This window comes from Cimex lectularius, unplaced genomic scaffold (genome assembly GCF_000648675.2).
Source record: "Cimex lectularius strain Harlan isolate CLEC.00 unplaced genomic scaffold, Clec_2.1 scaffold128, whole genome shotgun sequence".
NCBI classification, from domain to species: domain Eukaryota; kingdom Metazoa; phylum Arthropoda; class Insecta; order Hemiptera; family Cimicidae; genus Cimex; species Cimex lectularius.
The window spans coordinates 1,047,893-1,314,077 of NW_019392876.1; the positions used below are offsets into that span (position 1 = coordinate 1,047,893).

At 33.6% G+C, this 266,185-nt stretch overlaps 11 protein-coding genes and 2 long non-coding RNA genes across 20 annotated transcripts; 7 read left to right on the plus strand and 6 right to left on the minus strand.

Moving 5' to 3' along the window:
• Positions 1-10,128: 10,128 nt before the first annotated feature.
• On the minus strand, positions 10,129-19,635 carry LOC106674266 (sedoheptulokinase-like). Its single transcript, XM_014406889.2, has 9 exons — positions 19,492-19,635; positions 13,601-13,836; positions 12,589-12,842; positions 12,053-12,203; positions 11,878-11,992; positions 11,691-11,822; positions 11,488-11,631; positions 11,236-11,428; positions 10,129-11,174 (listed from the first exon to the last, which is right to left on the minus strand). Exons 2-9 carry the CDS (start codon positions 13,832-13,834, stop codon positions 10,985-10,987), a joined length of 1,413 nt encoding a protein of 470 aa, XP_014262375.1. The 5' UTR covers positions 13,835-13,836; positions 19,492-19,635; the 3' UTR covers positions 10,129-10,984.
• Positions 19,636-24,719: 5,084 nt separating this feature from the next.
• LOC106674272 (THO complex subunit 4) lies at positions 24,720-29,581 on the plus strand. Its single transcript, XM_014406895.2, has 5 exons — positions 24,720-25,146; positions 28,568-28,717; positions 28,799-28,946; positions 29,020-29,145; positions 29,216-29,581. The coding sequence occupies exons 1-5, from the start codon at positions 24,934-24,936 to the stop codon at positions 29,347-29,349; spliced, it is 771 nt and encodes a 256-aa protein (XP_014262381.1). The 5' UTR covers positions 24,720-24,933; the 3' UTR covers positions 29,350-29,581.
• A 3,374-nt stretch (positions 29,582-32,955) lies between these two features.
• LOC106674118 (ubiquitin-conjugating enzyme E2 S) lies at positions 32,956-39,434 on the minus strand. Of its 2 annotated transcripts, none has more exons than XM_014406634.2 (5): positions 39,261-39,434; positions 38,969-39,116; positions 34,028-34,218; positions 33,801-33,929; positions 32,956-33,713 (listed from the first exon to the last, which is right to left on the minus strand). In XM_014406634.2, the coding sequence occupies exons 2-5, from the start codon at positions 39,114-39,116 to the stop codon at positions 33,573-33,575; spliced, it is 609 nt and encodes a 202-aa protein (XP_014262120.1). In that variant the 5' UTR covers positions 39,261-39,434; the 3' UTR covers positions 32,956-33,572. The 2 variants fall into 2 exon arrangements, with proteins under 2 accessions (XP_014262120.1, XP_014262121.1); XM_014406635.2 differs by having other exon boundaries at positions 39,226-39,432.
• Positions 39,435-43,173: 3,739 nt separating this feature from the next.
• Positions 43,174-48,699, plus strand: LOC112127667 (ADP-ribosylation factor-like protein 6-interacting protein 1). Its single transcript, XM_024228962.1, has 5 exons — positions 43,174-43,667; positions 43,734-43,867; positions 47,095-47,332; positions 47,615-47,699; positions 47,772-48,699. Exons 1-5 carry the CDS (start codon positions 43,629-43,631, stop codon positions 47,897-47,899), a joined length of 624 nt encoding a protein of 207 aa, XP_024084730.1. The 5' UTR covers positions 43,174-43,628; the 3' UTR covers positions 47,900-48,699.
• Positions 48,700-49,299: 600 nt separating this feature from the next.
• Positions 49,300-63,328, plus strand: LOC106674117 (zinc finger protein 569). 3 transcript variants are annotated; one of them, XM_014406631.2, is made up of 7 exons: positions 49,300-49,454; positions 59,487-59,792; positions 60,079-60,807; positions 60,879-61,029; positions 61,096-61,283; positions 61,347-61,677; positions 61,786-63,328. In XM_014406631.2, exons 2-7 carry the CDS (start codon positions 59,536-59,538, stop codon positions 62,989-62,991), a joined length of 2,862 nt encoding a protein of 953 aa, XP_014262117.1. In that variant the 5' UTR covers positions 49,300-49,454; positions 59,487-59,535; the 3' UTR covers positions 62,992-63,328. The 3 variants fall into 3 exon arrangements, with proteins under 3 accessions (XP_014262117.1, XP_024084729.1, XP_014262118.1); XM_024228961.1 differs by lacking the exon at positions 49,300-49,454 and adding an exon at positions 51,956-52,394 and having other exon boundaries at positions 60,094-60,807; XM_014406632.2 differs by lacking the exon at positions 49,300-49,454 and adding an exon at positions 52,001-52,394.
• On the minus strand, positions 54,264-64,059 carry LOC106674119. Of its 3 annotated transcripts, XR_001341468.2 has the most exons (6): positions 63,902-64,056; positions 57,823-57,995; positions 55,695-55,829; positions 55,520-55,615; positions 55,235-55,449; positions 54,264-54,559 (listed from the first exon to the last, which is right to left on the minus strand). It is a non-coding gene; the product is annotated as an uncharacterized LOC106674119 (long non-coding RNA). The 3 variants fall into 3 exon arrangements; XR_001341470.2 differs by lacking the exon at positions 57,823-57,995 and having other exon boundaries at positions 63,902-64,059; XR_002910676.1 differs by lacking the exon at positions 63,902-64,056 and having other exon boundaries at positions 57,842-58,607.
• Positions 64,060-65,601: 1,542 nt separating this feature from the next.
• Positions 65,602-71,003, plus strand: LOC106674291. The gene is made up of 11 exons (XM_014406927.2): positions 65,602-66,116; positions 68,323-68,362; positions 68,486-68,549; positions 68,612-68,691; positions 68,767-68,908; positions 69,003-69,144; positions 69,202-69,338; positions 69,437-69,563; positions 69,623-70,167; positions 70,460-70,622; positions 70,696-71,003. The coding sequence occupies exons 1-11, from the start codon at positions 65,758-65,760 to the stop codon at positions 70,976-70,978; spliced, it is 2,082 nt and encodes a 693-aa protein (XP_014262413.1). The 5' UTR covers positions 65,602-65,757; the 3' UTR covers positions 70,979-71,003.
• Positions 71,004-73,366: 2,363 nt separating this feature from the next.
• LOC106674213 (transcription initiation factor TFIID subunit 2) lies at positions 73,367-81,888 on the plus strand. 2 transcript variants are annotated; one of them, XM_014406821.2, is made up of 19 exons: positions 73,367-73,534; positions 73,611-73,665; positions 76,564-76,727; positions 76,792-77,008; positions 77,225-77,463; positions 77,523-77,744; positions 78,043-78,256; positions 78,458-78,709; positions 78,793-79,001; positions 79,054-79,293; positions 79,375-79,627; positions 79,721-79,861; positions 79,917-80,110; positions 80,170-80,381; positions 80,652-80,874; positions 80,930-81,068; positions 81,134-81,268; positions 81,331-81,477; positions 81,540-81,888. In XM_014406821.2, exons 1-19 carry the CDS (start codon positions 73,491-73,493, stop codon positions 81,786-81,788), a joined length of 3,549 nt encoding a protein of 1,182 aa, XP_014262307.1. In that variant the 5' UTR covers positions 73,367-73,490; the 3' UTR covers positions 81,789-81,888. The 2 variants fall into 2 exon arrangements, with proteins under 2 accessions (XP_014262307.1, XP_014262308.1); XM_014406822.2 differs by having other exon boundaries at positions 81,137-81,268.
• Positions 81,270-86,261, minus strand: LOC106674214. The gene is made up of 3 exons (XR_001341482.2): positions 86,006-86,261; positions 81,980-82,048; positions 81,270-81,427 (listed from the first exon to the last, which is right to left on the minus strand). It is a non-coding gene; the product is annotated as an uncharacterized LOC106674214 (long non-coding RNA).
• Positions 86,262-86,699: 438 nt separating this feature from the next.
• LOC106674295 (cytoplasmic phosphatidylinositol transfer protein 1) lies at positions 86,700-90,639 on the plus strand. The gene is made up of 8 exons (XM_014406931.2): positions 86,700-86,975; positions 89,252-89,400; positions 89,462-89,550; positions 89,669-89,676; positions 89,747-89,818; positions 89,874-89,972; positions 90,032-90,187; positions 90,264-90,639. Exons 1-8 carry the CDS (start codon positions 86,925-86,927, stop codon positions 90,489-90,491), a joined length of 852 nt encoding a protein of 283 aa, XP_014262417.1. The 5' UTR covers positions 86,700-86,924; the 3' UTR covers positions 90,492-90,639.
• A 485-nt stretch (positions 90,640-91,124) lies between these two features.
• On the minus strand, positions 91,125-93,453 carry LOC106674306. The gene is made up of 4 exons (XM_014406947.1): positions 93,342-93,453; positions 91,814-91,940; positions 91,551-91,742; positions 91,125-91,478 (listed from the first exon to the last, which is right to left on the minus strand). Exons 1-4 carry the CDS (start codon positions 93,412-93,414, stop codon positions 91,166-91,168), a joined length of 705 nt encoding a protein of 234 aa, XP_014262433.1. The 5' UTR covers positions 93,415-93,453; the 3' UTR covers positions 91,125-91,165.
• Positions 93,454-95,047: 1,594 nt separating this feature from the next.
• Positions 95,048-106,815, plus strand: LOC106674268 (protein singed wings 2). Of its 2 annotated transcripts, none has more exons than XM_014406891.2 (10): positions 95,048-95,183; positions 97,793-97,960; positions 98,022-98,175; positions 100,738-100,897; positions 102,226-102,380; positions 102,492-102,680; positions 102,730-102,888; positions 102,948-103,058; positions 105,994-106,083; positions 106,606-106,815. In XM_014406891.2, exons 1-10 carry the CDS (start codon positions 95,149-95,151, stop codon positions 106,786-106,788), a joined length of 1,404 nt encoding a protein of 467 aa, XP_014262377.1. In that variant the 5' UTR covers positions 95,048-95,148; the 3' UTR covers positions 106,789-106,815. The 2 variants fall into 2 exon arrangements, with proteins under 2 accessions (XP_014262377.1, XP_014262378.1); XM_014406892.2 differs by having other exon boundaries at positions 95,076-95,183; positions 97,821-97,960.
• Positions 106,816-116,822: 10,007 nt separating this feature from the next.
• On the minus strand, positions 116,823-161,626 carry LOC106673978 (the record flags this gene model as incomplete). The annotated part of the gene is made up of 5 exons (XM_024228968.1): positions 116,823-118,126; positions 121,453-121,666; positions 125,642-125,775; positions 125,849-125,984; positions 161,414-161,626. Coding segments are annotated over 5 exons (789 nt in total), but the record flags the coding sequence as incomplete, so codon positions are not given.
• Positions 161,627-266,185: the final 104,559 nt, after the last annotated feature.

Sequence of the window (266,185 nt, forward strand, 5' to 3'; positions counted from 1 at the left end):
ATTTCTCTGGTTAACCTGTTTTTTTGTCTTCTTTCATTAATTAAATGTAACAAGCCTTGGTATAGTCAGAATGATAAAAACATAAATTGAAGATTTTTATTTAAAAACTGTTTGATTTCCCTCTGCAACCATGCAGTCAGTGCGGTGGTAAATATAGCTATTCACATGAAAATTAGTATTCACATTGATAAATACAAAAATAACTATGATAATAAATTTTATATAAACAAAATAGTTTGTATTATCAGCGTAAACAGTCAGATAAAATTTTACTTTAGAGAGATACTCTGAACTGGAGCATCTCACCAGAATTGTGGTGCTTGTCTGAATCCCCAGACAGTGCTGAAGGATAACGAAAGGCAAACAACGCCACAAAGTGACTAAAGCTGGGATGTCCCAACCTGTGACTAACCACCACGTCTTCTTGATGCTAAAAATTAAAAAACAAAATGGAAGCATCGGCAGAGAAGCTCTTGTGTATCAAGATCTCGGTGGTCTTCAAAGGAACAATAGAGCAGGGATCATACCCAATAAAGAATAGGCCATGTGAGGTTCGCACTCGGACACTTACTTTTACTTTTGGGACAAAAGCCTACATATCTCTCCTGCATGAAGATAAATGTTCAATGTCTTTCACATAAAATTGAATGTGTGGTTTTTAGTGACCATTAGTTATTGATTATTCGGAAATCGTGAATGCGGTCTGGTGTGAGGTAGGTTTTAGAAAAACATTTTCTTTATCGTGCCAACGTTTCGGTCTTTATTGAGGTCATCTTCAGTGCTCAAAGTGTTTGTTTTCCGCATAGATGTGTCATTCTTGGGTGTTGTGTTTAGAGTGCCCCACTCCCCATTGGAAATTGAGCGAGTAGGAATCCCACCTGATATTAGAATTCTGCTTGAACACATTGAGGTCCTATGTTCTGATTTTTGGAGAAAACTGCTGTTTTATTGTATATATAGATATTCATAGATATCTTGTGTTTCATTTTTGTGTGTATTGAGAGTGAATGTGTTTATTATTGTGAATGTGTAGAGTGAGGAACAATGGCAGAATATTGAGTAATTAAATTTGAGTTGAGTTAACCCTCAAATGGTACAGTATGATCTGATCCATCTGACCTAGCAGTTCATTTTACTTTTCCCTAACCATCCCGTTTGATTGTCGATCCCTGCAAGTTGTCCGACATCTAGTGTAGACTTGTTATCCGATAAGTGAATTTGACTTCCTAATAAATTCCAGGCCGTTTCCTTCCCGAGCATACCAATAATGTTCCTAATATTACAAAAGACTTATTTCTGCAGTTTTGATCCAAAAATGTCTTGGTAACAATAGTTTCACACTAATACATCATGTCAACATGTCATACTATAAGAGGTAGAAAACAATGCTTACATACAGTGAACCGCTCTTTCATTATCTGTTTTTGACAGTCCCAGATGGAACTGTAAAGTTCATCTATCAAGACAACAAATTGTTGTATAAAAAGGTTTTATTCATGTAAGATATTATCAATAAATGTTATTATACAATAAAATGATTAATGTGAACTTACCTTACCCAAAATCACATCAAAAAGAGGTAGGGTCAGATTTGACCTGTATTTCTTCTCAAACCACTGTACTGTTCAGGGTTAATTGTATACAAAAATTAGAGATAAGGCAAATTTGAAAGAAAGAATGTAGAATGGACGGGAGGGAATTCTCGTCCACTCTTTTAAGCAAAAACTCATAAATTAATTATGGTTGAAGTCATAATTTTTAATATTGTAAGTAGATGTTTGTATTTGTTATCCATGTAAATTATTAGTAGTTTCAAAGTTCTGATGAAGAGGATATATTCCTTGAAACTTGACAAAGGAACCGAGTATTTTTTCTTTCTTTCAAAGCCTTAGCCTTGATTTTTTAGATTGGTTATCAAATACTTCACTGTTAATATGAAAGAATGTATTTAAAAGTACGTGGATTTAAAAACTGCATCCATTGGGGTCCGAAATGCTAGCTGGTTGAATCCTGGAACTTCAGCAGCAGATGGATGATAAGACTGCGGTCAGTCCCTGGACTGCCAAAACGCGAGGTGTATGTCATTCATTCAGAAATCATAAGTTCAATTCTGTACAAATATGTGAGACATGTACAATATGTACATGCAGAGTTAAGCTTGTAGGAATTGGTATTTCATTCAAGTACTCAGAGATTTCTGGAGAATCTAACCAATGATGTTGGCCCCTACATCATAAAATCTTGAAAAGGGCTAGAATAATAATATACTTAATATCCAGGACTTTTTTTAGGAATCTCATAACATTTAATCTCAATTCACTGCACATTATTCTGTTTTATTTTAATTTAATTTATTTTTTCTTTCTTTAGACAATATTCATATAATTGATTGTGATAAATGGATTCATTGGATATCGGTACATCACAAAAAGACAAGAAGTTTTCAAAATTTGTTTATTTCTTTAACAGAAATAGTATTGTCATATTGCATATAATAATACATCTATATATAACACAAACTACTAAACAATACAATTAGAAAAACAATTACAATTTCGTTGAAAATAATGATTTAACAATAGGAACCAATGTTTCAAAAATGATGTTAAATTAATGATTTAATTTATTTTTATACCAAGAAACAACTGAATTTCTAATTATTTAGTGTCTTTTGTTAAATTTAAAAATAAATAAATAGTAATAATAAAATTGTTAAAAGTTTTACTCAATAGCTTTAACATTGACATCTATCACTAATGAGCAGTGCACATTATCAGTTAACGTATACGTATATATATTTTGTCAAAGCTATTTGAACATTCAGTTGGTGAAAACGTGAGCAATAATACAAATATAATACTACAGCTATAGGCTGCTAATAATTCTAAAATTATAACTCATTGGTGTTTTCATTTTTGTTTACATTTAAAAAGTCTACTTAAAAAATAACTAACCAGATTATACTTCGGACAGAAGCTCAGATAGTATAATGCTTAAAATATCAGTCATTTTGTATAGAAAGTGTTCGCAGAAATTTCAATTTTGTCATTAACAATTTTTAATTTTCAGCAAATGAAAACAAATTTTTTCAAAGGAACAGATAAATGAATATGGTTGAAAATTTCCTGCACTACAGTTACTTAGTCCAATTTGTAGATTATTATTTAAAAAAGATAATTATAATTAATTAATGTAATAATACAATAATAAAAATAATAATAAATAATATAATAATTAATTATAATTATGTTCTATTTTAGCAATTTTGGCATGCGTATAAAACTGCGAGGATGAATAATGGTGTATAAAGTACTATTTATTAATGTTTTTAGCCCTTAACGCCACAGGTGTTTCTCAACAGCATGTTTCTTAAACATGGTTTACTTTATGGTGGTACATGGTTTAAGTGTAAATACTTTTAAATAATATCAATGGATGGCAATAAATTACATAATTATTTATTTGAAAAATGAAAAGATAAATGTAGAGATGAGTACATGACTGTAGAAGATCAAGCTTTTTACTTATATCTACTATGATTCCACAATTTAACCTTAAATGGGACAAGTGATATCAACTGTGCATGATTCACCAAGTACGTATGGCGGTTTGTTATGAAGGGGTCGAAAATTGATGGATGAAAATGGATTCTTGCCTTTGAAGACCATCAAAACGCAATGCCATTTTAACAGCTAGAATTTGATTCCGTGATATAACTAAATTAAAAACCAGCCATTATCAATAAGACAAAATAAAAAAAGCATTACATGCACCTTTGAAGTAAACGATGATGAGGAATGTAGTCAAATAGTCTTCCGACAAATCGAATCTTCTCTCTACCATGCAATTCGGATTTTATAATTGAAAATTCAAGCATTCCTGCTCATGGCAGTCGACAGAATTCTCAGGACATACGAACACAAATTGAACCATTGTATTTACTCTCATCAGTTGATTAAAAAAAATGAAAGGATGACATAGTCAACGGTTTACTGCAATTTAAGCCCATAAAAAAATAGAATCTAATTATAATACTAATAGAATACAAATTAAATATGACATTGGAAATAAATATAGTCTCATTATTTGACTCTCATTATTAATGCTGAGATATGACACACCTTTTATCGTAAGTGTGTGGAGTAAGTTAATTGTTGACCACATCCAAAGAGCCAGATAAGGTAGTCAAAGCTCATGTTACCTAATTAAAGAACTGACCTACACAATAAAAAAAGTGATATATTCAGAATATCATGGGCAAACCATTGCCTAGGATGTACGTATAACAATATGCAATGCACTTAGAATAGAATAGAATCGTAGAAAGAAGGTGACTGATACAACTTAACTAGGACAGCACCGGTTACAACTGATCAGCAGGAGACCTACAGAGTGGCATGCTATGGAGTTGAAGTATGACTCCACTATTTAACTTCCCATGTAAATCAGGAGCACCTTGTTCCACAGAAAATGGCCAAGAAAAACACAACTGAAGAGATGAAAGCCTGGTGTGAACGATGTTCGAACGTATATACCAAATGAAGTCTTGTGATACAACTCAGGCACTGAAACTGAATTTATTAAGAAGATAATGAACCAACAAGAGAAAGAGTAATGTCACTAGTCGACATAAGGTTCATCATTGACGACAGTTTCTACGTACCGTGCAACCAGAAACATCATTCTCATGGTTCAGCGCCTACAGACGATACTCTCAAGAGTAATTAAAAAAAAAAAAAAAGTTAATTCTACTATTCTCAGAATAGGAATGCAACGGTACAATGTCACTAATTATTGCTTCATAGAATTGTAGGAGAGGATGAATGTACCATAGACTGTTAATATTATTACAGTTTTAATGGAGATATGTACCTACATGTGAATCATGCGATGTGTGCTATATTAGTTAGTTACAAGTTACAAGCCTCTGTTCTTTCTTTCTTTATAAAAGTTAATAAGGTGCTTTTAGACGTAAGTTTGTGCTTAAAATGTCAAAAAGACATCGGTGCTACAGACACATTCAAATGTTTCAAATGTAATTTACCAATTCACACTAAATGCATGATTTTGACTTGTGATGAACTTAAGGCTATGAAGGACGCCAAGAGACAATTGTTTCTTTTGTTTTTGTTGTGATACAGTCTCGAATTATTCCTTAAAGGAATTAAAACAGTCTATTTGCGAATTGAAAAATTATCATATTGATCTTGCTCGGTTGGAAAAATCACTAAACGACATTAATAAAAAGTTAGACTATGATGCCATGTAAAATTATCTTTCCCACTTCCGTTGGGATATTCTATTTAGTATTACAGATGTAAACGAGTGTTTAAATTATTTTTATCAAGTTCTTTCAATAGCTATAGAAATGTATGTTACTAAAACTAAAACTGGCAATAATTACCCATATCTGAAATGGTTTTGTCTAGAACTTATTGAAAAAGTCAAGCAAAAAAAGATCTATCATTCATTGTACAAGCAAACTCTTGATAATTATTATTATTCAAAATTTTCATCTCTTAGAGTCCAATGTAAAACACTGTCGAATATTTGCTATAAGAATTATCTTTTTGATAAAGAAAACTAAAAAAGAAATCCAATCTAATACTAAAAAGTTTTGGAATTATGTGAATTCTGTCAACACAGGCCATGCCCTCTTTCATGCGTTTAGGAAATGAATCTTCATCTAATGGCCATGACATTGCTAATCTCTTTGCTAAATATTTCTCCCAAGTCTATGACCATAGTTCTNCTTTTATATTTCATACTGTACAAAATTATTACAATTTATTTCATTTACTGGTTCAACTAATTCTCGCACTCCATCTTATTATATATTTACAAAGAGCATTATTTTCATTAAATATATACATAAATATTGTAGTTTCAATTGTCTTTCAGCTTTATTTTGTTTCCTCTGCCTTATTTGGTTAGTAATTATATCTTTCATTTTTGTTGTTCAGTTTTTACTCTTTAATTGTATTTTTATATTTATCATTTATATTTACCATTTATATTATTACCATGTATATACGTCCTTATTCTTTTTATATATATTATTTGTATTTTTACATATATTATTTATAGTTTTTGTTATTGTAAAATGTCTTTTTTTATAGTGGATTTCGATCCGTAAATAAATAAATAAATATGGTATGGCTACACGACAGTGTAACACAATATGTTGTATTCCGTAAATAAATTTAAAAAAAGTTAAATAGTCCTCTCTTTTATTTTTTGTTCCATTGTAAAGAGATCGTGAAAACTTCCTAATCCAAGAAGACACAAAAGGTAAATTTTGAAAAAAGCCACCTACTAGATACATACTTTGAAGTTTGAACTGTCGAGTGCTACAGATGCGACTCATAGACTCACTTGTGATCACCTTGAAATACTGCCTGAGATTTTAAGCATCTGACTAGCGCGAAACTATTCTGTATGTGACCTGTGGCGTTGACAGTTAGAAACATTAAACATGAAAAAATGTGCCTTTAAGGATTCATAATAATATATTCATAATTAACTATTTTTATGCTAGATTATTTTCTTTACTAATTACAAAATCAATGTCATCAAATATTTTAAACAATTTGCTTTTATTATGCTAAGTGATGATTGATTATATAAGGAAGACAATTTCGGTATATTTTTATATACCTCAAGTCAAGTTGGTGTTCCCAATTGATAAAAAGAAGTAATAAAATAAATTCGGAGCAGAGAAAAGAAATTATGTTTAATCCAGGGCCTCACGGATTTACATTTTTCCCCTAAAATTATACTAGCCCTGTGTAGTACACTAACTGCTTGATCTTGACTTTACACGATAAAAATAAAATGTAAGAACAGCTATGCAAATGATTAATCGGTTAAATAATTGAACAGTAAACATAATAGAATTATTAAATCTCTCTGAACCCTGTTAAACAAGTATGATATTTTACAAGTTATTATTTCCAATAATAACCATTTATACCAACTTATCTAGTGAAAATCCTCAAAATTCACTGTATATAGAATATCCCACAAGTTAAAATAAACTGATCTGAGTAAGTTTTAGCCTGACAAATTTTACTGGTGCATTTCTTTCTAACTCGTTTTTTTCTAAACAAAGACACAAGTATTTTTGCTAAATATGTAATTGTCTGGACCATCAGCAAACGGATTTTAACACATATGGTCTCAATCAGTTGCTACTTTAAAAATTCATGCAGAGATGCTGTACATTTTAGGCCTATTCTACACGAACGCTCAAAACAAGGCATTTGGAACCCGCTCAAAACGCGTCTTAACAAAAACAAGTGCTATACAATGCATTCGTATAGAAAAACATGGATGATCCAATCTAGATGAGTTTTTCTAATGTGTAAAATGTTGGTGTTTACTCAGCGTTAGCATTTCTAATATGGTAGGAGGTGTTAGCAATGTTAACACTCAGAACGTTGTTCAACTACACCGACGTTCATCTCGGCGATTCAAACACAATGTTAGTATTCCTTGATTTATATGTGTATTATTTTATTTATTTTTTAAGTTAAGTAAAGTTACATAGGGCTTGAAGCCCCCTTACACGTATTTTAGAAATAAATTGAGTTTTATATACATAGTAAAATAATAATAAGAGCAATTATAACTATAATAATAGAATGTATAATAAATTACTCAAAACGATAATGACAATAATATAATCTTTAAAATATTAAATATTGTATTTATAATCAAATGATGAAACCATATAATGATAGAAAAGCAGAAAGAGAAAAAAAAAGGTAAAATGAGATGGAAAAAGAAAAGAAAGAGGGTAGAAAAGGAGATGATTTATTCAAAAACTCAGATGCCATGGACCTGGAACAAGCCAGCAAGAAAACAGAACATACTTCCCAGGGAAGCAAATTCCAAAGTATTGCCCTTGCAATTCTGAACGATAAGCCTAAAGTTTTGGAGGATTGGGGGAGTGTTGAAGGCTTGGGATAATGATTGGCAGGTTGGGATAAGGAATGTGTGGAAAAGTTGATAGATATTGAGGACTATGTTTATGAGTGTATTTATATATGTGGTTATGTTCGACACTGAAAAATTCAATTGCGAGATAGAGTTGTACCCACCTATTTTCACAATTAGTTAGGAATATTCGATTAGAGAAGAGAAGGCAAAATGTGTTAGAGAAATCAAAAAAATTTTTCCTCAAGTTGCTTCAACAATAAAATCCCTGTAACACATCCTATTTTTTTTCCTTATTCAAGGTTATTACCTGGGCAGATGCCCAGGGGAGTCTTCTTTTCCATCTGCGGCGTCCTTCTCCTCGGGTCGTACACGCTGTCTGGGGGAAGTCCTCCTCGGCGACGGACGGCCGCTCCTCGCTTCGACGCCGCATGTGGTTCATCTTCCTCGGCGTGGTCAGTCCATATCCGGGAGCAGCTGGGGCAACTCACTGGCCGGCTCATGCCTGACAGGTAGCATAAAGCATCTGTCCCTGTCCATATGACTGCACGCGATAGCCAGTGAAGAGCGCAGAGCGATCAGAGACATAATGAGGAGCACCCTCGGGAGGTTTGATACTCTGAGGTCGCAAAGGGCTCTCTTGGAGCCCTCCGGAATTGCCCCACGCGCCCCGATCATGATGCCTTTGGCCGTAAAATACGGCTTCTGGCACCGCTCCTGGAGCACGTCGCGAATCATCATGTACTTTTCGCTCTTTACCTCTGCAACACGGCTTAGTGCGTCGCCAGATTCATATGCCACTGCAAGATCTAGTACATGTACTTCATCCTGATTAGTGGCAACTATGTCTGGTCGCAGCGTTTGCCCATCGTCGGTCCTTAAGGGGAGCTCGACGCTAACTGTGTACTCGGAAGCACGGAGACCGGCGACGAGGACCTCGACGCATTCGTCGTGCCTTTTTATGATCTTTTCTTTACTCGATGGACATGTGGACAGCACATGGGAAAGCGATTCGTTGCCAGCCCCGCATCTCCTACATTCGGCTGGCAAACTATTGTCTGCTCTCCTCATGGCCTCCCTCGTTCCCATTGAGTTGGTCCTTAGGCGGAGTGCCTGGACAAACCGGGACTTCTGACGGATCAGAAGATCATCAGAAAGCCACCGGTTGCCCACTGTGTCGCTGGCGAAACTCTTAACTCCGTGCCCCGTGGCACCCACCTTGTTCAGGCGCTCGTTGACTCGGTTCAGCTCATAAACCTTCCTGACCCACGGGTTGGGGCTATCCACAAGAGCCAGCCCAGCCCGCAGGTGCGCCACGCTTACTGCGTTCGCCAATTTGGGGAGGCCCAGTCCTCCGTCCTTGTTGCTGGCATAGATGAAGCCATTCGGGGTGGACTGAAACATGTGGAATACGCCTTTTGTCCACACCCTCAAAGCAGCATTACTTGCGCAACTGTGTCATAGATGGGGGGTCTATGACCAGACGGTAGAGCCTCCGCGGGAGCAAATATCTCTTGACAAGGTCCAACTTTTGCCTGGGTTTCAGGCGCAAGCGGGATACCCTGCCAAGTACCTTTTCGAAGTCCTCGAGGACAGAGGCACTATCGAGTCCTGTAAGAGGGGTGTACTTGACACCGAGGTACGTGAACGACCTGTTTGCGGGAATATGCTGCACCTTAGCTCCCTTTAAAGCCAGCAACGGATCATCCACGTACCAGGACTCTTTGTCTCTCTCTCTAATATAGAGGCACAATGACTTTCTCACGTTTAACACCATATTTCGTCTCTCAAAGAAGGCGGAGGCTCTATCAATGAGATTTTACGCCCTCGCAGGCGTTCTCGCCACGACCGTAAGGTCGTCGGCGAAGGTAAGCACGCCGGAGGGCGCATCGTCAATTCCGTGACCTGCCGCCGATTGCAGGTCTTTAATCAAAGGATCCATCACCAGGTTGAACAGCAAGGGCGACAGTGGGTCACCCTGCCTAACCCCCTTGACGATGGGAATCCTCTTCACGCCCCCCGACATGGGGATTGTGGTCGTCGATCCCCTATACAACAGCACGACTGATGAATGAAACTGTTCTCGAATGTCCCGTTTATCGGGATGAAGCCCTTTTGCCTGACGTCAAGGTTTGCCATGCACGATATTCTTTTTATCAGAATACTAAAAAGCCGAGCCATCATAGGGGCAATGGTTATGGGTCTCCATGCGCTAGGACTAGTTGGATCCCTACGATACTATTGAAGAGGGTTCATTTTGAAACTAACTCGCAAACAGAGACACTCTGTTCTTAATGCAAGTGTAGAATGGTCTCATGTTTCCTAGAATGCATTTCAAACGTTTTGTGAAGAAATAAATTAACAAGAAGCAGGAGGTGTTCCAAATGCAGCATTTTGAGCGCTCGCATAGAACAGGCCTTGGAGTATTCACCCAAGTGAACTGTGCAGTTACTGAATTTTAAAAAATTTTGGGTTTTCAAAAATGTAAACCATCCCTAACCATAAGTTAACTACATTTTGTTGTGACTTAATGTGTGATAGGTGTTAGATTGAATTATGGGAAAAAATAATCAAAAAACATGAAACATCTTTTTCCCAAGATAACATTTTTTGTCTTTAACAGTTCCTAAAATTTCTAAAAATTGATCACAGCTAGTTAAAAAATAATTTCCTAAGGAGTAAAGATATTTACGATCCCAGTGAAACAACCTATCTCAATTCAAATTTGATATATGTTGAACTTATTAGTCAATAAAACACCCCGAATGGTTTTTTAAACACCAAATTGGTACTTTCTTGCTCATAATTTGCAAAATTATAAAAAATTTAACTTTAATTATAATAAAGTTAAATGGTCGGAATCTAGTTTTTGATACTTAACAGTAAAACATCAGTCTATTCCTTTAACTATCACAATACTATGAGGTGCAATTAGTCAATTTCGATTAAGTCTAAACTACATCTGTTCAACTAATACACACAAACAGCTAAAAAAAAATTTGAAAGGGTATTGGCAATTGTAGAAGGCACGTTTGATGCAGACAGCTTACGATTTGGCGATTTTGGATGCGACCATTGCTGCACCAAAAGCAGCATCCCCTTTACCTTCGAATACAATTGGAAGCTGGTAGCAACGTTTCACCTCTTCTTGAAGTACTTTGTTTCTAGAAAGAGCAGAACCGACTCCGAGGATGCGCGAAATGTTGTTATGAAGGAGCATGTCTCTTGGCATAATCCTAATAAATGTTAAGATTTGAAGTTTTTAAGTGTCAGAAGAAAAATAAACAAATCTCTTACTCATGTAGGTTGTTAATCACACCAGTGCAAGTGGCTTTGAAAACTTGACCCAGGCTGACATTTCCAGCATTGATGTTAATGACAGAACCGAATTCTTTAGGTGAGTGCCTCTCGCCCAAAATTTTAGGCTTAACGACCAATGAAGTAGTTTCACATTTGCTAGCGGATTCAATTACTTTTTCCCAAAGGGTGCCTAAAATAATAAATTATTAATATGTAATGAAAAGCAAAATAAGAAAAGGAAAAACATACTTTGAGGTAGGTGGGAACCAAGTTCAAGGGTCCATTTTTGAAGCATAGATATAAAAGTAGCAAGTACATTTCCACCATTTAAAGCAGCTGCTACAGCTAGGTATCTTCCTTCAAAATAAGGCAGGAACTCAACAAAGGTTGAGTCTAAACATACAAAGTTAATTATTTTTCAATAATCAGCCTTCGAACATAAAATAAACTACCATCTATGTTATTAGGATCAAAGGAAGGAGCGATGAACGACATTTGAGCAGATGTTGATATATTGAGAACCGCATCGTCATCATTTTTCAAAGCGGACAAAACAGAACACTGTAAATCTCCAAGGGCAGCGACTAAAAAATTTTAAATTAAAATAACTTTGAATTTTTCTAATTGGGAAGTACCGACCAACAGGAGTGCCAGCTGGTATGGAATGCCAGGTTTCGGTCAAACGCCCTGCAATTTCACCCGAAGGGACAACCTTCGGAAGCAACTCTACAGGAAATCCTGCAGAGTCGAGAATCTAAAAATTTGTTTGTTTTACTGTACATTTGCCATAAGCAAAACGTTTTTCGTTTGTAACCTCTGTGTTCCATTCTGCAGAATTCGTGTCGAAATAGCCCCAACTGGCAGCATTTTGCACTGACATGACTGGCTTCTTGAGTTCACAGAGCATTGCAACAGCAAAATCTTGTATTGTACCCGCACAGTTGAACGTCTTTAACTTTTCTGGCCTAAAAAAGTTGTTATTTATTTTTTTAATATATATGCATCTATACATATACAAAGAAAACAAGGGGGTAACATAAGGGGGTAAAAACAAGGGTAAGCATTTTTAACTTTTTGAAATGTTAATTGAATTTATTTTCTACAGGGTCTTCTGAACAATTGTACTATATGAACAAGATTTTGAATAGGTATTTTTGTGAGATTTCTCCATGTGATCCCGTTTTCCACCCAACACAAAATGTCAAAACATATCAGACAGACCAAACCAGTGAAGAGAGGCAGACCAAAATGAATGGTAATAACCAAATTTCAGGTTTATCATCCCATAGATTACAGAAAAATCTCTCAATAAATAATGTGTAACTTTAAAAAATACAAATAAAAAACTACCTATTTTTTGATATCCAAAACAACGTATTGCACCCATAGCCCGAGCATGCCTTCAGGTGTGATTTTGGCTGTGGGAGGGAGGCAAGGAAGTCAGGATCGCACCTTGAATCCTGCCAAGTATAAAGGGAAGAGACTTTATCGCTTAGAATGTCATAACGCGATTCGTTTGCAGCTTTTTCCCAAGGGCAATCATCTTCAGTGTAGTTCCACAGCATGACACCATGCATCTGCCCACAAATTCCTATTGCACTGACCTAAAAAATAAATAAATTTTGTCTTTTTAAGCAATTTGATTTGGACAAAAGTTATAAAATTCCCATATAATAATAATTGTTGGTTTTTCAAAAAGTCAAACGGCAACGGACAAAATGCAAGAAAAGTAAGAGGAATGTTACAGAGTTAGCCATTAAAGCAATTATTATTTCTAATAATTGGATAACATGACAAATTAAAAATTTAAATATATTTATAAAATAATAAGTAAATATCAAGTAAAAGTAAAAACTTCAGAGAGCCCAGTAAACTTTTTTTATGCGTAACATTTAAGTATTTAGTTGTACTGAATTTGAGCTCAGAGTTCTTCCAACTGGGTTTTGGTTCAGACACTGGTACCCTAGGGCCTCTAATAATAAATAAAAATTCTAAATATGAATAATATGATGATATAATATATTATCATGATATTCGATATCAAACAAAAAAATAAATAAATGTGGAAAGTTCAAAATAGACTTCGGATCCATAAATTTTGTATATTTTAAATTTTTCTTTAATCTTTTTTTGGTTTATCCATGAGCTCCCTGACTGAATTAGAAAGGCAAAATAAATAAAAAATTAATCCACATCAGAAGAAATACAATGAAAATATAAACAAACTCAACCTTTGGTGCGATGTAAATCACCATTGCTTGTTTTCCATTTTTCTGCTTATAATTCTACATCTGCTGAATGAATATAAGTTTAAATTATTGCGACACATGCCAGAAGACTTTTTTTTCTTTTAATTTTATACCTGTTTGAGCAGGTCTTTCGAGAGGCGGGAGATGCAAGCATGCATGGCTGACATTATCTTAGGCGGATTCTGCTTGTTCCCTTCACAGCCGAGCTCGCTTGGCACATTCGCCTGCGTGTCTTTGCTCTGCCTGGCGATAATCCGGCCCACTTTAGCATTTAGGATGCCCACTTTGACTGAAGTCGTGCCGATGTCTATGCCGAGAATCAGCTCCTCTTGGCCCATGCCACCCATGTCTTAAAATAAATAAAATTAAAATTTCAAGCTAAAAAACACTGTATACAAGTTTTAATAATTAAAAAGCTTTACATATATGTCTCACTCGAGACATGGCTATTGGTATTTGTTCAATGATTTAATGATTTACTTCCTGGATAGGGATTAGCTCAATCCTTGACTCTTCTTAAAACAATCTCTAATGTTGTTTCTCTTAAGCCTAGTCAACATTTAATTTAAACTGAAATGTTTTTTGGACAAATCTTCTTTTTTTATGATTGATTAATTTTTAAACCAGTACAGCTTTAATATATAATAGCTGCAGCCCTTTGTTTCTTTTGACCAATTTTATTTTGTATAGAATTGATTTCAGTTTAAAATATTTGCTTTCTTAAGTAATGCAAAAGGTGGTTGAAAGTGTACTTCGGTGCCCCCCTCTCAGTCATTTATGTACCCACACTGGCAATATTTCCAATGACAGATCATCAATATAGCATAGATTTTGAACTATTTATAAACAATTATTAAATGTTTTATTTAGTATTTTGTTTTGTTTACATTGTTTTGAATTATTGTCAATGCTTTATTTTTGCAATTTAATTTATTACATAAATTTACTTAGCATTTTAAAGCTTTCAGAGCAAAGCAACCAAAGAGGAAAACTATGTATTTTGGTTGTTGTCATGCAGTATTTTTGCATAAGTAAAATTGTTACATTAAATCTCTATGTAACTGGCAGGGTTATAAACTTGTGATTCGGTTGTTATTAATTATTTTGGTCTGCCTATCCTTGCAGTGTTGGTTGAATGCGTTTTGGCAATTCGCCCCCTTTAGGGGTGGATCTGTCTGCCTCATACTGCTATCCCTGACCCTCCTTTTCAGCATTTTGCCATCTTCAGTACTTGGTCAGAGAGTAGAAATGATAAATGATGGAGTGAGTGTGGTGTTCAATACTTTTTCAAAGGATAGTTCCTACTCACAGTAAGAAGTTCTGTGTAACTGGTAACACTCTTACTGTGAGTAGGAACTATCCTTTTAAAAAGTCTTGGTCAGAGATCCAAGCAGGATGATATAGACAATACCAAACCATAAAGATGATGAATTCTGTACAGTTAGTTGGCAAAAAGTAAAGAAGTAAAAATAAGAGAACATTGTTATGTTTTTCATCTGTAGATGGCTTGAAATGTTAAATCACTTCAACAGCACTAAATCAGTGGATACAATAAAATTGTGTGCACAACCATTTTCATTTTACTCACTTAGAATTTTCAACGATTTGGCTTTAAAAGTTGTTAGTTGAACTGCCATAAGGCATAAAATATGGATTATCACAAATGATTTGCAAAAGTGCATATCACCATATTAAACAGATCAACTTTGTGGGACTTCTCTGCGGGAGATCAACACAATTTGGTTCTTACTGATCAATCTGTTCCACCTATCCTCACTATGTTGGCCTGTCGAATATGTACTGTCTTTTCACCATCTTCAGAGCTGGGTCAGGGTAAAACAGGGTGAGGCAGACAGAATCAGTAACGACGATACTAATCAGTAATGACCATATTACAAAAGTCGTTTCTTGTACAGTTCCATAGATATTGGTACAGTTAGGTGTCAGGAAATGATTATGAGTGAGAGAAAATAAGAAAAGAAATAAAATAAAATTTGTGATCTGTGGGAAATGAGGTGTAGGGGGCATTATTTTTAGCAGAGATTCAGTGGATTAAATTTGGGGTTTTTTATTGTTCCAGTCTATCGTTGTCATCATATTCTTTTCAAATTTGTAGTGTTTAAAAAATAATTTAAATGGCATCACAGACACAAAGGGATTTGCAACTGACAGACCAACCCAGCAAGGAGAGACAGACCGAAATGATCGGTAATGACCGAATAATCATTGACTAATGGTCACAAAACACCACACATTATTTTTAAAGTGATTTCTTTGTTAAACGTTTTTCCTTAGAAAATCCTTTTCTTTTAATTCCAATTAAAATTTTTCTTTTTATCAATGTTAAATCATTTTGCAAATAAGTATACATAAGAGTTCTTTTCTCTTCTATATTACTTTTCTTTTGTGTTCATCTAATTGCATAGTTTTTTGCTTTTCATGTTTTTCCCCTTTCCAATAATAATATTGCTATTAAAATGTTATTGGTTTGCAGTCACTCAAAGGTTAAATCTTTTAAATGTTTGAATTTTCAACTCAATATTTTTTTAAATTTGGGTGTTTGTGATAACTTTCATCTGCTTACACTCACTGGATTGGTCTGTCAAGACGCATTTCACCATCTTTCTCACTGAATACAGCAAAATGACAAACCGATAGGGAGAACAAATAACGACCATATTTCAAGTTCAACACACCCAAATACATGTAGACGCGGGCAGAAGATAGCTAAATGCCAAAACACATCTGACTGACCAAACAGCAAGGATAGGCAGATCAAAGTAATCAGTAAAAATCAAATTACAAAGCTTGTTTTTTCAACAGTTCAATGTAGATAGATGTAGGTACAAGTCACCAGAAATCTCATTCTTTTGGATGAATTCATCTTGGTACAGTTGGTTGGCAAGAAGTAAAGAAATATTAATAAGAAAGAATTGTCTTTGATGCTCAATACGTTTAAAGTTTTGAAGATAAGATACAAAAGCAAACATAAGAAATTATTTCAATGATTTTTGTTTCTAATTGTTAAATCAAAATCATGATTATCCATTAAAAGATATGAAGGAAGGCTAATTATTTTTGTCTGTCCTGTTTCTTCTTATTCTGACTAAAACATTTTAAATTCTCTTTACTCTTTGTGTTTCAATAATAATCTAAATCTTAATACTTCAAAATATTTCCATATCCGTTTCTCAAGGTGCAATAATTCTAGCAACTACACTCAATTCAGTTAACATAATTAAGGACCTTGGCATCTTGTTTGACCATCAGCTAAAGTTCAAAAACCACATTTTAAGTTTAATTGCTAAAGCTATAAAACTTCTCGGATTTATAATTGTTTTTCTAAAGATTTTCAGAATGTTCAGGTGTTAAAAGCGTTTTGAATTTCTTTAGTCAGACGATCAGAATTCCTTTTTGTAGTTTGGTCACCACATTATCGGTAACTAAAACATTCTTTTGAACGTGTTCAGCACAGATTTCTATGATATGTGTATCAGGTTTTCTTCTACAATTTCATTGTAAACTATACAAAAATTCTAAATGCATTGGATCTAGACACACATGAAACCAGACTTACAAAAATTATATATTTCTCCATTAATTACTAAATAATCAAAAAAACTGTCCAGAACTCCTCAAATTAATTAACTTTAGCATTCCATCTCATAACACCACAAACCCTCAAACTTTGAACGTAGCTACAGTAGGTACAATTATAATTTTCATTCTCCAATCCACTAAGTTCAGAGATAAGTCATTGACACATTTTTTCACTGATAAAAGTACAAAAATAAGCAAACTTTAAATTCCACTTCGAAATCGTATCTAGTCATAGTTATATATTTTTACATCCACTTATATTTGTGAGTTTTACCTTTATTTTAATTATAGTTTGTGTTAGCCTTGTTTTTCTGTATTATTAGGCTTCTAAGCCAGTGTTTATAATAAATAAATGTAATGTAAGCCGGTCCCTGTCTTAGAATAAGTGGTAATTGTTAAAATAAGAGCAAAAAAATTAGTTTAAACGACCACGCAAAAAAGGCTGTAAATCGGAAGAAGCGAACACCCGGAAGGGAGCAACGTGACGTCCCCATCAATCTGAGAAACATAACTCCACAATAACTAAGCAGTTGGTTGATGGGTATCGCAGACCCAGACAGGAGCCACAGGATGTTTCCTACAAGCATGTAATACATAAAGATGCAATAGTTGGACAACCGATCAAGTAAATAACTTATGTTGAGTTATTTAGTTCTGAAGGATTGTCACAAGGCCAAAAATATGGAGCGATGTGGAACATCATAAATCTAAACGAAGAGCTCAAATCAGTGAGACAAGCTCAAGGACTCACACCAGTCAGTCAAGACCAAGGACTCATCTCAGGCAGTGAACAATCGACTCCAGGGGTCGATCCGGAAGGGAAGCAGCCACACTCTATCTGGGATTCAACATGGGGACTCAGCCAGTTGTGGTGACTCATCGGGACGGTCGAGATACTGGGGAGGCGAATGGGAAGAATGGGCCAAAGGAACACCATTAAAGTCAAACTCCTACTGGTACACTGGCGGCTCCAAAACCGACAAAGGTGGGGGATCTGGAATCTTCGGGATGAACCCAAAGATTGAACTGACAGTAAACATAGGTAAATATGCTACAATTTTCCAGTCTGAAATCGTAGTGACTGAACAATGTGCCAAAAAAATAAAAAGACTAGCGGAAGATAGTCATTTTCTCTGACAGTCAGGCAGCACTAAGGGCTCTAGCTTCATGCAAGGTGAAGGCAAAGAGTGTTTGGAACTGCATGGGGGCCCTGACGGAAGTCAGCGACCCTAATGGCCTGGCCCTGGCATGGGTCCCTGGGCACTCGGGGCATAGAGGTTGACGAAAAGGTTGACATGTTGCCCAAAAAGGGGACTGTGGGTGGACTCTCTTGAACCCTACTATGGCTTAGCATCCTATAGCGCAGGTATGAGGCACATGAAGAGGTTCATAGGACCATCTGCAAAACCTACAAAAGAATTACTGGAAGGCAACCGCGACCGAACCAGGATTCCGGTGGACTCGTGGCAGAGCATTGCTACTTAAGAAAGCACATGCACCGGATTGGAGTACAAACAGAAGAAACCGCAGAACACATTCTATGTTTCTATGAAGGTCTGTTTAGGTACAGGTTCTTGCAACTAGGACATGAAAAACCACAAGCAAGATTTGACACTAAGGAGCATCTGGCAAAGCTGTAGAAGGCTGATTACGAACCTGAAGCCGGCCAGTGTTATAAATAACAGGGGAGCACCCCCTATTTATTCAGGTCAAGGTGCAGTAGGCTTTGTGGCCGCCTCTTTTATCCCTATCCCCTGGGGAGGCGCTGACGATGCTGATTGTGGCAAGTGTCGTTTGGGGTAAGTCCCTTTAATAGACTCATCCCCAGATTTAGAGTTGTGGTTGACTTATTAGATTAATTAAGAATTTGTTGTTGTATACAACAGACAGAATTGTGTTGTAATAAAAGAAATTCTAGAACTTCACCTTCCCCTAGACAAGAATAAGTAGTGAAGCGCTTACGCCAACTACTCTCTTATTGTTTACAAAAAACAAGCGAATATAGAAATTGTTCGGCTGTCATGACTTACAAAAAAATAAATAAATGACATATTATACAAAAATTTAAAGTTTTAAGGAATATTGTGAGGTTTCTATAGAAAAAAATCGGTTGTTTTTTTTCAATCTTTACTAGTCTTTTTTTAGACTGCATTTTAATTTAAATCAATTTAAAATGAGTTCAATGAATATTGACTCCAAGACATTCTGGTTAGCAACAGTTTGGTTGGGATGACACCCCAGAATTTCTGCCCCTAGCCCTTAAGCTCAGGGTCAACTCAAATTTTCCAACGTGTCTATTATAGTTGAAATTATAAATAAACTGTACAAAACGCCGGATTGATAGAATATTCCTTCGGCTGTATTTGTGCGAGAATGTAAAATTAATATTATTCGGGACCATTACCTGCGAAACAAGGAGATTTATTTAACAATGAAACAGAAGAAGTTCGTGGGCTAAAATTGACATTTTACATCACCAATTCTTCCACCCCTGGATAAAATTAAATAAACAAATGGAATGATTGGGGGATTGGCCACATAAGGAAATCTCTCGAATGTTATCAGATTTCCCGTTGTAGGATCGATAATTTTTGATAAGTATTCGATTAAAAATCCTAAGTTTCGTTTTTATGTTTTAAAGGGAAAATGAAGGATCCAGCGATAACCAATTTTGTACGTTTACGCAGCAAAAAAATAAATTTAGTTTGAAAGGATCAGGTGTGAGGCCTCTAGGAAGAAAACACAATTCTCAGTGTGTTTTCTTCTTAGAGGCCTCACGCCCCACCCTTTCAAACCAACTATATTCAACAGTAATATAATAAATAAACGCTATAATACATAACGAATAATAACAAACGATAATACAACAAATTCAGAAAAAATTAATTTTTTCCTTGATTGTTATATTCAAGTAATAGTCCTAAATATCATGGTTCAAAATCTCCATTCGTCATAAAATCTCTCGTTCTTTCCTTTTTATTTCACTTTCTGCTTTTCTTTCATAACGTGGTTCCATCATTAATATTTAAATTCTCATTATTGTTTTTTATATTTTATTATGTTTTATTATCACTATGGTTGTTATTATTATTTTATTATGTTTATAAAACTTAATTTATTTCTAATATAAGTACATGTAAGTAGGCATTAAGCCCTATTTGTACCTTTAACATAAATAGATAAATATTAATGAAAATTTAGAAAAAATTAATCTTTTTTTTCCATGGATATTTGGCTGTTATAAAGTTTCAGCGTTTAAGTTAATTTAATATAATATTGTCCTAAATATTAATCAAAACAAAATTATATTGCTTTATTATTTAATTTTTAAACATTTATTCACTTTATATTCTTGTTCAAAGAGTTGGCAATTTTTTTTTTTTTGACGCAATTTTATTGCATTCTTTGAATATCAAATCTTTCAATTAAATCCTAATGTAAATTAATTATTTGATTAATTAATTAAAACTTTTTGATTATGAAGATAAAATATTTCCAAAGATTGTAGTAAACTGAATAACAGAATAGATACCTATCACGGTTAAAGGGCGGGATTATCTAAGTACGAAAGTATACCTGAAGATGACAATTTTATTTCTGCAAGCAGGTAAAAGGATCAAATAAAAAGCTTTGTTTGAACAATGAAAACGTCTTTTTCCAGTATGACATTAGAAAAGCCCAACAATATCAATGCATGCCATAAATTATAAAAGGGACAGCGGAAAATAATTTATAACTTCTTTTTAAGTGAAAGGTGAACTTTTCGACTTCAATTATAAACCATGGATTAGAGAAAAGATTTGTTTGTGATCCCTTTTTAATAAAACAGAAAATAAAGAGTGTACACTTTATGACCACCTTTCTAATTTTGGGTTTCGTTAGAAAACACTTCTTTGAAAAATCTGTAATGTCAAAAAAAGGACAAATATTAAATTTTAAAATCTTGTCAATTAAAATAATCTGTGCTTGTATACAAAAGAAAAATATCTTAGAATACAGGGGAATTTTAGTAGAGAATTTTAACTAATTAATAATTAATTAAAAATTAAATTATAGAAAGAGATAGAAAAAACAATAAGCAATAAATAAGTTTTATAATCACATCTGTAAAATGTACGAATAAATACAATAGGGTAAAATACAAAGAAAGAAAGAAAAAACCTTACACTTCTGTATGTGTACGTATATTTCAATATATTACTTTATTTCAATAAATTATTTTTTTAAAGAAAGGAAGGTCTTGCTTGAGATGAAAAAGTAGTGTCACGAGCGGGATTCGAACCCACGACATTCGGCTCAACTTTATATTATGTGAGCCTCTCTGTTAAATAATGCTGGGAAACACCACCTAAGGAAAAAGTCTTCCCTGTGTAGGAATTGCGGGATTGGAACCCACGACCTTCGTGACATAGATAGTACAATTAATTAAAATAATTAATAGGGTAATTATGACTATGAAAGATATATGGATTAAAATTATTGTTGTGACCTGTTATTTCATAATTTGGTGAAGCTATGAGGAGCAGTCAAGAATGAGGCAGTCTTCAGGGCATAAAATGTGGTATTATTCTTGTGGTGGCATATTGGTTTGGCGTGAAAGTGTGTAGGCACACAAAAATAGCACCACACCTTATGCTCTGAAGATGACCCAAATAAAGGTCGAAACGTCCATAAAAATGAAAAAGGTGTTTTTACAAATCTCATTCTTGACCGCTCCTCACGACTTTAACAAATTATTAAGATTATTCTTTAACTTCCTCTCTCTAACACCAAATTATTAAAATGAAAGATTTCGGACACAAAATAGTAATATTAAAAACTTGAACTTAAATTTACTTCAATATTTTTGTCTTGTGCCTCGTCAAAAGCATCACGCTCACCAAACCCCAAGCCCAGTCGGCACCGCCGCGCGAGAGTAACTCAAGTAATTTTTTCCTTAGTTTCGCTTTTTATATTGTTACATTTTATATATAGTATATTTCTATATATTTTTTTTTTTACTTCAATTATTTTCATCTACAACTATACATTTATTATATACAACCAACAGATTGGATTTCAATTTGTTTGTGGCATTATGGGCATTATAGAGAAAGCTACTCTTTGGCAGCCGCTCTGGATTAATAAAATGATATTAATCATTTAAGAGCTCTTTTCTCAATATTTTTTTCAGATGTTTACGTGGGGCATGGAGTAATCGTATTTGTGTGTTAGTGTGATTTTTAATTTACTATGAAAACGTCTGTTTTGCTGATGAAAAATCTGTTGGCATGTGATGTGATCATAATCTCTTAGTCTTAAAATTTTGGATTGAAAACTTTGTAATCTTTGAATATTGGAATATTTGGCCGATTCATAAGCTTGGCACCCGTACATCCAAATAGGTTTGAGTAGGTATGTGTATGTCGAAAGTTTTGATTTGAATGGTAATTTTGATTGTCGGTTAAGTAGATAATAAAGCATTTTAAATCGTTTGTTCAGTGTCTGTTTTTATAACCGTGTGTGTGCATTGCAAGTTAGTCTTCTATCAAATGTAAGTCCTAAACAGTTATTTTTGTCGGATTGAGGAACAGGTTCATTGCATAAGTATATGCTAGGACAAGTCTCACGACGGAGGGTAAAAGTGATATGTTGTGGATTTTCGGGTTAAACTTTATTTTCCAAAGATTGTTCCATTTTTCAATTGTTGAAATGTGTTTTGAAACATAAGTGAAGTTTGTGTAGAAGAGGGATGACTTGTTAATATGGCGGTGTCATCTGCGTATGTATCGGTAAGTATGTATATTCTCATTTGTGGGTATAGCAGAAGTAAAAATTGTGTACAACAGCGTTTTTCCACAAGGTGCCTGTGGGTCATATTTGTGTGCCCTATACCTAATCGACATAGTACGACGTCGTTACGCGTGAAGGATGTTTCCCAAAACACTCTCTTTTATGTTTCGTAATTTGTTGGAAGTGGTTTGTTTCCACTGATTTTCCCAATTTTCAATTAATTTAAGTTTAAAAACCAGACTTTATATCTTCAGGATTTATTAAAACTGAGATGATGGAACTGTTATATGCAGCTTTTGCTGCGTTGTCAGCTAGCTCATTTCCCTTAATCCCGACATGAATTGGTATCCAGATGAAGGAAACAGAAAAGCCGTTCAGAGATTTTTTTTTAAGTTTTGGCAAATGTTCTGAACTAATGGATTTTTGGAGTACGGGTTCTGAATATAATTATTTAATAGTTAAATTAATTATTTTATGATGACTGCTAGAGGGATCATCTAAAGCATTTAAAATGGCAAATATTTCTGCATTGTATGGACTGAAAAGTGAGGGTAAACAAAAAAATAGAAGGGGAGCAAGAATTACCCTTGTGGCACACCTGAAAGCACTTTTTCCATCTCAGAAGTCTCTGTACCCTGGTTTACTGCGAAAAATCTCTTTAAGGTATGACAAGGGTCACGATTGTCCCAATGACTATCTCACTACCTCAAAGGTTCAAAGGCGGCATGCGGGGTAGAGCTATCCACCACCCGCGCGGACGGCCGACCCAAACGCGCAAGACGCGGGATATATTCCAGAATTCTAGTATATTTACTTCTTTTTTTTTATATATCCACTTATTTATTTATTGTACTCTTTTTCCTTCCCTCCTTCTTCATTTTAACATATTTTATTAGCCTAAAAAAGTGAAAAAGAGAAGGACAAACAGTGTGAGAAGCTCATATTTTGTCGAGTGGATTTGCTAATTTGAGAAAATTAAACAAATTACGTATACTATCGTGATTATCGCCTAGTATTTCTTGGATGTTTATAGACAAGGAATGCAGAAGTCTATGGGCTGTACATAATGTGCATGACGTAAGTATATGTTTGATTGTGATGATCTGATTGCACATTCCGCAAATTGGAAGTGCCTCTCGCGCCATCAAATGACTCTTGTGGCTTTAGAGTGTCCAATCCTCAACCGTGCAAGAACCACTTCTTATATTCCTAATTGAGGTAGGCTACAAAGTCCTTTATTTCCTGGAGTTTGTTTTCATCTATAATAATCCAGACCTGTTTCCATTGACCCTTAACTTTTGACTTGTAAACTGCAGTCATATAACCCTTTGGGACGTCCCTGATTTGAAGGCCTGTAATGGCTGCTTCTTTTGCAGCTTTATCTGTCAAATGGTCTCCCTGCAGTTGGAGGCTCCCCAGTGACGCCAGTACCTCCTGCACATTGGCATCATCGGAATAGGGGTGTTCCATGTAAGGCAGAATTGCATCAGAGCAAATTACGTAGCTACTATTGTTATCGGAACACATGAAATTTATAGACTTGTGTATTGCTAGTAGCTCGGTGCTATAGTTGCTACAGAAATGATGCAAGGTATGATTGTATAATTAGATAATAAGTCTGGGGTAAAAATAATTTTAATTTGTATAATAATCCCTCATACCATACTTTGCCGAAGGCCTGAGAAACATTTAGAAACACTACAGTTTTTCTTTTCTTATATTTACACATTTTTTCAATTGGATTAATTCCGTAAAATATATTATTATTAAATTATTAAAACAGAGTAAAAGAATTTTTTGATGGTCATATCGATTTGTGTCGAGTCGATTTAACCGCCCTAGCGGGGAAATTTCACGTCTCTCTCGCGTTCAGTTGGCCAACCTGCCTTTGGGGTAAATACGTGCGGCGAGTGTACTCGGCCATATTTGCGTCTTGTGAACTGTAACGGGGTGCAAGTGAAGTCGGTTTTGTCTGCAGCGTGACGGCACATCGTGAAAACCGCTCGGAAGGAACCGAGCCAACCCGTAAACCGGCGGATCAAAAAACGTTTTCAGTACTCGAACTACGGCAGTCATGATGGTCGACAAGGTGGACATGAGCCTTGACGACATAATCAAGCAGAACAAGCAGTTCAAGTTCCCGAGCAAACGAGGACGCGGAGGCGGTGCCACTCCGAGAAAAGGAGGCTTCCAGAGGCGCGGGGCTTCGAAACCGGCCGTCCGAGGAGGCGGCGTTCAAAAGAAACGAGTCGGCTATGGACGCGTCAAAGTCCCTGCCTTCACGAGGGTAATTTACTTTTTAATATCTTATTTATTTATTTCAAGCCTGTTAATTATTTATCTAGGAACGGAAACTTCTTTCAAACCAAATATCAAAATCCTTGAAGTACCCAGGTTCTATTCTTAAAACTAACCTGAACCCATTCTCCACCAAAATAACTCCACAGATTTAAACCGAAAATGTTAAAAAAAATACTCTTGTCTTTAAAATTCACAATTTGCCAGTTAAAAACAATCAAGTAAAACTACTTTAAAATAGTAATAGAAAAAAAAGTTTCCTGTATATCATTTCCAACAGTCGAATTTTAAGGTTATTAAGCCCATAATTTTTTTCTTTTTCTCCCTTTTGTTCAACACCACCCGTTAAGAAAATCTTAAATTTAATTGTAAAAGCTTGAATTTATCAAATTGCATCACATGTCTTGGTTTAATTTATTCGTTGTACTGGTGGGCTTTGGTTGGTGAGTAACATATCCAACGGAAATATTTGCCGGCTGCCGGTCCCGCCTGTTTTCACATTTTTGTTTTTACTTACCTTTTATCGATAAACTGTTTATTGTTTTTCTATCGGATTATCAGGTTTGTTGAAAAAAACAACACGAATTTGTTGTATTACAATGTTTTTTGTTTTACTCGGCAATGTGTATTAACGGAACTATATTTTGGGCACTTCAACCAATCCAATTTATCCTTTTTTTCTACTTTTTTTAACAGTTTTTTAAGTGTTTCTCAATATAAATAAGATTTAAATTGTTTCTTGGACAGCCCTCAGGACATATTACAAATGGTCAAACGAAAAATTTTACTACATATTGTAATGTATAAATACATATTGTTAGTACTTTTCAGTATCAGTGAGATTAGAATTGTCAATTTGGTCGAAAAGCATTCAAATAATATGGTGACCTACTTGAATTTGCTGTACTAGCGATCCTGAGTTCGAATCCAGGCATAGCATTGCTATTTTGGTTCAACCCATTGTCCGTGACTCACAACAGTATAGTCAGACATTAAGCACTGAAAATCACTCGTGAAATGGCTGTCTCTGTAAACCATAACTAAAGAAGATGATAAGCTGCATGAGACAAGCATGCTGTTCATATCGACACCTGCAGCATTAGCGTTTGCTATCATGGCGATACTTTATATTAAGTATAAAAAACAAACACAGAAAACCGATTTTCTTCCATGCATCATCTATCTTGTTCTTATTATGACTTATCTTTAGCATCCCACAAAAGTTGGTAGCTGTGATACAGTTAGGTAATTTGAATGCAGTCCTCCTGGTTCATTCTAAAGCTTGAGACATGTTTGTGTTTACATGGAGAGAAACAGAACGCGAAGCACTTCAATGCGCACTAAAACAACCGTCAGCTGGTCGGCTTTCCTGAAACATCCTTGCGCCAAAAGCTTCAGCGTCCTTGCTAGGTATCCACAACCCACAAAACAGTTGTGCGAGTAATTTTCATGCAATGGAAACCCAGCTTAAAAATGGAATTAGTTTTAATTTCTACACCAATGTTTCTCAAATAGTTTGTTTGGTTGAACAACCCTGAATCACTGAATATCACAAATAATCAAACAAGGAAAATTGTACTTCACTGTGTACTTTCAGTGTTCGTTAAAAGTAGATTTTTTTACAATTTTTCAAAATCAATGAAATTAGAATTGTCAAGTTAGTTGAACATTGAATATTTGGTGGCTGAGTGGTTAGTATGTCTGACTCGTATTTGTCATGCTAGCAGTCCTGGGTTCGAATCCCAGCATAGCCTTGGTAATTTTGTTTTGGCCTCTCATCTTCAACACCTTGGCTGTGGTTAGACTTAACCCTTCTGTATGATAGGAATTACTTCTCTTAATGATATTATTTCTAATAATATACATTATTGTCGTTGTGCTCCATGTTTTTTATTGTCAGCAATGTCTGTTAAAAGTAGATTTTGGGACATCTTTTCAATATCAGTGAGGTTTGAATTGTAAAGTTGGTTTAACAGCCTTCAAACAGTTAAGATTTCTAATAACTGGGACCGCAGGGGCCAATTGGTTATGGTCTCCAACTGGGTTTTGATTTGTTCCCTTGTCCATCAAACATTAAGCTCTCCAGGATGTCAGGAATTACTTTACGTATTATTTCAAATCATATGTGTGCGTTATTCTCAGTTTACTTCAGCATATTTGGTATTAGGAATGTCAGAAAAGGGGCTGCTTTGGCTAGGTGATTCGAAAGTCCACCTCATATTTACCATGCTAGCGGTTCTGGGTTCAAATCCCAACATATACCATGGCTTTTTAATGGATAATAATGTGAAAAAAGAATTGTTTGATCCCCATCCACGATACTCAACCAGTAGTTTGTCATTAAGCCCCCCTAACATGGAAAAAATTACTTTACTTACTACTATTATTGCAAATAATGTCTAAATTATTGTTCGTGTGTGTGAACCATGTTCGTTATTGCAAGCAAAGTCGGTAAATAGATTTTGGAACTTTTCAGAAATATCAGTAAGGTTGAATTGTCAAGTTGCTTGAACACCCTTGAAATAGTAATCATTTCTAATAATAAAAGGACCATGGTGGTTGAGTGGTTAGGGCGTCCGAATCGTATTTACCATTTAATGACTTGTGTACAAATCCCGGCATTGTCTTGGTAATTTTGTTTTACCCAGCAATATAAGTGTAATAATAAGAATTATTAAGCAGTAAGTCTTAATAAGTCAATTTTAACAATTCCTCCTTCGACTTATTTTTTTCTTCAATACAAGTCAGATGGCCACCCTTTTATTTTTATTATTTAATTTAAAAAAAAAAATAAAATAATTGTACAGGGTGATTGCATTTTATTATGGTACTAAAATTACAATAATATCCAGCTTTAGTTTATTTAATTTAAAGCGGGGGTTCTGATGTCTTTCCACTGAATGAGCTCATTTGGAAGTACGTCAAGTTTGAAATTAGGGCAACTGGATACCAGGACCAGTCACCAATCCAGTGATAAGTCACAATGTCAGTGCCTTAACCCTTTCACATTGTTTATCACACATGAAAATAAAGTTATTCAGATATCGTGAGATGCGGTCGGGAGTGATGTAGGTTTCAGAAAAACATTTTCTTTATCGTGCCAACGTTTCGATCTTTTATTGAGATCATCTTCAGGGCTCAAAGTGTTTGTCTTCTCAATAAAAGATCGAAACGTTGGCACGATAAAGAAAATGTTTTTCTGAAACCTACATCACTCCCGACCGCATCTCACGATATCTGAATAACTATCGATTAACGGTCACTAATCTCTACACATGAAAATAAAAGTTATTTAAAGTTTGAATTTATTGTTATCTACATATCGGTTTGTTACACTGGTCTTGATTTTTGTTTTAAATCCTAAACTGAAATTATTTAATTTTTTTAAATTATTTAAATTTGTTGTTTAGGGTGGTGGCGGTGGTGATATTAATGGAAGATGGCAACATGATCTTTTCGACAATAATTTTGGACGTAGGACTCTTACGACAGCTTCAGGCGGTCCTGCAAAGCTTTTGGTCTCCAATCTTGATTATGGTGTATCCAACATAGATATTCAGGTAAATTGGATTTAATTTTTTTCTATGTTATAATTTGATGTCTGTATTGGCAAGGATTTTAAATTTTCTTTTTTTCGACAGGAATTATTTACTGAATTTGGCACGTTGAAATCTGCCACAGTTCATTACGATAAATCTGGTCGTTCATTAGGCACAGCAGATGTTGTTTATGATAGAAAGGCAGATGCCATCAAAGCTATGAAACAGTACAATGGAGTTCCTCTTGATGGTTAGTATTTTTCCCCTCAAAAATACATTTTTATGTTGGCATTAGACTGTAAAAATATAATCTGTGATTTTAGGGAGGCCGATGAATATTCAATTAGCCACTTCAGATGTGCCTGTGTTTCAAGGGAGAAACAATGCAATGGTTTTGAGAGCGATGACCCAGAGGCAAAACCCAGCACGAAGCAATAGAACGACAAGAGGTAATTCCCCCTCTAATTACAAATAGTTAAAATTTAAATTATTTGTGAAATAACAACATTTTTACCTTAGGTCGAGGATTCCGGAGAGGAGGCGGAGGCGGAGGTACTGGCAGGGGCGGAAGGAGAGGCGCAGGTGCAAACAAGCCTCCCACTGCCGAACAGCTCGACGCTGAGTTGGACGCATACGTGAACAAAGTTAAATAGAAAACGCTAGTGTTTTTCTAAGAGGGGGTTGTTGTCTTTCCCCTACCGCATTTGATCCTTCCCCCCATTACGGGGTGTTTTTACCAATAAGTTTGTATGACAAAAGAAAAAATAAATATATATTAAATCAGGCAAATTGCCCTAATGAAAAACTAAGGAAGACGTTTATAGAAGTACAAGTGGTGTAAAGTCTGCATTTGAATATTAAAAAGTGTTTGTAACTAGCATTCAATTGTCTTATAATTATTTCTTTTATTTTATTTTTCTACTTTGTCCCTGAAACAAATCAATGAAAATTAGAACAGATCAAATCTTTATTAATTTATTTTTTATCTGTCTTCTATAATAATAAAAAAATATATATATTAAATGTTAAATAATTCCATCATGCAAATTTTCTAATTCCACTTAGAAAATATGTATTATTGGAATTGTAAAATTATTTGTACCATAATAAAAAGGATTAATTAGTTATTAATTTGGACATATAAATATTATGTTGTAAATAACCGATGTTTGTTGCTGAAGTTTTTCATTGATATAATTTAGTGTATGAAGTGTATAATTCTTGATTTTGTTTTTTCTTCTTTTTATAACTGTACAAAGCACATTCCTCTGCCTTGACGTATAAAAATTATGTCAAAAGGAATGAGGACAAAAAGACTGCCAATTATATTAGCTCAAAATGAAATTTTTGAAACACTTCACAGTTCAATTGATATTTTAAAGTAGGATTATGTTATGATTTTTTTATTTTAAATGTAGAGCCACTTTGTTTAAAATAAACAATTTAATAACAATTTTTTTATATTAAAAAATATCTTCTTTTTTTACTACCCTACATATTATTTATTACAAAAGAAGAATGTATATAATCTTCCCAAAAAACACCAAAATGACTGTTCATCATTTACAAATATTTCTAACAAATTTAATCTCACTGAATATAACGAAAGTTTACATTAACATACTTGAGCAAGTTGTAAATTCGAACATTGAAAAGATGTAACCGTAACTGCAGTAGAGTAACTGCAACCAATAACATTTTAATAGAAATATTATTATCAATCTATATTTGTTTTAGTGGTCAATTGACCAAGTTACTTCTTTCAATTAATTATTCTTTTAATGTAAGATGTTGGTTGAGATAAACAGCTAGTGTCACGAGCAGGTTCGAACCCATGACCTTCAGCTCAACCAATTTTTCATCTCAATTAAAAAGCTTAGATAAAAAGAATGATTAATTGGAATAATTCATAATCAAATAATGACCACTAAACAAATATGGATTAATTTAATTTAAAAAAAGTTAATTACTTCACTAATAACTCTGTGTCCATTTCATAAGTCGCTGAGAAACGAATCAATTACATTTGCAAATACGGCAAAAATAGGAAAATTGGAATGGTAGATGGAGATGAGGAGAGAGGTGTCCGATGGTATCAGTCAGCTCAAGTGGTTAGAGCAGCAGTGAATTAGCTGAAGGTCATGGGTTCGAATCCTGCTCGTGACCCTAATTTTTCATCACAGCCAAAACTAGATAAAAAGTAAATTATTTGAATTATTATCAATTATTATTTTGCTAATTTTGGAAAGGGGGAAAACATGAAAAGCATTCAGAACAATTAGAACATAAAATAAACATAATATAGAAGAGAGAACTTGATGAAAATGATTTAACATTAATAAAAATAAATTTTTAAGTATAATTGATAGGAAAGGATTATGTAAGGAAAAATGTTCAGGAATAAACTTTAAAACCAAATAGTCATTTAAGGTCAGTCTATCCTTGCAGGGTTGGCCTGTTTCCCGTCTGTCTGTTCATCATTTTCATTTTTTAAAACACTTCACGTTAAAAATGAAAAGAACGTAATGATAAAAAAAAGGCCAACTGGAACATTAATAAACCAAGACAATACAACTGAGTCTCTGATAAAAATAATGACCCTTACAAATGACACAGAAGATGGCAAAATTCTGACAGAACACTCCAGCGAGGATAGGCAGGCCAAAATGATCAGTAAGGACCAAATACTGATTCATCGCCGGATCACACATAGAAGTCTCACAAAGTGCCAATCAATTCAAAATATGGTGATATAAACCAATTTCAACAATCATTTATGATAATCCAAGTTTTATGTCTGTTCAACCAAGTTAACTTTAAAGTGAAGGGGATTCTGATAGTTGAAAATTGACAAAAATCTACTAAGCAAAATAAAATGAAAAATGTGGTACACAGTAATTTTTTTTGTACTCAATGATTTTAGGCTGTTTAAGTGATTTAACAAATCAAGCCATTTAGTGATTTTAAGCAAACAAAAAAAAATTTTTTTTGTACTTTACTTTTTTCTCTTTTATGCTTACTTCCTGCCACTCAACTGTGCCAAGATCAATGAAATCAACATAATGAGATTCCTTATGTGCCAGCATTCACTGAACTGTTTATATTGCCGACACAGCCCTGAAGATGGCGAAATGCTGATACACGTTCGACAGACCAACACAATTTGGATTAGGCAGAGCAAAATAATCAGAGTAACCAAATTAACCCGGGGTTCATTAACCCCTGACCACACAGAGAAATCTTAGTGTCAATCAATTCAAAATTTGGTCTCACCCTGAGCAAGCACCGAAGATAGTGAAATGCTGACAAAGAGGATCAGAGATATATGCAGGGTGATGCACACAGATCCAACCCTAAAGATGGTGGAATGCTGGAACACTATTGACCAACACAGCGAGGATAGGCAGACCAAAATGATCAGTAAGGACCAAATTACAGGTCCATCATACAGTAGGGTGTAGATTCTCACAATTTAAAAATAATAGCGGAATTAGAATGAAAGTAAATAGTACTTTTAGTAAGAAAGAATGAATGAAAAAACATTCCGTCAATTTTAGGAGTAAACGTATCGCTAAAAAGCATCGTGAGATTTCCTCCTGTTGTGTGTGAAGTGATGAACGTATAATTTGCTTCTTACTCATTCTTTGTATGAGACATGTTTACTGTCAGAGACACACTGAAGACGGCAAATTGTTGAAACATCTGACAGACCAAGCCAGCAAGGATAGGCAAACCAAGATTACAGAAAAAAAGTATGCTTGCAAAGAAATTATTTTAAAAAAACAGGTGAACAGAAAGTATACTTTAGAGCAGTAGGGATATTGGTTCAAAACAGCACTTTTGAAAAGGTAAGATTGGACTGAAAGTACATGGTGGAAAAAAAACAATGTTCATCAAAATGGTCGTCTAGGATTAATATCAGAAAAGAAAAATGGTTTAAAGAAATAACAATGTTCAATTAAAAATTTTCGTGTAATATTAGAAAGGAAGTTTATTGCGGAAAAAAAGCAGTATTTTTGTGGAAATACAACTTTTAGAAAAGATAACTATATCAGAGGAAAGGTTGAAAAAGCGGTATTTTTTGGAAATACAACTTTTAGGAGAAACAACTATCAGAAAAGGTTGATACATTAAATCATTTCTGATTTATGGTCGTTTCCTAACAAAGCTTGCAAAACAGTTAAAAGGAAAAAGACATATTGGCACTTTTTATAAGAATGTAAGGGATAAATAACAGACATTTTAAAAATATTATCTACTTAACATACAGTATATAAAAATTTTTATTTACGTTAATAACACAATGTAGATCCTTTTTAATTCTACTACACAAATTGACTGCATCAGAAAATTTAATTGTTCCAAATGGAATTACAAACATGAGAAACTGTGGGACTCTTCTGACGATTGTTTATAGAAAATTGCCCGTGGCCTTTTAGAAAACTAATGCTCTTCAGTGTTTATGAACTTACAACTAAATGACTTTATCCATTAGAATTCCTTTGTTTCGTGAAGCGTTAATGACGAAGGGAAAACACTAAGCACTTGAAAATAATATAAAAACTATAAATAATTTATAAATTAGCATTAGTCAGTGACAATACAATAAGAACTTCACTCCTGACAAAAATCTATTTACAATTCATTTTCTACAGAATAAATAAAAAATATAAATAACTTTTGGTTTACCATTTAATCTTTTTTTTTTCTTTTATTTAAATTTTGACCGTTCTAAAAAAAAAAAAAAAAAACAATATTTGTGCTTTTGTTATAAAAATTAAACACTGATTGCACTTATTTACAATTACAATATGAAAAAACACCTAAATTCAGTTCTTGTTTCTTCTCCACGTCGTCGTATTAAATTTTGTACTTCTCATAATCTCTTAAGATTTCTCTTCTTGTCCTTTAGTATTTTCTTCTTTTCTGCAGCTATCTTTTTATCTCCCGCATGTTTTTTCGCAATCGGTCCATCTGAGCACGATTCAAGCCCCATACTTTTTGTCGTTTTTTGAGACTGAAAATAAAAATTCATTATAATCTGATATGTTCAGTGGGAATAATTCATTTAAAAAAATATTTTCAAAAACAATGCATAACTCACCAATGCATGGATTTCTGTCATCATTTTTGCCCTTTGAGAATAATCATCATAGTGTTCCAATAGAAGCCTGCCTGCTTCTTCATTCAAGGCTGATTCAGCATTAGGGACTATCAGAAGGCATTTAATCGTCTGGAAAAAAAAATCAAAATAAATGAAACATTAATAAATTCAACACACTATATATTATTGTCATACATATAAATTGTTTGTTAAAAACAATCTCTTACCAACAGTATGTGTTTAATCCCGAGATCAGATTTCCAGTCTTTTTTCAACGTGTTGACGCAAATCTCACCATTTTTCGCTACGTTAGGATGGAATATTTTTGTTATGAAAAACGCTTTAGGGGGAACTTGGGGGAAATCTTTCCCCAAGCACAATTTCACCTTAAAGACGCCTCCTGCATAAGGTGTACCAGCTAGAAATAATATATATAAAAAAATTAATGTCAACACTGTTAATACGGCTTACTTAAAAATAAATAAATAAATAAAAAATGAAAAAATTGTTTGACTGATAACTTTCAACTTTTTGCTATGATCTACCAACTGCAAGGATAGGCAAACCCAATTTATCGGAAACGACCCAATTACGGTTCATCGAACTGTATACAGCAGCTAAAATTATTTGAAAGGTTTTGTCTGACTCAATTGTCAGATGATAGTTTAATTTTTCACTGGAAGAAACTTTTGTGGTATTTTTAATTAAGTATGAAATATAATTATAAACCTATGAATTATTAACTAACTATTCTATTAAATTGTGAAATTCTCCATGTTGTGAAGACCACTGAAGATGGCATGCCATGCTGAAACTCACCTAACAAACTAACCCCGTGAAGATAGGCAGACCAAATGATCAATAATGACCAAATTCCAAATTGATTATTATTTTTTCCTTATAACTAATTACATTTAATTAATTTCAATTTATACACTAACTAAGTTGCTTATCTTTATTAAATACACTCCAGTGAAGATTGCAGAATGAAATGGGAACAACTAAAAACATCTACAGGTGCCCTTCTTTAGATGGCCCGGATGAATTTATCTTCAACCAATGATGCTTAAAAACAAGAAAAAAAATTAACTGATTTAAAATCCAATTGCACCATTGTTTTCAGTGTAAAACATCCTTTAAAATGATGTGTCAGCATGTATAGGGTCATATTTGAAAGTGTGAAATTGAACTGGGCCTGATGAGGTCCCTGAATATTTTTTCTCCAAAAAAAGTAAAAAATTGAAACTAGACTAAAAAATATTAAACATGTTGGTATATATTTCAAGGCAAATCCTGCCTCCTTCACCTCATGTACTTCCGAAAACCTGGCCGAAGAGGAAGTTTTTGGTTGTCCCAGTTTCTTTCTGCTTTCTTGGCTGAAATGAGTTTAAATTTCAAAATTTTGACATTCATAGCGTCATCACGCACAAGGAAAAAAATTGCTTCCCAGCAGAGTTCTTGTTCTTTTCTAGAGTTTGTAACAGCAGTTTCATATCAACATTTTCCACTGAGTGTTGATTTATATTACATTTAATTGATTTAAAACTAGATTTAGACCTAGTACAGGTTTTGGGTCTACATATCTTGCACACACTTCTAGTTTATCTGCTGATTTTGTAGTTATTAAGAAGCATTGCAATGAAGTCTGCGAAATGGACATGTAGTTTGATTGTCTCTGACCATGCTGGTCTGCTAGAAGCACTTTATCATCTTCAGTGACTGTTTGTTATTTGGCCAGTTTTGTCCCTTTTTTACAATTGTAAAAAGTAAAAGGACACAAATGCAACACATCACTTTAGATGCCTAAATTCTGAAACGAAGGACAGACAAACCAGGCTTGTGAATCCTATGTCATTTTTTTAAATTCAAGTCTTAATTCCTTTATTTACCCAGGGGAAAAAATTTTCATTTATGGTTTTAGACTACTGGTATACCAAATACGAAGTTTTTGATTCAACCTATCTTAAGTATAGATGATTTAATAATTTCGTGAGAATCTTTCCATTTGAACATGACGAAACTGGAAAAACAAACTTTAACTACCTAAATCATCATATCTTTTAAAAGTTTGCTTAAAGAAATCCTGGGAAAATATTTTGTTTGTTTTTTTAAAGTATTATTTATAAGATGAATAATTTTCCTGACAAGATCGTGGTGCCAAAGCCATGCTCAGAAATTGACCTTGGCGCGTTTATTGAGTTTACTCCATAACAAAAGAATTTCTAAAATTGTTTATAGACTTTATTATTGAATTCGCTCATTGGAATATTTCATGTCGTTTATATCCCATGTTGTTCATAATAGCTGAATTGCAAAACTAAATTAAATAAATTAGATATGCTAAATAATTTCTCACTACTGGGTCCCAGGACACACAGTAGTAGAGGAAAATGAAGCAATCTCTTGCAAGAAAAGGGATTGATACACTGCTGATAGCTCTCGAACCCTCTGTGGATACTGATTCACACTATCAATGAGAATATCTAAGACAAACAGACAGGCTGAAAATGAAGAAACAGTGAAATTCAATCAGTGGACACAGACAATCCTGGCGAGTTTTGGAAGAAAGTAGGAAAAAACATCCTAACAGGATTCTTAAAAGGACACTGTAAACTGAATGAGCATTTGGGAAGATTGATACATGCAGATTCTGCAAGAAAGCAGAAGAGACCAACACACCTACTAACAAATTGGTGTTACACTCGCCTGCAATGTAATCGTAGAACAAATTCGACTACTGAAACAGGCCAAATATATTCCTTGATGAACTAGGACTCACCGGTGTGCTATAGGCACAGAGAATTCAAATCCTCTCAAAGGGCGGAGTATATTACACAGCCCAAATACTTCATACATCTATAGTTTTTATCTTTGAGTTTGTTCATTGGAATATTTTACAATGATAGTATCATTTAATATATCTGACATTTGGCCATTTCCTGTCATTTCGGTGTGCAAATCTTCTGTCTGGTTTGTCAGACATGTTTCATGCATGTAATGCTTCCCTCCCCCCAAAACTGTATTAATGTTATGCGTGGTTTGGGCCGCACTTCGTCCAAGTTTAAATTCGTACAAATAAATTTGACAAAAACTAGTTTGAGCATATTTAATTTCACAGGTTCTCACTCATATAAAATTCAATATAAACTAAAATCAATATATTTTAGCAGTTGTAATTGACCATATTAATTATTTCAATTAATTTTTTTTTTATCTAAGGTCTTGGTTAAGATGAAAAAGCTAGTGTCATGGGCGGGATTCAAGCCCACGACGTTCGGCTGAATTGCGTGTCCGATAGCTCAAGTGGTAAGAGTAGCGGGTATTGAGTCAAAGGTTATGGGCTCAAATCCTGCTCGTGATACTAGCTTTTTCATTTCAACCAAAAACCTTAGATAAAAAGAATATTTAATTGGAATAATTAATAGGGTCAATTATAACCACTAAGCAAATATTTATTTATTATAATCCATAAATCAGATTTGAGTATTTAGCTTTGTTTACACAAGCACCTGTGAAAATAGAATAAATTTTCAAAACCTGCATTAATTTTGCACCAACCCAATATGTAAACAAGTCCATTTTGTTTTGTATATTTTCATTTTATTTATTATTATTAATTTTTAACGGCATTTCACGCCCTAACATCCCAAACCTTCTATCTTAGTTTAGCTTATCTCTTCTGAGTGCTATAAAGCTCTGACTCCAAACATTCACTCATAAACTAATTTATCCTATTGCCATCCAAGCTTTAATTTATCCTTTTAAAATTCTTAATTTGGAAGGCCAAATGTATGAAAAAATCCCATTTTAAATTATATATAAAATTTATTTATTTTTTTTAAATTAGAATTTTGAATTTTTGTTCCATAATTTAAACATTTCCCATAGGCATTTTACATTCTATAAAAAAAATCAGTTATCATTATAAATGTGTGGTGTTTAGTGACCATTAGTCAATGATCATTTGGAGATCATGAGATGCAGTCTGGTGTGACGAAGGTTCTAGAAAAACATTTTCTTTATCGTGTCAATGTTTCGATTTTAATGATATCATCTTCAAGGCATGGGATATACAAACATTGTTTAAATTTTACATCCTACATTTATTTGTAAAATTTAAACAATCTTTATAAATCCCAGGCCCTGAAGATGATCTCAATTTAGATCGATATGGCATGATAAAGAAAATGTTTTTCTAAAACCTACGTCACACCAGACCACATCTTACAATCTCCAAATAATTATCATTATAAAGAAGGAGGGAAAATTCAAAAGGTGGGGTTGAGATGGGAAGTTAGTGACCGAGTGGATCGAGGTCACGATAGCTCAAGTGGTAGAGCAGCGGCGTATCTAGCCGAAGATTGTGGGCTCGAATCCCGCTCGTGCTATTGACTTTTTTATCTCAACTAAAAACCTTAATTAATTGTAATATTATAAAGAAGAGTAATTTATTTTGGCAACAACCTCAGCGAAAGGATTTTTCTATCCATTTTGTAATGCTTGTCGATTTTTTTTATTTTTATAATGTACACCAGGACTGGAGGAGTTCCCCCTGAGCACTGCAGCTGTATACTACAGCTTGTTGTGCTCTGTTTCTGGCTCCCATTTTTGGGGGGCTCGTAACATACGAGTGAATTTGAGCCCCCGGTGTTCCAGTGATCTTCCATAGAAGAAACTCATTTTTTGAAGGGGGTTGGGACCAAATTCAGGGTCACTGAGATGTGATCCCGTCCCAGACCTTCCATTGACGAGTGCCGTGTCAATTTTTCTCAGTCATCAGAATAAAAAGTCCAGATGCGACGGTAGAATCCACATCTAGCCGAGAATCTGACGCCTTAGCCACTCAGCTACCGCAGCCCCCCATATTTGTTATATATGCACTTATTTATAAATAAAAGTATGCCTATCTAAATAAAATAAATTTGTATTTTGAAAGATTAGACTTTTTAACTCTACAAACTTATGTACACAACCAACACTTGTTTTGTCCTTTATACACTACAAATGCTTAAGAAACTTCATAAATGATTTAAATCCAAGCTGCAAGTAATGTTAAATTTGCTTACATTGCAACTACCTTCACTGTTGTTAATGCAATAAAATGAAGGTCTAGTAAAGAAGAAATAATACAATTACATGCTGAAATAAGGATTGTTTGACAAACTCACCCGGGCCTTCGATGTAAGCTTGAATATCCGATATATCCTCATCGTTTACACAGACTTTAATACCCTCAGGAGGATCAGATATAAGGTCGTGAAGCTCTTTCGTTACTTGTCTGATTATTTGAGGTGAAAGGTTTTCTACATTAGACATCTGAAAAAGGGTTGTTTAGAGTAAGAATAAATGCGTAAACAAGAATGCGTTTGAGCCAAATCAAAGTATTTGCCGAGGTGGATTCAAGAGTTAACCTATATTCTTTCACCTGAATAGGAGATGGGAGAAGAAAAAGTGACTCACTGTATGCCAAAATGTTCGAGGTGAGAGAGATCCTTCGTCAGTCGAGTCGAGAACCTGGAAGAATCAGAGAGAGAAACGCACCACCGATCTGCAGTGAAGAAAAAGGGCCAGCCTGTAGAGTAATGAGTATTTTGAAAATCAACCAATGGGCGACTTTTGAAATGAGCGAGGGGAGGAGTCGAAACGAGTCGATGCGATACAGGTCTTGAGTGAAGAATCGATTTTTGAAAAATACGTTGACCTGTTCAAAAGAGAGTTTTGCTCTATTTTTCCTTAAAGTTTAATTTAAACGTTGCCACTTGTATAACATGAAGGAGACGATAACTTATCTGAGTTATATTAGCATTTAGAAGTGACAAAAATAGAGTTAAAACGTCTTTTTTTAAAGGTATCATGCAAAAATGTAAAATACAAATATAATACATCCTACCAGGTATTAATCTATGTTTAGTTTACTCTTTTGTAAAACAAATTACATTTTTTTATGGGTTACAAACCCATTTCTTAATAATAAAAAATAAAAGTTTAGAAAAGTAAGGCAATAAAATATGTACAATGCAATGTATAGTATTTACTGATAATTAGTTAATGATTATTTAGAGATCGTGAGCTGCGGCCTTGTGTGATGTAGGTTTAGAAAAAAAAATTTCTTTATTGTGCCAATATTTCATTCTTTCTTTAGATCATCTTCAGGGCCTGGGATTTACAAACATTAATTAAAGTATTTGTGCTCACTCAAAGTATAACTAACTATATTATCCTGCGGTCATGGGTTCGATCCCCACCGTCGCCTCTGGACTTTTTTTCTGACACCTAAGGAAAAAATTACGGTGGCCGTAATTGAAAGAAATTGACACGGCACTCATCAATGGGAGGTCTCGGGTGGGATCAGATCTCAGCGACCCTGAATTTGGTCCCAAATTCCTTCAAAAATGAGTTTCTTCGATGGAAGAACACTGACACACTGGCGGCTCAATTCACTCGGGTGTTGCGAGCTCCTAAAAAATGGAGCCAGGAATAAAGTACAATAAGCTGTACAACTGCAGGAAAAAAATAAAAACTATATTATAATAATATAAATAAGTAATATAATATTTATTTAAATATTATACTAATATACATGACACATCTGCACAGAAAACACACATTTTGAGTGAGTACAAATACTTCAATTAAACCTAAAATTTCTACTTTGTGTACATCATCGTATAAATTCATTTTCACATCTTACATGTATTTGTATAGTGTAAACAATGTTTGTAAATCCCAGGCACTGAAGATGATCTAAAGATTCAAACGGTGGCACAACAAAGAAAATGTTTTTCTAAACCTACATCACACAAGACCGCATCTCACGATCTCCAAATAATACAATAACTTATAACTAACTAACCATTAATAAAGAATAAAGCACTATATTAGGCATCAATGAAAAAGACAATAAAATCCTTATAAATAAACAACATAAAGATTTAATTAAACACACTGTATATATAATTATAACGACTAGGAATTATAATATAATAAAGCATTGCAACTATATATATAGTAAATTTTTAGCTTTTTTAACTAAATAAAATTATGCTTTAAGTAACTAACGTTTTAATGAGGAAACAGCAGTATCAAATATAAATCAATGGTATTGCGTATGTACTTACATTCTATCATCATATGATGCATCGGGGAGTGTAGTGAAAAATTTGTTCCTTTATATTCAATAAAAAATATTTTATGATTTCTGAGGTAGCAAGGAGGTACATAAAATTGGAGGTTACCAAGGATTTCTGGGGATTCTATACAATTATTAATTAATTTGAAAAAAAAGTAATCTCGAAATATTTTTTCCTGCAGCTAAGATCAGAAATATTAAAGTAAGATTTAATGGGAGCATGAGAGGATTTATCATTGTGACAGTTTAATTGGAAATATAATGTATGAAGGAATTTATTTTGAACAGTTTGATGAAGATTTGATATCGTGTGGATTCCTGATGATTGAGATATTCAAGCAGCATATTCAAGAATAGGCCGAACAAGTGAATTATAGGATTTTTGAACTGATAGGTACTTTGGATGATGAAGCCAATCATTTTAAAGGAGTGATATTTGCTTTTAATCAAATGCAGCTTAAAAGTAAGATTACTATCAAAGATGTCGCCAAGATCTCTAATACATGTTACTCTGTTTAACAAGCTGTGATTAATGGTGAAAGAGTGGAAATAGGAGCTCATTAATAGAATTTCCTGCTGGTCCAGCAGTGGTACAGTTGACTCTTGGTATTTGAAACCCAAGGGACCTCAAAAATAATTTGAATTATCAAAAGGAAAGAAAAAAAAACAGTTGATAGCATTTTTCCAAGTTATTTTAAATTTAAACTTAAATTGTACATATATAAAACATAATGAAAAAGTGGAAATACATCAACTGTAAAAGTGAATGTTATTGCATTATTAAAAAAATTTTGAAGCGGGTTTTGTTTCAATGTTGCTTGGTATCCTTTGTTTAAATGATTGTCCAAAGTGACCAGTGCGAGAACACATTGACAAAATACTGACAGCAGTACATAACAAACTAGAGAAATAGAAATTGAGAGAAATATAACAAAGAAAAATTTCAAATTATAGAGATGGGAAGTGGCTCTATTTTGATCTATTGCAAGCTTTTTCTCCCCTATTACACAATATTTCAAATTTCTGAGTATATCAAAATACATAGAATTTTTTCAATTTACCAAAGAGACTTGCTGAGGAGTTCATATTATTTGTTTCGAATTTAGAAGAGTAGACTGTAATTGGTTTGATGACCTTAAAAAGTGCCTTAGCTCTCTTAGGGTGTAAATCCATTTCCTACAAATTCAGAATGCCTTTTAAGTAGGAAAGATGATATAGTTTTTTCTTTTTCTCTCATTTCTCAGCTGAGAGGTGGAAGAACAATATATACTAAAAAGACATTGATAAATGCCTTAACTTGAAATTTATCTCTGGGTTTAGAATAATATCTAGTTTAACTTCTGCAGAACAATATTTGTTTTTTAGTTTAGCCATTAAGAAAATAAGGTTACTAGTTCAGTGAAGGCTAGCTAATTGCGAAACATTAAAAATATTCTACAATGGCAGCTATTATAAAATCAATACAAATGATATTTGTTTAGTTTGTAACATTCATGTTAAAGAAATGTTGCAATTTTTGAGTGTCCACTATACAACCCTCTAAGAAGCCATTTGTACATTCGCACAGTTTAATTATGAAACTATAGATAATATATTATGCTATGGTGCAAACCTACAAAAAACAAATGATTTATTTCTATTTTTTCAGGGGTTTTAAGGTGAGAGCCTTTGTATTATGAGAATGAGCATACTATTGTAGTACTATTGCTGCAGTAACTGAATAGTAATATGTGTAGTTATTGGTAATAATTAAAAGTAATAATTACATATCTATTTAAGTTAATTATTTTATTAATCTGTTCAAGTCCAATTTATTTTGTGTTTCCAGTTGCTTATTTATGTATTTTGCTTTTTCAAATTGTTAAGATCTTGTATTTCAAATTATGTTTTAAATTGTTATGATAAGTGACATTACCCTGTTGTGTATGTCATACTATAATACAAAAAAATGGTAAAGTCATTTTCATAATGCAAGGTTGAAAAATTCGTTCTTTTCTTATTATAAAGTTACATTTTTAAAAATTTTATATCAATTTACTGTAAGAATTTTAAATTTGTTTCATGGTATATTTTACATGTAATGTTTATCTGCTTGTTTAAAGACGTTGAATTTTTTTTAAATATTTAAACCAGTTTAGGAGAAAGCATAATAGAGAAACAAAAAATGTATCTAATTGTTTATAGTCAAAACTGAGAGTTTAAAATTAAAAGAAAATATAATTTGTTTCATTGTTGACTTGTGCTTTTGAATTTTCGCTCCTTTACATATGTTAGTACTTTTCGTCCAGGAATTACAAGCCACGATGTTTTAGAAACACTGATCAAATTTACAAAAAAAGTAGGCAAAATCCGAGGAATAGAAATGAAAGAAATTTGTTCAAAAGTTAACAAAATTGTCTGAAGGCGTTTTTAAAAAAAAAAGACATCTGTAAATTCCGTAGTCACTTTTTTTGCGCGTTAACCTATGACAATTTAGTCAACAGAGGGAATGTTTGTACCTGTCTGGAAAGTAATGATTGCCCTCTTTTGAACAAATTCCCCAATTTAACGGTTGTTTATCGGGTTACATTTCAAGATTTAACTTATCCGACTCGGAAAAGCCGATTGCACCTCACTCGGACATTTATTTTTTTAAAGCTTAAAAATATTCCTTAAAAAAACCTACCCGTCTGGAGTGTTGAAAATATAAAAATTCGACAATGACAGAAATCAACTCGCTGCCGTCGTTGTTGGAAGCCGTAAGTATCAGAAAGGATTTTATTTAAAAAAAAGCCTTATCAAAATTTTTCTTTTGAATTTTTCAGGACACCTACTCAAAGAGGATCAAACGGGCCCTCGACAACTCGAGGGAGTTCACTCTTTTTGTTAATTCTGTCCTTCTCTGGAGGAAAACAGCCTACCCATGGGCGATATTTGCAGTCATTTCTTTTCTCTTCATGTAAGTTTATCGCATATATTTTTAAGCTTGAGTTGAACAAGTTTTAAAAACCGACACTCATGATTTTTATATGCATTTAAAAATACAAATCGAGCAGTAAGTTCTTTGGAATCTCACATGTCAATTAGGTTTTGAATATCTCTATGAAACATTTATGCGATCATAGGTTTATAATGATCATCGCTCGATTTGTGAGTATACAAAGTAGGTAACATTGTTCAAGAGAGACACTATCATTGTTATATGTATAAAGATCAGGTCCTTGCCAGAATCTAAAAGTTCCATTTGTTTTGTTTTTATTCTTTTTGGTAAAAAATGGAAATAATCTATTGAATCAATAAAAAAAAATTGTTGATTGGTTAAAAGGGCTAATTTTAATATTAGTGTTTCCACTAACAACATAAATGTAACTTTTTAGAATTGGTTTACATCAACAGAGATAAATACAGCATCAGTTACAGAACAGACACATGTAAATTCAGTTGCAGCTACGCTAATATCATAAATCAATAACATACATAAGGGGGGGGGGTCAGTGGCCACAATGGTTTAAGCATTGACAAGGCGCTCATGACTGTAAGGTAAAGGTTCCGGGTTCGAAAGCAGGGCCGCTACATTTGAACTCAACATACTTACAAATGCTTTTTTTCAAAAATACCGGCACCCTGAAAGTTGATATGACTTCTGCTGTTGCGAACTCTTGTTTAAAAAACAAAACAAAAAACAATTACACTCCACACATCAAATAATTCTACATTTATCTTTCCTTTCTCTAATAATCCAGGCTAACTAGGCCTGAAAGGACAAACCATTACCATTTTTTTCTCATTGTCGGTTCATTTCATCTCAAAGAAGCCGACTCCTCATAGAAAAATGAATTTCTCACTTCCTTCCCCACTTCTTAAAAACCCAACATATATAAACAAAAAGCATTAATATCTCACTAACACTCTCAACAGTGACACATCTGAACAGAAAACACACTTTGGGTGATTAAACCTAAAATTTCTATATTGGGTACATTATTGTATAAACTCATAATCACATCTTAATTTGTTTGTATAATTTAAACAATGTTTGTAAATCCCAGGCCCTGAAGATGATTCCAATAAGGATGGAAATGTTAGCACGATAAAGAAAATGTTTTTTTAAACCTACATCATACAAGACCGCATCTCATGATCTTTAAACGATTGTTTATACATGTCTCGTATTCTTTTAACTCTTTGAAGAACATGATCTACTGTGGTTGTGGTACTTGTAAGGGATGTGGGTATCTTTTTGGTGGAATATCAAACAATCTGGTTTCTTTTTTGTGCATACAGTTCGGGACAACCTGTCCCCCTCTTCAGCACATTTGACAACTCTCAAGTTTCTGGGAGAATGTGAGAAAAGAAAATATATAATTGTCTAAATAATATAAAATAGTAGAAACGCTAATATTAAAATTAACCCTTTTAGTCAACTGAGTACCAGGTATGGGGGGGAGACCATACCAAGCAGTATAATAAAATACATATAAATAATGTAAGTATAATCTCTATTGATTTCAATTACCTTCTCCCAGGAAGAATTGAAACTCTTATTTTTGGAAGTCATAAAACTAGTCAACTCAGATTGTATGCGAATCAAGGCTCCACAAAAATTAGGGTATTCCCAACTTTAATATAGTTGTTACCAATTTTCGACAAATAACCCCCTCACAATGATGGAAGGATGTCTCCAAACTAATTATTGAAGATTTAATATAAACCATATATGGATTTGCTAATAATGAGAACAGGTTTAAATTTATAAAATGAGGTACAATGTTAATACAAGTTGTAATTAAAGTATAAAAATATTTATAAAGAACAAAACAAAAAATTCTCAAGGATTGCATGCAATTATAACTTCCTTTATTGTAATAAAATTAATAGTGTCAAACTAAAAGAAGATATTAATATGATTAAAAGTTATATACAAAAAAAGGAACAATCTGACAAAGTGTTACAGGGCTAGTGTCCAAGATAATGCCGCCGGCTGGTTGGAGAAGGAAAAGATGGAACTGTATGCTGGAATGAAGAGATGTTCCGCGAAGTCGGCGGATTCTATTGACTCTCAGTTACGCAGATAATAAATGAGTGCAAGAAATAGCTCGTGAAGTGAGCTAGCACAGACGTACAATGTGGCTCTGTCTCGAAGAAAAGATGGAGAGTAGATGCCAAAAAATGGCCAGAAGGAAAGGAACGCTTTTGCAGGCCCGCACACTCCGTGTTGTCTACTCGTTGCACTGATTGGCACTTGTTGCCTCCCACTCACCATGCTGATATATCAAAACTCTGTCTAAACTAATCCTAACTATTTAAAATTACCTTAATATTATTATACATAGACTATAAATCCACCCGAGTTTTCAGCAAATTATTAGATTAAAAAAAATAGCCTTTTAAAAATAGACAAAAAATTAAAAGAATTCCTGATTGCCAGTAACACTTTGCTTTTCAAAAATTTTCTACCCAAGATTGAGAGCTCAGAAAAGGTGGCAATCTGTCAGCGACAGGTTTGAAGAGTAGAGGATATGATATAGTTTCCCTTCCAATATCAATTAATTTTGCTTTGAAGTTTGCGTAATGAAAAAGCAGACACACTTGCCAGAGGAGGATCCGCAAGACCATGTACAGGCCCTGAACCTGTTCTTATGATAAAAAAATAAACAGAATCCTCCTCACAATCCTCAGTTTTATCTGTATTTTAGACAGTGTAAAAGTAAAGCAAGTAAATTCTTGTCATAAAGGATTTAAACATCCAACTACTCATGGCTGTCACATACGAGGGCCCAAACCACTTTACAATTTTTCCTATTAAAGTGTTATGATATTTAGAGGTATATTATGAATTTGTATGTGACTAATCATGAAAGATAGTGATTGTTAATCTTGTAATTTTTCACTCTTGCATTAGGCTCTTAACAACATTGTTCAACCTAAAAAAAAAAACAACAAACAAAAAACCGATATTAGAATAATATTGAGTTATTTTTGTCATAAAAAAACTAAAATATTGCTACCACTTTAAATGAGCGAATAAATCGTAGCCAATGATTATTGAAAAACATTTTATTTTAGAAACAACCAACCAACTTTCTTAGAAAACGTTGGAAAACTGAATAATTCTTATTTTTAAAGTTTGAAATGTAAAATTTGAGAATTTGTATTTGAAAATAAGCATGTTTTTATCAATTGCAGGGAGCTTGCCTATTACGATCCTTCATTCCTCACTATGATCAGCTTGGTTTTCCTCTTTTTTAACCTGTTGGACTATTTCGGGCCACTCGTCATCTCAACAATTTGGAAACAAGAGAATTGGTCCGCCGCCAAAGAAAGAGAGTTGGAAGATATATGCAAATCGCTCGCTCATTGCTACTTATCATTTAAACACTCGTGGAATTCACTTATGGAAATTAAAACAAAGAAACCTAACTTGGTAAAAAAATATTTTAAATTTGAATTACAAGTATGTGGTGTTTAGTGACAGTGGTTGGAGACTGTGTGATGCGGTCTGGTGTGACGTAGGTTTTAGAAAAACATTTTGTTTATCGTGCCAATGTTTCAATCTTTATTGAGATCATCTTCAGGGCTGAATAAAATCAAAACGTTGGCACGATAAAGAAAATGTTTTTCTAAAACCTAGTCACACCATACCGCATCTCATGATCTCAGAATAATCTTTAATTACAAGTACTTTATCCATGGATTTTTTTTTTAGTACTATCCTTCGGCCTTTATTTCATCATGCATGCTGGCTTGGGTTGGAAACAATGTAAATAATTTTTTCCTGACGTATCTCCTAGGTAAAGTATTTCAAGCCGTATAAATTCTCTGTATAATTTTACATAAGTTAATTTAAAACAAAAATATTTCAGTTCTTTTTGTTTTAATGCTCCCGGCTCTTTCTCACTACGGGCTGATTCACAAATACTACAACATGGGACTCGCCTACGCCATGAATTCTCTCAAAGGTTATTCAGGAGCGAAATCGAAAGTTCAGTGAGCGCCGGCGACAAATGTGACAAGTTGGCGAAACTTTATAGGGGAAAAAGAAAGGAGTATAATGGGGATATGATTTTTATCATTTTGCATAGCAGTATTGGGTTGATGTGAAAAAAAATCTGGAAAAACATAAAAAAATCCACCAAAAATTTTTTTTCTTTCTTTTATCATGACAGTATTTTTTACTTATAAAGTCACAGAATCCTACACAACCGAACATAATATTGTTCATTAAAAAACAAAAAAGAAAAAGAAAAAAAAAAGACTTATAAAGAACATTGCCAAATATTTGTGATTTGTTTTAATATTTGTTGGAAGTGATGAATTTTGATACGATCATAGGCTGTGTTCATTGTTTTCAGCATATCTTTAATTTTTCTAAAACAGTCATGATCAACATTATTGTACGATATTAAAAATAGGTTTTATTGTTTATTTTTCATTTTTACTCCATTAAAAAAACCTGATGTTTTAAATTGTACGCATACGATAAAACGTTAAAGTTTATCTTTAAACAAGTCTTGGTTTAATTATTGTACTGTACAATTTAACTGTCATACAATTTGTTTAACTTTTATTTTGTTGACATTATTTATAGAATTAAAAAAATATATATATTACAGTTCCCAGAACACCATCACTAATTTACTTGTCCAAATTTTTGTGTATGAGTTAATTTTTGGCACCGTTAACACATTTAGTGCACAAAGCTTTTATTTTAAATTGTATACGTGGATATGTATTGTCTTGTTCTGTATTAATTATAGTTGTAAACACTAGACTGAACGTTTTTGTCTTTAAGTCCATGTTTATTTGCTTTTAAGATTAATTTAGATGTTTGTTCCTTGATGAATCAAAACCAAAGTGACTTTCTTTTTGTGATGCCTTTTTTTTTTTTTTTTTTTAAATTAAACTGAGTACTTGTGATTAGAAACAAAGGTCAGCAAAAGTAAAGTTTTTTACCAATATTTAATGAATATAATGTAATTAAGAATTGTAATAAAGGAAAAAAAAGTGTTAATTCTTTTTATCTTTTAACCAGAAGTTTCTAGAAGACAAAGTTATTTGGTGTTATTTAATGGTCTCTACGACGTCTGAATTGATTTTTCATGCATTGTAAAAAATCATAAATCATTGTTATGCCAACCTATCAAAACCTAAAACTATTAAAAATTCCCAATAAAGTTTTTCTTAAACTTTTATTTATTTTATTTCTATATTGGCCCTTGGCATTATAGAAATTTTTTGTTTCAGACAAAATGCAAAGTTCAGACGATCTAAAACATTTTAAGGGTCAATTTTTTACTTTTGTTTGTTTCTCACATATCAGTCTTTCAGTCTTAGCGTTGACAGAAAGGCTTAAAAAAAATTAGTTAATATTTTATATAGTTTAAATAACAAAACAAAAACTGTACAGCTGTTTAAAATTTCCCCCCTTATCTCATTTATTGTCAATGTTAAGAGTTTTTGTTTTAACCTTAACCCTTGTATCGTCTCTTGTTTTAAATAAATTTAAACAATTTTTCAACCATATGGGACCCGATACCTCATTTCTGGTGAGTTTTTTTTTCATGGTGGCCTAGTTTTAAACTGCCAGCAGAGCAAAATCGCAACCCATTCCAGGCAAAAATAGTTGTCAAAATTTCTTTGCATTTTCCACTTTGATAGGAATGTTTTCTTTAAATGCTTTTTTTTTCCTGAAGGGATAAACAAGAAAAGAGTAAGCTAAATTTAAAAAAAAAATCTCTTAAGGCAAAATAGTACGTAATTAAGTTCTAATTAAACATTTTTACCTTTGAATGGAAAATTTTAAATAAAAACAGCTGTGTTTTTTATAGTTGGTATATTACATTATTTCTTCTGGCTGTGGAACATACAATTAAAGAAAAATTTATAGAGATCAATACAAATAAAACTCGAACATAAAAGACAATTTTAAGTATTTGATTTAAAATACATTTTGAACTGGCACTGGGTCATTTATTTGCGAGTGTAGATGGACCCAGTTAAACATGCATTTATCTACTCGTAGTCCAATAAACATAATCAACCTTAAAATAAATTACAAATAACTTTATTCTTTTACTCTACTGTAGAAGTCCTGCTGACCAGTTATAATTATTTTGCAAAGCTGAAAGAACAAAATGATCCAATTTTATAAAAATATGTGAAGAAATAATAGACGATGTAAACAAAAATAATTCAACTTTTACTCTGCAGTGTACGATTGTTTAAGGATGGTGACTGAGATGACTGATTGGTAACAAATGGGTAGAATTTGTCAATTGTGCATGAATTCCAATGTACAAGATTGTTTTCTAATTCACCACAAGAATTCTTTAATATTTGTTGCTGGAAAAATAATTTTGGTGTTGATTGTACATTTCTGTTGGAAATCTTTGTAATTAACAGGCATTTGTTCTAATTCTAAGTTGTAATTTAATGTTATAAATTTATAGAATAAATAACTAATAAAATAAATAATATTAAATATAAATTTGTGTGAATGATGTTATGAAAACAAAAGTGTTCAATAAATTTCTAGTGGCATTTCTAATTGTTTGCTTTATGTATTACTTTGTTTTGTAATTGTAAAAAAGTAAGGGTTGTACAGAAGGGCTTAAGGTGTAACTACCCGTTAGTTGTCATGGACGAGGGATCAGAATGACTTTACAAAACCTTTTTTCAAATTAATCCCATATAAAATTACAACGGATATGCAAAGATTTGAATTTGAACCCAAAACCGCTAAAGTGGAGACATTTTATTTACAAGTCGAACGCATTAACCACATGGCTGCTGCTGTCCCTATGTTTTTAATTATTGCAATAATATAATACAATTATTAATAGACAAACTGTCTACACCTTTCTGAAATTTTGGCCAACATAAAAACAGTGCATGTCCAGTGGATCAAAATTGCCCCCATCCGATCCCAAAATTTATTCAGAGGGAGAGTTTAAATAGAGTTGGGTCACTTTTTTATTTTTGTTATTATTTTGTAGGTTTTTTTTTGGGGGGGGGGGTGTGATGCAAAATTATGCCTCCACTGTGACTTAAGCAGATCTATCGTGGAACCTGATGTTGGGTCATATAATTTAGTATTATTAAATTCTTAGCATTATTTATGAATCAACCAGCAATTCTTTTCTTTTGGATGTAGATCAGTGTCAAGTAATCCTTTATCATTATATATTTTATCTTTTTTTCTTACTCGTTTTTTTGCATTTCTTCCACTGCTGCAATGTTGTATGTTGCAATTTTAATGCATTTCATTCACAAGTCAAGTTAAAGTTTAGCATTTTGTATGTGGATTTGTCTAGTAAGCAGTATCTTCCACTATAGGACGATGGGTAATGGGAGAACCCAAATACATTAAAAATTATAGTAATTCATTGTTTACTAGATCTTATTTTTCTTTCTAGTGTAAGGTATCTTTTATTGGTAAATAGATCCAATTTCAGAAATTTATTAAGTAATAAAAGATTAGCACTATTGATCATTATGTAGACTCACCCATCATATTTAGAGGTCTGATTGACCAAATTACTTCTTTCAATAAATTATTCTTTTTATATTAGGTTTTGGTTGAAATAAAAAAGTCAGTGTCACAAGCAGGATTCAAACCTAAGTGAAGGTCATGGGTTCGAATCCTGCTTGTGACACTGACTTTTTCATTTCAACCAAAATCTTACATTAATTGAAAGAAATATGTAGACTATTTAATTTTTTAAAGGTAGAGTTCACACAAAAATAGTATCTGTATACTGTAGTAAAATAATGATTTTGTGCAATTTTTCTGTATATTGCACCCATGTGGTAGGTTTTCTCAGTTCTTATTTTGTTTTTATTATTATTTTTAAGTATAACAAGATATTATTTTTTTAAAACGATTTTGCAGTTTATTATGCGTTTATTTTATGTCGTTCAAGTTATTTCAGTGAGGAATAGTTCTTGCTGAGTATTTGAATTCTAGAGGTCTTCACTAGTTCCTTGTTTAGTTTTCCCGGTTCGCACCAGTGCAGTCTAGATTCGACAAGAGTTCTCTGTGGAGGATCAATTCAACATTCCTCCACATTTAAACCCCAAAAACGTTGTTTTTCTTTGAAAAGACAATGGAATTAATATCGAGGGTCGTTTTATTTTCAATCAGAGGCTTTTTTGAAGGGTGATTTTTTTCTTGAACAGTATTCAACGAGCGTCGCAGTAACAGTTGGTACCCGTACCAATGGTGAAGTTAGGTTTTTAGTTAAGGATTTGTTTTTCGGCCGAGTTTAGGGTTATATTAGCCGAGTAATTCGACCACCCGGGAGACGTCTCCGTGGAGAAAGGTGTCGCCCGAGAGGCCAGCTAGAATCCACAGTGTTACGCGAGAAGCGGACGTTCTCTCGTCTCCGTTGCGGCCTGCACTCTGCAATCCGCACTCCGCAGTCTCGGCCTCCATTGCAGGCCCTGCCCTGCGTTTATCCGCCGACGAGGAGTTGCTAAGGGAAAATGTAAGTGGTCACGATTTTCAACGGGGTCTCCGGTTTGATTTTCCTCGAGTCGGACCGTCGCCGCGGCTAGACGTACATTGACGATTTCCCACCCGATGCCGGATTGTCAATAATGGCCATCGTCATTTCCAGACAAATATAGCCGTTTTATACCCCTTTCTACACAATATTCATTCTACAATCCCAAAGATGTTTATCTCATTTCAACATTTTTCAACTACTGTCTATCTTTATTCTATAATTTTAATTTTTAATTTATCTTAAAAATATATCCTTATTAACAGAATATCTAATTACAATTATATACCAGCTCCTCCAAAACGTCCTGTCGTTTTTGATTTGATTGAAATATATAAAAAATATAGAAAATGATATTTTTTTGGTATTTTAAAATATTTTATTGAACGTTGCATATTATAGTTATTACTACTTTTTTAAAAACTAAAATACATGGGAGATTCTTTCATGGGCTCTGTAGAGTAATGAACCTCCAATTTAGTCGGTTCTGACAGTATCGGTCTGCCATTCCTTCCTGTTTTGTCTGTTGGATACGTTTTGGTTCACCATCTTCATCGGTGGTTTTGCTCGGTGAAAAACTATGCGTTCATTACCATTTAGACCTAAAGATCTCTCAATAAATTGTTTAAGTTTGTGGTTTGATCGGTCTGCGAGTGTGAAAGCGGTTTTATACAGAACTAAGTACATTTAGTAAGTTTAGTAGTAGTTTAGAAAGTTCTCGATTATGATGGTATAGAATATAGCAATTAAAATATAATAATTATATATATTTTTTAACGAATATACATGGTAGATTTGTTAATAGGGTCTGCAGAGTAATAAACAGTTCAGTCATTTCTGATCGGAATGGTCTGCCATTGCTTGCTGTTTTGTCTGTTGGATATGTTTTGGCTCATCTTGATTGGTGGGTTTGCTCCGTGAAAAACTATGCGTTCTTTAACATTTATACCTAAAGAAGATCTCTCAATAAATTGTTTAAATTTGTGATTTGATAAGTCTGTGAGTGTGAAAGCAGTTTTATACAGAACTAATTTACTTTTGGGTTTTTATGTCAAGTTAATAATAATTATTTTATATATTTTTTTAAACTAAAACACATGGTAGATTTCGTCATGGGGTCTGCAGAGTAATGGACCTCCAGTTTGGCATTTCTGATCGTATCAGGTTGTCTTTCCTTGTTGTTGTCTCTTGGATAAGTTTTGGCTCACCATCTTCACCGGTTGTTTTCCTCGTTGAAAAACTACGCATTCATTATCATTTAGATCTAAAGAAGTTCGTTAAGTTGGCGGTTTGATCGGTGTGCGAGTGTGAAAGCAGTATTATACAGAACTAATGCATTTTTTTGTTGTTTGTTCTTGTTCATGATGGTATAGAAAATAGCGATTAAAATATAATAATTATTATATATCTGTATATTTTTTTTAACTAAAACACATGGTAGATTTGTTCATGGGGTCTGCCGAGTAGTGAACCTTCAGTTTGGTCATTTCTTGTAGTATCGGTATGCCTTTCCTTCTTTTGTTTCTCAGATGAGTTTCCACTTATCGTTATTTATTCAGCAGTGGCTTAGCGAGGAGAAAAAACTACTTCATTATTCAGACCTATAGTGTATTTCTCAATAAATTGGAGGAAATCTCTCGATAAATTGCTTAAAATGGTGGTTTGGTCATCAACAAGTTTAAAAGTGGTTTTGAACAGAAGCAATGTACATTTGGGGTTTTTATTTTAAGTTCCTGTTCATAATATTATAGAATATAGAGATTAAAATACAATAATTATTTTGTATATTTTTATTGAAATTTAGAAAATAATATTTTATTCATATTTTTAAATATTTTATTGAACGTTGCACATTATAGTTTTTACTAATTTTTTAACTAAAACACTTGGAAATTTCTTCGTGGGTCTTCAGAGTAATTAACCTGTAGTTCGGTTGGGTCTGATCATTTTGACCTGACTTTTCTTGTTATGTCTCATATTTGTTTTGGCTTCTCGCCATCTTCAGTGATGGGTTTACGAGGGGACAAAACTACATCAACAGGGAGACTTCAAGAGTATATCTATGAATAAATTGTTTAAGTCGGTGGTTTGATTGGTCATCTCATGCGGTTTTGTACATGGTTTACACACTTGGGGTTTTGTTCTTCCTATTCATAATGGTATAAAATATAGCTATTAAAATATAATAATTTTTTAAAACTTTATTGTATGTTGTACATATAAAAAATTATTAAATTATCTTCTTTTTTTTCTTATCTAAACCGCTCATGGGGTGTGCAGAGTAATAAACCTGGTCATTTGATCATTTAGTGCCTTTTCTTGCTATTTTGCTGTCGGGTGAATTTTGGCTTTAGGCAGACCTCAAGAACATATCTCAATAAATAGTTGAAGTCTAGTGTTTTGATCGTCTGTGAGTCTGAAGGCAGTTATTTACAGGAGTAACGTTCATTCAGGTTTTAGTTCTAATTTACTTTATAACTGAATTATTATGAAGTAAGAAAACCACCCTAACCATCCTGAAATAGGTACATGAAGTATAGAGAATACCGGGGGGGGGGGCGTGTGGATAGTAAAGATCCTGATAATTATATTGCACATGAATTATACACTTATCTGGTTACTGTTCAAGTGTCTCTGCGAATGATACTAATTAAGTAATTAGTCTCAGTATGTGATTTTGCACATAATGTACTCTTTTGATTTGTGCCGCTGAGGTGAACACTAGATGGAACACCAATGTCATGATATGTGAGTTTGGGTCCTTACTGAGTCTACATACACCCTGTTAATTTTTCTCAGATGGCTATTTATTCTACATGTACCTTGTTATGATTCAGTATCTCTTTGTGCTTCTTTTGATGCATTATGTCGTTTCTTGGATTGCTGTCCAGTCAGTGATTCTTGTTGTTTCCATGCTCTTACTTTGTCTTCTTTTCTAAGATGCTCGCTCCTATGGGTCCCAATAGTGTTTTTCATTTTATTTACTTATTTATGTAAAAGTAATTTGCTTGTTTGATTCCTTCTTTTCCCAAGTGTTCTGGAACCCAATGTAATTTGGAATTTGTTAGTTTTCAAATTCTTTATGTCTAAGAGCTGATAATACTCACATGCTGGTAGTCGGTTGACATGTTCCCATCCGTATTATATTTTTATCGGGTAATTTTTGAGGGATGAGTGGGCATAAATTCATCCTGAAGCTAAGCCTGGCTCGAAATGTTTAAATATTTAATGGCACATTAGGTCTTTCCTGTGATAGTTTGTAAAGTTCATTTTACACAGTACCTTTTGGCAGTCTTAGTAGATTTTTTGGATGGAGTTCGTCTTTGGAAATTTCCAAGATTTTTCATCAAGACAAACCATTACGACTGCTTTAAAATATATTCTACAGGTCACATTTTGTCATCACAAGCGATAATTCTATTCCAAAATGAAGTTTATTTTTAAGCGGAAAACTAAGATTTAAAAAAAATAAGAAGCAAGATATATGATCTCAATTTGATAGTGCGGTATTCATTTATCTTGCTTTTTGTAAATAATTTTTTTTTTACTGCTGTTTTTGTTAGATTTCCAAGTGGTTGATTCAGAGGTATTGAGTAGTCTCACGACAAGTTTGGCAAGGATTTGATTCAATTACTGGCTTAATCTGTAAGGGTCACCATCACAATATTTGGGCAACAAAAAATTGAGCAAATTCAAACACTGAAGCTCAAAACAAACAAGAATAATTTTAAAAATGATAGGACTAGAGGACTTGGTCATTTTCTCATGATTTTAGTCAAATAATGATCTTGGATCACTGTTTAACTGTAAATTGATCACAATCACTTTAGAGAATTGGTGATGAATTTTGTTAAATAAGAACCAGTTATTTAAAAAATAAAAAATTCAATATAGTGAGTGATTATTTGAAGATCGTGAGATGCGCTCGGGTGTGACGTAGGTTTATAAAAACATTTTCTTTATTTTTAGACTCAATTTTAGAAATTTTAGACTCAATCAAAGTATTTGTCCTCACTCAAAGTGTTTGTTTTCTGTGTGGATGTGTCATTATTGCGTGTTGAGTTGAAAGTGCCAGTGTGATATTGATGTTTTATGTTTATATAATCTGGATTTTGAAGGGGTGTAGAAAGAGTAGGGATAGAAAAACATTTTTATTTGAGGAGTCAGCTTCTTTGAGGTGAAAGGAGCAGACAATGGGAAAGAATGGGTAATGGTTCGGCATGATTATCCTTTCAGGATTATACAGACGGGGATAATTAGGGAAAGGAAAGCCAAATTGTCGAAGAATTAGACTATGTAGAAATGTTTGATGTGAGGAATGTAATGGTTGTTTTATATTTGTTTTGGATGATGTTTTGATGATGTATGTATGTTATCGATATTGAATTTCATTAATGATATTACCATACCTGCTACTGTGTTTATCTCTGTTGCTATAAACCATTTCAAAGAAGTTGCGTTTATGTTTGTTTGTTCTGTGTGTAATATTTTTGGATTGTTGAAGTCGAAATTGTGTTTGTGTTCAAAATGGTGGGTAGCGAGTGCTGTAGGATTTTGCTTGGGTTTTTGCAATCATAGATATGTTGCTATATTCTCTTATCCACATATTGGGATGTAATTCCGATGTAATGACAGTTTAAACAATTGATTTTGTAAATTACGTTAGACTTATTTGTTACTGGTGTAGGATCTTTAATTTTGGAAAAAAGTGTGTGAATTGTTTTATAGTTTTTGAAAGCTATTTTAAATTAATCAGAAGAGAGAAATGTGTTTAATTTTTCTGATAGGTAGTGAATGAAAGGCATGGATTATGTATCTTGGTTTCTCTGTATTTGATAGATTTGATGTGGTATTATTAGTAATAGCAGTTGGCGTTAGTGTTGAGTTGTAGTTGTTGATTATTTTGTTGATTATGTGTTTAGGGTAGTGATTGTTATGTAGGATATGTTTGTATATATTTATGTTCTTGTGGTGAAAAGATTATAGAATATAGTCAGTATTGAATGTATGAAATTGTAGGGTTGACAAATTTGTTGTACGATTATGTCAATTCTTGGTCTGCCTATCCTTATGGTTTTTGCCTGTTGGTGGATGCAAGATTAAAAAAAAAACACCCTTGGGCAGACTAAAACACCAAATTTATCGAAAACAACAAAGGTAGGTTCATCACCGAGATGACCTCAGGAAGAACTTTATAAAAGTTGAATTTGTCCAAAGTAAAATATGAAGGCTTTAGCCTTTTTTCATAATCTTGTTAGTAAAAGACAGGCCTTTTTGAGTTCAATTTTGCTATTATGACTATTTTATGGTTTAAAATTCAACAGGATTCTGCGGCTCTTCGGAGTTCGAACATTCTTGGAAGTACAGCTCGATTTAAATACTGATTAGCTGGTCAAATCTGCATACATACATAAGTAACAGAGTTACACCTCACTTCTCGCAGTCCTCCGGCAAATTCAGCTTTTGTAAATCACAATAAATTACTGGCAGACTTCGAGAATCACCCATCACTGGAGTTGGCGAGGTCGGACCTCGGTCTTATTTGTTGAGCTGCTGAGGTTGGACTCCAGCGGATATCAACAGCTACATCAACAATATATTCCTCCATCAAAAATTTAGCTTTACATGATTTTGTAGTTTTTATTGTTTTATTGTTATTTCAAATTTAAAAGTCAATTGCAAGATATGGTATATCACTTAACAGTTTGTTTCACTTCTAAATTAATTCAATAATTTTATGGGTTTTCACCATTAAAAACTTTTGTACTTTTAAGTTGTTTTAGTATCTATAAAGATCAACCTTGTGACTCATGGTAGTCTCTTTGTGGTCATGTTCATCGTTGATTAAAAGATATTTCTGTTATTTCAGCTCCACAAGTTGATTTTGGATCTAATAGGGTCAATTATTTTTTATTTGTTTCTGTGAAATCATGATGTTCATTTGGTATTTGTGTTTGTATTTTCTCAAATGCTTTAAAGTTCAGCTATGGCACTGATGGATGAATCATTGATAAGTGTTTAAATTCATTTATTTTTTGGTTTATGTTAGAAAACGTTTCCATGTGGTTTCTTCAATAAAAAAGTAAATGCATTACTTATTTATAATTAATTGGACTTTAGGGGGATTAAACATTCTTTGCCATGAGGCTTGTAGGCAAATGCAAATTGTCATATCTTTAAAAAAAAATTAGGGATAATAATAAATTATAAATTTAATACAATATGAGATGGTGATGATGAGTTTAATTGCCATAAACGTCCAAATAAATGTAAATAAGTAATATATTTAATTTTTTATAAAAAAAGTTTTCTAACCAAAAAATTTAAATAAGACAAATTGATCTTAAAAACTCCATGTTTAAAATAAAACACCTTTAAATTAATTTATTATCTTCTGGAAATAAATCCCTTGGCTTAAAATATTTTTACAATTGTCTAAGAAGCAGACAACCCATGTTGGTGGGTCACGAGCTTGGATCAAACTTTTTGTTTGGTGATACTACACTCCAAAATATCGGAAACATATCTGCCACTTCTTGGGAATAGGCCCTGGTTTAGCAGTTTAGAAAAAACAAAAAAAAATTAAATGTGGTGTTTAGTGACCATTAGTCAATGATTATTCGGAGATCGTGAGATGCGGACTGGTGTAGGTTATAGAAAAACATTTTCTTTATCGTGTCAACATTTCGATCTTTATTGAGATCATCTTCAGGTCCTCGTGTTGTCTGCATTTCAACAAAAAAGTTCTCTGATTAATAGCCGATGCGAGTTTCTTCTCATTGTTGGCGATGTCCTTCAGAATACTTTTTGCTTGGTGTCCATATGTAGATGAAATGTGTTCATAGAATCCCATGTTCTTCGTTCTTCTCGTGTAGAAATGTGTGGTGTTTAGTGACAGTTAGTCAGTGATTATTCAGAGATCGTGCATTTTTTGTTGTTGTTTTGTGGGTTTTTTCCATTTGTTCTCTTTTCTTCTCAGTCTTGATTTACGATGGTCACTTATGCCGTGTTTTGAATTACTACAGTTAATTAAATATTGAAGCCTAATGTTAATTAATAATATTTTCTTAATAGGATCAGTTGGAATTTTGCCAGAAGGAGAATTGAAACTTCGTAACAAGCAATGAGTCTTACAATGGCAAATTCTATTGTCACTCCAGAGGAAAACTATGGTTTTAATTTGGAGTGGATTGCTGAGGGCTCGGGAATCGGAGAAGAAATATGCGGTGTTGACAAAGACTGTATTGTGGTCCCGTCATCCCCGGTCCTGCCAAAAATCGAGCCAGACGACCCAATGCAGCCGCAAATTGATGAATATGTTGAAATTCAGGTTACAGAAGAAGAAGTTGTCACTGAGCAGTGGCAGACTCAGCACAATGGGTGAGAAGTTCTATTCTTTGACATTTGTACAAAATCAATTATTGTTGCTTTAACAAGCTTATTACTAAAATTGCTGCTAAATGTGAAGTTTTCTTTTTAACCGATTGTGAAGTTTACAACCAATTTTTACAGTATTTATTAAAAAAATAAATAAATAAATGGACAAATAGGGCACAGGACCCCTTTTATCTTATCAATAATAATAGTTGTAGCATACATAACTTTTTTTGTACAAACATTTCTATAAAAACCCTTTTAGAACAGTTGATTTATAATGGCGCAACAGTTTATTCGATTTCAGTGGAGATGTAGAAGGGCTAAATTTCCGGACAGGGTCAGAGGATGATGGGATAGTCCCTTTACCTGAAAACCAGGATGAATACTCAAGGCTGCATCCATACCCTTGCGATTTTTGTAGCCGGAGGTTCAGCAAGAAGGCCGCGATGACTGTTCACATGCTATCTCATCAGATAGAAAGGCCCCACGACTGTAACATGTGTGGAGCCACTTATAAACGAAAATTTGATCTTGTGGAACACATGAAAATCCACGCTTACGCACCACCACCTCGGGAAGAGGAGGATTATGAGAATCTCTCAACAGTCCCTGAAGCGAAAGCAAAGTTGAAAAAAAAGAAGAAAAGGGTGAAACAAACACTCCACACAATGCTAACCGATAAAAAACAGAAGAAACAGACTTTCTCAAACAACTACGATTCAGCTTTACAGGAAGAAATGAGGCTGATGGTGGAATCGGTTCAACCGAAGTTTCCTGTGATAGACCCAGCCAGGCCTTACGTCTGCCAGCACTGCGGAGTTGGCTTTGCTCGTGAGAAAGCCCTCTTATCCCACAACATGATCCATGTCGGAGATTCCGCATACGAGTGTGATAGATGCCATGACATGTTCCAAACAGAAAGACAATTATCGGATCATATGAGCAATAAACATGGGAAGTACAACACCAACACAGTCAGCAAGAAAAAATCAACCAACCACGCCCCTCCTATAGAGAAGTATGAATTTTACATTCTTGCAGTCTCTTTCATTAAATATATCATAATAATCATTATTACAATTTCTTTAGCATTCAGATTAAACAAGAAACTATAGATCTGACAGAAGAGCATATGTGTCAGCTATGTACAATAATATTTAACACTGCTGAAGAACTTGCCTGTCATAAGGAAGATCATGACCCAGATATTGGAGTCCACTCGTGTTATCTTTGTACAGAAGTATGAAAATTATACACATTTATTTTATAAGCTATTTATCAAATTGTTAATACCTATTATTTTCAGGTTTATGAAAGCTTGGTCGATTTAAGAGATCACATCAAGTTATCACATAGTACTACTCATTGGTGCCATCAGTGTGACAAGGTTTTTAAGGATCACGTTACCTTGAGTTATCACCTTGTAAACCATGAGTCTAAAATGACATGCCCACTCTGTAGTAGGAAATTCACGAGCAAGCTGTCATTTAGAAGGTAATTAGTTTTTGTTTGATTAATTTTGTATGGATAAAAATTAACGGAATATTTAATTTTTAGACATATAACAACTCATGAGGACAAACAAGTGTTGATGTGTTCAGAATGCGGGAGCCATTTTGCGGACGGCAGTTCCCTCCTTTACCACAAGCAAACGGACCATGGATTGAACATGGCAAGGCTCTTCCCTTGCCTGGAATGTGGGAAGACGTTCAACTCCAGGTCATCTCAGCAAATTCACATCAGGATTCATACAGGAGAAAAGCCGTACGGTTGCAGGTTTTGCTGGAAAGCTTTCGGCGATGGTGGCACATTAAGAAAACACGAAAGGATACACACTGGAGAAAAACCATATGTTTGTCCTGTCTGTTCGAAAGCATTTAATCAAAGAGTATGTTTATAGTAATTATAATTAATAAAATATATTAAATGAGTAATTGTTACAATTCACTGTACAATTATTCTTTTAGAAGTTTCCATTACTTTTGTTATGTTTCAGGTGGTTCTTCGTGAACATGTTCGAGCTCATCATTCAGGAACTGAAAGTAGACTAAGTGAAAATTGTTACGAGTGTATAGTATGTGGTCAATTGTTTGTAAATTCTGGTGAACTGTGTGCCCATTTGGTACAGCACAGTGATGAAAACACGGCTAAGCATAGGCTGCCGACTACAAGAAAGAGTAGTAAAAAGCGAAAATTGAACAGTACACCCGGTTTTGAAAAACTGACCGGCATGAATTCAACAATGATGACCACCTCAACAACGACAAACTTCACCCAGTCATTGTTTTCGATGGAGCCCGATTTTGCCGAAGTCACTAATTTTTTTACACCCCCGACTCCGAAAAAGAAATTAGCTTCTCCCGTTCGCCATCCTAAACTACATGAAACTAGTTTGGACAGTGTTATGAAAGCAGGGGAATCAGCAATAGAAAGTATGAATTCCATATTGGCGAAGTCTAGTCCTAAGAGGGCAAGAATAGTTAGATCGGGAAAGAAAGGTTTCCACAAAGGCCAAAACAAGCGATTTCAAAAAGGTAAATCGAAAACGACTCGGTTATTGAGTAACTCGAGCTACGCGAGCAAATATGTTGTGAGTCAGCCGGATGAATTTTTTGTTGCTGAAGGTGAAAGTGGAAATTTGGGTTTAGATTCCAGTTCAGACCCTTTGTTGACAAACGGCAGTGATTCAATGCCCAGAAGTAGACCCAGAACAAAAAACGTTAGCTATCATAACTTAAAGACTGAGCCGAGATTTGAATTAGCAACTTTTCCAGTCGTTGAGGAGCAGGCCCCCCCTGTACCATCAAAACCAAAGAAAAAGAAGTCAAGTAAATCAAAATCAAAGAAAGAAACGTTACAAAATCACCGTCACTCTCAATTTTCAAAACATCGGCCGCAAAAACAGCAAAAAGTGCAACAAAACAAAGTGCAGCATCATCTTCATCCGATCGATACCCAGTATGTGAACGGTATCGATCCGAGTCTCTTTGAAGATCACCATTCTGGGGAACCGATCGAAACTTGCATTGTTGACGATATTGATGTCGAACTGAAGCTTGAAGATCGGACTACAGACTCAGAAATAATTATTCCAAAAATAGAAGATATGGAAATAAAAACAGAAATTGTTTCTTGTGATATGTGTAGTGAAGTATTCAACAGTCGGTCTGACCTTTTCAAACACATTCAGATACATATTTAGTACTTCAGATTTTAACTTTAATCAGATACGAGAAACAAAATTTTTCAACCGATTAAGGCTTTACTAGTAAAAGTTCTTTCGTTTTTCTTTTTCTTTTTTTTTTTTTTTTAAAGTCAAAAACTAACTAAACAAGGATGGAATTGCAAATTCACATTTTTAAGGAAGTTACCTTGTATAATCTTTGGCCTCGGTATTTTAGTTTTCTTAGAATTGTGATAGTTTGTACATTTATGTGCTGTAAATATAATTTAAATTCTTTAATTCCTCCTACAATTTCTTAGATTGTGAATGTAATTGTACACTTCTGATTTTGAAAATACATGCTTATTTTGTTTTATGATACTGTATTATTTGTGTCATTTTTCTCAAATGACAAATCATTTAATTAAATTTAAGTTAAAACTTAAGTTGGTATAAATATTTTTTTATATTGTAAATAGAGTACATTTAAGTGCCGAATAATTATTTAAAATTGATTTTAAAATGCTAGGACAAAATTAAAAAAAAATATTTTTGGAGTCATAATACTTTAATAAATTGCAGTAAAATGCCTAAGGAATTTTATTTATGCACCTTAGGAAGTTTTAATATAAATATTTATCTAGACCAAATAAAAATAACAATTTCAAAACAAATATAATAACAAAGTATTAAAATAAGTCTTTACCTTCCTAAAAAAAGTAACTATACCTTTGTTGGCATGCCTGTACAGTGGTTTTATTTATAGTTAAATTGTTCTTGCAGTTTATTATTCTACTTACTGATTGCTCAGTTTGGTGTAAGATAAATTGGCATTTTTTAAAAATCTGTTAACTTTCAGTAAGTAGCTGAAGAATTAAGGTTATTATATATATATTGTAGCTTGCACGCATGTTATGTAAATAAAGAGAAAATATATTATTTTCCTTACCTTTTGTTTTGTTATTCATCAAAATCAACAGATTTTTTCAAAATTAATTTTAAAAAGAATTTAAAAAATATACAAGGGATTTGAAAAATTCTTATTTCATAAGTTTTAACTGTTAACGTTTATTCAATACTTGGTTCAAAATTTATGTTTACATCTGTATTGTATTTTTAAAGTCAACATATGTTTTGTAATTCATCCAGGCCCTGAAGATGATGCGAATAAAGGTCAAAACGTCGGCAAAAAAATGAAAAAGGTGTTTTTCTAAAATAATTCATTCTTGACTGCTCATCACGACAAATGATTTATTTATAAAAGATTAACCATAAATCAAAGAACAGGTAAAACAACGTGATCCATGCAACTGGTGTTAAAAGAAATGAAGTTATAAAAAAATTGGTATCATGAGAAATAAAGAAGAAACATCCTAAATTAGAGTAGCTCACATTGCTAATTGCTGATGGGCCGGGCAAGCTGTAGTGAAAATTTTATGTTCTTAATGAAGTTTTATGCCATGTTTTTGGGGACCCTGATAGCCAAGTGCTTAGCGTGAGAGACGCAGAAATGGGTTCAATTACCACCTTCGCCTCTGGCCTTTTTTTCATGATTCCCTCTCCCCCCCTATACACAATAATCGTCCCCTTAACTAATATGCATAGATCATAAGGCCATTAAAAAAGTTTCATGTCCTGGTTCTATATAAAGACAATGCCATTCGGATATGAGAGACCAATAAGTTTCTGGATCCCCTGACCTTCCAGCGTATGTCTCTTGTCTCAATGCTTTTTGTTCAATCTGTTACTGATTTTTTTAAAATTATTTTTATCAACTTATTCTTAATTATATATCTACTCAATTAATTATAAAGAATTTTTTTCAAAGTGAAAAATTTGTGTCACAGGCGGGATTCGAACCATGACTGCAGGGTTTAACGAGCTGAGTCTCATACTAAGCACTATCACGGTTCCCAAAATCATAAAAAACACGGCATAAAACTTCATTAAGAACAAAACTTTTGGCTAAATACTCTGCTGCTCTACCACATGAGCTACCGTGACTTTAAACGCCCGAGCCATAAAAGTGCCCTGTCTGTGACATAAATGTTTCATTTTGAAAAAAAATTGTGTATAATTAATTGACTAAATCTCTAACGGTCATTAGTAGAATATTGAAGACTGCGAGGGCCGAGTTGTTAAGGCTTCTGACTCAGATTTCCCACAGGTTTTGGGTTCGAAACCTGGCAGAGGCCATGGCTAATTGATCAACAGTATAAAAAAATGTATTGTTAAATGTCTTCGACACCCAACGCTAGTTGGATGTTAATCCCTCCTGTATAACAGGAATTACTTTATTCTTTACGTTAGTGGAATGATTAAGTTCATATTTTGTATAAAGAATATGTATTAAGGAATATTGTTTCAATCAAATATTGTTAAATAAAAAATGCTCCCAATTTAATGGTTAAACAACGTTTATGCCTCAATGTTTTTGAGTGAGTGAATGTATTTATTAGAGTGAATGCATAAGTTATAGGGCCGTTGGCAGTAGGTTAAGTTATTATTATTAGTTAGTTTATTATTACTTTATTTATTTATTGGTTATTATTATTAGTTATTAAAACTTATATTGTATATAGGGATCACACTATAAAATATATGGACAAATTGGTTTTAAAAGATGTTTAATTATTACATCTAAATGACATGTGGTGAAATTCATAAATATTAATAACCACACGTTTTCTTTTAGAATTTTATTTTAGGCAAAGAGGATGTTATCACTGTGATTCCCGAAATTCTTCAGCACAAACCGTGTCTTGTATATGCCATTATTAATCATATTTTCTTTTTGAATTCTCAATGGCAATCATCAATCAATCAGCAATCAATAATGTCTCAAAAGGGACTCAGAACGTAAAGCCGGCTATGAAAAGGGGGAAACAGACCAAACGGGCCAAAAGAAAGCCATACGGAAAGTTCAAAAAACCCAAGAAGAAGGTATCCAAAGTTTCCGACAGCAATGTCAGTGCAGATCAATCCATTCCCGAGAAAGGCAACTTGATTTACAAACAGGGCTGTCTCCAGTCGCAAGGGAAGCAGTACATCATAAGACCTTCAAGGGATGATTCTGGAATGGCTGTTATATACGATAAAGGAACTGCCGACCTGCTGTCAGATTCAAACAAACTTCAACAGTGGTCAAGTAGACAATTGATCAAGTATGTTCTTAATTTATAAAGTAGAAAAAAAGATACATACATAATCGAAAAAATGTGACAATAGAATTTTCTTATGGCAGCTTTTGTAATTCTAACAAAAATTATGATTTTTCATTGTATAAAACTTAACATTTTTTCTTTGTCATAACAAAACAATTAGCTAACAATTATTAAAAATTACAAATCATATGAGGAAATAAAAAAAATATAAGCTTTGCATACAAATACAGTACAGCTGTGTTGGATTTTCAAAGTCTAACTTGCTAGTTACTAGAAAGTTAATTGACAAGTAACATGTGGGAGCACCACCCACAAACTTCTTTCTTTTGAAAAATAATTTTTTTTTATGTTAAGATACTGATTATAAATTACTACAACTTTTTGAATTTTTAACATATTATGTTTGCCTCATCAGTATTTATTTTTATTTTGAGACATCTCTGAGGTCTATTGAGTTCAAGGATGTCCGTAGGATGATTTAGGAATGGTGTTTGAAGATTTCTCGAATAACCACTTCTTCGATGTACAGATTCTGTTACAAACAAAGTATCACCAGTTACAGCCATAAAATGGCACCTTTTTAAATTTTGATTCAGCATATGAATTCCTTATTCCGCCAATATAAAGGTGATAGGTTGAATCACTAATAGATAAACTTTCTTTTTAAATGTACGGGACATCTGGCAATACTGGATATGAATGGCTGAAAAACTTAAAACAAAAAATAAAATAAAAATAAAAATAAATAAATAAAAATGAAATTAAAAAATACAAAACAACATACATAATATTATAGATTTTAGAAGGCATGTTTTAAATAAATATAAATATTAGACATTTTGGCATCTTGTACATTTTTTTTTCTTCTAAACTAAAAAAAATATATTTTAATTTTACATTTTTAAGGAAAAGAATAATGTAATATTTAATTTTGTAAACCACTCACTTAAAAATAACAGAGAATGCTGAAATATTCCTTAACCGCTTGCAAAATAGACCTAAAAAGAATTCATTAGAATTAAAGAAATTCATAAAATTAAAAAAAGGACAACAAAAACGAAGAAAAGAAATATAAATGGCCATTATCAAAAATATATACAATTTTTCTTTATCTGAACGTATTAGTGATAAAAATAGTTGTAAGCATGTGAGACAGAAGTACAAAACCACAAAATGACCCCAAGAAATTTTTTGTAACTGACTGAAATCTAAAAAACAAATTTACCAATCTACAAAAATTTTAAGGAGGATACTGTTAATATTTTTCAGTGTCAGCAGCAATCAACTAGATGTTGACATGTAGAAAATACAAAAAACGACATTTATTTATGCACATACATTTATATACGCACAGGATCATGGTTATGGTTTTTTCTAAACTATACTAAAAAAATATATTTTAATTTTACATTTAATTTTAATTTTTAAGGAAAAGAATAATGTAATATTTAATTTTGTAAACCATGGACTTAAAAATAACAGAGCATGCTGAAATGTCCCTTAACTGCTTTCAAAAAAGGCCTAAAAAGAAGAAAAATTAAACCATTCATAAAATTTAAAAAAAAGGACAGCAAAAACAAAGAAAAGCTTCGAGCTTAAGCTTCATCTACTTTTGAGTTTTCGTGGTCCAGGGTCAGACCAAGTTAGGCTCTAAGAGTCCACGCTAGGTCATTTCAGACCCCTCCCCCCAATATATATATATATATATATATATATATATATATATATGTGTATAATTTTTAAACCTAGACACACTTTCTCATTCATTCTTAGACACACATTCCTCTTAAAAAGTATTCACTCAAGTACTTGATATTTCTCCATCACCCTTGCACATACTATACATGGTGTTTGGCTCAAAAGTGTCTCCATGCCAACCTAGTCTGGCCTATTCTTAGTATGATCAACCTTCTTCAATTCAGAAACTCAGAGGGCCGTCTATCAACCTTGCCCTTGATGAGAGCTTCTCTGCTGATCTGGCTTAACGATGCTGCCACTTTCTTTGAATAATGTTTTTATATGTTCAGCATCAGAGGGCTGACATTTCTTTTTATTTACTATTAATAAATTGAGGAAAACATTGAAACTATGTTATTAAAACACAACACTTATAAATAATTACTCTAAAAAAAGAGTGATTCAATGATTTGAATTATTGTAAAGCAGTTTTTTTTATTGTTTTTGAAAATAAAATATTTTATTTCAGGGAACTGCCTAAGAAAAACATAGATTTGTCAAATGAAAACGTAAGATATATTATTTAACAAAAATATACATTTAAATAGCTTTTTCTGAACTGTATATTTATTGGAAATGAAGTAAAATTCCATAATAAGCATAAAAAGCCCAATAATAAACATGATTTTCAGACTAGAAGTGTACTGCCTGACGCTCGAAAGAACAGAGAATGGGATATTCCTTCAGTTGTAAACTGTATACTTATTTATTTTAAAAACAAATAAAAGCTGTAAAATTATTCATATTTTTGTTTATAGACATAACAAATGTTAGGCATAAAGAAGATTTTATCGACCCTGCTACTAGAAATCCATTTGTTGCGCCTGTCAGCGTTGAAGTAAGAGGGGTCTATTAGTTAAATAGAGGATGAAGGTTTGTAAGGATTGGTGCATTAAACCTACTAAATTTCCAGCCAACAGGAAAGCACAAATCAATGAAAAGGGGATCAAGAGCTTCAAGAGCATCGAAAGAACAGACAGCGGGTAGTATGACAAGCCTGCATAGCAAAGGTAGTGTCAGAAATCACAAGATGAAACTAAGAAGTAATGAAGTAGGTGAGTTTACTAACCCATAAATATATTATTTGAATAATTTTAAAAAATTGTTTTTTTTTTTGCACAATACAGTTTTAAACTTAACTTTTTTCAGAACAACCTATTGTACCAATATACCAGCTATCAAATTCTAAATATTTAAAAGATGGATGGACTAAAGTGAGGCAGCCAAATTTTAAAATAACTGAAAAGCTGTTTACTTTTCAAACATCCATGAGTCACCCACATATGAATGCGTACGGTTTGGTTATTATTAGCAAAGGAAAAATATCATCATTGACTTTTGACATCAGTTTTCAGAAGAGAATCGGTATATCAACTTCCTATTATGACAATGATCAGTTAGCAGCACTATTTCAAGAAGAAGGAGGATCTTTTATTTATTATCCCAATGGAGAAGTAGCCATATCCATAACAGAAGGGCGTGTAGGTACTATTGTTTATTATTCTATTGTAGATTTTATTAACTGGTACTGCTGACAACTACAGTATTTTGGTAAAATATTATATTAAAACATTTTTTTATAGGACCGAAACTTGTTGTCTATTCAATGTCAAAAGTGAACAAGTATGGCGATTTTTTGCCATCTCAGCCTATGGCAATTTTTGACAAATTGGGAAATGGTGTTGTCTATGGATACGATGGAGAAATAAGGCATTTTATTTATATATATTTTTTATATTGAGAAGTTAAAATTTTCATGTAAATTTTAGATTGAATTATGACCAAGCCGAAGGAGCTTGGTATGATGCTAATACTCCTCAACCTATACATTGGGTATGGAAAATAAATGAGTATTTAAAACAAAGAAGGGCGGATTTAGATGGCGTGGCACCAGATGCAAACGATGACATTCACATATCCGGAATTTCGGATAAAAGGAAAAGAAGCGGTCGAAGTCTCGTTCGGAGTAACAAAACGGCCAAGGGGCAAAAATCGAGAAAGAACAAAAAGGGCAAGAACAATAGAAAGTCTATTGCAAAAACAACAAGGGCAAACTCAAGGCCAAATTCTGAAGAAGATTCAAGGCAAAAGAAGAGCATACAGAAAATGGAAAAAAAGAAAAGTATTAAACAAGGGTCAATAAAAAAATCTAGAAAAAGTCTTAGGAAAACTATCTCTGCCAAAAGGCACGCCGTAAAGCATAAATCCAGCAATCCGGAATCATCTTCTTTAGAAGAAGAGTCTAAAGGCCGAGGTGTGGGTAGAAAGACTGGCCTTAACAGGAAAGGTGGAAATAAAGGATTTAAAAAAAGAGGTATATACCTTTTTTTTAAATAAATATTTATGTCAGGTGGGCAAGCAGAAAGATAATATACAATCTGCACTAATGATATTGTAAATAAAAATATATAATTATGTTGTAGTACAGTAATAAATAATAAACAGAATATTTCTAGCATATAAATGTAATGCAATTCAAAAACAAACAATATAAAAAAAAAACTCTGATTTTACAATTTTGTACTATTGAAATCATGAGTGTTTTAAAGATTTTGACTTTATGTACAGACTGTATTATTTAATTATGTAAATGCCATTTATTTCAGGAACAATTAGAGATCTTCCACCTTTGAGGGATCCCCCTTTAAAACCTGCACCAATAGTTGAGGTCAAGCCTATTGCTTTAAAAATAACAGATCATGTTAGCATGAGAATAATGGCCCAGACCCACATCCACGTGGACTTTTCCTACTTTCCAAAACACTTTAGGTAGGTTTTTAATCTGTCTTGTGGTATCTATTAAAAAAAAAAAAAAATGTTTAATGTGGGATCAATTTTTCAGGCTGCATGTTGGTATGAACATACACCCGGAAAACTTGCTTAGGATAGACAAAGTCATTGATCCACAGCCAGTCAACAATATTGTCCCCTGTTATTTCGAGTTGATGTTCAAACGGTCTAATAGTTTTTACAATTTACATACAAATTTAATTCAAATGAGAAAGGCTGCATTCAAGAAAAAGAAAATACTGCTGTTGAAAAAATGTCGTCTTATGGGTTACAAATATGATTTGATACGAAGACATCGGTATTCAAGAGGTGCTTCAATGCTGCTGCAAATCTGAATGTAGATTAAATTTTTAATTTTGATTTTTTTTATTACTGAAACTACCAGATTGAACTTACTCCTCCTTCAACTAAACAATAATTGGTTAGGGATGGATTTTTATAAACAATAATTATTAATTAAATTAATAAATAATGTTATATGCATCCTTAAAAAAAAGTACAAACAATTACCATAAAATCTTCAAATTTGGGCAAATTTTGAAAACTGCAAAATAGAGAAATAGAATACAGCCCTGAGAGATATGTATTGATTTGCTACAGGGAGCGATTTTAAGGCCTACATTACTCTCCATGTATACATCCTCTCTAGAAAAAGTAGAAAAAAAAATCAATTCACTGATGATTTGTGATATATACAGATGGAAAAACCGTAGAAGTATAGACACAAAACCTTGAGCAGCTATATAAATTTGAAAAATGTAACACAAGGAGATTCTTATAGTTTTTACATTCTTGGTGAAAATTTTCTCTAGGCCTAAAGATGTAAAAAGTGCAAGTAAAAAAAATTATATTTCTTTCAATTAATTAATCTTTATAAGTTATTGGTTGAAATTAAAAAGTCAGTGTCACGTGCGGGATTTGAACGCACGACCTTCGGCTAGCATTGGGGGTGGGTTCAAATCCTGCTCGTGACACTAACTTTTTCATTTCAACCAATACCTTACATAAAGATTAATTAATTGAAAGAAGTTATTTGGTCAATCGGACCACGAAATATAATGGATTATATTTTCTCTTGGATTGTTTATTCATGGTAAATGTTGGGTCTTGGATATAGTTTTTTCTCCAGCTAAATCCATTTCTTTGGAAAGTAAAACTACAAGTAAATAACGGAATTGAAACGTGATCAGATGAGACATTTGGATAATGTGTAATAAAAATAAGTTAAACAGAATAAAAATTCTTATTCTTCTTTTCTTTGTTATTGTTGTCCTTCATTTTCTTTTATTATACCTTTTTTGTTGAATTTGTAACTTAAATTTTATTTAAAAAACACCAACAAAAAAGGTGTAAAAAAAGAAATTTTAAGTACAAGAAAAATAATTACTATATTAGCAAGCACAGTGCAAATAAAATATGTGAAATAAATAAAAACATTATAGTTTGTCAGCAAGGATTCCATCTGGAAGTACAGAAGCTTTTACGGTTGGCAGTAGGGCTAGGTAAGGCTCCATATTGAGTCCACTCCTATTTGCTTTGTTTTTGAACAACTTTGAGAATGGGTTAAAAACAGAAGTGTCAGTGCAGGCTATATATACATTTAATCCTGTACACTGACTACATACATACATGCAGAATTACTACCCTATGGCATACAGAAGAATATTTCAAGGTTAGAGGTATATTACAAAACATGAAATCTTCATGGAAACTTGGAATTTTCCACAAAAGGATCATGGATCAAGGGAAATGCGGGGTCAAGGTATCGCGATGGTGAGTTGTTTGTATGAGACAAATTGTTCAATAAGTTTCTTTTGTTAGTAAAACAAACAGAGCGACATAAACAAATAAACATAATCGACTGTTTTGTCAAGTATGATCACTTTGTTAGGCTTGTTATGCCAGATGCAATTTGGCATTTTGCAATTTTTGGTAGTGGTTTGAAAATGTTAACTGGAAATGAGCAAACTTGGTACATCGCCTTACAGACCTTAATAAGAAATCTCTCAGTAAATAACTTCAGATTAACCAAAGTTGAATTATGAGAAGACGAGCTACTATGGGCTGAAAAACTCCAATGAAAAACTGGGATTTAAAGAAAGGACTTTTTACTTAAGTTTTTAAAATGAACGGAAAAGCTAGGGCCTGAAGGATACACACGGGAGCCCTTGAAAACCCCTTGTGGCCTGGTAAATAGCTTTAAGCTTAACGAGGAACTCTAGTTAAAAAAATGGAAATGAACAATGTACCAATACTGGTCGCTGTGCTAGGTCATAAAGAAGCTGGCTCCTGTATAGTCTAATCTAATTTACTCTTAGATCAAATTTTCTACTTTTTATTAATTCGTATAGATATAAGAATGTGATAAAAATACAGTCAATCATAAAAATAGAGTTTGTAAGTATTTTCTTTACCAATCAATTTATTTTAAATTAATTAAGTTAAAATTAGAGTTAATTGTATTATCCATGTCTGGTCTACACTTTCCAAGTTTTAGCATGCTTTATTTCAGTTTTGCTTATTAAGACAAGCTGCTTTTTTTAGCCTTTTACATAATAAATTCTGACATCTTTTAATTAATAAATGGGGTATTAATTGATATAATATTTTATATTAGTGTGTTAATTCATTAATTGTTGTTTGAGTAAAATGAGGGGGTACACTGTGCTAGTTCTACAAGCATGAACTGCAGGGCAGCACAAGTAATGTTTTGCTGTCTTTAGTTTTATGTTAGGATTATGTTTGCTACCTTCCTAGCTCTAGTTGTCACCACTTCACCAGTATCAAAAGCTAGTTTTTGATTTTTGATCAAACCGTCTTCTCTTTTGACCATTTTCATGTAGTACAATGAAAAAAGAGAGGACGGGAGATAACGTGCGTCCTTTTAAATTATAAGTATCAAATCCAATATTATTGTTTTTTTTGTTGTTGTTTGTAATTAATTTTTTTTTTAAATTGGATATTTACAGCACACCAAATAGTCAGCCTTACAGGTATCAACTTTCAAAGGAGGAGCATTATAGTAAGTAATGGGATAATTTAAGGGTTAAATTTGTACATTTTTTTTTAAGTTTGCAGAGGCTAGTAAAACTTTTAGGCACAAATAATGGCCAATCTTATTATTAATATTAAAAACGTACCTATATTCTTTTTATTTTTTTTCTGCACAATGGATTGACGACTCGTCGCACAGGTTTATTAATTCATGAATGTATGCTGGCGGTTTTTCTTTTTCCAAATACTAGAAGATCCCTTGATGAAGTAAAAACCTTTGCCAAAATTATTACACATATGTCCATAGATTCTTAAAAACAAAGTTCTAGTTCAATGTTACTAAAGTGTCTTCAGGAGTGTTTTGCCCATCTGCTTCCTGGCCACCTCCATACCGGCGGACCTTGGCCAAATTATTCGTATTTAAAATTTTGAACATGTTTAATCGTATGTAAACCACTTTTCTGGACCTTTTGAGAAGAGTTCATAAAGGAAGAATTATTTGTTATTTTATGTTAAGCTGAGGTATCTCCTTTTCCTGGTTTAATTATTTTCTGTGAAATAGGGAAACAGCCTCCTTATACCTATATGTTTCCTAAGGATCAAATGCAAGATTCCGTTATGACACTCATTTTCACTCATTTTTAGGGGACATTAATTTACTGAATATTACAGCTTGTAAAACTCTCCAACATAAACTTCTTGAAGGCTTTATAAGTGTCATTTTATTTTATTTATTTGCAGTCCAAACAGGTCAGGTACCCAAGAATAGGACAGTCAACAAATCAATCATTAAAGTATAACTTAAAAAAAAATCAACATCATAATAAATAACACAATAACAGGAATAAATAAACCCTCATTTACATTTTAAAGCCTGTTTTATATTGTTTTTAATGATCCGTAGGGACGAGGAGAAGGGGTTCGAACTGATACCGAAATTATTTATGTTATGCACGACTGGAGATTGAAAGTCCAACTCATATTTGATCCTGTGCTGTGAAGTACCCAATAATTCATGGGTCCATAGTTGACGCTGGGGAACTCTAAAGCCAATATCTCCAGGGAGTCAATGAAATTATTTAGGTTCTTCCACAGAAACATAACGGAAGTCAAAACTCTTCTATCTGCCAGAAAATCTAGGCCGACTAGAAGTCTGGCTTCATAGGGACAATGATGGTACTTCCTGGATTGCACATCTTGTGAAACAAGTGTTTTGTGGCCTTTATTTGTACCCTTTCTATCGAGTAAGACCCATCTAAAGAACCTGGTGACCAAACAACGCTGGCAACAGTGATTGATAAAGCACACAATAGGATTTTTAAAGTCTGCTTTAAAGTTTAAAGCTTAAAGTTTGCCTGAGTACGAATCCTAAATTTTTAAACGCTTTATTCCTAATGGCATGGATGTGGTCCTGAAAATCACAATTCCTGTTAAAAACAACCCCAAGATCCGAGATAGTATCTACCTCCTCAATGTGAGAACTTTCAGTACTATAGACGAATTGGTCGTAATTTTGAGTAATCTTTTACTTGGAGAACTTCAAAACCTTACATTTATTTTCATTTAGTTTGAAATTATTATGCGTACACATGACAGAAGTCTCTCAAGTCATGCAATCATTTATCGATTCGACAGGTTTTTTTTTTTCAAATTTTCAAATCGTCTGCTAACAGTGAAAATGAAGAATTAATGAGAGCAGAGGCTACGTCATTAAAAAATAAAATAAATAAAATCGGACTAGAATGAGAGCCTTGAGGAACTCCAGATTTTGTATGAGTCTGTTTAATGATGGTTCCCTTTGAAGAGGATTCTCAAATGCTCTTTTTGTTTCGTGCATCTGAACAACAGAAAGTCTGTTTGACATAACCAATATTGATTTGGCAATTACATATAGCATTTAGGGGACTGTGGTGGCTAAGTGATTAGGGTATCCGATTCATATTTTCCATGCTAGTTGTTCTGGGTTAGAATTCCAGCAGAGCCCATGGCTTTTTTTTTTTAATAGATAATGGTATTAAAAATGAATTATAAAGTGGTTTGACCCCTCATCCATGATACCCAATGGGTAGTTGGGTGTTAAGCCGACCTGATAGAATTTTTTTTAAAAACAGAATGCTGTGCTATTTTAAACCTGTGCAGATTATGGTGGAATGGATCTGTCTTTATTTGGGTCATCTAGTAATTTGGAAGGACCCAAGTTAAAGACTCTTTTTATATATGGGAGATATTTATATGTCAATCTTACTTTTAAGCTATTTTGCCATCTACCTTGCCAATTAATGTTCTTGTTTTTAAGAAGTGTTTCAGAATCGTGTTTCTCATGTGTTTCGAGATTATCTTGTCCACTGTCCAGTCCTTTTTTTTTTGTTGTGTTTTACTTTTGCTCTTAACTCTAAGTCAACTGGTGCTGCTCCTACTGCTACTTGGAGTGCTGGTGTTCATAATTTTTATCCCCTTAGCTGTTCAAAGCTATTTTAATTAATTATACTTTTTATCTAAGATCTTGGTTGAGATGAAATAGTGTCACAAGCAGGATTCAAACCCACTACCTTTGGCTTCCGAGTGAATCGAAGTCACGATATCTCAAGTGGTTGGAGGTTAGAGCAGCAGTGTATCTAGCCAAAGGTCGTGGGTTTGAATCCTGCTTGTGACACTAACTTTTTCAACTTAACTTCTCAACCATGACCTTAGAAAAAAAGTATGATAATTAAAATAGCTAATTCAGTCAATTGTCCACCAAATACATATATGGATTAATGTAATGCCATTCTTTGGATTTCGATGTTTTTGACTTACTATTTAGAGTAGGAAATCAAGCTGCCTCACATGAGGCTATAAGAAAATAAACTTTCTTTATGTATGCTAAAATTTATATTACAAACTCGTAATTTTCTTAAAATTTGATAAGATCAATTTTTTTTTATAGGGTGTGGTTGAATTGACTATAGTCCCTTTGAAAGAAAACCTCCGGATCTTAAAACTAAATGCAAAACAGTGTAGGATTTATAGGGTGTGCATTAATGATACGATTGAAGCTCCATTTCAGTACTTCGATCCATTTTTAGACATTACACATGGCGATGATAAAGAGTGAGTACATTTAATTTAGTTAAATGTTAATTGTTAACTGCTTATATTATAAACTTTTTTAAAGGAGGAGTTTGGAATTTTTTTCTAAATCCCATTTGAATGCTGCACTTCAAATCGATCCTGACAATAATGGAGGGGAACTTGTTATTACTATTCCACCAGAGGCGGCCAATTTGGTTGTCGAAGGTAAAAACTTTAGGCTCGGCGTTGAATTCAGCTTGGAACAACCCCAAGGCGGAGTTCATTTCGTCATACCCGAAGGGGAAGGAACACTAGCAGAAGTAATGCAATATTATTTAATCATTAATTATTCAGAAATCGTGAGATGCAGTCTGGTGTGATGTAGGTTTCAGAAAAACATTTTCTTTATCGTGCCAATGTTTCGATCTTTATTGATTTCTGAAACCTACATCACACCAGACTGCATCTTACAATTTCTGAATAATTATCGATCGATTTAATCATTTGACTCTTCTTAAAATTCATAAATTTCACAGAGAGGTGCTCACATGTTCACCTACTGTTATGAAAATTCGTCGAGGCTTTGGTTCCCATGCGTAGACAGCTTTGCAGAACCTTGCACATGGAGGCTGGAATTCACAGTGGACGAAAACATGACGGCTGTGTCCTGTGGCGATTTGATTGAAGTTGTTTATACACCAGACATGAGAAGGAAGACTTTCTACTACAGCCTCAACGTTCCCGCAGCCGCTCCAAACATCGCTCTCGCCGTTGGGTAAATTGCTAAATGTTTTCTACAATACACGTACATACAATTTTTCTTTTTCTTTACAGACCTTTTGAAATATTCGTTGATCCTTATATGCATGAAGTGACCCACTTTTGTTTGCCCGGATTGATGGAAAATCTGAAAGTTTCCGCACGTTACATGCACGAGGCTTTTGAGTTCTATGAAGAGACTCTTGCCAATCGTTATCCTTATCCTTGCTATAAACAAGTTTTTGTTGATGAAACTGATGTGCCCATTTCTGCTTATACAACTATAAGCATTCTAAGGTATTTCATATTTTCTCATATATAATTAGCGATCAGCTTCACACCATAATTTTATATTAAAAGATGATCAGGAAATAATTAACTTTATCTCTAGCATTAGATTGGGACTCTTATAATTAAAACAATAAGTCATCAATATATTTTTTAAAACTTTAACCTTTCAAACTAATGTCAGTAAAATAAGTTTTAATTACTGACAATTAAAAATGGTTTGTAAATAATAAGACTACTGCCATTGTAATTAATTGTATTTTAAAGTTTTACAAAATCGTATTGCCATTTTTCACTTTAATTTCAGTACAAATCTTCTTCACTCTGCGTCAATTATTGACCAGGCTTATATTACAAGAACGGCAATGGCACAAGCGGTGGCCGAGCAGTTTTTTGGCTGTTTTATCTCAATGCAAAACTGGTCAGATGCTTGGCTCCCAAAGGGAATCTCGACCTACCTTTGCGGTCTTTATTCAAAAAAGTGTTTCGGAAATAACGCATACAGAGAATGGATTCAGAAGGTAATAAATCAATCGTATAATTTTGGCCTGCCTATCTTCTAAGAGTTGGTCTGTCAGACAATTTTCAACATTTTGCCACCTTCAGTGTGCAGTTTTCCATCCCAGTGAGGATGGGCAAACCAAAATAATAGGCTATTAACCAAATTATGTAAATTATTGTTACTTTTCTTTTATATTTATGCTTTGTATATTTGTTTTTAGGATTTACAAGATGTTGTTAAATATGAAGAGGAATTTGGTGGAATAATAATGGATCCTAGTCAACCACCGGCATCATTACCAGTCCCTTCTCCAGCGCCTAGTGTCGCGCCAAAACCAGTCGATCCAGGTTTTCACTTTCCATTCAAAAATCTTTACACGGTTTCACCCTTGTATATGGATGTCATGAGAAAAAAGGCTCAATTGGTTATTAGGATGCTTGAACACAGAATTGGCTATGAGCTTCTTCTTCAGGTAAAATTAAGTCTTTATTATTATTATTATTTTTTTTTTTTAGATAGATATATATTTAAATGTTAATGGCTATATGCTTTTAGGTATTAAATAAACATTTGTCACTGGCATGTAATGCATCAACACAAAAACTATCATCAGGTCAATGGTCGCATATGCTGATCAGCACAAATACATTTGCTAAAGCGATTTTCACAGTTACTGGTAAAGACATGGCTGTTTTTATAGACCAGTGGGTGAGAACAGGCGGCCATGCAAAATTTCATCTACAATTTGTTTTTAATAGAAAAAGGTAATATTGTAAAATTATTTTATTAGCATTTATAATAATTTTATTTCTGTAGAAATACCGTTGAGTTGGAGATCAGGCAAGATGCAATAACGCAAAAAGGAATAAGGAAATATTTAGGCCCTTTACTCGTCACGATCCAAGAGCTTGATGGAACTTTTAGGCACACGCTTCAGATCGAAGGGACTATAGCAAAAGCCGACATCACCTGCCATTCTAAGAGCAGGAGAAACAAAAAGAAAAAAATACCCCTTTGCACTGGGGAAGAGGTCGATATGGATCTATCTGCTATGGAGTGAGATTTTGTTTATTACAATAACTTTACACAAATTTCATTCAATTAAATTAATTACAAATTTTATTTTATTTTTTTTAGCTCAGACTCTCCAGTTTTATGGATTCGACTTGATCCAGACATGACTCTGGTTCGATCGTGCAATATAGATCAACCAGACTATCAATGGCAGTATCAGCTGCGCCATGAGAGAGATGTGACTGCTCAGTTTGAAGCGATAGCAGCTTTGGAAAGGTTTCCAACACCGTCTTCTCGAGTCGCTCTCACAGATACTATAGAAAATGAACAAACTTATGTCAAAGTTAGATGTGCAGCATCACACTGTTTGACTAAAGTAAGCAGATTGCTTTTAACCGAAATAATTTAACAAATACATTAATTTAATTTGAATTAGGATTAAAATTTAATTTTGAATATTTTCCTTCAGGTTGCAAATTCAATGGTAGCAAATTGGGCAGGACCTCCAGCGATGTTGGCCATATTTAGAAAACTTTTTGGCTCATTTTCCTGTCCCCATATTATAAAACAAAACAACTTTCAAAATCTCCAGCATTACTTTTTACAGAAGGTATTATCTATTTTGTGTATTTTTTCTTTATTTTAATAGCTTTTGAGTTTTTTAGACGATACCTATGGCAATGGCAGGATTAAGAAATACGCATGGCATTTGTCCTCCTGAAGTTATTAAGTTTCTTTTAGACCTTTTCAAATACAATGATAACAGTAAAAACAAATTTTCTGACAATTATTACCGAGCAGCTTTAATAACTGCACTCGGTGAGACAGTGACACCAGTGATATCGGTTGTTCAACAAGGGTAAATTAAATTTTTTTAAATTGAATTAACTCCATGTAACTTTTTTTGAAATTTTGCAGTACAGAAATAACTGCAGAATCCTTGTCGCCGGATACCAAACTTGTGCTGGAAGAAATAACAAGGAATTTGAATCTTGAGAAACTTTTACCTTGTTACAAATTGACCGTTACGGTTGCCTGCCTCAAAGCGATCAGGAAACTGCAAAGATTTGGCCATCTTCCAAGCAACCCCAACCTTTTCAGAACTTATGCAGCTTATGGACAATTTGTTGGTAAGTTAACAATTATGAGCTGTTCTATAAAAATAAAAGAGGAAAATTAAACCACCTTTAATTACTTCTAATAATCTCTGTTATTATTTTAAATCAATTAATTCTATAACTTATACAGTGCAGTGTCGAGTTTGATTGATCAATAATATTTTAAATCATTGTTAGGAATTTTTCTCCAAACAGTTTCAATTATTTAATAAAACCAAATTTTGTTTATTATCTGTACCTCATCGATATGTATGTTTTGATTGACACTCGCTTCTTTTACAGAAGTAAGATTGTGTGCATTGGACGCATTGGTCGATTACACAGTTGTCGACGGAAAATGGAACGATCTGGAATTTTTGTTGGAGACGGCCGAAGAGGATCCTGATCCTGGTGTACGGTTTGCCTTGGTGAGAATGCTCTGTGAAAAGCCACCTTTTCGTAAACAACTTTCGAAGCCTCACCTCGACAGGCCTGAGCTTGTACATAGGATTTGGAAACTTTTCAAGTTAGTCTTGTTATTTACGAGAAAGAAGTATGGAATATAAGTTTTTTTTTTCTAGTTGTATGCTGTCTCATGACACAAGAATGCGATGCAGTTTTGTTGATCTGTATTACACTTTATATGGTGTGAAAAAGCCAATATGCCTCCCAGTGTGTGATATACCAGGACTTTCAAAAATCAAAAGTCCCCCTCATGAGGTAGAGAGTTTTATTTTTCTTAATTTTTTCTTCTAAAGTGAATTTATAAATGTAAACTTGTTAAGGAGGCGTCAACATCAATTGCGCCTGGAATAAAACGGAAGGCAGCGTCACCTATGCAAAAAGAGGAACCTGCTGTTGATGATTTGGGAATTGTTACACCACAAGTTCCTGTTAAGGACGATAACAAAAAAATAAAGGTAAAAATTAAACTTTTTAATTACTTTATTAATTTATTTTATACACCATTTTAAATTTACAGACTGAAAAAGGAGCAGGAGGAAAATCTGATTACTTTTCAGACAATTCGGCATCCTTACCTGGCCTGACTGGCGTTAGAGGGCCTACTGGATTTGAACCTGGAATGTTCAAAAAAGAAGATCTAGACAAATCTGAAAATCCATCTAAGGTTTGTCTAAATTCTTGTTAATTAATTGATTGAATGTCAAATAACAGAACATGGATTTTCAGGGCAAGAAGAAGAAAAAAGACAAAAAGAAGCATAAACACAAGCATAAGCATAAACACGAACATAAGCACAAAGAGAAAAAGGACAAAGACAAAGAGAAGGATAAGGACAAGGAAAAAGAAAAGGACAAAGATAAAGAGAAGGATGCTGACAAGAATGTAAAAATAAAAAAAGAAGAAACGTTAAGTTCTGACAGTTCTACAGCTAGTCCAACGCCAACAAACTTCGTCAATGTTGAATTTCCATTTTAAAATAATTAGTTTATTTTCCCCCAATTTTAAATATTATATGTATAGAACTTTTTTTTTTGTAAAATTTATTTTATGCTAAATAAGAAGACGTTTACTATAAGTTGTTTCATTTTTAAAACTTTTTCAACAGATTGACAAAATTAATTTTTTTTAAAAACAAGTATATTCTACGTAAAACAATTTTGTCATACCATTTTATTAATCTCGCAAAAAACTAGGCCTGTAATTGAACAAACGTGCACATCCGACAGCTCCAAAACCTGAAAAAATTATGTATTATAAATAAGTATATTTTCATGACAATGACGAACAGTAAAGCATTGAAGTTATGAAAGTATTTTAATAACTTGATCGTTTACGATCAAACTTGTCTAACTCTTATCCCTGGTTTTATTGGTCAGAGGCTGAACACCATCTTCAGTGGTTTACCTATGGATTATGGAATGTGTCCTTTTTTACAAATTTACAGAAGGGACAAATGGAAAGAAAGAAAGTGGAAAAAAAAGTGGAATCATAACACAATGAAAGCAACAGCAGATTTAGAAACATTTTTATGCCCTGACATCCTTTTGAGAAGTATATGAAACATTGAATAAAACTGTTACAAGTTTTAATAAGTTTGATAAAAAACGGATCGAAACAAGATGAATAAAATGGTATATCGAAGAAACTGGTATCAAATGTTTGATTACTGGCAAGCACATGATTAAAAATGAATAGGAATAAGCTTTAAGTAATCTATTTACGTTTTAGTGGACAATTGAATAATTACTTCTTTCAATTAATTATTATTTTCATGTAATTTTTGGTTGAGATAAAAAAGAAAGTGTTACGAGTGGAATGACAAAAAGAGGGAAAATTCGAACGGTTGTTGGTTGAGATGGAGAGTTGGTATCCGAGAGGATCGAAGTCACAATAACTCAAACGGTATTTAGCCAAAGGTCATGGGTTCGTATCCCGCTCGTGACACTGACTTTTTTTTCTCAACCACAAGATCCTAGATAGAGAGAATAACTTTTAAGTAATGTTTTATTTCTTAAGTTTTTTTATTAAATGAAAGAAATTTGGAGCCGGAATACAATGACATCAATATTAATGTCAAAAATGCTAACTGATGGACCAAAAAACCAACAGAATTGCCACTGTTTCATACATCTAAAGTCTAAACTCAACAGAGCAAACAGTGGAGTACTTAATGGAAGCCGTCTTTGCATTAATTGAACAAAAGCTCATTAGATAGAACGGACAATATTGTCATGAATTGTAATTAGTTCTGAGAAATCATTAACATGATATACAGCAAGTGAAACAATTTTAAAGAAAAGATCAGTAGTTTAGGGAAGTTGGTCATGTGGTTAGGGCGTCCCGACTCATAATTGCTGCGCTACTGGATCTTGGTTTGAATCATGGCAGAGCCCCATAGCTTTTAAACAGATCATAATGTGAAAAATGTATTGTGAAGTGGTTTGACCCCTCTTCCGAAACTCTTATTGGGTAGTTGGACATTAAGAAGTACTTTGATTTTTTTATGGCATTACATCATGCCAATTCTGTAACACAGGTGAACCCACACTTTCTTTGACTGTTTTTTTTCTTCTCTTCTTGCAGAAGAGCAAGCACAAGAAATATTACTGCTTTCTCAACTTCTAACATTGCCCATTGGAAGAGAAGTTGATTCTACACGTTGCCTGGTATGAAACAAGCTAAAAAAAGCCTTCACACAGCAGTCAATTGATTTATGAATCAACCAGACTACTTAGATGACTCAACCAAACCGCCTTGTCTGAAAGAAGCCTTATGTTACTTAAGAAGAAGAAGAAGAATAAAAAAAAAAAAAAAAAAATGCCAGCCTGTCCCCTACTCAATTAGTTTTCTGTACTGTAAAAGACTGTAGAATGATTCAGTGTAAGGCCGGGTTCACACCTGAGCATTAAAATATTTATCGTAGAAACATTAGATACACGTTTTTCATCCTACGATAAATAAGGTTCATACAGAAGCAATAAGACATGAGCCAATGCCCTAACAGTTTGAATTTGCCTTCTTCGCAATACTATATGACACTGACAGAAGAGACAAGCAGGCTGTGTTTCTTAATACACGTATCTTACGATACAAGTCACAATCTTACAGGTGTGAACCAAATTTGTCATGCCTTTATATTTTTTATAGGCCTCAGCATTGCGTATCTTACAAGGCAATTATCATATATTGCTTACAATCTAAAGATGTGTATCTTATCGCTCTGGTGTAAACCCTACCTAAGATGACACGACAATGTCCTCGTCCTTTATTCAGTGTCCCATGAGTACAGATAATGGGTCTTTCATGCCAAATATTTACGAATTCTCGAGATGCTCGTCTTGGCATTTGCCAAATAGTGTGCCTATGTATGTGGGGTTTGTACAACCACCCGGTTTATGTGGAAACAGCGAATGCATATTTGCCAAGTGCCATGTAAGTCTTTAACTTATAATCATGATGGATTACAGTGAAACTGTCATGGTTGAACTGTGGTTAGTGTTTTGTGTAGTGGCTACAAACTGATTCACAAGTCAGTCTCAAAGTACTGTTACCCTACCTTACTTTCGATACGTTTCCATGCAACAAAAACCTCATTTCAAGTTTTTTTTTATTCGGAAGAGATGCGTTCCAAATTATAGGTTCAGCTTGGTACAGATCGAGGAACCCAAGACTGTTATGTTGGACCGTTCTTAACACTATGATGTTCTTTCATTAATACACCTATACTATTTAGGAATCGTTTATTATTGAAAAACAAATAGCAGTGTTGATTGATGATAACAGTTGATCCTGAATGTGTGGATGCTTAAGTTCGGCTACTTCGCGAAATTTGTGCGCTTTGGAGCGGACAAGAGAACCGACAATTAGCGGAGTATGGCGACCACTGAATATTGTTGCTCAGCGAATAACCGAACACCTGTCCCCACTGTCGGCATTTGGTGAATCCCACATGTCTGGAGCCACCTTAAAGCCTAGTATGCGCTGGAATTCTTTGTTCTGACTCTTTGTCGCAGACTCTGGGATACATGGTGCAGACACTTTGCCCCACAACATTGTCGCTCCAGAAATCATGTCAGCATCTAGTTTGAGTCTGAGCCATGTCGAACGAGGTCGCGCTCTCAGGGATTGCAGTAGCACTTTACGTAGATCTACGGAGTAAAAAAAAAGAGCTAACAAAAAGCCACGATCTTCTTGTCACACTGAGATTGGAAGATGGAATGGGATTCCAAAATTTTGTTCAGATGAATCTAGTTGACCATGAATGTCTTTCAGAAACGGTTGGATCACACAAAAAAAGGAGACAAATTTTAGGGTGCCAGTTTCTGCTACCGACAGGCTAACAATCATTCCGTTTCCTCGCACATGGAGAATCTTACGCAAACTTCATGTGCAAGCCTAACTTCATATTTTTGGGCTAACTTAGTCACAGTGTGCTTTCTTTTCCCTGTCTTTATATTCCTCTCAGGAAACGTCCTACAAACATCGCCGTATTTGTAAATCTTCAGTCAAAGTTGCGCGACATTCAGTAAAGAATCCAAAAAATACTAAAACGTAATACACCAGATTCAAGGTTCATTGTCGCGGAGCGTCCGGTATGCAAGAAAATGAATCCCAGACGCAACTCCACAGCAGAGTCCGAACAAAGAATCCCAGGGTATACTAGGCTTAAGACTGATATTTGCCATGCAGTTCGAGATTCAAAACCAAGCACAGTCCATGGTTTTTTAACTGATTGGAATATGAAAAACGCATTGTAATGGTTCGACCTCTCATCCATGATACTCAACGGTAGTTGGATTTATGCCATCTTCTACGACAGGAATTACTTTACATTGATAAGTAGCTAAACTAGTTGTTTTATATAACTTTTAAGCTCAATAGAGCTGGTGGAAAGAAACAACCTATGCCTCTGCACTAATCAAAAGAAATTTAGTGTATGTAAATCAGCAATGTGCAACAATCCAATAATTGAGTATAAATTTCAAGCTCAATGCAAGCAGTAAGTTGAAGGTAACTAGCTATGCTTTTGCACTGATCAAAAGAAATTTGTTGCCAATACATTGATCAGGATTATTGGACGATGAAACTCCAATCCAACAGGCGACACTGGGTCACTATGTCAGTCGGTTTTATGTCCTCTCAGAGATCCGTGCAAAACTCAAAATGTACAAAACGTCCATCAAATCTCTCACCTACTCCCATTATCGTGTAAACCCCTTTACCCCATCCGGGTGTTCTGCGCCCTTCGAAAAGGAAATAACTTCCTATTCCTAGGCCGGCAGCCGAGGAAATTAGCCGGCAGGCGATGCAGTCCTGGGTCGATTCGCTGCCTCCCATCCTACGAGAAACGATCCATAAATTTTGAAAAATTCATCGGCCTGAAGTCAGATGAAGACGGGGATTAATACAATTAATCCGTGTTAAACTATCGATAAACTTATCGATTTGATTTTTTTTTACAAAAAAAAAATTAATGACAAAAGACATAAGATAAACATAAATATCCAACGTTCAACTTAAATATTTAATATAAAATTGAATCAATGAACAATTCATATTAGCCTAGGAATGTTTTTTTTTTGTGTGTAAACCCTAACATAGTCCAAATTAAATAATAAAAAACCATTTATAGAGGAAAAACTTGTGAAAATTAATCAATTATGAACATTATTGTTAACCATTACTTTCGTTAACTGTCAAAAATATTTGAGCAATTTTATAACGTCTAATTATAAGATAATATTTAAAGACTTTAAAGGATTAAATATAAGATAGAGAAGTTCTTTTGATCAGGTCCTTGATCATGGACCAACCATAATTCAAAAGTTTTTCTGCAATGGTACTTTTACATTGACAGCACGTGCGTCCGTAAAGGAAAGTTAAAAAGTGAAAGAAAAAATCGATAATAATAAATTAAATTAGAAAAAAACCAAGGATGAATGAAAAATAAACAAAGTAGTACGATTTATTCGAAATAATTTCGATACAGAAACGAATCATTGACTTAACAAATCAAGCAATCCAGGTTATAACATTGTTATATCATCCGGACAGGTACTCTAGGTGCTGATAGGGAAATTTAAATGTAACTGAATCTCCAGGTACTGCGAGATGGTCCTCACCAAGGAGTACAGGATCTGCATGCCACTTAGCGTGGAGGAGGTAACGCCTTGAATTTTAACCCGTTTTGGGTACATGGCTTATGAAATTCTTTTGAACTGGACTGTTATTTATTCTAGCTTTAGGGCCTTTGTTTTAAAAAGGTCTACCAAGAAGAAGCCATAGGGCCAACTAAGTCTTATTGTAGATAAAATCTTTTCTTATTTTTATAGTTTATGAAATCAATTTTTATCTTTACTAATATTGAACAAATTGTAACTTTTTATACTTAACTCGTACACTGATACCATATCCTACATATGACAGCGGAGTCTTGAGTGTTAAGTTAAACACACATTAATTTTTATTTTCTGCCTTTTGCTTTAATGAAGCCATTTTTGTCATATTATCTTCATTTGGTCGTTAGTATGTTTTATGCTCAAGAAAAGGTTCATTTTTTGTTGAAAGAATATAGATAACGGTGAATATATGTATTGTGTTTGGTATTTAGTTGGAAATGATCTGGCAAGAAATTTATGTTGTGTTTGTGCATTTACTTTTATATTTTATTTTTACTGTTTTCTCCTTTAGCGATGTCTTTTTAAAAAAAACATAATTCGTTATCATTTAGCAGTAGTAGGTATTTCATCAAAGAAAAATTTATTTTATCTCAATGAATATCAAGAAAGCATGAGACCGAGAATGTACCCTTGAAGGAAACCAGCGTTTGTGATAAAGCAGCTGCGAAAAAGGGATTGTGCATGGTATTTAGTCATAAATGAGTCGGCAAGAAATTTATGTTTAGGGATGGTTAGGGATGGATTAGCTTTTTAAAGCATGATTTGTTACCATTTAGCCAGTAATAGGTAATTCATAAAAAAATATATATATATTTTATGTGTAGAGATTAGTGACTGTTAATCGATAGTTATTCAGATATCGTGAGATGCGCTCGGGTGTGATGTAGGTTTCAGAAAAACATTTTCTTTATCGTGCCAACGTTTCGATCTTTTATTGAGATCATCTTCAGGGCTCAAAGTGTTTGTCTTCTGTGTAATTGTGCCATCCATGCGTGTCGTGGCACTCTCAACACGACACGCAAGGATGGCACAATTACACAGAAGACAAACACTTTGAGCCCTGAAGATGATCTCAATAAAAGATCGAAACGTTGGCACGATAAAGAAAATGTTTTTCTGAAACCTACGTCACACCCGACCTCATCTCACGATATCTGAATAACTATATATTTTATGCTCAATAAATTTCTAGAAAGCATAAGACTGAGAATGTACCCTCGAGGGAAACCAGCGTTTATGATAGGGCACACATATAAAGTGATTGCGTTTGATATTTAGGCTGAAATGAATGGTAAGAAATTTATGTTTCATAAAAATAATAGAGGTGGGGTGAGTATGTCGATTCACTTTTTTGCGAAAATCTGTGAGTAGAACTGTCTTCTGCAAAAAGTGATTTTATGTTTCATTATGTGGTACAATGATGTTATTATTATTATTTTTTTGTTTTAATATTAAGAAACAAGTATTTTCTGTCATTTATCGATGTCTTTTTTTGACATGATTTGTTACCATTTAGCGAGTAGTAAGTAAAATTTAGTTTTTGCTCAACTAATATGTTGAAAGCTCATGCTTCTTCATGACCAAGGATGTACCCTTGAGGGAAACCAGCGTATGTGATAAAGCAGACTGTGATAAAGGGATTATGTTTGTTATGTAGGCAGAAATGAGTCAGTGATAAATTTATATTAATTTATTTAATACAATTAATCTATGGTTTTGCTATTAAAACTAATAAATTGGTATTTTTGATAGTATCCTTGATCTGTTTAAAAGCCATCTAGAACAGACCTCATCACACATTAATTTCATAGGGCAAGAATTTAACTTTTTAATTTTATTGAATGATAATAAATTCACTTTTATATTTTATTTTTACTGTCTTCTCCTTTAATTGTACTTGGTATGATTTGCCTCCATTTGGTCAGTAGTATGTATTTCGAGGCAGGATGGAGATTAAAAACTTGAGTGGTTCAAAGCGAGATTCTTGGGGGGTTGCAGTCTTGCACTTTATGACCATTACTTTAACATTTTATAAAAGGGATGGTTTAACATTTTATAAAAGAATAATTCCATATGACTAGATAGGATCAATGTAATTTACCTTGGCTGAAAATAAGCAATTGCTAAGATTTGTATTTTGTATTACCAGGCTGATACTGCTTGTTGATATGCAGGCGCTTTTCATTCATGAAAGCTGACATAAAAAAATCATCAAAATGAGTGTTTCATTAATGCTTGATTCGTTTTTATTGTTTGCAGTATAAAATAGGCCAACTTTATATGATAGCAAGACACAGTTTGGAACAAACTGAGGCAGGGAATGGCGTAGAGATAATAGAAAACAGAGAACATGTCGACCCTGTTCATGGAACAGGCCGTTACACAGAGAAAAGGATCCATTTGAATGGGTTAGTTTTAATTTTTGATTTTTAATCTTTGAAAGTTTGAAGTTTTTGTTTTAAAATTTAGTAGCCTGCCATACTGGCTTCAGGCGATATTGCCAAGAGTGTTCTACATTACTGAAAAAGGTTGGAATTATTATCCATACACTGTAACTGGTAAGGTTTTAGTGAAAGTATTAGCTTATGATGTATGTAGAATTTAAATTAATTATTTAATTTTTCCAAAAAAAAAACAACAAAAAATAAAAAAACTCCAAACTCCAAAAAACGGCAGAATATACAGTAAGTAAAATATGTTTGATATTCACACTAGCAATTAAACTTACTTATATGTTTTTTAAAATATTTTCAGTGTTCATTTGTACCAAAGTTTAATATGACTATTAAAACATCATTTGAAAACAACAACGGTTGCACCGAAAATGTAATAAAAATGGGTTTGTTTTAAATGTTTGATTTTAACGATTTGGCTATTGCAGTGTTTAAACTTGAGCGAAGAGGTTCTCCAAGAAAGAACAGTTGAACATATCGATATTGCGTATGATGAAATAAATCCAAAACATTACAAAGAAGAAGAGGTAAACTTTAAAGCGCAACAGAGTTGAAATTTTTAATGCTAAGTATTATGAAATTTTAGGACTTGAAATTCTTTAAATCCAAAAAGACTGGGCGGGGTCCATTAGCTGAAAACTGGAAGGAATCAACTCATCCGATAATGTGCTCTTATAAAGTCGTTCAGACCTCTTTTGAAGTCTGGGGACTTCAGACTAAATCAGAAGAGTTAATTCAGAAGGTGTGTTAAAATTACAGTGTAAATATAAATAAAGTGTGTCCTTCTCGATATAATATTTTTTTTTTTGTTTGGTTAGATCATGAGGGAAATTTTAGCATTGGGCCATAGGCAGGCATTCGCTTGGATAGATGAATGGTACGACATGACTCTCGAAGATGTCAGGGAGTTTGAAAAGAAGATTCACTCTCAGACAAACGAGAAGATAGTTCAATCCGATCCACCTGCATCACCAGTTTCTCCCCATACACCTACGTCAAAACCATCTACACCACCAATTGCAAAATCCTGGTTTGATTGGGGTTGAGCATTTTCTGTAACAATGAAGTGTTTATTCTAGAAACTTTAATTGTTCAACCATTGAATGTTATTATCCAATTTCTTTTAATTGGAGTGTGTGATTGTCAGTGGTGTGTTGCCGAATTTTTGCAGTATATTATACCAACTTGTTACAATTCTTCTTTTTTTTCCACCACCCTTATTGATTTGAAGGCTTATTTTATTTTGTATAATTTTTATAAGTAAAAGTCATATTTGATACATTCCCATAGTATTAACGTTACACATGTCATACATGTATCTTTGATCTTAAAATATAAAATATATATGATGTATATTTTATTTTTTAATACCTTTCTTCTGTTTGCTTTATTTTGCTTAAAAAAATTCTCCATTACACTTGAACTTTTACCCATACTTCCTGTGGAGTATCGTGATATCAGGCTGGACTACTTTGCCTTGGCAATCATAATAAATAATACTAATTAGGATATTGCATTATGGAACATTACCATTCAAAGTAAAGGACTTAATAATGTAAAACTTCGACAGGTAATGTGGTAATGGTAAGTTGCTGGGACGAAATATATTAGAAATGTGATATTTCAAATGATATTTAAAATATATCGTAGACTTTTATACTTAAAAAAAAAAAAAAAAATAGTTTTTCTCTATAATCTTTATTTTTCAAAAATTGAGTAATTAACTACTGGTTAAAAGTAGCTTCAACATTTGATAGACTTGATCGAGATTTTTTCCTTTGAAAAACTGGTTTAACACTCCAGCCCAATCCATATGATGAACTTCACTTTCAACATATTGAACAAATTTGTTGGTTGCTTTTTGAACAGCTTCTTCCAATTCTTGCTCTGTAACTCCTTCTACATCGAGTCCTGTAAGTTTTACTTGGTTGACTTTGAAATCGTTGTCAAATTTCATATCGGTCACAGTCACAGATTTTGAATCGTAAACTGCTTTGAAGAAGACATCCTGATCAACATCTTCCCAAGACATGCTGAATTGACAAGAAAAGAATCAACTGATGTTTGTTTTTCACATTATTCCTAATTTTTTTATATGTACTTACACAACATCTCCTTTTTGCAAGAAAGGCTTTCCTTTAACACTCCCGGTTAGACTAAGTTGGCCTTTGGTATTGAAATTCTTGAATGAACCCTTTAGAGAAAGATCAAGTTCTGTGTCTGTTAAAGTACTAGATTCCTCATAAGTTGGTAATTCTGAGACATGTCCTTCAAGATCCAACAGCTGAAGGTAAAGTCTGCACATATGTTGTAATTAAACTATAATAAAATCACTGTTTATAATTATAAGAAGTGAACCAAAACTTACTTGGCATCTTTAAGTTCCAGTGGCAGGAGAGGAGATCGACCAAAATGAACACCGTCCTTTTGTAGTTTTTTCAAGTAATTATCAAGTGCTTCCTTTACTAGTTCATCGATCTCATCCTTGGTCACACCTATAAAAAAAAAAATCAAACTAATTGTCAGTTATTAATTAACTAATGAAAAATATATATATAAGAATTCTGCACATGTAGGTGACATCTATGCAGAACTGAGCTTATGGCTAATTGCGACTAGCTGAAAGAATCATCCACCTTGTGTTTTGGCGGACCGGGTCCAACCTTTATCTATTATGTTCAAGGCTAGGTCATTTTAGCCCCCGATGCATAAAGTTTTTAAACCTAGATACACTCTCACTCATTCTTAAATTAATTTTTCTTATTTTACATACTATCCACTGAAGCAGTTTGGTCAGGTATTTGATATGGGTCCATCACAATTTAGACATTTACACATACACCCTGGAAGTCCTTCTGAACCTACCACCGCTACATATCTGTATCGCTAAGGGGAAGCTTAAGGCAAACAGGGTTTTGGGATTGTCTGTTGAGCAAAGTCCCCTAAATTCAGATTTGATAAAAAGTTTCAAATTAAAATACCTGATAGAGCAGACTGGAAATAAACCAAGGGCTATACTTGAGCAATATGCCACTGTCTTCCAAGAGGATTCTGCGGTTATTGAATACTGTGACAAGGAGATTTAAAGGTTAGGTATTGTTAACAGAAGATAAGCCATCTACTCGGACAGCGAGGTGACACTGAAGCTGAAAGGTTGATCAAGGAAAGGGTGATGAAGGCAATAAAACTGCCAAAAACGTGGATCCATTAGAAATGGAATAAAAATAAGTCTTCCATTCAATGGGAATGTAGCCTGTATGCTAACTGGACACTGCAGGCTCTGAAGGCATATGTATAGACACACTTTTATAATGCTAGGAAGAAGAAGAGGTGGTGGAAATGTCCTCTGTTGGTGCAAAAGCTTATGTTGGCTGAGATTCGTACTCCTAGGAGAGGAAAAGCCTAGGCTTGAAGGACACTTGCAAAAGCTTTGGGATCTGGTAAAAGACATAAAAGAGATGCACAACAGATTATTTCCAGTGCACAGGTCTTAAAGATGCCAGTTCTTTTTTAATGTAACCTAATCTACACATACACAACTAAACTGAATGAGAGCTGATGGGGTGTATGATATTCTACCATCAGCCCTCTCACATTAATCTCACACAAATAAATACATTCATCTCTACATACAAAAAAGGAAACACAAAATGAGGTATATATATCAAGAACTATATACAATAAAACAGTCCTGTTGCCTACAATAATTGGAACAGGAGGGTAGCATTCCTTGCTTTCGGTATGGAGCCAAGGAATTAATTTTATAATTAATTATCTTTGATTAAGGGCACACTAAGCAACCTTTCTCTACATGCTGGAAATACACAATGTATTTCTTCTTAACTAATTACAGTCTAAATTAGTTAAACAATACAATCTTGGCATATATTGCTTACCCAATGTTTGTGATGGCAGAACAGCTGCGTTAACAGCTGCTATGACCGCTAAAGTGAAAATTGCCACTTTCATGTTGAATAGTTTGGATCTCAAGGAAATACTAATTTGTTTCTTGCCAAACACAGTATATATATACCAACAGTATCCCACTTGTTATTTATTTTTTGATAACTCTATGAGTGTTTAAAGTATTTGCATTGATTAAAATATGTCAAAGAAGAAAAAAAAACTTCAAGTGTGATGTCATTAATATTGATAGCTGTTGTTCTTATAGGTAACTTTTTATTTTAAAGGCAAGAATCACCAAGGATCATAGTCCCCATGAGATTTCATTAAAAACCTAGACCTTTGCAAGCAGAGAAGAGAAAGCCACAGGCATACCAAAGTCGGGCGCAGGTTGCCAGGCAAGTGGAGAATCAGTGAGGTGGCGACCGATGTTCTGGTCGATTCTTAATATAGTTAAAAAAATTCATATGAATGTTTCTGTGTTAAAATAGTCAGCAATAAGGTAAGGAGGGGGTGTTGGTGGCCGCAACGGTTTAGGCGTTGACACGGTGCTCATCACTGTAAGGTAAAGGTCCCGGGTTTGAATCCAGCGGCCTTGCATTTGAACCCGACATACTTACAAATGGGCTTTTTTCAAAAACACCGGCACCCTGAGGGTTTATATGACCTCTGCTGTTGCGAACCCTTGTTAAAAAAAAGAAAAAAAAGGGTAAGGGCAGTCATTAAGGTGATGATCCCAAATATTAATATGTATTGGGTTGTCCGGAAAATAATGCAGGATTTTAAGTTTTCATTAAAAAAAATCTATATAAAATATTCTGTTTACGTTTACAGGATTACTCATTTGTATGNGGGAAATTATTTTGATTAAAGAACATTGCTTTAAAGTAACTAGTTTCTTTTTTTTTGTTTAATACCAAAATCCTGCATTATTTTCCGGACAACCCAATAGATCCAAAAACAACTGGAAGCAACTTACAAACCACTTGAAATAAAAAATAATTAATTAATATTTAGTAAATGCTTCACCTTACACAAATATTACTTGTATCAATAAAAACAAATAAATGTTGAAATTTATAATAAAATTAAGAAGAAAAAAACCCAAAATATTCACTGAGAAAAATCCATGCTATTTGAGATTATATGATACTTGATCGCTTTAAAAAAAAGAAGAAAATCAAAACCAAAATATTCACTGAGAACAAACCATGCTATGCGATCATTAAAAGTAATATGAGTCTCAGAATGTACCCTTGCGAGATACTCACACCCCATGGACAGTATCATTGCTTTTAATGAGAAAGTTAAAATTTTTTAAATTATATTTTCTTATTTTAACTTAAATTTTAAAAATTATTGGTGTTAGATTTATTTACAACAACACAAGTTCCAAGCTGTACCCGCGTGAGACTCAGTTATAAAGTTGATGAAAAAAACTAATGATTTGAGATTCTAGCATAACTAACAACGATATGATCATTGTAAATTTACAACAAATTCACTTATAATTTGACGAAATTTTAACAAGTACGCTTGTCCATTTGTTTTTCACGACTAAACCAGAGATCTGGTCGAATTAAGCAAAGCAAACTCGTCTGCTCTCGTCCTTGCAAAGTACTAATATCTCATTTTTGTTGTTGTGTAAACATTTTACCACATGCCTGTTAATAGTCTGTTTGCCAACGCCTCATTCTCTCCCTCCGACACTTAACCCAGGCATCTGCCGTTGATAAAGGGAAGAGCAGGTACGGGTAGTCATACGCATCCTGATCATCCTGACGAGATCAACAACACCGAATGCATCGGTACACGATTAAAATCCTGATATCAGTGTAAGTTTTTTTATTACAGCCCTGCCGTCTTAAAAGAACGATGTCTTGCTATAATTTAAAAAAAATCTTATTCAGGCTTGAACATTAAAAACATATAGTGATCACATAACACCTTACTGACTTTTTAGATTACGACTAATTTTCCAATCATTTATGATCATATTTGGTCTATACTTTCATCATTTCTGGGATGGACCATCAAAGAGTTCGTTAATCCACAGTATGATTTAATATCAATAGGTATTAAAAAATCCAGATTAGGTATTTAAAACAACACATAAATTACCGAAAATGGGCGAACCCGGAAAAGTGAAACTGAGTATTAATTAAAAAAATATAAATTTTTACATGTTTTTTTGATTACGATTTTAGAACTTTATATATTAAAAAATGTATGTCTAGCTATTTTTTACCTATTAATTTATGTAAACTTTGATTATTTTGGCTTCTACCGTTACTGAAAAATAAATAATTGCATGTTCAAATTCCTCGATCAATCGTATCGACTACCAACGTCAACAAAATTATCGTGTAATCAGTATTTCAGTATTTCATATAGCAATTAGGGCTTGATTTTTTTTAAAACACATAATAAATTATAAGGATCAAGTGTTGGCCGAACTGGGCATTTTTATTTTGAATAAATAGTTGGTAGTCGTTGGAATAAAGTTACCGACGGTCGATGAAATGGCAGTGAACTATACATGACCGAAACTCGAAACACAACATCGGGTCAGAATAGCCTTAAGGTGGGAAAGTTTCGGGGCCGGCGAGAACAGAATTAGCATAATGCTAAAGTCCCGAAAGTATCTACGGTAAAAAGACATTCGCTCGGAAAAACAGGGAAAAAGAAGCCGAAGTGAAATTGCTCGACTCGCCGTTTCGGGATTGAAGGGCCATCTGAGCTCATGGATTAACCCGAGCAGGTGAAACACCCTTGTCCAGGGAAAGTTCAACTTACAACATCCGGCTAATACAAGAGGAAAAGTGTCGGAAATGTCCCTGGCGAAAGGGGGATTAACCGGGCAAAGGAGATACTATTTATCTAAAGATTTGTGTGAATATAAATCTGTGAGTAGAACCATTATTTACAAATAGTGTGTAATATACATACTCACCCCCACTTTCATCCTTTCTATTAAATATTTCTTCACCTTTTTCGATATATATCATCGTTGTGGGTGCTCACTTACAATTCATGTCGAGAGACGTGTTTGTGACTCCTTCAACCTGATGATGAGCGTTTAATGCTCGAAATCCGGATCGTTGAAATCAATGAACTGTAAGAACTACTTTTAAAGTGATTAAATAACCGATCAAACCAGCTGAATCGAAATGGCTATTCTCTATCTCAAGGAAGGGAATTAGGAGCCTGATAGGCATTCTGACGTGCCACTGCCCACTGAGGAGACACCTCTTCGTAATGGGTATCCTACCAGATCCCTTTTGCCGCTTCTGCGAAATAAAAGAAGAAACGGCAAGGCACTACCTCGCAGAGTGTGATAGGTATGCTAGGTCTAGATTTGAAATCTTTGAAGGAGAGGACATCACCAAATCACTCCCCGAGATAAAATGGTCCAAAATCTTGGGGTTTGTGAACAAGTCCAAGAGGTTTATGCAGGACACTTGAGCCGACCAAGTCCCGGACCTTTTAGGGATGGGGTACGAGTCTACCCAGGCATTTAACCCCTCGGGTCTTGGTCGCCCACCCTGCATAATATATATAAATAACTTACTCTATCTCACTCCACCTTCATCATTTCTATTAATTTATTGTAGAAGTTAAAGCATTTAACAGTTAGTTTTGTTTCGAGGGCCAAAACATATTTCGGTCTTAAAGGTATTCGTAATTGTCCAAGCTTGCTGTTAGGTTGTTGTCTCTTAAGTCTTGTAGGCTGATTCCACATTAGTACAATTTCTAGTATAACTAACTTGGGTGGAACTCGATAGCTCCTTGTTATAGACTTTTTTCAGTGTAAATTTACAATACACTATAAACATTTTCTTCATTCGGTCTTGACCTCTAATTTTTGTCCCAGTATTTGACAAACTCAAGGTGTTCGTGGATGCTGGAGGTTTCTTGGATAGGATTCGGGTAAGAAAACAAAATTGTGGTATCATCCTATAGGCGGTACTGATGGTATGGTATAAAGGCTAGGATTAAGAATGTACCCTTGTGGGACACCGGCCTATATTCCTACGATATATTTTGGATTTTGGTGCAAAATTGTGCAGTTGATGAGCTCGCGCTGTTCTGCTTAGGCCGTTAATAAATGATAATTGGCAGGCACCAAGTTTATAAAATGGTGGCATTTAAATCATAGTTTAGCTACTACAACCTCGAGCATAAGGATCTTCTCGAAGTCTGATGTTACTAACGGTGACGCGTCCGATCCCGTATGCTGCAACATTTGTAAGAAAATCTCAAAATCACAATGCGTTTCTACGGACGTTAAATCATGTAAAATATTTAAATAAAAAAAGACAAATGAGTGATAGAACAAAATTGGCTTTAAAAACATAAAAACACATACAGATAAGCTAGAAAAATTGTCAAGGCCATAAAATGTTTTTAATTATAACATTTAAAATCTTTTTAAAACACGCAGGTCATTTTGTTTGATTTTCTTCTTGAAGAATTGTTCAGCGGTCTTCTGCGGCCTGCACAAAACTGGTAGCAAGTGCGAAACAAGGGTCGATGATCATAACAAAACTGACAAAATCCTCTGCAAAGGGGCTTTCAAGGGTTTTAACGAAAACAATATGATCATAGCCGGGTAAAAAATTGCAGTATTTTCCCCACCTATCGGTTTTAATTGAATGTAATTTGATTTTCAGGAAAAGGTTCAATGCAATAACCCTTTGCCAGCTCCCTGGGCCTGGTTTCGACCCGGCAGTCATCTCTCCCGTGGAACAGCTTCACAGATTTTCATTGATAAAATCCAATATTACCCATTTCACTAGGGATTTTCCCACAGTTAAACATCTCCAGGTTTGTAAACTAGTTATTAACCGTTTTACATTGCAGTAAATCAAGTTAAAATGTGAGGCCTCTTATCTTTATCGCGTTGGCTAAGATTAGACCATTAATTCTTATGTTTGCTTCGAGTTTTATCGTTGCTGTAAATCCTTTAGATCCACAGTCATCCAGATTAAAAACGTATTGTGTGCAATAACAGAAAATTTAACGCGATAACAAATTATTACAATGATTCTTCTTATTTATTCAAGTTCAAAACTTTTAAACATTATTGACCTATGTTGTGTCAAGAATAAGTTAAACTTCTGACCCCTTGTTTTTCTAAGTTAATTTGTTTTATTGAGGCATTTTTGAAAAAAAACCCGGAGACACGTAAACCACGAACCAAAAATTTTTGATCTAACTCTACAAAGGGGCTTAACTATTTCAAATGGCAAGCTACTCATGATGTACATCCTTTGGAAGGTTTTTCGACGTCGAATTCAACGGCGCAAACGTTTTTTAATTTGTAGCAGTCGTTCTTAAGTTATTTGCATAAAATTATTTTTCGGAAGAACTAAACTTTTCCATTTTCTTAAATCAATAACGAATTTATTTAATTATCGTTTGAATTTATAATAAACTAATTGCTCATGGTACGGAAAATATTTAAGAAAGGAAGAGTCTACAGCCACTCGATTCCTAGACTAATTACATTTTGTTGATCTTAAACTTATTTTATTTCCAAAGTCTTTACAAGAGAACTTTGGTACACTCCCCTGTTGGCCTCACACAGATTTCTATTTATTAATTTCTAGTAGATGGAATAATATTCCAGGTATGTAAAATACTTTTGTCTTTAATTTTATGTTTTGTATTTTTATTTTAGTAAAGTATTGTTATTATTATTCTTATATTCGAAATTATATATAATATTATTTATTTATATGATTATTCAGAAATCGTGAGATGCGGTCTGGTGTGATGTAGGTTTCAGAAAAACATTTTCTTTATCGAGCCAACGTTTCAATCTTTATTGAGATCATCTTCAGGGCCTCCGATTTACAAACATTGTTTACATTTAACAAATACATTTAGGATGTGGAAAAGTGAATTTATACAATACAAAATATACATTTTTTTATTTATATGTACACCCACACACGCACGCACGCACATGCGCGCGCGCACCCACACACAACTCACACGAAGAAGTGGATACATAGAACCCACGCTGGATACAGAAAAAAATGAGATAAGTTGCATCACTAAAAAGATGAATAACAAAATGGCAAAAAATAAAACTATGCTGAATAGGAGGAAGGAGAAGGGTGAATGTGTAAGTCACATGAGCAACAGGACAAAAAAAATCTTCCCTACAATATAATCTGGGATAATGCAGAAACCGCAACACCAGTACTCGCTTATAAAGGTGGTAAGGGGCTGGGAATATATACATACATATCGGGAAATCGCATAGGAGGACTACCACAGACATGGGACCATATTTCGTCACCCAAATCAAGAAGTGATACGTGTAAAGATGATAGGAGGTTTAGACCGGAAGGCGGTCGATGATCAGCAAGCCACCAGTGTTTATGAATATGAAGCCCTGTTACACTGCTGTCAACGCAGAGCCGTTGAAGGAAGCTGCACCATGACCTATACGAATGGCAGCAAAGTGGAAAACGGTGTAGGATGTGCTTTGACAATCTATTACCTAGATCATCCCGCTCTAATTCATACCAAGAAAATATAACAGGAGGATGTAGGAAAAATCAAGAGAAGCTGCCGGCAATATGCAAGGAATGTGCGGCTAATCTAACAGTGCGACCTACGATACTCCAAGAATAATAACCTGGATATTAGACCGACGTAACCGTCGATAAAATCAGTTGTCTTCGTGGAATATGCCAGGCATTGGACTGGAGTGGGGATTTACAGGGATGAAAGCACATGCCTGAAATAAGGGTAATGAGGGAGATGAGGTTAGAGTCTTATCCTTTTTAATTTAATGGTGTTACTATCTCATTTATGAAGTCAATAGGCCCTTGATAAGTGGGGGCAGCTTCCGGGTCTCATGCTGAAGCCCACACTTTTTTTTCTCGAAAGCATCAAAGGACGATAAACCAAACAGCTCTCCCATACAAGCTCACATAGGTGATAAGTAGCCAAGAACAAAGCGCTGTCTACTGAAAAAATTCAACCTGAAAGAAAACGACCTTGCGGCAGCAATTAATTTGAGAAAAAAATTGGGAACATTTAGTGTTATTTTACCGGTTTTATGTGGGGATGAGAGAAATGCTCATCGGCAAGGTTCTGTTATCTTTCAAAGAAAAATAATTAATTACATAAACTCATTTGTTTTTAACCTCATGTATGTAAAAATAAAAAAGTAAAATTCAAACACATTTTTAAGAACAAGCTGTACATTTTAATTGAATTGATAATAAACTACAAGTACCTTTTGAATACACCTGTATGGAGTAGATGGAAAATAAACTCCTACTGGAGGGTTACTTTGTGGTACTTATGTATTCATAAGTTGATATAATTTATATAACATGTTTCATTGTTTTATATTTGTTGTTTCAGATTTTAAATATGACGAGACTAATGCTGGAAAATCTGTCTTTAACGCTATTTAGAAATCTCACAGATCTCAGAACTATTGATTTGAGCTATAACCGTCTTACATTTTTCGATTCTACGGTCGTCGAGTGGAATCACCATCTGCAACATATTTATTTAAGAGGTGGTTGAAATTCATTAAAATATTTATTACAATCGGTTGCAGTCGTGAGGATCAGTCAAGAATGTCAAGGTAGTTTAGAAAAACCCATTTTACATTTTTTTAACGATGTTTCGACTTTTATTCGAATCATCTTCAGGGTATAAAGTGTGGTGTCAAATTGGTTTTGTGTGAAAGTGTTGTGATCCACCACACTTTATGCCATGAAGATGAACCGAATAAAGGTCGAAACATCCGCAAAAAAATGAAAAAGGTGTTTTTCGAAACTACTTCATTCTTGACCGCTCCTCACGACTTCAAAATTATGAAACAACAGGTCACTAAGAAACACAGATTTATTACAATCTATTTTTAAGCTTTTACTGTTTTTTCTAAATGTAAAACAACGAAATATTTTAAGGTATGGCTTCAGAGGTAATGTTTTTCTGTATAGGCGGATTTTCCAAAATTTAATAATGACAAGGGGATGGATCTACAATTATCCCAAAAATAAACCATATCCAATTATCCTTTTTAAAAAAAAAAGAAAAAAAGAGTAAATCAGGTAGAAAAATCTAATTTTGGCTTTTACAAAAAACTTAATAAAACAAATGGTCACTGACAATTCCCTTTCTAATAGTAAATTAATTAAATTGACAATTAAAGTTAAATCAAATTGACTTACAATGAACAGTAAAAGCTATTTGGAAATAAATGCATTTGCACGGTCCGTACGTGACGAGTCTTTTTAAATTGTAATTATTATTCTGGCTTTTAACAATTTTAAAACAGCACTGAGAACACATGTACGCATTTTTGAATTGTGTGTAAAAAACGAAGAAAAGACCAGTTCGTTAATTGTTTTTATAAACGAAAAAACATTAGAAAACCACTAATAAACATTGGATAAAGAAAAACGAATATCATCTAAAACTAACGCAAAGTTCTAGTATTTAAAAAAAAATTGGAATATTTAGAGTAGAGTAAATAATATACTAATTGCAGATATTACTTTTTCAGACATAAGGGTTGGAGAGGCTAGCCCTAAATAACCATACACTTTTGATGAATTGTCTTGTTTAAAAATCAATAAACGTATATTGTTACTATATTGATTAACTAATTAGGGTTGTGTTTCTAAAAGGAGAAAACTTTTTTCCTTCTAATGGTTGAACACCTCGGGTTAAATTTAGAAATCAATACTTAAAGGCTCCTTATCCTGGACGTAGCGAAGGGAGAACACAATGTCAAACAAATTACACCCGCTTTTTCTTTAATTAAAAAGAAAAAATAATTAAAAACCCCGATTAAAATGTCAAACAGTCGTTACTTATTATATTATTTGTTAACAGGAAACATTTTTGACTGCGACCTGGATAAATTTAGTTGGACTTTGGACAAAAATAATGGCTCGTTTGCGAGTAAAGTCGTAGACTTGACAGAGATGGAATGCGGAAACGAGAATTATCCCCAAAAGCCTGTCATTAAAGTTATGCGCTACCTCAAAGTAAGCTGAGGTAGTTGTTTTCAGATGTATAAAAAAAATATTTTAAAGATGTTAAAAATTCTTTTCCTGTCTGAAATACTAAGGACTGTAAAGGTTTGTAATCAATTTCAGACCCTGGAAATAGAATGTCCTGTACTTCCTGGAGGGATGTGCAATTGTACTTTGGACAAAGTCGTCCGGTCGCCGAAATCCAAGTATCACATACCGATTATCACGGTAGACTGCAGCTTTAGGGGCATAAAAAACCTTTTCACCAGCATACCACGCAACACAACAACACTTAACTTATCAGGGAACAAGGTTGACTTGAAGAAACAATTTTTGAAAGTCATAAAACATTTTTTTTTAGATTTCAGACTTAAGCCCGTTGGCGATCGGTCAGGCATACTCGTCCGTTTTTGATATCTATCTGGATGACAATCTCATTCGATCCGTTGATGTGCTAGAAGGTGCGAATTGGATTAAGAACTTCAGAGTTTTAAGCCTGAGGGACAACGATATAAAAATGGTATGTAATCAAGTTAAAGGTGTATTTTAATCATAAGGACTTGGGACTTTGTGTTTCAGCTTCCGACCTATGCTTTTGATAACGCTTTTGAAAAAAACAGATACGCTTTGGAGATCTATCTCGGAAATAATCCTTGGATCTGTGACTGCCATTTCACTCCGGGATTTAAGGTTTGTTTATTAAAAAAACGTTTTATCAACGTTCTGGTTAAATATTACATTGTCTAAATAGTAGATTAAAACTTTCTGCAGGACGTTTATGTAAGCATGAAAAATAATGGGCTTTTACTAAAGTAAAAACATTTAAGTTAGTGTTTTTAAAAAGGTTTTTAGATTAATTGGAACGTTTCAAAACCTTACATTTTTATTTGCGTTGATGTTTATTTTCTGTCTTGGTCTCGTCTTTTTAAAAATCACCAGGTTGTTGCTATATTTTCATTAATTCTTAAATGCAAAGCTAATAAAATTACAAAGAAGTATTTTCTGGAGGTTTTTCAACCAAGTTTTTCAAGACCTTAATAAGGTCATATTTTTCTTGCACAAACTTGTAACACGGCGACAAATCTCATAAAGTTTCGAATCTCAGCTGTATGAATCCAATTTTTTTATTTTTTATTTTTTAAATTCAAACGTAGACACCCACTTTGACAAATCGTTGATCTACATATTATCAGTCAAAGTCATGGTAAGGGGGCGTCGGTGGCCGCAACGGTAGGCGTTGACACGGCGCTCAACACTGTAAGGTAAAAGGTCCCGGGTTCGAATCCAGCGGCCCTGCATTCGAACCCGACATACTTGGGTCATGGGACAAAATCTCAATCTTGTAGCCGGAGTATTCACCTATTGTCAAAATTTCAAGGATATTTTTTAAACTGGACTAACAATTACTTGTCCGATCATTAGGTTTACAATGATTAACATATAATGCCAGTTAAATTTAGGATTCACCCACTGGCGTAGGTATTAGTCTAATGCTTATTTATACTCAAACTAAAGTCAAGGTAGATGTGCATTTTATGATCCCCAAAGAGAATATGGTGAACAGTTTCATCTCTCAAGTTTATGCAGTGTCACTGCCGAAGTTTTAGCTATTTCCAAGGCCTTAGAGTACAGTGCGACTTTAGACTACACAGATTTGCATATTCACAGACAGTTTGAGTACAGTCGCCCAGCTTCTGAATTTCAGCATAGGGAATAGTATATATGAATATATTCTGACTGGTAACGCCCAGAAAATTTACACTCTCATAACGGGAGGTAAAGAAATATTTACTTGCTGGGTCAGAGGGCATGCAAGGATTGCACGTAATGAGAAGGTAGATGAGATCGCCAAAGCTGCCACAATAGTAGGAATACAACTGAATGTACTAATACGTAGAGGGGATTTTGAAAATATTTATAACGAAAATTTATGAAAAAATGGCAAGTTTACGACTCAGCGAGGGTTGGCAAATATTACCGTTCCTTGTTCACTAAAGTAAGCAAAAAAGTTTGGTTCGTCGGAGATGGTAACGAACAATCGTTCTCTTCCACTTTTTCAAGATTGAGAACGGAGCATGGCATCTGCGGGTCTTATCTGCATAAGATTGGACTAAGGCCTAATCCGTACTGCAGTGAATGTGGTGTGATTGGGGATATAGGACATATTTTTCTTACTGTGTGGTAATGGTGCAGCCTTGAGAACGTGACAAACTCTCTAAAACACAAGCTGGCTCGTGCTTCCTGGCGCGCGTGGTCACTTTAAGCAACCTCTGCATGCATTTGGACGATAGGACCAAGGAAGCGTATAGCATGCGAGGACGCAAAGACTACGCCTACCTAGTCCTTCGAGAAAAAGACCTAGTTGCTGATTTGAGAGCTGGCCGCGAACGGCGGGTGCTACACCAGAGGAACACGCGGATTAGGGTACCAGATCCTTCTATCTCTCCTTGGTAGAGAAGTGGTGTGTTTCGTTCGTGGCCGTGGACCGTAGTACTTGCGTATGACCTTCGAATTACATCGAAGGAATCGGAAGGATCGGACTGCTGAAGCGTACAGCCATCGAGGAGCTAAGACTACGCTGATGGAGTCCCTCGAATGCGTGAGGAATGGTGGACGGGGGTGGCCGTTTGGGCTGCCTTTACCGAAGGCATGGTCTCCTCTAGGGGGTGGTTAGAGATTCTACTTAAATCGAAACCGCGGCCGGAGCGCATCCGGAGGTTTCGACGCTAGCGGAGCCCCTACGCCCAGGGAGATAGAGTTGTCTTTTCTATCTAGGGAGTGCGTGGGAGACTTGGTCGATGCATTTCGACGACTTTTTGGGTATCCATTTAAGCGCGGCACACGGTTGAGTGCACGATTTTAACCCACCCTCGGTAGGGGCAAGCGGAAGCGGCTGTCTGTAGTTTTGCGGGCTTCTACACCGAACCTCACGGAATAAGCAAATTTTCCGTGCGCGAAGGTGAGTCGCTCCTAACTTGAGAATCTAAACATGTGATAAGGCCTATGTGCCAGGTACGCACGATAAAGTACTTCAATGTTAAATGACATTGCGACACCAGTGGGAAACATATACTGTACAAAATAACAGTAGTCAAAGAGTGTCTTTTGGATTCCCTTTCATTCAGTCAAGAGCAACGTCCTACAAACGTCTTTTTAAATTTTTGGACGTGTGTAAGTGGGAAATTTAGCAGTTGGGCAGGGTGCTGGGGATGATTGGGGCCCGTCGTTTTTAACTGTGAAGCCTTCATGCCAGATTTTATCAAGGCTTGATATAAGTCCAGAAAGACAAAGATGTATTTCTTCTAATTGCAAGAGATGATTAGAGATATTGAAAGTGAGGTTTACGCGACAGTCAAATAAGTATATATTTGAAAGAAAGATTTTTGACCAAAAACTCTGTTATATTGTCATCATATAAAATTAGTAAATATCAGGAAGGTCATGGGGATTTAAACTATTCATATTATCTATGAGTGGTTGCCTTGTAAAAAAAAAACAATTTATAAGATTTATAAAGGCAAATTCACGTGTTCGTTTTTACCAATTAAAAATAGCTTATCCAATTATGGCGTTATTTAAATAAAAACAAAAGGTTAGGTATTTATTGTTATATTTTTTATTGCAGGAACTTCTTTTAAAGTATAGAACGCTTATCCGAGATATAAACGACATACGTTGTGCGGAACAAGAAAATGACCAGAATTCTTTGAAACTGGTAAGAAAAACATTTATATTATTTTTATTATAATTTAAATTCTCCAAATTGTCTTTTGAGTTCTGTTTTTTTTTTGCCGCCTGTTAAAAATAATTTAATCGCTAAAACTCCATCTTACACATAAATAACAGAACAAGTTTCCGATTCTGTCAGTCAATTTTGCTCGGAACGTTTTAGAAATTATTACTTTTGTCGAGGGGCTGGATGGGGAAAGTGTTCCGACTTTTTATACCAAGCGCCTCTGGTTATAGCCGACGCTCGCTATACCGAAAACACTTCAACAATAAACACGCTCGACTGGAGTTTTTAGAGGAGTTTATAGCAGTTCAAATCGCTTTGATTACTTCCTCTGATATCCAGACAAATTCCGATTTGAAACAAACCGATTTTAATAAATCCAATACCTACTTCAATGTTCAACAAAACGCACGTGTAATATATTGGCAATTTAGAAATAAAATCATTGCTTTTTTAATAAACGTTCTTTTGATATTTTTGAAATTGAATTTTTTTTCTGTCTAGATTAGGGATCTTTCGCTAAATTCTATATGCAGGGAGCCAAGGACGTTGCTGATGTCTCCTGTGGATTCAATCAACCTAATTTTATTTCTGCTAATTCTATTTATAATTATTAAACTGATGTATGATTATTGGATATACAAGGCAACTGGAAAATTACCCTGGATAGCGACAAAATTACCTTAAATAAATTTTGACTTCATTTATTTGTATCTACAACTGCACATGTACTTTCGTGTCCATATGTAGTTGAAATTTGTTCATAGAATCCCATGTTCTTCGTTCTTCTCGTGTAGAAATCTGTGGTGGGTAGTGACCACGAGGGGGGGCACTCTCAACACGACACGCAAGAATGGCACAATTACACAGAAGACAAACACTTTGAGGCCTGAAGATGATATCAATAAAGATCGAAACGTTGACACGATAAAGAAAATGTTTTTCTGAAACCTACATCACACCAGACCGCATCTCACGATTTCTGAATAATTGTACATATAATATATACAACCAGCCGACTGGATAATTTATGTTTGTGGCATTACGGGAAGCCACCTTAGAGAAATTATTGCCTATTGGCAGCCGCTCTGGCTTAATAAAATGATAGTCATTTAAGAGGTCTATTCTCAATTTCAGATATTTAGATGTGGGGCAATCGTATTTGTGTGTTAAGTTTGATTTTGTAATTTACTAAGGAAACCTCTGTAATATGCTTTGATGGATGAAAAAATTGTTGGCATGTGATGATTTCTGTGAAGTGTTTTTTTTTTCGAGGGTTCGCATCGCAACAGCAGAGGTTATATCAATCCTCGGGGTGCCGGTGTTTTTGAAAAAAGCCCATTTGTAAGTATGCCGCAACGGTTTAGGCGTTGACACGGCGCTCATCAATGTATCAAGGTAAAGGTCCCGGGTTCGAGTCCAGCAGCCTTGAATTCTAACCGTTCTTACAGTTTATGAATCGGCCAATTCCAATATTCAAAGGTTACAAAGGACGACGGTGGCCACAACGGTTTAGGCGTGGACACCGTGCTCATCACTGTAAGGTAACGGTTCAGGGTTAGAATTCAAGGTCGTTGGATTCGAACCCGGGACCTTTACCTTGATACAGTAATGAACGCCGTGTCAACGCCTAAACAGTTGCGGCCACCGACTCCCTTTGTAATCTTTGAATATTGGAATTGGCCGATTCATAAGCTTGTCACCCTTACATCCAAATAACTTTGAGTAGGTATGTGTGTGTCGAAAGTTTTGGTTTTAATGGTAATTTTGATTGTCGGTTGAGTAGGTAATAAAGCATTTTAAATCGTTTGTTGAGTATCTGTTTGTTTAAATCGTGTGTGTGGATTTCAAGTTAGTCTTCTATCAAATATAAGTTCTAAATAGTTAACTTTGTTGGATTGAGGAACAGGCTCATAGTACAAGTATATACTGGGACAAGTATCACGACGGAGTGTAAAGGTGATATGTTGTCATTTCGAGGGGTTAAACTTTATTTTCTAAAGATTGCTCCATTTTTCAATTGTTGATATGTGGTTTTGTAACATAAGTGAAGCCAGTGTAGAAGAGGGATGACTTGTTAATACGGCTGTGTAATCTTCGTATGTGGCGGTAAGCAGAAGTAAAAATTGTATACAACAGTGGAGCGAGTATTGACCCTTGTAGCACACCTGCAAGCACTTCTTCCATCCCAGAAATCTCCCTATACTGGTTTACTGCAAAAAATCTCTCCTTAAGGTATGATTGCATAATCAGATAATAGGCGTAGAGTAAAAATAATTTTAATTTAATTTTAATTTTAATAATCCTTCATTCCATATTTTGTCGAAGGCCTGAGAAACATCTAGAAACACTCCTGTCGCGTACAGTTTCTGTTTGAAACATGAAGTAATGAAATCTGTAATCTTGTGAAGTTGATGTGTGGTAGAACGATGGGTTCGAATGTCTAATTGATGGTAAGATGTTTGAAATAGCAAAAGTGATAATTCTTTTGTAAATTAATTTTTCCAATAATTTAGAAGGCGCGGGTAACAAACTAATAGGACGATAAGATGATGGGGATCTTAAATTTTTATGTGGCTTTGGGATCATTTTAATGTAAGAAAGTTTCCATTGTATGGGAAAGTGTGCAATTCTCAAAATTGCGGTTAATAAGGAAGTCAGAAAGACGACGTCTTTTTTTAATGTTCTTGAAGAACTTCAGCCGTTATCAAATCATGTTTTATGTTAATTTTTAAAATTAAAACAGAATTGTTTGCAGTTTTAAAAAAATCCTTTTTAATCATTTCTATAATAATTTCTATTGTTTGCAGTTTGCTCTCAGAGGATAGATAGTTGTGAGTGTGAGGATAGAGTGTGTGTGTGAGGGAGAGAGAGAGAGAGAGAGAGAGAGAGAGAGAGAGAGAGAGAGGGGGAGAGAGAGTGGGAGAGGGAGAGAGAGAGAGTGTGAGAGGGAGAGAGAGGAGAGAGAGAGGGAAATTATTGAGTGATTGAGTGGAAAATACACACCGTAATAAATAAATTGTGTTTATACAGCTAACGTATGTAAGCTGAATAAACATCCTAACTTTTATTTTTTGTATAATTTTGTCGTGACTTTAAATGTTATGTATTTCAAATTATTACACGCTTTATGTTGAACTACTTGTTACTCGCGACTGAGTCCACTCCAGACTCTGCATTATTGTACCTAAATGTTACTAAACATTTTGAAATAATATTAAAAACACTAATTACCACGCCACCTTTGTTTTATAGACCAAGGTGTAAAAATTAAAGTAAAGACTGCTTTGTTAAATTTTTAATTAATGATTACGAATCCTTTAAAATATCTTTTATTTAGGTAAAAATGCAATACGAAAAACCTTCTCGTTAAGGTTGAAATTAGTTTAAATAAACGTTTGGGGCAGAGGAAAAAGAAAAAGATCGCATTGATCATTTACACAGACGACATTATTTTTTTGGAGGACGATGGCAACATAAAACTGTTTTGAAAACACCACCACCAATAAAACCGTAACTTTCTTTTTTTATTCTTACATTTCGTATTAACCACAGGATATACACAGATTTTACTACGATTTTTGTTATATAAAGTTATGAAATCGACCCGAAATATAACAGGCCACCAATCTGGGAAAGGCGGTCCTGCCATTCAACTACTTACTAATCTATACTCTTAAAAATATACGTGACAATATTCCCAGAGAGGTTGATAAAAACCACTTATCTCGAAATAACAATGACGAGAATTTTTTTGTTTTTGTTTGGAGCACAATGACAATAGAAAACTTTTTGAAAACACCACCATCAATAAAATTGCAGCTGGATCAATTATGCACCGTGCTGTAAATAGTTAAACGAAACTTGACAAAAAATTGACCTTTTCGTTAGTAAAATTGAACATCTGTGGGTTGATTTTTTATATATTACACTATTTTTTTGATATTTTGCATTAAATTTTATACACTGTAGGCCTTGAATTTTTATTTTTCGTCCATCATCTATTGATCGATGTTATCTACATTGTTAATAAGTTAATACTAACAATACGCAGTGGATAAATTATGTAACTATAGATTTTTAAAAAAAATAATTTAAAGGCTGAAACCTTATTGGTCATTAAGCCTTGAGTCTGTGCAAGTCAACGGCGCAGCCCGGCCCCCTCAGAACGAGGCCCCCGCAGACCCCGGCGCAGTGGCAGCCCCAGGCCTAGAAAGAACGGAACCCCACGGATCTCTCGCAACTGATGCTTTTAGTCTTAATATTGCGCGCAGGACTTTATCGAGGAGGGGTCGGTGTCTAGTCACCATCGACACCTCCTCTAAGCTCGCTGGAGATTCCTTGACCTCAGAGTCCGGGGAGGCACCCCTCAATCCAGCCCAGGACCGACCAGCACCCGAGGCCCCGCACGGGCGTCGCCAGACGTCAGCCGCACCACACCGCCAACATGGGGAACCAGCAAAGGAAACAAGAGTTCAAGGGATGGGATATCAGATTTTATCAATTAGTTGGATGTCTGTTAAGAAGTTAAAAATTTTGTTTATTGATGGTGAGTTGTTGCTTAGTATGGATTGGAGGTCTTTGGGAATCTGATGGAGGGTTCTTTTAGAAGTGTATAAAGGTCAATCTATTAGGATGTGGGATATTGTGATGGTAGTTTTACAGAGCGGACATATAGGTTTAAGAGTTCTTTCAAGGAGGAATCTATGGGTGAGTCGGGAGTGGCCAATTCGAAGCCGGGTTAGGAGGGTTTCTTCTTTTCGGGAGGGTCTGGAAGAGGATTCCCATTTCTTTACATCTTTCTTTATTGCGAGGAGCTTGTTTCCTGTGCAGGCACCCCATTCACACTTCCATGCCCCCCAGATGAGCCGCCTAAATTGACAGCAGAGGTCACTGAAGGGGACCCCTCCGTGAGGAATACCATTCAAGGTACTCTCTCGCCATACGGTCCGCCTTCTCATTTTCAGTTATTCCAGCATGGCCTGGGATCCATTTGAATAATACTTCTACACCTATGTCTTGATATTGCTTTAACTTTGCAAGAACAACTATAGATTATGTATGAATTATATAAATATGTTTTATATACACTCAAAAAAAAAAGTTTTAATACAAAATATTTAATTATGGTAGTTCGAAAGAAAATTTATTAAAACATCGGAAAATAATTTAGTGATAGATTAATATTTACTAACACTTTATTTGATCACTAAATGATTTTCCAATGTTTTGATGATTTGTTTCAAACGATCATAATTAAATAATTTTTATTAAAACTCATGAATTTTTGATCTCGTTTAATTTGGTTTAAATTAAAATAAGTATGTTGTAATTAGTATAACCATCAAAATACATGTACGTTGAAATCAACAATGGTATTATTAGCTCCGAGGACGGATCCACTGTCAGAATGACCGTGTCATTAGAAGACTATTTGATTAAAAGAAGAAAATTTTCAGGAAGAATAATTTGTTTTAAAAGAATTGTTTATCACAAAAATAAGTTTTAATTTTGAGAGTGGTAGCTGCTACGGGGAAAAAACCCCTCGTAGAAGCCCTTTGGGGAAGTTTGCAAAAGGCGGCTGGTGCTACCACCCGGTTCAGGTGAGTGCATTTGACTCTGATTAATTCATCTCGAGTCAGTTTATTATATACAATTAGTCACTGGTCAGTACCCAGTGATGAGTTTGAAGTTGGATGAACTGTGTTGGTTGCAAAAACCTTAACCTTTGTTAGATTTTTATGTATCGAGGGAGCGTGGGAGTGTCTGGCTTTGGTTCCACCTTTGTAGAGTTTAAGCAGTAAATGAACATTGTTTTAAAATGTGAAGACTTGGATTAATTTTTAATCGTCTATAATGACGGATTTGGAACAAAAGGTCCTGAGATGAGCGACTCTTTGAGATATCCGTCTGTCCTCTCTTGCTAATGCTGATCTCTCGTTTGTTCCTTAGGTTGCCAATTGTAAAATTCAGACAAAACGTAAATATATATGCAAGTTGAACCCTTTCAATACTCGCTAAAAAGATTACATTTACTCACCGCACGTCCCTCACGTCTTCCTTTCACGCTAATAAATTAGATTTATTCTACGCGATTAATGTATACATTAGAGGTTAACATGCGTCAAGCCTTCTACATTTGAAAATATGCTTGACCGTTATTTTATGTGGGGAACACACCCGATGCAACGCTACGCGACGCAACCCGACGCCTTGTCTCGTTTTGGTAGGGTGTGCACATCTATGCGACGTCAACAGCACGCCACGTACAGTTACACATCGTGTTACACAAATCAGTACCAAAATCTTTTGTTCTTAATGCATTATTTTGAGCAAAACTATGTAATAAATTGTTAGTTAAATTTAATTGTTTTAATTACAGTTATTCCAGTGTTTGATTAATTCTCTGCGTAACTATCGTGATTAAATCGTTTTTATAAAAACTCATGAATTTTTGATCTCGTTTAATTTGGTTTATATTAAAATAAGAATGTTGTAATTGACATAACGACAAAATTACATATACATAGTCTGAAATAAACTACAAAAAATATGGGTGTCCTTTTCTGACGCTACTCGATGAAAATGGTGTAATTGTATGAGAAAAACCATGAAATAAATTGTTAATTCAATTTTATGAGCAAAACCGTGAAATAAATTGTTAGTTAAATTCATTATATCAAAAAATGGTATTCCGGTGTTTTGATCAATTTTCTACCAAACAATTAAAATTAATTTTTTAAAATAAAAACTAATAAATTTTTGATCTCGGTTAATTTGTTTTATGTTAAAATAAGTATGTTGTAATTAATATAACGTCAATAATACAGGTAGTTTCAATAAAAATATGAGTGTCCGGTTCTTTTGTCTTCGACTGTACTCGATGGTCCCGACGAAAATCTGGGCAGTGGGAATCGCAGAGCGTCGGGTAGGTTAGCGTGGCATAGCATCCGGTAGATGTGCACGGGGGTAATACAACCTTATGGAAAATTGGACTTCGGATTTGCGTCGGTAGCATCGGGTAGCGTCGCAGTGTTGCATCGGGTGTGTTCCCCGCTTTAACCTACATACACGGACGCTTTCCAGGCTGGAGGCGTCCACGTGCTATTCTTATATGGCCCATTAGTAGTCTTGTCAGAATGGTCTCTTCCTTCCACGTACCACTCTCCGTCGACTACGTCTTTCTTACCCTACCACAGCCTGAAGAGCTAATTCTATTTCTTCGGCCCTAGCGGTTACTTCATTCTATTTTCTCTATATGTGATGGTAATAGTTCTAAATCAGCTGAGCGTGTAAGTTGGGAAGCGTTGAGGTTTTCCTGCGGCTTCTTTGTTATCAGTTCTTCGTTTAACAAAGAAACTCAACATTTTTTACAGGGAAGGTCTAGATATTTTATTAAGATAGTGACTAAGAAGCCAAAAGTAAGCAAATAGATTTTTTCAAATTTAATCTAAAACATAAAAATCTAGATTGTTCAAACGAAAAGGAAACATCTTTGCTATTTCTATGAAATCAAAAATAAATAAAATGTATTATCTTGATTTTTGCAGGCACTGCGCTTTGGTATTAATTATATGAAAAACAATACAAACTTGTATCCACATTTTTTAAAGCTCTCATTACTTTATTTTTAATATACACTGCCCTGATGGTTAAAAATTTATGCGTTCTTCAAAATTGGGAGAGAGTGATCGGTTGTTTCATGTGCACTTAAAAACCCTCGTTTTTTGCCCAAAAAACGTGAATAATTCTAAAGCGGTTTAGAAATCGGGCAAAGTGGAAGGTGATCAATTGAAAACTTATTATAATTTCCTATAGTTTTAGCTCGTGGTAGAGCAGCGGCGTATTTAACCGAAGGTCGTGGGTTCGAATCCCGCTCGTGACACTGACTTTTTATCTCAACCAAGACTTTATATAGAAAGAATAATTAATTGAAAAAAGTAACTTGGTTAATTGTCAACTAAAACGTAAATGGACTCATGAGGGTTTAGCAATGGGATATTTCCTAAAAAAATAAGATCCGGGTCGGGGATGAACAAAACGAAAAAAAAAAATTCACGGCATGCGTTTGGCAACCGTCAATACAGACAACACAATTTCCAATATTGACACGTTTCCATCAAGGTCAGGACGGAGCCACTGACGTGTAACGAAATGGAAAATCTAGACATAAGGAAAGAAAAACAAGCTTTCGGAAACAAATTCAACATTTTGTCGTATCGCATTGTTATTGGAGAAGGGCAAGAGAAACACAAATGAAAATATATCAGGTTTTTTAAAAATAAGTTCGATATGAAACGGTTTGAACATAGTATTTACATAAGAAAAAAGCACAGGAATAAAAACAAAATCCTGCCATGTCGGAAACGGAACAGCATATCATTTTCACTTTAAAAGAGAACGATTTGTTGTACTGTGTTGTACTGGCAAAAAATTGACAAATCAGTATTGCTTGATGTTTCCATGTAAAGGGCTTTTCTTCAATCAAATATTTTGACAGATCGAGGGAATCGGTTAATATTTGGATATTTTTCTTAACTTGTCAAAAACGCAATCTGAGGAAGGTTGGAGAATTTTGGAGGGTGATAATAAATACCACGTTTAGCCTAATTATAACAGTAAAGTTCAGAATTTTTCATAAAAAATAAATGAGAATAAACCCTTATATGCTCTTTGAACGTCAGAGGGGGTCATCTAATAGTACGCTATGAAATTAATTGAATAAGTTATTAAAATATTAGAGTTCATCATCGATCAAAGAAAATTTAAATCAAACTATCTCAAAATATGAGAAATAATATTAAAAAACATGATAAACGTTCGATTTATATATTTTAAAATTGCCATGAAAAATTATAGATTAATAGTGAAGGTAGTAGATTTAAACTCGACGGTTAAATGTATAAAAACTACTACAGTAACGCTACAATAAATTTCACTCGCTTGGTTTATTGATTGGCGTAGACAATTTCATCTCCGCCCTCAATCAACATGAAAAAGCATTATGACGTGATGATATTCAAGTTGATTGAACTGGTCAATTTTTCTCTCGACGATAATATTTCTGGCCCATTAGTTATTCCCGAATGTGAATTAATCACAAAAAAGCTTTATTACATTTGAATAGTGATGCTAAGATTTCAAGAAAAGTGATTCTTCTCTCTCTTCTATGCATCCATAATTAAAAGGATCCGTTAATAAATCAATGGTTAGTGTTAAGTGTTAGTGTTAGTGTTAAGCAAGTTGATAACCATAAAGAAAAACTATCGAGGAAATGTATTTTAAACGTTAAAAAAAGCAACGTGACGAACAAAACTTTAAGAAAGAAAAAAGAAGTTTCTATGAAGTACCATCAGCATCGTTGCAAGAACAAAATTTGTTTGAAGAAAAATCGTCCTTTGCCTAAAACAACCTAGCCTATTTGCAAGCTTTGTTTTTACTTATTTTCAATGTATAAATATGAATTTACTTGGTTGTAAAAATATAAAACAAATAATGGTTTTTATTGTTACTGAAAGGTGCAACCAGGCTTATTCCACTTAGCACTCAGTGAATTGAATCAGTGGGAAACCCCTAAATAATTTTATCAACCATAAATTTATTAGGACTTTCAAAGCTTTAGAGAATATTAAATAAACCGATTCGAAATGCACATATTAAATTGTTGTGTACGTCCGATTCGATAAAAACAAAAATATGTTTTACCTGGATGGATAATCTGTTTTTCACCCAGGGCCTAGTCGGTGGAAACCCAATCGAACGGGAATTACTCATAAATATTTCATTGGCTTTAAGAGTAACAGGGATAGTCATAAATATGTATTTCCTCGTGGAAGCCGTTGCGAATTTTAATTGAGTTGTGATGACTCCCCAATTGGTTTTCGCGGATTGTTGGGGATTTTTTTCGTTAATGCCTAGACCGAGAGATTATGATCATGTAGAAGAAAATTTGTTACATGCTTATGATCTGTCCATCTTTAATACATTTAAAGCTAAGGTAAAGATGAGGTATATTGAAGAATTTCTTTACCATTAAAGTTAAATTCTTTTTGGAACTTAATCGTTACGATTATTTTGGCCTGCCTACCTTTGCTGGTTGGTATGTTAGACACTTTTTTGGTGTTTCGTCATCTTTAGAGTTTTTTCGCATACCAAATTGATCTGTTACGACCCAACTTCATGATACTCACCGATCAAAAAGCGTGAAGAAATCTCACAGCAAATTCTTTTTTTAGTCTTTTGATATTAATTCTCTATGATTATTTGGAGATCGTGAGATGCGGTCTGGTGTGACGTAGGTTTTAGGAAAACATTTTCTTTATCGTGCCAATGTTTCGATCTTTATTGAGATCAACTTCAGGGCTTAACATCAAAAAGTGTTTGTTTTCCGAGTAGATGTGTTATTCTTGTATGTCATGGCACTCTCAACACGAAGATGATCTGAATAAAGATCGAAACGTTGACACGATAAAGAGAATGTTTTTCTAAAACCTACGTCACACCAGACCGCATCTTACGATCTCCAAATAATCAGTTACTAACGGTCACTAAACACCACACACGTAATTCTCTATTGTTAAGCCAGATCACCAAGTATTAAGTTAATTCTCTAATTTCGTGGTTCGCTTGACCAATTAATTGTAATATATTAAGTTAATACGATACTGTTGAGAATTAGTCAGTTTTGTTAAGAAAACATCTGTTTGGCTCAACACTGATAATTCCACGAGGAGTTTCTCATACATACTTTATGTTTTCATTTGGCAAAGGAAGCAAATTCATTATCACGTCAGCCAATTAAATATAAATTGATGGAATTGAGAGTTAGCCAGTTTTTTCCCAAAGGAAACGAGAGTTTGTATTATTCACTAACGTGAATTTTCTTTTCTTCCGACGTACTTTAGCCTTATTCTCTTTTTTTCTATCCAATACAATTAAAACGTTTGCGATGCAAAGACCATTCGTTTTCGAATCGAAAGTTATCTAGGCGCATTAAGTACGATTTAAGCTTGAAAGCAACTTTGGCATGTAAAGAGTTGGTAATTCCACAGGATGAAAGGAACGATCAAATTTAAGAGGCAAAGGAGGCGACCCGAAAACGGCTTTGGGTGACTTGTATCGCCTAATAAAAACGATATAATTTCCCCAAGTATCATCTAACTCACAACAGGAACTCAGGAAAAAACTCATTTCTTTCGTTTTGTTGCTCTTGATGTTTGATGTTTATTCTTTTGATGAAAAGGTTTAGAGAACTCGTACTCAATTCTTGAACAAAAATTTATGCAAATTTCAAATTTAACATTTTACTTTATCGCATTGCACAATAGTTATTTTGAGAATGTAACAAGTAAACAAATATAACGTACAAAAGAGCATTCATGGTGAATTACTAAATATATATATTCTTTTTTTTTAAACAATATTTTTAACGTATTTAACACCTCGATGTTTGAAACTAACTCTATCAAGCTTCTGTTAATACGAACTCATCAAATAGTTCACAAACATTCTTTATCTTTTGAAGATAAATGCTTAAAGTTTCCAATTTTAAAATTTTAGTTTTGAATTTCAGAATAACAAGGGGTTAGTTGTTGAAACATACTATGAATAAAATCTTTTAAAATGAACAACAAACAGATAAAATTATTATAACATACAAAACCATTTATCTTACAATTGCCTTGACGCTATTATTTACATGGATATAGTTGATATTTACACATTGTCGTATTTATTGAAATCAAAATGTATAATGGAATCCTTTGAAATGACCAAGGGCTTCACGATACAAACATTTGTTTTAACAAGTATACTTTTGTTATTGTTAAATGACTTGTATTTTATTTATACCTACTAGATTACATTTGTATTTACATTGAAAATGATTAAACCATGTTTGTTGTTTTTATTTACAAAAGTGAACTAGTTGTTAGTTATCTTGGAGCAATCCACGTTAGTGTAGCGAGAGCAGCAGGAACAATCCACGGTGAAGTTCCCATCCTCCAGGCCGTACTGTTTACCATTTCTGTAACGAATAATTAATTTTAAAAATTTATATTGTTTATAAGGAATAAGTTATTAATATTATTAATTATTATCAGTTAATTGTGGTGTATTCAACATCAAAACCCACTCCAAAAAATTAAAAAACAAATAAGGAGGTGACCCAATTACCCCGAGGAATATCGAGTACTCTGGGGTAGTGTGGACGACGCTTGGTGTATGAATATAATTTATTAGCGTGAATGGAGAGGCATATCCGAAATTACCCCAAGGAATATGGAATACTCTGGGGTAGTGTGAATACTAACCAGACTATCATGTTTTTATCTACTTAATTACGTACACGACACATACAAACAACCAGAAAATTGAAGGAAAGATTGAAATAAAATCGATTGTTCAGAGGTAAATTCATAGTTGAACGGTTTAAGTGGATGGGTTGGGTGATCGTCGGTTGATGGGATTGCCTTCCTTCGAATGGAGACGGCTGTCGGTTTCTGACCTTTCTTAACCCAACCCAACCTCACCTAAACTAACCATTTCTAACCCTAACCCAATCTAACCATGGGCCGCACTTGTAATACGAAAATGGTCGCAGAACAATTGAGTTTCTAGGCATGCTACAAGGCTGTACTAATTTATAAGAAAGTGACATTTTACAATTCAGAGTAATATTTTTGCGTTTCATGGCACGGTTTTCACTCCGTTAAAATTATTACATTCTTGTCAAGGTTTCATTAAATTTTTAATCAGTTTTTTCGATTGACAGAGTTAATCGAGAGCTTGATAATATGACGAAGCTCTGGGAGGGGGTGAAAACGAACAATGGGTAAAACATTTACGAGCTTTGTGAAACTTTTCTATAAAATTTGTTTTGAATAGCCTTAAAATCCCTGAATAGGGTAGGGGGCATTTTGTTGACAAGGGTGATGACGGGAAACAAGGGATCCCATTGTTTACCAAATAATTCACGCTGTTTGGAGCGTCAAAAAAGTAATTTAATTTATTTAACAATAAAAAAAGACGCTAAAGGATTTTCCCTGAACGAAAGCTAGGATTTAATTTTTTCCATCAAAGTCCTTTCCTCCGAACAATTAAATTTTTTCCACCACTTCCAAACGAGTCTTATTAAACCACTTTTTTGCTATATTGGGCTGCAATATATGTTAATCAAAGCCTAATTGAATCAATTTATAATATAAACCACACTATGCAGGGTGTCCTTTTTAGATGACCTGGCTGAATTTTTCTTGATTTTTTAGTCTAGTTTCAAATTTTTTTCTTTTTTTGGAGAAAAATTATATAGGGAACCTCCCCAGGCCCAGTTCAACATCAAAATTTCAAACACAATTCTATATATCCTGGCACCTCCTTTTAAAGGATTTTTCACGCAGAAAACAAAGGTACAATCGATTTTAAATTGGTCAAAAAATGGCAAAAAGAAGCCGGCAGCGTAATTCCGACGAGGGGCTGAATATTTTTCTATATGTTCGCGAAAATCCGAATTTCTCTCTCCGAAAGTTGTTGGAATGGAAATCTTATCCAGGGACTTCGAGCTTATGACATGCTTCTAACGTTCCTTGCACGTTTGTCATTTGGTTTGCTATTTATTAATCACATTTCATGTTCGAAGTGCCCGCCTTGCGTAAAGATGCAAAGATTTGCTTTTTTAACCACTTTTCACCTGTGCTCAAAGCGATATAGTCAGGGGAGATGGATTGACAAGCATTTTCTATTCTTTGCCGCAGTTCGTCAACTGAGGTTATTGGGTTATAATTGGCATAGACTCTGTTATGTTCTAAATGACCCTACAGAAAATAGTCAAGTGGATTTAAATCGGGTGACCGAGGAGGCCAACTGCAATCTGTTCTATGAGGTCATATCCCCAAAGTGACGATTCAAGTAATGTCTCATATGCAAAGAATTGTGTGGGGGCATTCATCAAGCTGGAGAATGATTCTTTGTCATAATTGCAGAGGAACATCATTTGTGTGAAATATGTGTTCTGTCATGCTCTTCGCCGCCGAAGTACACACTCTCATTGGACAAGAAGTACTGTTTGTTCGGACGAACTCGTCAGAACAAAATTTCGTCAGAACTTGCACCCATAGTAACTGTAGGACTTAAAATTGTAGGTCCGCAGTGCATCTCTAATTTTATTTTTTGAAAAACCTAAAATCTTTCCAACAACATTCGGAGAAACGAAGTCGGATTGTCGCGAATATACAATAAAATATTCAGCTCCTCGTCGAAATTACCTGCCGGTTTCTTTTGGCCATAAATTTGTGATTTTTTTTACAAACTTAAAATCCGATTGCACCATTGTTTTCAGCGTAAAACATCCTTTAAAATGATGTCAGGATGTATAGGGTCGTACCTGACATTTTGAGGTTGAACTGGGCCCGAGGTACCCGGTATAAATCTTCACCAAAAAAAAGGTAAAAATTTGAAACTAGACTAAAAAGGATTAAAGCCTATTTTTTATTAGCTTCATTGGTTCAAGAAAAATTCAACCGGGCCATCTAAAAAGGACACCCTGTATAAAATAATGTAAACTATACCTTTTTCCATCCTTATGGTAATTACATTATAACTTCTTCAAAAACATTAGGGCTTGATATCCATGGAGTCGACGTATTTTCGATTGAACATATGTAAAGCACGTGAATAGAGAAAATATGAGACGCAAGCTAAGTGTTAGTAAAACCAATATTTTTGTGTGTAAAATAAAGAAAAAAATAGAAGTAATAAACTCAAGGTCAAAAGCGAATCCACTAATTTATTCTCTATCGACTTATGTTTTAAGGTAGGATTTCTGAATGCACAAATTATGAGTTGACAATATTTGGAGTAAAAGCTTTGAATTTATATAGCCCAAAAAAATCTGAACGTATAAAGTTTTGGCCATTTAAAATTTGGAAATTATGTTATCACTTTCTATTTAAGTAATTAATCTTTACGTAAGGTATTAGTTGAAATGAAAAAGCTAGTGTCACGAGCGGGATTCGAACCGACGACCTTCGGCTAAATACGCCGCTGCTCTATCACTTGAGCTATCGTGACTTCGATCCACTCGGACACTAACTTCCCATCTCAACCTACCTTTCGAAGACACGATAGCTCAAGTGGTACAGCAACGGTGTATTTAGCCGAAGGTCGTGGGTTCGAATCCCGCTCGTGACACTAGCTTTTTCATTTCAACCAATACCTTACATAAAGATTAATTAATTGAAAGAAGTTATTTGGTCAATCGGACCACGAAATATAATGGGTTTCTATTTAAGTTTGTAATTGTAGTTATTAAATCAAACCAGGTCGAGTTTTAAGGTTTGAAATAATTTGATTTACCGCTAGACGGTGAGACGGTAGGGCCCATGACATGTGCCAGCTGAGGCGTGTCTTCTTGAAGATCAACTTCCGCAGTTCTTCTGTATAGTGTGAACTGAGTGGCTAAACAGCGCAGTCTTAATTTTCCGTCTCTAAATAGGGAAGATCTCGCCTCGAATTCCACCTCGCTCAATCCTGGGATTTCCGTAACGACGCTGCCGACCCACTCTTTCACCTGGAAGAACGCGATATATTAAAATCTCTTGAATTTCAGAAAAGGCTGATTCAGAAAAAAACGCCCATCCATTTTCGATTGATTCACTTCTAATCCCTCTCTTTCTTTATTTCTTTCTGTCCCGCTTAGTGATTGATGCCTTCTGGTAGATTCCTAATCTCCCCCGAGGAGACAATCCTATCTAGAGAAATTTTCAGAACGGGGAAACATTGACTTTCAGAAATCACCTGTCAAACTTCTTTTAATCGAAACAAGATATCACGTTGTCAAAATTGAGATATTGAGAAACAATACTATCGTTAACGATAATAGTTAGCAAGACGGAAATGAACGGAAACGTTAACCACATTATTTTTTAGCTAAATTATATCTTTTATTTAAATAAACAATTCCTCCTATCCTATATATTACTTATGAGAACCAATTGATTTAGGGGAGATAGAAATATTCACATGTAATTAAGTAATTATTTTATTAATTGGTATGCATTTGTATATTTTATGTAACGAAATTTTATTATTTTATCAGACTTACACTTAATTTTAAAACAGTTCCACTGGCAAAAGGGAAATACGAAAACGATCTAAAATCAAAAATTGCACACAACAATGGCTACAATTCGAACAAAAATAATAAACAAAGTACACGCACAATTATTGATAATAAATTAATCAAATTCACACACAAAGAAAAATAATCGTACAAACTTACAAACATTTAACAAATTAGGAATTACCACATACCGGATGCAGATCAACACAGACGGAAAACTACTAATGTAAGACAACACTTTGACGAAACTAACCCACTCGACAAAAATGGCATATAGGTCATAACAAGAGAACGTGAACATGCAGGACGAAAAATAACATACATGTAAGATATAGGAAATCAAATCACGCGACTCTCCTCATAGAAAACTACCAGGAACACGCAACAACACAGGCAAGCTTGAAATTACATTCTACACAACATTAAAAACGAAGAATAAGAACACATTTAACACTAAAAAATCATACACACAAATTAACAACCATTCAAATTGTTTACAACATTTAAAATATTACCAATTAAAAATTTAAAAAAAACAACAACTGATGGTCACAGACTTAATCAACCAAATACATCGACAAAGATAACGCAGACACACGCACTCCACCTCCCGCATGGCCACTCGATTTCACAGAAATCACATAGACACAACATTGAAAATAGTGAAATTTCAAATTGCATTTGACAGACCATCCCAGTGAAAACAGGCAATCGAAAATGATTGCTAACAACCAAATTTGAGGTTTATCACCCTGCAGATTACATTGAGAAACTCACAACACAATTGTATGTTGTACATGTCTATAGCATACAAATTGATTCAATTTATAAAAAACTATCTCGTGGAATATGACACTAGATTATTGGGTTGTCCGGAAAATAATGCAGGATTTTGGTATTAAACAAAAAAAAAGAAACTAGTTACTTTAAAGCAATGTTCTTTAATCAAAATAATTTCCCATACTCTCAATACATTTCTCCCAACGTGTTGGTAACTTATTAATTCCGTCTGAGTAGAATTCAGAATTTTTAGAATTGATAAAGTCAATAAATGCATTTTCCAGTTCCGTTTGGTTTTTGAATATTATGTGTTGTAAGTAGTGGTCCAGGTGTCTAAAAAAATGGTAGTCAGTAGGCGAGAGGTCCGGAGAGTAGGGTGGGTGAGGCAAAGTTTCATAGCCAAGCTCCAATAATTTTTGTGACGTTACACGTGACACATGTGGTCGAGCGTTGTCATGCAACAAAATGGGCCCTTTCCGATTGACCAAAGAGGGCTTCATTACTGCCAATTTCTGATGCATGGTATTAATTTGGTTACAGTATGATTCAGCATTGATGGTTTCGCCAGGATTTAAGAAGCTGTAGTGTATTAAACCAAATGAAGCCCACCATACCGTAACCATTACCTTTTTTTGATGAGTTGGGGGCTTTGGAGCTTCTCCTTTGTCGAGCCACTGTCCAGAACGTCTAGTGTTATCGTAGAGAATCCACTTTTCGTCACATGTAACAATTCTGGCCAGAAATGGGTCATTTTTGTTTCGACAAAGAAGTGATGCACAAACATCAAAGCGCTGATTTTTTTGGCGATCGTTTAATGAGTGTGGAACCCAATTTTCGAGTTTTTTCACTTTTCCAATCGCCTTGAGGTGGTCAGCGACGGTCGTTTTACTGACTTTGAGTTGCTCTGCAAGTTCTCGAACAGTTGTTTTGGGGTTTTCTTCCACCACTGATCGCAGAACATCATCATTAAGAGAGGAAGGCCTTCCACGACCTTCTTCATCTTCAAGGCTGAAATCTCCCTCCCGAAATTTTTTAAACCACCTTTGCACAGTGCACTCATTAACACAACCCTCGCCCCAGACTTGGTTAATGTTTCTAGCCGTTTGGGCTCCGCTTCGGCCGAGTTTAAACTCGTAAAAGAAAATCGTACGAAATTCTCGCTTTGACATTATAAGGATGACTGAATTATTTCCAAGTAGCGGAATGCTACAGAGGTAAACAAACAATATCATTTGGAAGAGGATTAATAAGTGTTGACATTCATACAAATGAGTAATCCTGTAAACGTAAACAGAACATTTTATATAGATTTTTTTTAATGAAAACTTAAAATCCTGCATTATTTTCCGGACAACCCAATAAAAATGTATTTTATTAAAGAATTTAATTAGTTCAATTTATCACACTCACTCCTAATTTTATTTGTTTATGTGAATGTGCACGTTTTTTACAAAGCATTTGCGCGCGCATCTGTGAGTGTGTGTGTGTGTGTGTGTGTGGGAGAGAGAGCGAGAGAGACAGTTTTGACTATTATAATAACAGGCATAAAAATAGAAAAAGATTTAAAAAATAATTGTTTTCTGTGCATTTTCTGAGGATTGTTAATATTAACAATAGTTAAAAACTAACTATATGATTTATGAGATATCGGTATTTCTCTCTCTCTCTCTCTCTCTCTCTCTCTCTCTCTCTCTCTCTCTCTCTCTCTCTCTTTCTATCTCTCTATCACATACACACAAACTTTTTATGTATATTTTTTTACTCGTAATTTATATATAGTAATTTTAAAATCTTTATTACTTTTTTTATCATTAATTGTGTAAAATACTAATCTCTCTCTCTCTCTCTCTCTTTCTCTCTCTCTCTCTCTCTCTCTCTCTCCAATTTAAATAAGCACTTACTAAACTCTCACACATAGTATTACTACAACAAACATTTTCTTATTAATATGTATTTTTTATTTTTTAGTAAGCGGTTGTTTAATAATTGTTGAATTCGTGAGGAGCGGTCAAGAATGATGTAGTTAAGAAAAATACGTTTTTCATTTCATTCAACCTTTCTTCGGGTCATCTTCAGGACAGGAACAATTTCACACAACACCTATACGTCACCACAGGAATAGCACTACGCTTTGTCCTGAAGATGACCCGAATAAAGGTCGAAACGCAGGCAAAAAATGAAAAAGATGTTTTATAAACTACGACATTCTTGAACTCTCCTCACGAATCCAACAGTTATTAATATGGTTAAAATGATATACATTTTTGTGTGATATTTGTATGTAAGATTACACCATAATTTCACCGTGCAATTCATTGTGAAAACGAAAACTAATCAATTAAGACTAACAATATTTACGAACTTTACTTTCATAAGCATAAAGTTACAAATAATGAATAATATACAGAAAATACATAAAACTGTTCTAGTAATTAGTGATTGATTTTGTAAATTAAATAGTTGGGATTGTATTTAAAAATATAAATGGAACTGTAAAAAGTTTCATTTAGTTAATTTACAGAAGAGGTCTTCGTTTTTGTAGCAAACATTTGACAATTTAAAAAAAGTCCAATTAAAGTGGACAAATATAATTTATTATTGATAGTAATTTAAATTTAGTAATAGTAAATAACTGTATTTTACTTCTTTTCCGTTGATAAACCAGGTGAGATTGGCCGGAGGGTATCCACCTTGTGAGGTGCAATTGGCTCTTATCTTTTCACCGAGGGAGTATTTTCCTTTTTCTACACTGACTTCCGGTAACGCAATAGGCTCCTCTGTTAACAAAAAGTTATAAGGGTTTTATAAGACATGATTTTCTGGCAAAATATTTATATAAAAAAAAATTACCTGTGACGATTACTGGAGCGTCTTTAATCACCGTGTGGAACAAAGGAGCGTCAGCGGAGACTTCGCAGGCGTAAAAGCCGGTCAACTCTTTCTGAACATTGGAAAGCGTCACTACTGTACTATTAGACAGGTAAATCTGAAACATTGAAATAATATTATTAAGAATGATAGTATTATTCCACCCGCCGACAGGATTAAAGTGACTTAAATAAAAGTCAGCATGTTAGTAGTGATTTGCAATTTTTGCGTATAAAATATAGGATTAGCAATTCAGATATCGTGAGATGCGGTCGGGTGTGATGTAGGTTTCAGAAAAACATTTTCTTTATCGTGCCAACGTTTCGATCTTTTATTGAGATCATCTTCAGGACTCAAAGTGTTTGTCTTCTGTGTAATTGTGCCATCCTTGCGTGTCGTGTTGAGAGTGCCACGACACGCATGGATGGCACAATTACACAGAAGACAAACACTTTGAGCCCTGAAGATGATCTCAATAAAAGATCGAAACGTTGGCACGATAAAGAAAATGTTTTTCTGAAACCTACATCACACCCGACCGCATCTCACGATATCTGAATTACTATCGATTAACGGTCACTAATCTCTACACATATAGGATTAGCATTATTTATTTGTCGCAGCAGAATCTAATTTATAAGTAGTTCGCTAGAGCGCGCCAGCACTTATGAAAGAGAAAGGGGGATGCAGTTTCCAACCCCAGAATTCGCAGAAAGGGTGAATGTACATTGGACCTCTTAACAGAAGAGAAAGACTTAGAAATACCCTGACAGGCAAAAAACTCCACCCCCTTGTAATATAACTTGATTGGTATAGATTTTTTTAATATATTAATTAAAGTTTCACTTTTAACGTTTGCTAATTGAGTCTTTGTCTAAAAAGATAAAAAAATAAATATATAAATTGCAAAGGAAAATGAACAAAAAGACGGAGAGATAAAATTGTTTTAGATTTTTAATTAACATTTCAATATCGTGTATTTCTTTGTCTTGCCTTAATTACATCTCGAATACGCCTCGGCATACTTTCTACCAGTCTGGAAATGTTTCTTTGCTGGAGGTTAGCGTTAAACGAAGAGTCCTTTAAAGATCGTGTAGTGTATCAGGAAGTGATGGACGCGCTCTTATTCGTCTTTTGAGGTTATCCCATAAATGTTCGATGGGGTTCAAATCTGGAGATGGCCAGGCTAAGACCCTGATTTTATGCTGTTGAAGTACGTTTGTACTATGCGAGCTACATGTGGACGGGCATTATCGAGCATTAGAATAGGATTGTGGCTGTTTTCATCGAGGATAGGCCACGCATGATGTTCCAAAATTTCACCCACATAGCGATTGGCCGTCAAAGACCCTCCACGAACAACAACCAACCCTCTGCGACTCTCCGTTGATATTCCCGCCCACACCATCACTGAGCTACATTGAAAAGATTGGCCGTGGGAAAAATTACAGGCTTCGTACCCTTCATTTCGCTTTCTCCACACTCTTTGAAGCCTATCTGGAGTTCGTAGAGCAAATGTACACTCATCTGTAAAAAGTATAGCAGACCAAACGTACAAAGATCAATGGCTGTGCTCTCGAGCAAATGCGAGCCGTGCATCTCGGTGTGTTCTGGTCAATTCTGGTCCTCTCACGGGGCGAATTGATTTAAGTCCCTACTGATTTAATCTTCTTCTAACAGTGCAATCAGAAATTTGGAAACCTGGAACTTTCTGGAGCTGATGAATCGCTTGAACCCGGTAAGGTGCCGGTTTCGCAAAATTCTCGAAGTCAAAAAATGGTCATCCTGTAGTTCTGTTACCTTAGGGCGTCCAGAACCAGGCCTTCTATGGTAGGACCCAGTTTCTAGAAAACATTTAACGGAGTCTCGCAATGTTTCGTAGGGAACTCCGATGGCAATACCTAATGGAACGCCCATCATAAATAAGTCCCACGCCACGCGCAACATCCACAGCACTAAGTAGCGTTTTAAGTTTGAGATATGGAAATTAGGGAAACAAAGTTGAAACTAAACAATTTATTGCTTCAGAATTCAAATAAGACTGAATAAACATTTTAAATTTCGTAAAAAGTAAACATTGAAAAATCCTTTATCCTTGTTTTGGATTAACGATTAAATGTGTTTATATCTAATCGATATTCCCAATTTAAAACATAGCATAATATTTATTGATAACAAATGGCCGAACCATTACCAACGTTTTTTCCCATCGTAGGCTCTTTTCACCTCAAAGAAGCCGACTCCTTATACAAAAATGTCTTTCTATACCGACTTCCTTCCCCACTCCTTCAAAATCGAACCTATATAAACACAAAACAGCAAAATCTCGCTGGCACTCTAAACACGACACGCAAGAATGGTACAATTGCACAGAAGACAAACACTTTGAGTGAGTAGAAATACTTTGATTGAATATATAAAAAATATATTTTGCATTGTATAAATTCACTTTTTTCCACATCCAACATGTATTTGTTAAATTTAAAGAATATTTGTAAATCTCAGGCCCTGAAGATGATCTCAATAAAGATAGTAACGTTGACAGGATCAAGAAAATGTTTTTCTGAAACCTACATCTCACGATTTCCGAATAATCATCGACTAACGGTCACTAATCACACATTGAAAAATACAATGAGACAAATTAAGGGCAGAATTTTCTATTATCGAGAAAATGAAAAAGAAAAATCAGTTGGGCTGAATTTTTTGCCTGCCAGTGTATATCAAAAGCTACTCTAAAACAATGTTATTTTATCATTCCCCATTCGATTCTTTTTCGAGGGATGATGTCTTTTCATCTTCCTCAAATATATTGACAAAAACAATTAAATTCGACACAGAATCGTTTCAGTTTGCGATTTAAATTCTGTTTGTAGAATGTAGGATGTCGAGGGTTTGTACCATGCTTTTTAGAGGTATTGTACTCTGTACTTTACTAGGTTGTTACAAAAGTCCCTGCGCGTGGAAACATTAAGTCCTTAGTCAAATATTAATCCTTACTTGACTCTTTTGTTTATATAAATTGTATTGTTTACTTAGACTAATCCTTTATTCAACTTAATGATTCACGATTTTCGCCGTCTCTGTTGTCTAAAAGGGAATGAGCTAAGAAGAGGTCCGAAAGTGCAGTGAAAAGGGTGACGATAAGGCCCAAGTTTTAGCTCGGTTGGTTTAATTCAGACATCTACATTTAAGCTGAGTCTTAATCAAAGAGATGATAAATTAGTAGAGAGTGTAATTCTTAATTTTTAATTCGATTTTTATGGATTACCCTCTTACACGGGTTATAGTCAGTGTTTTAAAAGGCTAAAATTCAACATCTTGAAAAAATCCATTATACAGGGTGAATTGCTACTCGTGCTAAAAACTTCTCCAGTAGATTCTTCACCCTAAAATGAACAAAAAAGTTCATATTGTCCATGGTCCGATTCTCAACCATTTCAGAGTAATTTCGCTTTTTATCGATTTTGAAAGATATCACGTCCTGGCGTCGGAAAATCGTGATATCTTTTAATCTAAACATTTCTCTGAAAATCTAATAGCACCGTTGAAATTCCCGTTAATTTTTCAATAAGAAGATGACGGTGGCAAAATGTTTGGGCTAATTTTTTGTGTTTTATTTCAGCCAGAACTACAAAAAGAGTGGAAAATTGTGTAAATCGGAAAGTGTATAAAGTAATCCAGAGTTTCTAATTTTAGTCTCAGAAGGCAGCAAATTTGAGGAAAACTACCTGATTTAATAACGCTTCCAACGCACTCGTCATTTTCTTATTTAGTGGTTGTGAGACCAAGATGTTGATGACAAAAAGAGAAAAAATGGTGGTTCAAGGATTGCTAATGTTTGAGAGTGACTTGCTACTCGTGCTACAAACTTCACCAGTAGATTCTTGACCCTAAAATGAACAAAAAAGTTCATATTGACCATGGTCCGATTCTCAACCATTTCAGAGTAATTTCGCTTTTTATCGATTTTGAAAGATATCACGTCCTGGCGTCGGAAAATCGTGATATCTTTTAATCTAAACATTTCTCTTAAAATCTATAAGCACCGTTGAAATCCCCGTTAATTTTTCAATAAGAAGATGAAGGTGGCAAAACGTTTGGGTCTTTCTTCCTTGACCTTCTAGCTGTTTGTAAACTTCTTAAGCATTACATACTAAATGGGCATTAAATTAAATTAAAAAATTTCAATGGAATTATGATTTTGATTCTCTCTAAAAATTAACGGGGATTTCAACGGTGCTTATAGATTTTAAGAGAAATGTTTAGATTAAAAGATATCACGATTTTCCGACGCCAGGACGTGATATCTTTCAAAATCGATAAAAAGCGAAATTACTCTGAAATGGTTGAGAATCGGACCATGGACAATATGAACTTTTTTGTTCATTTTAGGGTGAAGAATCTACTGGAGAAGTTTGTAGCACGAGTAGCAATTCACCCTGTATTTCGTGGTCCGATTTACCAAATAACTTCTTTCAATTAATTAATCTTTATGTAAGGTATTGGTTGAAATAAAAAGGAGGGAAAATTCGAAAGGTTGAGATGGGTAGATGGTGTCCAAGTGGATCGAAGGTCATGGGTTCGAATCTCGCTCGTGACACTAACTTTTTCATTTTCAACCAATACCTTACATAAAAATATAATTATATTAATAATTCAGTGAATATCAGTAGCCGGTATTTTTAGAATGTGACATAGGGAGAAACTCCAGTATCTCATAAAGAATAGAAATGGGATGAGATTTCTTTTTAAAGTCTTGTCTACATTCTAATAAAGGCCACCATAATCATTTACAAAATTGTAAAATAAAATAAAAATAAACTTTCTTTTTGACTAGTTAAACCACCTTGGTGAATAACACATTTAATTACTGGCAAACATGGCCGTCAAAGGACTTCGCAGCTTTGCCCGAGCTTTTCACGGTTTTAAAGTGATTAGAACAGAAAGAAAAAGGTCTCGCTTAGAAGAGGCGTAATGCTGTAATGGATATCGTTAATTGATTCACAAGTGAAACGGTTCGGTTGGCAACAGTTGTCGTCTGGGAAAGAGGAAAGAGTTGGTTGCCGGCCAACTGGACAATTAGCCCAGTCCTTCCGCCTCTACGGCGACATGTTGATTCCACTTTTCCGATATTTATTTTGTTTAAAACGCCCCCGGTTCCGGATTCGAATCAATCCTTTTATTTATAGGAAACGGATTTCTTTCCAATCCTTCCTTCCTTTCTACTTTTTCTTCTCGGCCATTCGTCTTTCCAAAAAGAGATTACTTACATTTTAACGAGAGGGCGTCCTCGAGGAGGGAAAATGGAAAACAACCTCTTTCCGCGCGCATAGCAGTGTAGTAAAGTTTTTTTTACTATATTATATCGCACAAAAAGAACAAAAACTCGAGATAGAAAATCCTATGTAATACCAGTCTGATGTGTTGGGTCTGTCTTCACTCGCGGGTTTGTTGAACTACCACAAACAGGAACAATGTAAAAAGTGACGGGCATATAAGCCCTACTCGGACAAAGTGACAGGCAGTTCCTCACTGCAGATGGCGCAATGCCGAAATGCGTTTGAGTAGTTCAACAAACCCGCGAGTGAAGACGGTCACAATAAACGGCCCAATGCCGGTTTAGCTTGAGTTGACGGAATCGTAGACCAACAGCTAGCATTAACTCCCATATCAGCCTGGTAAAGAGAAATAACTAAATTTTCTATAGTTTTAACAAAAAAACAAATATTTTCTGGATATTTAAGGACGTTTGTTTGTATTACTGAGCGAGAGAGAGAGAGAGAGAGAGAGAGAGAGAGAGAGAGAGAGAGAGAGAGACAGACCTTCTCTCACACTGAGCCCATGGTTCACACTTCATTGCAAGTTTGTAGATTAAGGTGGCTCTTTCTCTATCAAATAAGGTGGAGATGGCGTTCAGGTCTGTGGTCCGAAACCACATGGACACCTTGGATCGTACACGATGTTCAAGCGCGCTAGGATCTGATTTTCCCATGGTTTGTAAGAGCCATTGTAACGTTATGGGTGTGATCAATGATGATGACCATTCGGGATTCTGCTGTCGGGAAGTAACTCCTGGTATATGCTGCATTCGTTGTCTCTGTCCATTCTTTCTCCCAGATCATCCTATTCTGAATTCTAGTACTTCTTGGTACTTTACTTTTTGGTACCAAAATATACGGTAAACGTTTGTAAAGGGAGAAAGGGAGGGAATGAGGGAGAGAGGGTGAGGGAGAGAGGGTGTGGGTGAGAGAGAGAGAGAGAGAGAGAGAGAGAGAGAGAGAGAGAGAGAGAGAGAGAGATATGCATCGGCCTTTGATAGGGTTTGGCATTCTGGACTTAATTCAAAATTAATGTCTTGTGAAATCATAAACCAATCAACTTGTGCCATCAAACAAGACGGTATCACTTCAGTAACAAGATCCATCCGAGCCGTGGTATTGCAGGGGGGTGTTATGAAAGTGTTTTCTTTACTTATGCTATGTCCATGACAGCCGTGTTTGCAGATGATCTTGATGATGAACTTGCAACACTAGTAGTAGGTAAATATATTAATTATACGTAATTTTAGTTGAGGAATCATGATCGGATATTGTAATGCACGCACGCGATATCCCGCAAACGATAAACTTTGGCTTAGAGAACGTCAAGTTGATTGTGTTGACCGAACGATTCTTATATCTATAAACCTTCTATAATTGAACGTAATTTCAATTTTCTATTTTCCAATGGGATGGGATGTTGGTACAATTGGCTAATTCATCTCACAAACCATCCCTGACCAAATAGGACTAATATCGTCTCCCCTCCGACCATTCACTTGATCAAAAGGAAATAATATAATAAAACGTCAAATAGCGAAGTTGTAATTAAATATATTTTTATTGCTACTAACTTTTTAAGTGGTTTGTGTTTTTGAAACGTTAGTAGAGGGATCATAATTAATTCATTAAGTACGTCAGATAGTGAAATATCTCAATGAATACGAGGTGACGTTTCGCAAAGTTTGCTCCGGTGAATGTTGGATACACCTGTGTACTCCTATTTATATAATCCGCTCATAATTGAATAGAATTTCCATTTTCCCTGATCCGGCAGCGCGGGATAGTCGAACAGAACAAGGAAATAATAGAAATTTCCTGGTTCATAGAGGGTACGTTGAATCAGTTTCTTCAGATAATTTTACATTTTAAAACTTAACTGAATAAATCAACAATCTATCAAAAAATAAAATAATCAAGCGTTTTGCAGCATATATGCATTAAATTTTCTATGAATTTACTTATTTACTTTTTTTATTTTGAAATTTTTTTATCATTTTGTACTAATAAAAGAATTAATACATATTTAACCAATTCGAATTGTATAATTGTAAAATTATTTATGTTATTGACACTTTTTGTAGAAAAACCATAAATTTAATGTACAAATTTATAGTTTATTTGCTTGTGACAGTTTTCTTTGGTTATGTGTACTTTTATAAACTTGTGCAAAGAAGCGTGATCTAAAAATAAATCATTTTTTAAACCTTCATATTTGGAAGGTTTTTGAAAACCTTCACCAGACTAATCCTCGTTGTATAAGATGGAAATTTAAGGTTCAAAATAGCATATATATTGTTAAAAATCGTTGAGATCTTCACCAAGCTTTTATCCATAAATGTAATACAACCTTTATATTTGGAAATTTTTTAAACCTTTTGTAGATATATAGAATAGACACATACGATGGAAATTTAGGAAGATATAAATAAATAAATAAATAAATAAATAAAGAAAGAAAGATGTCAAAAAGTCCAAATAAAATATAAATATATACGTTTTGCTGTTAACATTCTTCTTTTTGCAGATGATCTTAAAATTTATCGTAAATCTGGAGTGCTCAGGAATTAATTCATTGGTTTCATAAAAATGGTTTGCACGAAATGCTTCAAAAACCTATATAATAAGTATAATATTATTGAAATTATGAGTATTGTGATATATGAAGCCTAGCAATTTAAAATATTTTTTTACTATCAATGAAATCTGTTGTGAAAACGCTTTTATGACTTTAATATAATTGACATTTAAAACAATATTATTATTAATATTTTAAGAAGAGCAAGAAGACCAGAATTTTTTAGTCTCGGTAGAAAGATATTGTCCTTTTAAATTTTGACTTCTCTTCTCTGCTACAGTGTCCTTTTCTTCTCTGTCAAAAAATTCTTTTGAACAAGTTCAAAATAAATTCTTTAAGTTCAACTCCTCCAAATTAAATATTCCTTATTGTTCACATAATATTCTTTATCATGAATCTACTACTTGCCTATCTTCACTAAAACCTCATCGTGTTTATTTTGATTTTGTTTTTATTTATAAATTAATAAATAATAGACGTCATTGCCCTTTAATATTTTCTAAGCTAAATCTCAAAGTTCTAATACATAATCAAAGACTTTAATCCATTTTCTCCAGTCCCCACACAGAGTATTAACCTTTTGAGGGCTAGTTTAAAAGTCAAAAATAAAACTTATTATTTGCTTCATTCCTCATTATTATCTTCTCCATTCGGTTATCAACCGACTTCAGAAAAAGGTAATAACTTTATTAAAAAGTTCCCATAAATAGCTATATTCAGTAATTCCTTACAAACCATTAGGTCATATTTCCTAGCTATTCAAAATTATCAACATTTTACTATTGTTTTTAACTATAATTGTAAGTTTTGATTCTATCACTGCTTAGCAGAGTACATATTTATTCTGATTGCTTGTTAGTAAAGTAATTCCTGACCTTACACACCTTACAGGAGGGCTTAACATTCAACTACCCGCTGGATGTCGCGAAACATAGGTTAAACCATTTGACAATACATTTTTCATACTGTAATCAACTAAAAATCCATGGGCTCTACCGGAATCCGAACCCATAACCACTCAGCCACCACAGTATAAATTGCTTATTATATATTTATAATAAATTTCTATAATCTACAAATAGTTTTTAATTATTTTTTTTAATTATTATTTTTTACAATTGTATAATTTACTCTCTCAACTAATTTTCCATCTTTAATATATAGTTTATTACAAATGTTTAATAAAGTTTTAGCTTTTTCATACAGGCAAATTTTTTTTTGCACATTGCGATTTGGACATCTGCCCGTCTAATTAAGTAAATAAAATGGTTCAATAGTTCGTCAAGTTCCCCTCCACAAGTTTAATAACATCTTTATATTTGGTTCTTTTTTAAAACTTTTTCTTGGGTACTCAGGTTGATAGAAGAAAAGAACGAAAACGTTCCAAATAGAATATAAATGTGTAAAAAATGGTTGATTAGCTCATCAAGCTTACCACAAGATTAAGAAAATCTTTGTTTGACCTTTTTTCGAGATTTTTTCCTGTCGCTACAGTATATGTACGATCGATATACATGAAGAGAAAGGAAAACGTCCATATATAGAATTTGATTTTAAAAAGTTTGTGATGATCGTTCGGATGAAAGGAATCTGCACTGTGGAAGAGAGGGGACGATCATCACAAACACATTGGAAAAGGAGGAGATAAGCGGCTATCCGGAAAGGAGTGCGCTGGCAGAAAGACGTCTATAATTTACAGTTTTGTGCCATATTAAAAAATTCAAGGTACTTATATCTTTGCGATTCATTTCGGTTAATTTTGTATTTTGTTTAAAGTTTTTTATCTCTGAACATTGCCTGTTAAAAGATTACTAAAAGATTGCTTGAAAAAGTATTTCTCCACCATTGTTAATTTTTCGTTTGTTTCATGCCAAGAAGAGGCCTTTTTTTAAAAATATATTATTTAGCTTATGTTATATTTAGTTTTTTCTATTGTATAAGATCCACCATCACAAGTTGAACAATTCACCAAGTTTAAAATAAAATAAAATCTTTATATTTGCAACGTTTTTGAGACATTTATCCTGGATATAAAGGAATAACTCTTTCCTTATGATAAGACAAGAAAAGAAGAAAAACGTTCTAAATAACAAACTAATGTAAAAAATTAATTATTTAATCAAACTTCTCTTTAATAAACAATTTATCTATAAAAATATATAATTAAAACTTATTTTTGTCCGCTTAATTTAGTTATGAAGGACATCTGACATGTCCAGGAACGATGCGGAAGTTGAAAAAAAAGTAATAAATATAAATAAATTAATGAAGCTAAAAAGTAAATCAATTAATAATTATTGGAGGAAGCATGTTAAGGTTTAGTGATGATGTGTAGAGATTAGTGACCGTTAATCGATAGTTATTCAGATATCGTGAGATGCGGTCGGGTGTGATGTAGGTTTCAGAAAAACATTTTCTTTATCGTNATACTTTGTTTGAATATAAAATATATTTTGCATTGTATAAATTCACTTATCCACATCCTAAATGTATTTGTTAAATGTAAACATTGTTTGTAAATCCCAGGCCCTGAAGATGATCTCAATAAAAGATCGAAACGTTGGCACGATAAAGAAAATGTTTTTTTGAAACCTACATCACACCCGACCGCATCTCACGATATCTGAATAACTTTAGTGATGATTTTTAAATATAAAATTTGTTACGATTAATAAATATAGGTAAGTTTTTATTAATTTTTATTTTGTTTATTAAGATTAGTTTAGTCCGGAAATTATGAACGTTGATTGAACCATTTAAGACTAAAAGAAAAGATAATATTTAAATGATAACTACATTTCTCGTTGACAGAGTTTGCTAGAGTGAACTTCAGATACCTACTCAATGAAGCCATATCCGTTTAATTTACCATTTGCCGATAAGACGAGATGTACGATTGATCGATAAAATAATTGAATTTCTTCAATCGAGGAGAACGGTTTGGGGCGTTTTGTTTGATACGTACACCAGATCGGAGGAGGACATAACAATCCCGCCATGGAACTTAATACTAGCCGGGTAGGCAGTAAAGCGATACTCGTATGTACTTAAGTCCGACCGCAGCATGCTCAGAAACCATAAAGGTAACTTTGAGTGGTACAGGCTGTTCAAACGTCGAATGGCAAATTAGTTTTCACATAACTGCTTTGTCACATTACCGTCGGGTAATTTAAAAAAAAGTTTCTTTTTTCTCGTTGCGAAAACACCACATTAAAATTATAAAAAACAAAATACGAATAATCCCGATGTTGTAAATCTGAATAGCTATTATTCAAAACAGTCGTAAAATTATTACAAGCTGTTATATGAAATGGCCATATCGTAACTCGGCCTTATAACAGCTGTAAATTTTATTATACATGTCTAGAGTTATGTTTAATTCTTTTTATCTCATTTCAGACAAAAATTGGAATCGTCAACGAGCCAAATTAAATTTGTAATTCGATTATCGATTTTCATCTTAGTTTGCATGGGACTTATTTAAATGCTTTTTACAACATTTAACTGGTTTTAAATTCGTAATTGATTTTTTTAATTCTTAGGATTCGAGCTGGTTGTACATCACAATTTGACATCGTAGTTATCGATTTGCCGTTCACCGGCAGAAGAACCACGGTCGGGGTATAAGCAGGTTGGGGCACAACGTGATTTTATTTTTGACAAAACAGTATGGATCAAATGTGGAAGGCGTGCAGGTCATCACTGGTTTTTGAATGAAAGTGGTGAATTTTGCTTTTATCTTTTGATATGAAGGCTTAATTATTTAGATGACTTTTTTATTTAAATATTTCATTCTATGCAACTTATCAATGTTTTCAATATTTTACTACTATTGAATGATTTGAAATATATATTTTCTGATTACTTGATATGAAAACGGAAATAACTTTTTATACGAGAAAAACTCTCGTTATTCTCAGTACAGACGTACAATTTGAAAAAAAGCCAGTTCTGCTCGTTAATATTTGAATCTTTTTTAAAACTAGATTTGCAGAATGAAAGCAACCACCAACTGTGGGCAATGTAGTTCTACATTAATAAAATATCTTTTGTGAATAACTTTATAACTTTTTAATCTGAATTCTGCACAACATGTTTTTTTCAACAAAAGGTTTTTTGATTATGTCCTTTCTTGGAAATAAGGGGAAAGTTTGGTGTTTGGTGTAATATGCACTATTATCATCAGACTTCTCAAAACAGGGGTTTGCAAATTTTCCCTTTGGCCGAATGTCTGTTTCAAGTGGGGCTAGGGCAAACCCTTTAAAGGGAGATTCGACGTCAAGGGGATCCGGCTTGCAACATTTCCTTTGATGTGCAAACATGACCTTAATGCAGAAACTTCAAAACCTTTTGAACAACATACTGGCCATATTTGGTTCAGGGTTCCAACGTCTCCGCATTTTCTTTGGCTTTTATTAAAATCCCCTTTCTTGACGTCGTAATATTGGGAATTTTCTCCAGTACCTGAAAACCGAGGGAGTCAAATTTATTGTTATGAGTCACATAAATGTGGATGGTCTTTTGAAACCTCCCGAAGGCTAAGTTTAATGTAGGGTCTCAACTTTATCTCCTTTTATCCCTAGGAGGCTTCACTGTTAAGTCAGAAAACTGATGTCACGTCTTAAAACGTAACAGCCATTTTACAAGAGAATGAGTTATAAAACTTACTGCATTAAAATATAATTGATGGCTTTGAACGTTTAATGAAATTACCATTCAAATGGAAGATAAATCGTGTTCATTAATTTAAACAATTTATTAATTTGAAGATCAGATATTTTAGAATTTTCAATAAAATAAGAATATTTAAATCATGTCTGTAAGTCCATTATACATATTTAGTGGTCTGATTGACCAAATGACTTCTTGCAATTAATTAATATTTTTATGTAAGGTTTTGGTCGAAATGAAAAAGCAAATGTTACGAGCGGGATTTGAACGCTCGACCTTCGGCTCATACTCCGCTCCTCTAACCACTTGGCTCAAGTGGTACAGTAACGGTGTATTGAGCCGAAGATCGTGGGTTCGAATCCCGCTCGCGACACTAGCTTTTTCATTTCGACAAAAACCTTACATAAAAAGATTAATTAATTGAAACATGTCTATAAGGTTCAATATCTGATAAACAAACGTTCATGTAAATAGTCCATGTAAATGTAAATAAATTAACCTTTTTCAAATTCAATGTTTAAAAAAATAAAATTATTCGTTTTTTTCATTTATTTATAATAGATATGAATTAAATAAAACCCAAGCAAAATACCAAATGACTATGAAAAAAGCAGGTACGAAATAAGAAATAAAAATACAAACAAAGCAATTAATTTTTATTAATAATTGAACTCTTGAACAAAAACATTCTATAACTCATTGGGTCCATTGACAAATAACTAAGTTGACCTCTTTTATTATCATTTAGATAAGCACATAGTTCATTCTTCTGAAAGAAATTATAGTTTTGTTTACATATGGTTTTGCACATATAAAACAAGCTCTTGCCAGTTTCTCTGTTTGTTCAAGCCGAAGAAGAGGATTGTTGGGTATAGATCGAGAGGAAAGTTGTACGTAAGGATTACAGGTTAGTGTGACATTTTTTTGTAGCTGGATCTTGCAACGTTATTTATGAAGGGGACATTTGGTTCGGTGTGGATTGAGCTGTTGGACCCAAAGGACGAGGTTTTGACAATAAATGGTGATTGTAGGCCCTAGATTCTGCGGAGATTGGAAGATTGGTTGAACTCCATAACTCTCTGTCGTATGTGTATACTGGTTTCAGTATAGTGTTTTAAATTAGTGTTTTGTTGTTGAAAGTTCTTTTAGAAAGTTCTGTGCTGAAAGAAATTTTAATCAGTAAGAAGTCAAAATATGGCAAATATATAAATGACAACGATCTTAGTGAGAAGGCATGTAATGCAAAGGCAAAGTTTTGCTTATACCTTCGAAATCAACTTTTTTAATTTAAGTTGTGATTTTATGATATTGCCCTTCTCTGGGTTTAAAACATTTTTCAAGATTAACTCAAATACAAGTCTAAGGGCTATGCCGAGACATTATTTACATAAATATATCCGTGGTTACAGTGAAAAATCGGTTATCCCAAAACCGAAATCGCGTTTTATTAATGGTTTAATTTTTTACCCAAAATTCGACTGGCGGAGCCAATTTTACACGAATATGTTTTTTTGATTTTTTCAATACCTTAGCTTCCTGAAAGGGTTTTAAGCTTAGGAAAGGGCACGAAAGTCACTACATGACCTTGTAAGATCATCTCCACATACCTTAAGGTCTCAAGCCCCTTGGAATGGTACCAACTAGCATGCCTCCTGAGAAATACTGCCTCAGAACTTGGTAAACCCCTTCAAATGTCAGTTTCCAATGTTCAGTACTACCCATCCATTAGGTTTCGTGGTCCGATTGACCAAAGAAATTCTTTTCAATTAATTAATCTTTAAGTAAGGTATTGGTTGAGATAAAAAGCCAGCGTCACGAGCGGGATTCGGACCCTCGACATTCGGCTAAATACGTCGCTGCTCTACCACTTGAGCTATCGTGACTTCGATCCACTTGGACACCAAACTCCCACCTCAACCCCACCTTTTGAATTTGCCCTCTTTTTGCCATTTGTCAACAACCTTTCCAATTAAGAAGGGGAGTTGGTGTCCTAGTGGATCGAAGTCACGATAGCTCAAGTGGTTAGAGCAGCGGCGTATTCTGCCGAAAGTCGTGGGTTCGAATCCCACTCGTGACGGTAGTTTTTTCATTTCAACCAAAACCTTACGTAAAAAAATTAATTTATTGAAAGAAGTAATTTGGTCAATAGATCACTAAATATAATGGTTTTATTTAGTATTGAAAATGGTACTGGTGACATTTAACCCTTTAATACCTTTATATTAGTTGTGGGCCGACAAATATTGAGTGGTCGTCGCCGACCATCTGAGCTTAAACGGAATATTTACCATGTTTTTCCTTTTGACATTTCTTCAGATTGTCATATTATTTTAAAAAAAATCATATGAAGAAACATATACATACAAACATAGAATATATTATGCTCCCTGCCCCCCAACGAAACACAACCAGCTTGAATGAAAACTGTGATAAGATTAAAATAAACTGATTGGAATAAAACGTAAATAACTTTCTTACCATAAATAGTAAACTATTTTAATGTTAAGTGCCATCCGGCAAAACAAAGAGTCCAGTGTCATAGGGATTTGGTTTTTTTCCAATTGAAAAAGCCCACTGTTTAAAATTTGACTCATCAACCCTTCTAACGAGCAATCTATGTAGAGATGTAACTTTTAGGACAAACGGAGATTCGTATTTGATATGGCGGCGTAAGCGGAATCCAATTGAACGTTTGGCGTATAAAAGGGGGAGGGCGTGGACACTGATGTTACGAAAGATATCTATCCCGACGGTGCGGTAAAAAAAATATGTATTAAAAAATAAATTGGAATTTAGTAAAAAACTATCGATCTGGAACATTGTAGCTTTTTTTATTAAATCGGCTTTTAATTATACTTTTTTCTGTAACGCTACTTGCAGTATCTTCTAGGATGCCGTTATTTTGATTAATTGAGAGATAGGTTTATTTCTAAAAAGTCTAGTGTCTCTCTTGGACCCTCTTTACATTTCTATCTCATTATTTAATAAAAACCTTTACAAAAATCCATATTTCAACTCTTAAGTATGATGTAAATTCTTCTCAGGTCCTTTTTTAAAAGTATGTTTAAAAGCTATACTTCTGAGAAATTTTCTATTTATTGCTCTATTTTTTTACAAATTACATATTGCATAACGAGCTTAGATCGACAAACTCCCGTAGCCTCTTCTTCATGGAATGGTCTAAGACCGGCTGCTCAATGCGCCCCACATAATTAAACGGTGTTGTGGCTCCATATATAGAGCGAGTAGGAATGCTTCTCGATGTGAGAATTGCGCTTGAGCATGGCAGCTTTTTGGGTTTTTTGTACAGACGTCTAGAGAAGCAGGGCTGCTTTATTGTGTACAGTGTGAGTTTATCTTCTGTTCTCTCCTATATTTTTTTTTCACGTTTTTGTGGCACCCCCCCACAGATAGTTAAATTTTTATTTTTGGTCTACTTTCTCATTAGTCAAAGAGTTTTTGTCTAACTCTCCAGGAAAACGGGATATTGATAGAAACTTAACTATTTCAAATGAAAAAAGTACTCATCAATTTTCAAAAGAAATTTTTTTTCGTGTTTCGGGGTTTTTCACAAAAATGCCCCAATAAAAAATATAGGGGTGGAACAGGAATTAAATTAACCCTATACAGTACTTGATAGATATCTCGTATTGTGTTTCTTTTTTGTTTATATTAAGAGTGAATGTGGCTGATGACAGCCCCACGGATAGGACCCAAATCTGACCCCGGACTGCCAAAACCCGAAGTAGGTGAATCTGCACTCGTGTGTATTAAGTATAACTAGTATAGTTATACGTGTGCATCCCGCCAGTTTCTGAAAATCATAATCAATCTTAAATTTCGTTACAACAATTTCCAAATTCCGCCATCCTATATGGCTGAAAGGCAAGGAGAGGTATGTTTAGCAAGAATGAAACCTTCATTTAGTTGTCCTTTCAATCATTAATACAAACCGTCAATGGTATCGGGTAAGTAGTCCTGTTTTCCCCCTTCCCCAGTAGAAAACCCTTGTGTCAAACACTTGCATACCACAAATATTTCTAGTATTAATCTTTTTATGTAAGGTTTTGGTTGAAATGAAAAAGTTAGTGTTACGAGCGGTATTCGAACCAACGACCTTTGGCTCAATATGCCGCTGCTCTAACCAATTCAGATATCGTGGTAGTAGAGAAGAAGTAATTTGGTCAATAGATCACTAAATATAATGGATTTAATTTCTAATATTTTTGCTAGTACAATTTATTTTATTTTATCGAGTGTTCTAGGAATAACATATTGTCAGTTTTGTCTAAAATAAATGAATTAAAAAGCCTTACAATGTTTTTACATAAATTTTTAAAAATCGAGAATTTTTGTTTTGTTTAACTATCCCTGCATCATTGATTGTTTAAAACAATCATTCAAAATACGGACATATTGATTAAAAAGTGTTAACGGTTAACTTTGAATCATTATTTTTATTTTTATTAACTGTGCTTCTAATAGGTTTTTTTTTTCAATGGCTTATTTTTAGGCAAGAATTTATACACAAGGTTTCATCAATAGCTTGGGTCCAATTAAAAATACACTTTGAATGTCCTAAAAATTATAATCTGTTAATTCTTGCACCATTGACTGTTTGTTGTGGCTAATGTTGTTGTTTATATTGGGTTGTCCGGAAAATAATGCAGGATTTTAAGTTTTCATTAAAAAAAATCTATATAAAATATTCTGTTTACGTTTACAGGATTACTCATTNGGGAAATTATTTTGATTAAAGAACATTGCTTTAAAGTAACTAGTTTCTTTTTTTTTGTTTAATACCAAAATCCTGCATTATTTTCCGGACAACCCAATAGAAATCAAAGTTTCTAATAGTTTATTGTAATTTTATGTGAGTGACTTGATTTATTTTAAAGGCGAGGATTTTTTTGATATGATTTCATTAATAGACGTTTCTAAGGCTTTCCACAAAGCTTCTTCTTTCCGAACATTAAAAAGACATTTTCTTTTCAAAAGAAAGGGAGAGAGAGATGGACATATTTAAATATTTTCGCCCTTCAATTCAATTCATTTCCAATTCCAATTCAGTCAATCTTTCGGGGCTTTTGTAAAAAACGTTCTGTAACAAGGGGTGTTCGCAGGCAAAAATAATTTCCAGTATACACTGAATAAATCTGACTATTCCGTTCCGTAAGTAATATCTGGTTGGTGTAGTAGCGGCTCTTCCTCCTACACGAATTCGACGTTTATGTCAGTTGAAAAGGTATTTTAGTCTACCTCGAAATAAATCCCTGTCTCGATCTTCTTTTGAAAGTGTCTTTTCATCGGTACAATGGTTTTGCCCTTGCTTTTCGAAAGAGATTCGTGTACCTTCATGGCACTTTTTTCACGGTGGCTTTCAATTAGAGAATTTTATCAAGTCACCTTCTTTTTCGTATTATGCGAGAGAGAACGTTGTAAATTACGAATTGGGCTGTTGTAAATACGACTTACTTTGCAAGACGCAGGATTTCTTGCTGGAATCTAAACAATGAGCGTCAACTTAGTTTCTCCGTAAGTCCTTTCCCTTTATTCACCTGTTTATCGCCTGCTTTAATCGTTTCAAGAAAGACGCGACAGTTTAGCATTGTTCTTATCAAAATGTTTAAGTTTATAAAAATCAATTTTAACACAGTACATTAAAATTCAGATTAACATATAAAACGAAACTAGATAATACATTTTATGGTGACTTATAATTGGCGTGATTTGTGCGATTTAACTTTAGCTTTATTGTACGGGTTAGTTGCAAGCTTATTCATCAAGTTTATTCAGTTAGGAATTCATATTCTACAATTTAAGTTTTATTGTCTATATAAAAATTTACACTTTACACATTTTATTAGTTTAAGCGGAAGTGTAAGTTTAGAACAAATATATACTAAGGTTAAGCCAAGCACGGAGATTTACTTTACGAACTAGTTCAAGTATTTTGTAGTCAGCAGGGTCTTGAATAGTGATTACCATGGGTGAAAAATAATAAATTTTGTAAAAATTTATGTTTATTAGCATGTACAATAAAGATTATAAGCTTTTATCTCAGTTAATGGAATTGTTATATATTATTTTTATTTATCTTTTGACTATACGCAACTTATTTATCTCTCTTTAGATATTTATAATTTTTGGTTTTTATTATTAGGGATATATAAAGCGCAATGCATGTTGACAATGCGGGCATAGCATGGAAAGTTACCTGTGATCATTAGCGCAGTATTTCGAACAGATGCATTAATATATAATTTATGGCATAAGAGGTGAGAATCGGTCTCATGAAGAGGTTAAAAATAAATTTATTTTATTGTTCAAGTTTAAATTAGAGTTTTTATTAAAAACGGTAAATAAACATGGATTTAACTGTCTTTGGACAGTTGGTATTGATGGGGTACGTACAGTCAAGTTTTTGGTCGAGTGTTTACATTTTTGGCTCATGTAAGTCGATCGTCGCCAATGTGCACGTATTGTTTAACATCAGATCTGTTGCATGTGAAAAGTATGTCTTTGGTCTTATTCTTATTTGCTCTATTTTCCATTTATTAGTATTTAAAATATTTTCCTGCAGCTTCACTTTTGTTAGTTCTTTGGACATGGTACTAATCGTGCATGAAGACTGAATCACACAGTCATCTGCAAACACATGTTCAAATTTGGTGGATGGATATGGATTTTATCATCATATCTGTTATGAAAAAGTTTGATTAAATCCAAGAACCAAACCTTGAGGAACACAAGGTGGGTTCCTTTTGTAAATGTTTTGAAATTTTTACATTCGACATAAAATCCCACATTGTAAAGTAGTTAACTCAAAGATGCATAATATATTTGGTAAAATTACATAATTGTAATTCATGTAAGAGCCCATTGTGTCAAACACAGTCAAATGCCTTCTCAACATCAATCAAGACCATTCATACAGGTTTTATTTGTTAAAATTGTCTAAGATAAAATCATTTATTCTAGCAATTTGGGTGAAAGGGGGTTAGAAAGTCTTAAAAGAGGTTACACTGGCAAAAAAATACAGCCAAGCAGATATTAAAGCATTAGAATGTAAAAACAAAATCTGATCTGACCGTAATGAACTGATATCTTAGGTGTCAGAATACGAAGGAATTTTAATTACAAAAAAGACAAACAAACTGGCCAAAGGACGACCAAGGCAATATATAGGACCTGAACTTATATTTGATACGAAAAACAAAACAAAAACATCAAAATTCAAACACAATCATCTATCTCAGAATAGATAAAAGAAGGCAAAGGGAGAAGTGGACAACCTCTAGAGGTGCCAGACTCAGCAGAATTACGGTAGAAGAACCCTCACCAAACCTGTAAACTCACTGTTTCAGTTCGAGAGGGTAAAACTTATACGAGTGACAGCACAAGCAGGTCTCTGGCATCTGAGTAAACATCTGCATAACATGATATGAATATATTCAATGATGATTCCATTTGAAGATTATGCAATGAGGAAGAAGAAACGTCCCCCATAACATCTAATGCGAAGCAACAGCTCAATGAGACATATTCTGGAGTACAATGAAAACCCAGGGAAAGAAATTGTATCAACAAATGTCAATGACGACGAAAAGTGCAATAAGCCAGAAGGCTGCAGTGCTTGGAAATCATAAACCACCCTTAATTACTAATCTCTATTCATCATCATCAAGTTTGGTGAATTTATTAGTGAATATGAAAGTATGGTGAATATTTTTTTCTAAGGCCAAATTGCCAAGAAGGTGTGATATATTTATTAAAGAACTCAAGTAGTCTGACAAGGATAATTTTTTCAATTTTATCATTGATCAAGGATATAAGAAGACAGTTCTGATTTTTGAGTAGAATTGTTATAATCCCGTCATTTATCGGAGCAGTTTTGTTTTTATTTTATAACTAGTTTGGCTTTCGCTAGGAGTCGTCCACAGACAATTCGTACATCTTTGAGCCTTTGCAAAATTCTTTTATTTCGTGAAGGATGGAATGCAAAGACATTTCCTCGTAAGTTTACCTTTTCCAATTGTTGATAAATAAAATGCTAACAATTGAATGTTTTGTATTAGAATGGTTCGTCACAACGGGTATTTATGGGAAAAAAGTACTCGAGGAATTTTGTTTCTTTATAATCACTTTTTTGAAAAAAAAATTTTTTTGTAAGCTTAACTTTAAGAACAAATTGGATTCTGTGTAATTAATGTTGAATTTTAATAAGATTATGGAGAAACGAAAAAAGAAAAAGGGAAGTAAAGGAAAATATTTATTTTTTTCATTTATGAACTTTCTTTGAAAGTTCGTTTATATAACTTTTTCACTCGTTATTGATATATTCCTAACTTGTTAGAAAGGGTTTCTGTAAAAACATTGATCCCTCTGGCCGAATTAGCACAGAGGGATCTCGTCGTGGGGGGTGGAAATATGTAAAAGAGTATCGGATGAAGATACGATTTTATTCCATCTCTCTATTCGTTATTTTTGTAGGAGGGCGAGAACGAGGGAAGTGAAATATATAAAGTGAATACATGCTCCTCTCACGCCCTCCGTGATACCATCTTTTTAGTTCCATAAATCACGAGTCTACACACGTTCACCACGCCCGTTCTTCAATCCACGTAGTGGAACGTCAACCTTCAGTGTCATAGCCTTTCCCTTTTACCCCAGTGATAACTACGACAAATCCTATTTTCTCGTCAAAACGTGGAGGAAATTAAACGTAAAATGCTTTACTCATTTACTGTTTTCGTTTGCATTGATAATTTTTGTTTATTCCTCGCCAGCCAAACATTTAAGTACTTTGAAAGAAGAAAAAAAATATAGAAGAATACCTTATGGGAAAACTAAATATCTGTAAATCTTTACAAACTTGAAAATTTTTGTGATTTAAAATGAAAAAAAAAATCCTTTAGTTTAAACGAAAGTCAACACGGTGGTTTAATTTTAGATTAAATACTCAACTGACAAATATAAATAGGTTTAGTTTTTAAGCGATTCACATACTGTTTTCAAAATTAGATTTGGGATAAGGATTTCTCTTACTGGATTCTTGAATTTCCATCTTTCCCAATGTTTATGTAAGAAAAACTTTTTTTGAACTGAAAGATAAATCTTGATCTTTATCTATAATTGTTATCTTGAAAATGGCAAAAAGAGGGAAAATTCGAACGGTTGCAAGTTGTGATGGAGAGTTAGTGTCCGAGAGGATCGAAGTCACGATAACTCAAACGGTAGATTTAGCCGAAGGTCTGGGTTCGAATCCCGCTCGTGACACTAACTTTTTCATCTCAACCAAGACCTTACATAAAAAAAATAATTAATTGAAATAAGTAATTTGGTCAATCAGACCACTAAACATAAATGGACTAATGTAAATAATTCACTACGTTCACTAGTTTTCGTGGTCCGCTTGACCAATTTTTTTAAATCTCAACACAAATCCTTAATTACGTGAAAGATAATTCACTACTTTGGATTATGGTCCTTCTTCGATAATAATAATTAAAAAATGTAATATGAATAATATCACACACACACACACACACACACACACACACACACACACACACACACACACACATCCATCACCTACTCTGTTCGAGCGTGGCAGCATCCTACCATCAAGTCAACAACTTATGAGGTAACTCCACGTACCCGGGGGAATGTTCGGCACTTCTTTCCAAAAAATGCCTTTCTTTTTATGACCTGAAACCTGACCAGAAAATTTCCCACGATTAAAGAAATTCACATCGGAAATATTTAAATTATTAGATAACCAGTCCCGATTTTTGAAGGAATTGCGTGAATATTTTATGTATTTGAAATGTATTTTAAAAGGGGCGTGTGGCCGCAACGGTTTAGGCGTTGACTCGGCGCTCGTCCCTGTAAGGCAAAGGTTCCAGGTTCGAATCCAGTAGTCCTACATTCAAACCCGACATATTTACTAATGAGTTTTTTTCAAAACACCCGCACGCCGAGGGCTCATATAACCGCATAAAAAATGTATTTTTATATCTGTTCACAATTGAGACTCGTAATTTCATATAGATGAAATAAATTAAAACAGACGCAAACGTGTACGTGCACATAAACACTACATAATCAAAGTTAAAAAAATTAATAAACATAAATAATAATAAAAATAAATAAGACCATAATGATTGACTGAAGGGAGATTAATCTATCACACTAATTACAAGAAATAAAATTTTCACATAACAAAAAATAGTTCATCTACTACTAAAGACTAGACTACTAAACATAAATGGATAAATATTATAATTTTGCTTTGACAAATCAGGGATATGGCTAATACTAAAGAAAAAAAACAGTTCTTTCATTTCTTCATCAATCATTCGAAGAGTATAGTCAAATCACCAATACGTTGAAACTATTATTAATAATTTAGAATATTAACAAATATGAAATATATATACATTCAATCAAGCTGTTGCTTCCAAGGCCACAAATTGAAATATTTTAGGGATAGAATAACGTGAATATACACATCTTTCTGACCAATTGTGCAGAAAAAACCCAAGGTAACAGCCAGTAGTGTAATTCGCACCTCATCGGCACAAAGATTCAAAACCCACACCAAACACGTTAGGAATGGAAAAGAAAGAACTCAGAATTCCAGGACACACACGCCTAAATGAACAAGCGGATGTTGTTTGGAAGGCAATGCCACATTGTTGAAAAGAAACCTTTCTCTTGCTAGGTATGTATCATCAAAAACATTTTTAAGAACAGACGAAGAAGTGAAAAGTAACAAAAATAAAATCAAACTGAACTCAATCAAGAATCCCTTTTGATTTGAAGTAAAGTTTCGAAAAAACAGAACGGCATTATTTTGCAGAATTCCAAAAAAATGGAAGCAGGGAGAAACTTCCAATTTCGGCAAGTTTATTGTCAGGGCTCTTCAGACTTAAATGGACATCTGGAAAAATTGGCTGGAGTGTACTAGATTCGGCGAGAAAGTAAACCCTTACACATTTACTATCGGACCTCTAGTAAAAAAGATCTTCACTGGACAAAAAAATTGTTATGGGATTTATAACGCAACCGGGTCACGTAAATAATAAAATTCATAAATGAATCAGGACTCACCGGAGTTCTGTAAGTAGAGAAAGGGGGAAGCAATAGATCTTTCAGGACGTTGTATGATTAGTCCTACTAAATTTAACATTCTAGAGTATGCATTCAGTTTTTACTGATTATATATTATATGATAAAATGATTACAACTCACCTTTTCCCAGTTAGTTAAAAATATTAAAATATTCTTAATCCTTGGTAATTATACATTTTATGGTTTATAACAAAAAACAAAAGCCCTTACTATTAATTGTCTTGTCATCAGATCATTTTTGTGTAATATAATCAAATAATTTAAGACTTTCTAGTGAATAGATAATTTCTACTTTGTGGTATCAATGAAATAACATAAGGATAAATTTTCCTGTTTTTATTCTTAAAAATCAATCGCTCCAATAGGACGCAATGTGCAATCGGGGTGAAATATTTTGAGAAATGTGATTCCATCATTCTTTGAAAAATATTGCGCTCAAAGTTCCCGTCCCTTTGTTTAAGACATGTATATTCTTCAAACCGAGCATGGCCCTCAACCTTTTCAAAGCCTCTTCACCGTACCTCAGCGATCCCCTGAGGTCATGTAGGTTTCGCGCTGTAATGTCATCCAGATAACCCATAGAGAAAATCAGTAGGTTTTTTTTTAATTTTTTATTTTTTATTTTTACGAGTGTTCGCAACAGCAGAGGTCATATAAACCCTCAGGGTGCCGGTGTTTTTGAAATCAGTAGGTTTAAACTTATCCCTAGGTCACTAGCTTACTACCTATCCATTTATGGGGTAAAAATTCCTCTCTGGGGATCCTTGCTCTGTTTATTTTAGACAAGTCATATTTTCAAGGAGACAAAATAGTTCTTGAAGAAAGAAATGAAATATTAAGTATTAACCAACAAGCAAAAGTGTATCAAAATTTTTATGTAGTCCTCAAAACATTTAATTTGATAACCCCCAGGAATACTGTGACATTAGTTCAACTACTAATTACTTTCTTCATTCAATTTGCAGTGGAGCCATACGGTTTAAAAAGTACATATTAGTTGGCTCATAAAAAATATTTTTAAAATACTGGCAGCAATGGTGGGATTACTAGACTAAAATATTTCAGATGAATTGGATAACAATATCTGTTAAATTTGGTGGACGTGCCAATAATCCATCAAAATATTTCAATGTCACAAATGGCCATACATTTCACAAAACTTTGTATATTGGAGGCAAGGAGGCGTTCTCATTTATAGAATGACCTTACTTGTTTGAACTTTTTGCGCCTTCTCGATTAGCACATACAATATTAGGTTCTTTCAATTAATTATTCTTTTATGTAGATAGAGCAACGGCGTATTTAGCCGAAGGTCGTGGGTTCGAATCCCGCTCGTGACACTGACTTTTTTTTATCTCAACCAAGACTTTACATTAAAATATTAATTAATTGAAAGAAGTAACTTGGTCAATTGACCACTAAAACATAAATTGGTTAGGTTATTTGTTCCACCTCTTAATTTTTATTTTTTCAGTATAGTCGCCTGCGAGGGTCAGCGGAAATCATTTTAATATGTAAAGTTTAGAAACAATGCTTTTAGTTAAAAGCTAAGCACTTTACAGTATTTTTTTCATATTCTCATTTAAAAAGCCCTGGTTTATGCCGGGATTCGAACTCAGAACTACTAGCGTGGGAAATACGAACCTGGCCGTCCCGTTGAACTTGTTTTTAAGAGGTACGAATTTTCTTTAGTTACTTGTTATATAAAATATATTAAATTATTTAATAAGTAATTGTTCAAAATATGATTAAAATGTACTTCGCAGGGTGGACCCGTATTTTTCTTCTTTTTTCAAAAAGCGTTGTGCAAAGTTTATTTTCGTTTCTTTTGGAATTGAATCGTAGGCCATGTTTTATGTAAGATGTATGATACATATGCAATTGTAAACTTTTTCGACGAGTTTCGACCTTTAGAAAAACGAGTGATGGAAGAGTTAGAACAGAAAAGGGGGGAAAGCCCTTGTAGTAACGGGCGCAGCCAGGGCAGAGGATAAAGTCGGAGAAGAGAGCTTTTCGCCATAGTTTCACAGAAATCCTCTGGGCGGTCACAAAGTTTCTCTTCCGTTCATAACTCGTTTAAGCCATTCCTTTGTCTGGGTTGATGTGGAAAAGGCGGTTCATCGCTGCGGCAAAATCTAGGCGAAGGGGGAACAAATTCGTAAGATAATTCACAATAATTCCCTCCCTCCTCGCTCATTGAAAGTAAACTCGGTCGAGGTTATAACAGACCAAACACCTTAAACACTGCGTTTAAAAACAAAATAGTGCGACAAATGTTTATAAACTTCATTTTCTTTTTTCAAATTATTTCAAACTTGTATATGTTTTATCTCAATTGAGTCATAAATTTATTGATACTGAAAATATGATTATTTTTATTTATAGTCTCATTCACTTTCTTTATTATCTTGAACGTTCCTTGTATTACCTCCAAATGATTTTATTATTTTCTCAAAATTTGGATTTGTTTTTCCCTTGCATATTTGGAGGTTTATCAACTTAGTTCTTAAGATAATCGCCGAAGGAAGGTCATAATAAATTATAATTTGTCACAATTTCGATTCACATTATGGATGTACACTCTTTCAAGCTGAAATTCATATTATCAATGTTTGTGCTTTAGAAAGCTTAAAAACGGTCACACTGATAAAAAATCCACATTAGGTCAATCAGCCAAGTACTCTAAAAGCATTAGGATATAAGAAGGGGACTTCAAAAGTAACGAAAATCTTTAAAGCCTTGGAAAACATAACAAACTAATAATATCTTAACCTCTAGGAAACATGGGAATTTTGGGCAATGAACAAGCGTACTAACTGGAAAGAAGAGGATCTGCAAAACGGAAGAAATACTTGGTATAACCTGATCAAAAATAACTCCGCTTATTCATATTACATTGTTTAACAAAAATTACCATATAGGTTTGAAAAGACGTAAAATGTAATAAATAAATATTACTATTGTAAGAAAAGTCGTAGAATCAATTTTGTTTCATTTGGAAAAAAATGTCTTCCTCTTATTAATTCAAAAGTGACATTAATGGAGAAATTAATATAATAAAGACAGAAAGTGCGGGTTTGCTTCATTTGCATCTTTTTTAACATGAATATTATGGTTTAAATGTAGTGTAAATTTCTTTCTAAATAATTTCATTATGCAAAAAAATTTCAAACAATTATGAAAATTAGATATTTTATTTTTGTTTGTTTTTGGTGTAACAGTTTTGTAAACCAATTTGCGAATCCTATAAAGTTAGGGTTTGCATCATTTTGGTATTCCATGATTGTACATTTATCCTTAAAACAAGCAGCCAAATTTCTTTAAACAACCTAAAAAAAAAAATCGAGAGATTTCAATTGAGCAATTATAAACAAAAATCTAGAATTCACAAATAGGGTTAAAAATTGTATTTTGAATGGGGGGAAACGGCCATGCAGGAAAAACAAGCAAAGAAAAGCCTGCGAGGAAGCCAAAAGGTATCAGAGGAGTTAACGCTTTTTTTTTAAACCGAGGGTTCGCAACAGCAGATGTCATATAAACCCTCAAGGTGCCGGTGTTTTTGAAAAAAAGCCCATTTGTAAGTATGCCAGGTTCGAATGCAGAGCCGCTGGATTCGAACTCGGGACCTTTGCCTTACAGTCATGAACGCCGTGTCAATGCCTAAACCGTTGCAGCCACCGACGCCCTATCAGAATCCTATTGACTAACGCAACTGAAAAGCCTATCATTTTCTTTCCACTGTCTCAGAAGCGTTTTGCATCATTGATACTTCACCTCAAGTTTCCTCTTAATTGAATTTTCATTGTAAACTTTTAGAAGATAAGTGAGTTCAACTGATTCGTCACGAGAAAAACAAGGCCCTCGATTTATGCAACTTATTAACAGATTATGGTGAACGAACTGTTAAAAGTTCTAAAAATAATACTTATTATAATTAGATTTAAAATTTAAAAAGTTATAATACTAATAAGCACACGTTTACAATCAATGTTTCATTACAGGTTACATATATAAAACTTTGGTTGCAGAGATTTATCAACGATAACAATTTCACATATAACAATTACCATTTATAAATAATAACATTAAATAAATAAAAAACAAAACAACCAACAATGACTATTTTGGTTAAGAATAGAACTAAAAATAATACTAAAGTTAGGGACATCTGTTCTCAAATTACAAGCTTTATTGTCTGCTTTTATGTAGAGCATTTCTTTAATTAATCTACTCCCTAAGTTACGTTCCTTATCAACCATCTCCACTTTCTCAAAATCAAATTTATGTTTCAGTTTATGACAATGCGTGGTTAGAGCTGTTCCCTGTTTGTCTTTGTCCCTACAATCATGTTTATGTTGTCTACATCTGTCTTTGAGTAACTGTTTGGTTTTCCATAATATACACTTTCACAGTTCTTGCAAGGCAATTTGTAGACAACATTACTACATACAGTTCAGTAGGTACTGGGGACTTCAATTTTGAAAATACACGAATTGTAAGATTATTCTTTTATTTGAATGCAAATATAAAATTCAAATTAGACATTCTATTCATAACCAAATTTAAAAATTTATTTAAAATTTCTTTAACATAGGTAATGGTTTTATATGCACTTAATATACGGTCACTATTCCTATCAGGTTCATTTTTATTGCAGTTAAACATTAGAATTCTATCCTTTAATAATTTTTTGACCACAGGTACAGGATAATCATTATTGACTAGAATATTGATCACAATCTTTTTACAATCAGGGTGGAACTGAGCACTACACTCTGTCAATTAAATTACAAGCCACCTTTATTTTTAACTTAAACGTGGTTCTTTCACCTGCATGGCTTCATCCCTGATCTCTTTGTTTACTATTTATCACGAAGGCCGATGCGATACTCAACGACTATTTGAAAATGTAAATGGTAATTCTATATATATGCTACATGACAAACGGACAAAATCTTAAAATTTAAATTTAAACAAATCACGAACACCTGAATAAATGAAAATCTGAATTGAATTATGTTTTTTGTTTTGACGAATGAGCCGAAATGACCGGTATATCACGCGTACTTGTGAAAGCAAAACTTTTCAGTGCCTTAATGCATATTGCTCGTTATAATAATATTCAGTGATTTTTCTTTCGCTCCACGCCATGAAAATGGGCCTAACTTTTTAATATTTTCAGCATGACAGACATGCCACTCTTGAAGATGAGGGTAAAACTACGAGAATGAAAGTAAAAACACAAGCGCTTGCTTCTACACAATTCACAGAATGGCAAATAGACAAGCACATCAGCAAGCACATTAACAGTTGTGAAATGAAAATTGTTTTATAGATAACGTTGATAGAAAAGGGTAGGTGAATTCGAAATACATAAGTTAATAATAAACATAACAATGACACATATCGTGGAGCACAGTTGTTATATATACATACGCCTGCACGAAACCACTAATTCAGCAACAAATGATTCTACCCCTATACAAATTCAGAGAATGTATTGTAAGCATAAAATGTAGATTGTATTGTAAGACCCCTCTTCGAAGATCCACTCGGGACTCCGAACAGTATAGACACTTTAAAATAGAATCCTTGTGTAAAGTTATAGTTTATTAAATTCACTAATTTTGTGGTCCGCTTGACCAATTAATATGTTATAATTAATTAAGGTTTTTAGTTGAGATAAAAAAGTCAATGGCACGAGCGGGATTCGAACCCACGATCAACGGCTTGATACGCCGCTGCTCTACCACTTGAGCTATCGTGACCTCGATCCACTCGGACACTAACTAGTATCAAGCCGAAGATCGTGGGTTCGAATCCCGCTCGTGCCATTGACTTTTTTTATCTCAACTAAAATACCTTAATTAATTATGTTATAGTTTATATTGAATAAACGTTATTTTTAAAAAATTAGTTTCTTACATCGAAACCATAACTTTATATATATTATTACACACAACAAAGATTTATGAAAGATTTATTAATCATACCCTTGATTCTACCTAGTTTTTCTANTAAACTGCTTTTTAAATTACTTTTTTCAAAGTTGAAGATATTGATGGAGGAAAGTAAAAACCCGGGGAATGCACGTGCACTATTTCAGTTGTGAACCCCAATTTAAAAAAAGTTTAATCATTTAATAAAATCATTCAGAATTACCTTAAGTTTTTTTGTTTTAAATTTCCACCTTACCAATCGGTCAGCCACAGTTTTTTCCTTTCCTCCATCAATTTCTTCAACTTTGAAAATAGTAATTAAAAAAGAAATTACATCACTAAAAAGAATATTAAATGGAGTACGTTTTCTGAAATTTGTTGGTCTCTAGGTTTGGAAATAGTAATTTAGATCCACCATAATAAGTTTTTCAACTTTGAAAAAAAATATTCTCGCAAGTATAAAAAGTTGTCGCAACTAAAACGGTATTTCACGAACGTTTACAAGTCTAAAAAAAATATTCAGAATTACCTAATTCTAAAATTGATCACAGCTTATTGGAAATTTAACGTAGTTTTCAATGGTATTAACAGATATGTCCAAAACTTTTTAGTTTTAGAGTGATCAATAGTTTATTTGTAGCAAGGTAGTGAAATCTTCAAAAATCAGAAAATGAAGAATAACCCCAAAACTGTTGAGATTCGGACCAGAGTTAATTAGGTCTTTTTGGTTACATTTGGAATGTAGAATCTACTGGCAAAGTTTGTAACACGAGTAGCCGAACACCCTGTATAAGAAATAGAATGATTTGTCTAACATAACGAAATTTCCTGAAAGATTAGACAGTAAAATAATATGTAATCGAACAATTGTCCAATAAACGCCTGAGCCAAGAAACTTTCCCAACTTTCCAATAATCTTAAATTAACAATAATTACAATTAATTAGTTGAGATAAAAAAGTCAATGGCACGAGCGGGGTTCGGACACCAAATTCCCAGCTTTACCGCACCTTTTGAAATTTCTCTCCTTTTTGCCATTTTTCAAATGTCGTGTAATCGGGTTGGATTCTCGACGACAAATGAAATGGCCACGGAGAACTTTAGTGAAGTATACTTCATTTTTAATCATTAAATTCACTAATTTCGTGGTCCGCTTGACCAATTAAGACAAGCGGACCACGAAATTAGTGAAATTAATAATAATGTTTAAAATTCTTGTTAAATTGATAGAGATGTTTTTCATCAAATAATTCTCAATTGTAGATTTATTATGTTATAAATGAAAGAGTTTTATAACGCTAACATATGAATTTTAGTTTTGAGATAAGGGAAAAGTATGAGATGAGTTAAATTTTTATAAAGTGCAAGGCAAATATATTAGTCACATTCGAGCTTGAGATTAGCCCGTTTTGCTCTCTTAACGATATCACTGCCATGAATTGAATAAATGTCAGCTTATGGAAAATCACTTAATTTAAAAAACTCTATAAGATGAGAAAAAACAGCGATAAGATATTTTTGGATTAAAATAAATTAATAATAATGGTCCTCCAAGGGAAAAAGTGATCACATTGACTAATCTACACAACGTGAAAATAAAACTTCAAAACCTCAAAACTATTATTTTTTAATCGACATATTTGCGACTATGCTTTTGTCTGACTCTAAAAGATATAAGTTTTTTAAGTTGATAAAGAGTTTGAAGATAGTAAAGAAAAACCTAGAAATATCAGAAACTGAACTCATTGTGCAATCTCAGTAAAATAACTAATTATATGAATGTTGGCGTTATATGTGATTGCATTATAAGAGTTTGCAAAAACTGGAGAAAACAAAATATAATTAAATTTATTAGCGTGTTCTGCAGTATTGTATGTAATTATTATTGAGGAATATGCATTTTCTGCGAAAACAAATCTTTATTCCAAAACATAATATTATTTTTTATTATTGACAATTTTTATGCAAAAACTAACATTTTTATTATTTATTTTTAGGGGTTTTATTACGCTTTTCGGGTAGAAAAGGATAGTAAATTTGTAGGAATTTCCTATAAGTAGAATCTTCTCTCAATACCAAAAAACAAAGCAAGTTTTTGCCTACATTGATTACCTTATTATTATAACTACAGGTTGTTGTCAGAACAATAAAAAACCAACGGTTCTAATACAGAAATGTAATTAAAACCGAAATTATCCTGCGATGTGAGAGTATTAATTATTTTTACGTTATATTTTTATTAATGAATATGTAATTTTCATAGAAGGTATTTACGACGCTTCGATGAAATGCATATTAATTAGTTAAATTATTAGGACAACGTAACTCATCAATAAAAAATAAAGTAATAGTAAGTAAAATAAATGCATAACTATGAGCCGATATTTGTTGAAATAGAAGTTTATTATGTTAAGTTCATACTGGTTCGATAATAAACCTACATTCATTTTATTAGGAAAATGCACTCGTGATCATTACACCTTTTCTTTTTGTAACTTTTTTTATAATAATCTTTTCGTGTTCGAGTTTGTGATCATTTTTTTTTTGAAAAAATGAAATCTTTTTCATGTTAGAATTATGTATTTGTTTGACATAAAAGAATTAACTATTTATTAAAGGCTTTTAGAATAATTAATAATTAACGCCAATAATAATAAGAAAGAAAATGAGGTCTCTTTACAATATTTTACTTTGTAAGATCAATGTTTCGTCTTAATTATGGGAAGGGTGTTATTTTGGTATATTCAGAGCTGGTATAAGAGGGCATATGTAATTTGATATTATAAGACTGTCTCTTGCTTGTTCCACTCTAGTAATTATATCCGCTAGTCTTAATTAGTATTTCTTGTTTAATTTCCACATTAGAGATGGCTCAGGGCTGAGAGAAGGGACTTGGCAGTGAGAGGGTTGGCATATCCATATGACCTCTACTCTCCACCCCCTCCGGCAAACTACGCGCTTCGCCGGTCCTCCGTCCTCCGACCCCGTTTCGGCATATGTGGCTTTAATTAAAAGTGGTCGCCGTTGAAACAAATCCCTGCTGGGAAACGGTTTTCCCTTACCAGATGGGAAAAGTATATTCAACTCTCACCGACCCACCGAATCCCTCTAGGGCCCTTTCTTAATAGAACAATTAGGTCAAAACGAATAACTTTCCTACTTTTCGAATACTTTTCGTTGGTCAAGTAACATATCGTTTATGATATGGTTTGACCATCAGTGAAAAATGATAAAAAAAATCTGTTCAATGTTCTTTTTCAATGAAAATGAAAAGAGACGTCAGTTTAACGTGTTAATGTTTGCAATTCATTAACGATTTCAGACCGTGTACAAATTATAACTCTGGTTTTTTGTTTTGGTTTTTTTTTTAGCAAGCATATTAAATTAAAATGTTTTACCTTAAGTGAATATTTTTAACGCACATAAAGGTTATATCGCATTTTTTAATTACGGGCTTGATTACATTTATGTAAGGATTTTCTAAGATCTGAAGATTCGTCTTTTTGTCCTCTTCATTTTTCTTTTTCAATGAAAATCCCTGTATGTAGAAAAGTTTTGTTAAAATTAAAAAAAAAGGAAAACCTAAAAACAAATTTATCTGTCTGTTACACAATTCATTTATCATTTTATTTTTAATTGGTAATATTCAGTTATTCATGTAATGAAAAAATCCTGTCATCAACAAGAATTAAATTTTCCCTTTCAGTTAGAACGTTTTTTTCACGATACAATTTTTTGTTGTGGAAGTGTGGAATCTTTATGAAGGTCACTCGCAGCATTGTGGTGGACTAAACCTCAACAAAACGAGCTACACAATAAATACAAGCTAGTGAGTAAAAAAGCTGGCCAACCTATCATCACAAGGGTATCATAATGACTACATTATCAGCCGGGAATCCACTTACCCAATGCTAGGCTATGCGACGCTACCCGACGCCTTGCCACATTTTGGTAGGGTAGGATTGGGCAGATGTCCACGGGGGTAATACAATCTTATGAAAAAATGGACTTTGGATTTGCGTCGGGTAGCACCGGGTAAGTGTGTTCCCGGCTTTAGAAACACTAATAATCCGACTTCCATTGAAAACATATATACAAGTAGAACCTAGAAAAAGCTCATACCGACTCCAAAAACATTTTGATGGGGCTAAACATTTCCGGCATACAAAAATTACAAGTAAAATTAAACACCCATTCCTAGAATTGTGGACTGACTGTATGATCCGAGAAACATGCTTTGCAACATCCTATGAATTTCAAACGTACTACAAATGAGTAGAAATAATGAGAAGATAATGAATACAATTATTTAGTATACAGATAGCTCCAAAAACATCTTATGGACAGACGTAAAATCATTAGTCCGGTAACAGGTAACATTCAAAATAGTCAGGGAATGCATCCAAAATCTATACAACTTAGGAGAAATAACAACCTGACATTAACTTGGGTGCCAGGGCACAAAGGACATGCCATTCGGGAGTAATGAACAAGTAGACAAACAGGCCAGAGGAGGATCTGCAAGATCATATACCCACAGACCTAACACTTGTGATAACAAGGTCAAATACAGAATTCTACTCATCTCATAATGGGTTTACAAAAAGTAAGACTAAAAATGGGCCATGTCCAAATGTGTGAAACACAGTAAAACAAGGAATGAAGGAACCTCACCAAAACTTGCAAACAGACTTTAGCAGTGTAAACTAAAAAGAGTGATAAGAGTGATAAATACCGGTCACTGTCATCTGACAAATGACATGGGTACATTCTATGATGACCCCTATTAGTAAATTAGCAATAAGGAAGATGAAACTGTCATCCATATCAGTTTCGAATAGAAGTATCCTTTCAATGGTGTATCAATAAAAACTGGGAAAAAGAATTGCAGCAATGACAGTAAATAAACTACTAGGATCGAGTCAATTGAACAGAAAAGAAACAGGAAAAGGAATGTAATAAGGCAGAAAGCTACACTGCTTGGTGAATTCCCCTTCCGAATCACTCAAGTATTTCCTTATCATAGTCATCATCATTTTAAAATAGTGAATTTTTAAAATTCTTCAAAAATCTTTGTTCAAATCAAAAATTTGTTTAAATTTTGTAGTTTGTCCCAGTAAAACGGCGATCGGGCTGAAATGAACTGATCATTATTTAGACAGTGTCACGAGAGGGATTCGAACCCACGACCCACGAACCCAGGGGTTGAGATGGGAAGTTGGTGTCCGAGTGGATCGAAGTCACGATAGCTCAAGTGGTAGAGCAGCGGTGTATTTAGCCGAAGATCGTGGGTTCGAATCCCGCTCGTGACACTGACTTTTTATCTCAATCAATATCTTACATAAATATTAATTAATTGAAAGAAGTTATTTGGTCAATCGAAGCACAAAATCTAATGGATTATTTAGACAGTTTAAAGTGCATTAAAAAATGATCTCTCTCTTTTAATAATAAATGCATACGTAACGGAGAATAATACAATATTTTGTGACAAGTCCGTTTTCAAAAAAAAAAAAAAAAAATAAGTTTAAAAAATTGTATCTCTCAACAGATTGAGTTCGAAACCCGTTTGTGCAGTATTTTTTTTAATTTTCAGACTAATATCACCCAATTATTTATTATTATTTATTCTCATCGCGATCCCCCCTGTATATTAATATTTAGTTTGTATTCGATGGTTTATAACCAGAGGTATTAATGAGAGGCAAGGCTGTGGGTTTAGTGTACATATAAAATTAGAGTTTCACTCTCTCTCTCTCTCTCTCTCTCTCTCTCTCTCTCTCTCTCTCTCTCTCTTTATGAAGTATTTATTTTGTCAGTTATGTATGGTGTTCTTAACTGTACAAATTTACTTTTATGAGATCAGATTGATATTAATAAATTATCTAAAGGGATAAACTTACATCTACTTGCACTCCTGGAAGAGGAAATACCCTGGTGGGAGGAGATTCTTTTGGCACGAATCTGTAGAACTCCTGTTCACCCAAATAAAACTTGATAGAGTAGAGCTGGGCCCCCTCCAAATCGTACTCACAGACCAGTTGTAGACTCTGGCCAGCACGTACAGCACTCGGTAATTTCAGCACGACTCCTTTCAAGCAAGTGGTATCTGAAATAAGGGGAAAAACATTTTAGAACTCACAACGACAAAGCAAATTATGTTTATAGTCGTGATAAATAAAACAATTTGCATTTTATGTCGCCTGAATGTGCTAGAAAGGGTTTTTTCGTTTGACGAAATCGTAGTCTGCAATGATATAATATACTATCACTTTTCCAGAGGTAAAGTAAATGGCATCTAGGTGAGCTTAATTTTAGTCGGATAATATGCAATGTAAATCAACGGCAGCCTGAATATTCAAACTACAACGGTACTCTGAAGTAATGTTGGTTTTAAAACAACTACCTGTAGGTTATGCACAAGCGAAATGACATTTGTAATAATTTAAATATCTGAGCTAATTGGTATTGATTATAATCAGGTAAACATTATCTTGGTTCTAGCATAACTTATTCCACTCTCTAAACTAATTGGTTGTTCGATCCACTTAAAACGACTCACATTTCCTTTATTCGTATTAAACCCGTCTTCCCACTGTGACTTATGATTTTGTGTGGTGTGTGCGTGTGCGTGAGAGAGAGAGAGAGAGAGAGAGAGAGAGAGAGAGAGAGAGAGATAGAGAGAGGGACGGAGGGAGGGAGGAATGTAAAAACTTACTATATTTGTTTTTTGTTACATTCCCCTCGAAGTTTCGTTGTCAGAATAATTATTATGGTTTTTAATTATTAAATTAAAATACACTTAAGCTATTGACAAAGATGTTGATGCCCTAGTTAATAAATTATTTGTCAAAATTTTATTGAACAGTATTTTGAAATGGCGCCAATTTAAGTGCAAGGGAGTATATGATGAGCCGGTGATTATCCCTTTTTATCTAATACAAGGAAACACTGGAAGCGGCTTATCTCCTATTCTTCCAAAGGTAGTTCATCATCGATTTTAAATGGCCAATAGCTAATGTACCGGACGAACTCGGCCGACAGCCAAAAGACCACGGACGAAGAATATGAAAAACAAAATCCCTCTCAAAATTCTACCCATTAAAAAGTGGGACTACAAAAATGGACTAAAAAATGGGAGCCAACCCGCTCTGAAAACTGAGCGAAAACAATATAAATCAAAATATATTTGAAATGTAAAAAAAGAGGAGGAAGAGATGGTTCTCTCTCAATGTATATTATAACACGTAAATGTACTTTACGGTAGTACATTACCGTTATATTGTAAGCGAATAATGAGAATCATTTTAATTAGCCAACCAAATTTTAAATAAAAATGTTATCTAAAGGTGATTATAATATTAAAATTGTAAAATATAATATAATATTATATAAAAATTATAATATTAAATTTAATAGTTGTACGTATAATGTATACGGTCCAATTTTTTAGAAACCTTCAACATTTGTGAACAAGGTGTTTGAACAATTTTTACAAATATTTATTTAGAAATCGTGAGATGCGGTCTGGTGTGATGAAGGTTTCAGAAAAACATTTTCTTTATCGTGCCAACGTTTCGATCTTTATTGAGATCATCTTCAGGGCCTGGGATTTACAAACATTGTTTACGTATAACAATTTCATTTTGGATGTGGAAAAGTGAATTTATACAATGCAAAATATATTTTTTATATATTCAATCAAAGTATTTCTACTCACTCAAAGTGTTTGTCTTCTGTGTAATTGTGCCATTCTTGCGTGTCGTGTTGAGAGTGCCAGGGAGATTTTGCTGTTTTATGTTTATATACGTTGGATTTTGAAGGGGTGGGGAAGGAAGTCGGTATAGAAAAGACATTTAGAAAAGACACAAGAGAGACATTTAATTTTTGTATAAGGCGTCGGCTTCTTTGAGGTGAAAAAGTGAAGGGAAAAAATGTGTTGGTAATGGTTCGGCCAGATTATCCTTTCAAGATTGTATAGAAAGGGATAAATAGGAAAAGGAAAGCTAAATTGTTGGGAAATTCAATATCGTTAATCAAATTCAATACAGATAACATAGCTATATCATCACATTACATTCCACACATCAAATATTTTTCACATAGTCTAATTTCCCAACAATTTCATTTGTCGTCGAGAATCCAATCCGATTACACGACATTTTAAAATTGGCAAAAAGGAGGAAAAATTCAAAAGGTGGGTTTGAGATGGGAAGTTAGTGTCCGAGTGGATCGAGGTCACGATAACTCAAGTGGTAGAGCAGCGGCGTATCTAGCCGAAGATCGTGGGTTCGAATCCCGCTCGTGCCCTTGACTTTTTTATCTCAACCAAAAGCCTTAATTAATTGTAATATATTAATTGGTCAAGCGGACCACGAAATTAGTGAATTTAAAGATCGAAACGTTGGCACGATAAAGAAAATGTTTTTCTGTAACCTACATCACACTAGACCGCATCTCACGATTTCTGAATAATCATCGACTAACGATCACTAATCACCACACATAAAAAATATTTGTTTGCATTGTATAAATTCACTTTTTTCCACATCCTACATGTACTGTTAAATTTAAACAATGTTTGTAAATCCCAGGCCCTGAAGATGGTCTCAATAAAGATCGAAACGTTGGCTTTATCGTGCCAGACTGATTGTTTTTCCCTATAATTTTCTATTTGATAAATGACTGAAATAAGAATAAATGACATTTCATTAACTGACTTTTTTACAAATAGCATAACAAAAACTGAATATTATGTGGTATTCCAATTTATATATTTTTTACATAATATAAAGGGGGTTTAAAGGAGTATACATAAACAGTAAACGTTCTTTGGATTATTGTTTATATATTTTTTATGGGCTTATTTATTGCTTATACGTTAAGCCAGCAGGTATACTAACAAAGATAATTCTTGTATAGGCGGTACGGTCAAATATTCTAGGAGCGTCGGTGGGAATTGAACCCATGACCTCAAGGTCTAGAATTGATGAACTAAGTGATTAATGTACATGAAATTTTGTTATATTGTTTTCCTTTAAAATATACTTAATATTTTTTAAAATTATTTTTCTCTTATTTAGATGTTCTGTAAGTAATATATAGACACTATATACCTCCTGGTTTTTATGTTATTTTTTTTCAATACCTTGTAATTTAGAGTAATTAATAGGCGTGTAAAGGAAACGAATTTGTGTAAATGGGAGGAAAACAGACTTGTTTCTTTTCCCCGTGATTTAATTAAAAAGTTTGTACAACCCCCATTGTTAGGTAAGTCATAATGAACCGCGGGAACTCTCGGTGATCTGAAAGAGAAATTTTCCAATGATAATTTGCTTTCAAACTTTGTCTTATTGCACATCACGCAATTATGTTTAAAAAAAAGTATAATCCATGGAGACCATGGTGATGATCAAATGTGTTATTTAACAGACGCTGATTACTGGGTCCGTGTATTCTCGTTGGTTTCCGTTTTATTTCATAAAGACACTCACTTCCCTCGTCGAGCCTTCAAGAAGTACACCTTCTCGTTTGAAAGGGCAACAATTTTTTAGGCATTAAGAATCAGACTGATGGATAGAGTTTTAGACTGTATCGTGATATAAGAAGGTAAATTTATTAAAAACTCGTCGAGGGAAGTGAGTGTTGATCTTTTCGATCGTTCTTACCCCTGGTTATATTTTAATATAAAATTGGCAACATGATTTTTTTGTTGATCTTTGTATCTGTGACAACTGGAGAAGAGGAATAAGATATGAAGTATTTTTAGTTTTTTGAACTGATCGAAACTTTACTAGGTCCGCTTATTCTCGCTGGATGTGGTTTAAGTTCACCATCTGTTATGCTGGACAACAGCAAAAATTAAAAATAGCATTGAATTAGTATAAGATGAAAATTAAAAGCATGAAAATCACTCAGCCGAATAATTAAAAAAAAAATTGTGGCCTCGCACGTCCATCGTCTGTTAGAAAAGAGCGAACTTGCACGTTAGTCTTCTTGAAGAGAACCGCGAGAAATGATTAATCGGTGAATCCAATTTTTTTATTTCACTGGAGCGGATTAACTCCCGTTGGCCGAGTAATTATCGAAGACGGCGAATCATCATTGTCGCGCCATCTTTGGATGCGGCGGAGAAAGTTCGACCGAGCACCGTCTCCTATGAGGAACCGTGAATATGGCGTGAAACGGAAACGCGTATGAATGAAACCAACGAGCTTAAACGAACCCAGTGAAGTGATCAATGTCGAACAGTTCAACATGTGTCGATTTATACCGTCAGACCGACCAACATCTCCAACCTATTGTTGAAGTTTTTAATTTGCCCATGTTAACACAAATTATCAATCAAAATTGAAGGATAGATTTCAATCGTTGAGTATTGATTATGGACAATTTTGGCCTGCGGTTTGTTCCTTATTCTCAAGTGGAATGGGAGGGGCTCATAAAGGCGTGGATGTACATAAACGAGATAAAACCCGGTTCCAAACAGTCAGCACAACTTTCTCAATAACACTGACTCCTGTTTACCTCGGAGCGAATCTCTTAAACCAAATTCTTAGACTTGAAATCACAATCTTCCGATTGCCTTCGTCCCCATCTGGTTAAATGGAATGGTTTTGTTTTTCCTCCCGACAAGTTATATAAGTAGATAAAAGATTGGGAATTTTTGTTTCTTTTATATAGGCAGTAAAACGGAGTGGTCATATTATAAATACGTTTCAGTCAAAGAAGGGCTAAGTTTTTTCTGCTACATATTGATCTCAAGCTTATTACTCTGGATAACCTGTCCTTCTCTTTGCCGAACTCTCAAAAGGAGTAGGCAGCAAAGGACGTGGAATATCGCCCCCGGGAGCCTTTAGACCAACTTTATAAGTGTTTTCCTTTCCCTATAGAAAGGGGATGAGAGTTGTCTATGGCCGTGATATTTAAGAGAAGTTTGGACTTCAGGCGACTTTATACCGTCTCTGGCCAGTCAAGGTTGAAGAAAACACCTCCTTTTAATAAATAATTCAGGTATTTTTCTGTCGTTCGTCTGCACAAAAAAGGCCCTGGAGAAAGTCATTTGGGGGTATTAATTCGTGGGGCTGTCTAATCGATGCTAAGTGATCCTACTTCCCCTCGCTATCCCCTGGGATGATTTATCCGCTGGCGAAGGACGAATAAATAATTCTGTCCCGGCACGTCCCTTGACGTAAGTGTCCCTTACCTATTATTCCTCGAGGGATAATATAACTGATAGACGCCTGTTTAATTGGTAGTCCTGTTTATTAGCATTACTAATTTTACGTCAATTTGAGGTAGCACTTTTAGTATTTCAGTTCTCTACATTTTACTCATTTACTGTCTTTCGATCTGTCTCTAGTTAAAACATGAACATGAATTTATCAACTATTAATAATAGTTTCTATAAAAATAGTTAATTATACAAACCATTTGAAATCGATATTTATAGAAGATCAAACAAATATAAATATTTCAATTAATTATTCTTTTTATGTAAGGTCTTGGTTGAGATGAAAAAGTTAGGGTCTAGAGCGGCATTCGAACCCACGACCATCCGTTCAATACGCCGCTGCTCTAACCTCTCTCCCAATTGAACTATCGTGATGGCTGAATTCAAATGGTTAGAACCGCGGCGTTGAGTGGAAGGTCGTGGGTTCGAATCTCGCTCGTGAACTAACTTTTCTTCTCAACCAAGACCTTACATAAAAAGAATAATTAGTGCAAATAAGTAATTTGGTCAATCAGAGCACTAAGCATAATGTACTAATGTATTAATTCACTACTTTGGAGTGTGGCCCTTCTTCGATGATAATAATTAAAAAATGTAATATAAATAATATCACACACACACACACACACACACACACACACACACACACACACACATCTAACATCTACTCTGTTCCGGCCTCGGCATGTTCGTCACTTCTTCGGCTAGAAAATTTCCACGATTAAAAAAATACTCATCGAAAATATTTAAACTCTTAGATAACCAGTCCAATTGTTGAAATAATTATGTGAAAATTTTATGTATTTGAAATGTATTTTTAAACGGGCATGTGGCCGCAACGGTTTAGGTGTAAGGCAAAGGTCCCGGGTTCGAATCCAGCAGTCCTACATTCGAATCCGACATACTTACTAATGAGCTTTTTTCAAAACACCCGCACGCCGAGGGCTCATATAACCGCGTAAAAAATGTATTTTTATATCTGTTCACAATTGAGACTCGTAATTTCATATAGATGGAATAAATTAAAACACACACAAACGGGCCCGTGCACACAAACACTACATATTCATAATTAAACAAATTATTAAGCATAAATCACAATAAAAGTAAATAAGACTATAATAATTGTTTGAAGGGGGGTTAATCTCTCACACTAGTGACTAGACTCACTAATTACAAGAAATACAATTTTCACATAACAAAAATAGTTCTTCATCTTCTCGAGTGGATAATTTTAGATAATCACATATTAATTTTTATGCTTTCTTTACAGAAATTAAACAATGAAATCTTCACGATTTAATAGCTTTTAATCCAATAACTTAAATTGTTCAAAAGTTTCTTTTTGAGTATTTCACTATTTTTCACTTTGAGAGAAAAAATAGAACAGAAGTTTTTACGGTATAGGTCATGTTCATGTCTTTCAACAGTGGTGATGTCGGTTATTTCCGTTGTCGGGTATTATTTGTGCGTTGTTAATTTTTAGCTCTTTTGTTTATATGTTGTTTTCTTTTCACAAACGCCCCAAGCGACCTCTGACTGACCCGACGACATATAAACCCTACTCGGACAAAGTGACAGACAGTTCCTCACTGAAAATGAGCACAATGACGAACTATGCACTTGAGTAGTTCAACAAACCCGCGAATGAAGACGGACACATTAAATGGCCCAATGCCGGTTCAGCATGAGTTCACCAACTCGCAGATTAACACCCATCATCAACTCAAATTTACACCCAATCTATATGCTTGTAATTCAAATAAATAAAAATAATAATTGAACAGTTCATTACACATTCGTTACTAGATTGACTTGGATAAAGGTCAGCAAACATCAGAAATGGCACCGAGATTCCTGTACTTCCCAATTTCTTTTTGTAACATTGAGTTACAATTTTATGGCATCTTTCAGACAATATATTAACTATTTTAGATATACAGGTACAAAATAGTTTCATTGTTCGTTCCTTGGTTCTAATTGAGTCTGAAGGTGCAAGAAAGCCGTTGCCGAAAAGAAGTTAAAAGATTTAAATGTTTCTTCAATTTTGGCCTAATATATACAACCACATATTTGGGCACTAAAACATAGAACTGCATGAATTGAGAATTTAAATAAATTCAGTTTAGATTCTACAGAAATGCAATTATAAAACCATGCTTGTTTTATTGCATAATTTTTTAAAAACAAAATGTTAATAACAATTTAGTTTAGATGGTGATTCCTACGCACTGAAATTATTTTACAATTTGTCTAGTGTGATTTTTAAATTTTCCACTTTCTTACCTTAATTTTTTAAGTTCGTTTTTAAAAATCATAATTTTTGATCTAAATTCAACATTTCAATATACTTGGTAATAAAATTAATCGCAATACTTGAAGCCTGTGGGCTAGCATAAAAATAAATTTCGTCTACATTTTAATTTTTGTTTCACCGGCAAAAAATGCCATCCCCGTTAAGACTACGTACGAAATTATTTACGAACTGGGTAAAAAACAGAGGGCTAAGTAAGATTCCTTGCTCGACTCCATTTGTCTAGGTTTTTATTTAGTCCCATGAAAAATTACGTAAATCTTGCATAAAATGAAAATATATCTATGAGGATAAAAAGTTTTTATCTGCCTTTCAACTCTTATTTAGTCTATCACATACATATATTTTATGTCGTACAAAATTGTGTACTACTAATATTTCAAAACAGAAATTTTAAATAATTTATCAAGAATTTTGAATAGTTTACCATTTTGTGTTTATGTTAAACATAGTTTAAACGCGTTGATCAGGGTAGGAAAACGTTAAAAAATATTTTAAACTTTACTTTTTTCACATAATGTGTAACCATAAAAAATGTAAGCTACCAATTCAGAAAATAACTAATAAATAGTTTATATGTCCAGTGAAAATCACAGAAAAAATTATGAAAGCTTACAATTTTGTACTGATTTAAAATGAGTTATAAAAGAATTTAATTCCCTAAATAATGTATGTGATATTTCTATGTTTTTAGTACTGGAGGAGAGAGATATATTAACTTTTGTATAGTTTATAACAAGACGAGCGAAGGACAATTAAATGAAACTTTTTCTCATTTCAGCGATTTTAATAATTTACCTTAATTTATTTGACATTTTGTGCGCTTCAGGCAGAAGTTCAAAGGTAAAAGTTAATAATGGCTAATGGCAGAAAATGTTCCCTATCTTAGTCATAATCACAATTAATTCGTTCAAAAGCACCTTATGAATTGTAAATATGTTATATTACCTGAGAGAACATTTTCTCAAACGCTTTGTACTTTGTTCTATAAAGTGTTATTTTATTGTCAAATTAAATATAAAGACTATTTAACATGACTATGTCATCACTAAAAAACGAACTGCTTATAAATTGATGAATCTTATCACTTAGGGAGCTCCGTCCGTTACATTATTTTTTCCACGTAACCCCGGCTCCTGTAATATTTGTAGGTAATGCATATAGCAAACCAACCTAGTAAATCTTAAAAAAAAGTTGGAAAAATATTTGCCAAAAGTTGTTTTGAAAACAAATATAATCGGACATTCTGAGTGGTGGTATAAAACAGATAGCGGATGCTTCAATGCGGATTTCAATAAAAACCTTTTAGGAGCAGTTGATCCCGAGTGGTACTTAGGCTTAGGGTGGGAGTTTGTTTCCAGTAAGGGTCAGCAACTTTGGTGTTTCCAGCTGTGACCAGAACTGGAGACTGAATAATTAACACAACTGATATCACTTTCCCAAACCTCTCTGAATGGTCAATTCAGTTTTCTTTGGAAAACAGTCAGAATTTGACAATTTTTCTAAACCGTTGGTTAGACTTTCAATCCCGTAAATCTAAAAAATAAATGTACTTGTAAATACTAATAATTATATTAGAAAAAAATACATAGTAATAACGATTACTTAAGGCAAAAGAGACATCCACCTTTAAAATAAAGTGATCGATTTGATTGCTCTTAAGATCTTGCCGGAAAACGAAGAAAAAATTTCCTCTGATTATTTAGTAAGCTTCTAGTCAATATATGTATGCGTGAATATGTGTGTACATGTATGTGTAGAATTTACCAAAATCAGTAACCAGTACCCAATTACCACATGGTGACTGATCATTGTCGAGAGAGTCCCGGGTTCGAATCTCAGTGTTCTTTATTTACAAATATATAAGCGTTTTTTCAAAACCTCCAGAATATCGGAGGTTGATATAACCTCTGTTGTGAACTTCAACTTTCAGAGCACACCCCAGATTTGACTCCTAAACATTTCTAAGAATATTTTCTAAACATTTCTTTTTAAAATTTTCAAAATTCATAGCATAATGACAACAATCATTCTTTACAAGATAAAACGTTGTGAAATTAAGTTTGATGATTTAGTTGTTTAATCAAAATTTTGATCAACTCTGATTATCCTTTGTTTAGTTGTATTTCACTATTAACAATCTTGGTGAATCAGGATGATCATGGACAATCAATCATCTATAACAATTTTCAATGAAACAATGCATTTTATGATTGCAACATTAATGACAGAATTATTCAACAAAGCAAACCAACTATCACAGAATTTTGATTAAGTCTTGACTTATTTGATACTACTTAATTACTCGATCTCAAGTTATCTTAGTACCTTCATATGTAAATTGACTAGACTCATTTGAGCATTCTCAACCTTAAAGTCGCACAAAGATATGTGCCATCAAACTGGCAAAATTTTAAAACAAATTGCATTAAATGTTTTGAAGTTATAATTTTCTTACGTACATAATTTTTCAGTGTAAATAATCCAACGTTACAGCAATACATTTTTGAAAGTTAAGACTTCAAACACAACCATGTTTTGTCAGTGATTGACTTAAATACTTCAAAGAGCGAACTATCCTTGAATTAACTACTACTAAGGGCAAAGACCCAATTCTGCTCCTTCTCATTTGATTTTCACCAGGAACTACACAAGGGTCGGTTGTGCCCTTTGATGACGGTGAAATTCCTAACCGAAAGGTACACGAGGAATAAATTTTTTTTAAACAACTCTGTTAAATGTTACAATTATTTAACGGTGGTTGGTGTAAAAAAAGTGTTGAAACTGATAACTGAAAGTCTGAGAAAGGATTTATTTTCCGCGCCTGTTACAAAATCCACTCGCGGGCGATGAAGATTGTCGTTCAATAATTCAGAAAGCAATATGAGAAAGTTGTTTTGGAATAAGGGGCCATTTAATAAAACAGTGCCCAACGAATGGGTCTTTGTAGTGCAAGACGTTCCTTGATGGCAAGGAAGGAGAATTGGGTTCTGGAGGTGATATATTTGGATTTGACGACTTTGGGGCCCGGATAGGCTGTTAGGGTGCGTCATACATAAATAATCAAAGGGAAAACCGCCAGAGGATAATCGCTGAAATATGTCAGCTTTATTTATATTTTACAACACGTTCGTTAATAAATTAACATTTTCCGATGTCGTTATATTACTGATCGCCAGATTAACCTTTCACTCAATCACTCTCTCTTTCTCTTTTTTCTCACTTGGCTATTTCTCTCATAGAATAATTTTTAATTAAAAATTGAAAATATTCTTTTAATATTAAGATCATTGTTATTTAAATTTTAATGTCCAGATTAAGGGCGAAGGAAAAGCGACAAGGAACGTCATTTAAATTGTCTTTTGATGATCTTCTTTTTTATTTTTATTTTACTGCTTGAGTTCAGTAAAAACCTTAATATTAAATTTTGTAAAATAAAAAAGTACTACACTTCGATGGAAGGATTAATTACTATTGTAAAACTTTATAACTTTCAAATGTAACAATAAAAAAACCAGTGCTGTAAATTTTCTGCTTTAAGTTGAGATGATTTGCTCAAAATCACTCGAAACTTTAAATTTATCAAAATGTCCTAACTAAATTTAACTAATTAACTCTCAGTACTTCAAATTAATCTTGTATTCTTTTGTATGGATAAAAGTTTTAGATTTCTGAAATTTTGTTTGTGTGTGTTGTGTGTTTGTCAGTCTGCATCACATTGTGTGTGTGTGTGTGTGTGTGTGTGTGTTTACCACTCTTCAGTATACCAGTATGTAACGAAGCGTATCATGTAATTGTTCAATAAAGTAAGGTAATTCCTCTCATTCAGGAGGGCTTAACCATTGGAAGTCGCAGACAAGTGTTAAACCACTTTACAATACTTTTTCCTCTTATATTCAATTGAAAAGCCATGGGATATGCAAAGATCAGAGCCCAAATTCTAAAGTATTAAAATGCTGCAATTCGGCGGAATTCCTCTCTTCGTAAGCGGCATAGTGTTATAATTTATTTGTCAACCTCGAGTTTTTAAATTTATCTAACAATCTGATTCGGTGATTCATAGAAAAATTGCTCAGTCACTCGCGTGCAGATATATTCAAGTATTTGTTTTTGTTTTTGTAAGGGTTCTTTTAATATTAACAATGTATCGTGGTATTTCAAACCCCTCTCGATTTGCAAACCACTGTTTTCATATCGTGTCGTTTCACCTGCTTCTATGATTTCCTGTAAATTCCGATCGCACACAATACAACCGATAACCTCAGCCATAACAATAAAATCAACCATATCAATAAAAAACCATTGGTAATTCGTAATACTGATCTGACGAGTTTCGGAAAACAAATTGGTAAATTTGTGCTATGTGACCTACAGGTTGAAACATTCGAAAGGTAAGAAGGATCGATATTCAGCAAATTCGAAAAACAATTGCTCCCTTGTTATAACAGTGTAAAGTGATAAATCATTAAACATGATTAATATAAATTTTTATTTAGTATATCGTTCTTTATTTGAAATTTTAGTTATCTATAATACATTGACAGTCAAAAAATTCCACCCAACTGATTTGTTTCATTTTCTCGATAAAAGAAAATTCTGCACTTAATTTGTCTCATTGTTTTTAAGAATAAATATTTGATTATGCTAAGTTTTAAATTGGGAATATCAATTAGACGTAAACACACTTAATTCTTCATCCAAAACAAGGATAAAGAATTTTCAATGTTTAATTTTTACGGAATTTAAAATGTTTATTCAGTCTCACTTGAATTCTGAAGCAATAGACTGTTTAGGTTTCATCTTTGTTTTCAAAATTTCAATTTTTAAACTTAAAAATGCCACTTAGTGATGAGTATGTTGCGTGTCGTGTTGCACTTATTGATGATGGGCGTTCCATCGGAGTTCCCTACAAAATTCTGCGAGATGCCGTTAAACGTTTTCGAGAAACTGGGTCTTACCATAGAAGGCCTGGTTCTGGACGGCCTAGGGTAACAGAACCACAGGATGACTGTTTTTTGACTTTGAGAATTGGGCAAAACCGGGACCTTACTGCTGTTGAAGCGGTTCATCATCTCCAGGAAATTCTAGGTGTCCAAATTTTGTGATCTCACTGCTCGAAGAAGATTAAATCAGTACGGACTGAAGGCTTTTCGCCCCGTAAGAGGACCTGAATTGACCGGAAAACAGAGTTGCTCAGCTCGCATTTGCTCGAGAACACAGCCATTGATCTTTGGAAAATTGGTCTGCTGTACTTTTTACAGTGTAGATTTTCTTGCACAGAGTTGGTTGTTTTTCGTGGCGTGTCTTTGACGGACACTCGCTATGGGGATGAAATTTTGGAACATCATGAGTGGCCTATCCTCGATTAAATCAGCGACAACCCTATTCTAATGCACGATGCCCGTCCACATGTCGCTCGCATAGTACAAACGTACCTTCAACAGCATAACATCAGGGTCTTAGCCTGGCCAGCCCGTTCTCCAGACGTGAACCCCATCAAACATTTATGAGATAACCTCAAAAGACGAATAAGAGCCATCACATCCTCATACACTCCACGATCTCGAAAGGACTCTTTGCGAAGAATGGGCTAACCTGCAGCAAAGAGACATTTCCAGACTGGTATAAAGTATGCCGAGGCGTCTTCGAGATGGAATTAAGGCAAGAGGAGGAAATATACGATACTGAAATGCTAATTAAAAATTTAAAAATTAAAACAAATTTTATCTGCCCGTCTTTTTTTAAATTTTTTTAAAATTATTTTATTTTTCATTTTCATTAGCAGTTTACTTTTTTAAATATTTTTTTCGATAAAGACTCAATTATTAAACCTTAAAAAACGAGAAACTTTGATTAATATATAAAAATATATACAAATCAATTTATATTACAAGTGGGCAGAATTTTTTGCCGTAATTGAATAAGTGTACAATGATTAGTTTGGCTATAATAAGTACTTATTTGAAATTGTAATCTGTTTTCTTTTTTACCATAGTAGTTTTTCTATGAATAAATAATAATTTGTAGAGACACAATGAGAAATTAGCGTTGAAAAGTTCGGAGTACTCGGATCGTCCTCCAGGGACAGTACCTTATGGGCAAAAGGATATTGAATCGTTTCTCAAAGTTCTACGGGAATAAACGGGCCTTTTTCAAGGGATGGAAAAACGTTACACTTTTCGATATGTAGTTGTATCCGTTAATACCCTCCAGGATAAGGCGGTGATGAAGGGATTTGAGGAAACGTCGCAGTTCAACCTCTCATCATCCATCACTAAACCTCCACTTCAATTTTGGCTTTTGGAAACGTTATATTTCAAAAATTTGTTTAATAATAAATATTCAACTGATTTTCTTAACTATAATTCTAACTTAGATTTTGTCTTTATAAAGTAGAGGATAGCAAAATTGCTGTAAATCAATTTTCTTGAATCATAGAAAGTAAAATATGTATAAACTGTCAAGGGTTATTTGCTTTAATATTGTAAAGTATCGACCAAGTTGAAGTTATCAAAGGTGCGAGATCAGGCTAATCGTCCAAATGATGCACAGTATTCAATTAAGCCAAGCGTTCGGCTTATATTTGGCCTTCCTCAGATCACTAACAAAGATATTACAAATTTTCTGATCATTTATCTAAACGCGTAATACATTCATAATATAATAAATCTCATCACTGTAAGGTAAAAGTCCGGCGGCCGTACATTCAAACCCGAATTTTTTTCAAAAATACCGACACCACACCCCGAGCTGATATGCTGTTGCGAACCCTCGTAAAAAAATTACACTTGTATAAATATACTTTCAAACTCTCTGACAAGTAATGCTTTGTTTCTTGGTAGTATACCGTGGGGTATTCATTACATATTCTTAATGTAGAAATGCCATAAATTAAATGTTATGTAAATGGATGGAATGTTTATCTTTTTTAGATGTAACGGTAATAAAGCATAATGGAGTACTCATTATAAAGTGGTACCAAAAATTTTACATTGTTTTTTCCTTTAGTTTCATTGGGCACATAAAATGGAACATCAAGGATTGTCTTTAGCATTGGACAATTTGGATGTGGCTGATATTGGAATGTTTGACTGTACTTTATACTTCCAGTATGAAAGTTCATATCGGCTTCACTAAGCCGTTATTAAGCAGCCTTTAAGCCGTGAAAGAACCCGGTTGGCTGTCATAATTTCTTGACGTTTTAGTCGTGTCTCGGGATTCCATATCAAACGCCGATGAATAGTATTACGTACTTGTTGAGAGGGGGATATTACTGAAGTAAATTGGAGGAGGGATCTTCTTGCTGGTAGTGAAGCTTAACTGGGCGGATTTGTCCGTGTTAAACTTTATTCTTTAATTTTAATTTTATAAATGTAGTAGTTTGTGTGTTCTTTAAGGTTTCGAGTGGGAAGGTCATGATCAGAGATACATGAAAGGATCACTGATAAACCTAATTCAAATAAATTGAGATTGTTTTATTTAATATTTAACTATGCTGTCTTTAGATATTATTTTGCCATGTTTAGATTTATAGAATATTTAAAGAATGTATGAAGTCATGCAATGCAAATTTTGAAAAATAATCACAATGAAAAGAGATTGGTCTCTAGATCAATATGTTAAATATGGAAGGTAAAAGAACATTGATAGGTCATTCATTCATTCCGAAATTCATTCATTCACGCATTCATTCTAATAATGAGAGAAAAATATTGGATTTCGTAAATATTGGGTTGTCCGGAAAATAATGCAGGATTTTAAGTTTTCATTAAAAAAAATCTATATAAAATATTCTGTTTACGTTTACAGGATTACTCATTTGTATGAATGTCAACACTTATTAATCCTCTTCCAAATGATATTGTTTGTTTACCTCTGTAGCATTCCGCTACTTGGAAATNAATTAATAAGTTACCAACACGTTGGGAGAAATGTATTGAGAGTATGGGAAATTATTTTGATTAAAGAACATTGCTTTAAAGTAACTAGTTTCTTTTTTTTTGTTTAATACCAAAATCCTGCATTATTTTCCGGACAACCCAATAAATTACTACCAATGTCGATAGATAAATATAGCTGTTAAATATACATGTACAGGGTGAATGGCGATAAGTGTCGACAATTTCAAGAGGTGTTTCTACTCACCATATGCAACAAAAAACTTCCTACAAACCCCTGTCTAAAACTCAACGTCAAAGAAGTAATTGATGGTTTTGGGTGTTTTTTATTTTTCGTCTTAGGTCCACTAAATTGCTTATACACTTCAGAATTACTGACTGTAGAAAAATTTGGTTGGAAAAATTTCACCTGAAAGAACGTTAAATTTGCTGTAAGGAAACCTATTTACATTGCAGAATTGATGAAAAAATTCTGCACGAAAAATTCAGAAAAGACAAAAATGTTGAAATTTGGAACTTTTTGAAAATGTTGGATTGGCAACTGTTGATAACTACAAACTCCTGGAGCTTTACAAATTTCCTCAAAAGATTTTCATTCAATTACATTTCTGCGGTATACCGACCTTTTTGGATTGCGCTTCTGGAAGGCCCAAAATGTATGCGTTTTGTTGAAAAAAAAAACTGGTGTCGATGAAGTGGGTAACGTTCAATTTTTACAGGAAATCCGTCTGGCTCTTGAGTTTCGTGTCGGTTCTTTAATTTCAATTCAATCAGTTTGCTTTATGTTATCAGCTGACAACTTCCTCAGGTTGGTTATTTAGATTATGTCCTTCCGAATGTACACCTTGCTGATACGCATTTCATTAACGGTTACTGCAACGGTAATGCTACTGCTACAAAGGGAGAATACCAAGCTCGTTTGCCACATTGAGACGTTCCAGCAGATCGCACCTTCACCTCCTGAAATTTTCGACACTTATCGCCAGTCACTCTGTATATCCGAATATTATTGAACCATATTTCTATACCAACCAGTTTAGGATTAGTATAAAAAATTAGGTCTTTATATCTTTATTAATTCCAAAATAAATAAAGAAAAATAAACTTGCAGGAAAATTACAATTAATTAAGGTTTTTAGTTGAGATGAAAAAAAGTTAATGGCACGAGCGGGATTCGAACCCACGACCTTCGGCTAGATACGCCGCTGCTCTACCACTTGAGCTATCGTGACCTCGATCCACTCGGACATCAACTTCCCATCTCAACCCCACCTTATGAGTTTTCCCTCCTTTTTGCCATTTTTCAAATGTCGATTGGATTCTCGACGACAAATGAAATGGCCACGGAGAGTTTTAGTGAAGTTTCACTACTTCATTTTAATCATTAAATTCACTAATTTCGTGGTCCGCTTGACCAATTAATACATTACAATTAATTAAGGTTTTTAGTTGAGGGGGTTCGAATCCTGCTCGTGCCATTAACTTTTTTTCATCTTAACTAAAAACCTTAATTAATTGTAATGTATTAATTGGTCAAGCGGACCACGAAATTAAGGAATTTCAGGAAAATGTTTAATTTTGTTTTTGATACCATCAGCGTTGCATATCTTGTTGAAACAATTGTCAAAATGTTAACGAACGTTAACCAAACTTGTGTATTTGTCACGACACAACTTAAGCTCGGATAGCTTAGATGCTCGGATATATAAATGATACCGCTGGAAAACAAAGGGGATTAAATATAAGGGCTGAGAGGCAATTTATTATGGCCAATTGATAATCTTCCTAAGTTGGGGCAGATATAAAACAACAAAAAAAGAGGAAGGCGATGATGTCGAAGGATAATTAAAAATTCTTGTGCAGAAAAAAAGTTCTAAAATACAGGATTTATTTAAAATCAACCTCTCCTGGATTTTTGAAAGTGAAGCTCAGAGAGGATAGAAATTCTATTTGAAGCGACTTTCACTAGTTTTAACCCCACGTGTTTGACCCCGGGCTGTTTTATTCTTCTGGGTATGACACAGTAATATAATTTTTTTAACATTAGGCAAATTTGTTTTTGTATGACGAAAGTCTGTTTCCGTATTATATACTTTTATAAAGATTTATTTATATTTTCGTAATAATCATTAGATAAATCGATGTAGTAATTTACTGTTTGGCTGCTGGTAAGGATATAAGGGTGACATCGCTGAAAAAACCCCTAAGCATGAAAAATGCATCATGGAAATAAATATAAATAGTAAGGCACTTAGGTATTCAAGGTAGGCAATATAAGGTATATATTGCGGTAAGTGAGTAAATCGTCAGACACCGGTGTGTCAACGCTTCTCTGAACCTTTCCCACTGTAGGAGGATTAACAGTCAACTGAACCACCCTTCCTTTATCTTTACGTATAAATATATTCAGTTATAAATACAAGAGGAGCCTCTGCGGGTGTAGGCTGTTGACATCCTGTGCTCATAATTCAAAACGTTTTTACCGGTCTGTCCGAATCCTGAGCTGAAATCTATCCACCCCTTTATGGATTTATGGCGTCGCCTCTTGTTTCATAAGTGTAGTAAGATTTATTACCTACTTGAAAAAAAATAGCGTTTACACTTTTAAAATTCACAAATAACATTTCTCGTATTGGTTGTGAATAAATAAATAAATTTTTTTCTCTGTTAATGAAGCAAAATGTTTTCTTTAACAACAATTTTAGGTCAACAATTATTGTAATGTGATATTCACCCCCTCCCCCTCCGCGAAGTCTAACTTAGTGGTTTGACGTTAAGCTTTCTTCGATAGCAGGAATTAATTTTTTGCACATTTCCAACTTATATATATATATNTATTATATTATATACATATATATATACAAGGTGACTGGTATAAGTGTCGAAAACTTCAGGAGGTGTTTCTATTCACCATATACAGCAAAAACTTCCTATAAACCCCTGTTCAAATCTCAACAGTAAAGAAGTAATTTTAGGTTTTGGGTGTTTTTTATTTTTCGACTTAGGTCTACTAAATTGCTTATAAACTTCAGAATTACTGACTGTAGAAAAATCTGGTTGGTGTCACCTGAAAGAACGAATGTCTGCAAAATTCAGAAAAAACAAAAATGTTGAAATTTTGAATTTTTTGATTGGCAAGTTTTGATAACTACAAACTCCTGGAGCTTTACAAATTTCCTGAAAAGTTCGTCATTCAATTAGCTTTCAGCGGTATACCAACCTTTTTGGATTACTCTTCTGGAAGGCCCAAACTTTTTGCGTTTTGTTGAAAAAAACAAAAAAAAACTGGTGTCGATGAAGGGGGTAACGTTCAATTTTTCCAGGAAATCCGACTGGTTCTTGAGTTTCGTGTCAGTTCATTAATTTTCAATTCAATCAGTTTGCCTTATGTTATCAGCTGACAACTTTCTTAAGTTGGTGATTTAGATTATCTAATGTACTTCTTGCTGATATGCATTTAATTAACGGTTACTGCAACGGTAATGCTACTGCTGCAACGGGAGAATACCAAGCTGAGACGTTCCAGCAGATCGCACCTCCCACGGCTTCACCAGAGGCTGAGGGAAACTGGTTCTTTCACTTGAAGAAAGAGGGAATACAATCACGGAATTAATGTAGATGAGGAAATTTTGCATTCTGTTAATCGTGATCTCGAAACCAGTACACGTGCGTTATATACATACATAAAAATCATATTTTTTCTAGTAAAAATGCACTTCTTTTTCAGTCTTTTCAGTTTTATTTGTTTAGGATTGCAAAAGGGAAATAAAACGGTACCGCATTCGACATGGTTCAGTATGTATGAGTTTGTCGTTCTTATTTTTCTTCAATACTTCTTCGTCTTCTTTACCTCTATATACACTAAAAAAATGACACTTGTATTTTGTTGTTTATTTCAAACTGTATGTATTTTTATCGCCATATTAATTACACATACTTATTTTAATGTAAACCAAAGTAAATTCATGAGTTTTATTAAAAAATATTCAATTATAATGGATTGAAAGGAAATACACCAAAACACTGGAAAATCACTTAGTGAAGGTTAAAAATTTAACACAAAATTTAGATATTTTGGTGAATTTTTTCTCGACTCATTACAAATAAATAATTTTTATAAAACTCACGAATTTCAGATCTCGTTTAATTTCATTTATATTAAAATAAGTAAATTGGATGACCTCTTAAAATAATAATAATAAAAAATAAAATAAGTTAATGATTAGTGGTGTTTTGTAAAGTTTTCCCCCACTAAGTGAATCCGAGGCTTCTACAATATACACCTAAAGTATTTAAATTTTCGGATGATTGCTTTAGGTTGTACACAACCCTGCTACTTTTCCCCTAAATTATAAATTTATGTAGTACCTACGTCCAATGTAATTTGTCAATAAATATATTACTACTATTACTACTATATTAAAATAAGTATGTTAAAAGTAATATAAGGAAATAAACCACAAAATACGAGTGTCCGGTTTTTTTTTCCTTTGAGTATATTAACCGACCAAATGTGTCAAATAGTTATTTATCAAGATAATCTGCCCTATACTTGTAATTTTTTTGAAAACCAGAAATAGAAGTGGCACGGATCAAAAGTCGTATTACGTAAAACAGCGGCGAACCAAGCTGATAAATATAGGACAAAGGAAGAAGAGGGCACTTTAGATAAGAGAAAGTCGAGGTCTCTACTCTCAAACTCCTAATAGGTTTATAATGACCTGCACTCGCGCGGTGAGTCACCATCAAAACCGCATAACACTTCTCTTTCTTCGGAAATATCTTGGCCGACCATCTCGGCCAACGTATCCCCTGGTCTTTTGAGCGTTTGTAGTGAAAAATACAGAAAACTATTTATTTGGATCTGCAGCATTCGAACCCGACTACTTACAAATGGGCTATATTTCAATAACACCGGCATCCTGAGGGATGATATGGCTTCTGCTGTTGCCAACCCTCGTAAAAAAAATAATAAAAAAATAACATACAATTGTTTCACTATGTAAGTACAGCAAAATGGTAAATAAATTAAAGAAACCTTCAAACCATGACACTCTTCTCCTAGTTCCCTTTGATTGTTTTTGGCTACATAAAAAACGCAACTACATAAAAAAAAAAATAATGAAATTGAAAATTCACAGTATAATAGTAGTTCAGTTACTGCGAAAGATTTTTTTCAATTTTTCATAATCAATTTGTAAAAACAGTCATCTTTCTGCGTAGATTTACCGATTTGATCTTTGACACTATCGTAAAAGAAATGGCCTTTGGCTAAAGCTGAAATTAACCAACTTTGGCATTTCATTAAATCAGTTTTTCAGAGTTGTCATTTATTCTTTTTTTCCCGTAATATCAGAGTACTATTATTAACAAATTACCTAAGAGTTATTTGTGGACGACATTAACAAAGTTTATTTTATTATTTTTAGATTTTACTCCGTAACTTCATTGTTTATTTTATTTAAATTTTAACCAATGAGAGATAAATCTTTTAAAACATATTATGAAATATTAGAATTAAGAATTACTCAAAAGAACTGATGTACGTTTTAGAATAATCATTGATGATATGATCTCTATATCTAAATTCAGAATTCAAATTTTAAATAAATTACATTTTTTATTAATTTCTGATGTAGTGTTTGGTAAAAAATTGAGTTTTATAATTCAGTTTTAGATGTTTTAATCATGGCCGAACTCTCTTTCACTTCGGTTGTCTTTTGTGGTCGTTGGTGCCGGATTGTTCGTGAGCTTAAGCCAGGATTTGTACGCTATCATCAGCAGATTATTGTCAAAATCGGGGCTTTAAAGGCCATCAGATGCTAATCTCTTCATAATTTGTCTAATGCCCTTGCCAAACGAGTTGTCGGTATACACTCAAATTCCTGCTTATCGTTGCATTGAAAAAAAGTAGAAATGGATTCACCGTCAGATATAAGTCGCTTAATATTCCCCGTCTCAATTATGAAAATTAAAACACTTTCAACAGCTACATGGATGCTCGTTTTGGATCTATGTATTTGCCTCTTAGACCATGAAGTGTATTGTCATCAAAGGTAAAAGATTGTTTAATCCAAAATAATAGTAAATAAAATAATAAATTGAGGTTTTAAATTTTTTGAAGAATTTTGTAATTTAGTTGAAACTTAGGGGTGGACATGGACGTTCTTAGTGACGTGTTGTTTCATATTTTGTTGAAGTCGTAAGGAGAGGTCAAAAATGAAGTAGGTTCAGAAAAAACCACCTTTTTCTTTTCCCCCCCGACGTTTCGACCTTTGTTCGCGTCATCTTCAGTGCCTGGGTAAATTAAAAAAATGTTCATTGGAAGAAAAGGGGATTTTCTGGATTGGATTTGTGATTCGCCATTCAATATTTGAAAGGAATTATTAAGGACAATAACGAAGGAAAGAGAAATATAAAAATCAGGTAATACTTTATTTGCTTTATGATGTTGGCGTAGCTGACTGGTTTGCATTTACCTGTTCTTTAATTAATGTTGTGTGTGTCTTTTTTAATGTCAACCATTTCTAGAAAGTTGCGTTTGTATTTTTTTCCGGGTTTAGTATTTGTATTTTGTCGAAATCAAGTTGTGTTGTTTTACAAAGTGGTGTGAGGTCAATGGTATGCGATTGGGGTTCGTGTTGTTTTGTGTTGTCTTTTCAGTTTTTCTAGATATTGGAATGCAATACCAAAGTATGTTGCCGGACAGTTCATACAATTAATTTTATAAATTACACCGGATTTGTAGGTTGTACAGGAGTAATAATACAAAATTAGATAAAACTTAATAAATAAAAATGACACTTTTAAAATGAAATCGAACTAGCTCCAGCGTCTACTCTAATTTTACCATATAAACAGTAAAATAAACAAAACAACTTTTTTTTGAAAGGCAAATACTGATGGTTCTTCTTTTCTTCTTTTTTGCTTTTTCTTATTCATCTTTTCAATTTTTTTGTCTCCGGCTTGCGTCCAATTTCTCTCTTCGAAAGCTCAATCCAATCTGCCGCTTCTCCTCTTTTTCTTCTCCCTTCCCTCTATTGTTACGCCTCCTACTGGTTAGCGGGTATTTTCAAATTTTATCGTCATAAAATGTACATAAATTATTAAAATTTTTTTCGGTTGGTAGAGCTTATTGGTAAGAACACGTGTCTAATAATTTTCGGCTAGAAATACCAAATAATTTCTTTAAATTTGGTGATCGTAGGAACGTCTATTTCCTTTGTAATTATTGTACAACATTACACGATAAGAAGATCATTTATTACATGCATTCTTACCTGAACCTCTAGGCTTTAAATTAATAATAAGACTCTTGTTCCTCTTTAATGTCGCTTATTTAAACATTCCGTTTGACATAACTGTTTTTGAAAGAACAGTCCCATTTATCAGTCGACATCGGGGAAATTCCGAATTTGATTCCTATGAATGTTCAGATTTTATTGAATGGCAACCATTAAAGGATGAGCCTGTCAGCGATCTTTCCTTCCCCTATTCCGGAGTTATCTGTTGGTTCTCAATAACCATATATATATATATATATATATATAGAGAGAGAGAGAGAGAAAGACGAAAGACAGACAGACAGAGAGAGGGAGATTAAGAAAATATATGTTTTTCTAAATTAACATAATAAAAACGGTTAAGGAAAAATAATTAATAATCAAGCCTTTACGAATTGTCAAATTCACTGTAAACTCGTCCATTATAAAGCCGTAAATAAACCAGGGATCGGTGATAAATGGGAACAGCTCTTTTGAAATTCGGGTTTTGGTGTGATTTCCAGAATCCCATTTTTCAACAGGTTTTCCCAGATTCATCACCCTTCTTTCATCAGCCTCTTCACACCTTTCTGGACCATTTAATACCCGAGAACTCGATTAATTGGAAACGGGTAATACGGGAACATTGTCGGTTATCGGAGGTAATACACAAGGCTAAATTTATGGTAATTGCCTGAAGGTACCTGAGTTGTAATATAGAACGTTGTAACCTAATATATATTGCGGTATAATAGCCCTACAAACGTTGGCCCGCTTTCATACTTCGGTTTCAAACCGACCATACATACCTAATCTTCCAGAAGGGTCAAGACCACTCGAAATTTATATCCGCGAGTTGGGAAGATAACATAAATTACTGGTTAAGCGGCTTTTACAAATTGGATCCACTTAAACTTTAAAATCCTGGACATCTATTTTATATATCTTTTTCCTTCAACCCTAACACTCACGCGGACTGTGTCAACAAATTCCATTAAGCCGTGCAGACAATATGAAGCCTGTTGAGCTAGGGACTACAAACGCAGGATCTTTAGACGTGCTCCGAAAATTGTTCAAAGAGTTTGCTTTCATTTTATAATGGAGTGTACACCATTCTTTAATCTTGTAATATAATTAAGCCGCACGACTAAAAACTATGTGAGTATACTTTTATGAAAATGTAAAAACTACAAAGAAAAAAGGGTTAATTGAAGTGGAAAGAAATTTATTTTATAAAAAATTACCAAACAATAGTTAAAAAATTACTAACTAAAAAAAAATCTAAGCAAAATTCTTGTAAAGTTACTTAAGTAATTTTAGCGTAAATTATTCTTTGGGATGTTAAACGAACAACTATTAGTTAATTTCGCCAAACAAATAACTTTTAAGTAAGAAATGAAACTAAAATTATAAATTTTTACAAAAATAATTTTATTATTTACTACTTTTTGCGTTTTTTAAAATTTATTCCGAGTATAAGTATAGGATTGTTTAACATTGAAACATCCAGGCCGCTGTGAGAATTATATTTTGTTTTCATAACGATTTCAGCTCTTAAATTGAGCCCTCTTCAGTGCAGGTACATTAAATCAAGAGGATATCCTTGAGACCCATATGAATTATTAGGATAGATTCACCTGATTCTGAAGGGGGCTCAATTAAAAAAATGAAAATAAACTATTATTCTCACTATGACCTAGAATAGGAATAAATTCTGATAAATATTAAATATTTTAAATGTTTAGAGGGAGGCAAAAGTGTTATTATTTTTAATGTCTCTGTTATTATTTAATATAAATTTTATTTACATGAATGTGAGAATATTTCATGAGTTGAATTAAAAATTAACATATTTCTCTGAATATACCCGAACGGCGACAACAACCTACACTTGCGCAACACATACACGTCGTGCTGGTTTAGTCTATTGCTATTCTAACAACTATTCGGGCTTTCACCCCGAAGGGTTGTCACTCCCCGATGTGCTGACCTTAGCGTCTATACATCAGGGAGTACACCCACCCCGTTATGTGGCCGGGTCCGCTATCCCCTTAAACCAAATGCCCGGGAGATCGTCGTTTCCCCACCGACGGTGGCTATCTACAAAACAGCTAGGTCATTTCTGCCCCAAACGCTTGCAAACTATAATTTAACCTTAAATTGGATAAATCAATCGCATAAATAAATACATTCATGTTTGATAGTCCTCCTTCGACCTATACACAGTAATTATAATCTAACCTACAATAAATTAGGGTCGGCGAGGTGCTTTTATATATATATATATATATATATTCCGCCACCGACTGTCAACTGTAAGGAAACACACTGCTGGAGGGGTAATGGTGACGACAGATTTCACCATCACCCGTCACCATTCACGCTAATAAATACACTTATTTAAACCAAACACGTAATGACAAAACACATAGAATATAACTATACACCGTGAAATAAAATAAACAGGGGACCCAAAAACTGACTGTATTGCTCAAGAGCCATTCTTTAATCCGGCGGCGTGCCAACAAGCTCTCTGTATGGAGCCAAGGCATCACACCTCCCTCTGTTACGTTGGACACATTGACCAACCTTTCTCCGCGTGAGGGACGGGCTTTGGCCCAAAAGCAGATGTTCGTGTGCCAACCGCGCATAGCCAATCCTCAATCGAGTGAGAGTGCCAGTGAGTGACACAACACGACACGCAAGAATGGCACAATTACGCACAAAACAAACACTCTGAGTAAGTAGAAATACTTTGATTGAATATAAAAAAATATTTTTTGCATTGTATAAATTTACTTTTTTCCACATCCTACATGTTTTTGTTAAATTTAAACAATGTTTGTAAATCCCAGGCCCTGAAGATGATCTCAATAAAGATCGAAACGTTGGCACGATAAAGAAAATGTTTTTCTGAAACCTACATCACACCAGACCGCATCTCACGATTTCTAAATTATCATGGACTAACGGTCACTAATCACCACATATTGCCTCAAATGTTAAAAAACTTACGGGGATTGAAAAATGGTGAAAAAAAGGAATATTAGTTAGATCTTATTTTCAGTTTCAGAGTATAAGCGGTAAATCAGATTTTTGGGTAAGCAAAATGAAAAATGAAATTTTTAGAATTGGACAAGGTTGAACTCTGAACTGCCAATGCTTACGGCTCAATAAGTTATGTAAGTTTATTAAAAAAGAGTGAACGGTATATTATAGGTAGGCAAGGAATATTTGAAATAAAAAGAAAATGTTCACTACAATTTCTCGTAAAAATCAAGATGTATTGGTACCCTGAATATTATTTAAAAAGCTGATAGACAAAGAAAGAAGTGCAACCTGGTTTAAATTGGAAACATGGAAACTGAAAGTACTAAGCAAAGGTAGTCCAAAAGATGTATGCTTAATGTGCGGTGAGCTGGAGAATGTCAACTATAAAAATAATAATTGGTTAAAACAAATGGGTCGATATTTACGCGAAATTATAAAAATGTCAATTTTGTACCACAATTGCAACAATAATTATGTTTTTTTGTAATAGTTTGTTCAATAATTTTGTTTGGTTTCATTTAAACCATTCGAGTTGCAAAAGTAGTAGTATTAATTTTTTAATTTAAATATATTCTTATTGCATTACAGGGATGGGGATAAAGGAGGCGGTCACAAGGTCTTCTGTAAATCCACCTACGTAAAAATATTGTGCTCCCCTGTTTTTTATCCTCACTGGTTAGCTTCAGGTTGTCAATCAACCTCCGTAGCATAGAATCCTTAGCGTAGAATCTTGCTTGCGGCTTTTCCTGTACTAGTTGCAAGAACCTGCACCTAAACAGGCCTTCACAAAACATAAAATGTGTTCTGCGGTCTCCTCTTCTTTCTGGCAGTATCTGCACAGTGTTTCTTCTCCCTGTACTCCTATCCTGTGCATGTGCTTCTTAAGTTGCAGTACCCTGTCAGGAGTCCAGTCCTGGTTTGGTTGCGGTTGCCTTCCAGTAATTCCTTTTTAAGTTTTCCGTATAGCCCTTCTGTTTCGTACGGACGTCGTACGCTTTGTTGTCAACTATTAAAACACTGTTGAGAACAAAGGAACTTTATTACGAGAGCACATGTACAAGACTAGACTAGATCTGACTGTCGCGCCGCCTATCAATACATACAACAGACTAATCGATTAATGAGTGTTCGGCGGCTTCTTCAACATCAACTCACAACAGTGAAGATCAAACGAGAAGTTGGTGCTTATTTTGATTGGAATCTGGGAGCCACTCGCCGGACGAAGTCAAAAGTGCGTTCGTTCGTACCCGTCGGAAACCAGGGAGCGACTGACTGAAGACAGATGAACGTTCGTACGTACAGGTCGAAAACCAGGCAGATGATACTCACTGGTTTTACGACGTCTTGCTCAAAATGACCTGCTTCTCCCTCCAGCGTTTTGATCCTTACGAATTTTCTGTTTTTATAATTAAAAAAAAAATGGTTTAACTATTAATACATAAAAATGTTTACATTGGCGTAAACACCTTCTATGAAACTCTTTGCGTATCTCATGCCTGTATATTATCCACCAAGTTTTTAGCTCATTAAGGATCCATTTTAAAATGTATTTTGTTTTTATTGTATTACAAATTTAATTTATTTGTAATTGTGTTTTCTTTCTGATATGTATTTGTCCTTTTGTGCCGCAAGTGTAACAATTATGAATTGTTTGATAGTAATAGTTAATACTTTGTTTAATAGTTTCTTTGGTTTCGATTGATTGATCCTTAGTACTTTCAGTTGTAGAATAACTAATTGCAATTCTTATTTGTAACTATATTGTGTTCTTGTGGTAAGCAATTGTATTGGATGAAATGACTAAAAAGATTTATACCTTAGTCATATAAATAAATAAAAATCCAACGAGACCAATTAAAAAAATATATTTTTAAATATACAATACATTAACGGGCGGGAACGACTAACGGTTGAGCAACACTTACAAGTTGTGCGGGTTTAGTCTATCTTAGAACATAAATAAACATAATAAATATTTATAATATTTACTGATATAACCAATAACATAATAAATTTTATATATAACATGTGAATACATTGGTTTATCAAGAAATTTTGCTTTGTATGACCATGTATAAAAATAGATATTCGACAGTCATTTAAATTTTGTTAATAATTTAATTGTTAAACCTAAGTTAATATTGTTGGTTAAGTTTTAGAAATATAGTCTACCAGGAAAAAACAATTGAGCACATAATTTACAGTTTTCCATAATCTTTGCAGGATCGGTTTTTTTCCAAATCTATTACAATAGTATAGATTTTAATGATAGTAGTAAACAATATATAAAGGTATTCCACGAGACGAATTAAAAAATATATTTCTCTGAAAATACATTAACGGCACGAACGACCAACATTTGAGCAATACTTACAGGTCGTGCGGGTTTAGACTATCTTAGATCACAAATAAACCCAATAAATATGTTCCTATAATTCTTTTCTAAGCATAATAAATATAATACAGTTACATATTTTCTATTTCGCAGTCTTTCTGCAAAGGGAGCTCCCCATAGGAGGAAAGATAAAGTCTGATAATGAATGGTAATGGAAACAATAAGAATCAGCTTTACTCTAAGTTTCGTTTACTATTATAATCACTTATCGACAGTTCGGCAGTTAGCGGAGTTCATTAACGTCAAAGGAACTATGCCGTTTACTGATGAATTCCTCTGGGCCTCTTTCCAAGTGGTACAAGTTGGGAAAAGTAAAAGCTATGTACATTTAGAACCTCCAGTTATTGGACAAGTTTCTATCAGCTCTTTCTGTATGCTTTAGGTTTTACTACGGAGGGGGATTTGTTAGTTTAAACCAAACGTCACACAACCGCAGAGCGCTTGAGGTTGAATAATGAGAAACTTATTCAACATTTATTTATGAGAATACGGAAGATCAATTTTACAAATATTAACATAACACATTTCACGTACATACGTTCTTTCTTAAATTAAATAACAATATTGTGGAAATTCATTAAACTGATTATGTCAAAAGACTGTAAAATTGCCTTTTCCTTGGCCAAAGAAAAATTTAACTTTTTTCCTTACCAGTTGGTTTCATTGAATTGTAGAATTTGTAAAAGGATTTTTACTTCTTTGAACAATAAACTAGTGGGATGATATGATGTTGGCTATTGCCAGAGAATAAAGAAATAGTCTTATTATGAAAGAGATTTTAGAATAAGATGTAATGAGGTCAAATCCTTGAGCAACTTATCTTCTCGAATGACTTCTTTCTTTATTATTTTGTTGTTGTTATTTTCTTTTGTAAATTGTTTGGTATGTTTTCTCTTATTAAAAAAAATAGTAAAAAAATAAAAGCTGAGTTTTTCATTGATTCAGAAGTGCTTACGGGTTTGTTGAAAACTGGCGTTATGTTGTTATTACGTTATTAAAATTGCAATATCTGCTTTTAATATAGAAGAGAAAAAATATGAAAATTTTCAGGTAATATAAACCGGTTTAAATCGAGATTGTATCACTGGTATTGTAGTAACGTTATTAATCGATAACAATGCATTAGGTAATTGTTTAAATAATAAATTGTGACAAAATCAGATTTTTACCTACTTGATTTCTTCAGAATTTTCAAAAATAATCCTAAACTGCTAGAGAAACCACAACAATAAAAATGAGAATACAATGAATGTCTTTTCTATAAAGTGAATAGTTTTATTTAAAATTCGTATTTATTTGAATTATATCATGCAAGTTAACTTTTTTTGAACGTGAGTTTAAAATCAGCTAATTGAGTAGGTTGTAATAGACTGCATGTCAATAATTTACATTCTAAATATTTGATTTTGCTTTTATTACCTAAATTGATTAACATGTCAGAGAATAAATCACGGAGTATATGAATCGGATCATGGAAACTTCTTTACGATTTTATCAAATCAGCTAAATTAAATCTCGGTAATTAATTAAATTTAAAAGTTCTCTTCTGAGGGGTTGAATGAGAAACTCGCCGGCGTAAACGTTTCGCACAGTAAAACCTACCATGCCCGACTCTCTCTCCCTGCTATCTCTTCATTATCTGGGTCTCGGACCCCTCTCTAGACCAAAGAGGAGATAAAGAGATAGTTGAGAGACAATGTGAAAAGTTTTGTTTTTGAATGAGGTCCAGCCCTCGGCCGAGGGGGAGCCGTGAGAGAGCGAACGGTGAGAGATGTTATCAAAATGGTTCGTGCTTAAACTCTCTGTTTATTACATCTAGATAAAACCACCCCCTCCAACCCTCTGGTAGTCCTGCAGAATTTAACTGGACAAACTCAAAGCCAGTGCGATTTGTGACTTAATATATTATCAAGTTTCGAACTGTGTAAATTTAATGATATAGCCATTTTCAATTATCCTTCTATACAGATATAAATGCCATCCAAACTCTCTTTGAATTATATTAAATGTAACTATTGATAAGTATTAACTTCATGAAATAAATACGATTTCAACATACCGTCAACAATTTATGGTCAAATATATTTCTTGAATTGTGATTATAATATTAACATTGTTATGAAGTTTTGCTGGTTCTTAATACTTTTGTTTTGTATGACCCTATTTAAAAATATATATTCAACCGTCATTTAAATTTGGTTAATAATTTAATTGTTTAACTTAAGTTAATATTGTTAGTTGATTGTTAGAAATACAGTGTAACAGAAAAGAACAATTGCTCTGATAATTTATCCATTTCCAGAATCTTCCTGCAGGAACGACTTTTTTTCCAAATCGATTCTATTACAATATGATTACAAGATTTTAATGAGAATGGTAAACAATATATAAAGATATTCCACGAGACAAATTAAAAAATATATTTCTCTGAATATACAATTACGGCGTGATTGACCAACACTTCAGCAACACATACCGGTCGTGCGGGTTTAGACTATCTTAGATCACAAACCCAATAAATGTTCCTATAATTTTTTGTAAGCATAATAAATATTATTATTACCTATTTTTTGTTATTGTATTCTGGCAAAGAGACTCGCCCAAAACGACGAAAAAGAAAGTCTGATAAAGAATGGTAATGAAAACAACCAGAACTCGCTCTACTCTATTTTGCGGATTACTATGGTATAATAGACCGTTCACTTTCATTGAATTTATTTTATAAATTTTTAATAGTTACCTAAATTTAATAGTTACACTTAAGATATTATTGTTTACTGCTTTTTTAAATATTGTTTTTATACATTTAATTACATACATGAAATTAAAAAAATTAGCTGTAACAGCTTATATTTTTAGTAGTTTAATGATTAAAAAAGAGTTTTTTTTAAAATGAAACTGTTGATTGGACTTATTCACATAATAAATCGTCATTAGCTAAGCACTCGTAACTTTTCAGTAATTGTTTCATCTCTTCAATGTTATAAAGCCCTTGATTTCTATTTAATGAGATTTTGTTCGAATTTAGGACTAATTATTTTCGTTTAGTCAAAACTGTGTATTATATATTGTGCAACAAGAGATTGGAAACAATTATCACGTCTATTCTTTGTACCTTACAAGCTTGTAATATGCATTGACTTGGCACAAAATTCTACTTTACTTTGTATTGGACAAATTTAATTTAATTTGATTAGAAAATGATGAAACCGGGTTAATTTAAAATAGAATAATGGTCGTTGTAATACACTTGTTAAAAATAATAACAACACAGGAAAAAGATTCTTAATTCTTTTAGTTACTTAGAATTAGTGTTGTGGCCAGAAAAAACAAACAAAAAACGATCTATTTTTGCAACAACGCCGAGCTTTCGACGATTCTTCTTCTTCTTTTCTTCTTACATTAATTTTCATACATATGTGTAGGTATATCACAGATGCTTGCAACTCGCAGGCACTTAATCAAAGTGTTAAATTATTAAACAGGTTAACTTTAAAACTCCATCTTCAAACTATATTAGTTTTTGACAATATAAATAGATTACTTAATTAAAAAGCAGTATCTATCAGAACGTATTAGACAATCTCAGTATGCAATATCAAAACACAAACACAGTAATAATCATGACTTTGATTTGGAAAATGTTAATATTATGACTGAAGGGTATTAAAAGTAATGAACTATATTCATGAAGCTAACAAGTTTTGTCATTTAAAAACAGTCCTCAATGATCTAAGTGTTTTATAGTGAAATTTTAGAACAAGACAAAGCCCCCTCCCCCAAGAAATCAGAAAAATTCACATTAGATTTTAAATGATGGGAACAGAATATAAACAATTATTTATGTTTTTATTTATATATTTATTTATATAAAAAACAGGCTGTGATGAAATATTAGTATTAGTGAGAAAAAGAGGTGTCTCAAATCCTTTGTTGCAGTATAACCTCCCACAAAAGGAAAACCTGAAATAAGTCTAGTCATCGCCTATAAGATATATATAAGTACCTGTTAATTGTAATTAGTTGTTTTATTATTTAAATGTTTTTAGTTAACATTCCTATTTATATTGTTAAAAACTACTACAGTTTGGAGAGGAGTTATATTATTATTTGACAAACCTGTTTAATAATTTAACATTTTGACTAAGTACCTGTTAAGTGTCAAGCATCTGTGATATACCTGCGTATATGTATGAAAATTAATGTAAGAAAGTTCTCTATAAACTTTGAAGAATACGAAATGTATCGTCGAAAGCTCGGCATTGGTGTAAAAATAGAGAATTTTTTCTGACCACAATCCTAATCCTAAGTAACTATTAGAAAGTCTGGTAGATTGTATCATATGTTAATTGTTTGGTTTGTCCTTTTGATTTAGTAACCTTTCCAATTCGCAATTTCAATATTTTAGTCTATAAAAAAAAGAGATAAAATCGGGCTTAATTACAAAAAAAGGGATATTTTATATAGCTCTTTGTCACAAACAATTACAGGGGTTAATGAATAAAACAGATAAGCCGTTTGAAGGATACCCTTGGGGGCTTTATCTCGGAGAACAAAGGCGCAGATGTTTTAATGGAATTTCAACGTCTCGTCAAATGGAATGTCGGAGAGGATTTAAAAGTTGCGACTATTCGGTTCAAGAAAGTTACCGCTTTCAAACGAGCTGCGACTGGGCACAGTTCTAATGGAATGCTACCATTTCTTATTTATCATGGTACTCCGTGGAGTACTCTTCGAGTAAATCCTGTTCCAAAAATCTTTTCAAGGTATTCTCTTTATATAGAAAGTCTAAGATGTCTTTTAATATAAATAAATACGCAGTGGTGTTTCATCCGTTGAATTTTTTTGTTTTAAGGGTTATTAATAAATGTTTTGCTGAAAGATTTGAAGAACGTGAGTAATTTCAAAATGATTGATAACTATGACGGTAAAGCGCGCGGGTGGGAAGTTAAGATCATTTACGTCTACTTAAGACAGTTAATGCAGTCTTGGAATGCCGGCACGAACTATGAAGTTTATCGTATGGGCTCGGCTCAGTTGGGTGTTCATTTCCTCCAATAGCCCGTTAACTGCTATCTCCTCATCCTTACTACCCTTTTAGTCGTAAAATACGTCAATACATTCAACGCTATTTCGTGCAAACAAACTCTAATAATCATTTTCACTACGAATGGAATACGTGAACATGTCTTTTCTTCTAATTGGTAATTGCTGGATACCTCGTTGACATATAGATTAAAGTCATAACTCATAGAAAAAAGACATACTAATTACTTAACAAGTAATAAACTGACTGATTACTTGTAATGGACATATGATTTAAAAAAAAAGGGGGAAGAAAAAAGCAAAGTCAGGTGATCTCGAAAATACCCAGATAACGCGGATAGTTTTTTTTCTAAAATGGTATTCAACTAACCAACTTGCACTATTTTTATTACTTTACATATAAACTTTTACCGATTTATCCATAAACTCAAAATTTGGATATTAGTCGGTTAATGTAAGTAAAAAGGAAATCGTTTAAATGAAAAAAAAATCTTTTAATTATATGGTAATAAGATGTAGACTGAAAGTATATGTTATGTATTAAAATACGACATAGATAAAATATAGATTCGATAAAAAATTGATTGATTAAGCGATAAATTGAGAGAGTGAGATATAGATTGGTTGTTTTATTTACAGTTGCTGGATTTGAATCTTTAGCATGATAGATAAGTAGGTAAAGAGGAGGAAGCAAAAAATATAAAGAGACTGAGTTCGATAAACATATAGAGATATATAAATAGATAGGGTTAGAGAAAGAGACATAGATACATTATAAAAATAAATTTATAGATGGTTAAACATATAGATATATAAACAAAGAGTGGGTTATTGGGGGAGAGAGAGAGAAAAGAGAGAGAGAGAGAGAGAGAGAGAGAGAGAGAGAGGAGAGAGAAGAGAGAGAGAAAGAGAGAGTGAGAGAGAGAGAGGGTGAGAGAGAGAGAGAGAGAGTGAGAGAGAGAAGAGAGAGAGAAAGAGAGAGTGAGAGAGAGAGAGGGTGAGAGAGAGAGAAAGAGAGAGAGAGTGAGAAAGAGAGAGAGAGAGAGAGAAAGAGAAAGAGAGAGAGAGGGAGAGAGAGAAAGAGAAAGAACTAGAGAGAGAGAGAGAGAGAGGGAAGGAGAGAGAGAATGTGAGCGAGAAAGGACGGTTTCAAATAACTTTTGGAAAATTAATTAAAATTGTTAGTCTTATCTTCTTGTTTTGTAAAATATAATTTCCTAATTCCAAAAACATAAATATACCTTACTTTTATTTTTAATAGACCACTGTTTAGTAAACAGGTAGTAGATTAAAAAAGATATTTTGTGTTTCGTCGTTTTTCTCTCTTAATCTCTGTAATAATTAGTAATTAGACTTTTATGTCTCAATTTTACATACAGTAAAAATAAAAATGACAAATATAAAATTAGCAACGTTTCTCACGATTGCGTACAATTCGGAGGTTATAATGTTTCCTAATAAAATGTACAAAAAATTGTTTTTTGGTGTGAACAGTTGCGGTAAGTATGCGAATGTGGTTTGAAGTGAAAGTTCAACAACAATATCTTTTATCCGAGGAAAAAAAATCAATTGAACGGCAGAGTTAAGTGACCGTTAACAAGGCAGCCGGAAGAAAGTTGGTTTATTTGACGTGGCCGGGTCATATCTCTATCGTCAACCCAACAGCCGCTGTTGATCTAACGAACTGTTAATTAAAAAGTTTTTCTTTCACTTCCCGCCTCGGTTCGGCCATAATGGAATAAGCCGAAGAACTTGTTAACTCCATTTCTTTGGAAGTCGGAAATTCGCCGGTCTGGGACCCGAAGCCGCAGAGCTTCCTCCGTCCTCCTCCGCACCCGCCCGTTAGTGTCTCTGATGAATGGCCTCGACTCCGGCTGTCACTGATATTGTAAACTATTCCGCTCCCATTGTTTCCAGACGCAAAAAGAAAACCGTCCCCTATCTCGTTCGACCTTTTTTTTCGCTAAGAAAAGGCTCGGATTGGTTCTCTTTTTGTAACATAAAAGGTTGTGTTATATGACCTACCGTAAGTAAGATCTTTAAGATTCATTTAAACTGCTGTTTAAGAAGCTATTTTTTTCAGAAATGTTTTATTACAAATTCATTATAATTTTCCCCACTTTTTTACCTGTTTAATTATTTTAAAGAAATATTAACTTTTCTTTGTTTTGATATGTATCAAGGATATTTGCTAAATAAGTTTTTATGTATAAGTTTACTAGTAACGTTACTTTCAGTTTTTTCCAGGATTCTTATTGATGCATTGCAAGGTAGTTTTATATCTAGAAACATTAGCGTTTTTCTTGGGCCTCTTTTTGTAGGTATATCTCATTATTTAATAAAAATCTTTAAAAAATTCACATTTTAACTCATAATATAATTTAAGGTTCTTTTTATGTTTAAAAAGTAAATCTCTAGGAAAATATCTATTTATCGCTTTATTTCTGAAACACTACGAACTGCACATCGAGTTGAGTTTTTGGATTTTAAAAGTACGCTCGCTTTAACCTCATCTTCACGGGTGGGTCTACGAACGCTCGATGTGTCCAACATGATTAAATAATGTTGTGGCTCCATATAAAGAGCGAGTGGGAATGGCACTCGAGTAGAAAATTGTCCTGGAGCACGGCAGCGAGTATTTGGGTCTCCTGTATTGATTTTTACAAGAAACAGGCCAGCTTTTCCTCGCGGTCTGATAGGCATACGAGCTTCTACGTATCAACACCACTGTCTTGGCGGATCTGAATCGTAGAAGATGGATCATCCGCAACATATTAAGAATAGGCCATGCGGGGCTGACACATGTACACTTGTTTTGGAACCAAAGCTCGCAAGTGTTCATCATGTAGAGTTTGTTCGATGTTTTAATTTAATTTAACTTAATATCTTGGTTCCGTATAGAAAGCGTGTAAAATGCTACCCGTTATGGGACTTGTATTTGATCACGGCACCGAGTATTAGGTCCCCTGTTCCGATTTTTTGAGTTTTTCGGTTCTATAGTAGTCTGTTTTTTTTCTTATTTCAAAAAATAATACATATCATATATTTTTTTTTTGAATGAATGTAATTGTATTACAAGGTACAACGAACGAAGCTCTAACGATAAACAAATAAATGTCTAAATAAAGTTGTTTTTTAAAACTCTTTTAGTGGAGGGAGAGACATTTGATATAATCTTAATATTAATATAACATAATGTTTCAATTTACAATTGATAATACCTAAATATTTACTCTTAGATGAAATATTTTTTGGCCACACATCTTAACGAGTACTTAGCGCAATGTAAATTCCTCGGAGAAAGTCCTCGCCTAGATGAATAAACCGCAGCCTCGCACACCACACTGTGGACGCGCCACGTGGTTAACCACTATTCCGCCAAATTCTTCTTAAGTTAAAATGTAAAATGTCGACGAAACTTTCAAAGGGCAAGGCAGAGTTTCTTGCTGTCAACCAGTTCATTTTCAAAAATTTCATTTTTTTTAACGTCTCTATTTGGGAAGTGAACGTTTTTACCTCGTTACCAACGGGATTGCAAGACAGTTGAGTTGGTATGCGATAAAAATAACTGTACTAAAAATACGTTAAAATATAAAACATTGGTCGGTATAGTGATTATTACTGTACAGAAGGCGTTGTTGCCCGACTGGAAACGGTTTTCTTTACAAACTTCGACAAAACCAGATTTTTTCCTCCAACACCTTGACATTAAGGCGGTCCAACGTGGCAATATTTCCCTTGCGTAAATCGTAATAAAACCTTGACCGCCCAAATTGAATTTCTTTTCAACCTGTACCGTTTCTTTCTACCCCTACAATAGTTTAGGCAAAGGTCACTCTCATGAGTTTATGATGGTTATGATTTATAAATCAGTTTGCAAATTTATTTTTTGGCGAGCAGAAAGTGTAGCACGACCATGAGTTGAATTATGAACGACGTACTTATACTCGTTTCTTATAAAATCTACGCTCCTCATAGATTCGTGAAAGAATAAAGCCCTTAACTCCCAAAAGAACCAAGATAAAAGAAAAAATCAAAAGCAATTTCTACATATTTATACTCGCCTTTATTAAAATTTACCCTATAAGTAGATAAAGAGATAAACGCAAAAAAGAAACAGCAGAAAAACTGATAATTGTTTAAAAACTACTTTAATATACAGGGTGAATTGCTACTCGTGCTACAAACTTCTCCAGTAGATTCTTCACCCTAAAATGAACAAAAAAGTTCATATTGTCCATGGTCCGATTCTCAACCATTTCAGAGTAATTTCGCTTTTTATCGATTTTGAAAGATATCACGTCCTGGCGTCGGAAAATCGTGATATCTTTTAATCTAAACATTTCTCTGAAAATCTAATAGCACCGTTGAAATTCCCGTTAATTTTTCAATAAGAAGATGACGGTGGCAAAATGTTTGGGCTAATTTTTTGTGTTTTATTTCAGCCAGAACTACAAAAAGAGTGGAAAATTGTGTAAATCGGAAAGTGTATAAAGTAATCCAGAGTTTCTAATTTTAGTCTCAGAAGGCAGCAAATTTGAGGAAAACTACCTGATTTAATAACGCTTCCAACGCACTCGTCATTTTCTTATTTAGTGGTTGTGAGACCAAGATGTTGATGACAAAAAGAGAAAAAATGGTGGTTCAAGGATTGCTAATGTTTGAGAGTGACTTGCTACTCGTGCTACAAACTTCACCAGTAGATTCTTGACCCTAAAATGAACAAAAAAGTTCATATTGACCATGGTCCGATTCTCAACCATTTCAGAGTAATTTCGCTTTTTATCGATTTTGAAAGATATCACGTCCTGGCGTCGGAAAATCGTGATATCTTTTAATCTAAACATTTCTCTTAAAATCTATAAGCACCGTTGAAATCCCCGTTAATTTTTCAATAAGAAGATGAAGGTGGCAAAACGTTTGGGTCTTTCTTCCTTGACCTTCTAGCTGTTTGTAAACTTCTTAAGCATTACATACTAAATGGGCATTAAATTAAATTAAAAAATTTCAATGGAATTATGATTTTGATTCTCTCTAAAAATTAACGGGGATTTCAACGGTGCTTATAGATTTTAAGAGAAATGTTTAGATTAAAAGATATCACGATTTTCCGACGCCAGGACGTGATATCTTTCAAAATCGATAAAAAGCGAAATTACTCTGAAATGGTTGAGAATCGGACCATGGACAATATGAACTTTTTTGTTCATTTTAGGGTGAAGAATCTACTGGAGAAGTTTGTAGCACGAGTAGCAATTCACCCTGTATAATGCCCATAAAAACGGAAATTGTTTTTGTATCATTACTGTAATGAACGTCTTAGAAACTTTTATAAATAATTAATTTAAAAATTTTCCTTATGTGTCATTATTACTTGAATTGAGCGTTGAAGGTTTTAAATATTTACAATTTGTATTTACTTTGCTTCACTATGTACAAACTAATTCAATTAATCTCAAGATTTTCCCCGTAAATTGTTTACATGTGTGTAGGAAACTGTAATTTCCCCGACGGTTCTGTGTATGTGACTTGTGCTTATCCTTGTATGAGCTTTGTGTAATTGTTTTCATTAATGAAAAATTAATATTTATAATATATATAAGATCTAGTTTCACAATTACTTTGTCAATATTTGTACGACAAATGTCATTCGTCGATTACAATTTTTTTTAAAAATTTTAGTTCAGTTTTGCAATATGTATGTCATCATGTTATCTTCATAAATAATATAACGATCTCGGAACGTTGACTTTTTACACGAAACTTTAATTTTAAATATTAAACTTCAATAAAAATTGATCATCCAATGCTAAAAGAAAGTATTTAAAGTGATTGTAATATAATCAAATATTGTTTCGTATCATTTGGTGTCAATTAAAAAAAACGTGCGTGCCATCAGTTTATCAATTTGGTCATTGATATATCCACTATACGACAATGAGGAAGTGTGAAAGTATTGATATGAAAAAAATTGCCTATGAGAAGATAAAACCTGGCAATTAGTGGGCACCGCGTGTGAGAAACTGCTATTAAACTTGCGAAGCTCATTTTTATTTGAAATTTCTGTTTTGTGAACTACTTGTTGCTTATAACACGAGTTTGATCGTTCAAATGGTCCATTATATGGTATATAACTGCCTATTTCCAGATCACGTTTCACCGCCTTCTCGCATCAAATATATCTAAAAATAATTTCAAGTGGGAACGGCAATTTTCACTTTAGCTCAGATCTAAATAGATAATCGTATAAGAATTGCAGATTGTTTGGTTTATGATAGGCAATAATTAAATTTAAATTAGCCGTGTTAGGTCGTGTGTGAAATAGGATTTAAAAGAATTATCCATAATCGAATGAAGGGAGGTAGGTTTTGATCTATGAAAGTATGCGGACATTTCCCAGTTGGAAGGAACCGTGGACGGAATACCAATTCGTCGGCGTATCCTCTAGATTCTTTCGAGTTCGCCCGTTCCTTTCACTCACATTTCACCCCTCTCACTTCCGCAGGTTCACGACGAACGAACCCCCCTCCCTCCAACACACTCACGTCTTTTCCACGGCTACCATAACAATGGCTTTTATACTTTCACCCTTGAAGTAGAGTCGTGAAGAAAATAAACAAGATAGCCCCATTGGCGGAAACTGTGTCAAGACCCGTTCTTAACCTTTTCGGCCCAGGGGAGAAAATGTTCATAGTTATGGAATTGGCAATCACTCTAAAAGCATGGCGATATACTGAATGATAAGAGGAGGATAAAAAGAGGAAGAGGCCAAGTTGGAGATTCGAATCTGTCAAGAGTTCAAGGGTTAATTGTACAAAGTAGAACTATATAAATATGTTTTTATAAATAATTTTATTCTTGACCAAAAATAAAGTAAAATTAAAAAAATCTTTTCAAACCAAAAGTCAATTTGCTTCAATTAATTAAATTTACTATATCTTTAAAGACTAAATGTATTTTTTACACTTGGATTGTAGGAATTTCCAGATGAATGCTGCACCCTCGGGGAAAACTGGACCCAAACTGATCCAAAAACACTACTTTATAATTTTTTTATTTTCCTTGTCTTGTATTATGAATGGTTTTTTTTTCAAAAGCATCAATTTTACAATTTGTCAGGCCCAAAGATTTACCTCCTGAACTATGCACTTTTCATTTTGCCGAAATTTGATTCATTCAGTTTTTTGTTCCGTGGTGCAGAATGGTGTTTCAATTTTTAAGGCTTTTTGGGCAATTAAAGACTAATCAAATTTCATATATTTTTAATCTTTTTTAACCTATTATGTTATTATTATTCTCTAATAAATTTCTATTTAGTTTGTTTATATAGCAAGGTTAGCCAGTTTCGGTTCATATCGACAACGTAGAATTAATTGTAGCCTGAGTTTACTGCTTAGTGCGATTTCATAGTTTGCAAAAACCAAAACTCTATTAATAAAAAGTGCGGTTGTATTATATAAATAAATAAAGGAGACATTCAAAGTTTTAACCTAAACGGCATATTATATTTTCTCGGTAACTCATTAATCAAAATGTTAATTTAAAAAAATGCGTATTCCTTTATTTTTAATCAATAAATAAAAAACAATATTAGACCTTGTGACAAATTTCGGAAAATTGGGATTTAAAAACAAAATTTAAAATTTTGAAAAGCTTTTCCATTATCGTGCCAACATTTCAATCTTTATTGATATCATCTTCTGGGCCTGGGATTTATTGTTACATTGTTTAAAATATACAAATACATGTAAGATGTGAAAAAATGAATTTATGCAATGATGGATATTCGTTGTTTTACATCTTACATGCATTTCTAAAATTTAAACAATGTTTACAAATCCTAGGCCCTGAAGATGATCTCAATAAAGATCGAAACATTGGCACGATAAAGAAAATGTTTTTCTAAAACCTACATCACACCAGACCGTATCTCTCGATTTCCAAATAATCATTAATTAACGGTCACTTAATACCACACGTTTTGAAGAGCATTTTTCACATTGAAAAAAAGCAAGATTTTTATCTAGATCTAAATTCTTAATTAAATTAATTCTGCAAATGACAGCTACTCAATAAGTGTTGTTTTTGCAAACGTGTCGGTTTTCATTGAACAATTTCTTGGGCGAGTTTATCGTCGTCAGCTCAGCCGGACGTGAATCTACTCGAAAGCCCGCAGTGACAGGACCGTCACATTTTTGTGGTTCGCGCCTGTCAGAAATATCCAACATGATTCCATATACGTCCTTTAGCGGGGAAACTGTTATTGAGAAAGGCTCCGAGAAGAAGGAGGTGAAATGTTTCGCTATATCCTCACGTAGCAAAGTTGAACAAGTTTGTATACGTGAGAAGAGCCAGATGAAGATACTACGATTTGTGATATTTTCAGAACGTTTAATTAATATAATAATAATAAAAAAATTAAATACAGAAAAAGTAAAAAATCTTATATATGCCAATTTTGCTTGGTCATCGATAATACTGTATATACAAGAGTAGTTGAATATTACAAAACAAAATAAACAATAAAAATTAAGGTAAACTAATATAAAATTAAATCACTCAATTCTTATAAATTGATTTAATGCTATTTCAAAATTGAAATAATTAAAAAGGACAAGATTCACCCAATTATTTTCATTACTTAATAAATACCTGTTTATTATATTAAACATTGCAATTCAAGTTAAACATTTTATACAGAAGCCTAGTAACTTATTTTATATATTTAAGGAAAAAATTGATTTTTAATCGCGCTGGTTTGCTTACTCTCAAAGGCCATTTCTTAGATTTTGTTAAAAAAGATTTTCGTCATATATCTTAAGGGTGAAAGGAGAGCAGTTAATCCGCAAAAAGAAGCGAAATTTGATTGATTTGGATTTAGGAGTATGCCAGGAGTTGTAGATGTAGATATCCAAAAGAACAGGTGATAAAAAACATCCTTGTCCGATACCTCGATTTTTTTTATAGCTTGATTGAACATACCCTGTGTATTACTAGTATGATGCCACCTTAGTACGCAATTTTTAAAGTGCACAGTTAATGTTAAAAATGAGGATGAAACATTTTAAGAGAATGTTAACTGAAAATTTCATTAAAGTATCACAAACTATTGTGACATCAATCACAAACAGAAAATTTCGATCATGGAAGACACGTTTAAAGTTATTTTCCAAATGTCTAACTACAAGTGAACAAGTTTTAATATTGACAACAGCTGGAATACCGAAATCGTCCATTACAGTTTGACTGCGATAACCCTTCTTTTCTATCCCTCTTCTAAAAAACATGTTTTGAATTGGTTTAGCGATGATTTATTTTTATTTAGTTTGGGATTAACACAGGGTGGAAAATAAATGAAAAATGTTTTGTGAGGAAAGTAGTGTTGACATTTTGTATATTGCACCCAGAAATCTATATAATTAATGTACTATTATTAATTGAAAATGTAAACAAAAATATTTTATTTTAAATGGGCAATTTTTTAAGATGGGCAATTTAAAAAAAAATTGTCATAAATTTTCTACCACACTTAATTTTTTCCTTGTTTGTTTTAAATTAAATTCTGTGTTCCGGTGAAAAAATTATAATTTTATGCTACTCTGTCCATGAAGGGAGTAAAAAAAATCGATGCGATTTTCTCGCTATGATCAAAAGATGGCTCGCATCAAAAAAATTAAAAACAAACAAAGGTATTATTTAGTTTAAAACGAGATACCCAAAAAAGAGAAGTTGGTGTATTTTTAGTTGCTCAATATATTTTTAGACGGTTAATTAAAGAAAATATACAAAAACAATTCAGTTAAGGTTTCACGTTAAAAAACAACAGCCAAACTGTTAGTACAAATAATATTTAATTACATTTTTATTTAAAATTAAAATTTTTGAATTAATTTTGTTATTTAGAGGATTTTTGTTTAGTTTGGGCTTTTCCGATTATTGTATTTTACCCTATCGTCGCTCGTTTTTATCGTGTTAGAGTTTTTTCGGTTTCTCGCCATCTTCCGTGTTGAGTCTATTTTATTAGTACTAAATTGTAAACATTTTATATTATTCACCACATCGTTACATCGGTTAATTACTAAAACAGTCTTTTTTTTATTCAAAAATTTAAATGAAGCATGAAGCCATAAAAGCACGATATTAAGAGCCATTGGGGAATCGAAAGGGCTAACAATGTTTTGAAAATAAATGGTAATAACGTTTGTGCCGGTATTCCTCTTAGGGACGTGTCTGGGCTTTATCGTTACAAAAGGAAAGAGTTGTTGTAGGTAATTGTGCATATAATACATTCCGGGGATCTTGCGGTTGGTGAGGAAATAAGCCCCTTCCACCCTCAGCAACGGCTTTCTCTACATCCCGTATGTAAAATTCATGAAACCTCGATCAGGGCCTCCCTCGTTCAGCTCGCCCCGGGTTTAATAACAACTTGGATTTATGGAGAAATTGTATTTTTCCCCTCCTCCACGTTTGCCTTAAGCTTTTATGAACCTTGGGATGTTTAACGTCTCAGCTTTCCTGCATATATATTCATATAATAAATTAGAACTATTGTAATAACACATCTGGTGACGTTGTGGACGGAGAAACCTATTTTAAAAATCAAATAAGCCAACATAAGAACCATCTGTATAGCCTAGGTTTCTTTTAAATCTATTTTAATATTACTACTGCTATTGAACGGGACCTGGACAAAGAGTTACGGGTCAATATAATCACATTTTTTACAGGCTAAAAAACTATTACCTTTCCTGGATAATGTGATAAACTGAAGACCGAACTGACGGTAAACCTAGGCTAGTATGCTACAGTTTTCTAGTCTGAAATCATAGGGATTGAACACTGTGCCAGAGAAATAAAAAGGCAAGGAATACATTCCCTGAAGATAGTCATCTTCTCTGACTGTCAGCACTAACGTCCCTAGCCCCATGCGAGGTGAAGGCAAAGAGTGTTTGGAAATGCATGGAGGCCCTGACGGAAGTCAGTGACACTAATGACCATACCGTGGCACGGGTCCTTGGACATTCGGGGCATAGAAGCAACGAAAAGGAAGCCAACATGGACTTTATGTGCCCAGAACGCTACTGCGGTCTAGCAACCTGCCACTCAAGAGGATACATCTTAAAATGGATTCTTAATGAGTAGTGGATCATGGTATTGTGTGGTAGAACAATACCACAGGTATGAGGCACGCGAAGAGATTCATTCACAAAAGAATTACTGGAACGTAACCGCAACCCAACCTGGATACTGGTTGGACTTCTGACAGGGCATTGTCACTTAAGAAAGCACATGCACCGGATAGGAGTACAGGCAGAAGAAACACTGTGCAGATACTGCCAGGAAGAGGAGGAGACCGCAGAACACATTTTATGTTTCTGCGAAGGTCTATGTAGGTGCAGGTTCTTGCAACTATGACAAGAAAAACTGCAAGCAAGATCCTACACCAAGGAACCGCTGGCAAAGCTGAGGAGGCTGGGTAGAGTTACAATTAACAGAGGAGCACAATAGATCTATTTAGGTCGAAGTGCAGTAGGCCTTGTGGCCGCCTCTCTTATCCCTTCCTGGATAATGTGGTCTAAGCATTTTAAAACTGGATCACTAGAGGTTAGTTAAAAAAATTATTGAATTAACAATTTCTATTCCGGGAGCGAGCGCCATTTCCTATAAACGCCGGCCACTACTTCTTTCCGCGGCGTATTTTCACAATATTAGAGTGAGTAAAATACAAATAATAGGCCCAAAACAATGCAAACAGGTTCACAATTAGGCAGAGTTGTCAAAGGTTCATCGTAGTAGAATCGATAGGAAATAAGAAATAACAAAAAAGTCACTTTGGGTAGTTCCGTCAGAAAAACAGCCACCCTGAAAAGTAAGGTTTTTTGATACAAAAGGGACAACATCTGCCAATCCCTTTAAGATGTGCGTTTCAAATTTTTTATGCGGTAACATAAAAGGTCTTTAAACACTTCTGTGAAAGCTTTTCCGAAAATAGCCATTTCATTTGGAGAAATAAATTCTTAAATATTAGAAAAATGTGTTCGAAAGTTTTCTTGCTGTAGATTTTTATCAGACAAAAAGTCTCAAGAAAGTTCGTGTTAAACTTGAGGGTAATAATAAAGCAATATGTGTACTAAATTTAATTAAAAACGGTTCAGTAGGTACTGAGAACATATCCCTTTTAGGTTACCCCTTTCACCCTCCTCGAACCATGTAAATACTACCCGCCACACTTTTTCCGGGACCGTGAAGCCGTGTTATGCATTTTCGGCGTTATCATCGTTGAAAAAGTAAATTAATAAAGATATGCCGCATACTAATATACTGACCAAGGAGGAAGCATGTATGCCTTTTGGGTGTACATACGCTTCATGGAACAGCTAATTCGCTCAAACCCACCGAACAACTAATTATGACCACCTATCAGCCTGAAACCTTGTCCATTAATAAAATAGGGCTGTAACAGTTTGTAGAAAGATTAATACTATTAAAAAAGGCACCACATGGTATTCAAAATTACAAAGATTTGTAAATCCTATGTATTAGGTTGGCTTTGTTAAATTACCAACTAACGTTTTAAATACGATGTAAAAAATATCATGTTCCCACAAAAAATTCACAATTCATTAAAAAATCTGAAAATATTAAAATAAAAATGCAACCCTATAAAAAACTTGCATAGGTTTATATACGTTTTGGCTTAAAGCTATTATCTATATAAGTAAAAGATTGCCATATTAAATTCAAAAAATAACAAAAACATTGTTACACAAAAACTATTATTTTCCTGTGATTTGCATGATTAATTGCTTATATATGTTATTGCTTGATGTAATATGTAAAGAATTTTAAGAATGAAAAATTAAGATAAATAATAAAAAAATTGAAAATACGTATAAAAAAGTAAGTTAATAAAGTACAGTTTTAAAAGCAGCTTGTTAGTTATAACAATGGATATAAAAATTATTTTCCTAAATTAATAATTAATAAAAGCCAAGTACATTACCGCTATATATAAAATTTTATCACTGAGTCCTATAACGTTTAAAATGTTACTAATATCAGCAATCATTGAAGAAATAGAAACATTTTTTGATCCCACTGCAAATATAATTAAGAACTTAAAAACGTCACTAAGAGGAAAATCGGTCAATTGCATCCTGATTTTACAAATGTGTTAGTATAAAGTAATAAGAGCTTTGTAAAATATTTTATAGTTGAATTTTGTTATTTGCAGCAAAAACTAAACTTTTTTAAAAATCCTGTCATAGTCGTTGTACAAACCGATAAAACCACTGTTCTTAATTTTAATCGAGGAAGAATTTGTTAAAGAAATTATGTAACAAGTAGCACATAAGTTTACACATAAGTAAAAAAGATCCAACGAATAAAATACAACAAGTAAAAATAATCTAATTAAAACGTTATGCCAAGAAAATATCGGAGAAGCATGGGAAAAGAAAATACTCCTTTCATATTTGTATGGAAAACATTATTTGAAATTTTGAACCTATGTCTAAACAATACTTATTTTACGTTTGATGGAAAATCTACGAACAGCTTTTAAGACTCTCTAGGTTAGAAACAGTATTTATAAATGTATTTGAAAATCATATTACTTTACAAAAAATTTCAATAAGATTTGTGTTCAATATAATAATTTAATTTTCTGTGACAAAAGGAAATAATTTATTTATTATACAGTTACAAGCTGTAAATTGCTCAAAAATGATTAGGAATATTGCCAATTTTGTATATTTACTTTCCCTAGCAGTTTTATTTTATTTTTAATAAATTGCATTAAAATTTATTAGGAATTATTATGTTTTTACTGAAGGAAAATTTAATAAAGGGATTTTGAAAAATGACAAAATAAAAGGTTTTAATTCCATAATTTTGTTTATTGGAGATAATTTTTTAAACAATTACTATAGTGCTATAGTGATACTAGCTAAAGCATCTGTATACCTGTTAATCATGCTGTTAATAAGGTTTTCACAAATTTCATAAGGAATTTCACTCCAAGGAAATTGCAGTTCAACTGGCTGGGGATGGTAATCGAAAAGCCTTTTCTGCATGTTTTCAATGGGATTGAGGTCTGAAGACAATGGGGGAAGGAGCAGATGGAAAATTCCCAGGTTTTCTAAACATTCTTAAAGAGAATACAATTGAATTAAAACGGAGAAAAGGTGTTTGTTCACAAAATGAGTTATCTCTATATTTACTATTCTTAGGTAAATCCGTTATTAAAATGAGGATTAACATTTGTTTGTTTTTGGTTTGTATTTTCTAGATGGTTTTATTCAATTAGTAAGAGTATATCGGTTAATTTAATTAACATTAATAGAATAAGAGTCAATTATAAATATCCCTATTCATTTTTGAGCAGCTTATAAATAACAAATTATTTAATTAGTTAAACCAACCATTTATTTAGGTACTTATTTATTAACTTTGTTATTGTTTATTTATTGGTTAGGTCATTGTCACGTGTTGAGTGTGAAAAAATAACTATGATATGTTTTACATCAGAATTTGTTTAAAAAAAATTAATCGTGTGCCTCTTGGACCGGGTAAAAATGTTATCTTTAAGTAAGGTTGTAAACTACGGCAGTAATTAGATAGTTAGATGTATTGTATTAGTGAAAACTGTGAAATTGAAGTTAATTTCTAATTTGATTCATTGGATTTTATTATTGTTTCTAGGTGTCTGTAGAGGAGGCAGGATACAGCCTCAAAATGCTTAACAAAAAAAATACAACAAAACATTTGGATTATTCCATTAAAAAACCAAAACTTAAAAAAACTAACCAACAAAAAATAGCTTGAGAATAATAAAATAAATTCAATTCAATAAACTTTAAGTCTAGTACATGTTGGAGTTAAGTTTGTTAAAAGAAAATAACGAAATAAAATAAAACCATTGATATTATTTAAATTATTTTCAACCCGTTAATTTTGGTTAATGGGATGATGCATGTTTTTAAATTTTTAAAAGGAGCGTTACGTTTTATAGTTGGTTTAATCCGTTTTTAAATTGTTTGAACTTTCTTCTCATATAACCCTCTTAAATGTTAATGTCTTAAAATAACAGGAATTCTTTCTAATTCAGCGTTATGATGGAATAAGTTATAAGACACGCTTTCGTGGTTTGAAAAAGTTGTTACAAAGTTCATACATATTTTTATTAAAAGGTAAATATTCAAGGAATTTTAAGAAAACCCATTTGAAAGAAGTTCAGAAAATTAAAATAGACGGAATATTTGTTTCATTTTTTTAACTAGCGCAGATGAGAAGAGATTACGCGTAATAATATGCAATCGTTTTAACAGCTTAACACTACATTTTCCATTTCTTCTAATTGAAAACATATTCTTACGACTTACATTACTCAGCACGATTTTTGATGAAGAAAAATTGTGAACATGTCTTCATTGATACAAAATGAGAAAATAAATTAATGATAAAAAATTAAGAATGATTACTTATGCGACTAATGACGTCTCTAGTTCCAATTTCTCGAGGAAGCATGTTTTATTGTATACAGAACTCCCTAAACATACGGTTTTGTGTTTCCTCTTGTCAATATAGAAAGCGATTGTATTTATTAGAGTAAATATGAGAGGGTGAAATTTTAGTACCCTTTCGACCTTTATATTAGTTATATAGTATGTGTAAAGGGTGAAAACGGAACATCGAGGACACCACTCTACTCGCGCCTAGATTTAAAAACTACTTGCTATGATAGTTGAAATGACGTAGCTGTTGATATACTCTGAATCCTCACTTCGGCGTTGGAACGGATAAGAAGGATATCTGATCGCTGGACCGTCAAAACAAAAAAAGTTAATTTTTTATTACATTCATTCATTTAACGCAAATAATCAAACTTTATTTTGGAAATATACAGAGTACTACTTTTTTCCCTCTTTTCTAATAATGCGTCGAAACCTGTGCCATAAACCTATTTAAGCAGGTGGTTTATTTTTCCTTACACCACTTGTTTTTCAATTTTTTTATTGTGTTTGGATATATGTACCACCAGGCCGTTTGAGCGGATGGTTAATTTTTTTCATGAACCACTTTTATTTTCTAGTCAAGACTTCTGGTCCTTGTTATCAATTACCAGCTTATTGCAATACCGTTTAATTATTCTTTTCCTCTGAGATTTTTGGTCGAAAGGAAAAAACTAATGCCACAAGCAGGATTCAAACCCTCAACCTTCGGCTAAATACGCCGCTGCTCTACCACTTGGCCTATCGTGACTTCGATCGCCTCGGACATCAACTTCCCCTCTCAAACTACAACTGTTCGAATTTTTCCTTCCTTTTTGCAATTTTTCAAGCAGAAGGTTGTGGGTTCAAATCCTCCGCGTGACACTAAATTTTCATCTAAATAAAAAACCTTAGATGAAAAAAAAATTTAATTGGAATAATTAATATGGTTTATTACGACCACTAAACAAATATAGGCTATTGTAATTTTTTTATAATTAAAATTTTTGTAATTATTGGCTCAACTGCTTATTCAACTGTTTTAACTTCATGCATTTTTTTAAATGGTTTTTAATTTGTGAGCGAGATTTCATTTTTTAAAGTAAGAATGTGTTGTTAAAAAGCCATTATTTTATCGAAACATTGTAAGACCACTCTATAAACTTGTTTTTTGTTTGTTTAATCAATTGATACAATAGCTTTAAATAACTATAAACTACCAAAATTTAAATGAAATATTTCAAGAATATAAAAGCATAAAGTATATATTTATAGATAACGAAACAATTGATTGTTTGAACAATTAGAAAACTGTGGGATGTTAAAATTCCCACAGTCTATGAGAAAAGGGGTCTGGGAAACAAGCGTGAATACACAGCGGTCTTGATGGTTTAGCGTTATCGGAGCGCCGCACTATTGCACAACAACACCATTTTCATTAAATTCACAGAGTGGTGAGCATAGATGGTTTCGTTGATTGGCGAAGGATAATCTCCTTCTCTCCTTTTTCCCTGTTCAACAACCCAACATATTGACCAATTTTCTACTTTTTTTTTCCTATCGGGAATGGTTGAACGACCTCGTGTGACCTAGTCGATTATAAACGCCAGTGACAAATTTTCGCTCAGGGAGAAGAGGGGTAAATCCCATTGCAATTGTTTTATTGCTGGAAACGAAAATTTGTTACGTATCCGTTTCAACTAATCTAACAAACGGCGCAGGTGCAGGGCCGATCCCGATTAAATTTCTATAAATGTGGCTTCGAAAAATAACTGCCGGTTATATAAATGTATATTTTTTTAGGTATATGCACAAATCACTACAGTAATAACCAGGGATTTTTATTAATTGATTTAAAGATTTTTAGCTTTTCGTACGTTCCCACATATATGAAAAGCTTGACAAAATATTTCTAGTCTTCTTGCGTCCGCTTACATTTTTTTTGTAAATTTTTGCAGGCATTTCGTTGATAACCGCAATATATGGAATTCTACTCGGAATGTTTAGCGGAATGGACTACAACATTATATTTTTCTGTTGATTTCTTCAAGCTTTGAAACTTTCTAAGCAATAAGAACTACCGAAAAATTCTTTCAATGAATACTTCTTGTTGTCAGATGTTATGCATTTAATAATTAATAAAAATTAAATTTTTGATTATTTTTATTTAATGGAATCGCACCACCTTGAAATTTATTACTGATGGTTACTAAACATGTGAAAATGTGTCACCGGAAGAAGTTGTCCTTTTTGATTTAATGATGACAAGGCCACACCCAGCTATGATCATTTTTTACTACTTTGGACGCGATTCAATTCAAAGTTTGAAATGATCAAGAGTGCAGTCCTGATTTAAGCTCTATTGAATATCTTTGGGATTATCAAAGAGAGGTAAACGTCGCTCAACAATGTCAGAATATTTGCAGGATCTAACATGACTCTGTTGGAGGATTATGGAAATATTCTACAGAACAATCTCATAATCAATCAAATCTCATAAAGTTGCCACGTCGAATACAAGCGGTGATCAAAGCTAGATATATACCCTCATATATAATCGTTTGCATGGCTATATTTCTATTAAAACTTGTTTATTTCGGTTTATTATAAAGAACTATTTTCCTAAACCTTCATGTAACAAAATGGAAGGTTCTACGTAAGTATTTTTGTGTAACATCCACATATTGGGCACTTGTAGTAAAGGAATCGAAAGAAAGCTCGAAATTCTCGAATAAATAATCTAGTAGTAAGTTAAGTTGGGGCTTTGATTTCAACTGGTTGTATCAACAAAAATGGAAAAATGGTAATATTTGGAGTGCTACTGAACAGAAGTGTAATTTACTTTTTAGTAAAAATGTAACAGTATAAAATTAAAATTATTTGTTGAACCGATAATTTTATTGTATTCCTTACAAAAACGGAATGTCGTGTATGGATGAAACACAAATCAGCGAGCACAGACGGACCCAGCCATGTGATTGTCGATAGCATTTGTTTATCCAGACCAACTCACATTACCAATCGTATCTAGAAATTAGGGAGACTTTTTTATGTGATGGCGCTTTAATTATTTATATATTTCTTTTACAGAATCTTAGTTAATATTAATGTGCCAATGAATTTTTGAAGAAGTTGCTTGTGTTTGGTTTAAACTTTGATAAAAGTCATACATTATAAGTGAGGTAATTCAGTGTAATAGAATTTCAAAACTTTCTCTCTGGCTAGCTCAAAAGAAAACTACAGGAATTTCATTTTAGAAATTTATAATTTCCCAGGGATAGGTACTTGTTGTCAATATTTACGATGTGAATGATTTATGGTAGGGTAATTTACCCTTTTTGGCGGTTGGCGAAGTTGTAATGCTTCTCGCGTAACTTCGACGGTCTTTCCCGCAACTCGGGTGGATATGGTTCTGTGCTCACCAAATGTGGAAGGGGACGGGGTTCTAGGCCTTGAGTAATTCAATAAGTAAGTTAGTGGGATAGGTATCGCATTGAATTTTTAAAGCTCATTATGCGGCGTGGAAAACCACAGAGGTCACTCTGTGACCCGGCAAAGTGCTTAATAATTAAAATCGCCGCAGGTTTTTTTGAAACAGGTAAACACTTCCAATGAACCATTTCATTAGCCGATTATCGTAAATAAGGATGTTAAAATTAAATATTAACCCCGAACTTGGTTTCATTCCTGCTCACGCATAAAGACTTGTTTATATTTATGGTGACTAACCCTAAATCTGGTCAAAATAAAAAAATTTAACTTAAATATAAAATCGTTCTTTACTATTATCAACTATGATATTTACTGTTTTAATATATAAGCTATAACTAAGAGAGAGAGAGAGAGAGACAGAGAGAGAGAGAGAGAGAGAGAGAGAGAGAGAGAGAGAGAGAGAGAGTGAGAGTGAGAGAGAGAGTGTGTGAGTGAGAGAGAGAGTGAGAGAGAGTGTGTGAGTGAGAGAGAGATATTGAGAGAGAGTGAGAGAAAAAGAGTGAGAGAGAGAGTGAGAGTGAGAGAGAGTGTGAGAAAAAGAGTGAGAGAGAGTGAGAGAGAGAGTGAGAGAGAGAGAGTGTGTGAGTGAGAGAGAGAGAGTGTGTGAGTGAGAGAGAGAGAGTGTGTGAGTGAGAGAGAGTGAGAGAAAGAGAAAGAGAGAGATAGAGAGAGAGAGTGAGAGAGTGAGAGAGGGAGTGAGAGAGAGTGTGTGAGTGAGAGAGAGATATTGAGAGAGAGTGAGAGTGAGAGAGAGTGTGAGAAAAAGAGTGAGAGAGAGAAAGAGAGAGAGTGAGAGAGAGAGTGTGTGAGTGAGAGAGAGAGAATGTATGAGAGAGAAAGAGAGAGATAGAGAGATAGAGAGAGAGATAGAGTGTGAGAGAGGGAGTGAGAGAGAGTGTGTGAGTGAGAGAGAAGTATTGAGAGAGAGAGAGATAGAGAGAGAGAGAGAGATATAGATAGATAGATAGAGAGAGAGAGTGTGTGAGTGAGAGAGAGAGAGAGTGTGTGTGAGTGAGAGAGAGAGTGTGTGAGTGAGAGAGAGTGAGAGAAAGAGAAAGAGAGAGAGAGTGAGAGAGTGTGAGAGGGAGTGAGAGATTATATTTTAAGATTATATTGAGCTGTTTCAGCTAAAAATGGCTTAAACAAGCTCTTTAGACAAGAAAAAACAAATTATATAAAGCTACCAGTCAATTACAAAAGATTTAAGGAAAGAAAGATTAATAAGAAGAAAAAGAAAGAATAGAAAAAAAACTTTTTCAACAGTTGTACATTAAGTCGAAGAGTCTGACTCTTGTGCCTCTGTTTGCTGTTGGTAAGAACCCGCTCTCCCTTTTTACAAAGACTTGTATGAAAAGTTTGTTTCAGGCTTAACAAAAGCTCGAAAATTTTCCGCCGGAAACTTGAACGCTTTCAACTAAAAACTTAAATGTGTCCCACAATAAATAATTAATTTATACGCAGATTTTCGAGAATGCCAGTCCTGTTCAATACTTAACTCTTGACATTTTAATCAAACCATACTTCAAAATTACTTGTGAATTGTTCGATAAAAAATACAATTATTATTATTGATTATTTTAGTAATTATTACTATGCAAAATATATTTACTAACAAAAAATTAGTTGATGAGATAGGTAGAACTATAATACCACTGTTTGTTTGGAAATTTCTTTGTGAGATTGAGGATTATCATACCTTCAGTTTAATCTTTTAAATCAGTTTAAATCTACCATTTGTTCGGTCAGACGCATTTCCAGAGTCCATTATATTTTGATGAGATGTTGAACATACAAAACTATTTAAAAAAGTAAATATATCTTTACTTCATTTTACTTCATGTACAGTTTTGCATAGTTTTTTATATGTTATTAGGGGGTTGCCCTTAAGTTAGTTTATGCATTAGGAAGCGGTCTTAATGTCACATTGCATATAAAATAATATGACAAATGCATGCACTAGATAACGAATTATTCAGTACCCATTTTTTTTGACTTTTTAGTTTCAAGTGACGAATTTTAGTAAATTCCTGTTATGCTTTCGTTTCAGCCGTCATCCCAGTCGAAACCGGTAAATTGCAGGCTGCACCGGTTTGAGTTTATGCAGGTTATTGATGGGTCCAATATTGGTATAAAGATTTGATAACGTCTTCGACTAATGGTTCTTTCAGATCATGAGTGCCTTTTTATAAACAGCAGTTAGCTGTTTGTGTACTGTGTACATGATGTAGATATCCATTTCTCTTATTACCAGTGTGTCTAGGAACAGTTTTTGTTCTGTTCTCGACTTTGTGTGTGAATTGCAAACATGGAAGCATTACGCAGAATCATATCTATAAGTCATGAATTCTTTTACCTAAAAATATTCAAACATACCAACAAATCCTACATAACAACAATTCCCTAAAAGCATCCTCTATACTACAGAACACAACATTAACCTATTCACACAAAGATAAACCAATATACATGTCCATTCCATTCGTCCCTAATTATCACACAAATTAAGTAAATGTCTCTCCTCAGAACACATTAAAATAGCTTGTGAAAACCACAAAACAGTACACACGCTTTTTTCGAAAGTCAAAGACACAACACCAACAGCCTACAAATTCGATCTAATTTATATAACTAGTTGTATGACCTGTCCAGCTACATACACTGGAATTACATTACAATATCTGGAAAAACGGAAACAAAAAACACATCTATGTCTGACAGACACCAAAAACCAATCCTACAGCATTGGCCACATATCACCAAAAACATCACAACTTTGATTTCGACAAAATACAAATACTAAACATGGAAAAAACCCAAATACAAACGCAATATTCTAGAAATGGTTAAGATTAAGATTAATTACAGAACAGATACATGCAAATTCGGCCGTAGAACACCAACATCATAAAGCAAATAAATTAATTATTAAACCTTGTTTTTGTATTTCCTTTTCTTCGTTATCGTCCTTAATAATTAATTTCCTTTCCAATGTTGAATGCCGAATCCAACAAATCCAATACATAAAATCCCCATTCTCGACTTCCTTTGTGTTAAATAAAACCCCTTATGATAAAAGAAAATTTCCCAGATTTTCCGAGTCCCCACCCTGTCACAATCATATAAAAACAGCGGACTACAAATTTACGTTTCTCAACACGTTCACAAAACACCAATATGACGCCACAAGAATAGCACCCCGATCATGCGAGTATGATATACTTGGTTCAAAATTTATATTTACTTCTGTATTGTATTTGTTCCAATGAACATGTTTTGTCATTTACCTAGGCCCTCAAGATGACCAGAATAAAGGTTGAAACGTCGGCAAAAAATGAAAAATATGCTTTTCTAAACTACCGCAATCTAAACTACCACTCCTCATGACTGTAACTAATTAATAATCAAGTAGTAGACGTTTTAGGTGGAGTAGGAATTTTATACACGGGAGGTTTTAATTGTTTCATTCGATACCGGAGTTTTTTTAATGGTTGAATCTATATGAGAAGTAGTTTTCATCAAGTAGGTAATTTTCAGTAACATTAGGCCATCAAAGTTACGATTGAACTTATTAATTTTTTCTGTTAGTACCGCGTAAGTTTACAAAAAAAAAAAAAAACATAAGCAACTGCAATAAAATCTGAGAATTAATTGAAACTGTTTGCTGAGTAGATATATATTCATTTTATTTGAAGATAGAATGGATAGAGGAAATAGAAAGAGTAGACGACATCTAGGGAAAAAAAGGAGATTGTCTGCTGGGTGAATCGAAGGGGCGGTTTTCTCCGCCCTACAGGCTAATGGCCCCGAACTGCCCTACTCTCATCCTTGTTACCGCAATATATAATTAGGACAAACCTTTTTTTTTCGGCTGGTCCCATCTTCTCCCGGCTTTATCTGTTTTTTTTTTGTTAGCATTTTGCTAGGGAATTGCATTTTTTGTAGGCCTGTGATTTTTTTCGCCGTTCTCCCCCTCTGGTTTATAATTGCCTCGCCATTAGTTGACTGATTAATGCTGGGCTAAATCCACTTTTGTGTCAGGCGCTTGTCTTTGAGGAAAATTCCTATGATGAAAATATTTACGGCATTTTGTTCCCGGAGGGTGAGGCTGGCAAATATTTGGACATTGTTTTAATCCAAGCATACCTTTTAAATACGGCAATAATCAAATGGTCTTTTTTCAGAGATAAAAAAGTTTCCAAATACCTGGCTCGCACTTTTAAACGTAAATGGTAAATGGAAATTAGGTCCTACGGATTCTCTTCGAACTTCTGAACGTTTTCCTTTTTTTCCCTTTTCAAACTCAATGTTTTATTTACTTTCCGGTGCTCTTTTGTTTCTGAACTTTCCGTTATATGATAACGGCGCCAAAATAATCGATTTTCTCTTGTTATAATTGTATAATTTTCTCACGTTCATCCCATAAAAACAATTTGGCGTTCGACTATGTGATAGTATCGTTTATTAACACCATTATATCTAATAACTGTATTCTAATTCGAGCAAGCACGTAATTACAGATTGCTCTATTCTCCCGGTTCTGGTTGTTGAGGTATGTATCACACCAAATTACACACAAATCTCATATGAATGTAGTTACTATCAATTAATTACTAACTGACGTACCATTCTCTTTAACACCTGATGTGTGGAAAGATTTGTTACATGTAACAATGATCATGCGAAATAATTAACCCAAAAATAAAACGAAAAATATCCGGGCTTCTGTTTTTCTCTTATTTATATTGTATTTACATTGCTTTATACTACCTAAAAAAGCTTTTATTTTATTATTAAAACATTACTTTTGTTAAATAGACCCAACTAAAATAGATATGGATTGATATTTTATTTTTAAATTTATTCAAGTATATTCTAAATGAAAACATATTACACTCATTAAATTAATTAAATTTCGTGGTCCGATTGACCAAATGACATCTTTCAATTAATTAATCTTTATGTAAGGTATGGGTTGAGATGAAGAAGTCAAAGTCACGAGCGGGATTCGAACCCACGACCTTCGGCTAAATACGCTGCTCCTCTACCACTACGGACACTAACTTGTCGTCGAGAATCCAATCCGATTACACGACATTTGAAAAATGGCAAAAAGGAGGGAAAATTCAAAAGGTGGGGTTGAGGTGGGAAGTTAGTGTCCGAGTGGGTCGAGGTCACGATAGCTCAAATGTTTGAGCAGCGGCGAATTTAGCCGAAGGCCGTGGGTTCGAATCCCGTTCGTGACACCAACTTTTTTATCTCAACCCATACCTTACATAAAGATTAATTATTTGAAACATATTCCACTGTTGAAATAAAAATAAAAATAGTCAGTGTAATTATTGACATATGTATATATATTTTTGTATATAGACTACTTAGATATATTTTAATTAATACTCATTAAATTAATTTACAACTGGCAGTGATTTTTCGCCCGACGTTTTTTTATCGTTTGTCCCCTTTGAGAGCAGACAGGGTGGAATTCAATTAGTGCTGCTTCTAAGCTTGTTATTTCAGTTAGATTCTAATAGGCTCTTGACTGGTTCAATAGATTTGCATAGTTTTTCACTAATTAATTAATCTGAATAGCGCCGTTGTTATTTAAATTAGTCCTTTCCTGTAACGGTATATGTTAAAAAAAGTACAAATTTGGTAATCTTACAAAATTATATTAATTGTTTTGAATATAAAGTATAAATTAATGTATTAATATTCATTGATCATTCAAGTCCCTATATTCTTGCTGTGTTTGTTTGCTTTTTCAAATTTTACTGAATATCTGCATACTGTCTCTCGTGCTAGTCATATTTGCAAGTTTTTTGTACATACAGACAATATAGTTACATAATAAATTTAATTGGAATAAATAATAGTGTAACCTACCCTTTCTGAATTTATCGTTGGTTGTAAGCACATAAGTCATTAAAGGAGTTAGAAGTTTTAATGTCGCGATTAAGTGGTTTTACTGTTACAAATTAGCCGACCATACTCAATTTTCCATCCAATGAATAGGACTTCCTTTGCTAATGTTATATAGGGAAAACTGGTATTCGTGGAAAGTATTCGTTTGGGGTTTTCAAATGGATTATAGCATCAACATGTAACAAAGTTTTAAGTTAATTCTAACTGCCACTATTTTTGTTCATAGTTCCATTATTATGTTTTTTCATCGTATAGGAGTATCCGGAAATATAGACTATAGTTCGAATTCCATTGCATTGTTTCATTATTAAGTCTGTTGCAGAAGAAAAACTAAATCGTTTTCATAAATTTACTATTGGTTTTTCTGTATTCATAATGAATTTTACAACAGTAATTTCTAGTTGCATGAAGCAACTCTAATAATTAACACATTGAAAACTTAGCGTGTAATTTATGATAAGAGGAGTCATCCAGCAGTGACTTTCCGTCTAATTGAGCTCACTTAAAAGAATGGAAAATGCCACGAATAAATAATATTGTTAAATAAAACAGGAATATTGGCTGTGCATAATGTAATAGGAAGGGCCTTAAAGTGTTGCCCTGAGAAATACCCGCTCTAATAGGAATATAAGAAGAAAAAGCACGCTCTTGAGACACACGGCGGTACCAGATAGGATTAAGTATTAGCACTGTTCGTGAAATGAGCGGAGATCAATTTTTTTAAGAAGAACTTTAAAAGGATTTTATCCAAGGCGGAAAGCAGACTGTCAAGATGGTAGGAGTATGGATGTTAGGTAGATATGTTGGGTTTGGCTTCATTTAAATTACATTTTAATCATCAAACTGGAAACAATAATTTCTTCAAAATTTCTTTTTTGTTGCATGGCAAAGCTGTTTCTGTACAATAATTATATATATGTATGTATATAAATATGTTGTACTTTGTAAAATATATATATATATTAAATATAAATAATATGAATACTAAATTCCAAAAAAAATAAAGTGGATTATATAGCCGATTTTAATTTTATTTTAAAAAATTGTCCACCAGGAAAATTTCTGAAAACTTATTACACTTATTAAAAACATTTAATAAAAAAAACTTAATTAAAAGTTGATTTAACTTGTTGCTTTAGTCTAGAATTGCTTAGTGTTAAATAGTAATGTTTTGTGTTGTACAATAATGATTAACAAAAACAGAAAACGAAAAAATCTGAAATATTTTTGCTTTCATGAGCAGCTTGTGCTTTTTTAACTTCTCCTTGGTTCAGATCTTCTAAAATATAGGTGATGGTCTAATTTGATTTAATTATACCAAATTGAACTAACAAAATTCTTTGAACTAGCTTGAGGTTGCAAGAAAATTTTATAATGCCACATTTGTTGAATTTTACTATTGTACATTCTGTTCATTAATTATTCAGAAATCGTGAGATGCGGTCTGATGTGATGTAGGTTTCAGAAAAACATTTTCTTTATCGTGCTTTATAACCATAAAACAGCAATATCTCACAGGCAGTAGAAGTACTTTGTAATTGAATATTAAAAAAAATATTTTGCATTGTATAAATTCACATTATCACATCCTAAATGTATTTGTTAAATGTAAACAATGTTTGTAAATCCCAGGCCCTGAAGATGATCTCAATAAAGATCGAAACGTTGGCACGATAAAGAAAATGTTTTTCTGAAACCACCGCATCTCACGATTTCTGAATAATTTTCGATTAACGGTCACTAATCACCACACAATTCTGTTTATTTAAAGATAGCTTTCATCAATAGACGACAATATTAAAATATATATAGTAGAACAGTTTTATACTGAAAATATTTTAATGCATTATAATAGGAAATTTTATTTATTTAATATTCAATACTTAGAGTTAGTTAGATAAAATTAGTTAATAATACTTTCTAATGAATTTATTTCTATCCTATTTCGCGATTTTGGTTTTTAATTGACCAAAATCTGTTGGTTGTAATTTAGCTGTCTTGTTCTAGACAAGATGAAGTCATGGATTCTGACAACACGTCCCCATTTATATGTTTTTTTCCTTGAAATGATAACCCAGAGATTTATTCAGATATCGTGAGATGCGGTCGGGTGTGATGTAGGTTTCAGAAAAACATTTTCTTTATCGTGCCAACGTTTCGATCTTTTATTGAGATCATCTTCAGGGCCTGGGATTTACAAACAATGTTTACATTTAACAGGTATATTTAGGATGTGGAAAAGTGAATTTATACAATGCAAAATATATTTTATATTCAAACAAGGTATTTCTACCCACTCAAAGTGTTTGTCTTCTGTGTAACTGTGACTTTGTTTGAATATAAAATATATTTTGCATTGTATAAATTCACTTTTCCACATCCCAAATGAACTTGTTAAATGTAAACATTGTTTGTAAATCCCAGGCCCTGAAGATGATCTCAATAAAAGATCGAAACGTTGGCACGATAAAGAAAATGTTTTTCTGAAACCTACATCACACCCGAACGCATCTCACGATATCGCAATAACTATCGATTAACGGTCACTAATCTCTACACATAACCCAGAGAGTTTAAATGAGTAATTTAGGGCCCAAATTACTTTTATTCCTTCTAAATTAGCAATAACTTGTTCCAATTTTCGTTACTGTTAATTTCGCGTGGTGATTGAGTACCACAGAGGCCCCTGACTGAAATAGAAGAGGTCGTCGACAATCCCAATTACCGTCTCATAGCCCCCAAGTGTATTTCGGTATGCAAAATGTCTTGTGGATGTTAATCTCGATTGCAAAATGTAGTCGTGAGGGTTTGTATTGATCTAGACATGTAATCTTTTGCGCTAAGTTTTAATTAGTGACTAATGAATTTGTTTGGTTTATGAATGATAAAATAAAACTTCTACTGTTCAAATGAAAAAAAGCAAAGTCAGATGACAAATATTGATGAGAAGAAATATGCAATTCATGCTCAATCCTTTGAGTGCTGTTTTTTCCCTGGAACAGAACTAGTTAGACTATTGATGAAGAAGATCCAGTTAGTTTTTAACCTGTGCTTAAAATAGCAGCCAAATCAGGGTTTATGATGAGGTGTTAGGTCAGATATCTCAGAAAAACAATTTCCAACAATTGAGGACTAAAGAGAACTTTAGAATCAGGTCGAACTAAAGTCCAGACTTTATAAAAGCTCTTTGAAAAATTAAGTATAAAAAGGTTAGTGTTTTTAATGCTTGAGGGTAAAGGGTTTTGATAGTCAATTATTACTACTACTACGTCTATGCTTTATAAATACCAATTTCAAAAACACAAACTACTCTCAATACAAAACTTTTTAAAAACAATTTTAGTGTAATGTAAATTGATTGGTCTGAATGGTTGACCTAGTTGTAGCTTCCACCCTGTGGTATTCCCTGAACTATAGGTTTCTAAAATTAAGCTATTAATTCTATTTCTCATTCGGACAAAAGCTATTTCTTATTGGAAACTATTTTAATAAAATGCTTGGTTGTTCTGAATGGTTTAACAACCGCCTGCTTTAATTTCGTTAAAATCTTTTTTAATTTAATTTAATTTATTATTGATAATATTGTATTAAAATAAAATATATTTTATTTAATATTTTTATTTTTATAAAATAAATTATTTCGCTCTTTTTAATTCCAACGATATTTGATTGATTACATTTTTTAAATGGTTCTATGTTTTTCAGTAAAATAAGTAAGTAATGATTTGTGTGTGTGTGTGTGTGTGTGTGTTGGAAAATATATTTTTTTCCAATGTCAAGAGGAGGGTTCAATAATTACAGGGGCGACGGTGCGAATCGAACCCACGAAGCGGGGTTCTATAGGCCGAAAGTCTGACGAGTCCTCCATTCCAGATGAACAAAATTTTATTAAATGTAAAGGTCACAGTCCATTTTTTGTTTTTACTGTACAGGGTGAATCAAAGTGAAAAATCGTTATTTGCGTTCAGATTTGACTCGACTTTAAATAATATATTCCTGTAAAAATAGAAGCATTTGATAGTTTTCAAACTGAGAAGATACGAACCACGTATATATTTAAAGTACAATTAAAAAAAGTTCACTTAACTCAAATTTGCAAGCAAAAAAACAAATTGTGAGCAGCAGTAGAAGGCGGTATCAAGTTTGGAGGTAATAACGCTTATTTCCTACGGGTGCGATAAAATAACTCACATTGCATTTAAGAAAAGCCTAATAATTTCACTTTAAAAAACACTAAAACAGTGAGCTTTTACAAAAAGATTTGTACTAATTTAGAAATTCCTTTTATTTTTTGCTACCAAAGAGGAGAACTCAGCATCATTTAACATTAGGAAAAAACACCAAGTTCGTGAAAAAGGTCAGTTTACAGGATACGAATTATTTTACGTTTAACAAGAAACAGATGTCTCGAAGGGGGCAAAGTAATAAGGACGAAACTAAACACCCTGAACAGGATTGCTGAGGAAGCCTCAAAATATTCTACCGCAGGAGAAAATTTCCAATGTGGAATTATTAGTTAATCACTACTTGTATGCGGGAAAATAGAATAATTAAAAAAAAAGGAAAAAGAACATTCGAAACACAAATGAAATACTGATCTTTTTTATCTTTTTTTATTTCCTCGGCATACATAAAATACAAATGCTCTTGTTGTTGCTAATAGATGATATAGATCATTCTAGGGGGGGGGGTGAAACAAGCCCCTCGTTTGTTTTGTTGTCTCTTAGTGTTCGTATTAAACCGTATCAAAAAAGCTGTAGAAACCTTTTAAAAACCGTTAAGAGATTTAGACCCATCAAAAATATATTCACGAATTAACACTGCCTTTGAAAGAGAATAAAAGCTAGATTTTACAAATCAAGCGAAGAAGAAGGAAATTCGGATAATATTAGATCAGAATGGCGAGCAATAAAAGACAATTAAAAAATTAGGAGAACTTAAATTCACTAATTTCATGGTCCGCTTGACCAATTAATACTTTACAATTAATTAAGGTTTTTAGTTGAGATGAAAAAAAGTTAATGGCACGAGAGGGATTCGAACCCACGACCTTCGGNTAGAGCAGCGGCGTATCTAGCCGAAGGTCGTGGGTTCGAATCCCTCTCGTGCCATTAACTTTTTTTCATCTCAACTAAAAACCTTAATTAATTAGGAGAACTTTTAGGCGGCTGAACACGAAGTCGATTAAAAAAAAAAAAACTGATTGTAAAGACCCTTGTGTTACTGTAATACAAAACTCTAATCAAACTTTCTCGTAACAAATTTAATTGTTTAATTGTTAAATTTTTAATTTAACCTGCCAAGTAAAATTTGTATTTTATTAGAAGTAACAAAAACAATAAAAGACACAAAATACTTTTGAAAAACCTTAAACTAAAAAATATATATGTAAAATCTTGGAAAAATCTAAACAAAATCACTGTCATCAAAGGAAGAGAGACGTCAGGATTTATTTTTACGAACAATGTTAGAAACAAAGAGGTCAACTCTTTTAAAAGAAAAAAACACGCGAATTTAAATTTTTAAGCATATTTTCAAAGAAAGGTTACAAAAAAAAGGAAAAAAGAAGTTTATAACCGTAAGTAGAGATGAAAGATTTTTTTATTTGTAGACTATGCGTATTAGTACATAGTAAAAATATGTTCACAATATTTTTTTCACACGGCCACAGAACTTACACCAAAGCCAGCGCTTCACCTGGGAGACACAGACCATGAGAAACAACCTAATGCTGGCACTAAGTGTGAAAGATTAAAGGATAAGGAGTAATTTTAACATTAAAATGTCGTTTAAATTGGAAAACTGTAACTAAAATTATAAAGAAGTTAGACAAGTCTTTGCGATTGAAACTAAGATTACACTATAGCACCTTAGTCAAATATCAATGCTATATTGGTCATATAATTTTCGAGGTCTTTTATTCAAATCTACAAACCAACCAATAACGATTTCCCATTTTCTAAACAACTTTTGAACCGTAGTCATCCTAAAAACAGAACACTATTGCATTTGTGGATCTATGATTTTTTTTTCTATTTTTAGACAATTATTGAACCATCATGCTAGTTTCAAACAGATAAACAAGATTCAATAAATAATCGTCCTCCTGTTGTTAACAGTTCTAATTCCTTTAAACCGGCTTTGCCTGCACGGTTTAGACTAGCTCTGGGATTTCAGTCACCGGCCTACCACAAAGTCCGAAGCCCATTCCAGACTTGGCCAAGTACTCTTGTCGCCTGGGACTTAAAACCCTGACTTGTAAATACCTAAATACAATCCACCTCGACAAAACGAACGCTTTCAATTTGTTCTTTTTGATATATTTGCGGTCTTTTAAGAAAGCATTTATACTTATTTTATGTTGTTGCATATTAATGCACAAACGCATGAAAATTTATATTGAAACTAATATATATTTAAAATTGAAAATAATAATGAATGTGTATATTAGTTCATTATGTACTATTTAATAAACTTGTATGTATGAATTGCCTTAAAATAGTCTGTTAAAGATTTTTGTCAAGTGTTAAAGGGTTTATTCATAGTTTCGAATGTTATACAATTATGTTAAGTAATTCTAATTGGAAAATGTTCAGGGTAATAGACTAACAGTTACAGCCAATTTCATTATAGTTATAATCGAGAAATGGCCGTTTAACGTTTATGAAATGCAATACAGTCAAGGTGGTTGACAGGGAGGAGGTAGCTTTCGCAAATGGATGTTTAAGGGCAACTAAATTGTTATTATAACCGTATTTATCAACCGAGGAAATGTTCGACTATTAAAAGGGGCATTAGAGAAATTATTGAATTTTACCGGGCTAAATCGGGTCGGAAAGGGCAGAGATAGGACGGCCTTCTAATACCCTGGCCGTAACAACCGGGGGTTTAATATAGATAATATATTAGATTAGGAGGGTTTGTTTGGGACCTCTAAGCCAATTACAAGAAATAAAGCCATGATTGGGGCCATTCTACCCAACTTGTGTATCGCGCACGCTTCATTGCCCCTTAGGAAACTTCTCTCCTAGCCTTTTCTCCTTGGCTAAACCGCCCTATCCGACCTCACCCCTTGCCACCCCGACACCCCTCATAACTTTTATTATTTACTTTTCCCAGTATTTCCTGTGCAGAAAACTAGAGGGGAGAAGTTTAGTGGGAAATTAAGTTTGGGAGGATTTAGCCAGGACGGTGGATATAGGTCAAAAATAAACAAGGATAAAACCAAAATTCTATATTTGATTTGAATGTGGATATGCTACATTCAGATAAACAAACATGTTCTTACAATCTATTTATATGCAAAGTTTATTCTTGTGCAATAATGATTTGTATTTTTATCTACAACTGTATATACAAAGTCGTATGTATTTCTGGTTCTACTCGTTTTCTTCTCATATGGAAAATGGATTATTGTTCAAAATTTATGAATTGGCTTAAACGGGAGTTAGGTTAAAATATAACCTAAACTGTTCAAATGTTGATTAAGATGATCAGATTGGATAGTTCGCCTTATAAATTCTACTAGTTATTTTTTCCTCCTATTTTTTTATTTCGTTTGAAAGTTCTAAATCCTTACATTTTGGTCATTGAATTAGAAAGTGTTGGTTAGAGAACTATACAGCTTTGCCGTTGAATTTTGCCCAAATCACCGTCAGCTGAGAAAGGAATAAAAATATTCAAAGAATTGCAGTGTAATTTAAAGAAAAGCATTGAAGAAAATAAAAGATCACCAGACAGTGAGAGAGAAATAGAGCTACGAAAATAAACAGAGATATAAGGAAAGAGGGAGGGAAAGCGAGAAAGAGAGAGTGAGGGGGAGGAAGAGAGAGAGAGAGAGAGAGAGAGAGAGAGAGAGAGAGAGAGTGACAGGAATCATGTATAATTTTTAAATAATACTGAGGTGGAAATTTTGAATAATATTTAACAAATGCACAATTAATTGTTATCGCCTGATAATTTTATCAAACACGTAAAAGTTTTTATTGGATTATAAATAATTATTTTTTGTAGATATTTTCATTTTTTTAAACGTTTATTACCATTTAATATTTTGAGCACGATCTAAATCATAGTAGCCTATTCTGCCATGGTTAAAGTGTTTTTAAGAGAAGCATAGTGTTGAAAATGTGAGTAAAACAACCGAAAGAACAATTGTATTCGTTATTTACCCCCTGGAGTAGACGGTAAAGAGGAATGCAAAACAAAGAAAACAGACTGTTTCTCCGGAAGGAATCTCAATTAGTAAAATTAAATGCTGAGCTTGTACGACCGTGCTCTTTTCGAGAACGCAAAGAACCTGAAGATAATTGTCTCGGAGAGGCAAATGGAAAAAAAAACTTCCTCATCCGGGCATCCAAAGAATTACAGTGTAAATTAGAGAAAGGCATTGAAGTAATAAAGTATCACTAGAGTGAAAAGTGAAAAAGAGGGCTTGAACTTCATTAAAATGTACCGATATTAGATTTTATGTTTGAAAATTCAAAGTGCAACTCGCAATATCACTTTGGTTGAATTTGCCGTTTCAGCAGGCGTTGAGGTTTATCGGATAAGAGGTTGTGGAAAGCTGGGTTAATGGGGGGATTTGTATGACCTACTGGTGAGGAGTGGGATTTGATATATCTGGATTTTATGGCGAGGAAATCTAAGGGATGTTGAGGCTAATATACACACAAAAAAATCAATCGTATAGTGCACTTCTGGAACCAACATGAACTTAATGCGTGTAATTAATGGGCTCAAGCAAGACGTTTAACATTTATGGAAAGGAACCGAGATAGCGGAATGGCTCGTATACCCGTGGTTGTGGGTTCGATTACGATCCTCGCCCTTAAAATTTTACTTTTACCCTCTCCCGTTCTCCCAAAAATATGATACACTACAAATTACTTTACTCTGCCTCTGGCGTATGTTCCGGCGTGATGAATGATAGAGTAATGTCGTAGAGAGACAAATGATTGGCAGACGCCAGACAGTGAAAAGTCAAACGCTAAATTTGATTAAAAAAATAATGGCTTGCCTGACCTTCAAAATTCTGCATTATTCAGAAGATTTGTGTTTTTTTTTTAGATCGTCTTTCTAAAAGCCGAGAATGGAGTTAGTTTCGTATTTTTGCTAAGTAGCAAACACAGTAATGGAGAGAAAGTTTGGAAGGTTGAAATGCTCGTCGAATGAAATTTATTACAATTTACTTGTATTCTATCCTGTTTGATGTGAATTTCTTAGGTTCTAATGATATGGCAATTAAAGACGAGTGAGCTTTTCGTATGGCAGTGGTTCAACTGCGTGGTTAGCTACTTAACCTTTCAAACTTAATGCAAAGCACCCTTATCTATGTCTCAGCATTGATCTTAATGGAAGCAACATGAGAACATTTACCACTCGGTTCAAATGCCCGATCCTCAGGGAGATCAAGCTGATAGGATGAAATTTATCACCGTTGATGAAGGTCGAAATGATTTCCATGCTTGATAGATCCGGATGGAACAAGTCGATTCTATTCTATAGGTCAGCTGGGACTACAGAACCATATTGGCCAGAGAATTTACAATTTTTATTGAGTTGAAATACTTCAATCTTTCCAATGAAATGTTCAACAGATCAATGTAACAAATATAAAACTGTACTTTCTGCAGACAGTTTACGTTAACTATGCCGTACTGCTTTAGACTAGTTATGGTAAGTTAAGAACTGATATTTATAATTTTTTAGATCGTTTTTTCTCTACTTTTTAAGCTAAAAGCTTAAAAGAAGATTTTGAGTAACAGCAAGGACAGGATTAACGTGAGTGGACAGGATTGCAGGGCCATTTGCAAATATGAAGAGTGAAGTCTGTCGGATTCAATATAAGTACACAGATGTTCACCGAACGCATGCTCACTCCTCTAAAATTGAGTGTGAAAAGTGACTGTAAAAGTTAAAATATAATATAAAAATTGTATTTCTTCAATCGGCTAATTCATTTGAGACACTATCCTGTCCTCGTTCCTTTTGTTTTTCTGATTTTCGCCGATGATATATTGAGACGGACCGGCTGTCAAAATTTAATGCGCTTTCTTAACCGGTTTAATTGGTAAAACAGTTACTACTTAACGGACGAGATTTTTTATTGTGGAAATAGGAAACGGGTCTGGTGATAAATCATGTCAGGCAATCCCGGGCCATGCATCACGCGAGTAATCGATGTTTCCGATACCTGCCGAACAACAACTATTTCACGGTTACAATGCCTTTTCACCCCTTAAAGAAATCAAATCCGGTCTGTGTGCATTCGCCCCCCCCCCTACTTTTTTTAACCTAAAGATGAATTTATCCCAGTTTGAACCTTTATTCTAGATGTTTTATCTTTTTTCCAGACTCGCAATTAATCAAAGGGAGACCTTTGATGTAATTTTCTATCAAAATAAAAACAACTTTACGTCCTACAGACTCTTGGAGTTCGTTCTGTTAAATCCGAGACCCTTTTAACAGCGCCCTGCAAACAAGCTCATCCTCCAGAAAGATAAACGACGTTAATTTCGCCGAATGAACAATAAACAAGTAGAATCGCTCGTAACGAAGACAAATAATACAATGGTCCCTCGCAATCTGGGCTCCTTTTGCTTTGGTTTGCTTAACTCTGCCTATACACACTGTCCATTATAGATCGGCATTGGGATTAGTTTTTCATTTGCTTTTTCGATCATATCAAGTTTTTTTTGTTATATCAAATATTTAAAGTTTGTATATTATGTGAGTTTCTCTTGCACAACTTGACGATTTATTACATATTTCTTTATTAAAGGCTTAGCATGTTGATATTATAATAGCATTCGTTTTAATTAATAATATTCCACTGAGGATTGGCCATACGCTTTTGACATATGGGCACCTGCTTTTGGGCCAAAGCCCGCGCAAGTGCCCCTTATGCAGGGAAAGGTTGCTCGATACAGATAGCGTGTAGGCATGCCGCCGCACTTAAGAAGAGTTCTCGAACACTGTAGCGAGTTTCAGAGACCCCTGTTCCGCTTTTTAGGGGAATTGGGTTTTTTATTGTATATAATATGTCTTATGTGTTGTGTGTCTATATGTTTTGTCTGAGTGCATGTATTTATTAGCGTGAATGGCGAGGGGTGAGGGTGAAATATAACGTCATCATCGCCCCTCGAACGTTGAGAGCGTAAGAGCGTGTGTTCCGGATCGATGGCGGAATATTTATAAAAGTACTCCATCGACCCCAATCTAGATGAGTTTGAGTATAGGGTGGGTGGAGGAATATCAAGTACTCCACCGACCAAAAGGAATGAGTGTACTGTATGGATATATTTATGTGTATGAATATATTTATTTGTATGAATGTAGTGTTTGAAAGTGTAAATAGAATATAGGCTTAGTTGGGAGCTGAAATGACCTAGATGTCGGAAGCCCCAGTCAAAAAAAAAAAAAAAAAAAAAAAAATTAACATGAGCCGTAAGTTATGATAAGTCTAAAAGAAGGAAACTGGTCCATAAGATCGCAGTTAGCAAAGAACATAAATCTTAAAAAAATACTATTCTTCATTGCTAGGTAACAAATGGCAAGCTGGAGGTACACAACCATGCAGAATTTAAGGCAACATTTCACATATAAAAAATGTGTCACTTTCTTTCTTTTTATAGGCTTAAAACGCTTCAAAACTCAACAAAATCAAATTTATGTTACTACAATAATTATGTTTTGAGAAATTTTTTAGGTTTTATTTTTTCGAAAGATCTGTTGACTTTTGTGTGGCATAACGCACGACAGTGGGCACAGATTGCTATTTGAGTCCCTAAGTAACTGGGAAATCTGGATACGATGATAATAGATGTAATGATATAGAATAATTAATTAATGATTAATTAATAATAATAGAATGATGATGATACGATGTTTGGTTGAATCCCACAGTTCAACGCCGTAGGTCCAAATGAGGTTTTCATTAAATTTTAGTTCTTTTTAAAAAAAAATTAAACCCCATTTTAAAAAAATTGTTTTCGACAAATTGAAACAACTATTCTACTAAATTCCAAACTAGTTCTGGTTATTACTTTGGAAAATTTGAGGAATGCTCAAACTTTGCTCAGATTATATTTGAGTTCTGTGATAAGCTTCTTGCTCGCTAAACTTTATAGCTTGGTTTATAATACAGTGTAATTTTAGCACAGGGGATAGTTAAAGTTGTCGATGATTCATCGGGGAGTTTTACGACTAAATTATTACATTATTCTTTCTTAATTTACAAATTCAAAAATCCTGCTTTCAAACTAGTATGTTTTAATTGTTAATAAATATTTATAGGAATTTTAATGTAAATTTATTTATAAATGTTTTAATTTTTAATTAGAACGTTATGCAGTCTTAAGGTACTGTATATCATTGGAACGAGAGGATAGGGTTAAAGAAGCTATATCCAGGGGGTGACATGTCGACCACAGAGGACATTCCTCTTGTTGTTTCCCCGGTCAGACATCTCTTATTTCACCCAATGTTTGGGTTCTGAGGTCGATAAGTCGACTCTGGAGCTAATACACTTTCCTTACGAAATTGTTACTGTCATTCCAAAAACAAACAACTTTCTTCGGGGTCTAACTCACGTTCCATCCTGAAGAATAATGTGGCTGTTACAGTATTATATTGTATTTTTACGGATAGCGGTGTCATCTTATAAAAAAATGATATAATATGACCGGTCCCTTTATTTTTTCATGTATCTAAAAATATTTTTTTCAAAAGGAAAATAGAAATAACAGTAAAATAATTGAAGTTTCGATGAGCAACGACTGAGACCGTTTACAGAAAATAACTTCTATTTTTACCATCTCTAAGTTTTATTTTTACTAAAAATAGAAAACAAGATGTACATAAATATTTGACTATTGATTTTACAAATGTTTATTTATTAGATTACATATAAAAAGCACTTGAACCATTCTCTTGGCGCAAATTACTTTGTAAAAGATAGTAAACCCTGGATTAATAAACCGTTGGGGCTGAAAAGGCTTAACTGTCCTAATGGCTTAATATTTTTATATTTAGAATATTTTATCTAAATCCTTCTTTTTTTTAAGAATGGTACAGCCTGGTTTTATAACAAAAGTTTTGACTTTTATTGTGTTTATTGTTGCTTTTGATTAGAAATAATTTTTGGATATGAATGAAGGCGTTGTTTGTTAACTTATATCATCAATTTTAATAAATGTTTTGGTGATACTAGGTCGAACAACTTTAACCAGTTCCAGCGTGTTTGTCAATGTGCCCTGGAAGCCGATAAAAAAATACGCATTTTAAAATATATGATTTTCTGTTTTCGTTGTGCCTTTATTTATCGACTATTACGGTATTATATTATTATGTGATATCAGTAGATTTTGATTTTTATGTAAAATAAAATGATACTGAATCTAAAATACTACAAAAACAGCCGTTCTAAAAGTCTATAAAAATATTTTAACTAATTTCAATACTTGTTTAAAATATAAAATTCTGCCTTATCTGTGCATGTATTTTAAGGTCATCATTTTTCATTCGATTTTGTGTTTTATGTCGGAATAATAACAGTAAATAAATTAATATCCACTCATTAGTTGAGTCACGTTTTAAAGAATTAACGTTTTGATTAACTTTCATTTGCTAGTGGCTTGAGATTTTGAACTGTAAGTCTGATTGGTTTTGTATCCTTCCGGCAGTTTGCGACCAGGTATTATTTTTATTTGTTTGTTATCTATGAAATTTCTTCTGTAATAGATACAATATTTTAACATTATTTCAATAATTTATTTTATGGTCATACCATCCCTCGCAATGAGTTGAGGAGGCCTCTTTTCAGTTTTTATTTTGCTGACTTTTAGGGTTTGATTTTGTCATCTTTATTTACACTGGAATTTGGCCGTTTTTGAGGGGTGACTTCGTGTTTTTTTAATCGTTGAGTAAGGTTTACTCTTTCGGCTGTAACTATAGCTTTCGTTTTCTGATCTATAAGTCGGTTTGCAAAATTTGTAGTTTTTGACAACCTTTGTTTTATTGACAACGCTGGTCACTGACAGCTTTTAACTGATATTTTATAATTTTTATTTGGATAAATGTTTCCGGCTGTGACATAGGGTTGACTGTCACTTGAGGAACATACACAATTTTCTAAGGCTGATAGTCTCCCTATCGTAGACCGATATGAACTATAAAACTGTAAATTTTTCTCTCTAACCATGCAAAACGCGCAACCTCAGGAGAGATTTGGGCAAATTTAGGTTATTAAAACCGCTAAATAATTGTATTTATCTGAGAGGGAGAAAAAAACAACATGTTTCAATTTATATTGTGACTTTTTCTCACTTACCACTTTAACAAATTTCTCCGGTAAATCCTGACGAAAAATAGATATTTTGAATTGATATAGAAATTCGTATTTAAGTGCTTAAAAGGTTGATTGATTGCACAGTTACTTTTTTACTTATAAGCACAGATTTAAATTGAAATGAAAATGAAATATAATTTAATATTTTCAACGTTTTTTTTCCTGTTTTGACATTTTCCATTACGATTCGGACAATTTATTGCAAGGGGTAGATTGTGAGCCGAGATCCCGATATGTGCATTTCTCAGGCACAGCTTCTTATCTCACCCCGATGAGAAACTCCATAGACCGGATCAAATATAAGTTACCGACAGCGTTTCATAAAATGAAAAAAGGCTTACAAAAATTAAACCGAGATAAGAGTTGGAGGTCTCGCATTGCTAAGCTTTTTCAAGTAAGGCAGTTATAAATATTAAAAATATAATGTTGACCGGTTTAATTAAATTAAAAACTAAGGTTCACTAAAAACATCATTAGTAGGTTTAAATTGCTTTTCAATATTAAAATTGCTTGTTTTAGAAGATTGCGAAATGCTGCTTTGTTTAACGGATTTTATAAACATGAAGTGATAGTGAAGTTAATAAAAAGACAATAAACCATTTCAAATTTCTTAATTACCTTCACGAACGAAATTTAATTCCAAGATTTTTATTAAGTAACAACGCTTGTATAGAATTTTGTATTTTCGACTGCTTAAGGCAAATTATGTAAAATTGATTAAAGTTGTGAAAAAGTGTACATTTTTTATGAGGGTTCGCAACAATAGAGATCTCCGAGTGTGCTTTGAAAAAAAAAACACATTTGTAAATTATGTTTGGTTTATCTATATCTATACATACTTCCTCGGCTCAAACTTTCCAAATAAAAATTATTGTTGCATATTACGTTATTGACAGGTCCTTAAAACTGAGCCATACCACATTTGAGGATGGAAACCAACATACTAAGACTGACGGATCATGACGGCCATTAAAAAAATTATTACACCATAGGAGTAAAAACAAAACACAAATGGGAAAATCTTGGAATAAGACAAAAAGGTATTAGAAGAGCGATGCAATAACATAAAATTAGGTTCAAATATAACCATAAAAACATTTTCTTTATCGTGCCAACGTTTCGATCTTTTATTGAGATCATCTTCAGGGCCTGCGGTTTACAAACAATGTTTACTTTAACAATTACATTTAGGATGTGGAAAAGTGAATTTATACAATGCAAAATATATTTTATATTCAAACAAAGTATTTCTACTCACATTACCCTTCCTCACTAAATACGTAGATGATATATTGACAGCAGTTCCCACAGATCAAATTCAAACTACATTAGATACATTCAATAGCTTTCACCCACGCCTACAATTTACACATGAAATCGAAAACAACAAAACAATACCATTTTTAGATAGACTTGTAATAAAACAACCAGATGGCACATTAATCCCAGATTAATCCCCCCAAAAACCAAGAAACACAGATCGCTACCTGAACTTTAAATCTCACCATCCTCTTCATACAATACAATAATAAACACGGCCAAAGGGTTACTTCCCAGTATGATTACCCTGAGCCATGAATCATTTCACCACAAGAACATAAAGATATACAAACAGATCCTCCAAAACAATCTCTACCCTAAGCACATAATTAACAGAATAATCAATAACTGCAACACAACACTAACACATTCCACTATTACTAATAATACTACATTAAGTCTATCGAATACAAACAAACCAGCATACATTTCAATACCATTTATTCAAGGCCTATCAAACAAATTAAACACATTTCTCTCGTCCGATAACTTCAAAATAGCTTTCAAAAATTATAAAACAATCCAAACACTTTTTTCCAAAGTTAAAGATCCCATACCAATAACAAATAAATCTGACGTAATCTACAAGATCAACTGTTTAAACTGCCCGGCAACTTACATCGGTCTTACATCCCAATATCTGGACAAGAGAGTAAAGAAACCTGTCTATGATTGCAAAAAACCCAAGCAAAATCCTACAGCACACGCTACCCACCACTTTGAACACCAACACAATTTTGACTTCAAAAATCCAAAAATATTACATACAGAACAAAACAAATATAAACGTAATTTCTTAGAAATGGTTTATATCAACAGAGATAAACACAGCATCAATTACAGAACAGATACATGTAAACTCAGTCGCAGCTACGCCAATATCATTAACCAAATACAATATAGATAACATACATATATCATTACATTACATTCCACACATCAAATACTTTTCACATAGTCTAATTTTCCAACAATTTAGCTTTCCTTTTCCTATTTATCCCCTTTCTATATAATCCTGAAAGGATAATCTGGCCGAACTATTACCAACACATTGTTCCCCTTTGTCGGCTTTTTTCACTTCAAAGGAGCCGACGCCTTGCACAAAATTGTCTTTTATATACCGACTTCCTTCCCCACCCCCTCAAAACCAAACATATATAAACATGAAACAGCAAAATCTCACTGGCACTCTCAACACGACACACAAGGATGGCACAATTACACAGAAGACAAACACTTTGAGTGAGTAGAAATACTTTGTTTGAATATAAAATATATTTTGCATTGTATAAATTCACTTATCCACATCCTAAATGTATTTGTTAAATGTAAACATTGTTTGTAAATCCCAGGCCCTGAAGATGATCTCAATAAAAGATCGAAACGTTGGCACGATAAAGAAAATGTTTTTCTGAAACCTACATCACACCCGACCGCATCTCACGATATCTGAATAACTATCGATTAACGGTCACTAATCTCTACACATATAACCATAAAATTGGACAAATCTCTTATCTACTTAAAGAGCATAGATCCATTAACGACAAAATTAAATTTAGTATATAAAGAAAAATACACTCTTTAACTCTTTATTGTTTTTGGTTGATAATTTTTTTTAAATTGTTAAAATTCTAAATGGTTTTATAAATATTTGCTATATTATTGTAATATGATTTATTATAATTGTTACATTTAGTTATATCTATTTATTTATTTATTTTAAAGGTACAAATGGTGCTTTAAGTCCCCTTACATGTATGTAATATTAGAAATAAATTTAATTTTATAAAATAATAAAACATACAAAACAATAATTACCGTAAAATATTAATTATTTATAATCGAATGATGAAACCAAAGCAGAAATATCATTACTTTTCATAACTAAGAACTTTTAACGGATAAATTATGTGCATTCCAGATCACTTTAATTTTTTCCCATAGATTGTACGGAAATTTTGCACTTTTTATTAGAACGTTATCGCTAATAAGAAAAAAAAGTTGCTTATCAATTGTAGTGCCGTAAGGAAGGGGAAAAATGCCGAAAGGTTGCCAAACCTATAAAAGTTTTGTTCACTAAACTACTTCTCTGATCGACATTTGGAATCTTTAAAATAGTTTTGCCATGATGATGACCTTAAAATATGTAAAATTGGCAGGCGTCAATTGATTACCTTTTCAGCCACTAATCATGCAGATTATTCTTGAGCAAAAAAGTGATCGGTACACCAAAAATTTTAAACATTTTATTTAGATAAGTAACAATTATGGTTATCAAACCATAATTCTCCAGCTATACCACTAGCTAACTATAATTTAAAAAGTGAGTAAGGCTTAGATATTATCTTGTTCTTATATCAAATCGTAAACCAAAAAGTTACTTAAAATTTGGTAATTATCATATTGCCGCTGATGGGCAGTAAGGTTGATAAAGAATAATGTAAATAAAACCAGTTGAATATAAAAATCAAATACTTTTTACCAACGGAAACTAATAAAATCATTACTGCCAAACTATATGGCTAACAGACTTCATTACAAACTATACACCTACAGTAGATGTTTCTAACTGTTCAAAACATAAACTGCATTTAATAGGTAAATTATTATCCCTTATTGAATAATATATTACAATTTATTTATGATAGATATCTATTCGTGTACGAGAATGTGTAAACCAGACCTACCTACTGTCTACATTTTCCGTATATCAAACAATGCAAGGAAATAGTAGAGAACAATAAACCAGGGATTGTCAAGATAAGCCGTTAACATTGTTATTGTTTTATTTATGCTTACAGGTTGTACAACGAAAAATGAGGAATTGTTGTTTTGCATTTTTAAATAGTGAATATCTGATCGCACTACCCTTTCTATTAGTTCGGGCTTTTTCGCACGGGACAAGAACAATTAATAATAGAATTTTTTTCAGAAAATCTTCCCCAGGGTCGTTTATTTATTTAAAGGTTCGCATCTCCGAGCGATTTTCTTATTCAGATTAGATTCGGTTTTTGCCCGAACGGTTGGGTTCTTCCTTTTCTCAATTAGCTACTGTTGACTACAAACAGAAAACAGAAGGGTAAGTAGGAACAGAGCTCCTTAAATTAAATGTTAATTAACCAAGGGTTTCGCTAGGAGACCATTTAGTAGGCTGTTCCAAGAGTTCATTTCTACTATAAAAACTAGCCTAATAGAGAGTAATTTTACCCGTCGAGCAACCTATAAATTATGATTTAAAACATTATTTTTATATAAAGGTAATAATAAATTGAGAAAATTACGTAAGAAAAATATTTAATCAGGACATTTTTTAGAACAAATTTTTCACATTTCAATCATATAGAAATTGGGATCTTTGATCAAATCGAACATAGTTTTGAGATCTATTAATGTTAAAATGATCCCAACTGGGACTTGATATAAAAGAATTTCTTGGAATCTCCAAACTGAACCCAAACAAATTTGGAACTGGATCGAAACTTTCACTACAAAACAAACACGGAAACTGTTGGGTTCAATCAAGCGTTCCAACCTCCAAAGAATCCCAGTCACTACGGTCCAAAATCATCCGAACCATTTCCCAAGCTCCATATTTCGTATCCAACCCATTCACGCATAATTCCAAACACCATTTGTCCTCGAGATAGGAAAAAGCCGATAAGAAGCCTTCATAAAACCCTGAAAATTCATCGCAACCCCCTAGACCGACACCTTTAACCCCAACCCTTTTCGACAGCCTTCTAAGATGACTGAAGAGACAATGGCCTCGCGATCCTCTCTAGAAGTGTAATTAATGAATGTTGTAGAACCAAATTAATAAAAATCACATTTTTTGATATGAAAATGATATGGTAATATCTGGTATCCTCACCAAGAATATAAATAATATCAATAATTCGATATAATTTTTAACTCTAAAATAATCAGTTAATAAAAAGGAAGAAATATTTATGTAGCGTTATAAATGATCAGACTCAATCGTGTATATTTTTTTAAAATTCATTTTTACCCTCTGGTATTTTGCTCAAGGAATTTGCCTTTTCATCGTGCTTGAACCTTTTTAAACGTTTTATTTTTATCTTGACCCATTCCTAATATACAACCATAATATTATTTTTAATTTTAATAAGTTGAAAATATATATCTCTACCAAGCAGGATTAATTGAGGAATGGGCCGAGAAAAACGTTTTCCTTTCCCAGTATTCAGTGCCTTCAAGTGTAAGGCTTTTGCATATTAATAGTTCAATCTGAGTTAAACCGAGCATGTTCCCTCGAATATTTTTCATGTTTAAATTATAACAATTTCCATCCGGACGTTTAGCTGAATTTGATCAAAACCTTCCAGAAAAGTCTTTTTTTTGCAACTAACTGTGCCAAGGTTTATTTTATTTTCGTCAAGCTTTGCATATAGTGGTGACAGCTTTATTTTCTCAAAAACTACTAAACCTGAATCTCTACTCTCAAATATTGCAATAATTACAATTTTTTTCAATTAAAAAAAAAATAATAAAATGAAATTTTTGTCTTTAAAATGGTAACTGACATAATCATTTTCGAATTCATCAAGCCATTTATGACAAAAACCATTCAAATGCTTTTTAACTATTTTCACAGATTTTACGTGTAATTTTTATAATATTTAACTTTTATCTGAACCAATTTTCAAATGGTATTTGCTGAGTTTTTGAATCCGTAAATGAAAATGTAGGTTTATAAATAAAAGTTATACTTTTTAACTTTAAAAACATTGAAAAAACCAATAATTTATGTAATTTGTAGAAGTAGAGATTATGATCTAAAAACTGTTGGAATTTTTTTCCAGGATGACTAGTGTTGGAGAAAATGAGGTGAGACACGAATAAGAATAAAACCCATAGCTTTTTCTGAACCGATTTTCAATAAAATCGAATTGATTTGATAAATTTTCAAATGAACGTGGAGCTGCCGATTGAAAAACAAAATTTTTATTTTTTGACTGTTGAAAGAAATTGCAAAAAAAAACGGTAATAGCCGCAGTGTATGAAAGTAGAACTTATTCTAAAAAAAATACTGAAAAATGGTTTTTCTAGACTGAGTAATTTTTGATAAAGGGGAGACGGGAGTAAGTAGAAACGCCATATGTCTGTTTTTGTGAACCGATGTTTAAAGATTTTCGGCACTTTTCGTACAATAGAAGTCACTGGATAAATCCGCAAATCATTGTGGAGGTTACCTTTTTGAAAAGAAAAATTTCGTTTTTTGACTTTTTTTACAAATGGCAAAAAAGTGTAATTATTGTGATGTTTGAAAGTAAAGGTTATACTAAAAAAATACTATTAATTTTTTTCTAGATTGAGTAGATGTTTAGAAAAATAAGGCTTACACCTTGAAAGCAGTGTGTACGGCCGAAAAAAACCCATCTAAGCCATATTGATGACATGATCCTTTTTTGTAAATTATGCGGGGTGGAGCCTGCACCCTCACGTAGTTAACATTAAAAAAATGTAATGTTTATTTTTTTCCACTGATTACTGATTTATATAAGTCCAACTCTGCTCACGTGTAAGAAATCGAATTTATGATTTTCCCTTTCTCGGGTTTGAAGTCGGTCAGATCTGAATCTTTCAAAGCGCCCCTTAGGCTTGAGTTCCAACTACGCGTTAACTCTACCTCCGATGCGATCCGTTTAAAAATCTAAAACCACTCACACTCTCAATCTTAAATATACCATATTTTTTTACTGTTTACTCAATTAAAGTGATGGAGTACTCGTTATTCCTCCTTCACCCTTTTCACAGTCTCGATATCAGCTTTGTCACACATTCACACCTATAAATACATTCTCTACATACACAAAAAAGAAACACAAGATGAAATATCTATCAAGTACACTATTCAATAAAACAGCCCTGTTACCTTTAAAAATTACCGCTTTGCTCAAGCACATTTCAAATATGTAATGGCATCCCTACTTGCTTTCTATATGGAGTCAAGAACCTTCAGTTGTGTGGTACAATGGGTTAAATTTTGGAATTCTAAAACCACATTTTATGTAATGAGCCTTGCAATTTGTTTGAAATTAATAACAAATTGAAAAGTTTATAAACTAAGAAAATCTATTCCACATTTCGAAACGTTGACTGAAATTCATTGAAAATAAAGATTGAGATGGTACAGCATATACAACCATGACGAGACAACCTGTTATCTAAATATCATTATTTATGTAAATAATAAAATTTTCATAATAACACTTATAATAATGATATATTATGATGTTGATAGGTGATCAATAATAATAATAATGGTAGGGGCGTCGGTGGCCGCATCGATTTAGGCGTTGACGCGGCGCTGATGACTGTAAGGTAAAGTTCCCGGGTTCGAATCTTGCGGCCCTTCATTCGAGTCCGACATACATACAAATGGACTTTTGTTCGAAAACACCGGCACCTTACGGTGCCTATATGACCTTTGCTGTTGCGAACCCTCGTCCAAAAAAAAAAAAAAAAATAATAACGGTTTCACTTGATTTCTGTTTATGAACAGTGGATTTGGAGCAATTTTAATTTGAGTGTTTTCATTTTGTTGTTTTTATTTTACGTCTAGCATTTGATATATTTTATAATTTATTTGGGCCTTAATTGTACTTTAATGTATTGTACAATATAATGAAACCCACTTTTAATGGCAACGAGTACGAACTTAGGTCATTTTGATGTTTTAGGAGACATTCATGCAAATCGGTTGGAATCTCATAATTGTCCAGGATCTGAAAGGCTCCGCTGATTTGCGTATTGAGGGCGATATTGAAAACCCACACCATCCAGCCTTCTATCTCGCGTTTACCCTTTAGGCTAATGACATTATCCACCGAGACCAGGTGGACCGAGCACGTGGTTACAAATCGTTTGCAGAATCACGTCGGCCGTGAAGATAAATTCAACGGGTGATAAATTTCAGTCAATTGCTCGAATTGGAGCTGATGCGATCGCCATCTCTGCCAGCATTGCCAACTCGGCCTCTTCCGGACCCCATTGTGATCCCCCCCCCCTTGCAGCTCGTATAACGTTAAAACTCAGCAATCCAGAATGGAGTCAAGGGTTTAAATTCACCCTTTTCCCAATGTTGGCCACAATTTCGGCTTTTATCGTCCAAAAAATACTCACTTTTATAATTTCACTGGCCGTTTACTTTGGTATAAAGGACGTGGATAAAGTTTGAATTTTGATTGATAACGACATTCTCAACATTGAAACAAATTATTTTTTATTTTGAAACCACAGCTAAACATTTTCTCCTTATTTAGTAAATCCTAAATTATTCATACCTAATTGTTTCAAGGTTTGTCCATGCCTTTTGCGTACAAAATATACACGACAGAACTTCATCACTCACATAACATTTTTTTAATTTTCTATTAACAATAATATTCACGATTGCTCAAGTGGTTAGAACAGCGGTGTATTGAGCCGAAGGTCGTGGGTTCGAATCCCGCTCGTGACACTAACTTTTTCATCTCAAACAAAACCTTACACAAAAATAAATTAATTGAAAGAAGTTATTTGGTCAATCGGACCACGAAATATAATGGATTTAATTAATAATAATGTATTCACACAAACCAAAATCGGTTTTTTGGCTTGGTTATTTTTTCAAAAAGGTGTGAATTTTGAGGCATTCTCATTGTTAATTTTGTATCATTTATACTGAATTAATTTATTGCACAATATGACTTTAAAATGAATTGATGTCTAAACGTGAATTGTATTAAATATATATTTGAAACAAAAATTTAAGTAGGTTGGTTTAATTTTGGTTATGGGTTGATTTTGATATTTAAAAAAAATATAATAACAATGTTAAAAATTATTTTTATTTATTTTTATAAAGATAAATCTCTCCTATTTCCAATTTTGAGATTTTTTCCTTCGCAGAATTTTTGTACCAGAACTAATTTAATATTTTCAGCACTCACGGAACCAAGGAATAAAATGAATTGAAGATTTTATTTATATAATCCGGTCACGTTCGTCTAAGTTATTTTGTTTCCCCTCAAACTAGGTTTCGCCATTCAATTGGGCTTCAAGTTACAACCCCTTATGTTTCTCGTGCGAATTTATTATTCATAAATCTTCAAAGGCGTCGCTGGTGGAAAGGTAATTGGAATGGCGATTTTCTCTCTCTGTCTCTCTCTCAGTTACATTCAAAAATGTATTTAAAATTGTAGATATACTAACACAGATAATCATATATAATTTAAAATCACAAGCGTCGAAAGAGGAGGAAAAAGAGCCAATTGATTAATAATAAAAAAATAAGCATCCAGACGATAAGTAATTGATCATTTAGCTGTATTGATAAACGTAGTGTTGAAGTTGATGACGGCATACCACAAAAACATTCTTTTCCCATTATGGAAAAGCTTGATCCCAGTCAAAAGTATAGTCCCAGTAGTCGGTTTTCCATACTAAGTTTGTTAGTTATTGTTGTATAAGTAAATAATAATGAATTTCTTCTGCTTTTCCCTGACATCGGTTATGGGCCCAGTAAGCTTCCATTGCGACTCATGGCTGAACTAGCTTTTTCGTCCGGTCTATAGTTCTAGCTCGTCAGCAATTTCTACGGTATGTCCTTCGACAACGAGGTCCATCCCGGAGTCGAAATCGGCCGTTTTCCAGTTCCCCGAGTCGAAACTCTTCTACATTAGGCCTTCGGTTTGTAGATCGATCCACATGGCAAACAGAGATGGAGGCGGAAAACTTATAACATCCACAAACGACGCCTCCATTTGTACTAAAGTGTAGTTTCTAAAGAAAAAGTTTTAGAGTTTGGAGATATTTAAAACTTACAAGAACATGATTGAAAACTAGAAAGTTGTAAAACAAAATGTTTACAATCCGACAAGAGAGGGGAGTATGTTTCAAATGAATTTAATGATGTCCTGAAGCAATGCAGTATTAAAAGAAGATTAACCGTAGACAATACACCACAACAAAACGGCGTGGCAGAAGGTATTAAACGAACATGCTCGGTGCATACTGAAACACTTTGGGCAGAATCTAGATTTTCATCTTGTTACAGCAGAAACAGATTTTTTTTCTTTAGATGAAGAAATCCATCACAAAATTTGCACTGGTATGTTGCTTGCTGTTTTGGCTCATTTTAGAAAATTCGGATGCAAGGCATATTGTTTTGAACAAAAACCAAAATAAAACACAATTTGAACACCGGTCTCACTCACGGATCCTTACAGGCTATTCGAAAGTGCGTATGGTCTTCTGAAGGCGGAAAAATTCGAATTACACGAGAAATAAAATTGTTAAACGAACATGAAGAAATAAACGATACAAAAATGACCTACCAACAGAAACATTATTGACGTCTCCTTGTAATGTAGAACCATTAATTACTGGCATCAGAGATGCACAACAGAAAAATGAAGAAACCGTCCTAAATGAATCACTAAACACGAAAGGATTGTCGACACGAAGTTAAAATAAACTCCATTTTTTGACGTTTATTTTAAGCACATGTCGACATCTATTTGCGTCGTACGTATATAAATAAGCATAGATAAAAAAAATTTAATTTGCTGTTTTAGGAAAGTGTAAAATAGAACAAAAAGTGAGATATCGAAGATCTTCGGTAATATGGCTCAATTGAACGAGTAATTTGGATTATACCTCTTACCCTTTGAGCTATATTCTTGATCATTGTGTTGTGGTGTTTACCTTAAATTTGGTTATGTGAATTCATAAAGGAAGTATAAAATATTTTTGTTCCTAATGAGAATATTCTCTGTATGTGTTTAGTTGTAATTGTTTTCACCGATGAGTTGATGAGCTCAAAAATTTTTTAACTTTAAATCATTTTCCTTAGTTGAAATACGACTAAACGTTTGTGACATAAATAATTATCCCATTTTGTATTCCATTTATCGTCCCTTGTGTGTTGTTGGTGGTTATGTTTTTAAAGAAGGGCATATTTTCTTTACTGAGATGTGTAGAAAGAAATATTTTTTTCAATTATTTTTGACTACCCCTCCTCACCGTCAGCACATATTTCACCAGTCACCATTTCTCATGAGGAAAGTTAAAACACAATTTTCAACTTGTGAGCACAGGCTATTCCCTCTGTTTGCACACCAAAATTGAGAAAGGGGTGGTTCAACTTTTCAAAATTAATTATACGCACCTTAAAACTTTGCATTCACATTCATCCGCCGAGTAACGAGGCCCGATGGTTAAATGAGACCTAAGTTATTGCGGTTTTGAGAAAGTTGAAACCGAGAGCACCGTGGAAAAGAGTCGGTGCCTTTGTGTCTCAGGAGAGTTTATATTTTCGCGACAATTACGATGAGCTTGTCAGAGTCAACTTTTCCTTTGAGATAAAAGTAATCCTTCCATATGTCATTTGCTTTGAAAGTTATTGTAGCACAATTTCTGAAGTACGGCATTTGGATGAATCCATTCCCCCTTTTTTACGTTCTTGTTTCGTTCTATGGTAAATTACAGAGTTCGATATTTTAAGGTTTTGACCTGAAAAATTTCAACAACTTGGAAAATTACGATTATCTTAAAACAAGGGATTATCTTACAACACTTAAAACAATTGTGTCAGTGCTAATACTAATAAACAAATAAGTTAAAATGAGAAATTTCTAACTTTATAAAACTATGAACTTAAAATAAAAATCTAATAGAAAAATAAGTAATTTAAGCAGGAATGTAAAAATGGCAAAAAAAATCGTTCGATTGATTTCATAATTCAATTAAGGAAATAAATTAAACATTCGCTGACTTTAAAATAATATATTTATTGGATAAGTAACAAAGTTCCGCCATTTAAGCTAACTTAATTTATGTAACTATCAAAATATTAGCTAATAAAATAAATGAGATTAAAAGTTGGTGTGTCAATATTGGTAGTCAATAAGCCAATCCTAATGCATAAGTTACTCGATGTTATTGTTTCACCAAAATATTGAACAAGGAAATCGCTAAAATTAATTATTTGAAACAATAAGTAAAGCAGCGAGATTAGAAAGTACAAACTACAATTAATTAAGAGAGTAGGCAGTGGTGAACTTTTTTAAATCTTTATTTGTATTTGTATGTGTTTAATGTTTCTATTTTAATTAATTAGTTTGTTTCGTTCAAAAGCTTATGGGAAAAATACATTTTAGTTGGTTTCCATCTTTTTTCCTCCCTTCAGATTTCATTTTGGATTTGGATTTTGAAGCTTTTGCCATTTTGGATTTTGAAGCTTTTGCCATTTTGGCTTCGGGGCCTCCTGTTCTGAATGATTTTGGGGGCATTGAGAAATTCCCGTTACAATTTTTAATTGGAATTGCCTTCAATGTTTCGAAAACCGGTCAGTGGTATTGTTAAGACAGTATAGAGAAAGATGCTTGTTGGATATGAACCCACACATATACCAACCAATTCGAACCTTTGTACACTTCATGAAAAGCCTCATAATAGTACTATCTCAACTCAAGGACATAATGTGTGGTGATTAGTGCCCGTTAATCGATAATTATTCAGAAATCGTGAGATGCGGTTTGGTGTGATGTAGGTTTCAGAAAAACATTTTCTTTATCGTGCCAACGTTTCGATCTTTATTGANTGATGTCAATAAAGATCGAAACGTTGGCACGATAAAGAAAATGTTTTTCTGAAACCTACATCACACCAGACCGCATCTCACGATTTCTGAATAATCAAGGACATAATGTTACAATATTTTATGAATACTCGATTTCTTTTATTTACATAGAAAGATAGGTAATAAATAATGTGTTTGCATTTAGTATTTTTCATGTTTGAAAAAAATAGCAGGGAACTCCGGTAGCCGATTGATTGCGTATTAAACACACGGGTCATGGGTTCGATTCTCATGGCCGCCACTGGAATTTTCTATCATGCTCCCCGTCTCCCATATAAATCAATTAACTTAATTATGAGGAAAACATATGGCCTATTCAGTATTTTATTTATGAACGGTAAAATTATATATTAATGGACAAAATAAAATTTAACTTATTTGCCTAAACCAGTCCTTTTTTCAGTTCCTTTTTCGTGTTCTGTTCAAGCCGTTGAAAAATTATGTTGATACAGTTTTTTGTTCAAGACATGAAAAAACCTGCATTGCAGGAACATTTCGAATAAATAAACAAGCCTTGCTGACCGGAAAACGGAATTGCCTCAAACGGCAAGAAGTCATCAATAAAATCATACAAACATCATGGATTAAAAGAAAATAGACATTATTCTCTTCCAAATATTGGTTACTGATTTATTTAGTTGTTTGGCCGGTTTTGATCATCCTGGTCATCCAATACTATTTTATTTTATGCTTCCTTGGAAACAGACAAACGTTTTGTTTCAGATAAATAAACCGAAAAAAGATCGATGGAAAAGGTTACTTAATAAAAGGATTATTAAACCAGGACGTGGATGTTATGAAAACATATTTTCGTGACAGTCGGGAAATTACAACCGCATACAATTTCTACGCAATATAATCAAAATAAACATCTAGAATAGATTTGTTTTAGTGGTGAATTGACCAAGTTACTTCTTTCAATTAATTATTCTTTTTATGTAAGGTCTTGGTTGAGGTAAAAAATGTTACGATAGCTCAAGTGGTAGAGCAGCGGCGTATTAGCCGAAGGTCGTGAGTTCGAATCCCGCTCGTGACACTGACTTTTTATCTCAACGAAGAGATTACATAAAAGGAATAGTTAATTTAAAGAATTTAGAATAGAGGTGGAAACGAAGAGAATGTTGGATATTCACCGATGGTGTTGATGAATTTGTTCTATTTTGATCATTCTGCTAAACTTGTTTTTTTCTTCTTTTTTACGAGGGTTTGCAACAGCAGAGGTTATATGAACCCTCAGGGTGCCGGTTTTTGAAAAATTTGTACGTATGTCGGGTTCGAACCCGGGACCTTTACCTTACAGTAATGAGCGCCGTGTCAACGCCGAAACCGTTGCGGCCACCGACGCCCCCCAGAACTACTCGCTTCGGCGGTGCATATACTAAAATTGGCTAAACTTGTTCTCGATCTGTATAGTCTTTCATCGTTCCTCTGACAGAAACAGCCACGAAACATAACGTTTCTAAGAAGATTTTGGTTTATAATATCAGTTTATAGTGTATAATGTAGATCTTTTGATAGTTGGAGTCGATGTTTTATCTTACTGGATTATGCATAAATTAAAAAAAATGATTGAATTTAACGCTTATAAATCTCTTATTTTCGAACAATTTAGTTCATACCCATTCTGGCGCGGTGTGTTTAATTAAAACTGAATAATTCTTCTAATTAAAACATCCCACCACTTCCGTTTATCTTGCATCAGTAATGAGCCCGAAATTGGCTCCGCTTTTGGCCCTGTGCCTTGGTGGCTCCAGGCGCACATTAATAACATTGTTATAATTTCTTACAGTTAAGGCCGACACTGCGGTAAACGCTTTATTAAACAACTAACGCTTTAACAAAAGAGTGAAAAAAAGCAATGTAGAAATGAATTACAAAATGTACATCAATCAGGGTCTACACGACCATGCCATCAATAGCATGTTAAAATCACTCTTTTTTCTGAATATCTCAATTTCAACTTAAACCAAAAGATCTTATTATATTTAGTAGGTCTATCGATCAAATTTGAATTTTTACAACTTAAAAATTAGGACTTTACACGGATTTTTTCCACGCAATTTCCGTATTGGTGACACAAGGGTATAGCACAGTTTTATCAAAGGAGCATATATGGTCAGCTAATCTAAAAAGCCAAAACTTTTTTTTAAAACGAGGGTTCGCAACAGCAGAGGTCATATAAAACCTCAGGGTGCCTTTTTTTTTTTTGAAAAAAAAAAGCCCATTTGTAAGTATGTCGGGTTTGAATGTAGGGCCGCTGGATTCGAACCCGGGACCTTTACCTTACAGTGATAAGCGTTTTGTCAACGCCTAAACTGTTGCGGCCACCGACCAAAAACTTATTTTTTAAGTAATATGACAGACTTTTAAAAATATGAACATTTACACTAAATTAAATTCTGGGATAGATTGTTTTCCCTCCGAACAATCTATCAACAACTAACCATACCTGGATGTGCCTGTATTCATTCTGAGCTTAGAACACATAAAACTGACTGGTAATTACATAAGAAGATCCCTTTTCAATACATTTCTTTGTTAAGTTGGACAAAATATAAAGGCATGTTAAAAAAAGTACAACAGTAAAGTAATTCGTAATTCTTGTCCTATAGGAGAGTTTAAGGCCCAACTACCCGTGGGAGTAATGGACAAAGGGTCAAATCACTTTATTGCCATGCCGGGATTCGAACACAGGTCCGTTGGTGTGGCAAATACGAGTCGGATGCCATAATCACTCGGCTACGGTGGCTCCCAGTAACAGGCATAAAACAATAAAAAAATTATACGTTCCTGGAAATAGGGACTGACTACATGATTCTGGAAATATTCTCTTTGGCATTTTATACATTTTAGCAGACTACAAAGGGGAAGATCCCGCCCCGATTAATATCGAATACTCTGGGGTGAGTATGTGACGTATGGAGAGTAAAAGTAAGGTATTAGCGAATATGGAATGGGTTCAACCCCGTCCCGAGGAATATCGAGGATTCTAGCGAAGTNGATATCAACGTTTGTATATGTATAAAAGCAAAGAGTCAAATCAGATCAAAATGCTCAAATGATTCCAGTTATAAAAAAAAAAAAAAAAATACGCGCTAAAGAAGAACAAAAAAAGGAAAACACGCAGATGACCTCAGCTGTTTGCCAGTCCGTAAACTTCACACTTTATTATTATTATTATTATTATTACGAAGGGGAAGAAGAAATCAAGAGAATAAAATAAAAACTATGTGGATTTCAAGCTAAGGAACCATGTCAGGTATACTCTACGTAAAATATGAACAATCAAACCTATTGGGGAAATGCGCAGTGGTTTTCCAAGCTGACCATACTATTGCTGTTTTTTCATAAAAAATCCTCACGAGGGTTACACTGATAAATACCAGACATCGGTTTTAAATCATTAGCATTTAAAACAGTCGATAAATGCGCCCAAACCTTCAATTACGGGCAAAATATAATAACCCACCAATATTTCGGACACCAGGGCTCAAATTTAGGGTAATGACAAAGTAGATAAACTGGTCAGAGGATGATGTGCAAGACTAACATAACTAGGATAACGAGATCAAACAAAGACTCCTCATCTGACAAAGGATACGAAAAAAACAAACAAATGGAAAATCGTGTAGAACCCTCCCCAAAATGGCAGACACATAGGTACAGTTAGAAAGAGAAAATGTCATCATCAATACATGCCTTAAATAACAACTTACAATTAATTAAGGTTTTCAGTTGAGATAAAAAGTCAATGGCACGAGCGGGATTCGAACCCACGATCTTCGGCTTGATACGCCGCTGCTCTAACACTTGAACTATCGTGACCTCGATCCACTCGGACACCAACTTCCCATCTCAACCACACCTATTGAATTTCCCTCCTTTTTGCCATTTTTCAAATGTCGTGTATGTGCTCAAGTGGTGGAGCAGCGGCGTATCTAGCCGAGAATCGTGGGTTCGCATCCCATTCGTGCCATTAACTTTTTTATCTCAACTAAAAAAAAACCTTAATTAATCGTAATATATTAATTTGTCAAGCGGCCCACGAAATTAGTGAATTTAATGAATTAGAATGAAGTATACTTCACTAAAGCTACCCGAGGCCACTTCATTTGTCGTTGAGAATCAATCCGATTACACGACATTTGAAAAATGGCAAAAAGGAGGGAAAATTCAAAAGGTGGGGTTGAGGTGGGAAGTTAATGTCCGAGTGGATCGAGGTCACGATAGCTCAAGTCGTAGGGCAGCGGCGTATCTAGCCGAAGGCCGTAGGTTCGAATCCCGGTCGTGCCATTGACTTTTTTATCTCAACTGAAAACCTTAATTAATTGTAAGATATTAATTGGTCAAGCGGACCACGAAACTAGGGAATAATATAACAACAAAATAATAACATATTTATTAAATTATTTGTCGAATATTTAAGTTTTAATTTATTCTTTAGGGATATTTTTCAGCTGAACAATGTCATTACTGGTCTACTATATTTTTCTCTCAGATTTACGTCAAACAATCATAATTAAATTTGATTACTCTTTTTGTAAATAAAGTTTATTTATTTTTTCTCAAATTAGACCGATTTTATATAACTTGATTGGAAAAATAAAACGGGTTATTTTTAAATTTCTATGTACCTTTTTATTTTTGAAAAGGAATAGCTTTTTATAGCAAATTTAGTGAAGATTGTTTGTTTAAATATTCCAAAACAATATTTGCTTCACCTATTTTTAAAATATACGAACATTGAAAATATCCCAATTTCACAAGCGTTCCTCTTTCACTTTTTCCTCTTCGCCTGTTGTGCAAACATTTGACTGCTCAACTGATTATTAACAAAATGAATAATGGAAATTTGTTTAAAATTTTATTGCAACGGTTATAATAGGTACTTTCCGTGTTTTTATTTTACCTTGGTACGCTTCATCTGCTGAAGTTTTCGATTCAATGAGTTTTCTTTGTACAATTACAGTGTCTATCGCCTGCTTGTTTAATATATTAATATTATTATAATTGTGAGGCAAATTAATTTTATTATTTTTTAAAAGGTTTAAAATATTTATATATTTTTTTATTTGACTAAAATAAAGTCATTCCTATTATAAAGGGATTACGGCTAACTACCGTTGTGTCAATGTGTCAGAACCATTTTGGAATAATTTTTTACAAATTAATCTCAAAGAAAATTGCATAAGCTATGCCGGGATTCGAACGCAGCACCACTAGCGCAGCCAATACGAGTCGGATGTCTTATCTCTCAGCCACTATTGAGTTGTATTCGTTTAACCTGAATATTAGGCCAAGTATTTGTTGATTTTTAAAACCTTTGTTGAGAAATGACGACTTTCTTTTTATAACCGATTTAACCCATAATAATTTACCCCCAATAATATTTCATGGGTGATATAACCAACCTGCTAAAAATATCTCAAAAAGTAAGTCAGAGAAATATAAGAATAAAGAAAAAGTTAAAAAAGAACAATCATAGTGAAAACCTAAGTAAAACCATGAGTGAATGAAAATAGTCTGAAGTAAGAAATTGGACAATAATAAAACGGGTTATATGGTCGAGAGCAGATGGGCAAAAGAGCCATTAGATGAAAATTCTGCTTGACAAAGAGGAAACGGTTGGCCATTGAAAAACTTAGATATAACCGAAGTATTCGCTAGAATAAGCCGGTTGCTGAGAAACGCAAAATTTTAAACATTTCTATTTATATGTATTGCATTTTTAATATGAGAAATAAGTTTCAGTGTTTTTTCTAAAACCAATGTAAGATTATTTAGAGAAATAAACACCAAAAAATTGCTGCATGAAATTTATTTAAAAAGTGTTTAAATAAGCCATCAATATGTGAAATTGAATTTTAACTATAGAATATAGAAGACTAACTTGGAATTCACACAAACTATTGAAAAACAGACACTAAGCAAACGAGTTAAATTGCTTTATTCCCTTCTGAACCACAATCAAAATTACCATTAAAATCAAAACTTTCAACATAAATATACTTACTTTTTTTTTCGGCCGGCTAGCTGCCTGGGCTATTGCCGGCACCTCACATTTCTTCCACCTCACGTTTTATAAATTTGTTTATTTTTTAATTTAATTTTTTTTTAATTAGCTTTTTTGTAGGAAGTCTGGCGATCTTTCTGGTTGTGTTCTGGGACGTTATTTCTACATTTTTAGCCCTCCCACACGTGGTGAAAAGGCTCTGAAACTATCTCATTCACTAACATTCAATCCTAGCCTAGCCTATAGGCGGGTTTCAGAGTACTCGATATTCCTCTGAAGACCCGCCCTCGTTCACGCTAATAAATACATCCATACATTATGTACAATTAAAATTACAATTAATCTAAAACGTTAACCTAGGTGGTGGGTTTATGGGGTACTTGATATTCCACCATAGACCCACCCATGCATACACTACTATCGCACTAATAAATACATTCACTCAAACAGTAACCAATCATTCTGTATTTACAAATTAAAAAATGCGGAGCCACTGGCGCATTTAATATTACAACAGTGCCTCCGCCCATTCACTCTAAAAGATATTATAGCCTAATACTAACCTAAATCGGTGGGTCTGTGGAGTACTCGATATTCCTGCACAACCCACCCATACACACTCACTTTCGCGCCAATAAATACATTCTTTCTACCAAAAACACACAAAGAGATATCTATCCTAGTTTGGTGGGTCTGTGGGGTACTCGATATTCCGACCACTACCCACCCATACACTCACACATTCTCGCCAATAAATACACTCACTTCAGGAAGGGAAAATGAAACCACGTGTGGAGAAGCCTTAAAGGCGACCATATGCATTTATTTGCTTCAGATATTTGATTACTTTCTTGCTGTTGTCATTGCTGTGTTGCAAAACCTCTTTCAAGCTCGAGGAAAGGCCACACTTTGTTCTGTGCGGCGCCAGTAGTTCGCATTCGGTTAGTAAATGTTTAACAGTTATTTGTGCGCCGCACAATGGGCATCTCCGTGGACTTTTCCTCGCCAAGAGATGACCATGCGTCCGTCTAGTGTGGCCTATTCGCAGTCGGGTCAATATTATTCTCTCTGTTTTGCTCATACTATCCATGGCCCACGGTTTGACCGACTGTTTTAGTTCTTTTAGTTTGTCGGTCATTTTGTGCCAGCGGTTCTGCCAATCATTCCAGCAAAGATTCTTCATATATTTTTTGATATCCGCTGGGCTAACGGGAGTAAATATACTTACTGAAACCTATTTGGATGTACGGGTGCCAGGCTTATGTAAAATATATTTTACGGAATTAATCCAATGGAAAAAATGTTTAAAATATAGAAAAAGAAAAACTGGAATGTTTCTAGGTGTTTCTCCGGCCTTCGATGAAGTATAGCATGATGGATACTCATTCAAATGAAAATTATTTTTACTCCAGGCCTATTATCTAATTATACAATCATACGATAGATTTTTCGCTATAAACTAGGGTACGGAGACTACTGAGATGGAAGATGTGCTTGCAAGTGTACCGCAAGGGTCAATACTCGCTCCGCTGTTGTACAGAATTTTTACTTCTGATATGCTCACAAATGAGAATACATTACCGCTACGTACGCGGATGACGCCGCCTTATTAACACGTAATCCCTCAAAACCACCAATCAAAAATTAAAAATGGAGCACTCTTTGGAAAATAAAGTTTAACCCCTCGTTTAACATACCACCTTCACATCCATCGTGAGACTTGTCCTGGCATATTCTTAGACAATGAACCTGTCCTCAATCCGATAAAGCTAACTATTTAGGACTTATATTTCATTGTAAACTAACTTGGAACCAACACACACGATTAAAAAACGGACACAACAAACGATTTAAACTACTTTATTATCTACTTAACCGACAATCAAAATTACCATTCAAACCTTGGATGTACGGGCGCCAAGTTTATGGATCGGCCAAATATTCCAACATTCGATGATTACAAAATTTTCAATCCAAAATTATAAGACTAAGTATTTCTGCCCCGTTGACGTAAGCAATAACACACTTCACAGAGATCTTCACTTGGCGACAGTTTTTTCATCCATCAAAACATATTACAGACGTTTCCATAGAAAATTTCCAAATCACACTAACACCCAAATACGATTATTCTGTTCTCCACAATTACCACGTAAACGTCTGGAAAAAATATGGATAGGAGACCTCATAAATTATTAATATCATTTGCTGGTTGTATATAATTCATGTACAGTTGTAGATAAAAACAAATTGAAGTAAAAAAAAACTTTTGAAAATGAAACAGTACATTAAAGCGTTATTCACAAGAAAAATACCAACAACAATAATTCTCCTGAAGACATAGCATTATGCATGTGTAAAGCCAAAATATGATGATTCGGGAGAATTCGCACAACTAACTTCGAACGCGCTTGGTAAACTTTCAGGGTTTCATTCGATTTTCTCTATTTCTCCCTACTTCTCCCAAGAGTGTTTTCTTCCTTTTTTCTATGCCTTTTGAACAAGGTTGTAATCGGTTCAAGAGGCATAATAAATATCTCATTGTGTCCCTCGTACAACTTGAAAATTCAATAGACAGTTTGCCAACAGGCGAAAGTTGCACGTTTTTACATCGAGGAGAAAGGCGAACAATTTATCACAGCGAGGGAAAATAATTAAAAGGCCGATGTGAGGAATGTGTCTGTCTCGGCTGTAAACGCGGTTGCGATAGTACGTTTTAACAAAGGCCGAAAGCCCCAACAAAGTGCTTCCTCTTTGAATTCAGATTTTTAAAACCATCCGTCATATTTCTGAATCATAATTCCATCACGGTTGGATGTTGAAATACGGGTTTTATATACAATGCGACCTCGGAAAACAACATTCGCCCAACCCCGATGACCTGGCAGTTTAATTTACAAATTATAAATATATTAATTTCACGGTGGCTTCTGCCTCTGTCGTTATTTCATTTCCCGTGATTACACGGAATGTACACGTAAAAATGAACGTCAAAGTCTTTTGACGAGTTTTCTAATGAAAGAACATAATTATAAATCCGTTTGTTATGATTTGACATACAAATATATAATAATTTTTAATTGCGAACTTATTTTTTTATGTACAACGCAAACATTTAATCAACCCTCTATAAACACATTGTGAAAAAAAAATGTTTTGGCTTATTTATTTAGAATATAACTACCTTCGCTTCCGAACGGAAGGTAGGGAAGCTTTGTATTCTTACGGAAAGTCGAAAAAATCATAGTTCTCCAAAATCACAATTTTTCTTTGCATTTTGTGTTTCAGACCTTTCTGAACAAATTTAGTTCCGTCTCTGTCTGTGTGTCTGTGGTCAATTCCTCGTACCCGTCCGAACTGCGAAACCATGAGGCCAATTTTTATGAAATTTTCACACATTGAGCGTGTTGGTTTTCAGATAATTCCCCATAAATTTGATCGCAATCGTATTAACGGTACCGTCTGTACATGCGCAAACTACAATCGCGTACACAGCTATATATATCTGGTGCTCGGATTCTTATGCTATTTTCAGTGATTATGCGGATTGCTTTCTACATGATCCCGTATAAATTTTGTTCCAAACGACATAAAATATGAGGAAGCTGTACTGCATACGTACTTAACAGACGTTTTTAACTTCTACATACGTTGGTACACAATGCATTAATGTACCTAACTCAGATGCCCTCTCAGTACAAAAAGATATATAGCCAGAAAAATCATCTCCCTCACATAAAAAATATTTAATAAATCAATTTTATGATCGTTACCATATCTATATATTATTAGTATTATATGAATATTATCATATGATTATAATTATATCATCATATCATTATTATCATACCTAACACGGGTGCCTTCTCAGTACAGTAGGCAGAGAAAATCATCTCTCCCACATAACAAAATTTTTTAAGTTTTAGTATTCAGACGAAGAACAGAAGCTCGTTTTTCTCGTCTCAGAGGGGAAAAAGTATTGGATAAATTGAGAGTTTTTTGAAAGAATTGTCCATAATATCCTTTCTGTGGTCGATAAATAGAGAAAATCCTCGACATCCAAGACCACTCTCAACTGGCTTAAATTTTATGCGTTCACATAAAATGTTTCTATTTTTAAATTTTACTTTGCATTAATTGAGTAAAAACCTTATTACCTGTTTTTTAAGGAATAACATTAATTTTATTGTCACTTTAATAGGTTGATTTCATTTTAGCTTCTTTGCGTCACTAGACTTGGCCATAATTCTGATAGATAAAATTTAAAATTAAATCTCCAGGAAAATAGACATATCACGTTTTTGAAAATATTTCCTGCGTTTAAATAGTTATAAACGAGGTATAAAAAATATTTCCGGAAAAAGTTTAATAATTTTTTATTATCAAGGTCAATAAATGTTAAACTTTTGACCTCTTACCTTTCGGAAAGATTGTTGCAAGTTAGACAACAAGATGGTTACTCTGATTGGTTCGACACTAAGCTGGTGTTTTCAATGTAGCAACTTTGGCCAAGCACTTGCTGTAGACTACCACAAATGGAAAATAACCATCGCAACGTTTTAGTTGGTCCTATTAATCACAGTAATTATTTTCATTGATTAATTATCTTTTAAAGCACAGTAGAAAGTCGTGGGTTCGAATCCCGCTCGTGACACTAAATTTTCTTCTCAATCGTCTTTTTATACAAAATTGGAAATAATAATCAATAATAAACCGATAATAAATTAAATAACAAAAATTATTATCATGATAACTATGTGTTAAAGCGATCGTAACAATAATTTTTTAACTCACACTTTACATAAAAAATAACAAAATAAAATAATGATTGTGGTGATTAGTGACCGTTAATCGATAATTATTCAGAAATCGTGAGATGCGGTCTGGTGTGATGTAGGTTTCAGAAAAACATTTTCTTTATCGTGCCAACNAAGATGATCTCAATAAAGATCGAAACGTTGGCACGATAAAGAAAATGTTTTTCTGAAACCTACATCACACCAGACCGCATCTCACGATTTCTGAATAATAATGATTTACATGTAATTTAGCCTGTATGGATGTGGTATACAAATCGGGAATTATACCAAAACACTAATGCTATAATAAATCAGTTTCAAAGTAAATAGTACGAAATAGCAGACGATCCTTGCTATGTACGCAATAGTGGCACAGGGTCCTTAACATACCGCACTTTGACACTATGCATAAACACTATCGAAGTCTTCAAAGCCACCCAAACACCGTTACAAGGCTGCTACGCATTTAGCACATTGTAAGGCGACTGAAGCCGTCTAAAACGCATAGTTTTAAAATGGTACGATGGTCGCACTTTTAATCATTAAATGTATTTAAAATCTAATAAAATTATCTATTAAATTTCCTTAGTTTCATCCTTACATTGAACATAGTTTTTACTTTAGTCACCTCATGGTTTAACTTTAGTTAAGAAAACATTGAATAAACATAGTTACTTAATTTAAGAATTTGTCCATCGTATTTTTTTAAATTCAACATAATAATTAATTCTTCTCCAATTTAATTTATATGTTTAGTCAACTTAGTCGCACGACTTAATAACGTCTGCACTACGTTTATTAGTTTAGGCTCAAATACATTCCTAACCTTAATTGCTCAACCTTAAGTCAATAATGTTTTATCATGTAAATGTCTCGTATAAGTCAATGTAATATTACTCTATAAGTCGTTTAACTTAGTAATTTATTACTGTGTGCGTTTTTGTCACATTACATTTATATCCTTTAGACAATTTTTCATTTTCAGTTCGTTTAGATTACAAACAATTACTCGGTGTCCGAGTGACTAAAATTATTTTATTTTAGCAAGAAATAGAACCAATTGTTTCGCACCTTCAAAAAACCACTGAATAGACATTTTTAGGGAAAACAGAGTCCGAAATTTGTTGCCTGTCAGATGCCTACAACATTTTCCTTGAATGTCAAAGATGTGAAAAGACAACGCCAAGTTAAGTTAGTTAAGTTATAATCACATACAATTTAAACTTGGTTGAAAGAAGAAAAATTCAGCGTTCCAACTAATGAAACAACCTTGAATTTGGATAAAACCCACAGGAGTTGAGGAAAAAGAGGTAAAACAGGACATCAGAGAAACAATTGTCCCAGCCGAATCCACCCCCAAAAGTTCACCATGAAAATTCCTATTTGAAAAGTTTAAATGGTACATAAAAGGTAACAATTTTTTTAAAATTTTTTTTAACCTAATTCATTGGCAACGCATTTTGGATTTTGTACGTTTTTATATATTTAATCTCATTAATACAATTCTGCTCTTATTATTTTCTTTCAATAAATAAAATAAATTATTTTCTTATTCTATATAAAAAAAATAAATCAAATGATATATAATGAAATATATCACCTTAAAGTTTGAGCAAAACAAAGGAAGGTTTTAAAAAATTATGTGAATTACTTAAAATATTTTTTGGCTTTGCAGGATCCATTGGCAAGAACGGTTGGGGACATGTCTAGTATTTTTCGACTTAGTATCTTCAAAAAAAGTTGCATAAAAATTGCTGATACACGTTCACAGCCTCTCCTTGTTGAAAACTATTATCCCCAAATTCCAAACCTGCTCGCTGTCTAAACAAAAGATGGCCTAAGTTTCTTCTAATCAATGAAAATGACAGCTGGAGTGAGTAAAAAATACCTAATGTTTTGAATCAAAAAATTAGTATATAGGTAACAGTGGGAAGTGCCTCGACTTTATAGGATTTATGCTTATTGTTCGTTGCTGGTTATTTTGTAAAGCAAAATTTACGACTTAGTTTCTTTATCATTTCAAATAATACTAAAACTGTGATAAATACAGGCACGTTATATGATGACATACAATAGCCATTAGATGTAACCAATATGTAACAAATAAATAATATACTAGTTTAAAAACCAAACAATTTTATGTTTGGGGTATAAATAACATCTCTAACGTTCTTTAGGAAAAAGGAATAAATGGAGATTTATTTTGTTTGCTTTGTCGTCCATTAGACCGACTGGTCAAAAGTGATATTTTGATCTGTTTGCTTTGATTTGTCCACTTTCAACATATATATTTTTCGAAACGGGTCTGGTTGTGTTCTGTTATCTGCGTTTTTTATTTCTCGAAAATTTAATGCCCAGCTTATAAAAGAAAAGGGAGGCTGTTAAAAGGCGTCTGAGTCGGATATTGATAGCGGGAAATTGTAAATATTAGTGCCCGGTTCCAGTTCCCTGTTCCGATTCATTAGTGATAAAAAACGGTTGGCCGTAAATAATAAAAGGGCCAGGCGGACATATTGCTCAACCCTCGGCTCCTTTCATTTATAATATAAAAAGCACTTACGACCCCCTTCCGGAACTCCCGATCCCGATTCGTCCACCTCCGGATTTGTTTTGCGTCGTTTTGAATTATTTACCAGGGACCCGTTGCAAGAAGTTCCTTTGCAATATGATGACCCATAGCTGAGGATGATGTAAATTTTATTATGACAAAGCAATAATTTCTTTATTCGTATTGACAATGACTACTTTTCACAAGGTAAATTATCTCTTGTTGACAACAATCCAGTCTAACTTGGCACTCACTTCATGGAACTTACATCCTGTATAAGGGAGGATCCCTCCCCTTGGGAGTGTTGAACAATGGGGTGGGGCTGTAAAATCCTGGGGTGCAATTGCGGGTACGCTGAATAAAAATTAGGGCAGTTTTGGTATTACATATTTTAACATCGTCCTTCATTAACTTAATTTCCTGTAATGCGGGCATTAACTATGTCCGATTTATGTAATGCGTTTAAAACGCGCCAATTGTAACATGAATTTTAATTGAATAATTAAAACAAACTTTTGAACCATCATTATGTTTCAAACAAGCCAAAGTATTTTAAAAATTCTACTTAGAAAATAAGCATGAAAGCCTCGCCAGGATAACAAGTTTTATTTCCCCGCTAATAATAATTTGCAATGATAAACCGTTTATTTAACGACTAGAACTATTAATAAACAAAATTTAATCTATGCAGGAATATAGAGAAAGATGGTGTCTTTTAGTTTCATTAAATTGTATAATAACACAGTTCAATGTACGAAATTATGTTTTAAGGCAACTCATGGAAAACTGAATATTTTTATTTATTAATTATTCAGAAATCGTGAGATGCGGTCTGGTGTGATGTAGGTTTCAGAAAAACAGTTTCTTTATCGTGCCAACGTTTCGATCTTTATTGAGATCACCTTCAGAGCTCAAAGTGTTTGTCTTCTGTGTAATTGTGCCATTCTTGCGTGTCGTGTTGAGAGTGCCACGAACGGCACAATTACACAGAAGGCAAACACTTTGAGCCCTGAAGGAGATCTCAATAAATATCGAAACGTTGGCACGATAAAGAAAATGTTTTTCTGAAACCTACATCACACCAGATCGCATGTCACGATTTCTGAATAATTATCGATTAACGGTCACTAATCACCACACATTTTTATTTATTATATTGTATTAGTTTTCGTGGTCCGCTTGACCAAATAAATTCTTTTCAATTGGTTAAGGTTTTTGGTTGAGATAAAAAAGTCAGTGTCACAAGCGGATTTCGAACCCACGACCTTCGGCTAAATACGCCGCTGCTCTACCACTTGAGCTATCGTGACTTCGATCCACCCGGACACTAACCTTCCATCTCAACCAACCTTTTGAATTTTCCCTCCTTTTTGCCATTTTTCAAATGTTGTGTAATTAGGATTCGATTCTCGGCAACAAATGAAATGGCCACGGAGAGCTTTAGTGAAGTAATCTTCAATTTGGTTATTACATTTTATTAGGTTTCGTGGTCCGCTTGACGAAATAAATTATTTTCAATTAATTAAGGTTTTTGGTTGGGATAATATTATTTATTTATTATCAACGTTATTATGTTAATTTCAGGAGGACGTATTTTTCAGAATTTTCAGCTTTTCGACAAGTTAACAATCCGTTTGTTTCTGTGTTCCTCGCCTCGACTACGGCAAGCTTAATCAAACTGATAATTTCCTCACTTACATAATTTAATGAAACATTTCCTCGCCCTGCTAATTGTTTTAGATACTAATTTTGTAATAAACGCTTAATTTCAAACAGCCTATATTGGAAAAAGTGTGAAAATTACCCTAAGAAAAGAACAGTAATTAGCGGGTTTATTTTGCCTAATTGCATTTACATGATTAATCGTATAACCTGGTGAGCATTTCGCGAGTCAGTATATATATTCATCCACACTACGGTGTGTAATTAACAGTCGTAAATGCAAACTACTTTTAATTTATAATGGAAAAACTTTAAAATTACTCTGGAAGAACTGGGCTTCTTAAAACGTTCGACTTTGTTGGGCGACAATTTTAATTTTAGTTAATAAAACCAAACTTTTACCTTTTGTAAGCAGGAGGTACTTTTTTCCACTATACCAGTGATTATTCAATAAGGTCCGAACAAAATTGTCTTTTGATTTTAAAGCATTCTAGCAATTATTTTTTAAAAATCCTTGATGTTAGAAAAAATAGATGTCAATTTACAATTATTTACATGTTTATATTAATGATATGTAATAAATATTTGAATTAATTTAAGGGAAAATAAGGCTAAAGATTAAGCTGTAACTATAAACAAATTATTAATTATGAAAATAAAAAAATTCAATAATTAGCATAGTTACATCTTTAATATTTAAATAAAAAATTTGAAAAGTTTAGTACATTCTAAAAATAAGACACCCAGCATGAAAATTTTCTGTTTTTCCCTTAGAAAAATTGGGGGATATCCGGGAGAAGGGAGTATTTTTTTCTCTAAAAATGAGCAAAGGAAGCCCAAATATATTTGGGTAGCTCTTGTGTAAAGGATGTCAGGCATGATGGGGAGATGCCTAGAAGGTTGACCCCCCAGCTCTCAACCACTTTAAGAATGCTCATTTCTTTAATGGCCTACTGGAGCATTCATTAAATTTGAAGGTAACCGTATTTAGTAGTGACTAAAAGACAATTATTTTTACTGTTTACGTAAAGCGGTATTCAACTAATTCAACAAGATTCACTTTCTTTTTGTACTAAATTAATTATTCATTCATCTGATCACATATAAACTTACTTATGTACTAGAACACACAGCTTTTCATTCTTTTTTGCATAAATACGACTGAACTATTTAGAGTTTATATATTGAATAACAATTTATTTTATTTTTATTGTATTTTTTTAACGTGTTTTCCGGGGCCGGCTGTCGTGGTTTGGTGGCTTCCGGGTGGGACAACTGGACTCTCACGGCCACAATTCCCGTTGGTCGTAGGGGTGTGGTCTGATTTTTTACACTATTTTTTTTACAAGTCACCCTCGTCATTCGTCCCACTTTTGCAACATAGGACGCCGTATATGGTGACCATTTAGTCGGGAATGCCGAGGGTTCTCGGCGCCTGCGGTGTGACGTCGGATTCGAACTTCATTCCACCTCTTTCGCTGGATATATTTATGTTCTGTCTGTATTGAATAGGTGACATACTTAAGTAAATTTTACGATGCTTAAATGGCTACCCATTAAAACAAAAGGCGCTTGAAATGTCAGAAAAAGATGTAACAACTCGCTGAAATTTGGCGATGCCCTTATCTATTTTTTGAGACCCTAAACGTTCCACATTATAATATATTTAACCCCATTAGATTTCGTGGTCCGACTGACTGAATAACTCCTTTTAATTAATTACTTTTTATGTAAGGCTGAGATAAAAAAGTTAGTGTAACGAGCGGGATTCGAACCCGTTCGGCTAAATACGCCTCTGCTCTACAACTTGAGCTATCGTGACTTCGATCTACTCGGACACCAACTTCCCATCTTAACCTACCTTTCGAATTTTCCCTCCTATTTGCCAGTTTTCAATGTACATATTATAAAATATTCATTCATCTCAATGGCAAATTCGAAAATAATGTATAACAACATACATTGTAAAATGTTATGGCAATTGAATTTTTATAAATTAAAGAGTTGTTTTTCAAAGTAGTATTTTTTAATAAAAGAAGACGATTTTTTAAAATATATGTTAACCTTAAAATATTTTACTTATTTATTCAATAGTTTATTTACCCGCGGAGGTGTCCCTTATGCAGAGAAAGATTGATCGATGTGTCCCACATAATAGTGGCGGGTCTTGCCTTGGCTCCATACTTGGAGCCTGTAGGTATGCCGCAGGATTGAATGGTTCTCGGACATGATAACGAGTTTCAGGGACCCCTTTTCCGCTTTTTAGGGGAATTGGTAATATTTTATTGTATATAGCTTAACACGTGGTTTGTGTTTATGAGTTTTGTATGAGTGAGTGCATTTATTAGAGTGAATGGGGTGGGGCTGATGGTGAAATAGCTTCCCCATCGCTTCTCAAACTGTGTACGTGACTGGGGTCGATGGTGGAATATTTATAAAAGTACTATAACGATATACTATATATAAAGTTATTGTATGCAGGTTGATGGAGGAATGTTGAGTACTCAATCTACTAAATAGAATGAATGCAATTTATAAAGGTGTGAATGTATTTATTTGTGTGAATGCATATAGGATTTGTATTGTTATATTTCGCATGCACTCGGGGCTGGAATGACCAAACTGTCGGATGCCACTTAAAAAAATAGATCGTTTATTTCAAGATCAATTTATTCATTCAATCTTTCAATCAATTTTTTACTCACACAACGCCTACAGTCTTTTATGTTTTCATTCTTTCACCAAATAAACATAGAACTCACACATTCACTCTTTATTCTCTTTCCGTTACTCGTTAATTGAATCTAGTTTTTACATAATCACTCACTAACTTATTCATTTATTTCGGAAGCCATTCGTTCATCTACACCATGGGTAACCTATTCATTTATTATTCATTGGCCTAGTGACTCCCTTACTTCAGCATTACATTAATCACTCATTCCATCAATCGCTCCGACCTTTCAAAGATCACTCAGACATACAAAAATTTACTCATTGTGTTTACGCCTGAATTTAAATTGTATTTTTGTTTTTAATTTAAGTTAGCGTTTGTTTAGTTTCGTTGCCACGGGGAACGAATGTTTACGCCTCCCGTTGCTATGGGAACCAAATGTTCACGCTTTCGGTGTCCATGAGCACCAGTGTTTACACGTCGCCGTTGCTACGGTGATTTGTTTTGTATTTTTCATTACCATGGAAACGCCCCTTCCTTTTTTTGTCTTGGCGTCTCAACCGCCAAGAAGACAGCATACCCTCTGTTTCTTTAAATTTCAGGCAGTAATATTTTGTATAAGTTATTTTGTATTGTGAATTCGATAGTTTAAGTTCTGTTCAACAATACGGGCATTTTTATTATTATTATTATTATTATTATTCGTCCGCCGCACTACAATCAGTTGTGTTCTACGTCTTGATTCACAACGACCGCACGCCTGACATCTTCCCGCACCGCAGCATAAGTGGACCCGACTTCATCAGTCTTTCCCGTACAACCGCAACTCCACATTGCATCTATATATGATGAGTACTCACAAGTGAACTTTTAGTTTAATTTAAATATATATTTTTGTATCTTCATTTTAACTTAGTTTTTTTCTTTCTTTTCTAAATTCATTAAAGAGCTCTTCCGTTATTTCTTTGTTTAATTAATTTTTTAATTTAAAACTAATACTATAAATTTATTTGATACTATTATTATTATTACAATAAGGAACTAACTTTGTTTACCTTTGCCGTAACTTATCTGTCTTTTTCTTATAATATATTTGTTATTTATATAAAATAACATTTTATTGCCTTTTGACGCTATCTTAAGGATTTTTAATATACAGAAGCTCTAGATCTAATCAGGTGAGTGATTTGAGTGGCAAAGTGTCGTAAAATAGATCTGGCAACACTTTTGGGAAAAAGATTACCTCCCACAAACGGACGAGGTCGCTGAATACCCAAAACATTGAATCACTCACACAATAACATTTTTAGAAATTTCTTCTGATTTCGCTAATAAAATCAAATTTGAGAGATAATCCTAAATATTGGGTTGTCCGGAAAATAATGCAGGATTTTGGTATTAAACAAAAAAAAAGAAACTAGTTACTTTAAAGCAATGTTCTTTAATCAAAATAATTTCCCATACNGAGTAATCCTGTAAACGTAAACAGAATATTTTATATAGATTTTTTTTAATGAAAACTTAAAATCCTGCATTATTTTCCGGACAACCCGAT

Excerpts from the sequence above, each read along its gene's own strand:
- LOC106674266 (XM_014406889.2), bottom strand. The coding sequence starts at position 13,834 with ATGGGTGGCATGGGCCAAGAGGAGCTGATTCTCGGCATAGACATCGGC. Across the intron at positions 12,204-12,588 it reads TTTTGGATATCAAAAAATAG|GCCAGAAAAGTTAAAGACGT; the intron begins GTAGTTTTTTAT and ends CAACTTTTTTAG. Across the intron at positions 11,175-11,235 it reads GTGATTAACAACCTACATGA|GATTATGCCAAGAGACATGC; the intron begins GTAAGAGATTTG and ends AACATTTATTAG.
- LOC106674272 (XM_014406895.2), top strand. The coding sequence starts at position 24,934 with ATGATGGTCGACAAGGTGGACATGAGCCTTGACGACATAATCAAGCAG. Across the intron at positions 25,147-28,567 it reads AAGTCCCTGCCTTCACGAGG|GGTGGTGGCGGTGGTGATAT; the intron begins GTAATTTACTTT and ends TTTGTTGTTTAG. Across the intron at positions 28,947-29,019 it reads CAATGGAGTTCCTCTTGATG|GGAGGCCGATGAATATTCAA; the intron begins GTTAGTATTTTT and ends CTGTGATTTTAG.
- LOC106674118 (XM_014406634.2), bottom strand. The coding sequence starts at position 39,116 with ATGTCTAATGTAGAAAACCTTTCACCTCAAATAATCAGACAAGTAACG. Across the intron at positions 33,930-34,027 it reads GGATTAAACACATACTGTTG|ACGATTAAATGCCTTCTGAT; the intron begins GTAAGAGATTGT and ends TTTTTTTTCCAG. Across the intron at positions 33,714-33,800 it reads TGACAGAAATCCATGCATTG|TCTCAAAAAACGACAAAAAG; the intron begins GTGAGTTATGCA and ends TTTTATTTTCAG.
- LOC112127667 (XM_024228962.1), top strand. The coding sequence starts at position 43,629 with ATGACAGAAATCAACTCGCTGCCGTCGTTGTTGGAAGCC. Across the intron at positions 43,868-47,094 it reads GTCATTTCTTTTCTCTTCAT|GGAGCTTGCCTATTACGATC; the intron begins GTAAGTTTATCG and ends TATCAATTGCAG. Across the intron at positions 47,333-47,614 it reads AAACAAAGAAACCTAACTTG|TACTATCCTTCGGCCTTTAT; the intron begins GTAAAAAAATAT and ends TTTTTTTTTTAG.
- LOC106674117 (XM_014406631.2), top strand. The coding sequence starts at position 59,536 with ATGAGTCTTACAATGGCAAATTCTATTGTCACTCCAGAGGAAAACTAT. Across the intron at positions 61,284-61,346 it reads AGCAAGCTGTCATTTAGAAG|ACATATAACAACTCATGAGG; the intron begins GTAATTAGTTTT and ends TTTAATTTTTAG. Across the intron at positions 61,678-61,785 it reads CGAAAGCATTTAATCAAAGA|GTGGTTCTTCGTGAACATGT; the intron begins GTATGTTTATAG and ends GTTATGTTTCAG.
- LOC106674291 (XM_014406927.2), top strand. The coding sequence starts at position 65,758 with ATGGCAATCATCAATCAATCAGCAATCAATAATGTCTCAAAAGGGACT. Across the intron at positions 68,363-68,485 it reads TAGATTTGTCAAATGAAAAC|ACTAGAAGTGTACTGCCTGA; the intron begins GTAAGATATATT and ends CATGATTTTCAG. Across the intron at positions 68,909-69,002 it reads ACTAAGAAGTAATGAAGTAG|AACAACCTATTGTACCAATA; the intron begins GTGAGTTTACTA and ends AACTTTTTTCAG.
- LOC106674213 (XM_014406821.2), top strand. The coding sequence starts at position 73,491 with ATGAAAAAAGAGAGGACGGGAGATAACGTGCGTCCTTTTAAATT. Across the intron at positions 79,002-79,053 it reads TTTGTTTTTAATAGAAAAAG|AAATACCGTTGAGTTGGAGA; the intron begins GTAATATTGTAA and ends TTATTTCTGTAG. Across the intron at positions 79,294-79,374 it reads ATGGATCTATCTGCTATGGA|CTCAGACTCTCCAGTTTTAT; the intron begins GTGAGATTTTGT and ends TATTTTTTTTAG.
- LOC106674295 (XM_014406931.2), top strand. The coding sequence starts at position 86,925 with ATGGTCCTCACCAAGGAGTACAGGATCTGCATGCCACTTAGCGTGGAG. Across the intron at positions 89,973-90,031 it reads AACATTACAAAGAAGAAGAG|GACTTGAAATTCTTTAAATC; the intron begins GTAAACTTTAAA and ends ATGAAATTTTAG. Across the intron at positions 90,188-90,263 it reads CAGAAGAGTTAATTCAGAAG|ATCATGAGGGAAATTTTAGC; the intron begins GTGTGTTAAAAT and ends TTGTTTGGTTAG.
- LOC106674306 (XM_014406947.1), bottom strand. The coding sequence starts at position 93,414 with ATGAAAGTGGCAATTTTCACTTTAGCGGTCATAGCAGCTGTTAACGCA. Across the intron at positions 91,941-93,341 it reads TCTGCCATCACAAACATTGG|GTGTGACCAAGGATGAGATC; the intron begins GTAAGCAATATA and ends TTTTTTTTATAG. Across the intron at positions 91,479-91,550 it reads TTGCAAAAAGGAGATGTTGT|CATGTCTTGGGAAGATGTTG; the intron begins GTAAGTACATAT and ends TTGTCAATTCAG.
- LOC106674268 (XM_014406891.2), top strand. The coding sequence starts at position 95,149 with ATGCATCGGTACACGATTAAAATCCTGATATCAGT. Across the intron at positions 95,184-97,792 it reads ATTAAAATCCTGATATCAGT|GTCATTTTGTTTGATTTTCT; the intron begins GTAAGTTTTTTT and ends TAAAACACGCAG. Across the intron at positions 102,381-102,491 it reads AAGTTATGCGCTACCTCAAA|ACCCTGGAAATAGAATGTCC; the intron begins GTAAGCTGAGGT and ends AATCAATTTCAG.